The following is a 288,358-nucleotide window of genomic DNA, read 5'->3' on the forward strand; positions in this document are numbered from 1 at the left end:
CAGAGTGTTCCTGTCTTTAACACTCAGATGCCCAACTCCCAATGGGGTCTAAAACCCAAATAAATACGTTTTACCCTGTATAAAGTTTATACAGGGTAAACTCACGAATTGTTAGCCCTCTATAATACTGACAGAGAGAGATGCACAGCTGTTCTTTCCCCCCCCCCAGTATTAATACATAATTCAAAGATAAGGTTACTCTAAGACCTCACCCTAAATTTTTACCTAAAGGATTCTCTTTCCACCTGAACCAACCAATCCATCTTCCCTCTTCCACAAACCTCATGGGAGCAAACATGACGGAAGTATCAGCAGTCTATTCATTGGTTTGTTATCTCTCTCTTTTAGCATTTCAGTGGTTTAGTTAATCCCTTTTCTCTTAGTTGTAGATCTTTATTTTCTTTTCCCTGCCCCCTCAGAAAACCCTTTTTATTTTTGCCTTTGTCTTGGTTTTTTTCCAGAGAAGTGCCTCTTGTGAAAGGAGGTCATCTCTGTAGTGGATAAGCATTCTCGCTGTATCTGCTGCCTCAGGGAAAGCCACATTCCTGAAAAGTGTGGTTTCTGCCAAAAACTCATGCCCAGATAGCGGAAGGACAGAGAACTGAGACAAAAATTCATACTTACGGAGACAGCTCTTCAGCCGTTCCTGTAGCCGTGCCAGGAGTCACCCAGATGGTTTGAATCTTCCCCATATCCCTCAACATCTAGGGACCATGGATCGAAGAAAACAGCTGCAGACTTCCAGAGGTGAAAGTAAGCCGGTGCGGTCCGGTACGGCGTACCGGCAAGAGCCAGTACACCGTGCTGGACCGCATCAACTTCCACGGCGGGGACTGAAAGGGCTCTGGGCTGCCTGCGGCTGCGGGCAGCCCAGAGCCCTTTAAATCCTGGCCACGGCTCCGGCGGCTGGGCTGGGGTGGGGATTTAAAGGGCTCAGAGCTCCCCACCGCTGCGGGCAGCCCAGAGCCCTTTAAATCCTGGCCACGGCTCCGGCAGCTGGGCTGGGGCGGGGATTTAAAGGGCTCAAAGCTCCCCGCAGCTGCGGGCAGCCCAGAGCTCTTTGAATCCCGGCCACGTCTCTGGTGGCCGGGCTGGGGCCAGGATTTAAAGGGCTCCGTGCTTCTCTCAGAGGCAGGAGCTCTGGGCCCTTTAAATCCCTGCCTCAGCCCCGCAAAGCTCGGGGTTCCCCCCGGCAGCCAGATCCCCGGGCCCTTTAATTTGCCGCTGAGCCCTGGGGGGCTCCCAGCCACCTCTGCAGCTGGGAGCCCCTGGTTGATTTAAAGGCTCTGGGTCTCCCAGCCACAGCTGGTTCCCCATGGCCTTTAAATCTTGAGAGGCCACGCCTCTTCCGGATGAGGCCACCCCCCCTCAGGACTCCGGCAGGACCAGTAAGTCCTGTAAGTTACTTTCACCCCTGCAGACGCCTCACATAAGGCTTCAAAAAAGAGAGTTGTTAGTCCCCAGAATGAGCCCAGAGCTAGCCAAAAAAGATCACCGGCACATTCAGTATTGTCGATACTGAGACAGTCCAAACACGGTACCCATACCTTAATGAGGGTCTGGAGTGGCAGGTACCATTGATGCACTTAAAGACCTGATGGGAATAAGCACCAAAACAATGGTACCGGCTGATAAAAAGAAGGACCACCGATAAGATGCTGCAGTACCATAGGCACTGTCAAACGTGGGCACCCAGCCTTGGAGTGCTCGGTATGGCCAAGATCCCCGATCCCCTCTTTGCCAACCCACTGACAATCACCATCGGCACCGGTTCAGTCGGTACTTCAGGAATTCAGACATTCAAGAGAACTTATGGTATCTGACATACCGGAGTCTCCCTTGCACCCTTTACCAAGTCTCCTTCGGGCATGGGAATCTTTACAGGCACTGTCATATGCACCTCCGTTCTCCAGTGGGGAATCAGAAAGTGAGCTGGAGCAGGTCCTCTCTCACCACTCTTCCCACGCTCGTTATGGTGCCCACTATCAACTTGGGACCTCTCAGTCTGTTCTTCAACTACCATGGTACGGCCAACCATGGGCGCTGTCACTGGTATCTATCCCACCACCCCTGTGGCCCTACTGGTATCCCTGGGTAGCATACAGTTTCTCTGCCTCCCGAGAATCCAGCAAGACCCACCGTGAGCCCTTGAGGCATTCTCCCTCAGCCCAAGGCCAGTGCAAACATTTAGGTGACCTAGGCGGTCGCCTAGGGCACTAGGATTTGGGGGGCGGCATTTTATTCGGCAGCGACTGTGACAGCCGGATCTTGGGCCACCCCGGTCGCCGCCGGCATTTAGGCAGAGGGAGCTGGGGCAGGGGAGTGCGGGGAGGGCCGCCTGCAGCAAGTAAGGGGTGGGGAGTGGCACGCAGTGGAACTCCCCACCCCAGCTCACCCCTTCTCCGCCTCCTCCCCGAGCACGCGTGGATGCTTCATTTCTCTCGCCTTCCAGGCTTGCAGCGCCAATCAGCTTAGGTGCTGCAAGCCTGGGAGGCAGGAGAAGTGAAGCAGCGACGGCGTGCTTGGGGTGCTCATGCGCGGAGCAGGGGTGAGCTGGGGCAGGGAAGTGCCTCAGGGTGGAGGGTGGGGGATGGGGAGCTGCCGCGGGGGGGGGCGCCTCAGGGTGGAGCGGGGGAGCTGTCACGGGGGGGGTGCCTCAGGGCGGGGGTTCGGGGACGGGGGAGGGAGCAAGGTGGAAGTTTTGCCTAGGGCGCGAAACATCCTTGCACCGGCCCTGCCTCAGCCATGGCATCTACAGCCTCCAAACCTCCAGAGGAGATCATGGAGGAACAGGAGGACAGATTTGAAGAGGAAGTCACACCAAAGACCATCTTTTCCTTCTCTCCAGATGAGGTAGTGCGGCCCCCTCCCAACATAAGCTCTTGGACACCTTGCACTCCTCTTCCTGCAGAATAGCCCTCCCCATCAAGGAGGTTCTTCTGGACCCAGCCAAGCTTATGTGGCAAACCTCGGCATCAGTCATGCCTACCTGCAAACGGGATGATAAGAAATATTACATCCCAGATAGGGATATGGAATTTTTTCCCCATTTCCCCCCTCCTAATTCTATTGTTGTGGATGCCATAAACTCCCATGCCAACACCAAATGAGATCCACTCCCTATGAGAGGGATTGGAAAATCCTCAACCTACTCAGGAGAAATGCCTCTTCCTCTGCCACACTGAAATTCGGAATTGCAAACTATCAAGCTCTAATAGCAAAGTATGAAATAGACCTCCTCCATCTAGGAGCCATAGAACTGGTATCTCAGCATCTATGAGGCAAAGGTCTCTACTCTCGTTATTTCTGGTAGACAATAAAAAGGGAGGCTGCAGACCCATACTGGACCTCAGAGCACTGAAGAAGTTTGTCAAAGCTCAAAAATCCAGGATGGTCACACTAGCAGTGATCATTTCATCTTTGGATCCAGGAGATTGGGTTTTGGCCCTTTACCTCCAGGATGCCTGTTTCCACATATCAATCAGACCTTCCCATAGACAATTTCTCAGATTTATCCTGGGCCATGACCATTACCAATACAGAGTACTCCCCTTTGGCCACTCAGCGACACAGAGAGTATTTTCTAAGGTCCTCTCCATAGTGATGACTCACCTACGTTCCCAGGGGATCATAATCTACCCCATCTGGACGATTGTCTACACAGAGCCCGCTCCTTCAGCAAGGTCCACCGGGTTACCCAATCCTCTGTAGACTTGTTCATAGAATTGGGTCTACAGATCAACATTCAAAAATCAACGTTCACCCCGTATGGCGCTTAGAGTTCATAGAGGCCAGCCTCAGTTTGTTACAGGCAAAGGTGCTCTTTCCACAACACAGATTCCACACCCTGGCCATGCTCGTAGAGACAGTACAAATCAGCCCTCAAATATCAGCCAGACACTGCCTCCAACTTCTGAGGCATATGATGGTGGGTACATCCGTGAAACTTCATGCCAGACTTCACAGAAGTATGGATTGGATGAATGGACTATCAGGATAGAAAGCTGGCCAGATTGTCAGGCTCAATGGGTAGTGATCAACGGCTCGATGTCTAGTTGGCAGCCGGTAATAAGCAGAGTGCCCCAGGGGTCAGTCCTGGGGCCAGTTCTGTTCAACATCTTTATTAATTATCTGGATGATGGGATTAATTGCACCCTTAGCAAGTTTGCAGATGACACTAAGATGGGGGGAGAGGTAGATATGCTGGAGGGTAGAGATAGGGTCCAGAGTGACCTAGACAAATTGGGGGATTGGGCCAAAAGAAATCTGATGAGGTTCAACAAGGACAAGTGCAGAGTCCTGCACTTAGGAAGGAAGAATCCCATGCACCGCTACAGGCTGGGGACCGACTAAGCAGCAGTTCTGCAGAAAAGGACCTGGGGATTAGGGATGAGAAGCTGGATATGAGTTAGCAGTGTGCCCTTGTTGCCAAGAAGGCTAATGGCATATTAGGCTGTATTAGTAGGAGCATTGGCAGCAGATCGTGGGAAGTGATTATTCCCCTCTATTCAGCACTGGTGAGGCCACACCTGGACCTCTGGTGCATCCAGTTTTGGTCCCCCACTACAGAAGGGATGTGGACAAATTGGACAGAGTCCAGCGGAGGGCAACGACAGTGATTAGGGGGCTGGGGCACATGACTTATGAAGAGATGCTGAGGGAACTGGGCTTATTTAGTCTTCAGAAGAGAAGAGTGAGGGGGGATTTGATAGCAGCCTTCAACTCCTGAAGCGGGGTTCCAAAGAGAATGGAGCTCGGCTGTTCTCAGTGGTGCCAGATGACAGAACAAGCAGCAATGATCTCCAGTTGTGGTGGGGGAGGTCTAGGCTGGTTATTAGGAAACACTATTTCACTAGGAGGGTGGTGAAGCACTGGAATGGGTTACCGAGGGAGGTGGTGGAATCTCCATCCTTAGAGGTTTTTAAGGCCCAACTTGACAAAGCCTTGGCTGGGATGAGTTAGTTGGTGTTGGTCTTGCTTTGAGCAGGGGATTAGACTAGATGACCTCCCGAGGTCTCTTTCTACCCTAATATTCTATGATTCTATGACACAAGGTGCCTCCAGATGTGGTTCAGCTCAGTCTCCATGCCAGAGACAAACCTCCATGCCAGAGACTAGACAAACCTCTATCACTGCCCACCAAAGTCAAATGCTCCCTGAGCTGCTGGAAAGACCCAGTAAGTGTCTGCACTGGGATTCCTTTCTCACCAACTTCTCCATCGTTACACCCCTTACCACCAACTTATCCCTCATAGGATGGGGGTGCACATCTTAATAGGCTTACAACACAGCAAAAGTGGCCATACACGGAGATGTCTCTTCACATCAACCTCCTCGAACTCCTAGTGGTCAGGAATGCCTGTGCGCACTTCCTCTCACTAATCAGGGGTACACACACACATGCACACGAGTCTTGACAGATGACATAACATGTATGTACAACATAAATTGACAGGGAGGCACCAGATCTCCTGCCCTTTGCACAGAAGCACTAAAGCTGTGGAACTGGTGCATTTCCCACAATGTCACAGTATCAGCAGCCTACCTTTCAGGTATACAAAACTCGATAGCGGACAGTCTTAGTCACAAGTTCCCACATGATCACAAATGGGAGGTAAACCCAGCAGCGCTTTTTGACCTATTTAGGTGGTGGAGGACACCAACCACAGACCTGTTTGCCACTTACCTGAACAAGAAATGTCCACGCTACTGCTCCAGGGCAGGAATAGGACAACACTCCTTGGGGGGTGCTCTCTTTCTTCCATGGTCATGGGCAGCGAGTTCTATGGGCCTGTGGTGCTTGCACCCCTCCCTCCACACCCCCTCCTGTCTCCAAACTCCCTCCCAGAGCCTGCACCCCCTCCCTCCGCACCCACTCTGACCCCCAAACTCCATCCCAGAGCCTGCATGCCCAGCCCCTCTCCCAGCCCGGAGCCTGCATCCAGCACCCAAACTCCGTCCCAGAGCCTGCACCTCCACCCGCTTCCCACGCACCCCCTCCTGCCATCAAACTCCCTCCCAGAGAGTACACCCCAACTCATTCCCAGAGCCTGCACCCTTCATCCCCTCCTATACCCCCATCCCTTGCCCCAGCCCAGAGCCTACACCCAAACTCTGTTCCACAGCCTGCACCCTCTCCATCCACACCCCCTCCCATCTCCAAACTCCCTCCCAGAGCCTGCACCCCTCACCTTCTCCTGCACACCCACGCCCAACCCCTGCCCTAGCCCGGAGCCTGCACCCAGCACCCAAACTCCCTCCCAGAGTCTGCACCTCCACCCCGTCTCCTGCAACCAAACTTCCTCCCAGAACCTGCACCTCTCACCCTCTCCTGTACCCCCACCTCCTGCCCCAACCTGCACCCAAACTCCATCCCAGAGCCTGCACCCCAGACTCCCTCCCAGAGCCCAACCTCTCACCCATCCTGCATCCCAATTCCCTGCCCCAGCCCAGGACCTACACCCCAGACCTCCTACCCCCCCACCCAAACTCCCTCCCAGAGCCTTAGGCAGGTGGGGGGTAGAGCTTGGGGGGGGGGAGTTTGGAGGTGGGGGTGGGCTGGCTCTGGGCATTCTGGGCACCATGAAATTTTCTACAAACCTGCCGCTCCTGTCCATGGGACAGGGACCTTTTCCCCCCTACTATCAAAAGTCCTATTGAAAATGAAAAGAGAGAGCAAATGTCAAACTGATTGCTCCCACCTGGCCGAGACAGACTTTGTATCCTTACCTGTCACAGCTGGCAACGTGCCCGCCAATCTCTATCCCACCCACTCCATATTTCCTATCACAGAACAAAGGACACATTCTCCATTCCAATTTGCAGATATTCCAACTCAGGGCCTAGCTCCTTCGTGGTTCCAGCACATAGAAAGATTCTGCTCTGAGGAGGTACAAAAAGTGTTACTACACCGTAGAAAACAGACTACCCATCGTACTTACCTGCAAAAGTGGGACCAAGTTTGGTGTAATTCCAGACAAATTTCCCTGACATCTGCTACGCTCCCAATAGTCCTAGATTATATACTGACTCTCAAAAAATCAGGACTATGAGTTCACCTAGCAGTTGTAGCAGCCTTCCATCAACAAATAGAAGGATACACAATGTCTCACACCCAACCACAAAACGATTCTTCCGGGGGTATAGTAAACCTTTTTCCCCCAACCCAGACACCCTACCCCACATGGAACCTGAACTTAGTACTGAAAAGCCTGCTTAGACTGACCTTTGAACCCATGGCTACTTGTTTGCTCACATAGCTGTCGATGAAGACAGCCTTCCTAGTGGTGATCATCACAGTGAGAATAGAGGAAATAGCGGCACTGATGGCATATCCCCACTATACAATATTCATCTTTTCACATAAACAAACTGATTCACCTCCCAACCTTTTACTCCAAGGCTCATTGTGATAACAGGGAGGCAATACTACACAGGTTAGATGTTAGGAGAGCCCTGGCCTTTTACCTGGATAGGATGAAGGCTTTAAGGAAGTCTCCTAAGCTTTTCCTTTCCATTGCAGAGAGGTCTAAGAGCACAACGTATCAGTGCAGAGACTCTCCAAAGGGGTCTCAAACTGTATCAAACACTGCTACCAGACTCGCAACATAGCATCTCCATCCAGAATACACACACTCTCCATGAGGTCTGTTTCCTGCTCTGTCACTTTCCTCAAGAATGTCCCTATCTCATAAATCTATAGAGCAGCTAGCTGGGCATCTGCACGTACCTCCGCAGGACATTATGCAATTACCATTGGAAATGGAGTCCCCAGTATCTTCATCTCCATGGTATTGTCATCCATAACAGATTTGACTCCAAAGCCCCAGCCTCCCACTGGGGATGCTGCTTGGGAGTCACTTACAGTGGAGCACCCATAGGGACACTACTTGAAGAAGAGGAAGTTTCTCACCTTGTGCAGTAATGATGGTTCTTCGAGATGTGTTCCCCATGGGTGCTCTATGCCGCCACTCTCTTCTACTTCAGAGTTCTCTACTGCAGAGTCTTTGACAAGAAGGAACTGAAGGGGTTCGCCCGTGCGCTGGTTAGCCTCATGGCAGGGCACGGGGGTGGGACAGCGCATGTGTGGGCAGAACGGACACTGCTACCAAAGTTCTCTGCTCAGCAGCACAGGTATGCAAGCACACCTACAATAGAGCACCCATAGGGGGACACATCTCAAAGAACCATCATTGCTGCACAAGGTGAGTAACTTCCTCTTCCAGGGGTCAGGTTGTCCAATGTAATTCTCATCCAGTCAACTTTAAAGGTATTGAGTCTGGTGATCAACTCAAAGTCTATTCTCTCACCAATTCAGAAGGTAGAATTTATAGGGGCAGTACTGGACTGCACCCAATCCAGAGCATTCCTTCCAAAGGCAGGATTTTAGACAATTTGATCTATCATTTGAGATCTCAAGACTTATCCAGTCACAACTGCATGGAATTGCATGAGGCCTCTTGCACATACTCCTCCTCCACGCTTCTGTCCCTTTGGTGGCCATCACTTGTGCTAGGAGGTTAGGTGATCTGCAGGCCATGATGTCTGGCCCTTTTAATGCTGTTTTCTTTAAAGACAAAGTTTACCTGCATTCTCATCTGAAGTTTTGTCTCAAAAGTGGTGTGTAGATTCAATATTAACCTAACTTCATTCTTTCCCAAATCACACTTGAATAAAAATGAGGAAAGGCTATACTCTGGTTGTCAAGAGAATGCTGGTGTTCTACCTCAACAGGTCCAACCAGTTCCTTCCCAGCTCTTTGTAGCAATCACAGAGAGGATGAAGAGGCTCCCAGTTTCTGTACAGTGGATATCATCTTGGATAGCCTCATGTATTTGCCTGTGCTACAATTTGGCTAATGTTACCCTGCCACACAGAGCAACAGCACATGCAGCAAGATTGCAAGTGGCTTCTGCAGCCTTTCTGGATAAGGCTTCTATCCTAGACACTTGTAAGGTGGCAATTTGGTCTTCGGTGCACACATGTGCTCCCATTATGTCATTAGTTGGCAAGCTAGAGATTATGCCAGATTTGGACGAGTTGTCCATCAGTTTTTGTTTAGATAGACTCCGATCCCACCACCTGTTTTCATGGCTTGTGAGCAGGGTGGCCCACAACATTTTGGCACCTGAGGCGGGGAGCTCAAATGACGCTCCCATTCCCCCCTCGCTTAAGCCAAAACTTTGAAAGGTCTCAATTCTGCCGTCTTCCTGTTCTACTCCTCTCATGGTATGGCTCTGCTACCTACCCCAGTAAAGGAGAACTAACAACTTAAAATGCCTTGTTCAAAAATTTTAAGTAACACTTAACTTTCAAATGCCTAAACAGCAAATGTAACTTTTCTTGTCTGCATGGTAAACACTGGCATTTTTATCTGTTTGAATAGTCAAAGTGGAAAGGGCTTCTCTTGGTTGCAAAGATTTGAACTGCTTCCTACTGAAGGTCCACAGTCTGGCCCAGCTCATGCTCTATTGAGATGGTTGCAAGGCCGACCAGCCTCTCCTATGTCATTGTGGAGCATAGATGTATTTCTACATTCTCCACTGTCTGCGTTCTCCACTGGCAACTGTTACAGGAAGTGTTAGAAGTAAGCGCAGAGCAACAAAAGCATTTGGAAAGAGGGTGGTCATCTTCTTTGTGCACATATATTCCAGAACAGCCTTTGGAGTTGATCCTGTTGAAATGTATCTTGAAAGGGCTTTCAGTTCATCACCTAAATCACTCGCATCAATATCACGCATGTCATCATGTGTCAACACTGTCTCTGGTGCCCTGCATTGCTGGTGTAGGTCTTCTTCAGGTATAGTGAAGAGTTTTGGAATATCTTACAAGATCCCAAATATACTGCTGTGTTCCTTGAGCTGCATGAAACATTCTTCAGCTGACTGTATTGCACAATCTAGCACCTGGTTAATTTTGAATTGTTGTTTGGGGTCTCTTATGGGATTATCCCGTGTCTCGTAATCAAAATGTCTTCTTCTTCAGTGGCTCTTGTATTCTTGAATGGGTGGGAAAATAGCTTCAGTGTGAAGTTCCTCTGCCAACTTCTGTGCATTCTTCAGAATGTTTTGAAATCCCTCATCTGACCGGTAAGACTGTAGGTATGACTTTGCTTTGTCCGGTTGTTCCATTGCTCCAGATATATCAAGGTCAACACCTTGGAGTCTCTTGCTTACAACATTTATTTCATGTCATGCCACAACACTACGCCTCACAGAAATTTGAAGTTATGTATGTTTCTGGTGATTCCATTTCCCTCTGCCACTGCTCTCCCACGAACAGTTCCTGTCATAGCATTATCCTCCAAAATGGCAACTATGGCATCATCTATCTTTCCAATTTGGTGTTTGATAGGCTTTATCGCCTCCTCTTGACTTTCCCATCATGTGGCACTCAGTGGTTTCAGTGTCAGAGAGGATGTTCCCAGATGTTGCTTCAAAATCTGTCATCGATGAGTTGATGCAGAGAAAAATACATAGATACTTTGAATTTCATTAAAAAATTCAGCAGCCTCACTAGAAGCTGATGCTGCATCACTGCTCAACAAGTTCAATGAACAAGAATTGCATGGGACAAAAAAAGCTCGAGGGTTTAACTCTCGGATCCATGTCTGCACTCCTCTGTTCTTTCCTCTCATGTTGGCACCATTATTGTAGTCCTGACCTATCATGTCAGCTATTGCAATTCCCGTATCTTCCTGCTTTTTAAGAAGCACATTTGTCATACCAGCTTCTGTAGTATCATCAGTATCAATAAATTCTAGAAAATGCTCTCTGACAGTCACCATGGCAGGGACATTTTCACTAGGTTCTGTTGTTGTTACAAAACGCACCATTAAAGTCATTTGTTCCGTATGGCTGATGTCAGGTGTGCAGTCCAGAATAACAGAGTAACATCTTGCTGACTTCAGATCTGCCACAATCTTCTGTTTGAGTTTTGTTGCCAGTAACTCTATGATCTCATTTTGAATAGTTTTTTCCAAGGTAGTGGTGTGTGTACATTTCTTGGATGGGGACTCTTCTTAGATGCTCCTGGAGTACAGCATGAAACTCAGCCATCAGCTCCATAATTTTAAGGAAGTTTCCATTGTTTAGCACATACAGCTGATGTGAAGTGCCACGCAGTGCTAGGTTTTGGGTAGCAAGCGTTCTCACAATGGCAATGAGCCTTTTCAGAACATTTTGCCAGTAAAAAGACTTTGATGCAATCGTCTCTTGATGCTGATCATTTATAGTGGCCTTTAACCTTAGTCTCATCTCAAGATCTTTCCACCTATGGAATGCTCTCTGGTGATTTGCTGCCTTCTCATGGCATGCCAGGTTTCTAGCCAGATTTTTCCAGTCCTTTGTTCCTATAGAACCCAATGTGGCTGTAACATTAGACTGGAAGAGTCTGCAACAAAAACAGTATGCAGCATTCTGGGGTTTTGAGTACATAAGCCATGGCCTCTCCACTTTGTCACCATTGGGGATTTCACGCCAGTAATGTGTTGGATGGAAACTTCTATTTTCATTGTCTTTGGGGACCATGAAGTTTTTCCTTGCTGTGGCCCATGCAGTACAAGGAAGTCCCTCAGACTACTGCTTAAGTGGGTCCACAGTCCTGAATCATCTAGACTTAAGGAACTAAACTCAGCAGCAGCTGTTTCTTGCACCTCCACCACACTCTTATCTGATCTACACTTTTCTTCAGGAATGTGCATGGTTACATCCCTTTGAGATGGAGATATGGATGCTGCAGTAGCTGCCAGGTCACCTGCACTCTGACTAACTGGAAGATCAGGCATCTCCTCACCACTCACATCCTCACTGGCACCAGAAGGCTCAACGTGAAAGGCTCACCGTGAACATTTGTCTATGTATCTCAGAGAGCTCCTTCCTGCTTAGATAGAAAAGCTTCCTTTGCTTTCTTTCTTTTTCTGAATGCTGCCCCAGAGGAGTGTTTTCTTCTTTCACTCATGACTGCTGTTCTGTGCCAGCTATAGTGGCTCTCAACACTCAACAGAAGGGGACAAGTAAGCAGGCTGGTAGTAGGCCCTGAGTGAGGGAAGATATCAGTGTCTTAAGGGTCTAACTGGCTCTTATTACATCAGTTGACTGCCTGTTCTCCTCAAGTGGGTTCAGGGAAGCAGCAGGAAACAGGAAGCTCCCTGAGAAGCTGGTGTTAATCAGTCCAGGCTCCTGGGGGTGCCAGACAGGTACATAAGAGGCTCCTCCTCCTCTCTCTCCCTGCAGCTCCTGCTGCTTTCTGTTATTCCCTCTCACCCTTTCTCCTGCCTTCCTGTTATGTCTCTTGTGCCTTCCTTCCTCTAGCACAGCAATCCATCATCTCTGTGCATCTAGAATAGAGAGAATACATATGCACCAGCAGCAGACATGAGGAATGCTGAAGTACAGCATTGTACTGTATTGTGTGTGGTATGTTGTCACAGAATTATAGTCTCTGTATCTTTTACTTACATAAATTTAGGCTAAAAATATTTTAATTATTTTAGGACAGCTTTTGGCTTTGATAAACACATTGTAAAGCATCAAAGTTATGGTGACTTTATTGCAAATATCATTTTGGTATAAAATGTTCCATAACCTAACAGCCTATATTTTTTTTTCTAGAGAAACTGCAGTCATGTATTTGTTCAAAAACAAAATGAGCCTTTCTTCTTTCAGGAGTTTCCTGTGTATAGACTTTTTTTATAGCATCTAATGCTTTTTAAATAAATTGAATGGTTTTTAATCAAATGATATTGTGCTTAATGGAGAAAACATTTTAACCAAAACTCTACATGTCCTTCATTAAATTTTCTTTATGCTCACTTTTGTGACAGTAATTAACATTAAGGGCACCCACTAATGAAAATTACCTATAGTAAAAGCACTTGGTTCAGAATTATTCTTTAATGATAATGGCACAAATTAATAGGATGTCAGCACTTGCATTATGAACTGCTGGGTCCAAAGAGTTTATAAATTGCAATGAAACACTCATTCCAGCCTGATATCTGCAGTATTAACCATTTAGGGAGGAGTGATATTAATATGCTGTGCAAACAAAAAAAGCTATAACAATTGGAATAATTTGCCCAGAGTTGTGGTGGATTCTCCATCACTGACAGTTTTAAAATGAAGATTGAATGGCTTTCTAAAAGCTATGCTGTAGGAATTATTTGAGGGAAGTTCTATGGTCTGTGTTAGGAGGTTGGACTAGATGATCACAGTGGTCCCTTCTGGCCTTGGAATCCATTAATCTATTTCCAAACCTTAAGTGGCAAGGATGTTCAAACATAATTACAGAAAGATACAATGGAGTCTGAGATAATGTGCCAGTGTTCAAGGTTAATACAGTAGAACGTAACTGCCCCAGAAGGGAATGATCTAAAGTTCAAAACAAAAACAAAGACTTCAGTCATATATTGTCAGGTTTACAAAACTATAACTCTTCTCTATCTTGCTTTATGTAGCTATATATCACTGCCACACTTAAATGTATTGCACACGTACCTTCTAATGTAATGATGCTACATTTTTTATGTATGACCATAGGAGCACTGAAGTGGGGATGGGAAGGAGTCTGACATCCCACTCGAAGCAAGGAAATCCTGTCCAAATTTAAGCCTGCTCCATTGTGCTTAGGAATTGCAAATATTTCCAGACAGTATATATATAAAAAAAAATCTGACCTACCTTAAATTTAGACACAGTGAATTAAAGTGACCACATAATTGATGGCCTTTCCTTTGTTATCATTTCCTCCTCTTTTAGTCTTGTTATATTTTAGATTGTAAGCTCTTTGGGCAGGAAATCCAGCTATTGTGTATTTTACGTATCATGCATACTTAATACTATATTTTATTAGTCAACATTTATATTGCGAACATGCCTGAAGGCCTCACCCAGGAAGGGCCCGTTGTGCTAGGTAGAGTACAAACATACAGTTCACTGCTCAAAAACTTCATTAACACAAAGTGAAGGTTGGAGTCAGTACCTCATACCCTTGCAGAACACTCAGGGTATCTATTGGAAAACACAGAATAAAGGAACACAACAGCAACTTTCACTTTGCCACCTGGCGTTGGCAAGAGCCACTCAAAATGTACTAAAGGATTATTCGGTCAGGGGCAGGAAGAATAAAGTGTTGTTACCCTGATTATGTGAATCAAGGACAATGAAACTGTTTTATGCCAGAGGGACTTGCCATCAACTAAGTAGCACTCGCTAGACAAGGGACATGGGTTCCAAAACCCAGTGAATAGAGAGAGGCTGAGGACAAGTATTTGGACTTGATGGTATGGGGCCCTTTGAGGGTCTGAAATGCTAATTACACCTTCTCTCTTTACTGTGGAATATCAGAGCTAATTTTAATTCCATTAGGAGTCAAGTTACAGGCTGCTGAGCTGAATTCATATTAGGCCAATGGTGTACCAGCACTGAGGCTTCTCTACCACAAGCTGAAATCAGTGAGTGCTGTCGGGGGGGTCTGAAACTATGTTGCTGAGCGGATGGTGGAGTGGAGCAGTTTGCAGGATGACTGGAGCAGCTCGTGGGACAGCTGGTGGAGTGGAGTGGCTGGTGGAGCAGAGCAGTTTGTGGAACGGCTGGAGCAGCTCATGGTAAAGGCTACTGCAGAACCCCATGGAGAGGTGGGGGCAGTCAGCCTCGGACCATGTAAGGTGCCCCTTAACACAGCTGTGCCCCACCCCCTCCTCTCCCAGGCTGGGAGGTAAAACTCTGCAGATAAACTTTTGAACTCTGGGGCTGTACTGACCAGGGACAGAGACTTTTGGGGTGTTGGACTTTTGGGTGATTTTTGGGTTGCTGGACCCAAGAGACTTTTGGGGTGTTGGACTTTTGGGACTTTGGGTGATCTTTTGGGTTGCTGGACTTAAGACCCTGAGGGGAAAAGGATACTGCCAAACTTACTTGGGGGTGGGTCTTTTGCTCATGGTTTGTGTTATGAATCCTGTTTGTGGTGTTTTCCCAACATAATGCCACATTGTTTCCCTCCTTTATTAAACGGATTTTGCTACACTCAGACTCCGTGCTTGTGAGAGGGGAAGTATTGCCTCTTAGCGGTGCCCAGAGGGGTGGTATGTAATTGTCCCAGGTCACTGGGTGGGGGCTCGAGCTGGTTTTGCATTGTGTTATGGAAACAGAACCCCTAGATACTGAACCCGGCCTTTGTTGCTGCCAACTCAGATGGGGATAAGGGTTACACCACCAACATAAGATAGTAGTGAAGACTAAGCCTCAGGCAGTTTGTGTAAAGTACATCAAGTGGTTGAGTACAGACCAGGCATAGCCAGCTGCTGTTCACTACGCATGCTTCAAGGACAACTTCTGAATTAATGAGCACAAAATCTGCCAGTTCCTCCAACCATACCCATCTGCTGTTACATTGCAGTACACCATCTCATCTGGAATGACAGAGTTCTGTGATGTCTGTTGGAGTGGGTTGGGGAGTGACTCAAAGTGCCTGTCTACACTGCAAGTGAAGGTATTATAGTAGCATGGATAGGTGTACCTGTACTAGCTTTGATCTAGCTAGCATGTGTGACAGCAATGAAGATGGGGCAGCACAGGGTTGCAACCTGAGTACAATCATGTCAAGGAGCCTGGATAGGTACGTGGGTTACTAGCCCCTGCCATGTATTTACTACTATGGTGAGCTATGCCAGCTAGATTAAAGCTAGAAAAGTAAGTTTACACATGCTACAATCACACCTTTTGTTTGCAGTGTAGACATACCCAAAGAGGCTGGAGTTAAAGTTGAGGGTCAGGACTAATGTGTTCATTAACATTATAAAAATCACAATTTTTATGTCAATTTGATGGGATCTGTCTACCCAGAACCTTTGCAGATTTTAGACTACTAACCCTACCCAGCTCCCCCTGAGGCACAGCAATATCCAAGACAATCTGAGTCGGCATATGGATTTTAGAACAATTAAAAAAATATGAAAATCAGCTGTTAAGGTTGAAATTAGTTTACTATTTAACTACAGTGATGTTACCCAATAATAAAGGACAGTCCCTACTCCTATGAGCTGATGGTCTAAAAGACAAGATAGATTTTTATCCAGGCCGTAGTTATCACAGGTGTCCATTTGCCTAGCCGTTATCAGGACGTGGTTTATTGGATGCGTTAGGGAAGAGTGGAGATGTGGGCAGCAACTCGGAAGACAAGGTTGGTGGCTTACAGATTTTGATCTGGAGTGTTTCCAACTCATAATGGGTGGCATAGGAGAAAGCACTTGTCAGAGAAGTAGGCAGTGGAGGTTGTATATATAATAACTGGATGAGTGGGTAATTTGAATGTTTTCACTTGTGGGTCTTCTCAAAGTTGCAATAGATTGTGTGGGTGGGAGAACATAAGTGATCTCTCTCCTGCCATCCATCTTCACCCTCTGACAAACAGAGGCTAGGGACACCATTTCTTACCCATCCTGGCTAATAGCCATTTATGGACTTAGCCACCATGAATTTATCCAGTCCCCTTTTAAATGCTGTTATAGTCCTAGCCTTCACAACCTCCTCAGGTAAGGAGTTCCACAAGTTGACTGTGCACTGCGTGAAGAACTTCCTTTTATTTGTTTTAAACCTGCTGCCTATTAATTTCATTTGATGACCCCTAGTTCTTGTATTATGGGAATAAGTAAATAACTTTTCCTTATCCACTTTCTCCACATCACTCATGATTTTATATACCTCTATCATATCCCCCCTTAGTCTCCTCTTTTCCAAGCTGAAGAGTCCTAGCCTCTTTAATCTTTCCTCGTATGGGACCCTCTCCAAACCCCTAATCAGTTTAGTTGCCCTTTTCTGAACCTTTTCTAGTGCCAGTATAGCATCCAGAACAACAGTGCATAGGTGCTGTGCTGCAGTCACACCAAATATACCCGAAGGCAGAGCTCTGAAGAAGCCTTGTCCTTCACAGAAACATGCTGGGCCCAGGACATCCACCCAAACAGGATAAATCAATCAGAATAAAAAAAAAATGTTTGACCAGCAGCCTGATTGTGGCCTGAAAAGGCCTGGCAGCATGGCCTGGCACCCCCAGTTCAGGAGAATGAACAGTCAGGGGACCGAGTCCCAGCGTGAAGGGCTCTCACCCAAGAGCGCACAGCTGCCCACTCCAGGATTGCAAGACTCCAGACGCTAAAGCCTCAGCTCTCGCAGCAGATCACACACCATGAATTGCATTTGGCTAAAAACTCTCCCAGCTGAACTTCTTTGTCTCTCTCCCCAGGGAAGAGCTGGTACCCAGAGCCCAACCACACAGGAACTCCTCGGCCCTTGGCTCAGCTGCACGCTATCAATGGCTCTCTGCCCGGTACTGGATGCTGAGGAGTGGGGGAAGGGAAAGGTGGATGAGGGAGAAGGGGGGGCTAGGAGCAGTGCAGGAGGGAGATTGCTTAGAATGGCACAACAGGGTTATAGGGACACCTGAAGAGAAGGGATATTTAGACTGGAAGCCAAGAAAAAATTCCTGAGATTGAGATCTGCTAGGCTGTGGATTAGCCTCCCTAGGGATCCCTTTCTCCCACCTTTGTCTGTCTTGTTTATTTAGCCTGGGAGCTCTCCAGGGCAGGGACTGTCTCCTACTAGATATGTGCACAGAGTGTAGCACACTGGGCCCTGCTTTTAGCCTTTCCGTACTATACTAATGAATGGGTGGCAGGCTCAGCGCTGGGGAGCTCTAACACTAGAGTAGAGGGATCATTGAGGAAATATAGCAGGGGACAATCCAGCACGGACCAGGGATGGAGTAGACAGCACAACTGGATTCCATCTTGAAGGGCCCTGTCACACTCCCATGATAGTCAGCGGCAAAGTGCCCAGGTGTCTTTATGGATGCAGAGTCAAGAATAGAACCCCAAAAGTCTGCCTGAGGAAAAAGCAGGGGGAGAAGTGAAGGGGAACAGCAAGTGTTTCCAGATGGAGAGTCCTTTCCATCCCTAATTCCTATGGGCCAGAACTTGAAGTCCCTAATCTGGGCCTGACCCCATCTCCCATTAAAGTCAATGGCAAAACTCCCATTCACTTCAGGATCAGTCCCTCTTTTTTTGCTCAGTCCTTACTCCCCTGGCCCAGATGCTGAGAGGTGCTGAGCATCTGCAGTTCTCAACAGAAGTCAGAGATCCTGGCATGACAGGTTCCCAGAGCTTAGCACCTGTCAGGGGTTGGTCCATTGGTGTCTCTGGGTGGATTGGAAGCTATAGTTGTGTGATCCTATGAGGTATAGGCATTTTGCTTTAAAGTGTGTCACTGCTGCTCAATCAGTTGGCAAGTGGAGTATTGCTGAAGTGTAACTTTGGGTGATCCCACAGCCCCCCACTACTAGCCTGAGGAGCAAGGGACTGAGATCTGGACATGAACTCTTTTGCCACACACACACACAGCCCCCATGTCAATCTTCAACATTATTTGAAAGTTTCCCAGTAGAGTTATATCGCTCATCAGGACTGGTCACTCTGAACCTTGTAAGCGGCAGAAAGCTGACATTGTACAAATTGTGATGAGCACTACACCTAAGTATGATTATGTACAAGTGAAATGGGTCTGATGGTTTTATCTATGGTAAACATGTCTCTGCTTCTGTTTGGGGCAATTACTAGAGCATCCATGAATGTTGTCCCAGTCTTTGAAAAGCAGAGTGCTAACAGCCACAAGCTGAGAAATATGCACAGAGCAATGTAGCAAACCAAAAACTCCCCCCTGAAGTTGCTACACCATTATTATTTGTGCTAGTGCCCAGGACGTGCTAGAAATGTTCCATGAGTATAACGGACAGTAAATGTGGACAAATTAAGTTTTTATCTGCTTCTCATATGAGGGAATAGAAAGTTGTTTAGGTTAGTTTACCCACTTTTTTTTTTTAGCACTACACTACTGTACTCTTCAGCTGTACCAGAAGGAATGTTCCTGCCCTGAGGAGCTCACAATCTAACAATGGACAAATACGTCAAGGAAGGAGAGCAACAAAAAGTGCTTATTATACAATCAAGACTGTATAAGAAAGCTGTAAGGGGGTTTGCACCCACCTCACGAGTGCCTCCTTCTGATTGGGTGTGCCCCTGTTCTTTAGATCTGGAGACCCCTTTCTGTGGTTCTCAGGCAGGTTTTCAGTGACTCAGCCCTCTGGCCGAGTCACACTGTTTGCACATTAGCCAGCACAAACCCCTTCCGGGATATACAGGCCACATAGGACTATCTCAGTACCTCTCTGGTGGTGTCTCTCTCTAGCCCTCCCTTGGGCTTTAGTCTTTAAGTAGTCTAGCCCTAGTACGGTGCTGTATCCCCAGGGCTTCCTCCCTAGCAACACTATCTTTACATAGCCCTCTCCAAGCTCATTCCTTACTCAGTCCCTAGCAGCCAGCCAGGAGCCTCTCACTTCCCCAGTCCCTGCCAGCAGACTTAGCTGTCCATAGCCCTGCTGCTCTTCCAGGCAGCCAGGTCTGCAGTCCATTCTTCTTCTGCTCCATGCAGCAATTAACTAGTACACTGTTCTGCAGCTCCTTTTATATGGCCCTCCTGGGCCCTGATTGGCTGTGTCTCCTGCAGCCACTCTAGCCTGCTTGGAGGACCTCTCCACTGCTCCTGGGATGGATGTGGCAGAACCCTGAGGCCTCCAGCAGGGGGCCTTTGGGTCCAGTCCATCCATTCACACAAGCACATATGAAATGGATTTTTGAGGACCTAAAAGTGAAAAGTTCAGGGTCCGTGTCTATGCTCAGTGTCTTGTTTATAATAATAAGACTCACTCTCTCCTTTCTTCTTCTCCACTCAGCCCTGGTCTACACTACGAGTTTAGGTTGAATTTAGCAGTGTTAGCTCGATTTAACCCTGCACCTGTCCACACGACGAAGCCATTTTTGTCAACTTAAAGGGCTCTTAAAATTGATTTCTGTACTCCTCCCCGACAAGGGGATTATTGCTGAAATCAACCCTGCTGGGTCAAATTTGGGGTAGTGTGGATGCAATTCGATGGTACTGGCCTCTGGGAGCTATCCCAGAGTGCTCCATTGTGACTACTCTGGACAACTCAGATGCACTGGCCAGGTAGACAGGAAAAGCCCTGAATTTCATTTCCTGTTTGGCCAGCGTCCGAGCTGATCAGCACAGGTGACCATGCAGAGCTCATCAGCACAGGTGACCATGGAGTCCCAGAATCGCAAAAGAGCTCCAGCATGGACCTGCATCTGATCGCTGTATGGGGAGACGAATCTGTGCTATCCGAACTCTGTTCCAAAAGACGAAATACCAGAATATTTGAAAAAATCTCCAAGGGCATGAAGGACAGAGGTTATAACAGGGACCCGCAACAGTGCTGTGTGAAACTTAAGGAGATCAGGCAAGCCTACCAAAGAACCAGAGAGGCAAACGGCCGCTCCGAGCCCCAGGCGAGCCGCTTCTATGATGAGCTGCATGCCATTCTAGGGGGTGCCCCTACAACTACCCCACCCCTGTGATTCCCTCCTCCCCCACCCTTCCCGGGCTACCTTGGCAGTTATCCCCCCATTTGTGTGACGAATTAATAAAGAATTCATGAATTTGAAACAGCAATGACCAGTACTGGATTTACCATGGCGCCACTGGTGCCATGGCGCTGGGCCCATGGTCCAAAGGGGCCTCGGCCCAGCCCACTCTTCTCCGCTCCCCCCTTGCAGGCTCTGCCGGCAGCCAAGCTCCTCCCCCGCCTCTTTCCCCAGTGTGCTATTCCCTTCCCCCCGCCCCTGCAGATCTCCTGGATCAACTGCTTGCGGAAGGAGGAGGAGCGGAGCCTCAGCACAATCGCTGCTCCAGGGAGGAGGAGGAGGAGAAGCGGGGGTGGCGCCTTGGGGAAGGGGCTGGAATCGGGGCATACTCCCTCCAGTCCCCTGCTGTGAGCACCCCCATGACCCCAGCCCACACCCACGGCCCTCTGCCCACCTGACCCCTGCACCCCCCCTCACACACCCCAAGCCACCTGCCCACCCTGACCCCTGAAACCCCCATGCCCCCAGCCCTGACCCCTGCACTCCCCCACACCCCATCCCCCTGCCCACCCTGACCCCTGTACCCCCTCACATACACCCTGCCCTGACTCCTGCACTCCCCCCCACACTCACCCAGCCCCCTTCACTCCCCACACTCCCCAGCCCCCTGCCCTGACTCCTGCACCCCCCTCACACACACCCAGCCCCTTGCCCTGACTCCTGAACCCCCCCACATCCCCACTCCCATCCTGAGCACCAAATGGGGTCTCCTGCCCCCTCATTCCCACCTGCACCCCTCGCACCAAGAAGTTAATCCGGCCCTGAAATGACTTTATTGCCTCTGCAAGCGGAGATCAAAGGGAGGAGGGGAGGGCAGTTGGCTTACAGGGAAGTAGAGTGAACGAAGGGGGCGGGTTTTCATCAAGGAGAAACAAACAGAACTCTCACACTGTAGCCTGGCCAGTCATGAAACTGGTTTTCAAAGCTTCTCTGATGCACAGCGCACTCTGCTGTTTTCTTCTAACTGCCCTGGTGTCTGGCTGCGCGCAATCAGCGGCCAAGCGATTTGCCTCAACCTCCCACCCCGCCATAAACGTCTCCCCCTTACTCTCACAGATATTGTGGAATACACAGCAAGCAGTAATAACGATGGGAATATTGGTTTCGCTGAGGTCTAACCAACTCAGTAAACTATGCCAGTGAGCTTTTAAACGTCCAAAGGCACATTCTACCACCATTCTGCACTTGCTCAGCCTATAGTTGAACTGCTCCTTACTACTGTCCAGGCTTCATGAGCCATGGGAGCAAGGGGGTAGCCTGGGGTAGGTGCGACCATGCAGTGCTGCCGACTGGGAGAGCAGCCTGAGGCAGAAGCCTCCAGCTGGCATGATATTCCAGATTCCAATGAATCTCCATTAGATGAAACTTAAAGAAGAGAATGACCTGGAGTCATTCCCATTTTTGGCCAAGCGCCCCTGACTGACCTCACCGAGGCCGGCCAGGAGCACCCATGTCTGCCCAAGTGCCACCGACCAACCTAACTGAGCTCAGCCACGAGCACCCACGGGATGACGACAACGGTTAGCAGTTGTATTGCACCATCTGCCATAGGCAAGGGGATGCTGCTGTGTAGCACTGCAGTACCACATCTGCCAGGAGCACCCAGGAGACATACGGTGACAGTGAGCTGAGCGGGCTCCATGCTTGCCGTGGTATGTTGTCTGCATGGGTAACCCAGGAAAAAAGGCGAGAAATTATTTTTTGCCGTTGCTTTCACGGAGAGAGGGATGGGGGCCTGACGATATGTACCCAGAACCACCCGTGACAATGTTTTTGCCCCATCAGGCATTGGGAGCTCAACCCAGAATTCCAATGGGTGGCCGAGACTGTGGGAACTGTGGGATAGCTACCACAGTGCAACGCTCTGAAAGTCGATGCTAGCCTCGGTACTGTGGACGCACATTGCCGACTTAATGCACTTAGTGGGGACACACACACAATCAACTGTCTCAAATCAATTTCTAAAAAACTGACCTAATTTCATAGTGTAGACATACCCTCAGTGAAAAGCATTCTGATTTAAATATTAGAAAACCAAATTAATTAGAGTGGGTTTTAACATCAAGAATGAATGAAACAAACTCATCAGTGTTGTAATCCACTGAAGTGAATGGAATTACACCAGGATCAGTTTGAACTATTATTGTTTCTTCCAAAGCCACTCAAAATCATTGACTGACATCCATTCATCCATCCCTGCGTTAGAAATATGCTAGTTTTGTCTGTCACCTACTCTCAGATAACACACAAGCTTCAACATCAGACTTTTTTCCTTGGGGCACTAGTAGCTGGTGGCAGTTTCTTTCCTACCCTGACACTCTGCTGCCTACGGATTAAGGAAAGGGGTGTTATATCAGTTCACAGGTCAAGGGCTGTGGCTCAGGTTTCACTCTAAAAATATGGCCTAGTTTAGAGATGATGAAAATGGCTGCATAAATAACACATCAGTAGGTCATTGTAACTGAGTGTGACTTTATATGCCTATAGGGCAGAAGGAGACGGTGCAAGCAAGAAAAGCATCTCTCAGCAGGATATCAGATAAAAGAGAGGGAGCCTGTTCTTGCTGACAGCCTCCTGTGAGCTGCTTTTCCCACTACTCTCTCTCTTTCTGAGCTGTGCTTATTTAGAAGTATATAACTCCTCTCCAAAACACCACACAATAGATTCAGAAATAATTAGCCAAACCCTGCAAGAGAAATAATGAACTATCTAATAATGAATTAGACTCCTTCGTTAAGGTGCCCAGAAAATCAATAATTTTCAACCCTCACTGAGGAAATAGATGAGCCTTAGACTGTGGCCTGATGGTCAATGAATTCAGTCTCTCACAGCCCACAGCAAATATTTGAATGTAGAGAATTCATCCTGGGGAAAATCCCCTGCCAACAACCCCCCCCTCTCTTTTTTTTTTTTTAACCCAGAAGATTAATAGGTCAGCAACCTACCTCCATGGATCAGCACTGGCAGTAGCAGGTACAGACACAGGCTGTGTGGTACATAGGTACAAAACCATTTAGGGCCTGTAAGTTGCACCTGTTTAAACTGACTTACTGATGTAACACACACTGCCTCTGTATGTGGCTTTGAACCTGATTTCTTACTAGATTTACTGTTGTGTCGCTCCACTACTTTGATGGAGCTACTTTTGATTCTCACCTGTGTGAGATAGGAATGGTTTTAGGGTTAAGATGCAGTGGATTAACCACTGGTGAAATTCCTAGAGGCTTCTGTGAAGTTGATCCAAGAATAAATTATTGCCCAGTGACTGAATGTGTTACTACTTACTAGCTATTGCTCCGTGGGAAACAGATATCGCTTGGATAAGGCTCAAAAGATGCAAAAGTACCAGCAGCAAAGAGTTCAATGCTGTATGAAATGCTCATACTTAATTTAAGTATTGGGTCTCGCAGTTAAGGGGATCAGCCAGAAAAATTGATCTGAATAAACTAAAGATGTAAATTTGAAGTGATTTAGTGAAATCCCTGCAAGTTGCATGAAAACTTCTTAAAGACACCCTAATAGATGCTCAATTTAAATGTATACCCAAATTAAAAAACATAGTCCGAGAACCAAAAAAGTGGCACCGTGGCTAAACAACAAAGTAAAAGGAACAGTGAGAGAAAAAAGAGGCATCCTTTAAAAAGTGGACATTAAATCCTACTGAGGAAAATAGAAAGGAGCATAAGCTCTGGCAAATGAAGTGTAAAAATATAATTAGGAAGGCCAGAAAAGAATTTGCAGAACAGCTAGCCAAAGACTCTAAAAGTAATATCATTTTTTTTTAAGTACATCAGAAGCAGGAAGCCTGCTAAACAACCAGTGGGGCCACTGGATGATCGAGATGCTAAAGGAGCACTCAGGGATGATAAGGCCATTGCAGAGAAACTAAATGAATTCTTTGCATTGGTTCCCATGGCTCAGGATGTGAGGGAGAGTCCCAAACCCGAGCCATTCTTTTTAGATGACAAATCTGAGGAACTGTCCCAGATTGAGGTGTCATCAGAGGAGGTTTTGGAACAAATTGATAAACTAAACAGTAATAAGTCACCAGGACCAGATGGTATTTACCCAAGAGTTCTGAAGAAACTCAAATGTGAAATTGCAGAACTACTAACTACTAACCTATCATTTAAATCAGCTTCTGTACCAAATGACTGGAGGATAGCTAATGTGATGCCAATTTTTTAAAAGGGCTCCATGGGTGATCCCAGCAATTACAGGCCGATAAGCCTGACTTCAGTACTGGGCAAACTGGTTGAAACTGTAAGAAAGAATAAAATTGTCAGTCACATAGATGAACATAATTTGTTGGGGAAGAGTCAACATGTTTTTTTGTAAAGGGAAATTATGCCTCACCAATCTACTAGAATTCTTTGAGGGAGTCAACAAGCATGTGGACAAGGGGGATCCAGTGGATATAGTGCACTTAGATTTTCAGAAAGCCTTTGACAAGGTCCCTCACCAAAGGCTCTTAAGCAAAGTAAGCTGTCACGGGATAAGAAGGAAAGTTCTCTAATGGATTGGTAAAAGATAGGAAACAATGGGTAGGAATAAATGGTCAGTTTTCAGAATGGAGAGAGGTAAATAGTGGTGTCCCCAGGAGTCTGTACTGGGACCAGTCCTATTCAACATATTCACAAACGATCTGGAAAAAGGGATACACCATGAGGTGGCAAAATTTTGTAGATGATACAAAACTACTCAAGATAGTTACGTCCCAAGCAAACTGCAAAGAGCTACAAAAGGATCTCACGAAACTGAGTGATGGGCAACAAAATGGCAGATGAAATTCAACATTGATTAATGCAAAGTAATGCACATTGGAAAACATAATCCCAGCTATACATATAAAATGATGGAGTCTAAATTAGCTGTTACCACTCATGAAAGAGATCTTGGAGTCATTGTGGATAGTTCTCTGAAAACATCCACTCAATGTGCAGTGGCAGTCAAAGAAAGTGCACAGAATGTAGGGAATCATTAACAAAGGGATAGATAATAAGACAGAAAATATCATATTGCCTCTATATAAATCCATGGTACGCCCATATCTTGAATACTGCATGCAGATGTGGTCGCCCCATCTCATAAAAGATATATTGGAATTGGAAAAGGTTCAGAAAAGGTCAACAAAAATTATTAGGGGTATGGAATGACTGCCATATGAGTAGAGATTAATAAAACTGGGACTTTTCAGCTTGGAAAAGAGATGACTGAGGAGGGACATGATAGAGATCTATAAAATCATGACTGGTGTAGAGAAAGTAAATAAGGAAGTGTTATTTACTCCTTCTCATAACACAAGAACTAGGGATCACCAAATAAAATTAATAAGCAGCAGGTTTAAAATAAACAAATGGAAGTATTTTTTCACACAACGCGCAGTCATCCTGTGGAACTCCTTGCCAGAGGATGTTGTGAAGGCCAAGACTATAACAGGATTCAAAAAAGAACTCAAGTTCATGGAGGATAGGTCCATTAATGGCTATTAGCCAGAATTGGCAGGGATGGTGCCCTAGCCTCTGCTTGCCAGAAGCTGGGAATGGGTGACAGGGGTCACTCGATGATTACCTGTTCTGTTCACTCCCTCTGGGGCACCTGTCACTGGCCACTGTCGGTAGACAGGATACTGGGCTAGATGGATTTTTGGTCTGACCCAGTATGGAAGTTCTTATGTTCTAAACTGCATCAAACCCTTGTGTGAACACACTCATTCAAGATAGCTCAGTCTCTAACCTGGTTCAAGCTATGGTCTCTCTCATTAGGCTGAGAATACAGATGACAATTAAAAGTTAGTTTTGCTAGAATTTTTTCTTATGTTGACACCTGTCCCCTAAGATGCGGACAAAAGCCACTAAAATAGCCACTAAATGGTTGGTCACTGTCAACCTAGGCTGGATTTGAACCTGCCTTTTAGCATCCCCACCCACTCCATTATTAGCAAGGCTTTTTTCCTCCTGGTTTCTAGTGAAAATGAATTAAAAACTGACTGATCATTTTAAACGGCAGAGCTAAACTATTTGGCAGGGTTTCCCTTAAGTTATTTTTCTGAGCGACATCTAGCAAACCAAACATCAAGTTTCATCCAAATTTAATTTTGTCAAACTGCTTTATTATCCCATGTTAGGCTTTAAATGCTGAGGATTGGATGCTTTCCAGTTACATGACCCACAGACTGCTTCAGACAGGTTGAATACATGAATCAAAACATAGGCACTCAGCAAATGGAGTTGTGGAGGGCAGTGTAAGTGATTTTTAATATTATCCATTTATATCGACAGCCTGAAAAACCTCATAACCCTTATATGCAGCCAGAGCCACAGAAATGCAGCCACCTTGGGAACTGAAGGTAAACTGCCATATTGCACAGCCAGGGGAAGACAGGGAATATTGGTCAAATCACTGAAATCCCCACTCTTAGAATATTTCCTTCTTTTTATATCCGGCGTATGGTTTCTGGAAAACATTTCAGTTCCCTTTTTGTCGGGTCATTTTACTTTCTTCCTTCATCCCTGGAATTTAAAATAACTGTAAGTTTCACATTGAAGTTCTAACTGGTAACATTAGAAGACAATAATTGTGTGTGGTTTAGTTCTGTAGACGTTGAAGGAGAAATGCTGAGTGTTCCATCCCTTCTGCTCAGAACAGTAATTAATAGCATTCTGGGAAAACACTTTCCACCTCTGTCATCAGACATCAGCTGGTGGGTGAGAGCATGGTATAAAATAGCTTTCCCAATTAAAGAGGGCATGATGAATAACAGCTGATGAGAGGAAAGTGATGGCATGTTACAAATGGAGCAGATAGTTCATCACTAGGGTGACCAGACATCCCGATAAAATCGGGACCGTCCTGACATTTAGGTGTTTGTCCTGCATCCCGACCGATCTTTGGTTGGGATGCAATTTGTCCCGATATTTCGCTCCGCCAGCAGCACTCGCTTTTTTTTTTGCAAAGCCGGCGGGACCCCCTCCCCCGATATTTTCTCCCTCTCATCTGATCACCCTATTCATCACAGGAGGGATGGTGATTCTCTACTGGCTCTTTTTCCTCTTAAAAACACCTAGGTAGTGATATTGCATAAGTCTGGTATTTTCAAAAGGAAAATTTAGAATCATAGAATATCAGGGTTGGAAGAGACCTCTGTAGGTCATCTAGTCCAACCCCCTGCTCAGAGCAGGACCAATTCCCAACTAAATCATCCCAGCCAGGGCTTTGTCAAGCCTGACTTTAAAAACCTCTAAGGAAGGAGATTCCACCACCTCCCTAGGTAACCCATTCCAGTGCTTCACCACCCTCCTAGTGAAAAAGTTTTTCCTAATAACCAACCTAAATCTCCCCCAATGCAACTTGAGACCATTACTCCTTGTTCTGCCATCAGGTACCACTGAGAACAGTCTAGATCCATCCTCTTTGGAACCCCCTTTCAGGTAGTTGAAAGCAGCTATCAAATCCCCCCTCATTCTTCTCTTCTGCAGACTAAACAATCTTAATTCCCAATTTCAAAAAGGGATTTTGATGCCTAACTCCCCCCACATCCCCTTTGTAAATCTCAGCCTGAGGGTTTTCAAAACTTCTGCATAGAAATAGTTTTTTTTTAGTACTTCATTTGATTATTAAAAATGGCATAAAAAGCATCTGGACCTACATTGTCAACTGTTCACTGATTATGGGTGCGCAGCATGGGACACCTAGAGCTGGAGTTTTCAGAGGAGAACACCTAATACCATTGAAGTAAATTGGGATTGTGGGTGCTCACCATCTTTTATAATCACACCCACAATCAAAGACAATGGATAGGGAGATAAAGCCTGATGATGCACGGTATATCAGTCTCTATGAGGGGACAGCTGTGAGTTTCTTGTACCTTCCTCTGAAGCATGTGGTGCTGACCACTGTCAGAGACATGATACTGGACTAGATGAACCATGGGTCTGATCCAGTACTGCAATTCCTATGCCCTAAATCACTGTCCACACTAGGAAAATTAGGTCATAGGCGTAGACATAGTGGATCAGATCCAATGCAAAAGCTGCCTCAGTGATGGAAGCTCTAGTGTGGACAGAGTTCAGGCATTCTTAAGACACATGGTGTTAAACCCCTGAGCGCTGTCTGCATTAAGGCTTCTGCCTGCTACTGCTAACAAAACTGCACCAGTGGCAGGTTCTAGGTTCTCTAGTGCAGATGCAGCTTGGGAGCTTGATTTTCAGAAGTGCTCAGAACCCAAAAACTGAGGTCCCAAAATTAATGGATCTTTTGGAAAATGGAAGCTTTGTAACTGACATTTTTCCAAAAAAAGGCAAAGGAAAAAGTCTTTTTTTTTTTAACGCAGCAGTTATGCTAGTCTCAGCCAACATTGGTTCCTTAACCAACAATCCCATAACACCAACAGCTCTCACTAACTCCCATGGGACTTCTGTATGCAAAAGGCTGGTTATATTGCAACCCTAGTAAATACTATGCACAAAGTGGAATGGCATCACTCTAGTACATTAACTGCCATTTTTTAAGAGTTAGCCATGTGTTCAAGCCTGCTGGTGCCTTGTTCCTAGGCTACGTCCTTCAGAGTCCCTCCTGCAGCCTGCACAGTGAAGGCTGCAATGGAGATCTGCCTCTTTACTTCTTCCCAGGCTTTGCGCTGATCCGCTTTATTTTCAATATCAAACATGGCATCGTAGATCCCTGGGAATGACTCTCCAGCGTACTTGTTGTGGCTGCTCGGAGCAAAAACAATGTGTCTGTGGGGAAAGAGAAAAAAGGCTTAGGTGGGAAGGAGGGATACGAGGGACAACAAGGGGAGCTACTGAGACACGGCTGGGGGGAATCCCTGAAAGAAAGAGCAAAAATTGTGCTAGAACTAGAGCTGGTTTTTTTTTTAAGGAAATTTTCAGTGAATTTAACATCATTTGAAGTTTCAATGGATTTTTATTTCATTTTTTGGCCAAAATGAAAAATTTCTGGCTCCCTCTTTCCATGGGAAAATGAAAAATGTTTGCCCCAAGTTGAATTTCTCTGCTTAGCTGAAATAGCTGGACACTTTGAATGATGCAAAAACCTGAGCTGTCCAAAAAGTCACACTATGTGGGAAAAAAAAATGTGAGCAGCTCCAGCTGAAACCCTTGCAAGCACGAGGAAGGATTTAGTAGTGGGAGGGCGAGCGGTTGCTTCCTGGAAGGCTGTTGCACCTGAGGACACCTGAACACTATTTAGCTTAGAAAAAGCTAAAGATTGGCTTTGGATTTTTGTGTGCCCTGGGACTGGAGGACTTCTGATTTGGCCAGAGGGCCACACCACTGGCGTCCCTTCTCTCCGATAACTGGGTACTTCAATGAAACTGAGGCATTGGGGCAAAATGAGGTATAGCCATACACTTGACACCAAAGAGGGAAACTTCTCTCTCACCATAGCTTTCTGATTATAAATCTTACAGTGTACTCTCCTTGTAAGACAGAATAGCATTTCTGCATTCAAGTGAAAATCCTCCTAGGATATAAGCAAACCTTACTAGCTGACAAGAAGGATGGTCCCAATGGTTAGCGCAGGAGTTGGGAAGACCTGGGTTCAATCCCTGCTTCACCCTGTGAGCTTGGATAAGTCACTTAGCTTCTCTGTGTCTCAGTTTCGCAGCTGTAAAAACTGAGCAATAACAGCCCTTCCCTACCTCACAGGGATGTGTGAGGATAAATGTGTTAAAGATTGTTAAATGCTTTGAAATCTAAGAGCAAAATTCAGAGACATTTAATATTACTAAAAATACAGTCCTACGCCCGACAGGAGAAGCTCAATAGCCCAAATGTGTTGTTGAGCTACATAAAGGATGTAGATCACAACCTCATGTCTTTCGGCACCCTCTCCTTCTCCCAAATCTGCTCCACCGTTGGGAGGGATGGAATCAGCAGAGGGATGTCCTCACACTGCTGTAACCAGCACAGTTATTTTCATCTTATTTCTTTAGCAGTGTCCTAGTTACTGTTCCTTGGAACCAAGCACTCTCGATGCCACGGTGAAGGTGCAGAAGGTGTTTACAAGAGAATTTCTATTTTAGGAAGCTGTTCACAATATGAAAAAGTTGAAGAGTCATAGCACAATCGATGCTTTTTAGTAGCCTGCATAACTTGTTGCCTTACCTGTAAAATTTCCTGCCTGGTAAACCAAGAGGATCGATGAAAGCTCTTTCCACAAACATCAGCTGATCATTCATGATTCGCACAGCAATTGGACTACGGGGGATGAAGACAGAAGCATTTCACACAACAATACATGAAAATGTATGAACTACATGGTTTTCTAATAGAGTTGGTTGGGAATTTTTCAACATTTTTTAGTCAGAAAAGCTGATTAGGTGAAACCAAAACTGCTCCTGGGAACATACTGGCTTTGATGAAACTTTCACGAAGAAAGGTTTCTCAGGTGAAGTTTTGGTCAAAACCAGAGAGAGAAAAAGACATCTCCAAACACCAGAATAGGCAATGGCCTTGTGGTTAGGGCACTCACCTAGGATGTGGGAGACCTGGATTCAAGTTCCTGATCCAAATTAGGCAAAGCAGGGACCTGAACCCAGTTCTCTTATCTCCCAGGTGAGTGCCCTAACTACCACACTACAGACTTTTCACTGAAAAGCTTCAAAGAGTCTCAGTTTCATTCTGAGGCAGAACAATAAAAATTTCCAAACTCTCAAAAATATTTCTGGGATTGGAAAACCATTGCCAGCCTTGTTCTAGTTTACAAAGCACTAAACAAATATTAGCTAGTTACTCCTTCCTATGCACCTGATTAGGCTGACAAGTATCATGATATAAATGAGGAAAATGAAACACAGGCATTACATGCGTTGCCCAGTGCTACAGAAGATGATGGGCTCTAAACTGTGATTAGAATCACATAGTCTTTCAAACTAGGACTGTTGATTCCAGAAGATGCTGCTTCAGACTGATTGCTCTTCACACAAACTTGAAGGAAAAAACTGCATGTTAGACTGGGGGAACTTCCCATTATATAAGCAACAAAATGGGAGGCCGCCCTTTTAAGAACAATGGAAACCTGTGTTTTATTAAACAGTACTAGAAAGAACCCACCAAAGAAAAAAGACACTAACTTTTCATTGATAGCTGCTGCTTTACGTGAAAAATATGTTCATTACATTATATAAGATTTTCACTAAAATGATCACAAAGCTCATCCTGTTCATTGGTGAGTGCGCCCAGGAAACAGAATGTGTTGAGGTCCAAATCCTGTAGTCCTCCCTCAGGCAAAACTCTGATTGATTTCAAAGTCAGTTTTTGCTGACCAAGGCCTGATTCAGGTTTGCAGGACTCGGCCCTCAGCAAACAAAGTCGAGGAGCATGGAGGCGAATTTGTCAAGACTGTTTTTTTTTAAACTTACTTATTCACATCAACCTCTTTAAGTCTTCTGTGAAAATCAGCGGCAGCTTCTGTGAAATTCGTCACAGCAGAAAAAAGGGGACCTATAAATAGGAAGCCCTTTTTTACTTCAGCATCACACAAAGAGCCTTGAACAATAAACATTTCACTTACTGAGGATAACCATGTATTTATTTTATTTCCTGACTTGACAAGGAATCCTTGGCTTCCCCATTTCTTCTGGATCTGACTTTTAAAGGGCTGCAGTGCCTTCTCGTAACATGGAAAACCTATTTTAACCATGGCAGCAGCGCTGAGGAAGAATGTCTAATAAAACTTCTACAAAGAGGCATTAAAATAATATTTAATTTAAATATGTTGAGAACAATTCTTGGGGAACCTCTGGCACAGAGAAAGTTCTGAGATTGGGGTGGACGGGGAGGAGGAAATCCCTGGATCTGCAATTTTAATTTTACTGCAGACTTTACATGAAGAAACTTGACATGTATCAACATTTCCAGCACTTCTGCCTGCCTGTGCAAGGATTGCACTATTTTCACCTTAGGAGATTTCCACCCTACCCTTTGCTTGTTTTATGTCAGCTCTTTCCCCATCCATACCAAGCCAGACTTGGTGTAGCGAGATCCCGTTGGGTAGGAATCCTCTTGGCCAAGGCATAGGATGGTGGTAGAGCCATTCTACAGCTGCTACTCAACACCTGGATTGTCTCCCATAATGTGGGAGTGCAGGCCCGCTGGATCATTGTAGTTGCAAAACTCCCACTCTCCCAAGCTCGTCCCCACTCTTTCCCTGGCAACATGCCCAAGCCCTCTTAACGGCTACTGGCAAAAGGCCCTGTGGAACTGAGCTCTGTGGCATACAGGGCAGCCACAGCCCTTAGGGCAGACTCTTCCTACGTGGACACAGAGCTGTACTGGTTCCACTGCATCCAGAGTGGACAGGACTTGGATAACAGTGTCTATTTCATTTCTACAGCTAATTCTCCTACCTCCCTCTCCCCTGCCAAAAAATAAATAAAATAAAATAAAATAGGTTCTGGTTCATTGAGCAACAGGGGCAAACTTGCAAAAAGGGGAAACTTTAGAACCTTGCCAAACATACAAGTTCTGTAGGCAAAAGGGAAGCTTCAGACTATTTCAAATTTAACCACGAGTTTCAGAAAGCTCTGGCTAATCTAAAGTAGCTCCCTCCATAAAGCCATCTCCCCTCTGATTGTTTATATCAAGAGAGTTGAATCACCCCCCTCAGGTCAAGTTTCTGTGCTTGGCTGCCTCTGTGCACTGAATGGGAGTTGCGTGTACGTGCAAGGACAGCGTTTAGCCATTGTTGACATTCTAGTCACCATTTCGCAAGAGCTCATGTTTCGCAAGCAGAAGGAGAGGGCTGACCAGGGAAAAGGTCTCCTGAAAACATACAAGTGTACTTATCCCAAACAATGCCAGGGTTGCTCACTCTACTTCTTTTTTTAAAATCACAATACTTACAAAATTTGTGTTTCTTTAAGCTCCACTTTCTGGAATCACATGATTATGAGAGCAATTTGTATTAAAAAAAAAGTTTCTAGCCCTCATTGTTGCAGAGGAAAACTTGAAAACCTGAACCCGAAAAGCAAATAAGCTCAATTTATTTATTTTTTAAAATAATGATTTTAAGCCAATCCCATGAGTTCACTGGGCCTGAGTTACGATTTTTGAATGTCTGGCATTGGCAATATCACAATGCTATGACAAAGGGTAACAAAGTCATATAAATGCATCATCCCTGAATACTATTGTGAGGCTGAATCAGTGAGGGTTAAGCAACACAGCAGGCTGAGTGACCTAAAAGCAACTCTTAAGGACATAGAAGAGTATTGAAATGGTAAACAGGGCCATTCCTTGTAGATAGACCCTTGCTATGTAGGCTTGTATTGTTAGAGAATCAAGAATAAATACTACAGTAGAACCTCAGAGTTACGAACACCTCGGGAATGGAGGTTGTTCGTAACTCTGAACAAAACATTATGGTTGTTTTTTCAAAAGTTTACAGCTTTGACTTAATTAATACACTTTCAAACTTTACTATACAGAAGAAAAATGCTGCTTTTAACAATCTTAATTTAAATGAAACAAACACTGAAACAGTTTCCTTACCTTGTATATCTTTTTTTAAACTTTCCCTTTATTTTTTAGTAGTTTACATTTAATGCAGTAACACAGTACTGTACTGTATTTGCGTCTCTCTCTTTTTTCTTGTCTCTGCCAGTACTGTACTGTATTTGCTTCTCTCTCTCCATTTTTTGTTTTGTTTTGTTTCTGCTGCTGCCTGATTGCATACTTCTGGTTCCAAATGAGGTGTGTGGTTGATCAGTCAGTTCATAACTCTGGTGTTCATTACTCTGGTGTTCGTAACTCTGAGGTTCTACTGTCATATTGTCTGTGTTTATCTATATCTTGTTAGAAGTTTAACAATGTGATCTAATTAGCTTGTAGATGCTAAAATTTTGTTCCTGTCTCTAATGAAATCATTAATGTAGTCTATTGATTCAGAGATCAAAAGGGAATATCATCATTTAGACGGGACTTGTAGTATAATAATATTATTGTCCTCATTTTGCTTTGAAACTTGTAAATTCCACATAGTAAACTACCTGTGAACTGTTTGAATGATTAATTGCCTCATGCTAATGAATGTATCTAGTTATGGGTATATGCCTAGGAAACAGAGGTTAGCTTCAAAAACAACAATATGCATTTCTTATTGTTCAGCCAAGGAAGGCCTGCTATGACCACAACTGGCTTCAAGCTATAAAGAAAGAGTGGGGCCTGATCCTTGCTATCTCAGATCTGCTTAAACTTTGACAGGAAAAGTCTACGGTCTCCCAGTCCACTCTGAATTAACCCTACAATTCTCGTGGAAGAATCTGAACAAACACTGCACATGGACGGCCTTTTAAATTGACTCCAGAAGGATTTTTACAAATCAGCAGCCTCACCATCTCTGCCATGAAACTGACCTGAGAACTTTATCCATATCTCTATGTATAATGATCTTTAACAGTAGCAACTCTCTTTCTTTTCTTTTTATTAATAAATCTTAGATGTATAGTTAATAAGAACTGGCTGTAACCGTGTATTTAGGTAAGATCTGAAATATTCATTGATCTTCCGGGCAATGTGTCCAGTCTCTTCTTGGGATGGGTAGAACTTTATATATGGTGAATAAGGTCTTTAGTAACCCTGGCTCTAGTAGACTTGGCTGTCTGGGTGGGAGCCAAAGGCTGGACTGCTTAAAGGGAACTTATTTTGGCTTCTTGGTAACGAGTAATGTATTACAGAAGCTGTTTGGTTACTGGTTTGGTGAAAATAAACCACCAGCTTTAGGGATCGTCTCCCCTATTCTTTCCAGTTCCCTGATTGAGCAATCTCAGCGTGGCCCCTTCAGCAACCACAGTCACAACTGTGCATGAATTTTATTGCATAACATTGTGAAAACTATCTATAAATTAGGACTGTTAGGAACAGTAAATAACCTTCAGTAGATTGCTAAAGCTGATCACAATTGTTTTTGCTGCAGGTTCAGAGAAGAATCACAAGAATGATTAAAGGACTGGAAAACCTGCCTCACAGTATCAGACTCAAAGAACTCCATCTGCTTAGCTTATCAAAAAGAAGTGTAAGGGGTGACTTCATCTGTAAGAGTCTACATTGGGAATAGAAATTTGGTAGTAGAAGGCTCTTCAGTCTAGCAAACAAAAGTAAAACAAGATGCAGTGACTGGAAGCTAAAGCTGGACAGGTTTACACTCGAAAGAAGGCACACATTTTAAACAATGAGAGTAATTTACCATTGGAATGGGGCTGTGGTGGATTTTCCATCACTGGAAACTTTTAAATCGAGACTGGATGTTTTTCTAAAAGATATAATCTAGTTCGAGCAGGAATTAATTCAGGAAAGTGCCTTTTACAATATATTTTGGAAACTTTATTTTTTATAATTAATGTTTTAGATTAACTTTTGAAATAAAAATTCAAATAAGCAAACTGGCTCCATTTTTTATTTTTCATCTACCTGAAGCTATTTCCATATGCACTCATTCACTAGCTAAAACCCAGTTCCTGCTCCTCATCTTTGGACACCTAGGGTCTCAAAGGCATAGGACCAGTAGTTACAGAGTAAAAGGCCACTGGTGCTTTTTGGCCTGTGAGGAGGATTCCTTCTTTTCTAATCCTGCAGAGAACTCCTGCCCAAGCTTGCTTTAAATTTTTTTACCTAGGATATTACCATAGTATCTGAGCATCTCACAATCCTTCATGTATTTATCCTCATGAGGTAGGGAAATACTATTATCCCCATTTTACTGATGGACAGAGAGGCCAAGGCCCAGATATTTAAAGGTATTTAGGCACCTTGGCATAGATCCTCAGAGATGTCTAAATTCCATTGATTTCAATAGAAGTTAAGCACCAAAATACCTTTAAAAAGTAGACCCTAAGTGATTGTCCAAGGTTAAGCACTGCAGAGTCTACAGTAGAGCAGGGATTTGAACCCATATGCTAGGCTAGTGCCCAACCTCTAGACCACCCTTTCACTACTCAAGAGTGTCTGCCCTCAGTAAAGAATGAGGTAATATACAGTGTGACTATGTTATAAGAGGCATTTTGACAGTAACTTTTTAAACCTTCATTATATTGAGAAACTTCTTAGGGAGTTCTTAAAATGAGTTGTTTTATTCTGCTACAAGGCACACTGAAACTCAAAGTCCAGCTTCATGGATACAACAATCATATTTCTTCCTTTGTGTACTTCTAATTGATGCACTCAGGACATACAAATGTTTAATGTCTGCATGGTCATTACTCACCAAATGACACTCCGTACGTCTCTACTTGTTCTTCATGTTTCTTGCTCAAATTATAGATTCTATTTGTGTATTTTCTTAAGGCTTCTCCATAATCTTGGCAGTTGAAAGGAATGACCTGGGAATCTGCCAATTCATACACCAGTCCTCCTCGTAACTGGGCAACAGTAAGCTGTTTCGTGAATGTGGGGTCATAAAATCGTTCTACTAACTCAAAAGTCTCATAGACGGTGTGGTAAACCGGGTAATTGCTGAACTTGTCTGCTCTCTGAAAGAGAATAAACAAAGTCTCAGATGGTCTAACTGAAGCCAGTTTGAGGGATGAAACTGGTCAGAAATGGCCAAAAATAGATCACCACAACTTCTGTATCAGGATAGCTTTTTTCCAGACACAGTCCTTACTGCTGTTTGTGTGAGGCTCCTATGGGGAAAAAAGCAATCCAAATTCATGGGGTACTACGGCAAAACAAAAGTGTGTAGCAATCCTTACTTTTGGTCTATGGTGGCCTCTTTCTGGCCCCATCCTGAACTCCAATACCCACTGACTCATTCCCAACAAGCAAAACAATCTGGTTGTTTGAGTAGCACAAGTGCAAAACAGTAGTCCCGTCCCAATGGATCTTGTGCAATTCAGCCACCACCTACATTTCTTCCCTCATTTCCTCCTCATCATCTTTCCCCAGACTATAATCTTTCCATTCTCTATTCTTGTTTTCTTTCCTTATACACTCCACTGTGTGCTTTCTTTCATCCAGCCTTCTATCCTTAGAATTATCTTCCACTTCTTATGTACCGAGCTGCCTTCCTCCTTGAAATGCATGCTTCCTCCCCACTGAAAAAACTGGTTTAAACAGAAAGCTGTAGTTTAAAGGAACAATTGGACAATCCTTTATGGCCGTGGGTTACAAGTGTGGTTTTTTTCACTTCTGAGGCAATGTGTCACTAGAACGAAGGAAAATACTACATGTAAGAGGACAATGTGATGTGTGTGGGAATGACAGCACAACCCGAAGCTGAGTCCATCTATACTTCTTCATCGAGGGCCCTATTTGTGTAACTAGAGGGTTTAGAATGCACACATCACCATCATGGGTGAATTGTCCTTCCAGGGTTTGTTTCTTCACAAATTCCAAAATTGCTTTTCTGTGAGCACAGGACCAACACTTTGAAACAGGTTTTTGTTTTTTTTAATTGTTGAATATCCCACTGCAGAGTAACTGTTCTCAAAATAAAGCCAAACCTCGGTACCAGTTGTTTTCAGGAAATCTGGATGCCTTACCCTGTTCTTTGTATAACGGGCTCTGCCCGATGTGATTCCCAGTCGCTGATAATAAGCTTCAAAATCACTGCCTGATCCCAGTTTGTTTATTCTACATGCAGGAAATAAAAGGTATCAAAATGAGGCTACAGTCAGACCTAGTACGAATGATTATGCAAAGTGTTGCTAGCACAGTTTCCAAGATACTGTGGACAAGGCTTCTGACAAGCAAGGTCAGAACGGTGAGGTAAGGCTATTAAGATGATGACTGCATTGGAGAAGGATACACATTGAGCCTGATGTGAGAGTGCTGTAGGATGGGACCTGGGGCATCTTGGTGATCTCAAACATTAATAATCTACTGTCGACTGAAATCAGTTGGGAGACTATATAAAGATATGTTTATATGTGGCGGACCACTGTATAATCAAAGCCTCGCAAATAGTTTCCATTGCAGAAGAGGCTGTTGCTGGTGTTAATTTCAAGTGAAGAATGCCATCTGCTGGGCAGAGGTGGCAACACAGAGGAAAGGAAAAAGAACAACACACAGAAGTATATGGAGGAGGGGAAAAGCATGTCATTCTGGATTGGATTTGTTTATTGACGTGTGCATGCTTCTAGGAAATTAAATCTAGTAAAGGCCAGCTCCTAAAATTGTTGTAGCTCCACTGAAGCGAATAAAACTATGTGTATCAGCCGAGGATCTGCTCAGGGAGTCCGATCCTAGCACTTACTTAGGTGAGAAACCGCACTGAATTCATGTGAGCAGGGGCTACAAGATTGGAGCAACGGACTTGGGACACTTGAATCAAGTAACATTAGGGGCTAAATTCCATTTACCTTACTGATATGATTAGTCCCATCTTATGAGTAAGGATTTAGCCTTGGCAGGCAGGAGCATGTAAACAACTGTATAGTTTCCATGGGGATGTTTTCATTTAGATAAAAGCGGCAAAGATAACGTGCCACAGAACTCTTTGCCGCTTTTACAGATCCAGACTAACACGTCTACCCCTCTGATTAATTTAGATAGCAACATTTACTGTAGATCACCTTGCATATTTAAAGTACACATTTGTATATATAGTAGGTCATGGCCTTTGATAGTCAACTGCATCAAAAAAGAATGAGCAGTACAAGAACAACCTTCCTTCTTAACCAGGGCCGGCCCCGGGGTTTTTGCTGCCCCAAGTGATCGGCAGCACTTCGGTGGCAGCTCCACCATGCCGCTTTCTTCTTTGGCGGCACTTCGGCGGCAGCTCCACCGTGCTGCTTTCTTCTTCGGCGGCACTTCAGCGGCAGGGCCTTCGACTGAGGGACCCGCCGCCGAAATGCCGCCGAAGATCCAGACATGCCACCCCTTCCCCTTGGCCGCCCCAAGCACCTGCTTGCCGCACTGGTGCCTGGAGCTGGCCCTGTTCTTAACTACTGGTATAGTTTCTTTTAACAAAACATTTGTTTATCCTAACTAGAATGCAGCACTAGATTGTCTTCCAAAGTGTTATTAACAGGACATTTAAACTTTTGTTTAGCAATTGGCACAGGTACCACCAATGTGGGTTTGTAAAAACATTTCCTAAAGTCATCGATACTGCTAGCTACTCACCTGCTACCAGACAGTTTTGTATCATCACTATCAACGGCAACGATGCTTTTAAAAACAACACACGGTGATGCATTTGAAACACTGATGAGGGGGAAGGGGGAAAAAAAACCCATATAGTTTCATGAACTTGCCTGGGATGACTTTTACTTTCTGTTGAGGGGTCCTTTTCAAGCCAGCTCGCATAGAGAGACTTGCCTTCGTAACCCTCATCAGGGCTTGCAATCTGGGGAGGCAAAGCACATGCTCGTAATGAAAATGTCTCTGCTTCCAGCTGAACTTTATCAAGAGGAGATGCATACCGTTAATCTGCATTATTCTTGATCTCAAATGTTAACACATATGTGGCTTTACGCATGTTATTTATAATCTATGGGTCCCAGTCCTGAGCCGTGTACATTATGCACTTGGAACAATTCGAAGGAACGAGGCTTCTTGACACCAGCCCAATGCTGGGGCTGGCCAGAGCACCGGTGTAAATTAGAGCAGTGCTGAGGGTTGCTCTGACTTATGCCCATTGGACTATGGCACTTAGGGATGCTCTGAGTGGCAGCCTGGGATGCCCCAACCACACTCCTTTCCCCTTGGAAGGAATGCCCCCTACGCTAGGAGCTGGGAGACAACAGCCCTGCCCCACTCCAGTTCTCCCTAGCCAGGGGCGATATTCTCCACACACAGGCTGAGTCTACATTATGGCTGCTTTTGTGCTACTGAAAGAGTGAAAAGCAGATGCACTGGAAGGCAGGATCTGGATCATAATAATAATTATTTATATAAGGGAAGAATAGGCACTGACTCCGTGGATGCTCCAAGGCTGGAGCACCCATGGGGAAAAATTAGTGGGTGCTCTGCACCCACCGGCAGCCAAGCTCCGCTCCTCCCCCACCTCCCCTCCTCCTCCCCTCCTGAGTGCGCTGTGTCCTCACTCCTCCACCTACCTCCCAGCGTTTCCTGCCCAGCCACCGCCAAACAGCTGTTTGGCAGGAACGTGGCACACTCAGGGGAGGAGGCGGGGAAGAGGCAGGGATTTGGGGAAGGAATATTGGCAGGGAGGGGTTGGAGTTGGGGCGGGGACTTTGGGGAAGGGGTTAGAATGGGGGTGGGAGAGGGGTGGGGCCTCATGGAAGGAGTGGAGGGGGGGCAGGGACAGGGGTAGAGGTGGGGTCAAGCACCCATGGGAAAGAGAGGAAGTCGGCACCTATGAAGGGAAGTGCCTTGAAGTCCTGACTGAGATCAGGGCTCCATTGTGCATAGTAAGAGACAATCCCTACCTCAAAGTATTTGGAATCTAAATAGACAAAGTCAGCGTTATTATCCCCATTACACAGAGGGGGAGAGGAGAGGTTTTATTCGATGACTTGCCCAAGGTCAAACAGGGTATCTGTGGCAGAGCTGCGAATTGAACCCAGGTCCCCAACCACCAGACTGTCCTTCAAGAGTGAGAACTGAAGATAATCTTGTCCATTTCAATACCGGTCTCAAACCAAAGTGATTTGACAAGTAAAGCTTGCAAAAGCAGCCTGAACTCCTTTACCTGGAAAGCTGGAGATTTCACAAACACAAGCACTACAAAGCTGGGAGTGAACCGTTTCAGAATAATGGAGGGGGCCACTTTCTGCACTGAATAGCTGTAGATATATATAGCTAGAGAGAGACACGCCAAACTGAAAATCTTAAGGGTTCCGACCTCTGAGATTATGCCTGCAGCTAGCAGGAAAACAACCAGCTTGTGAAATTACTGCCTGGCTGCTATCATTTCCCAAACACTTTGGTCAGGTTTCGGGGCTAAACTCAAAATGAGACCTCAGCAGGAGCAAGCTGAACGCTACAGTGAAGTGCTCCGTGCTCCAGTACAGACTTTATCCTGACATTATCGGCCAAATCATTATCAGGTCATGTAAAAACCATTTTTTCTCTTTTGCAATTCTTAATTTCTAAGCATAACTAGGAGGTAGGTTGTCTGTGCTTGTTCTCTGAATTTCACAGAATCATAAAAATGTAGGGCTGGAAGGGACCTCGAGAAATCAGCAAATCCAGCTGCCTGAGCTGATGTAGGGCCAAGTAAACCTAGCCCCTCTCTGACAGATCCTTGTCCAACCTGTTCATAAAAACCTCCAATAAGGAGCATTCCATATTCTCCCTTGGAAGCCTATTCCAAAGTTTAATTAACCTGATAGATAGAAAGTCATTCCTAATACGTAACCTAAATCTCCCTCGCTGAAGATTAAGCCCATTGCTTCTTGTCCTACTTTCACTGGACATGGAGAACAACTGAAGAACGTATCTGAAGACTGTTATCAGATCCCTCCCACTCAGTCTTCTTTTCTCAAGACTAAGCATCAGGGCTGGCTCCAGGCACCAGCCCAGCAAGCAGCTGCTTGGGGCGGCCAACGGTGAGGGGCGGCACGCCTGGGTCTTCAGCGGCAATTCAGCAGCGGGTCCCTCTCTCCCTCTCGGAGCGAAAGACCTGCTGCCGAATTGCCGCCGAAGACTGAAGCGGTGGCAGTAGAGCTGCAGATCGCGATCGTGGCTTTTTTTTTTCTTTCCCTTTTTGCTGCTTGAGGTGGCAGAAACCCTGGAGCCGGCCCTGCTAAGCATGCCCAGTGTTTTTAATCTTTTCTGACAGGCCAGGCTTTCTACATCTCATCACTTTTGTTGCTCTCCTCTGGACTGTCTCCAGTTTGTCCACATCTTCCCTAAAGTGTGATGCAAGGGCTGCAGAGCCTGCCCAAAAATGGGGGAGGGCAGAGCCCGCCCCTCCTCTTTTGTCTGAGGCCCCACCCCCAGCCAAGCCAGAAGCCAGAGCAGGCCCAGGGAGCTGCGGACCCAGAGCAGGAGGATCCCCGGATCCCCACAGCTGCCTGCGCCCCATGACCCAGCCCAGTCATGGTAAGAGCCACATGGGCAGCTGTGGGGAGCCACGCTGCGGACCCTCCACCTGCCCGGGGTAAGTGGTTCAAGAGCAGCCCCTGGCCCCCCTCTGCTTCCCCCAGGGCAGAAGGGGCTATGGTGCAGCTCCCCACAGCTACTCATGAGGCTCTTACCATGACTGGGCTGCTGTGGGGATCTGTGGATCCTCCTGCCCTGAGGGTGGGGGGGACAGGGCAGGGCGGGGACATGGGCTAGGGGCTGCTCTCGACCCTCCCACCCCAGGCAGGTGGAGGGTCTGCAGCGCAGCGCCCCACAGCTGTCCGGGCTCCACAGCCGGGCTCCAGCTGCCAGCCTGGCTGGGAGGGGCGGGGCCCCAGCTGAAAAGTGGGAGGGCTATGGCCCCCTGGTCACCCCTATTCCTGTGACGCCTGGAATTGGACACAATACTCCAGCTGAGGCCTCACCAGTGCTGAGTAGAGTGGGACAATTACATCCCATGTCGTACGTACGACACACCTGTTAAAACTTCCCAGAGTAATATTAACCTTTTTCACAACTACATCACACTGTTGGCTTATATTCAATTTGTGATTCATGATGATCCCCCCAGATACTTTTCAGCAGTACTACTGCCTAGCCAGTTATTCCACCCCATTCTTGCTGCCTCCATGCCTTCCTGCCTTCAGAGCTCTTCAGGACAGAGATGCTGAGCCCTCAACTGTGAACTTTATCCTTTAATGCTAGCAAAGCAACGCAGAGCCCAAAATTGCCAGTGAACTGAAAAATCCATTATTCACACAGCTCTGCCCCTGGCCACTGCTGGACATTAATGAGCCTCTACTGCTTTAAATACATCTGGAGGAAGAGGAGAAGTTCTAAATGAGCATGTAGGGGAAAGTGCTTCTGTGCATCTGGGTTTGGGTAGAGGACTATGTATGGCTCTTTGACCTGTATAGCTGCAATGGGCTCAAGCCCCGTTCTTTGTTGATTTTCACCAGCCCTGCACTTAGAAGGATGAAGAAGTGAAAATGTGGCTCTTCACTCCACAAGCTACACAAGTTTTTGGCCAGTAACTCCCTAAGGAATTTAGGAAGGTGAATAACTGCATTAGAAAACAAACAGTCACTTCCAGGACATAAAAAGACAACTGCTCTCTTTAGGGTTCGATGAGCAGCTTTAGCTGCACCGGAGGAATAAATACATCAAGCATCATAACCTTCCGTATCCTCGAGAAGGATGAGGACGTTCTCCAGTTGACTTAGACAAAGCAAGAAGAAACAGAGAGAAATAGGAGATGAGCCATTAGATTACCTCAGGGATGGAGACAGCAGAACAGAACAAAAACTGGGGAATCTGTTCTTTGAATGAAGACAAAAAGCAGAGAAAGGAAAAGAATCAGAATAATGTTGTGTCTTTCATCTACAAACTAATAAAAAAGCAACAACCCAGATTATTCTAAGACTGACTTCAAACAGCTCAGAGAATAGACAAGGCTTTTCAATGACAATAAATGAATCCCTATGATAAATGAAGTAGTGGAAAACATGAATGAATATAACACAGTACTGGGAATTCCCTGATACTGAGAGAGCATTCAATTACTGAGCGCTCCTGAGGCCCTTCGTTCTTCTATGCTACACTTCTGTATTATTCAAGCTCTTAACAGAGGCATGGGAGCTTTTTCCAAAAGAAGAAATGTCTCATGTCTCTCAAGCATCTGATGGTATTTAGATGGAAGTTATCTAGCTAAACACAGATGCCTAATTTAAGGTGTGATGTAAAATGGTGGAGGCAGGCACCACTAACAATGTTTTTCACCCAAAGCATTTTTAGTCTGTTTCCCTTTGCAGATGGCTCCCTGGGTGAATGAGGAAAGGGAGAAATCCTGATCTATTTCTTTCAGCAGTAGGAGTGTTTGCAAGTGAAACAGCCTTTTCTTCATTGTGTGAATTGTTACTGCTGTGCTGATGATCTCACAAACACTTCCCTTTCCTCCTCAAAAGAGAGAGGAAAAAAAAAACCCAGGAAGAGTTGAAAAGGGAGGGGAACGCACAAGAAGGAAACACAAAGTTGAAACAGTTGAAGACAAAGAAGCACACAGCCTGGAAACCTTGTGCATTACTTTGTGCATAAAGAAGTATGATTTACGCTTCAGAACAACCCAGACTAGGAAGAGTCTTTCATAGCCGGGGACACTAGATATCTCAGTGGGGGTCAACTTTTTGTGTCTGTGCCAATAATTGACATCCACTGCAGGGACCAATGAGTGCATGATCTCAGTCCAGTTCCAAGTGAACAGATATTCAGCAGAAATGTCAAAGATTGGAGATGGAAAGTGAATTAAGCTATTTGCCTCTGGAGGTGGCTCAAGATGAGGCACTTTGGTGACTAAACTCCACTATTCACAAGCCCAGAATTCATACAAAAGACACTTGTATGGCAAGATGAAGCTTGCTCTATATATTTGAAAACTGTCAATTCTCATTCTTAAATGAGTAGAATGAATTCACCTGAAGAGCCACATTTTATATGCATTCAAGGAGAAGCAGCATCCTTTAATGTGCCTGCCATCTACAGTAACAGAAGATCTAATGAGCAATACTAAGAAAGAAAGAGAAAAGGATACGTATCTGGGACACCATTTGTACAAATTGGGTATATCTGACCCATTGGAAGAATAATTTAATTGTTTGATAAATACTGAGGAATTTTGGAGGGGGTGTGAGAAGAGATTTAGGGGGATAAGATGAAGAGTAAGGAGGGCACCAAGCCAATTTGTCTTAAATCTTTTCCATTGTCAGGATTTCTTTTTAAATCCGATTTTTAATTCTTCCAGCTTCCTGTCCACTTGTCCAATAACTTAGCTTTTAGTGGGTTAATTATCTTCCTCTTGGTGTTTTAAAAATATACACTGTAATACAGTTTTGTTTGCTTTAGTAATACTCTTCATCCTTCATAAACCACTGAAGAGCAACTGTGGGCCTGGATCATGTCCTAATGAATGGAAATTTTGCAATTGACGTCAATGGGAGCAGGATCAGTGCCTCTGCAGGCTACAAACTAATCTGCAGTAAGTTTGTGACTTCAGTTATCAGAAAGTCATGTGCAGCAAACACTTCGCTTTTGTACCTCTTCTGTCAGATTATACACCAATTTGTAGAGAAGGGGGCTGCAGTCAACTCTTAAAGTGTAGTTGCCTGAAAACCAAACAAAGACAGGGAAATCTTTTTTTAAAGTGGCTTTGACTCCCTGCTAATGGACCAAACCCTGCTGTTCTCACCTGGGCAAAGCTCTCATTGACTCCAAGAGGAGTTTTAGCTAAGTAAGGACTGCAGGTCTTGGCGCAAAACACTAACAAATACAGACTGTCTAGTTAGATTTACAATATATAAAGCACGTCTCCTAAACTCATCTTTGTCACAGATTCCAAATACAATCATAAAAATTAGACCTGCCATTGAGCCTCAAGCTCAACCCCACCCCCCTGCTCCCCCTTCAAATTATACACACTGTCAGCACACATACCAACCCCATTTGGTTCTTTCCTGTGTGAACAGATGCACGTTACAATGTGCCCTAAAAATCAGCAAATCTGTGCTATTTTGGATTGGGAGGAGGGAAAGCAAGTTCCAGGGTGGAAGTCCCCTCACAGAAGAAATCCTGCCAGCAGCTGCTTTTCTCCTATAATAAGGGATTTAGCTTCTGTCTTATAATGAATGCCTTGGCTGGCCGCAACTATAGGAGTGAGATACTAGGAGAGAGACCAGCTCTTAAGTAAGCGACCCCCAGGCCATTTAGAGCTTTATATGTAAAAATTAAGAAAACAGCAGTGCTCTGCAATCTGCACTGGCTGCCTGTCATTTGCTCTCCACAAATGCAGGTGTCTGCTCCTGCATTCTGCACCACCGTTAGTTTGCAAGTTGATTTAAGTCGAGATAGAACACACTACAGTAAGCCAGTGTTCAGGTGACAAAGGCATAGATTATTGCAGCAAGGTCCACAGCCAAAAGAAACTGTCACTATCTTCTAACCAAACAAAAGTGCAAAACGGCCTTCCTAGAAAATGTTGGATGATCATCTAACATTAGCTGATAGAGACTCCAATAATACCCACAGACTGTAAATTCTAGCAACAAATGGTGGGTACACAGGGATATATAAGAACTCTGCCACATCGGATAGTTTCTGTTAGAACTGTTAGCAGGTTTTGGTAATATTTTAGAGCAGTGTATTGTTTCTGGCTGAACAAACGAATGAAATTCACATTAAAACTAGTCAGACAATGACAGTAATGTAATAATGGAAAAGAACACTGGATTACATTAGCTAGCATAGCCAAGGAGTTTGTATATTTAGCAATTGGAAATTAGATGCAAGGTAACGTTCTCAAAGGACACCAACCATTTTCTGTGCGAAAGGACAATGAATAAGATAAATGTGCTGTACTGTACTTGGCACAGTGCAGAACGTACTGTGATGTACTAACTGATTCCTCCAAGGAATAGAGATGCTATCACACCATTGGGGATTCAAATGCCTGGAGTCAGGGGAAAGATGACTAATGTACTTAAAACAGTGCACTGAAGCGTGGCACCAGTTTTGTTTATTATAGGTTTCACAATGCTTTACTTTCATATTTTGCTTTGAGATACATAAACAAAGGCATCACTGAATAATCAAGATTTGGAAGCAAATTGGCACTGCAACAGCATGCTGGCTCCAAATCGTCTCCAATAGCTGTGTTACAATACACACTGCGAATATGAAGTAGGGATAAAGCTACTATTTCAGCAGCAAGATCTTCTGTAGGCATGAAATATAGGCTAAAAGTAAACAAAACTGAACTAGTATCAGAGGGGTAGCCGTGTTAGTCTGGTTCTGTAGAAGCAGCAAAGAATCCTGTGGCACCTTATAGACTAACAGAAGTTTTGCAGCATGAGCTTTCGTGGGTGAATACCCACTTCTTCGGATGCAAGCAGTGGAAATTTTCAGGGACAGGTGTGTATATATAAGCAAGCAAGAAGCAAGCTAGAGATAACGAGGTTAGATCAATCAGGGAGGATGGGGCCCTGTTCCAGCAGCTGAGGTGTGAAAACCAAGGGAGGAGAAACTGGTTCTGTAATTGGCAAGCCATTCACAGTCTTTGTTTAGTCCTAAACTGATGGTGTTAAATTTGCAGATGAACTGGAGCTCAGCAGTTTCTCTTTGAAGTCTGGTCCTAAAGTCTTTTTGTTGTAGGATGGCCACCTTAAAATCTGCTATTGTGTGGCCAGGGAGGTTGAAGTGTTCTCCTACAGGTTTTTGTATATTGCCATTCCTAATGTCTGATTTGTGTCCATTTATCCTTTTCCTTAGAGACTGTCCAGTTTGGCCAATGTACATAGCAGAGGGGCATTGCTGGCATATGATGGCATATATTACATTGGTGGACGTGCAGGTGAATGAACCGGTGATGGTGTGGCTGATCTGGTTAGGTCCTGTGATGGTGTTGCTGGTGTAGATATGTGGGCAGAGTTGGCATCGAGGTTTGTTGCATGGGTTGGTTCCTGAGCTAGAGTTACTATGGTGCGGTGTGCAGTTGTTGGTGAGAATATGCTTCAGGTTGGCAGGTTGTCTGTGGGCGAGGACTGGCCTGCCACCCAAGGCCTGTGAAAGTGTTCTCAAGACTACAGTACCCACATGAGGAAATAAGGAAACAGATCAACAGAGCCAGATGTGTACCCAGAAACCTCCTTCTGCAAGACAAACCCAAGAAAGAAACCAACAGGACTCCACTGGCCATCACATACAGTCCCCAGCTCAAACCCCTCCAACGCATCATCAGGGATCTACAACCCATCCTGGACAATGATCCCACACTTTCACAGGCCTTGGGTGGCAGGCCAGTCCTCGCCCACAGACAACCTGCCAACCTGAAGCATATTCTCACCAACAACTGCACACCGCACCATAGTAACTCTAGCTCAGGAACCAACCCATGCAGCAAACCTCGATGCCAACTCTGCCCACATATCTACACCAGCAACACCATCACAGGACCTAACCAGATCAGCCACACCATCACCGGTTCATTCACCTGCACGTCCACCAATGTAATATATGCCATCATATGCCAGCAATGCCCCTCTGCTATGTACATTGGCCAAACTGGACAGTCTCTAAGGAAAAGGATAAATGGACACAAATCAGACATTAGGAATGGCAATATACAAAAACCTGTAGGAGAACACTTCAACCTCCCTGGCCACACAATAGCAGATTTTAAGGTGGCCATCCTACAACAAAAAAACTTTAGGACCAGACTTCAAAGAGAAACTGCTGAGCTCCAGTTCATCTGCAAATTTAACACCATCAGTTTAGGACTAAACAAAGACTGTGAATGGCTTGCCAATTACAGAACCAGTTTCTCCTCCCTTGGTTTTCACACCTCAGCTGCTGGAACAGGGCCCCATCCTCCCTGATTGATCTAACCTCGTTATCTCTAGCTTGCTTCTTGCTTGCTTATATATACACACCTGTCCCTGGAAATTTCCACTGCTTGCATCCGAAGAAGTGGGTATTCACCCACGAAAGCTCATGCTGCAAAACTTCTCAAAACTGAACTATTAAACATTCATGGTGAAACCTACTTCACTCATGCAAAGAAACCAGAGTAATTGGGTTTTACTTGGACAAAGTGTAGATAGAATGTGGCACCCTCTAACAAACTGAGGCCGCGGTGCAGCACAGCACCCACTCTCCCCGGCTGCTACCCCGGGGATGGAATGGTAGCTGCAGCCCCAACAATAATCACTGGTGTCGCTGAACACTGGGATGTGATGGGGTATTGATGTCATCACCCTGACTTAGATCACGTGGCTGGGAGCCTGCAAATGAAGTCCAGTTTCTTAGCAGCATTCCTGTGTGTCAGACCCTTAATACGCCCTCTGCAGGACCTGAGTGGTGTGGCATGGCCAGCTGAACCATGCAGCTGTGGATCATTTCCCCTCTGGGCCACTCTCAACCTCCCCTTGTTGCTGGCATGGGGACTCCACCCCAGTGCACACAGCGTAGAGGCTGCCTATGCAACATCTCTGCACAGACAGAACACTGAGCATGGCTCATGGCAGGGGTCTGTGGCAGCAGGCAGGGGCGGCAGGTTATATGGGCTCAGGGTGCCCGAGCACCAGGAATATTCAAGGCTGGGGGCAGTGCTCCACCAATATTTGGAGCTGGGTTTCTTTCCCCCCCGTCGGAGCTTCCCTGCCTGAAAAAAAATCCACCCCATGCCTCTCTCCCTTGCTTGTGCTGCGGGCTGCCTGCCGCTGCTTCTGCCTAAGGCTATAGAGAGCAGCGGCCGGCAGACTGTTGGAGCATCTCAGGAGGAGGAGGGGGAGAGAGAGAGAGGAGGGGGGGGAAGAGGCATGCTTGGGAGGGGAGCCCTCACTGCCGTCCCCTGGCACCCTGACTCTGGCCAGGAGATGGACATCTGGAGTGGACCTCACTCACCTGAGCAGCTGCTGGGGCTTCAGTGAGGTTTGACCCTGTGATCCACCCCCTCACCCCTGCAGCTCCCACTCCTGCCCAACGCTGGGCAAGGGGCAGCCCCATCGCCAGTGAGGCTAGGGTGAGGGGCAGCAGGATGCAGCAGGGGAGGAAGGAAGCCACATGTGATGGCAGTCCCCTCACCCCAGCACCCACCCACCCACCCACCACAGGGGAGATGGGGGAAAGGGGCTTCCTAGACCTGAGCAGCTGGGGCTTGGGTGAATTTTGTGACACCCTGCCCCCCGCCCCCAGCCACCACCTTGCAGTCCCCACTCCTGCCGCACACTGGGCAAGGGGCAGCCCCATCACCCATCCCCAGTGAGGCTATGGTGGGGGACAGCAGCAGGGGAGGCCACATGTGATGGCAACCCCCTCGCCCTGGTACCCACCATAGGGGAGGCGAGTGGGCTTTCTGGACCTGAGAGAGGCCCTAGGAGCATGGGCAGTGACTGTGGTGCAGAGTGAGTGTGCTGCTGGGGGTGGGGGAAAGAGGAGAGGTCCCTCCTCTGGAGCTTGCTGCTGCCAGTGGCAGGGGGGGAGTCCTCTCTGGCCCTAGCCCTGGGGCAGCCTGTCTGCTCCCCAAGTTCCTTATCCCCAGCCCTGCCCCACCACAGAGCCTGCGCCCCCCAGCACCCCAACCCTGAGCACCCTCCTTCACTGGGAACCCCTCATCTCCAGCCCCACCCCAGAGCCCTCACCTGAGGGGAAAAACGTGCAACTTAAATTTGGTGGTCAGTTTGGAGTATCATTGTGTTTAGCACAATACTTGATTATTTTACACCCTTTAAAGTATATAACTAGTCGTATACAGGTGTTACGAAGTGGGAATGTTCTTAATGATTTCTCTGTGGGTGCCTCAGTTTCCCCTATGCATTTCTCAAGGATCTAGATGGTGGGATAAGGGGGTGTGATTGTTGTAGAGCCCTAGAGGGCTGTCTGCACAGAGAATAGACGAAACCCTGTCTCCGAGCAACTGATGGCCGGGGCCGCTCTCCTGCAAGGTGCAAACTGAAGGTGTTGGAGAACAAAAAGATCAGGTGGCCTCCTAATGCCTGGAAAAGAGACAAAGGCCAGAGGAGGGAGTGTCAGTGCCTGTGCGGACTTCCGGGAAGCGCATGGTGTGGAAGGGGATGCTGGGATGCTTTGGAACTACTCCATACAAAGCCAGTCAGGACTCTGGGGGAGCCTCCTCTCTGAGCATACTGTCTCCAGGGCAAGAAGCTTACACCTTCCTGGGTCTGACCTCAGAGCATTCAGCATGCCCTTCCACGTCATGCACTTTCTGCAGCGAGTCTGCCCAGGCAGGTCCTGGGGCAACCAGAGGTCCCTGCACCCCAATTCTGCATTCAGACGTGACTCTCAGCCAGCCGGTAAAACAGAAGGTTTATTAGACGACAGGATCACAGTCTAAAACAAAGCTTGTAGGTACAGAAAACAGGACCCCTCAGTCAGGTCCATCTTGTGGGGTGGGGAGCCCAGACCCAAGTTCTGAGCCTCTCCCCATTTCCCCAGCCAGCTCCAAACTGACACTCCCTTCTCTGGCCTTTGTGTCTCTTCTGGACAAGGAGGCCACCTGATCTCTTTGTCCCCAACACCTTCAGTTGGCACCTTGCAGGGGAAACTGAGGCACCCACACAGTATTCAGAGAAAACATTAAGAACATTCCCACTTTGTCACAACAGGTGCAACAAAATATAATACCGTATAATGAAGCAGGCAAGTGCTGCTTCTGACTTTCCACTTTTAATTGACCCTTGTAATCTTGTGGTGCCGACGTGTTGAAGCTTAATTTTATATTGGCTTACAGGGTGGGAGCGGGAGGGGGGGGGGAGAGGGCACCACCATTTTGGGCACCACCAAAAATTATACAAACCTGCCGCCTATGGCACAGCAGGATGAACTCCATTCCCAGTGAACTCAAAGCTTAAAGTGATAATGTGAGTTGTCTTGTGATACTACAATACACTGTACCATGAGACGTTACACCATAACTCCACTGAGTAAAAGGAGTCAGTCTGGTACAGTGAACATTGTCTTCCATAGACTACATAGCAAACTGGATATCAAAGCAAATGTACCAATTAAATAGATTAAAATCCAAGTTAAACTGTTAAACTCATTAAAATATCAGTATTAAACGCTGAACTTTTCAGGAGACATATTTAAGGTATATTTATATATCAACTGCCTTTGGCGTAAAGATCTCTCCCCAAGTACATAGCTCATGATGGTGCTATTTGCCAGAGGAAAATAGTATGAGAACCGAGTTGGATTCTCGCTCCTCTCTACTCTAAACTTGCCTCTGCCCTGTGCATTCTCAATATCCTGTTATGTACCTTGCATCACAAATCTTTGAGCCAGAAACAAATATGCAGAAAAATGTTAACCTACATCTAGGAAGCCAATAGACTTAAAACAAATTTTTAGACACACCTTCTATAGAAGAATCTGTGTTGATGTAAGCAACGGCCCGTTCCTGAAGAACTTTAGCATTCTCCTGTAGTTGTGAAAAGGGAAACATGTTTACTTTACTGATAATACGTGATCATGTAACGTTGCAATATTAATACTATAAAAAACAAAGAGGTTCTGGACCAGTCAAGGTGAGAGGTAATATATAAATGCCTATCTATATTAATGAATAAGATTGGCCAGTGGTCAGGGAGCATGAAATTCAGCTGTGCTAGCTGTGGTGTTTTTAAAGTTGATCTTCAAGCCACTCATGAAATAATAGAGGTACCAGCTGCAGCTCCATCAGAAGGAAGATGGGGTGCTGAGGTGGTATTATAATAATTGCCTGGTGTCACTACAGGCCAGAATTAAGCCTGTGTGGGTGCCTTTATTGTGCATTTCCATGGCTTGACTTGTCTGGATTTCTTTCAAGATTAAGATTAATTCTGAATTTTGTGGGTTTGCAACACTTGGTTTTGGGATAATTACAATATCCCTCTTCTGTGTCTTACCCTGAATTACTGATATGGGCTCTCAGGCTTAACTCCATTTAAACTAGAGCTGTTGAAATTTGGAATTTCTGTTCCACAGGAAACTCTTATATTAAAAAAAAATAAAAAATCTGAATTGGAATGAAAAGACAAAATGTTGACGTTTCACCAGAAAAAATGTGTTTCAAGTAAATCAAAATGTTTCATTCTGATTTTGACTATTTACATGTCACTATTTTTATTTTACAAATTGGTAATTGGTTTTGAAATTGGTATTCTGATTGTAAGCGGTGATTTGGTACTCAGTATTCTAATCAGTTTTATAATCGGTACTTGGCTTTGTCAACTGATATTCTAACTGGTTTCTTTTGGTAATCATTCTATTTGGTAATTTTCTATTGTAAAGTAGTATAATATACGAATGATATAAGAATCAAATGTAAAAATAAATATATGATAAAATAAATGATCTGATGGAGGATTTCCCCCAACGTTGTGTGTGTGCATGTGAGAAAGAGAGAGAGGGATGGAGGGAGAGACAAAGTGTCTGTGTAAAAAGAGAAATAAAGGGAAGGACTGAGCATGTGTGTATATACACACACACATGCACACATACACATACATATATATATATATATTCACTAGCCTCTTGATCTGAATGAATCACTTCATTTATGAACAGATGTTTCCATAACTAGGGGGTACTGATACATTTTCAGATATTGTGTTCACAGCCCTCACACAAAGGGTTAATTTTCCTCAAGACTTAGTGGATGAAAGATTGTCCAGGTACGTAACTGCAGAGGACCTTTAATGTGAGCATTGACTAGCATCTCTAGAGTCAGAGTCTAATCCAGAATTCAGAGGGAAGGAATAGATGGCACCAAAATGAAGCTAAAAGGCAATGAACTAGAGACACTGGGGCTAAAGTCTGAGAGGTTGTTAGGGTCCAGAGATTCAGTATGACTCTGCCATTGGGTGAACAATGGATAACTGGGTATTAAATTATCAAACCAAAAGTACCTTAGGACAATGGTTCACAAAAAGAAATTCCATTATACTCCTGTAGAAACAGACATGCTTGATGAGAATTGGTGGTTTTTAACCGTTTTACATTCACTGGAGCTCAGTCCTGTTAGCTATGAGTTTTTATGCTTCTAACTACTGGAGTTTAGTTAGGATGAATATTTACTCCACAGAGTTTAGTTTTCCTCAAGTCAAGGCAGGCAAGGCTATTTCAGTTGTATATTGGAGGATGTACTTGTGAAAGAACTTCAAGAGCAGTGGAAACCTCAAATTTGCCATCAAGTGGGAAAACAGGATTCCTTTGGACATTAGGAATAAACATTTTCCATCTTCATTTGTCACAGTACTTTGTAGTTTTTGGTTTTGTTCCAATGTCAGTGCAGGGGGATGGACTAGAAGATAACCTCTGGAGGTCCCTGCCAGCCGTACGTTTCTATGATTCAATGCTTGTAGACACATGAATCTAAATGCTATACAGAAGCATAAAATATAATATAGGTTTTGTAATGAAGTTATTTTGAAACAAAAAAAATCAAAATGTCTCTAAAAAAATTGTTTCAAAATGAAATTTCATCAAAATCAAAATTTTCCCTGCCCACCATTTTTTATTTCAACAAACCAACATTTTCCAATGGAGAAAATTTTCCACTCTAATTTTAACCTCGGTTTGTCAGTGAGTTACGATAAATATTGATTAAGTCCTATATTTCTTAGTAGGGGTGACCAATCCACTTGCAGCATAAGAACTGAGGCCCAGATTACCTCACTCATGGTGAACCCCCATGAAGAGAGAAGTGGGAGGAAAACTCCATAGATTCCCCACTCTGACGGAGAGATATGGGGAAACTCAGAGTCAGGCAGTCAGGGCTCCCACAACTGAATTAGCCCTGGGTCCAGCACCCAAACCTCTGGGACCCACAGGAGGCAAAAGCCATCCACAAAAAGATGTCTGGCTCCTCTGACTCTCAATTTGTGGAGGCCATTTTGTTTGTTGACGAAACAGATTTTCAAGCAGGACAGCAACTTACCATACTCTTCCTTAGTGTATCTGATTCAAAGCTGACAGTCCTGTAGCTTTTAAATCTTATGATGAGCTACTGCACGCAGACCAGCATTAGTTAGTTAGCATTTATATTAGGGTAGTGTCCAGGAGCTCCCATTAGAACCCTGTTGTGCTACAAACAACTGCACCCTGATTCTACAATGGGCTCTGTATAGACAGACCCCACTGAATATGCGTGGAGCTCCATTAATTTAAATGGGGTCTGTCCACATAGACTCCATAGCAGTATTAGGGCCATAGGCAGACATAGGCCCACACACTTCATCAGTCATGCTTTTGTACTAGTCTTTATTTACCTCAGCCCATTCTGTGGAACCTAATAGTCCAAATTCTTCTGCGTCCCAGCTAGCAAAAATAATAGTTCTTTTAGGTCTCCAACCTGTAATCACACAGTTAAATTTGACTTAAAGAGAAAAATTCTATTAGAGAAAGATGGCCACAGTTGACTGAGTCACTTAAATAAAAATTAGTACATCATGGAAAAAGATGTGTAATATGTATCAGTGAAAATTTGTCACCCCAAATTCTGCAGATCAAGCACATCCACTGCAATATTTTTATTGTAAAGGCAAAACTCTCAGAGCACATAATGTTACACAGGCAAGGAGAGCAGAAATTCAACCAACTCACATCATATGTGATGTTAAGCTCATTTTAGATGTATATGTTTAGGAGTTCCCCCAGTTCCTCACTCACATGCATGTGCACACACATATAAGAAGTTGCAATACCTATTATGTGAAATTCAACCCTATGCAGACGGCAATCAAAGTCTATGCATCTGCTTATTGGTAAATTCCACTTAATTTCTCAAAATAGTGTTTTTCATAGACCTTGTGTTTCACCATCTCTATTTACAATGAATAAGTTACCTTCCATCACCATTTTGCCAAAACTCCGAGCAACTTCTTGAAGAACAGCTGCACCAGTGGTTGGATCAATCCCGCCAAATACCCAGGAGTCTCTATGTCCTCCCAGAATAATATATCTGTCTGGAAACAAAGATACAGAATCAGTCTTTAATTCAGAATACACTTGGGGTACCTATAATTCAGTCTTTCCCTTAAACTTCATTCCCCACCTTCCCAAACCACAGTGAAAACCAATTTCAGTGTTTTTAAAAAAGCCCAGCCTATCAGCCCTACTGATATTGTTGCAGTTTACAATCTGACACAAAAATGCTTTTTAATTTTTTTTTCCAGTTTACAACCTTTGTATCTACATAGACTTGTTTTAAGAATCTTTTAATCCCTTATCTTGGACCCACTGTTAGAATAAAATTACCCATCTCTGTCTGCTCAATGATGATTTGACTAATTTTAGACTCTGTGCTCTTGAGATGGAGCCCAGATGCAGAATTCAAATCAGAACACAAAATCAAATACCAATCACCCCAAAGTTAGTGTCCAGGATTTCAATTTAAGCCACTATAAAGATACAAGCAGCTGAGAAATGTGGATCTAGACCTTGGTTCATATCATGAACCTCCAAAGTTCAGGATGTTGTGGGATCCAGCACTTTGTTCAGCTCATCACTAGTCCATTATTCTTTGTGTTGCACTAGAATATGCTGGTGTAAGACTGTATGAAGGATGTACTAGAGACCCTATAGAAAATGAGATGTCTTGTGCCAGGCTGTCCCAGTGAGCTGTTTATTGTAGCATTCTCATCTATGTACCACTTACAGATCTCTTGGGGGAACACTGTAACAGGAGGGACAAGATGACCTAGTAAGCCTTTCCAGTTCCAAATTTTATCTGATTATCTCTGAAAAGTTAAACCTCGTGCCACCGAAGAACATCTTCACCAAATGCAAAAAGCTCACCTGGTTCCTCCGCGCCACTGATAGTGCCAATAACATTGTAAATTCGTGTTATTTTGCTGTGAGTGTGGACATGCATTCTGACCTTTCTGAAACAAAAGCAAAATGAAGTAGTTATCCATGACTTGAGGAGGCATTTACTAGGGTTGGAACAGTGATAGATGAACCAATTTTAAACATGTTTTACAAACAGATTTAGAACAAGCCCGTGTACCTCTCCAATAGCCATTTAAACACCGTAGTGGAATGAGGTTGGATCAGCACCCACGAAAGGGTTGTAGCCTATCTCCATGTAGAGGGGATAAATTGTATTTCAGTCCCCCATTTAGTTCCCCAAAATAAACGGAGTTTTTGCAGAGAGGAATGAATAAGGCCCAGGTAAGAAAAAATGTGTTTAGATATTTACGATTCTCTTGATGGCGAAATTTAAGAAAGTTAATTAAAGGACTAGTTACCATTGTCAAACTATCAAGAAAACACTGATTGAAATTTAAGATATAAAAGTTGAGAATACAGTCCATGTGTACAATTTTATCTTTAAAGCTTTAAGATTATAATCCAGCAACACCGGTCAACCAATTCCCAGTGACTTGCTATTTGACCTTGGCTAACATCTCAACTTCCCCATCTGTATAATAGGAATAATGAAACCTTATCTCTATAATAAACTGTTTTACAATCTATGAATGAATTTACTTATACATGGAAAATGATTATCATTTTACAGGATCTATACCAGGGCTGTGCTAGTTCCTTATTTTTATTTGAAACTGAAGGATGACAAGAAAAATTCAACCAAACACACGAATTCCTAGACTTTAAAAGGTCTTTATGAAATTTGTCACAATGGTTTCAAAGGGAGTCATGCCAATAATATTTCCTTGCAATACTTTTAAAACGGGATAGATTAACAGCAGGCCCACAGATCACACTAAAACCAAAAAGTAATAACTGAAAGTGTATTAAATTTTGACCCAAATGATTGGACGATATTTAATTAAGGGAATATGTTTTTAAAAATCTCATGCTTCTTTCCTTTATAGAAATACGATGTGTAAGTCTGATTAAATGGTAGCAGTCATTAAAATTGCATGAAACAACTGAACGGTGAAAATATTTGAATACATTGAGTATTTCTCCAAGAACATTAAGAGAGCAGATCAAAGTGATCAAGCTTTGCCAGACCATTAAAAAAAAAGACGGTTACTCACCTGTAGTAACTGTTGTTCTTCGAGATGTGTTGCTCCAATCCATTCCAGTTAGGTGTGCGCGCCGCGCGTGCACAGCATCTCGGAACTTTTTTCCCTAGCAACCCCGGCGGGCCGGCTGGGCGCCCCCTGGAGTGGCGCCGCTATTGCGCTAAATATATACCCCAGCCGGCCCGTCCGCTCCTCAGTTCCTTCTTGCCAGCTACTCCGACAGTGGGGAAGGAGGGCGGGTCTGGAATGGATTGGAGCAACACATCTCGAAGAACAACAGTTACTACAGGTGAGTAACCGTCTTTTCTTCTTCGAGTGATTGCTCCAATGCATTCCAGTTAGGTGATTCCCAAGCCTTACCTAGGCGGTGGGGTCGGAGTGAGACATGGCGGAGTGTAATACCGCAGAGCCGAAGGCTGCGTCGTCTCGAGACTGCTGCACCAACGCGTAGTGGGAGGCGAAGGTGTGCACTGAAGACCAGGTGGCCGCTCGACAGATGTCCTGGATTGGGACGTTGGCCAGGAAGGCCAGAGATGAGGCGTGTGCCCTCGTCGAGTGTGCAGTGACACGGCCTGGTGGTACACGAGCCAGCTCGTAGCAGGTCCGGATACACGCAGTGACCCAGGAGGAAATCCGCTGGGAGGATATCGCATCTCCCTTCATGCGGTCAGCCACCGCGACGAACAGCTGGGGCGAACGCCGGAAGGACTTAGTCCGCTCAATGTAGAAGGCGAGCGCCCTACGGACGTCGAGCGTATGTAGCTGCTGTTCCCGAGGCGAGGCATGCGGCTTCGGGAAGAATACCGGGAGGAAGATCTCCTGATTGAGATGGAATGCTGACACCACCTTCGGGAGAAAGGCCGGATGAGGGCGCAGCTGCACCTTGTCCATATGGAAGACCGTGTATGGCGGATCCACCGTTAGGGCGCGAAGCTCTGAAACTCGCCTCGCTGAAGTAATGGCCACAAGGAAAGCCGTTTTCCACGAGAGGTAGAGCAGGGAGCACGTGGCCAAGGGCTCGAACGGAGGACCCATCAGCTTGGTCAACACGAGGTTCAAGTCCCAGGTCGGGGCAGGGCGCCGCACCGGCGGGTACAAGCGGTCCAAGCCCTTGAGGAAACGGGAAACCATCTGGTTCGAGAAGATGGACCGACCTTCCACGGAGGGACGAAAGGCGGATACTGCTGCCAGATGGACTCTCAAGGAGGAGACCGCCAGACCTTGCTCCTTAAGGTTCCAGAGGTAGTCCAGAATGGTAGGGACCGGTACCAGGAAGGGATTAAGAGCTCGGTGATCACACCAGAGAGCAAACCTCTTCCACTTCGCCAGGTAAGTGGAGCGAGTGGAAGGCTTTCTGCTCTCGAGCAGGACCTGTTGAACCGCTGCAGAGCAGTCCCTCTCCGTGTGGGTCAGCCACTCAGGAACCAAGCTGTAAGATGGAGGGACTGCAGGTTCGGATGGTGGAGTCTGCCGAAATCCTGGGTGATGAGGTCCGGCCACAACGGAAGAGGGATGGGCTCCCGAACGGAGTGCTCGAGCAGCAGGGTGTACCAGTGCTGCCTCGGCCAGGCCGGCGCGATCAGAATGACGTGGGCCCGGTCCCTCCGAAGCTTCAGGAGCACTCGGTGCACGAGCGGGAAGGGAGGGAAGGCGTAGAGGAGGCGATCCCTCCAGTGATAAAGGAAGGCGTCCGACAGGGAGCCTGGCGAGCGACCCTGGAACGAGCAAAACCGGTGGCACTTCCTGTTGTCTTTGGAGGCGAAGAGGTCTACTTGGGGAAACCCCCACCTCCGGAAGATTGTGTGGACGACATCTGGACGGAGAGACCACTCGTGGGAGAGGAACGACCTGCTGAGATGATCGGCCAGCGCGTTCTGCACTCCCGGAAGAAAGGATGCTTCCAGGTGAATTGAGTGGGTCACGCAAAAGTCCCACAGGAGCATCGCTTCCTTGCAGAGGGGGGAGGAGCGGGCTCCGCCTTGCTTGTTCACGTAGAACATCGCGGTGGTGTTGTCCGTGAATACTGTCACACAACGACCTTGTAGGCGGGCGCAGAAGGTGCGACAGGCCAGGCAGATGGCGCGTAGCTCGCGAACGTTGATGTGCAGGGCGAGCTCCTGGACCGACCACAGGCCCTGCGTGTGGAGATTGCCCAGGTGGGCCCCCCAACCGAGCGCTGAGGCGTCCGTGGTCAACGTAGCGGACGGCCGAGGAGGGTGAAATGGGACTCCCGCACACACGACGTCCGGGTCGAGCCACCAGTGGAGGGACTCGAGGGTCGTCCTGGTGACCGTGACCACCATGTCGATGGGGTCTCGATGAGGGCGGTACACCGACGCGAGCCAAGACTGGAACGGGCGGAGGTGGAGCCGCGCGTATGCTGTGACATACGTGCACGAAGCCATGTGGCCCAGGAGGCGGAGGCAGGAGCGCACCGTCGTGGTTGGGAAGGCGACGAGGTCCCGGATGATGGAGACCATCGTCTGGTGCCGAGCGCGAGGGAGGCAGGCTCTGGCCGTCGTGGAGTCGAGGACCGCTCCGATGAACTCCACCCGCTGCGTCAGAATCAAAGTGGACTTCTCTGTGTTGATGAGAAGACCGAGCCGCTGAAAGAGAGACAGGATCTCTGCCATGTTGCCCATCACAAGTTGCCGGGACTGGCCTCGAACCAGCCAGTCGTCGAGATACGGATAAACGTGCATCTGACGACGTCGGAGGGCTGCGGCGACCACCGCCATGCATTTGGTAAACACCCTCGGGGCGGTGGACAGTCCGAACGGCAACACCGTGAACTGGTAGTGGGTGTCGTTGAGCACAAACCGAAGGTAACGACGATGTGGAGGATAGATCGCGACATGGAAGTAGGCGTCCTTCATGTCGAGGGCGGCAAACCAGTCTCCTGGATCCAGAGAGGGAATGATGGTCCCCAGAGTGACCATGCGAAACTTGGGCTTGAGCAGGTACTTGTTCAGCTCGCGAAGGTCCAGAATAGGACGTAGCCCGCCTTTCGCCTTGGGGATGAGAAAATAACGGGAGTAGAATCCCCTGCCCCTTCTGTCCTGAGGCACTGCCTCTATGGCACCCACGCTCAACAGAGTCTGGACCTCCTGTAAGAGGACTTGCTCGTGAGAGGGGTCCCTGAAGAGGGACAGGGAGGGTGGGTGGGAAGGCGGGGGCGAAACAAATTGCAGGCGGTATCCCGACTGGACTGTCTGGAGCACCCAGTTGTCCGACGTTAACCGGGACCATGCCGAAAAGAAATGGGAAAGGCGATTGTGAAACAGAGGGGAAGGATCCGGTAGGGAGAGTGATGGGCCGTCCTCGAGCGTCCCATCAAAAGGCCTGTTTGGCCCCCTGAGGGGCCTTTGAAGCGGCCTGGCCCTGGTTGCGGCGGTTGCCGGACGGTCGACGGCGATTTTGGGCCGGACGTCGGCTGTTGTAGGGCCGATACCGGGACTGGTAGGCCAGTCGGGAGGGCTGTGGTCTGAAGGGCCTACGCTGCGTCGCCGGCGTATGCATGCCTAACGTGCGTATCACGATACGGCCGTCCTTTAAAGTTTGGATCCTAGAATCTGTCTTCTCAGAGAACAGCCCTTTAGTGTCAAAGGGGAGGTCCTGCAACATATATTGGACCTCCGGCGGCAGGGTGGAAGACTGCAGCCAGGCGATACGCCGCATCGTAACCCCGGAAGCCAAGGTCCTCGCCCCCGAGTCTGCAGCGTCGAGTGCGGCCGAAATAGAGGATCTGGACGATCTTCGTCCCTCCTCCAACATGGCCGCGAACTCCTGTCGGGAGGCTGACGGCAGGAGCTCGGTAAACTTCGCCAGGGACGTCAGGATGTCAAAGACGTACCTGGCGAGGAGGACCATCTGGTTGGCAATCCTCATTTGCAGGCCTCCTGCAGAATAGACCTTTCGGCCCAGCAGGTCCATACGCTTCGCGTCCTTCGACTTGGGCGCGGAAGCCGGTTGACCGTGCCGCTCCCTGTCATTAACCGACTGGACTACCAGGGAGTCCGGGGTCGGATGCATGTACAAGTATTCATAGCCCGTGGGAGGGACAGAGTACTTTCGCTCAACCCCACGGGCTGCAGGGGGCACGGATGCTGGTGTCTGCCAGATAGTGGTGGCGTTCTTTTGCACCGTCCGTACAAACGGAAGTGCAACCCTCACCGGCGTGTCGGCCTCGACCACATTGGTGATAGGGTCCTCGTCCTCGTGTACCTCCTCTATGGGCAAGGCCATTGCCGTCGCCACACGACGAAGGAGGTCCTGGTGAGCTCTTACGTCAATTGGTGGAGGCTCCTTAGTTGCTGCACCGGCCACCGCCTCATCAGGCGAGGACGAGGAGGACAACCCTTGGACGACCGGTTCGTCAGAGGGGTTCACCACCTGCCCGCCTGAGGGTGCGGGCTGCGTCTGGTCCTGGGATTCCGACGCCACAGCATCCGCCGCCTGTGGCGAAGGGGCCGGTCTGGAAATCGTCGCCTCTGGGGCTCTGCACTCCGCCGTGGGGGGCCTAGGTGGAAAAGGCACCCCCTGGGCCTCGTACTGGGCCCATGGCACCCAAAAGCCCCACGGTTGTGCCCCTTGAGGATGGTCTCGTGGGGTGGGCGGCAGGAGTCCGTAGCCATGCGTGCCCGAAGCGACCGACTCTGGTCGAGAAGGCCAGGGCGGTGCCGAAGCACTTGCAGAGTGCGCTGCCGAATGGGGTAGTCCGTCCCCGGGAGGCAGAGAAGCGCGAGGTTGCTCCGGCCGGTACCGGGAAGGAGACCTGGAGTAACGTCCGCCACGGTGTCGGGAGCTCGACCGGTGCCGGGAGCCCAACCGGTGCCGGGAGCTCGATCGGTGCCGGGAGCTCGACCGGGATTGAGATCGACGGTGCCACGAACGTGCGCGCGAGTCACGGTGCCGGGAGCGATGCCGGGACGGCGATCTCTGATGGCGCCGACGCGATGGCGACCTGGATCTCGTGCGGCATCGGGAGTACGACCGGTACCGCGATGACGAGCGGTACCGGGACTGCGACCGGCGTTTTGATGGCGACCGGTACCGTGAAGGTGAGCGGTGCCGAGATCGCGAGCGCCTGGATGGAGACCTGCCGCGGGACTGGGAACGAGACCGGGACCGGGAGCGACGTCCATGCTGCCTGTCCAGGGACGGTGGCCGGGTCATCCTGGCCGGCTTCCCCGCCGACACGACAGCCCGCACCGGCGGTGCCGGGGGCCGGAGGCCTGGTGCCTCTATCAGCTGGATCAGGTCTCTTGCGGAGGCGAATGTCTCCGGCGTTGATGGTAGCCGGGGCTCAACCGCGGACGGTACCGGGGAGCGTGGCGGTGCCGGACTCAACGGGCCTTGCGGCGCCGGAGTCAAGGGTCCGGTGCACGGTTTGTGCACTGGCACCGCAGGTGCCGCCGACTGCGCAACCTTTCTTGCAGAGTCCTCAGAGCGGGCCTGCGCTACTGCTTTCGACTGCCTGTGCTTCTTCTTCGGCGAAAGCGAGCGGTGCCGCGACTGCGTAGCCGCCTTCTGTATTGGCAGCGCCGCGGAGGTGGAGCGGCTCGGTGCCGCCGGTGCGCTCTGCACCGAGGCAGCTCGCGGTGCCGGCGCAGACGGTGCCGGTGGTCGAAGCGACGCTTCCATTAAGATCTGCTTTAGACGGATGTCCCGCTCCTTTCGGGTCCGCGGTTTAAAAGTCAGGCAGATTGAACACTTGTCCGTTCTATGCCCTTCTCCCAGGCAACGGAGACAGGCGTCGTGCGGGTCTCCGATGGGCATAGGCTTCTGGTACGCCGCGCAGGGCTTAAAGCCCGGTGCCTTGGGCATGAGCCCGCACCGGGTGAGGTAAAAAGGGGAAACCCCCCTTTTTCACCTTATCTATACTAACCAACTATCTAAACTGTAAAACTAACTACAAAAACTAACTATATACAAGAGATGTAAACGCTAGGGATCGTGGAGAACGAAGAGCACTCCACAGTTCCAACTGGCCGTCACGGGCGGTAAGAAGGAACTGAGGAGCGGACGGGCCGGCTGGGGTATATATTTAGCGCAATAGCGGCGCCACTCCAGGGGGCGCCCAGCCGGCCCGCCGGGGTTGCTAGGGAAAAAAGTTCCGAGATGCTGTGCACGCGCGGCGCGCACACCTAACTGGAATGCATTGGAGCAATCACTCGAAGAAGAACATTCATTTATGAGTAACTCTGTAAAAGACACGGAATGTTCAGTCCTCTCTCTGTGAAACAAAACACATATTTGTCTGCCCTGGGCAAAAATCCAACGGGGTCTCATTTGCAGTGGCAAAGCTCTCTAGCTGTCAAAACCAATACCTTATTCAGCACAACTAATGGAGTTTTGTCCAGAAGGGAAGCTAAGCCCAAGGCCTTGAGGCTGCAAAGAGTTAAACATGTAATAATCTCACTGGACGCAACAGGACAATCCCCATCCATAAAGTTTACTCTGGTGCACAAGTGCTAGCAGGATCACTGCCCTGAGCTTGTAGTAGAGTGAAACCATGGGAGCTTCTCCAAGACCTGACTAAAAAAGGACACTGTCAAGTAGGTTAGGATGTCAAAAATCCTATGAATAAGTAAGTCCTCAAGAAATGTGATTAGCAACCGAATACATGTTCTGTTCATTTTAATATTGTTTTTCATCTCATTATACAGTTTATTGCTCTCCTGTGTGCTCAAAACATTTTGGATCAGATCCTCAAAGGTATTTAGGTGCCTAACTCCCACTGATTTCAATGGGAGGTAAGTGCCTAAATATCTCATGGATCTAGGCCTTTGTACCTCTAGCAGGGGTACTACTCCCTTAAGGAATAGTCTGGCGCTTATAGCTGAAGCAAGTCTGGGTACATTCAAGGATCTCTCTGCCTGAACCTGGGCTATTTAAACAGGAAGAGGAAACCGAAAGCTGCATGCAGCTTCAGAGAGCAGAAATGATATAGCTAATGAAATATAACTGTTAACTGATTTGACACAGTTGGGTGTAAGCATAGTAATAGCATAGACCCAGTGCATGTAGGGATATTAGGCACTGAGCTGGCAGACAAAGTGGCAAAAAATGCTGTCAAACACCAGTAAGTTGATTGGGCGATCCCTTTAAGAAAACTGGAATTTAAAAATCTAATTAAAAATGAGTGTAAGAGAGGAATGGCAGGAAATACAGGAAAAGAAATGGAGGAGAAAAGATTCCATGAAATATTCCCAAGAGTTGAAAATGCTGATATACTCCACGGCCCTGAGAGAAAGGGCGAAGTGGCTCTATTTAGAATTTTAACTGGCCATTGTGGCTTAGATAGTAATTTGTTTCTAACAAACATAAAGATGGATTATGTAGGATATGCAAGATCCAGAAAACAACTGATTATCTCCTTCGGGAGTGTGAAGAGTGCATCATCAAAAGGGGGTATTTATATGAAAAACGTAGAGGCCTTAAAGTATCAAAATTCTCACTGCAATGCCTAGTAAGAGCATCAGGAAAATGAGGCCCTATTACAAAATAAAGCAATATTGCAACTCCTTAAAGCATTCTGGAAAAGGTGAAAGACTGATTCTTGAATTAGCTGTGGTGTCCAGTGCTTGGCAGTCATAGACTCAACAAGTGAGCCTGCTTTGTCATAAAACATAAGGGGAAGAGGAGGGGGAGGCATGCAGATTACAATGGTGGTGGTCTTTCTCTCAGGATCTTGGGGACTAGCATGACCAGGCCCAGAGACTTTATTTGCTGACTCTCAGTTCAGGAGCTCTGAACCAGGGCCTGCAGTGAGGGCTTTATGAACTTTGTTAAGACTGCTCCTTCCCTGAGACTTTCTTAAAGCAGACTTCTGTTTTATTCGTTTGTTTTGGCTTCCCCTTGCTTGGATCCTTTACAGTCCCCTTAATCTCAAGTGTCAAATTTGTTCTGTCGACATTTTTGTTTGTATGTTTTCTAAATCTTCAGTAACACACGAATGAAAAAAATCCAATTAAGACTTCAATTTTTTAAATTTGAACATGTCCTTGCAGTGTTGGAAAAAACACATCATTATGCCCTCCTGTTCATGATCTTTCAAACCAGCTCCTGTCCCACTGGCAATGGAGTACTGTCCCCTTGTCAGTCAACGACAGCTACTGCTTACATGGCACATTCCCATAGTAATGCATTTTTTAGCTTCATTTAATGCAGTTTAGTGGCTGGAAGCTAAGAGGAGGAAGCATCGCCATGTGACCACACAGCTCTCTGCAGACTATCAGCTCCACATCCATAGTTTGTGACCCTCTCTGCTAGTGCCAGAGAGCCAAAAAATGAAATTGACCAGTTTTGTTTCACTATACAAGCTGAGTGAAGTATAAAGAGCCAACGCAGTATTGCAAACCCCAAGCATTCAAAAATCATGAGTCACAGCCCCAAAAATATGAGTAGATTTTTAAAATTAGTATGCTTTGGGTTCTTTTAATTTCCCTTCTTGGGTTCACATTTCCAAGCCTTTTTTTGCAACCAGGAAGGCTAGAAACTTTGGAGAGCAGCTGATCTCTGGGCCAGCCACATCCATACTCCATAGCTCTAACTCCAAGGAATTCTCATAGAAGGCTTCCATGGGACTACGGAAAAGGTGACAGCAAGAAGTTGTGCTCCGCTCTTCCACCACCATGGATTACCAATTTCTTGTCACCTTGGTCTTCAGAAACAGAAGAGAAGAAAAGGGCCCAGAAAGAGAAAGGTTTTAAAACATTTGCTTTTCATTTGACAGTGGAAAAAAAATTAATATAAAGGTTAGTTACTGTTGACCAATGCTAAATTTTGAAAGTGTCAAGAAAATGTAATACAAGAGCTGAGAAGAGGGATATACATGGCCTCCTTTGAATGCCTGTTGAAGTCAATGGCAGTGTTCTCATTGTCACTGAGTAGGCCCGTTGTTTTAACATTTTATCTTTAAACTCTAAAGATTTTCATCCAATCATACTGCCCATTTCAGAGGGAAGTTAGTTTTTCCTGTAAGCTCTGAGATGTAATATTCCTCAGAATCCTACTCTGAAAGGTTTTGTTTGGTTTTGCAGTGTTCAATTAATAGGCAAAAGTGCTCAAACAGACCTTATAGAATAGCTGCCTGCAAATCCAGGCCCAATGTTGTAAGACACATTGAGGTTCCCCCTCCAGCTACTGTCTGGTGCTGTAGGTCCTCCCAGGATGCTGTTAAGTGAAAACCAAGACAAACACAGTTCACCAATTTGCTAAAAGTAGAAGTCTCCCCAGTGGAACAGCACACCTGAAAATAAGTGTGAGGAAGGATTACAAAGCTCTAAAAGATTGTGTTGCACAAACTGTATGTGCAACCATTTACTGTTTGTTAAGAGGGCCTGTAAATTAGCATAAACTCTATTAAAAATGCTAAAATGAGCATTGAGTTAAAGCAGAGAAACTAATAAAATAAACTCCTGGTCTTATATCTCTTCTGTGGCAAATCTACAGAATACACCTGTGCTCTACTTTGTCTTTCAGGAAAAGACTAAGAAGTGGGTTCAATCCCACGAAAGTTTATGCCCAAATAAATTTGTTAGTCTCTAAGGTGCCATAAAGACTCCTCGTTGTTTTCACAGCCAACAGTGGTTTGTATTTCAGTAGCATATGTTGCTACTATTATATGCGTCTATGTGTAACACACAAAAGCAATAAAAAAGGGCATCGGTTTTACTACCTTTTAATGCAAAAAAAGCTTTTTGCAGTGTGCACATGAATACTGAAGCCAAGTACAAAGGATTGAAGTTTACCTACCGTAATAATATTTCTGCATCATGATATCCAATGGGATGAACTGGGATTTTGGGAATTCCCACTCCCTCATCAACTTCAGACCTGAAGGTGTATTCTGAGAAACCAAGAATATATTGAATATCAAATTTTACTGTCCTCCTCAGCTTGCCTTTTAATTTGAGTTGTTCTTGTAACAATGAAGAGTCCCACAGTCACATCTAGGATCAATGTATACTGATCCCTCCTGTCATCCAGCATCTTGTCACACATCAGGGATTAGTCCCACTGACTCCAGCGGCTACTGCTAGTTTTAATGCAGAAATTTCACTCCATATAAACAGAAGTTTGCAGTGTTTTTCTACCTGGCATTTATGATCAGCGAAGAAATATATATTCAAGCAAGGTTATTACTCCTCTTTGATGGCAGGCTATAATCCAGTTTCAACTAATCCTCTTGAGAAACATAGTTCCTTGCAAATCTCAATAAATCCTAACCCATATCTACTTCATGGCCCATCCACATCTTGATTTACAAGTGCTGTAAAGCTTAGATCATATGCAGCGAGATATTTGCTAGAAACTGTTTTTGCTTGAGGAAGGCCAGTTGGAATGATATGCAGATAGAACCTGCTCCACACTAGCAAAATAAACTCTTGCTGGAAATTCTCTTAAACAGCAAGTCTTTTTGCATGGATATGAAAAACAGTTTAATTGCTAGTGACAAGACCCTTTTCGATACCAGCAAGTGTCAGATGTTTAGACCTACAAATCTGTCACTCACCTTTTGCTGGATAACCTGGCGTGAGAGGATCCCCTGCCCCATTCAGATTTAACACATTCCCGCGCTGGGCTCCACCTCCAGGAAGGTTCCAGCCACCTGGATAAGGATCTACTCCAGGGGCGCAATAGTCAGCAGGGTCTGAATAGAGTATAATCCCTTTGGCTCCAGCTAATATGGCATTTTTAACCTGCAAAATTATTTGTTTTAAGAAATGTCAAAATGTTTGTATTTGGCTAAGACATTCCCGGGCTCTGCAACACGCCACCAATGGGGAGACACTTCAGAACGCTCATGTGGCAGAGCTGGAATCGTTGACCCAAGGAAAGTGTGTGTCAAAGTGCAGCATGACCTCAAAGCACTGGGCATAAGACTAAATCAGGAGAACCAGGTTCTGTTCCCAGCATAGCTAGATTTGCTGTATGATCTTAGACAAGTTATTTAACCTCTGTGACTCAGTTTCTCCAGCTGTCAAAATGGGATAATGATGCCTACCTCTTGAAAATGCTTTGAGATCTATGAAAGAGGCAGTAGTGTTTACTGGTTCTATGGGCTATTAAATCCCCTAAGGTAAACTCTTGCAAGCCCCTTCTGAGAAGTTTCCATTCATTTCAGTCAAAGTTTCAGTACTCCAATACAGCCATCTCACTTTACTGTTTTGCAACTCCCTGTTAATACACATGATAAGCATACATGATTTTTGGATCAGAACTGGCTCCCGTCACTCACATGTTCTGGTTTACAGTAAAATAAAGAATAAAAATCTCTCTTTGGAAGGAACTTCTGGCTTCTGAAGCAAGGGTTTAATGCTTAATCTGTCTCCAAGTGACATCAGTAGCATCACTCCTATTGATGCCAATGTAAGGAGCCTCAGACCTTTAATTTACTAATCTAATTATGATTTGAGAGAGAGAGAGAGAGAGAGAGAGAGAGAGAGAAACACAAACAAATGAACAAAAAAAACCCACAATGCTCACTTTGTTTCCTCTGAAAATTTTCCCATATCTGGCAATGACAATCTTTCCAGTACAATTAATTCCCATCTCTCGCTCTAGTTTGAAAAAATCTTCTGTGCGGCCATAGTTCACGTACACCAGATCTGCCTATCCAGGGAAGAAAGAAGGCCAGAAACTAAAAATTATACTGTCATAACTGTTATAAAATATCTGTTTTTAGAACCATGCAACTTTATTTATTGAACATTTGTTATATAGTACCCAATATTTGCAGTTCTACAGGCTCCCAGTGAAATTAAAGGCAAAACTCTCCCAAATTATTTTTTAGAAAGGCTTGCTTCATTGATGAACTCTCTATATAATCCCATGTTTAGAAGCATCCTCATTACCTGATGTTGAAAACTACAACACTAGATTGTTCTTCTGGCAAAGCATGTGCAAGCTGTTCATGGCATGAGTAAAGAAAACAGGGTTATTCCTAACGTGCTACTGCACAATAGGTAGACTTCCTATTTTACTTATTTTTGCCCACTTGTGTGATGTGACATGTGTGGTGAATGTTGTCTGGAATCATCTGTCATAGAAGAATCAGAGTAACTTTAGAGAGTGTGATCTTTCAGAATGTGAGTGTGCTTCAGATTTATAACAAACAAGAGGGTTTACTCTTGATGACTAAAGCAGATAAACTTCAGACTACATCCCTCCACCCCAACTCTTAGGTTTCCCCATTAAAAGGAACCATATAAGCCTTAACCTCACCCTGAAGTATCTTTCTAACTAGAAATAGTAGTATCTGATTTGAACAATTTTAGAGCATTTTTGTTAAATGCGTAACTTCTAGCCTTTACTCTGTCCTGTACATACTGTCACCGTCCCTTAGGCTATAGCATAATGAACTTCAGTATTGTCACCTGAGATCACTGCAAAAATATTTTAAGAAGTCAGAACAATACAGCAAAGGTAACTCTTTCCCAAAATATGATTTCAACCATCAGTACTCATAAGAATTGCTTTCTTACCTCTGGCACTCCTTGAGCTGAAAAAGCATTATATGGTGGCAGCACACCAGTAATGTTTTCATATCCCTGAGGGGGCGGCTCAAACAACGATGTATTGAAAATCTACCGAAAGAGCCAAGAAGAACAAATAGTACTTTAGTAAAAGTTTTGGGTCGGATTCTTCCTCTGGGCAAGCTCAATTTTGTGCACTAAATTTAGTTATTAAGAACAGTGTGCCATTTTATATCAAAAAAAATTATCAAAAAAAGAAATCATGTATAACAAAGTGAGAGAGAGAGACATTGTTAGAACTTCATAATGGAACAAGAGTAGGAAGACAGACAGATATTTTTGTGGGTGTAAGGTTTTATGAATAACTGCCTGAATCAAAACAGAGGAATGACTGAAGAGTGCTGAAAAGGGGTGATAATTATAGACACCTAGTTTGTCCCTATTATTTAGTGGTTACTCCCACTTAAGACTATTGCTCCTTTCCTACTACTTCGGTAGATGATCTACTCTCTGATTAGGTACAGTACCTTTTGTTACTACCCAAAATAGTCTCATATCTTTAGTGCTCATGCCACTCTTACTCACACAGTAAGATATTACTCAATGTGAGTAATGGTGGGAGGATGTGCTTTTACTTTGGATCTGATCATCATTATGTAAAGAAAATCAATAAACACTTATAAATAATAACTAATATTGCAAGGGGTTATGCAAAGATTTTATTTATTTGTTTGTTTTATTTAAACAAAAAAAAGTACAGGAATTTTTCAGGATGGATTTTTTGGGACTGGTTGTCCACTTGGCAGAACAGTGGGGATTGCATGTGCACATACTAAGGTTGCAGAGTCAAGGACTGAAAAGTTAGGAAATGCTAGATAACATGTGATCATGTAATTAAAGTCTATATCATAATACATATGCATTATGGCGCTGAATTAAGGATACACAGGCAATCTTAATTCTGGCATTTCCTAACTTTTTAGTGCTTGACTCTCCAACCATAATAATGTTCTTTTAATGTATTTGTGTGTGTGTAATTTCATAGCTTGGAGGGGATGGTGCTCCAGTGGGCATACACTGTCCTGCCCATTCACCACAAACTTCAAGCCTTCTGCCCCTCGCCCTCCAGCCTATACCTGTCCTAGTCCTGTCTCCTCCCCATCCAGGCACCTCATCCCAGTCCCATTCTCCTCACCCAGTCAGTCCCAGTTTCCACTCTGTAGGTTTCTCATTTCAATCCCCATTTCCATGCCAGCCCCTTCTAGACTCCCCCCCATTTGGACTTTTCATCCCAGTCTCCCTACACTCCCAGTCTTCCCTTCCCTAATTATCCCAGTCTCCTTTCCCAGTGCTTCTCCCACACCCTGGTTCCTTGTTTATGCTGTCTTAGAATCATAGAATATCCAGGTTGGAAGGGACCTCAGGAGATCATCTAGTCCAACCCGCTGCTCAAAGCGGGACCAATCCCCAGTTTTTCCCCCAGACTCCTAAATGGCCCCCTCAAGGACTAAACGCCCAACCCTGGGTTTAGCAGGCCAATGTGCAAAACACTGAGTGATCCCTCCCCTCTCCACTTCACTTGTCGCCAGTCCCAGTCTTCCTCACCACCAACTCCTCATCTCAGTCACCCCCCACCTTAGCTCCCAGTTCATTTTCTCCACCCCCACAGGCTCCTTTTCCCAATCTCCTCTCCCTGCCCTAGTCTGGCTCTTGTCCTCTCTGAATTCCATTCAAGTGGCTTTCTTTTTCCCACTGTCAGGATATCAGCCGAGGGAGCCCTGTGAGCACAGGGGAGACAACTGCCCTACTCTCAGTCCCGGTGCTCAGCCTGCAGCAGCCCAGAGTCCTGGAAACTCCTGCTCAGCCCTAGGCTGGAGCATGCTCAGTGCATACAGAATCTTCAGGGAATTAGCTCTACCAAGTAGCTACGGATCATGTGCAAATCCCAATTCTTCAGAGGTTTACAACTTGACCAAATTTGGATAGATTTTTCACAGGGATAACAAAAGGCACATCCCTGACACAAAGGCAACCTCCCTGTCAAATTCCAAGTCTCTGCTCCAAAGCACAGGGGCTACAGAGCTTCTTAGATAAAAGGTCAGCAGAATTTAACATGGGCAAAATAATATATTTTCCCCTAACCTCATTCTCAGAAACAGCTGTACTTGTTTGGCTGAAATTTAAAAAAAAAAAAAAAAAAAAATTCAGCATGAGGCAGACACCCAGCATGGCAAATTTCAAATGGTTACAGTTTGGTAATGGTGTAAGGGACTGAAAAGAGGATCCTAGAATGGGAAGCGTTGGGCAACTTTAATGATGGCAGTACTACCTGCCCCTCCTATAACAAATAAATTGGATAAACTAAGTTTTCACTTCATTTGCACGATTACTTGATATTTCATATTCTTTCCAAAATCTTAATTCTAGATGACTGATGTAGCCCCTGCATTGTACTATTGCATTCTGCAGAGAAGGTAGGCATGTAATGCTTTCATGCATCATTACGTCTACTTCAGTGCATTAGGCACTTTGAGGGGGAAATCCAGAAGGAAAAAAAACCCCCACAAACATATGGAGTTGTCAAAACGATACCTGAAAAGCAGTGAAATATTGGTATTCGATCTTGGGGTGGGGATGGCTTCACCATACACAAAACTTGCCTTGTGCTTGGTTTGCTGCACAGCGAAACAAGGAGGGCGCAATAAACCAGTAGATTCCTTTTGTATGTTTGCAAGATGTAAGCAATCCCCACTGATCTGTCCTGGCAGAAACCATTTCTAAATATTAGTCCAAGAGATTGGGTTACATAACCCAGCAGCAGTGGATTTTCCTTTTTAATATAGAGGCTTTTCATCAGATTATAAAACACAATGAAGATGCACAGGTGTGAGTGAGGGCAGAACCTGACCCCATTTCTTTCAAGAGCTCTTCTACATACAGTTGACTAAAATAAAATCACCTCATTCCCTTGATCATCAATAATTGAGATATAGTTGGGCTGAGTTTCATTTGGGTAGGAAAGGAGGACATCATAATGAACGAGCTCCGCTGAATCCAATCCAAATTCCTTCCACTGGGCTTGAATTTGCTTAGCAAGGTGAAGGTTCTGTTCTGTTCCTGCCACGTGAGGAAACTTTGTAAACGAACTAAAATAAAACAAAGTCATGGGTAAGGAGAGAGTTCAGAAAAGCATTTGACAGAAGAGTCCAAGTAGGCTAATCTTCATAGCACATGCAAGAAGTAAGTTGTTATGGTTAAGTCCCTTAGATGAAACGTTGAATGGTACAACATAGTTACCAGAGCCTGAGGCAGGATAACATGCAAAGAGATCCCTTCTGAGGCCCTAAGATAAATCAGCTCAGCTTTTCACTCTGAGTAACTGCCACAGGGGTTAGAGCAGGGGTAGGCAACCTATGGCACATGTGCCGAAGCCGGCATGCGAGCTGATTTTCAGTGGCACTCACACTGCCTGGTCCTGGCCACCGGTCTGGGGGGCTCTGCATTTTAATTTCATTTTAAATGAAGCTTCTTAAACATTTTAAAAACTTTCTTTACTTTACATACAATAGTTTAGTTAGATATTATAGACTTATAGAAAGAGACCTTCTAAAAACATTAAAATGTATTACTGGCACGCAAAACCTTAAATTAGAGTGAATAAATGAAGACTTGGCACACCACTTCTGAAAGGTTGCCGACCCCTGGGTTAGAGCACTCTCCTGAAAAGGGAGAGACAACCTTTCTCCCCTTCTGGCAGAGAGGGGGAAATTGAACCTGGGTCTCCCATATCCCAGGCAAGTGCCCTAATCACTGGGATAAAAGTTATAAGGTGGGACACACCAACACCTGCCAGATTTTGAATAGGGAGGCAGCCATTAATCACACCAACCAGATTATGCTTTGCATGCAAATTAGGTAGACAAATGCATGTTTCCCCCATTTGTGAATTGCTCTAAGGCTTAGGTGGAAGACAGCTGGCCAAACACCTAGAGGGAGGCAACAGCGTGCATGCCTGGAGGCAGAAATGTAGGCACAGAGTGAATTTAGATGCCCACAGGTTTAGGTAGCAGGTCTGTGGATCATTGTGGAGACAAAACTGGGATTTAGGCACCTAAATCCAACATATAGGTACCTAAATCTGGGGTTTAGGTGCCTAAATACCTTTATGGATCTGGGGTTATAATTCCCAAACAATGGAACATGACCATATATTGGAATGGGTGGTACCAGGGGAGGGGCACAACAAGTATAATTACATTTGCCAAGAAAAGGGGGGAGGAGAGGGAGCTCCATGGGCGTGTGAACCTAGGGGCTAGGAGAAGAACGGGGGTTCTATCAGCGTATAAAACTGTAGTTGGGGGAGAGAAAAACGAAAACTCTATTGGCATATAAATATAGCCCGACTGATGTGAAGGGTTTTGGAATATGTTTGCTTGTTTAGCCCCAATAAACCCACCAAATTGTCTGCAAACTGGACTCTGAACAGTTATTTTCCAGCAAACTGTGTTTGGGAACTGAGAGGGAGGAGGGAGCTGGACCCTCGCCAATACTCCCCCCCTCCAAAAAAATAAAAGCCAGAAACTTGGAAGTTAAACTTAAAAGAAATCCAAATATGTTAAGGTATAGAAATGCGCCTAAACAGCCTTAACTTAGCCCCTTAATGGCTCCATGCAATAACCATACAATTATGCTTTTGGTCCCATATTAAAGTGATTTTTAAAGATATGTTAGGGTTCCCTTCATATGTTTTTTCTTGTGGTCTCACTCTCCTCCTTAGAGCAGTGATCAAATGGGTGCACAATTAAGGTTATGTGATGTGGGAGGTATTACTTGTACCTCTCTATTTCCTGGTTTTTTGATGTTGAAGTTTTGCTTTTCCCATACTCTGGGGAGAGATTGAATAGCCTGAGGGAATGAGAGTGTGATGTGGAAGCCTTAATTTTGTATTTCTTTTACAACACCATTAACATAGTCTTTGGATAGTGAATTAATGGAAAAATTTCTGCAGTTTCTGCTTTATAGTTTGATTTAGCAAAAATGTACAGAAGGTGTTCTGGCACCATGAAAACAAGCAGACTAGATACTGATAATTTTTTTCTCCTGCTGACGATAGCTCATCTCAATTGATTGGACTCTTCCAGTTGGTATGCGTATTTCCACCTTTTCATGTTCTCTGTATGTATAAATATCTCCTGTCTGTGTGTTCCATTCTATGCATCTGAAGAAGTGAGCTGTAACCCACGAAAGCTTATGCTGAAATAAATTTGTTAATCTCTAAGGTGCCACAAGAACTCTCTCTTTTTTTTTTTTTTTATAATTCCCTGTGGCCCAGAGACTTCAGCATAATTACTGAGAAATTTCACAGTTTTCAGTGCATACATTTCCTAGACTTTTGTATGCTCTCTCTCTCTCTCTCTCTCCTCTCTAATTTATTGTGAGCAACAAAAAAACAAAACAAGGTCTATGTACTTTATGGGCTCTAAATCATGTTTGAAGTGAAAGCACATAGGTTTAAAATAAATAAAAACAAAACAGAAATCAAATTAGTCATGAGCTGTTTGCTGTCCTAGATGCATCCTCACACTCTCAAATGCTGAGTATTAACATACGTCACTAACTAGCATTGATTTCTGTTGGCTTTTGGGGATATTTTTGATTACATTATCCAAAAGTAAACATGTGCAAGAGTCATTGTTTTCATTTCCAGTGAAATACATGACAGAAGTAAAGGCTCCTGATATGCTTTTTACTTTTCATACAACAAACTTAGTATGAAGGAACCACATAACACAGTGGGGCCCAAATAATCCAGTTTACTAACTATGCACAACATACAAGACCTGGTTACACATGCCCCAGCAAGGGTGCTGTGTCCTGGTTGGCTTCTGAAACATGGAAGACACTGATGGCCACTAGAGGGTTCACACACCATTTAAAGGGATACTATCCAATTCCTGTACACTAAAGAGTACTTGTATAGGCAATTCAACTGCATTCTCTCTCCCTCGCCCCCTCCGGTTAATATATTCCTACAGGATGAATTGCTTTCTACTTTACCTCAGCTAACTGGGTCACTGGGTGCTGAAATACAGAGATTAATGAATCACTAGCCACATTATTTATCATGTAATAGCTGTCCATCTGCAACACATAAAACATTTTCCTTTTCTAAGGTATCTATTTGAGACTAAAGCAAAGTACATAGAATCTCAGGGTTGGAAGGGACCTCAGGAGGTCATCTAGTCCAACCCCCAAAGTTCTTTATTGATGTTAGGACTTAAATAATGTAAGATGCAGGGGGAAAATGTTATACTAGCTGGAGCTCAGATAATGGAAAGGCTTTTGTATAAAAAAACAGAGAGCTTTACAGAACTGCATAGATAACCTTAATAAAAGCAACATAACTAACAGCATGAATTTTTAAAAGAGAAAATCATATTGTTCAAACCATAGATTTTTCAATGGTCTGGATGTAGATAAGTTTTGTCTACACAGTCTTGCAACTCTATGTATACCTTTAACATCTACATGTATATAGCAAGTATATTACAAAAAACTAACTTGTGTAAATATCTATCTATCTATCTCACATCCTCTTCTTCGCAAGCTTTATCTGTCTATTTTGGGGAAAGGACACTTTGGAGTCCAATAATTTCTAAAAAGTCAACTTGGAAAAAACATTAAAATGAGAGCATGTGTTTTAATACTTTTCTCAACATTGTGCACAAACCCAAGTAATTCCAAAATATAAAAGATATCATAAAAGCACAGCGAACAAATGCTCTTCCATGGGGCTAATGAATGTTATAACTTATGGCTTTTGTGGCTGATAGAATTATTTGAAAACCAAAAAGGATAAAGCTTACCGAAGAAACTGCTTGATGCTTTCTGCTTTCATTTCAGCCACAAGTTTCTGTCTCACGTTTTGATAGGCATCTGCTGAGCTGGTTGTTTTTTTAGTGGGTTTCATTAACCAGCCTGAAAAATATCATTAAAGCCTGATACTTACCAACCCCTACAGTGCTCAAGTATTTATGCATATGGTTAACTTTAAACACAGGTAATCCCATTAAATTCAATGGAACTATTCACATGCTTACATTTTAGCAGATGCCTAAGTGTTTGCTGGACTGTGGCCCAAAACATAAAAGGAACTACAAAGTAAAATGTTTATTGTTACTGGATCATGATGAAGTGACAGGTCACTCCTGCATTTATATGAGCACACATGATAAATATAGATACCATTTAACCAGATTCTTCTGTCAGCCGTTTTAGACCTGTAACTTGAATGGAGAACTACCAGTTCACAATGAGAGGAGAATCAGACCCGTCATATTCATAGTGAACATTCACTGAACAGTGAGAGGGACTCAGTGGCCCCTACCTGAATGAATCTGCTCAGGTATTTAATGTGAAGCATGTGCATGAGCATTTTCAGGATGAAAGCCTAGGATTCCATGACCTCCAGCCAGCCCCATAATAGTTATTAGGTGCTCAGGGGAGGAGAGGGGGAAAGTTAAACGTATTTTCAAATACTGCATTGTCAAATACTGTCATTCCTTGCCAATGTTTGTGGTGTTGCTCTTCTGTAGCAGAAAACCCACATAAACAGGGAAAATGACTTCAATGAAACTGACAATCCACAGCAGTGATGTCAAGTGCACAATGGAAAACTGAAAGAGACTCTTTCTCTCTAGCATCTTTCAGTAATAGTGGTCTTAAGTATGTTCTGTAAAAAAGTTTCTTTTGAAAAAGGGCAGAACTGTTGGGTTTGTTTGAGACTGACCACATCCTTTTAATGTTTAGCCTGATTAGTTTTAAGCATTTTTAAGCTGACTGTACAGTCAGCCCTCTGCATCCATGCAAAGCCCCATTGGAGTAAATGGGGCTCCCACAGGAGTGCAGCAAACCACCTGTGAGCTGTCAATTGACAGTCCCTTATTTCCAAACCTAAAGGTCCTGAGTTACTCCTTAAACTCCATGATGGCAGCTAATGGAAGCCACATCCCCACCTTTTACAATAAAACAAGGAGGAAAAGCACAACCCTCTGTAATTTCCAAACTGTTTTTTCTTGACTCATCCTTGCTAAGAAGCTGACAGTTCACTCAGCCCAATTTGGGATAAACACCCCCCCCCCCCCCGCCCATGCAAACGGCTGGGAATGGAAGTAAAGGGCAACCTTTTCTGAAACTCTCTAAGGAAGGTGAGTATTTAGGAAGCCTCTGACAAGCAGTGAAATCCCCCTGGTTGGGTGCTCTTCTTAACCTTCACACACACACACAGGGTAGGGAGGTTTAAAGTGCAGAGTTGGGAGATGGAAACAATCCAGGGGGCTGTGTCTGGTGGAGGATGGTGTGCGGAAGTGGGGGTCTGTCCATAGAATAGTACCCGGGGAGCTGGGTGCCTAGGAGGGGAGAAGGGGCTGCATGTATCTGAGGAGGGAGAGGTGAAGGAGCCCATGCACTGGGGGGGGGGAGGAAGGAGTGTGTGTAAAGCCCCGGTTCAATCCCCGCCTGAGCTCTGGGCGGCCCCCCGGGCTCTGTCTCCCCGGCCGGGGCGCTCCGTACTCACCTGCCAGGAAGCCCAGCAGGAAGAGGGCCAGCAGCAGGGCGCAGCCCAGCCCCGTGCGCAGCGCGCCCTGCCTCCCGCCCATGGCTCCAGCCCCTCTCCGCCTCCGCCGGGTCTCCCTTCTCCCCGCGCGTGGCGCCCTGGCGGAGCCCACGGGGGATGCGTCACGCTGGGGGCCGCTGCCCGCTGGGCCCTTCCCCTTTGGCAGGGAGCAGCGCGGGCCCCTCCTCGTTCCCGCTGGCCTGAGCCACGTGGCAGGGAGCTGCGGCTCCACCAGAGGAGGCACTAGGAGGAAAATCGTGTGTTTGCTTTGGGGGCTGTTTCTGTTATAAGGCTTAGCAGCGCCTTTTATCCGAGACCCTCAAGCTGCTCCCCACCAGCGGGGAAGTAATCGCCCCCATTTTACAGGTGGGGAAACTGAGGCACGGCGAGATGAAATGATGCCCAAGGTTAGACTGTCGTCAGTGGCGATGCAACCTGGGTCCCCTAAATCTCTGTCCCTGGTTCCTTGTAAGACTTTGGGGCAAATTTTATCCCTGTAAGGACATTTAAGATAAAACAAGTGTTTTTCTTTTACACCCACAGACCAGAAAATAGTAGCAAGAAAATATCTATTTAAAATGTACCCGGAGTAACACAAAGAATATCGGCAAAAAGAACTTGTGGCACCTTAGAGACTAATTTATTTGAGCATAAGCTTTCATGGGCTGCAGCCCACTTCATCGGCTGCATGCAGTGGGAAATACAGTAGGAAGATTTTATATATATATATATATATATACACACACACACACACACAGAGAACATGAAACAATGTTAGTCTCTAAGGTGCAACAAGCACTCCTGTTCTTTTTGCGGATACAGACTAACACAGCTGCTACTCTGAAACAAAGGATATCGGTTATTCTGAAGGACAATTTGCAAAAACTCTCTCTCCTGCTTTTATTTAAAAGTTACTCTTTCTATATTAATTTGCCATTTGTTATGGTAGAATGGGCTGTAATAGGAGATTAGGTTGATGGAGTGTATGTTGGAAGGGAAGAAAAGGCTGGAAAAGCATGAAGGACTGTTGCTGATTCTTTATTGTTATTTATCGTCAGGTTGATAACAGGCGCAGTGATGAATAGTTGGACCAATACAATTGAGTTCCACTGTCTCTGGGAATTTTTACAAAACTCATCCAGTTAAGCTGACTGTGAAACCAAAAGTTGCAAAATTGTTGCCCATAATCAGCAGCCTTGTATGCCTCACCTGATTGATTCCAAAGGCTCTTACAGCCAAATCTTGCAGTTCTTACTTAACCAATTAAGTACTCCTAAGTACAACATGCTGTGAGACAGACCCAGGGATTCAGACATCTTACCTAAGGTAAGTGGACAAGTTGCTAATCAATCGCACATTTTCCCTTTAAAGCTTATTAGGACCCTGATCCTGAAGGTGGACTCCTACTTCCATGCAGAGCCTCGCGGAAGCCAAGGGGCACAAAGACCTGTCCATGTTGGATCCAATTATAGGATTAGGTTATAGGTTAAGGTTGAAGGTGTGAAAGCTTCCTGGGGACCCCTGGACATGACCTCAGCTCTCCTTTAACCACCACCAGAAAGGATGATCCCAGCAAGGAACGCTAAAATAAATGCCTGTGCTGCGCGTATCACTCCTTTCTCAAACATAGGCAGCTGAGCTGAAGACATTCAAAAACAAATGGAAGATCTGGTTAATGTTTAGATCACTTCCCAAGGACTCGGCAGTGGCTTTTCAGAACAGACACTGATTACAGTATAATTCTGTCACTTGGGGATTCTTCTCTCACTCACATCTATGGCTTTAGCCCCTTAGTCAGATTGTGCCTGGTTTTCTTGGACAAGTGAGAAGCATGTCCAGTTTTGTGATTACTATCATTGTTTTTAACCACTTGATGACAGCTTGCAAAGCTCTCACTGGAATTCAGAACAGAGAAACCTTCCACTCCAATAGCTCATTTGAGATACCAGATGGAATTCCACCTACAGAAATGATAGCTGGGAACACATGGCGTATTATTAGCGTTTATGTAGCACCACAGGTGCATGTGTGGCATTTAACAGACAGCAAACTGACAGATTTCTGCTTTTAGGCATTAACAGATGAAGTTAGACATAATACTGCATGTGATGATGAACGGGGGAGTGGGAGAGGAGGATGAGAAGGAGAGCAGCAATAGTCAGAAAGTCTGATATGATTTTATTGCTATGTATGGGTCTGTTCAGCGTCACGACCAGTACTAGGGTCAACAGTGGGGACTAAACTTAGGACCCCCAAGTGTAAAAGTAGCTCAACCACTTCAGCTACATCCTTAATTCCTCTAGCTGAGACCTATAGAATCTGATCTGTGGACCAGCCATCAGACAGAATCTGATCTGTATGACCACTAGGCGGCCATATGCACTTTAGCCATTTATTAGTGTAATATGTTAAAATATTGTCCTGTGTCTAGAATAAAAAGGTGAGGTGGATGTCTGTGTAAGGAGAGTCACACACCAAGCACATACCTTTGTTCTTCCCAGTGGATCATTCTAGAAAACACACACACAGTTTATGAATGCCATTAAGGAACCTTGTGTTGAAACAACACCATTAAGTCATTATCCCACTTATCTGCCTCCTGGGAAAACAACAGAATCAACATATACAGGCTCAGGAAAATCCATTCTCCCAGGGGCAGAGAAATTTTAGCTTGGTGAGAGGGGCTGGAGATGCTTCTATTTCTCTGGAAGGGAGGAGGGAGAACAGCCACCAAAAACCAATCATTTCTTTAACCGGAGGGGGAGCAGAGCAGTTGGAGCTGCAGCATTTTCCCCCAAGGATGGGGGGAATGGATCTAGCTTTCCCTGCTCGTAAGCTGGGGAGGTGCTCCTCCCTTGTTCTGTCCCTCCCTAATAAACTCCTCTTCTCTCTCTGTCTCTTTCTTATTCTTTCCCCCGCTCTCATTTTCTTCCCTGCAAATATGCTGCTCCCCTCTCAGAAAGAGTTTCTCTTCTGCTGTATGTTGGAGGTCTGTGTCATTTTATTGATCTCATGCACGGTTGTGTTTCCTGTCTGCTTTAAGACGGTGCATATGCATGATGGATAGTCTTCTGGGAAGACAGGAGTTCTTGGTAACACTTGACAGCATCCCATCTCTTGATCATATTTTGTAAATTAATCCATTCAGTAAAAGAAATTGGTTTAATTCATGATTTAACTCAGCTGTCCATCTTTGTTAATCAATCTGAGATGAACTTCTGCACTTTGACAACCAAAACTGTTACTCTGGTAAATACTCTCAGACATTGTCTGGCTCTAAAATTTTGCCTCAGTGCAGAAGCCCAACAAAAGGCCTTTAGGTTGTTTAAGTGAAAGGTAATTAGTACATAAGACTTGCACTGGATTCCTGTACCAGGGTGAATTTCACCCATGAGCCTACATTCTGCAAATGGATCCAAGTGGGTGCATTCCTGTTTCCACACAGATCCATTTTCAGGAAGCAGCCCTTAGTAAACTGCCAGGAAAATCCATTTATTACCCAGGATCCCCACCTGGGTAATAAATCTCCTTGTTTGGCTTTCCGTTTTTACAATCAAGGGATCAGAAATGTTACCACTGATGTAGAGAAACTCACAAATATTAACAGACAAGTTTTGGTAAGTGTTTGCTAATTATTTATCTCCCTGGCATAGCCTGCTCCAACTAGATGGTTCCTTTAACTAATACAAGTCAAACATTGAGCCTTGCACTTTCTCTTGGTTTATAAATGTCAAATGTTATCCTCATTCTTTCCATTTAGACAGTAGTGCTGGAAAAGGAGGCACATTGTAGAAAGTTACTCAGTGCACTCACCACTAATTCCTCCACTTTTCTGGCTGTTCCTAAGCCTCACACATCACCACCACAACAGCACATGTAAAGGAGCTTCCAAACAAAGGATGAAAGGAAAGAGAAACCATAGCTCGGCCCTTGTGTCCAATAATGCCACTGCCCACACTAGCCTGGAGCTATCACTTACAGAAAGCAAGGACTGTGCTGTTGTTGTCTGGACTTTGTACAGTGATAGAAGCAAGAAGTGGTTTAGAGAGGTGGGACAGCTCTTTGTATACTCCCCCCCAATCTTTACCTGGGAAACTTTGCAGGACTAGCCATAATCTGACCCTTTACTTAAAAAAAAAATTATTTACGAATATCAGACAGATTAAGGAGAAAGCGTCATTTTCTGGTGCTAGCCATGCTGCGAGCAGTATAGAAAGCTGGGGGAGGGGGAAAACCCAGAATAGAGAAAAACAATGCTCAATAAATCACAGCTTTAGATAAAAATCAGACATAGAAAAATCTGAAAACTAACTGAATGATGTAATGTGCCAGACCACTTCCATTATTTTTTTTTAGCTGCAGTACCTGAGGGACTGATTTATGAGAAAAGACTAAGAGCTAAATATGCACAGCTGGGCCAAATGATGACCACAGGGCACTGATGGGCAACCTGCGGCCATTAGAGTAATCTGCTGGTGGGCTGCAAGACAGTTTGATTACATTGACCGTTCACAGGCATGGCCACCTGCAGCTCCAAGTGGCTGTGGTTCACTGTTCCTGGCTAATGGGAGCTGTGGGAAACGGTGGCCAGCACGTCCCTGTGGCCTACACCACTTCCTGCAGCTCCCATTGGCCGGGAACGGCAAACCGCAGACACTGGGAGCTGTGGGCGGCCATACCTACGGATGGTCAATGTAAACAAACTGTCTCGCAGCCTGCCAGGGGCTTACCCTGACAGGCCGCAGGTTGCCCATCACGGCTATTGGGGACAATAACCATGTAACTGAAGGGTGCAAACATGAAGGAGGGAGAGGAATAGTTTATGGTGCAATAAAAAGTTTGAGGTCGGGGGGGAATGTCATCATGACAGTGAGAACCACTAGAACATGGAGGAATCTTCCAAGAAAACTGCTGGAAGCCTCATTTCTTGGGTCATTTAAAATTGGCAGGTCAAAGCACAAGGAACTACACCATAGGGAAAAATCCAAGAGGCAGGGGATTGGAGAGGTGACCTAACTTTGAAAGTCTTTTCTCTCTCTGATTTGAGTTGGCTTGTGTGCTCATTAGAGCAGCCACTGCTGATCATCTGAGTAAATTGCATGCCAGACTCATACATGCTGAAACCTGTACCTTGTCGCCACATCTTTCTCTCTTTACAAAAGTTACGGCTGGCTGGTGTGCTGAGCTTATAGCAAAACTTGAAAGGAGGGTCTAAGGAAGACAGTAATAGTTTGTCCTTGCTTCTCATTCCTTGCACATTAGAAATACCTTGAAAACAGACAGACAAATAGATTTAGTTAGGAATACACCTGTACCTCGATATAACGCTGTCCTTGGGAGCCAAAAAATCTTACCGCGTTATAGGTGAAACTGTGTTATATTGAACTTGCTTTGATCCACTGGAGTGCGCAACACCCCCCCCCCCACCTAATGCTGCTTTACCGCGTGATATCCAAATTCGTGTTATATCAGGTGGCGTTATATTGAGGTAGCGGTGTACCTTTTGCACAGGATCATCATCCTCAGACTGAAAGCCCATTTGTGCTAAGTCATTTCATGGCTGACATTTATTGTTCCCATCCACCTTTTTATTAATAGTGACTGGGAGGTTTCTTGTTTCATCCTGTTTTTAAATGGCTTCAAGATGCTAAGAGAAAAGTAACAAAGATGAGTCACCTGAGCGCTCGGCCCAGAACTCTCCATGATCACTACCTTTCCCCCATGCCATCTGTGACACCATTTTAAGCAGATATTCTCACCTTATTGCATGACTCCTTGTGCAATGGGGAGCTGTAGGGGCATCACCTAGAGTATAGTTATGCAACGCTGTAGAAAATACTAGAAAATTAATTAATATGTTAGAAAGTGTTGGAAATAAGGATGACTGTTCTGTTTTACTGATAAAAGTACTACAAGATAATCATCAAAACAATCAGGCCAATAGATTAGATTAAATACACTGCACAACTGTGAGACTACAAACATTGTGATTTCTGCAATTGAACATGTTACATGAAAAGGAAATCAGGGGTTTTTGTGTGTGCATGTGTGGGGGTGGCAATTTGAAATGAACATTGTTTAATTTAGTATCTCGCTTGAGCAATGATCTCAACTCCACTCTCTCCAAATAGAATTTCAGAGGTATCATACCTTATTAATGTTGTTAAATGTAATGGAAGTGAGTGAGGGAGACTGACTGTTTGCAAAGAACAAGGGTTTTAAAATAATCCTACTCATGTCTGTAAATGCTCTGGGTTTGAGGGCTCCCCAGCTGTCAACTCGAGTCTTTCACTTTTGAGTATGCTGCTGCTATGTTTATGTGAGGTCCTTCAGCGTCCCTGCTGCAGCCTGCACGGTGAAGGCTGCAATGGAGATCTGCCTCTTTACTTCTTCCCAGGCTTTGCGCTGATCTGCTTTGTTTTCTATATCAAACATGGCATCGTAGATCCCTGGGAATGACTCTCCAGCGTACTTGTTGTGGCTGCTCGGAGCAAAAATAATGTGCCTGTGGGGAAAGAGAAAAATTACTGCACATTATGAAAATAGAACAAATGTTTATTTTCTGAATAAATCCTCATCCAATGAATATATCAGCTGTCAAAGCAAATCCTTGGTATTGGGAATGCAAATAAATAGGATTCTTTTAGCAATAATGCCTGCACTATATAAAGCAAAAAAGCAAAAATCTAAAATTCCCATTTCTCCCCCAGATATCTTCTAAGCACACCTACGAACACACTAAATTAGTCCATGTGAATACCAGTGTCCTGGAGGAGTGGAGACAGATTATAAATGTTTTTTTCTTCCCCAGTGTTTTTGATTAAAGAAAAAAAACAAATAATCACAGTTTCTGGCAGCTGAAGAGTACTTTGAGTTAGGAAGGCTTAAAGCATCAGTAAACTGGCCTTGACAGATATTTATTCAGGAGATGTTAAAAGTACAAGGATTGTAAATCTTAATGTCTGTTTTCTCTTGCTAGACTGCTTTTTTCAGGAAAGGTGAATGTTCTGCATTATGCTGGAGTGGGAGAAGGATGTAGAAGGTTCAGCTAGTCTGCCCACAAAACAAGATTGAATGGACCAGTTAAAATGTTAGAGACCAGCAAATCTACTTTACTACTACTGCAGCGCTGCTCTTTCGCTATATTTCGTACCACTATGATCAGTCTAAGGTTAACTGTTCCATGTGTTAGGACACTCCCCCCCGCTTTTTGTTTTTTGTTTTTTTTAAGAAGCATGTTAGGGATTGATTCTACACTGCTTTGAAGTTTTGGATTGGACTTTAATGGGAACAGGATCAAATGCTCATGACCTGATCCAAAGCCCACTGAAATCAGTGAAAATACTCCTGTTAACTTTAACGGCCTTTCAATCAGGCCCTTATATATCACATCACTGAATTTTATCCTAATATTCAGACTAATTTTTCCCTTTCTTTTTCTTATCCTATTATACTTATTTATGCCCCTTTTCCCATGTTAAATAATAATTTTCCATTTTTGTTCACACTCTGCAGATACCTGTAAATCACAAGTGGTTGACATTTCTTAGAGTTCTTAGGCAAAAAACAAGTAAAGTTTGTTGTAGATAATGTTTGCCTACCTGTAGAATGGCCTGCCAGGTAAACCAAGAGGATCAATAAAAGCCCTTTCTAAAAACATGAGCTGATCATTCAATGCTCTTACAGCGATTGGGCTGAAAAGAAAGCAACAGAGGTCTGTCTTAGCCTCAGAGTACTTTGAACATGTGCATCCTGTACTAAAACTTTCACAGCTTCAATACATGTCTAAACACAGCTTGTAGAATTTAATGAGTACAACACCTGTGAAGCCAATCACAGTTAAGTCAACAGATCAATGTCGAGCTACCCTGAGGATCTGGCACATAATGTGGAGGTTCTGTAAGGCTGTTCTTAGGTGCTAAGGAATGTACTGTAAGAAGGAAAGGATAATTAAATACTTTCTCCCAAGCTGTCCCTTATACCTGAAACTCTCTCCCACTGTCATGTTCAAGACAATCACTCCCTCTCCATACAATTCTTTTTTAACACTCATTTCTTTCATGAAGCCTATCAAAGTCAAGCAACTTCAGTAAAAATGCATTTATTTTTTATATAAAAAACCTCTCAATTTAAAAATAAAAAAAGGAACTTCGTTAGAACAATTTTTGGGCTGGTCTGTGAATTGTGTTGCCTGAATTGTTTGGTGTGTTTGTTTAAATAAAAGTTTCTTGGAGCACAGACTGTGTGTATCTGTGTGTTTTGTACAGCACCAAGCACTGTACTGATGCTTAACAAATAAATAATATATTTACCAGTGGGACTGGAAACCTGTGTGCAACGTGACATACTGCTGAGCTTTGCAGTTGAATCACTAGGGCAAAATCTCAGCTACATCAGTATAAATCTGGAGTAACTCAACTGTAGTCAGTTCCAAATTTACACCAGTATAAACAAAAGCAGAATTTGGTCATTGCTTAAGTTCAACTCAAATTATGTTAATATAATTGTTCTTGAACTGAGGTATCCCATTTGATATCATGTAGCAACATTCAATAACACATAGCAAAAATTCCATCTTTGCCATATGGAATGATTAAGGTTAATAATTAGTGTTCTGATCTTAATAAAAAAAAAAAAAGACACCAAGCATTTTTAAAAAAATGCTGAAACAAAGTTTAGTTAGAGTCCATTTATTTCTACGGATATATTTCAGTGGTTCTGAAAAAAAAACAAAAAAAACAACCAACCAGCTAAACAAAAACAATCCAGCTATTTACAAATGGTGAATCTTGAAGTGTAAGCCTTATAATTGATAACTAACAGATATTCATGTTCCTAGAGTTAGGGAAAGGTGCTGCAAAAATCAAACTAAGTAAGAAAGGAGAGAACTAAGAAAGCAGCAACATTTTTATGTGTAAATGGGATGTAAAAGAAACAGCTGACCGACTACACACAGCTTTATGTGAGGACCAGATCCTCAGCGGGCATACATCCGCATGCTGCATTGAAATCTGCAGCCTTTTAGAGTTAATATGTTGCATCTTTAGCACTATAAGCAATCCTGGTACTAGAGACATGATCATCACACAAATTCCTATAAATAAGTCAAATGCTGTTAATTTATTTAAATTCAGAATGGCCACCATTAAAAAGCTATCTATCCTGGATCTGCTTCTCATTTGCAATAAGGCTCTGTTTCACCACTCTGGCTGTTGGTCAGAAAATGAGAACGTGAGTGGCAGAAAGGGACATTAGTGTAAATGAGAGTCTGGCACTCTAAGTATTAAACAGAAGACTGGATAAACATTTGTGCTTTAATGGCGACCTGATTATTATAACCCTTAAAGGGACCCAATTGGTACAACCCTCACTCCCGTTAGTGGGCACTTGTTAATGAGATAGTTTATATAAGAGCTCACAGCATGAGTGAAGGCTGCCCCACTAGGCCTGAAGAATTTAATTATTTGGTTTGATGGCTAAGGAATCTGTAGAACTTACTTATTGATGTCAACTTGCTGCAGTCTCCTGTGAAAGTCAGTGGCAGCTTCTGTAAAATTATCTGCAGCAGAGAAGAGAGCACCTGCAGAGATGGGAAAGGAAGAGCTTAACTTTGAGTTCTGTTTAGCTTTTGCCAATGAACCAACATGATCATGTTAATTCTCATAGCACAAAGAGCAAAATGAAGTGTGTGTGTGTGTGTGTGTGTGTGTGTACAGTTTAGACACTCAAACAGCAGAAATGCCCTCACTATCACATGATTGCACATGCACACTGAGAGCTGACAGAGCTCGCATGAAGATGCGGGAGTTGGTTAGTGTGGTTTTGTTTTTAAGTGTTGGGTTATTTGAAAAATTATTTTAAAAAAATAAATAAGGCCTGGTCCACACATGGATTTTGTACCAGTATAACTATACCAGAACCAGTCCGAGTGTGGACACAGTTATACCAGTATAAAGGTGCCTTATGCCAGTATAACTTATTTCCCTTCTTGTACAGGTAAGTCATTTTGGCACTATAAATGTCGATGGTATTCCTTGTATTTTTATCAGCAAGAGTTTAATTGGTGCAAAGCACTGCACTAGCTCCTATTACCTGCACTCATTTGGCTTTAGGCATTATGGGCCACACAGTAGCTTGGATAGCGTATATTTGTATCTCCAAACATTGCAGCCAGGAGGGGCACTGGGGTATGGAAACTGCCTGTCCAGGTGATGACTCCTTTTCCATCCCACAGAAATGCCAATCTATGAGTCTGCAGGGTGAAATTCTGGCTCCACTGAAGATAGGCAAAGGGCCATGCAGGGCAGGATTTAAGATTCCTTGGGCATGGTGCTCAGTTTAAGCAGGAGAAGGTTGCTGGCAGTGTGTTTTTTTTTCCTGTGAGGGACCCTCAGTATTTCCAACCCCAAGAGTTCAAAAATCTTGAGTCAGCCCCCAAAATCATGAAATTTCAAAACCAATCACGAGGGTCTTTTCTGATCGATCAATTTTGTAATCACTTTGTCTTCTGGTGTTCGAGCTTTTAGGAGTAGCTTTTTCAAGCTTTTCTCAGCAACCATCAGGGCTAGAGATTTTCATTTAAAACAAAAAGTAAGTTGAGATTTCCCCCATTGTCATGTGACTACGGCAAATGGAGCTTTGAGAAAAGCGCCAAATCTGATGAGACCCGTGATAAAAATCATAAGAGTTGGCAACTCAGCTTTGTAATTCATTCCCCCCTGATTTGTTGAGATTAGCGCACCATTGTTGAACTTCAGGGCCACAATGCAAAGCCCATTTATTTCTCTGGACATCTGGCTACGGGTGGTGACCTGGAGAGAATGGGGGTTTGTTTATTCATTCGCTCTGATTGTATGTTTGCTGGGCCTTTTGTATTATAAGAGGTTTATTTTAAGTGATATTCAAAAGGCTCTTGTGCAATTAGGCATGTGGTTTCTTTTTTTAAAAAAAATCAAAATAAAATCATTAATTAGATTGTAATCTTCTTAGGGGCAGGGACTAGTTTTGTTCTGTTTGTGCAGCACCCATCACAATGGGGCCTCGGTTCATGACAGGGGATCCTACATGCTATCACAATACAAATAATGAACAATAGAAAGAGGAAGGTTCTGGTGGAGGGCGGTACGTACCAAACGACACGCTGTACGCTGTCAGTTCCATTTGATGATTCTTTGACAAATTATAGATGACTTGAACATAGTTCCTTAAAGCCTCTGCGTAATCTCTGCAGTCAAAGGGAAGGACCACAGAGTCGGCCAGTTCAAATACCAACCCTCCTCGTACCTGTGCCACTGTCAGGTGATTCTTAAAAGTCAGATCATAAAATCTCTCCACAATCTCATAGGTCTCATAGACACTGTGGTAAACTGGGTAGCTACTGTATTTTTCCACTCTCTGGAAAAAAAAATGAATTTAAAAATGTGTTATTTATAAAGCCGGTTTGGACAGCTTGACTATCCTGCAAAACATTCCCTCTTGTGTGCCTGCATCACAGCAATCCTCTTTGTTCATATTTTCAATACTCCTCTTCATAGGGGAAGACCTTGCTTAATAGACTGTGACTTGTTATCTTATTGTAATTGTGCATGTCTCTCAATGCGGACACAGAAAGAATCAAAGCAGTCATCGTTGTAAAAAAAATCACTTCAGCATTCAAAGCTTTCTTAGAGCTACTGGCCGTAAGCAATTCTGTGTCACTATCCTGTCATTTACTTTGAACTAAATGCCTTTATGATTTGGTTGGTTCATGCCAAGTTCACAGTTATTATCACCACTATGTATGAATTATTGCGGTAATAGCCAGGCACCCAGTCCTGGAGCAGGATCCCATTGTGCTAGGCTCTGTACAAACAGAATAAAAAGGCAGTCCTAGCCCCAAAGAGCTTACAATCGTTGAATCGCAGCTGATGGTATCAGTGGGTTATGAGGGACAGTGATGAGATGGTGTGATGACAGACTTACCCAGTTTTTGCTGTAACGTGCTCTGCCTGAAGCAATGCCAAGCCGCTGAAAAAAGACTTCAAAGTCATTGCCAGAACCCAGCTTATTTATTCTTTTGACAAGAAAAGGGAACAGATCTTGAGTAAAGTATCTAAGTACAATGTTTAGTATGTTTCAAAATATTGTATTAATAAACTCCCCATTCCTGTCTCTCGCCTATTTCATCCCTTCCACCCCATTCCAGGGCATTCCCCACCACACTCTTCCTCCAAACATCTCCTTAACATAATCTCTGTCATTCCTGAGTCGTCTATCACCCACCATGTGCATCTCCTAGCAACTCTGCTGTTCACAGTGGGCCAGACTCATCACATGGAACTCAGTGAAGTTAGTGCAGGGAAGAATTTGGCTCCAAATCCACTTCCTTATTCTTGCTCACTTAAGGGCCTCTCTGACATGGAGTCTCTACTGAACCCTGGTCAATCCCTGCATCTCATCTGAGGGGGAATACAACAGCACAGAGCAGGAATCTACACAAGAGATGCGGACAGGTCTAAGGGAATAGACCCATTGCCCAGCATCTCCTAGTCACGACTTAACAGGATCAACTTTATATGTTATGAGGGGCAATCCCTGTAGATCTAAAGGGGGATAGTGCGATGAAAAGCAGCCCTGAGCCTTCTCACCCAGACAAAGCGTCTTCTTTAGGCTACAGAATCTAAGGCTTTCCATGTGGTTGGTGGTAAGGGTTAGGAGATGATGCTGTTTTGGCCCAATCCACCTCCCTCTAACTTCTGCTTTTTCCATTTGAGAAAATATTTCTATCCCTACCCAGCTAGCTGCAGAGACCTTTACTGAGAAGATTATGAGGGGCTATAGGGCTTGAGCCTTGCCTTTCAGAGAGGCACAGAAAATCACGAAGTAAGAAAGATGAAAAATGGTTGATATGACCAGACTGAAGAAAACTGTACAAAACAAAACACCAGCTCCAAAAAATTCTGGCTAGTTTTACTTCCTCCAGGCACTGAATAAAATGCAGACTCCAAGGGCTGCTAACCCTACAGAATTAAAGGTCACTGTTTCTTTTCACACACTAGTTATGCTTTCTCAGAAACAAGGCTAAAATGACAATAAAACGCTGCTTCCTACTTCTAACCATAGAACAATTACACTTAGGTCTGACTTCAACCCCAGACGGGCTATGTTGTAATTGACACCCTGCCCCAAATGTTCTGGAAGCAGATAATCCCATTTTAGCTGTGGTTTCCTAGGGAGTTAGACACATCCTGGAACCTATAAGGAATCATGTGGCTAAAGCCCGGCTATACTGACAATTTGCTCTGTCATATGTAATTCCTCCAATTCTGAGTACAGGTACAGATACACAGCTGGTGTAAATTGTCACAAGTCCATGAATCTTTGACAATTACACCACTTCTGAGGGTCTGCCCCACTATTTCTTTTAAGAGTTCAGCTTTCCATGTGGCTAGAAATACAAAGAAAACCTATTTTTCAACTTGCAGTAACTTCTGCACATATCCTTTGTCACTTACCTGGGGACATCTTTATATTCTGTAGATGGGTTTTTTTCATGCCAGCTCTCATAAAGTGATTTGCCTTTAAATCCCTCATCTGGGCTTGGTATCTAGAGAAATACATGTTAAAAAAAAAAAAAGACGGAGGGATACAATTTTAAGTGTTGTTAAGCAACAAATTCACAACCAGATATGACATAAAGTCGATTAGTTAGAACAAAAACTAAGCCACTGACTCAGGTACCATGGGCAAATCACCCAGCCTTTCTGTGCTACATTCTACTAATTTGAAAAAAGGGTGTAATGATAATTACCTATCTCACAACAGTGCAGTGAGTCTTAATTATTGTTTGTGCTGTGGTTTGTGGTGCTCAGATGAAAGGTGCTACAGACACACATAAATAATAATAATAAAGCTCATGTCATGCCTCTATTTTTAGTGTCCTCTGATTTACTCGGCAGTTTCAAAAGCTATAGGTATATTTTTTTTGAAAGATTGCTACGTTTTTATTTCTTTGTTTAAGGAATTACTCAACAATAATAACCCAGCACAGAAAAGGTATTTGCATTTACCTCTTTAGGTCAGGATCAAGATTCTTAAAGAAGTAATGTTGTGAAAGCATTTTGTCATGTATTGGCCCAGGATAGGGATGGTGTAAGTCTAGTATTGCTCAGACATTAGCAACCAATAGGTTGTGGTATCACTAGGCCTAATCCTGTGTAATTTGCAAGTGGTACTCAGTTTGAGTATGGGTTGTGGAATCAGGTTCATTGTTAGGTAATTGGGCCAACAGTTTCAAAAATGTTCTGGGTGCTCAATCTGAGATGCCTTTGGTCTGATTTGTAGAGGTGCTGAATGTGCCACAAGTACTCCTGTTCTTTTTACGGATACAGACTAACACGGCTGCTACTCTGAAACCTGAATGCATACAGTTTCCACTAGCTTTAGTGGAAGCTGTGGGTGACCCAAATCAATGAAAATTTAGACCAGAACTATCTCAAGTTGAGCACCCGAAAACTGTGGCACCCAGTGTAAGCAGACTCTTTTGAAAATTTGGTCCACTGGCTTTCAGTTGTCAGCAGTGACTATGTTGATTTGTGTGATGACATATACAAACCCCACACTGGCCTGGAAAGGGTTAATGAACTGCTGTAGGCTCAGTCAGCCTTGCCCTGCTACACCTTGGAAGGAAAGGCTAAAAGGGGAGAACCCAACCTAGTTGGGAACTGGATGGGAGGGAGAGCAGATTTCCTGCTCCCACTCTGTGAGAGAGGCATGGCTGGGACCAGGGACTGGGCGGAGTGATAAATACCCTGGAGGGTAGGGATAGGATACAGAGGGACCTAGACAAATTAGAGGATTGGGCCAAAAGAAATCTAATGAGGTTCAACAAGGACAAGTACAGAGTCCTGCACTTAGGACGGAAGAATCCCATGCACTGCTACAGACTAGGGACTGAGTGGGTAGGCAGTAGTTCTGCAGAAAAGGACCTACGCTAGACGAGCAGCTGAATATGAGTCAACAGTGTGCCCTTGTTGCCAGAAAGGCTAACGGCATTTTGGACTGTATAATAGGGGCATTGCCAGCAGATCGAGGGATGTGATCATTCCCCTCTATTCAGCACTGGTGAGGCCTCATCTGGAGTACAGTGTCCAGTCTCGGGCCCCACACTACATGAAGGATGTGGAAAAATTGGGAAGAGTCCAGTGGAGGGCAATAAAAATGATTAGGGGGCTGGAGCACATGACTTATGAGGAGAGGCTGAGGGAACTGGGATTGTTTAGTCTGCAGAAGAGAAGAATGAGGGGGGATTTGATAGCTGCTTTCAACTACCTGAAAGGGGGTTCCAAAGCGGATGGATTTAGACTTTTCTCAGTGGTAGCAGATGACAGAACAAGGAGTAATGGTCTCAAGTTGCAGTGAGGGAGGTTTAGGTTGGATATTAGGAAAAACGTTTCCACTAGGAGGGGTGGTGGAATCTCCTTCCTTAGAGGTTTTTAAGGTCAGGCTTGACCAAGCCCTGGCTGGGATGATTTAGTTGGGGATTGGTCCTGCTTTGAGCAGGGGGTTGGACTAGAGGACCTCCTGAGGTCCCTTCCAACCCTCATATTCTATGATTCTGTGACTGACCAGAGACAGTGCCTGCATGAAGGAAAGTAGCTCTGATGTGAGAGTATTATTTTGATTTACTACCAGTGACTTGTTGAGTAAGACTGCTGCAGGGGGTGTCCTTCATGAGGGGATGACAACCAAATAAAACCCTTGATCTTTGCATCCAACTGGAGACATAGTTGTAAATTGTTGCGAGACCAGGAGCAACCTAGTCACAAGCTGATTTTCACCTTGCACTACCTGCCAAGATGTGGCATATTAAATTAGAGATTCTTGGTCTAAAAGGGCAGATGGATATTTTACATGTAGAAGTCCAACCAAGTATTCCTAACTGGACATCTTGAGTTACAGATTAATAGAAAATACCAGATTAAGAATCAACGTGGACCAGACTGTAATAGACTTACTTGTGATGAGCAGCATCTTACAGTACAAGTCATTGAGACTACTAAGGGAATAAAGTCACCGTTCTTATTTTTGTACAAATCTAAATAAATATATGTAAGAACATAAACATAAGAATGACCATACTGGGTCAGACTAAGGATCCATCTAGCTTAGTACCTGTTTTCTGAGATGCCAGTGCGAGATGCTTCAGAGGGAATGAACAGAACAGGGCAATTTTGAGTGATCCATCCCCTGTTGTCCAGTCCCAGCTTCTGCCAATAAGAGGTTTAAGACACCTGGAGAATGGGGTTGCGTCCCTGACCATCTTGGCTAATAGCCACTGATGGACCCATCCTCCATAAACTTACCTAATTCTTTTTTGAACCCAGTTATACTTTTGGCCTTCACAATATCCCCAGGCAATGAATTCTACAAGATGACTCTGTGATGTACGAAGAAATTCTTCCTTTTGTCTGTTTTAAGCCAGCTGCCTATTAATTTCATTGGGTGAACCCTGCTTCTTGTATTATGTGAAGGGATAAATAACACTTCCCTATTCACTTTCTCCACATCATTCATGATTTTATAGACCTCTATCATATCCCCCCTTAGTTGTCTATTTTCCAGTCTGAATAGTGCCAGTCTTTTTACTCTCTCCTTGTTTGGAAGTTATTCCATACCCTTGATCATTTCTGTTGTCTTTCTCTATATCTTTTCCAATTCTACTATCTCTTTTTTGAGGTGCAGCAACAGAACTGTACACAGTATTCAAGATGTGGGCATACGATGGACTAATATAGTGGCATTATGATATTTTCTGTTTTATTATCTATTCTTTTTCTAATGTTTCCTAACACTCTGTTAGCTTTTTTGACTTCCGCTGCACAGAGAGAGATGTTTTCAGAGAAGTATCCACAATGACTCCTAGATCTCTTTCTTGAGGGGTAATAGTTAATTTAGACCCCATATAGTTGGGATTATTTTTTCCCATGTGCATTACTTTGCACTTATCAACATTGGATTTTATCTGCCATATTGTTGCTCCTTCACCCAATTTAGTGAGATCTCTTTATAAGTCTTTGCAGTCAACTTTGGACTTAACTATCTTGAGTACTTTGTATTATCTGCAAACTTTGCCCCCTCACTGTTCACCCCCTTTTCCAGATCATTTATGAATATGTTGTACAGCACTGGTTCCAGTACAGATCTTTGGAGGGACCCATTATTTATGTCTCTCCATTGTGAAAATTGACAATTTACTCCTACCCTTTGTTTCCTATCTTTTAACCAGATAGGACCTGCTGAATTTGCTTAAGAGCCTTTGGTGAGGAACCATATCAAAGGCATGTTGACACTCATGAAAAATTCTAATAGATTGGTGAGGCATGATTTCTCTAAAAAGCCATGTTGAATTTTCCCCAACATATTTTGTTTATATATGTGTCTAATAATTCTGTTCTTTATTATAGTTTTAACCAATTTTCCTGGTACTGAAGTTAGGCTTACCAGCCTGTAATTGCCAAGATTGCCCCTGGAGCCTTTTTGAAAAATTGGCATTACATTAGTAACAGTCATCAGGTCCAGAGGCTGATTTAAATGATAGGTTACATACTGCAGTTAGTAGTTCTGCAATTTTATATTTGAATTTCTTCAGAACTCTTGGGAGAATACCACTTGGTCTTGATGAATTATTATTGTTTAATTTATCAATTTGTTCTAAAACCTTCTCTACTGACACCAAAATCTGGGACAGAATAAGAGGATCACAGCCTGGCCCTATGAATACATGCTAGGTGAAATTAAAATTGATATGTTGGAATCATAGAAGTGTAGGACTGGAAGGGACCTCAATAGGTCATCTAGTTCAGTCCCTTGCACTCAAGACAGGACCATGTAATAACTATACCATTCCTGACAGGTGTTTAAACTGTCTTCAGAACCTCCAATGATATAGATTCCATAGTCTCCCTAGGCAATTTGTTCCAGTACTTAACTACCTTGAGAGTGAGAAAAAAAAATGTTTGGACTGTGCACCCTAAACCTCCCTATTAACAATTTAAGCCCATTGCTTCTTGTCCTATTCTCAGAGGTTAATGAGAACAATTTGTCACCCTCCTCCTTGTAACAATCTTTTATGTACTTGAAAACTGTTATCATGTCCCCTCTCAGTCTTCTCCAGATTAAACAAACCCAATTTTTTCAGTCTTTCCTCATGAGTCTTGTTTTCAACATTCAGCTTTAATGTTGGCCATATCTGTCACACTGTGTTTAATGTAGCGGGCTGGCATGCTGTGAATGCCTTGAAAACTCTTAGTACTTAGGGAAAGTACCAGAATAGACAGATTTCACAGCAGGCATGGCTGTAAAAGAATTGCAACTTATCTGGCATGGCTATTGGGGGGGGGGGGGGGAGGAAAGGGGAATGTTTAATATATATATTGATCAAAAGTATATATAAAACCTTGATTTACTCATTAGAAGTGAAATGTCATTATACTGTAGCATGCCACTGAAATTTGAAGTTAAGCAGAATTACTTTGCAGAAGGGAAAACCTGTTCACATTAGCTGTTACTGCTGTAAATCATTCTTATAACTAGGTAAGTCATGATCTATGGATTGAAACTCTTCTAATAACATTCACACAAAATACTGTTAATTTGGAATTAAGGTTGCACAAGTGCATTTTTGTTTAATACAGTCACTAAAAGTAAAGGAAATCTCCAGTTCAACCAACTCTAACATCCACACCAAGCTCAGTTCAAAGGCTTTACCTGCCCAACATTGTAACAGTCAAACACACCCACCTCCACAACAAACTCCCTTTCGCTTTCAACAAATGACCACCCAAATAGTACACACCCAATTCCTCACCAGTCACACTCAAGCTGCATTCAACCAGTAAACCGTGGGATTTGAATCGCATTGTGATAGTGTCTTCCAGGCGGCCTAGTGGCTAGACTACTGGCCTTTCAGTTTGTAAGGTGAGGGGGTAAGGGGACCGGGTCCCGTCCAGAGCCCTGTGCAGATCAACCCCTAAACAGGGGAGATGGGGTCTCCCTCCCAGCAGCAAGGAAAGACCCACTTCCCTGGGCTACTTCCTACAAGTCTCTTCAGTTTGGGGCATGGCCCCACTAGTCCGGTTGCCTCTCCTTGGCAGGGGAGACCTTACTTGGCGCAAGTGGCTGTGCTGGCTGGCAGGTCACTGATCCATCCCTTCAGGCAGGCAGGCAGAGCGCTCCTGCCTCCTAGCCAGTCATCCCCCAGTTGAGCCAGGCTCCCTTCTTTTCTCCCCACTCCAGGCATGCATTGGCTGTAGGTGTAGTGAGGTGGGGCTCGCTGAACCCAAGTTTTATTTAACCTCTGCTGTGCCAAACACCAGTTTCTCTGCCCCCTCACACACATTTTAAGGAAAAAACTCAATATAGCCTTAACTATGGAGTCACTACTGACCTCTCCAGAGTACCAGTATATAAGAAATGTGAATTGGTGACATTATTAAATTGAATTCTTGATGGCCAAATTCTACTCTCATTACATCTGGTCAACCACACTGGTGTCTGTGGTGGCACTGAGGTAAACGAGAGTGGAATTTGATCATTGAGGCCTAACTATCTGATGATGCCCATGACAGATTTTACTACAATCAGCATAAGCCCTGACAACCATGCAGAATTTTGGCCTGAGTCTCTTACTAATAAGAACAGTTTCACATCCAGTACAATAACCAGCTCCTATGGGTAGTTACTGTTGCTACCTTAGTTGATATTTTAGTGTATCTTTACCTCTTTGGTCAAGCTGTACACCAGGCTGTACATCAGCGGAGTACAATCAATTCTCAGAGTGTAGTTTCCTGAAAGACAAGGTCAGCATTTACAATAGAAAACCAAGTCTGCTCTGTGTCTTTGTGGAGGGGGGAGGCATGTCTGTAATAAGAGGAGACACCAGGAGGAAAAAGCAGGATCTTCAAAGTAGTTAGGGCTGCCAGCTGTAGGCTGCTCAGTACATTCACACTGGCTTAGGATTTGGGCTGAATTATGCTTCAGCTAGCACAGCAGCTCAGGGGTCCTGCCTTAGGCCCCTGTGCTGGCTACCCGTATCACGGAGAGCCGCGCGGGAGGGGAAGCTGACTCTACAGAGCTACAGGGAGGGGTGGATAGTGGGCAGGTCCTTGGTTCTACCCCCGTCTTCCCTTCCTCCCCCCCCAACACCATGTGTTAGATAGTGTAGTTATATGCCCAGCACTCCCTCCCTGAAGCAGGGGGACAATTATAACTATGGGTCACCATCTCCCTCCCAAGCTGCTCCTGGGCCAACACAACAATGTGCTTTTCTCAGGGCTCATGGCAAAGTCAGCACGGAGCCTCAAGTGAAGCTGTCTCAATTTCATCTACCTCCCATCTGCCACTGCCATAGAAACACAAGTATACACCTTCAACTGAGGAATCGGCATTGATATAGGCCACCCCACGTGCTTGTAACAGTTTGGCATTTTCCTGCGGTGGGGGAAAAAAAAAAGAAGTTAGTTACCTTTTCCCTTCAAAGTAACACTGTACATTTTAACTAGACTCTTGCAGCTTTCCAAACTACCATGATCCAGCCCATATGGTACTGTTGGGCCCACGTGTCAGTCTTGACTCCCAAAGCAAGTGGACTGACTGACACACGAAGCAGTTCTTTCAGAGCAAGGTGAACTGCATACAGGAGTTTTTGGATAAGCATTTAAAGGTGAGATTTGGGGCCCATTCCAACCAAACACAGGGTTTCATTTAGTTAAATGGAGCAGATGCTCTGAACTACTATAGATGGCACCTCATGCCTTCTTTAAGGTTAGGAACATACGAATGGCCATACTGGATCAAACCACCTAGTTCAATATCTCATCATCTACACCAGCCAGGAACAGCTGCTTCAGGGAAAGTGCAAGAAACACTGAAATAGACAGTTACGGGATAATCTGTCACCAAGGGAAATATCCTCCTAATCCCATTAGTCAGAGCTTTGCTTATGCCATAAATCTTGCAGGTATTGATATGCCTTCCGAAATTCTTGCTGCTTTAATATTTACTATTACAGCTCTGCATCTGAATCTGCTAAACTTCTGGCCTCAACAGCTTCATGTCACAATGAATTCCATAGGCTAACTGTGTGCTAAATGAAAATAAATTATTCTATCCATTCTGAATTTCCAACCTTTAAATTTCATTGAATGTCCCCTTGTTCTTGTATTATGAGACAGGGAGAACAGAAGTTACCAATCTCCCTTTTCTAGATCATTCATTATTCTGTGAACTTCTGTTATTTATAATGGCCATGTAATCTAAGAGAAAACAAGAAGATTTTGCAGTAAGTAAAATAGTGGATGATAGAACAGCAAGCCAGTCATACTTCACATGCTGAAAAGGAGCCTCAGTGCAAGATTTATGGGCCTTCTTTGGAATGATTTGAGTTAGAACAGCCTTTAGCTTGACCTTGTGGGTGCTTTTAAAGTCAATGAAGCAGTGTCTCCCTCTAAGCAGTAGACATGGTACCCTTGATTCTGAATATTTTTAATGCAGATGGATTAATGATACTGGCTATTCACCACCTCCGTACAAATCAGAAAGTACCTAGGGCAGAAGTCACTCTTAATAGGGCAGCAACCAAAACAACAGACCTGATTCTGATCTCGTTTACTTCAGTGTAAATCTCAAGCAGCTCCACGGGAGTTAATGGAATGACACCTATTTAAAACTGGTTTGAAAGGAGAATCGAGCCCAATATCTCCAATTGGCAGGGTCCCTACCTGCAAGTATAGGTTGGTATATTCTCAGACACACTTTGTTTTGGGATGTAGCATTGTTACTTTGGTCATACTGTAGGTAGCACATGTGGCCTCTTCAGATGCAATTCACACTGAGGTTGCTCATTGCTAAAGCCGAGAATAATTTAGTGTATTCCTGGGAAAGGGTTACTACTAGGGCCCTACCAAATTCCATGAAAAATGTGTCATGAACCATAAAATCTGGTTCCCCTCCCTCCCCTGGTGAAATCTGGTCTTTTGTGTGCTTTTACCCTATACTACAGGGATTTCATGGGGGAGACCAGCATTTATCAAATTGGGGGTCCTGACCCGAAAAGGAGTTGCAGGGACATCACAAGGTTATTTTAGAGGGTTGCAGTATTGCCACGCTTACTTCTGTGCTGCCTTCAGAGCTGGGTGTCTGGAGAGCAGCGGCTGCTGGCCAGCTCAGCTCTGAAGGTAGCACTCCAACAGCAGCAGCGCAGAAGTAAGGGTGGCAATGCCATACAATACCACCCTTACTTCTGCGCTGCTTCTGGTGGCAGCTCTGCCTTCAGAGCTAGGCTCCAGGCCAGCAGCCATCGCTCTCACGCTGCCCAGCTCTGAAGGCAGCGCCGCCGCCAACAGCCGCGCAGAAGTAAGGGTAGCAGTACCACAACCCGCCCATAATAACCTTGCAACCCCCCCAATCCCACCACACCTCCTTTTTGGGTCAGGCCCCCTACAATTACAACACTGTGACATTTCAGATTTCAATAGCTGAAATCATGCAATTTATGATTTTTAAAATCCTATGATCGTGAAATTGACCAAAATGGACTGTGAATTTGGTATGGTCCTAGTTATCACATTCAAGTGTTTCTTGGTATTTAGCAATACAACCTTGGACACTCTCTCGCGTGTTGAGTGTATATGAACATGCTTCATTGGAAGAGGTTCCAAAAAGTGGGGGAAAAGATCTACCATTGTACAGAACTCTCTTAGATCACTTATTCTTGATTTACCTCAGCCCACTCTGTAGATCCTAGCAAGCCAAATTCCTCCGCATCCCAGCTTGCAAATATTATTGTTCTTCTGGGCCTCCATCCTACAATAACAAAAGATTTAAAGCACCAGGAGAATTACTCCAGAGAAATACATTGTGAGTGAATATCAAATGGAAACTAAATCACACCATGAGTAACAACAGTTTGGGTCTCAGTTGCAAGAATGATGTGTGGCGCATAAGGCACGCTTGGGGAATCTACCCCCAAAATGTTTTGTAATGTTACTCATAGTTTGCAGTATTATGCCTGATACAGACCTTTGTTTTCCCTCAGTACCTGAGGTGATTGACATTTTCCTAAATTCAACATTTTGGCAAATAACTGGGGAAGAATTTTTGCAAAAGTGTTTTGATTTTTTACAACCAGCTCTACTCAATACAGATATTAAATTACTGTCCTTTTTAATTTAAATATAAATCTTAATACTTGTTCCATGTCTAGTGCCATAAAGGCTTTCCCTGACCCTCTTCCCAAACACCAACTCTCAAATACCGAGGAATCCCCTGTGTGGTTTTGATAGATCCACCTCTAAACAATGTTCTTTCACTCTAAAAAGCTTTGCATGTGATTTGAAGCCACGGTAATCTGCAGCACAGTATATTGCAATGTGTTTTTATCTGTATGTACTTTATCCAAGCTCTCCTTCACACCACTGCTATTACTCCTGTTCCTGGTTGGCTTCACTAAACATTGTTGCCTATTATGTTTGGTAACTAGGCAGTGAAGGAAACAAAATTAACCTCTAACAGGTTTTAAATGTTGTGGTTGGGCAAAGAAAGCTACTGTAGCAGTGTTCCAGTTATATCAGGACCTCTGTCTCCAGGATTTCAGACTCCATAAAAGGAGATTCTATTTGTTCTGGCAGCTGACTTTCAATAGTGTTGATGTTCCTCACCACCCTTCAGTATAACTAGGAACCTTGTATTTTTAAACTTGTTCTCCCACTAATTTTCCACAGTGTAGCCTGTACGTATTCCGAGTCCCATTCACTCTGGTTTAACACTTATGTACACTTAACAGATTTGGAAGCTATAAAAGTTGTCTTCTCAGATTCATGCTTACTAGCTTATGGCATAGTTCCATAGATTTTTAAGGCCAGATGGTATTACTGCATGATCTAGTCTGACCTCTTGTGTATCACAGACCGCAGAATTTTTAACAGTTACCCCGTATGTCATATTTACTTCCCCATCTTCCACACACTGCCTGATTTTCTTCCCCAGATGAAACTTCCCACACCCATCACCGTCTTGGAACCCAAGGATGTCATAACATCATAACATTTTTTGATTAATTAATTAAAGTTAAGATAACAGTGATTAGCAGCTGAAAAGCACTGTAAAGATGAAAACTGCTATACAAGAGTTCAGTAATTTCTATAATTAGATACTTTAATTCCTTGCCAAAGCAAATTTACCACACTATGAATGAGAGAGGCACGTAGGCCAAGCTCCACCACGGGACTTAGGCATTGCAACATAGAGCTTGTTTACCAGCTCAGACTCCAGCACACAACTTAGGCTGCTGAATGCCTAACATCCGTGGTTTGTGAATCATTCTGGGGCTTAGGCATGAGAAACAGATCCGGACACCTAAAGTGTGGCTGCAATGTGCATGCTCATAAGCAAAAACATAGGCCCTGAGCTAATTTAGACACCTACAGGGTTAGATGGAAGCCAACCAGCAGTTGTGGATTACAATGGTGCCTAAAAATGGGACTTAGATGCCTATATATCTTCATGGATCGCATCTTTTGGGTACCATAATTATAGGTATTTTGAAATATCTACAATAGATAACTGAAGAGTTGACAGCAAATTCCAAATATGAAGGACTAAGGCCTTGATTTAGCAGAGCACTTAAGCACTTACTTAACTTAATTCAACTGAGGGCAGAAATTTGACCCTTAGTTTAAGAAAAATCTGTAAATGGTTTTGTTTGCTTTATTCTTTAGTCACATACCTTCCTTCTTCAATTTCCCATAACTTCTCACAATCTCATGAACCACAGCTGCCCCGCTCTGAGGATCAATTCCACCAAAGACCCAGGAGTCACGGTGGCCTCCCAGGATGACGTATCTGTCTGGAGAAATTAATGATGGGGGTTTATTTGGAGGATGTCTTTCCTGCAGTAAAAGTGTCAATGGAAAGTCACTATGTATTCTGTGTAGGTTTGCAGGCAACAAATACATCACTTTAACAGTTTACTTCACATGTGGCAGAATGGCAGGAGCCACTGTAAATCTCGTTAGAAAAAAAATTACAGGAAAGTTTAGTGCTGAACTGCAGCTGGTTTGTGGCTTATTTATATTAGCATCTGTAGAAGTTCTAAACTTAGTAGTACTTTAACCCCAAAAGATGTTTATAACAGACACCATAACAATAACTAGTTCCAACTGCAGTCTAAATTTTTAAAGTTGTTGCAATTTCTGACATGCATCATTTTCCAAAATATTCATCCTTTGGGCTTTTCGTTTTCTATGCTGTGTCTTTGCCTGAAGTTTAATCAAGTCACATGAACAAGCAAACCAAAAACTGTACGAACCACCAAATCTAAAATAAAACTACACACATTTAAAAACTGTATCAAAACCAATAATCTTCTGGGGTTCTATTTATCCTCATTATTCTGTTTCAAATCCCTCCTTAAAACTTTCCTTTGCTATGACAGACACTCCATCATACATCTTATTGTTGTGCATTTGATGATCAAAATTGGCCCAGTATTACATTTTTACATCATGAGTGTTCTTAACTCAACAAGTTTTAAGGACACTGAAGTAGTATTTTCTTGCCCTAGGTGAGAGGTACATTACAATGAGGGTTAACCAAGTCACAATAGAAGATGAGTTGACATGATATAGTATCAAAGAAAGAATAAATCCTACTGTCTTCCTTGATGTTGTTACAATTGTGATTCAGCCCAGAAATGGCTGTATTGTGGTTGCAGATGACGTGATCTTACCACCCTATAAACATCTGAAAATGAATTCCAGGGTTTTCAGATCACGTTGGATAAAAGATGCTATAATATAGTACACATAAGCCATTAAGGGGTAAAGCCATTTCATTGGCAAGAACATGAATGTCTTTTCAAACTCGTAAAGATCTAAACTTCCATTTATTATTAAATCCCCACAACTCTCTTATTAAAAAAAAATCCATTAGAGAATGTACCTGCAATATTGCTTGCCTGGACACCAATGTTTATGTCTAGGTTATGTTCCCCTTTGAAAACCAGTTTTTATAGTGAAAGTGCTGATGTAACCTAAACTGTATGAGTTCTGCTGCAGGAAATCCCCAATGTGTACGAACAGACGTGCTCATCAAGTAGAATATAGAGAAAACCCTCTTCCATGTCCTCTCTTTTTAATTACTGTGTTTAATTAGGTGTATCTTTAGTTCACTGCACCCACTGATCATTTATAAGACAAACGGCTTTACCTGGTTCTGTTGCTCCTCTGATGGTACCGATCACGTTGTAAATTCTTGTCACTTTATTACTACTGTGAATGTGCATTTTGACCTTTCTAATGCATTGGAAAGCAAATTTAAAGAGAGAACTCATCAAATTACTTAATAAAACATTATATGCTTTAAAAATGTATAATATATATATTGTTCATATTATGTCATAGTGAGAGCCTAAGGGCAGAATTTTGCTCTCACTTAAACAAATGTAAATCTGGAAAAAGTCCACTGAAATTGCTCCAGCTTTATATTACTGAAATTGAGGACACAATTTGGCATTGAAAAGTTACCTAATCACATTGTTGGTGCATGATTTATACTGGTTGGTGCTATGATTTATGCTGGTAACATGCTATTTATACTGGTTGCTGCTATGATTTATGCTGGCAACAGACTAAAAGCTCTGAATTTAGAATAATGTTCTGTTAGCAGCTGTTTTTAAAGTTGGAAGGGAGAACGGAGAAATAACATATTTTATAAATATTTTATTAAAAAAATGTAGAGGTTGGTTCCTCTGTCACTTAGCCAGTGTAACTCCAGGGTAACTCCACTGCAGAGAATGGAATCACAGCGCTGGGAGTCAGTGAGGCATCAGGCCCCAGAACATCAGGAGACATTCTAAGTTGTATCACAAAAGTGACTTTTGTTCACTTATGTACCAGACAACCTAAGGGGCAGCATCTGACACTCAGTGCAGTCCTGTATTTCTTTAATCTCATTTTCCTGATGATTTGACTATAGGAGGAGGAAGAGGCCAAGTGGTTCATCTGAGGTCATTACAATAGTTCAGCCTGAATGAGAACTCCAGGATTCATGTGGCTTCTAGCCGTTGGCTGTAATTCAGTAGATCATGTGGCCTCAGTCATAGCCACCTGAAGCAAAAATGAGGCCTTGCAATTTAAGGAATGATGCATTACATTAGAATTTTCAGAACAATGTAAATTTGAGATTAATATTGTCCTTATTTTATATGATGCAACAAATAGTCCCAAAGCTGAAGACAGATTAGTTCAAAATAGACGAGAGGAACTTTTATTGCGAGGCCTTCAACTCAGCCCTGATTGATCAGAGAGTTTGCTAAGATCTGGAAACCTTTCAATTGAATTTGGGTCACAGATTGCTTGAACCTTGAACAATGTATGAATTTGCATCAAAACCAGGAGACACTCAGCTGATGTTTTGCTTTGAGCTCACTTTAGCCCAGAAACAATGCCATATGCCCTGACACCAAGGCAAAACTTGCAATGACCCCCAAATGTCAAAACTTGCAAAGCTCTAGTTCAGATATTTCACTAACTCTTGTTATATTTCCCTTATCTATTAAAATTTGCTTTGTGTATGCAAAACTGACCTTGTGGAGTAACGGCTCATGAAACCAGGACCAATGTTGTAAGACACATTCAGGCTTCCTTTCCAACTGCTGTCTGGTGGGGCAAGTCCTCCCATGTCACTGTTATATAAATAATAAAAACCAGATTTTTTTATAAGTGTAGGGCCTAGGAATTCCAGTCATGGACCAAGCCTCTACTGTGCTAAGCACTGTACAAACACTGAATGAAACTCCCCAGACCTTACCTCGAGAAGCTTACCATCTAAGCTGTATAACAAAAAATGTATTGAATAGGCTTCTAAAATGGAAGGGAATTGGATTGGATGATTCAAGTGATCTTTTCTTGCACCACTGCCTATGGGCTAGATCTTGGTCTCAGTTACACCCTTGTAAATCCAGATTAACTCCATGTATTTGCATCAGTGGAATGACATCAGAATTGGATACACTAAGCTGACGCTTTGGCTATTCAATTTAAATTATATTTCAGTGATACACATGGACTTGTGATGAATCTAGTTTATTTAGCTTCAAAACGTGCCAGGGTCTTGAAAAAACATAGACTAAGACCACTTCTTATTCTAAATAGTGAACAATCTAAAGCCCCAAACTAAGTCAATAAAAATCAGTGCCTGCTTAGCTGTCTGTGTGAATGTGAATAGGTGCCCTTTTAAATATTTATATATTTTGCTAAGTGCTTATAAGAATTGGGGTAATCTTCAGGGTCTATGAATGTCAGAAGGTGGCCCTGATTCTGGCATTCTGGCCCCAAAATCAGCATAACACTTAAGTGTGTACTTTATTTTAAGCATCTGTATAAATTCATCCACATTCAGCAAAGCTATTAAGCATATACTTTATGCCCAGGAGCCTCTAGGATGAGATAATCTATGGAAAATGCATTTGTTTTATAAATAGGAAGAACTAAGCATTCTGATCTTTATATAATAAATAAGAACCAAATGTCTATTGAGGATGTATGTTTTATATATGTTTTAAAACCAACTCTCTAGATATTTACAACTCAATTAAAGGCAAAATTACTAGTTGTGCTACATTGCCAACTATTGACTGGCTCATCCGATCATAAAAAGACAGTTTCAAACTCACATCACTTTTTTATGAACTAAGCATGACATTTTGTGGGAAAGTGATTTGGGAATACCATATTCCTTAGCAGGTTGGCCTGAAATATGTGCTTACACTAGGACCATATCAGTGAAAGCTAGGCATAGGCTGATTTTTAAACCTCATCCAAAGAGGGCCTAATTGTGCCCTCTTATGCAGGTAGACAGCTCCTATTTGCTTCAGGGAAGGTCATGCACATACAGCTAGGGGAATAATTCAGCGCAGGAAGAATGCCTAAAATAAATGCAAAGACCAGTTATAAGCAAGTTATATGTAAACCCGAGATTGGCAATATCATGCACATTGTCTGGAATTGCCAAAAGTTTTGGATTTGTGTAGCTTTTAACATTGTATCTCAGATGGCTTAAACAGATGTAAAATCAAATATGTTGGACTTTCCCTGTCAGAAGCTAGGAATTATATTATGCGTTACTAGAGAAAAGAAACTATTATATCAACAGCTTAACGCCGAGCCGATGTACAAAGCAGAAAAGCAAAAAGATAAATGTGTGGGATTTTCAAAAGCAGTTATGTGACATTGAGGCCTACGTCCCATTGAAAGTCAATGGACACTAAGTCACTTAGACACCTCTGACATGTGTTTCAAAAGAGAAGGAAGTAAAAAAAGTTTATGTTGCTGATTCAAAACTTTTTTTTAAAATGTCTTTCCATGCTTCCAATATGATACACCAAATACCCAAGAGTTACTACAACTGGATGTGGGGGGAAGTAGGAGGGGGAAGGGAGCACACAACTTTACAGCGGCTCCAGGATTTTCTTGTCAGCCTTGCCCATAATGACCGTAATGTTCTAATTTTTCAAATACTCTTGCCAAGGTATTTGTGAATGTGATCTTTAACCTTTTTGTTCTCAACACTGAAGACTAGCTTATTTCTGGCTCAGATGAAGATTTCTGCAAGAGGGGGAGAGGGAGGCGAGAGAGAGAAAATAACTTTTGCAGAGCAGGGAAATAGAAGAAAGAAAAAGACTGAAGAACTTGTACCAGAACACAGTGTCCCCTTCGTCACTGCTCACTAGAATGATCTCTGATGCACAACCAAGTTGCAAGCTATTGTTTTAAGGTTACTTAGGCTTAAATTTCACAGATTATTTTTCATAAAGCTTGTAAGACAGCCAGGTCCACAGACTTTTTATACATACACTGTAAGCTGTTTGGGGCATGGACATTGTTCACCTTTATTGTCCTGATCCTAAATGTGCTTATGCACATGAGTCATTTTATGTGAATAGATTCAGTGAGTTCAACAGGGTTATTTATGTACATAAAGTTACTGTGTGTGTTTGCAGGATTGGGGCTTGTTAACACAATACACAGCACCATCAGACTCTGAACACTATCATCAATATTAAATAATTAGGGCTGTCAAGCAATTAAAAAAGAGTGATTAATCGCACGATTAAAAAATTTATCACAACTAATTCTACAATTAATCACACTGTTAAACAATAATAGAATATCATTTATTTAAGTATTTTTGGATATTTTCTACATTTTCAAATATATTGATTTCAATTAAACAGAATACAGTGTACAGTGCTCACTTTATATTTATTTTTATTACAGATATTTGCACTGTAAAAAACAAAAGAAATAGTATATTTTTCCATTCACCTAATACAAGTACTGTAGTGCAATCTGTTTATAATGAAAGTTGAACTTACAAATGTAGAGTTATGTACAAAAATTAACTGCATTCAAAAATAAAACAATGTAAAACTTTAGAACCTACAAGTCCACTCAGTCCTACTTCAGCCAATCGCTCAGACAAACAAGTTTGGTTACAATTTGCAGGAGATAATGCTGCCCACATCTTGTTTACAATGTCACCTGAAAGTGAGAACAGGCATTCGCATGGCACTGTTGTAGCCGGCATCGCAAGATATTTATGTGCCAGATGCGCTAAAGATTCATATGCCCCTTCATGCTTCAACCACCATTCCAGAGGACATGCGTCCATGCTGATGACGGGTTCTGCTTGATAACTATCCAAAGCAGTGCAGACCGGCATATGTTCATTTTCATCATCATGAGTCAGATGCCACCAGCAGAAGGTTGATTTTCTTTTTTGATGACTCGGGTTCTGTAGTTTCCGCATTGCAGTGTTGCTCTTTTAAGACATCTGAAAGCATGCTCCATACCTAGTCCCTCTCAGATTTTGGGAGGCACTTCAGATTCTTAAACCTTGGGTCGAGTGCTGTATCAATCCTTAGAAATCTCATTGGTACCTTCTTTGCATTTTGTCAAATCTACTGTGAAAGTGTTCTGGGTCATCCTCCGAGACTACTATAACATGAAATATATGGCAGAGTGCAGGTAAAAACAGAACAGGGGACATACAATTCTCCCCCAAGGAGTTCAGTCACAAATTTCATTAACACATGCATGAAAGCATGTCCTCTGGAATGGTGGCCGAAGCATGAAGGGGCATATGAATGTTTAGCATATCTGGCACGTTAATACCTTGCAACACCGGCTACAAAAGTGCCATGCGAACGCTTGTTCTCCCTTTCAGGTGACATTGTAAATAAGAAGCAGTCACCAGTATCTCCTGTAAATGTAAACAAACTTGTTTGTTTTAGCAATTGCTTGAACAAGAAGTAGGACTGAGTGGGCTCTAAATTTTTACACTGTTTTGTTTTTGAGTGCAGTTATGTAACAAAAAAACCCCTACATTTGTAAGTTACACTTTCACAATAAAGAGATTGCACTACAGTACTTTTCTGAGGTGAACTGAAAAATACTATTTCTTTTGTTTATCATTTTTACAGTGCAAATATTTGTAATAAAAAATAATATAAAGTGAGCACTCTACACTTTGTATTCTGTGTTGTAATAAGAACAGGAGAACTTTAATAGAAAACAATATATTTGAAAATGTAGAAAAACATCCAAAAATATTTAATACGTTTCAATTGGTATTCTATTGTTTAACAGTGTGATTAATCGTGATTATTTTTTTTAATCGCCGTTAATTTTCTTTTTAGTTAATCGCATGAGTTAACTGCGATTAATCGACAGCCCTATAAATAATGTAATATTAAATAGTAATAATACCACACACATCCTACCAAAATCTAAAAGCAAAAGCTGATCGTTAAACTCACCCTAGCACCTGGCCTCAGGGCAAATGAATGAATGTCCTACAGAATTATTTGACTAAACAAGGAATCTGATGGTCACTAGCTTTGTGTAATTGCACATAGCGTACAACTAACATGAAAGGTTTAGTCTGGAAGCTAACAACAAATGAGTCTTGCCTTACAAGAAGGTAAGAAATTTGCTGAATGAATGAGAAATGCTAGATGAACACTGGCTCCAAGTTTTGGCTTGTTGGCATCATTTCACATTCAGCTGATTTAATACACTATAAGAGAGTGCCTGTATCTAGTAAAGTGGGGATGGCACACAGCTCCTTACCCATCCTCCAGACATGAGAGAGAAATGTTTCACAGGTGAATGGTTGATTCATTTGGGGGTGTCACCTCCCAAAAGTAGGTGACTTGACAGCCCTGCTAAATTATTACACTTTGATTACTTATTCAAATTAAGGTACATTTTATAGCTTCAGTAAAACATTTATTTGTTTTGATTTATTTAAAATGCTCTGGGCACATACCCAACATACACTAACAATCTAATAAAATGCTTCCTTACGTTTTTTCCCTGGAGGTCCCCATAACAGCAAACAAGCTACTTTAGTAAATGTGCCAGAGGAACAGTATAAATTATTTTCTCTCTTTCTTCCACATACCTCCGTGGATTTCACAAGACATTCTTATGAAGCTTCCCCTTGTCTTCCATTTACTTACCGTAATAACTTTTCAGCATCATTGTAACCAATGGGATGGACTGGAAGTTTCGGAAGACCTACAGCCCTGGCTTCTTCATATCGATAGGTGTACTCTGGAGGTATAAGGCTGGTGTTTATTTTAGCTGACTTTTAAGGGTGAGTCATACAACATGTAGCACAGCACTACATAGAAGTGAGGAATAATTACTCTCCTGTGCTAAAAATGAGGCCGAGATTTCTACAAGAACGCTGTTCTCTACATGACATAAATACGGTTTCAGAGAGACCTCAACTCATTCTCCTTGGGTGTCCACAATCCTGCATCCCATTCCCCAGTTTGTTGTGTGTGCAAAATTCCCACGTTTGGAAACCATTTCTGAATGCAGTTCCTTTGTAGGATGGCTGAGAGAAGGATTTCCTTAACATGGGAGTGGGAGGAACCCTGGCTGGGGGGTAAAGGGCATACGGGGCTTTCATGCAGAGAATATAATTGGATCTAGTGCAGGGATGGTGGCTCATCTCCTGCTTTCTCCCCAGTATCTTTTCCTGATGCACTGAGAGGAACCACAGTAGGGCTGGGAGGAGAGATGGCCACCAACAGCTCTACAGGGCAGTGCGGCCCCATCAAAGGGCCAAGTGGCTGAAAGGGAAACAGACCCAGTCTTTTAGAGCTGCAGAGCTAATGATACCTCCGCTTCATGGGGATTATGCAAGTGGGCTTGGGCCACCCATAGTGTGCAGAAATGAAGGGGAAGAGACAGAAGGTTTAATACATATATCTGTATAAACACACACACATATATATATACATATAACCCTAACAAAACATGTGCATGTTGCCCTGTGACAGCTGGCTCCAGTGAGCTAGTTGTTGTACCAGCACAGAGGGTCTCCCCTCCCAGTCCAGTATTGGGCTGTTAAACATAGAGTCATAACCTCAGTGTTGTTCCCCCATTCAGACTCTTCTCTCCAATGCAGCCCACTCTGAATCCTCTGACAGCATCCTGCTCCCTCTTGTGGGTCCCATGCAGCAGCTCTCTGTGAAGGAGGAGCCCAAAGCTGCCCCTCTCCATGCAATGGCAATTACAGATGGGTTTATATACATCTGCTCCAAAGGAATGAGGAATGTCCTGTCACCCTCTCCCACTCTTCCTGAGACCAGACCCCTTTGGGACCACCTGGCTCTCACCAGAGCTTGGGCCATGGCAATGGCTTCTTCTCAACGCCACTCACCTTTTGCTGGATAACCTGGGGTGAGAGGATCCCCTGCCCCGTTCAGATTTAACACATTCCCGCGCTGGGCTCCACCTCCAGGAAGGTTCCAGCCATTTGGAAAGGTATCTACTCCAGGGGCGCAGTAGTCAGCAGGGTCTGAATACAGAATAACTCCCTTGGCACCAACCAGCTCAGCATTCTTCACCTAAAAAGCATATCCCGTTTCCTTATTCAGTCCTTGACAGCTTGACACCAATGCATGAATTCTCCAGGCCATGGTCCCAAAGCGAGAGGAGGGTACCTGGCATTTCACAGAATAGACTCTTTGATTCTTTGCATTGAGGGAACTGATTAAAGCAGCATCCCCTTTTAGATTCCTCAAAGGAGGGCTGAAAATGATGACAAGTCTTAGGACAGGAATCTCATTTATTACCATTCTGGCATTGTAAAGGGCTATAAATTATATTAACACCTACTTTAAGGCCCCTTGACACTACCCGAGTGGCTTAAAGGGATTTTAGTGTAAATAAGTAACCGGCCCATAATTATTCTCATGTTATGCAATTTCCTGGCAGCCAGTAGGTTTGGTATCCTGCTGAGAAACCTGATACAGCATGTGCATAAGGGACTTGGTGCTACTTAGAATCCTCAGCAGGAAATATGTGCAATAACATGGAAACACCACTCACAGCGTACTACTGTACCAAGCGTAATTCTAGTTTGTTTCCTGTCCCCCAGACAAAAACAAGCAGCTGTTTACTGAAATATTCAGTGCAGAATATAAAAATCTAACAAGTGTTAATACAACCTGAAATCTTAGTTGCTAAGTGAACGTTTTACACTGAATGCCTCCGGGGGTGGGGGGTGTTTCAGAATCGTAAACCATACAAGACAGAAAAATGTACTACTCCAGGATTTGAATCTGCCATTTGCTTGAACATGTACATAAAGCCAAAGACTAACTGATTATCTTTAGGCTTACAGGGGCATTAGATCAGCTCTGTCCTGTTTTGACAAAGGGAAGGGTTTTCATATCGGTGTTTCTGGCAAACAAAATCAGTGTTTAACTCTGGCCCACAGATAGTGCTTTGAGATGCTACAGATCTCATTTTGGCTTCTTAATCTATTTTGCTGCAGGCAACACAGATCAACATAGTAACGGAGTAGCAAATAATCTTCAACTGAGATTGTAAGGTCCAGATATTTTAGTTAAAACTTATCATAGCCATGCTCAGGACATACAATATATGCCTTCATCTTATATCCTATGGGACTGTATAAGCAAACTTAATATAATCAACCAATGGAATTCACTTGACCAGATATATATTGTCTAATTATTCAGTAGGAATGCAGCACTTCCAACAAGTACAAGAATGAATTTGTGTTGCTCCTTTTAGTGACAATAAGTCCATGGCATTCTCAAGCCTCAGGGGTGCTGCATGCCACAGAGGAATACTACAAAACATGGGAATCCTCTCACTTTTCATGAGCCTTTCCCATTCAGCTGGATTCTTGGCCACTTGGTGTTCTAGAAACAATTCAGCAATATAGACTATTACTTATATTATCTTTCACTTATGAAAATAACACGTCAGTTGTTCCTTCAATGGGCAGAAAATATTCCTCAAGAGAATATCACAAATCTAGGTATCCCTATTAAAAGATTCAGCATTTGGATTGCTTCGTTAACTGAAAACTGTGTAAAACTATATGTAAGGTCTAATCCTATTCAAATTGAAGTCAATTGGATTTTTAAGAGAAATATGATCACAGACATATACAGGCTTTCTATTGACTATGAGCCTGATTGAGGAAAGCATTCCTATTCAAGAAAGCTCTTAAACATGTGCTAAATCAGGGCCCAAAGTATTTGAGGAAATCTATAGGTGGGGTTTTTTTAAACTAAAAAACCCTCTCTTGGGCTAATCCCTGCCCAATTTGGGGAAATCTTTAAACCGAAACATGTTAGATACATTTTAAAGAACAGCTGAATCTGTAAAAATGAGTAATTTTAAACAAACGTATTTAATTATTTATACTGTCATAGATGTGCGTGTATATATCTCCTACTCAGGAAGCATCTTTTGAGCATAGTTTGATAAACACCTCAACTATGCTAAGATCGCCAAAAGATTCTAAATATGGCCATCAGTTCCGGAGAAGGCCTATCTTAAGCACAACCTGAGAACAGAGATCAATGATAGAGTAGATACATTACCTTATTTCCTCTGAAGATTTTCCCATATCTGGCAATGACAATCTTTCCAGTACAGTTAATTCCCATCTCTCTCTCCAGTTTGAAAAAGTCTTCAATACGGCCATAGTTGACGTACACCAACTCACCCTAGTAGAAGAGAGGCACAGTGAGAATGGGGATATCAGTGAGCATAAGAAAGGAGATGTGCTCTAATAAGGGGGCAATCGGGGAGCAAGGAACTCAATTTATAACCCTGGGTCTGATGTGGGATTAAAGAACCTGAGTCTGCAAGCTGCTTGAGCACCTTTATCTCCCATTGGCTTAAATGGGAATTGAGGGTGCTCAGAACCTCACAATGGGAGATAAAGGTGCTCAAGCAGCTTGAAGACTCAGGCTCTTTATCTTCCTGATCCTGTGCCCACTGAAGTCAATAGCAAAGCTTCCATTAACTGCAGCGGTACAGGACTGAAACCCCATCAGTTTCCCCATCTGTAAAGTGGGGACAGTAATACCTAGCTACTTCACAGGGATGTTGGGAGTATTAATTAATTAATACTTGAAGATTAAAAGTACAGCATAAGTATTTCTAGGTATTAATTCTACTAAGGCAATGCTTTCGGCTTTGCTTTAGTAATTAAAGCACACTCTCACAACGATGTTAGAAGACATTAGTTCTGTGGGTGGGTTGATAAAATGCTTGAAATCTTTGTCCCAAAGCTACTGGAACATTGCACCAACTCCTTCTTTTCAATGAACTCAGAATAACATGGATCTGCTACGACTCTGTTAATAGCAGATCCATTGTATTCTTGCGCTTACAGAAAATGAGGAGTCGGTGCAATTCTCCAGTAGCTTTGAGGCCATTTGTACGTGGGGTTATGGCAAAATGGATACAGTATATTTATTCTGGATGTGCTATAAATCTTTGTCGTCATTAGGGCTTGGTCTACACTGAAAAGTTATATAGGCATAACTGCATTGGTCAGGGGTGTGAAAAAAACCTACCCCTCTAACTGACATAATTATGCCAACAAAACTCACAGTGTAGAAGCAGCTATGTTAGTGGAAGAGTGCTTCTGTTGACATAGCTAATATGATTTGGGAGGTGGTGTTCCTACTGAAAAACTCCTTCTGTTGGTGTAGGCTGCATTGACGCTAGGAGGCTGTGCCAGAACAGACTCCACAGTGTAGACACAGATTGAGTCAATATGAGTTCTCTTACATATATTTTGAAAGACAAAGTTGCATGTTAGTTTACTGCTACTATGCTCCAAAGGCCCAATTGGCTACAGGGTACTAGATGCTGTACACATACTTGAGTAGTCACAATGTCTGCCCCAAACTGCTTACAATCCAATCAGACACCAAAGTAGGTGTGACAAACAACAGGATGGAAGGGATTAGAGAGGACACGGGTGACCTTTCTATATTATTTCTGGAATTTTAGCAGTGTGACTGGCATATTTCAGAGAAGTATAAAAACACTAGGCCAGAACTTTGGCTGGTGTACATGGGAATAACTCCAGTGCAGTCAATGGAGCTATAACTCTCACCATCTGAGGACCTGGTCCTTGATTACTGCCTGAAAATCATTGTACAGATAGATGTCACACAAATGTAGCAACAGAGGAAGGAAGATACCACAATGATGGAACACTGGACTGGATGGGACCTCCTGGGTCATCAAGTCCAATCCCCTGCTGTTACAGGCAACCCCATCATATAATCCCATTCAGAAATTTATCTAGTTCCATCTTTAAAACCAGGTAAGTTTCTTGCCCCCACTACTCCTTTTGGAGGCTATTCCAGAACCCTACTCCTGATAAGAAACCTCCTAATTTACAGACTAAATATACTCCTGGTGAGTTTATATTCATATGTTCTTGTGCCAACAGGGTCCTTCCCTCCCTTGTGTTTATCCCCCACGATCTACCTATAGCAGTGTTTCTCAAAATGGGGTCACTGCTTGTGTAGGGAAAGCCCCTGGCAGGCCGGGCCGGTTTGTTTACCTGTCCCGTCCACAGGTCCGGCTGATTGCGGCTCCCACTGGCCGCGGTTTGCTGCTCCGGGCCAATGGGAGCTGCTGGAAGTGGCATGGGCTGAGGGACGTACTAGCAGTCGCTTGCAGCAGCTCCCATTGGCCTGCAGCAGCAAACCGTGGCCAGTGGGAGCCGCGATCGGCCAGACCTGCGGACGGGGCAGGTAAACAACTTGGCCCGGCCCGCCAGCGGCTTTCCCAACACAAGCGGCGACCCCAGTTTGAAAAACACTGACATATAGCAAACAATTACATACCCACTGATTTTTTGTTTTGCTAGGTTAAACAATGGGCTTTTTAAAAAAATTATTGGGCTTGTGAATACTTCACTGAGAAGAGGAGTAGGGTTTGCAAGCCTCTTGGAAGTAGTACATACATTGGGAGGCACTGAGGACCCCTCAAGGAGGTTCCTTGCATAGGAGGCAGCTTGGAGGCAAGAGTGGGCGAAGAACATGAAGGGGACGCCAAGTTGGGCATCTTGGTGGGAATGAAATGGGTGAATAGGGGAATCAGAGAAGGACAGAGTGGAGAGGAAATGGGAACCTGGTTATGCAGAGCCTTGAAGGCAAGGACGTGCTGCTTGAGTTCTAGGTGGAGGGTGAGGGGAAACCAATCAGGGGTCTGGATGTGGTCAGAGAAATGAACAAGGAAGAGGATTTGAGTGACAACTTTTCGGGTAGATTGAATGGGACGAAGGGGACTGTCAGGAAGCCCAAAGAGGAGAAGGTTACAGTAACTGAGTTGAGGTATAGCCAAGGTCTATCGGCACAAGAGTTTTGTTGATGGGAATGGAGAGGAACAGGTGGATTTGGAGGATTTTGCACTCTTTCCCCAGCCCCTTTTTCACCCATGACAGGGCCATTAGACAGGAGAAGAGAAACTCTGAATGAAGCAACTGTAGCAGTGGCAAACAGAGTTGGCTGAAATGTTACCAGAGTTTATGTTATGAAAACACTAAACAACCCTACATCTTGACAAAAAAATTGGGAGAGTGCTGAACTAGCAAGAGAACTAGTTGGAACTCTATGATTTTTCTACAAATGTTAATACTATTTTAACAAAATATTCATGAATATTTTTACCATCTTTTCAAGCAACATTTATAGCTGCATCCTGCCAATCCAGCCACTCTCAGGCTGGTTTCCTACACTTTCACATAAAAATAATCCTTTGTATTTACATTTCTTCCAAATAGTTAAATCACTTTCATTGAATCAGAATCACGTGGTGGCATGGTTGAACCTGAAAGTTTGGGAATATGGTCTCCTATTTGCTACTCTAGATACAGGTGTTTGTGAACAATGGAACAATGATATCTATTTTGAAGCAGTTGCCATCCTAGCAGCATAAATAAATACACCTGTACACAGAATGGCAGATTTTTCCAATCTTTCACATTCAAAAATACCCTTGGAGCTTGGGTTTTAATGGAGCTATTTAGTTACTGGAAGAATATATATAATGAATTATCTGTATGCATTACTGTGCATATGCACAGTTATTTTCTTCTTTAATTCCAAAAAGGTACTACAGTGCAATCTCTCCACTTGAACACTGTGGGCTGCTGGCCTTGAGAAGCATATATTTCTATAAAACAGTTGTATAAAATACGACCCACTCAAGAATTGTTCTTGAAGGGTCAAAAGGGGAATATGTAGTAGTAGGATTTTATGTTTATATTTTTTTATAATTTAAAATAAAAATAATAATGTAGCATGGATATGTAAATGTATTGGTATATGATTTGACCATATCCTGCCACCACCTTTTTTAAATAGCAGAAAGGAATGACCCAATGGGCCATTGTTAGAGGCATCAGCCAGAATCTGTGTCTGGGCTGATTTCAAGGCAGTAACAGACCTTTTAGGGTCACCACTTCGTTGTAGGTTTAGCATTTTAAAATAAATAAAAGAATGCAATAATTTTTTTCTCTTGCATTGCAATTTGATGTTCCTGTTCAAATGTTCTGTGTAAATCAATTCTGTTTTGTGTGCAAATGAGAAATGTGTGTGTTTAAAAAAAAAAAAAAGTAAAGGCCATCACCAAACCAAATGTTCTAGAAAGGAACCAAGAACAGACGCAAGAGCACCAGAAAATTACAACACATCCCTATTAAAATGTCAAAAAAGGGCAAATTAACAACTCTAAAATAAAACAGGCACCTATCAATGGGGACAAAATAGCTGTAATCAAAACCATCCTGAGGTAACTCCCTAAAAAACTTAATAAAAAAAACGAAATATAAAATAAAAAGAACAATTAAAAAAAACAAGCACTCATCAAACAATTACAGCATGACGGTGCAAAACTCATTGGTTTCAATAAAAAAAAATCACTATATAAACAAGGTGCCTTGCCATGAAACTTTGGATTCGTCCTACCAAGACTTCTCCGGAGCATCATGTCGTGACTGACAAAACCCGGCTCCTACCTACCTGTGATCAACATAGCTGGCCACTAGATTGATCCGGACTTTGGTCTGGTAACTATAACATCAACTGGCGGGACAGTATGTGTGCGTGATTAAATGCATATGTTAATTGCTGTATCTTCAGTAAATGCAGCATATTGCCTTTTCCCCTGAAAAAGATCCCATGTGCTTCGTATAAGCATAACAGCCTGTCTTTAGAGCCCTGCATGGATTCAAAAATGTGGATCCACATCCGTCAGGATCAACCCGCAATCTGCTAGCCATCTTTTACCTGCATCCGCATCCACACCCGCAGCAGCGAGCCATCTCACAAAGGCTAGCGACGGGGTGGAAGGGAAGCAAGGAGGGGCAGGTCTTGCAGGGATGAGGCAGCATGAGGGTGGAGACTACTCCATACAAAGAGAGGACTCTACTTAAGCCAAATACAATGGGCCAGATCTTCAGCTGGTGTAAACCGGTGATGCTCTGTTGAAGTGAGTGGAGCTGATTTACACCTGCTTGAGGCTGTGGCCTAGTTTGTTCAGACCAAACGATATGTCCATACAAAGATGATTTTTTGTAACAGCTTTCTGAAACCCTACCAGGGGCTTGAGTTTCCACGTGCTCTCATCAGTGTAAGTCATTGGGAATTCCATTGAAGTCAGAGTAACACTGGAGTCAAACCACTATAAGTGAAATGAGAATCTGGCCCATTCTCTCATTATTTCTATAGAATGTCTAGTACAGAATCCCCAATTTTATACATCCTCATATTTGTCAGCCAATACAAAAATGTTGATTTGTGTGCGTTCATAACTGGAGAGCTGTAATTATACCAATTAACGGCAGCCTGCTAGGTTTCCACAATCAGGGAAATTGTTTTACAGTGAAAGGATAAGCCAAGTCACCATATGAGTTAAAATGTGTTGTTAAAACCTTTTCATACAATTCTATAGCTTTTCATTTTTATGAATTCCTTGATTAAGCAAAGGTAATCACTGCAACATGCAGACACAATCCCACTTTTTAAGAAATACGATCAGGAAAATTAAGTGCAATAAAGAGTCACTTATTTGAACGCTCAGGCGTCTCTGACACATTACTCAAAAATACATTATAGGATGGTATTTCTTTATGAAAAATCCCAGCTTTACCTTTCAGTAACCCCACTGGGAGTCACATAGCTAGTGTAGATCCCCGCAGAACACTGTGATAATTTACACCAGAACTTGCTAGTAACAGAATGAAATTGCCAGTGTTTATAGAGATGTCACTTCAAAAACGCACACAATTATGCAAATGGTAAGAATTCAGTGTGGACTCTGTAGTAAAATCCTGAAAGACTCTTTCAATTTAATTGCAGGGCTCATGGGTTTGGCAGATGCCCTCTACGCTGCCTGCTTGCCTATTCAGTGTCTGATTCCTCCCCGCCTTTCCTGACTGGGACTACTTATGTAGTAAAATATTATTTATGCTGAGTAAAGGTGGCAGAACTGGATCATCAATGATGCTGATGGAAGTACTCCAGATTTACACCAGCATACCCAAGTGCAGAATTTGGCCCAATGTGTCCTCACATCACTGCTTTGCCTGTTTTCCATTAAAGATTTCTATTTGATATCCAAAAAAATTTAGAACACTCTTCTTATTTAATAAGAACACAGATGGATACCAGAACAACAAAAATGAAGGAGGTCATCCACAGATCCTGATATCTGTTCTTAAAATCGAGGAGAGCAGGGCAGGATTAAGACAACTGTATAACTGACAGCTCCTGGAGTCACATGGTGGTGTCAGAATCTTAGTTTTCATTTGAAAATGAAATAAGGTCCCAATATCAGAAGATTAAATTACATACCTCCACTGAAGACAACAGCGGGATTTACTCCCAGCGGCACATCTAGCCTTATGTTTTCATCCCTCATGATTTCAAAGATTTGTTGAAAATGTGAGCCCAGAATAGCCAACACAGTGGTGTCCACCTGAGTCTACAGAGAACCCGAAACAATAGCTCAAAGAGTTGTAAACTAGCCTATTCATTTGAATGAGTTCCAAACTCTGAAACCTGCTGCTCTTCCAGCACTCCCTCCAATACTATCCTCACAGAGGACTCTAGGTGTGTTTAGGCCCTCAGTGCTCTCATTCCATCATAGTACTTTGGCGGGGGTCGGAGGGGGTTGTTTGCAAGTGCCCCACATGCAGAATCCCCTGCTTGGGTGGGTGGGAGCTATGTTCAATGGGTTTTAGATTAGGTCTTTCAATTCCAGTTTTCTCTGTGTGCTTTCAGACAGGCTACAGTGGAGCCTTTATTATGTTTCCTGCTGGTCAGCATCTGCACTGTTAGGGGGTTTAATATTTTTCTCTTATCCTTCCTACTGTGATTTCATTAAATACACCAAGTAAAAAGTAAACAGGCTAATTTTCAGTACTATTTACATCTGGGATTATGCAAATTTCAGGGACAAACTGCTTTCTGATGTAAATCTAGAACTACTTAATTTAAATTAATGGACGTACACTGGTGTAAATACACATGTATTTTGGACCTATAGCCTTGAATTCATTTAAATGGCTGATTTCTCTCTTCCCCACTTCTTTTTTTAAAAGTTTCTGCTGTGAAGTACCTTAGGTTTCTTTGGAGGGGGAGGTTTGTAATGGTCTCTGTTAAATTTATGATGCCACATGCTGTAATGAGAATTCCCCCACATTCCTAATGATGCTCACTGTGGATTTGAAGCAAGCACTTTTTACAGAAACAAAGAAAATCACTTTGGAACATTATACAATCAAACAGTTTCCTTGTGATAACCAGGAGTCAAGTTGAATCTAACTGTGGTATGTTGCTTCCTGGTCATATGGGTAGGGGGCTCAAATTGTTATGGGTGCAGCATATTTTTCAAATGGTTTGTGCTTTTTAAAAACACCCCATTGCTTTTGTCCAACAGGAGTCTTGTTAAATACAGTTCTCATGTTGGATGCTTGGGAGCATGCAGGGTGCAAAGAAAAAAATCCACATGCAATTTTACCTTAGTAAGACCCGTGTCTATTTGGACTCCTGGCTCCTTCAAAAGATTGTTATCTTTTCTATAAAATGAACTTCCATATGTAACAAAACTAGGGCTTTCAGTAATACCACTGGGAATCGCACAGCAAGTGTAGATCCCTTCAGAACACTGTGATGATTTCATAGTATTACAAGCAAGTTCCAGTGTAAATGATAGAAATGGCACTTCAAAAATGTGCAAAATTATGCAAATGGTGGGAACTCATTGTGGACTCTGTTCTAAAGTCTTGCAAGACTCTTTAAATGTAATGGCAGAGCTCATGGGTTTGGCAGGTACTCTCTACCCAACCTGTTTGCAAATTCAGTGTTTGATTCTGCCAGCCTTTCCTGACTGGATTTTTTGTCTGAATAACTACATCTACATTAGGGCTTTTGCCAGCACAACTATTTCTCTAAGGGTACGTCTACACTACAAGACTATTTCGAATCTACTTAATTCGAATTTGTGGAATCGACCTTATGAAGTCGAATTTGTGTATCCACACTAAATACACTAATTCGACTGTCTGAGTCCACAGTAACGGGGCCAGCGTCGACTTTGGAAGCGGTGCACTGTGGGAAGCTATCCCACAGTTCCCGCAGTCCCCGCTGCCCATTGGAATGCTGGGTAGAGCCCCCAATGCCTGCTGGGGGAAAAAATGTGTCGAGGGTGGTTTTGGGTAACTGTCATCATTCAACCGTCACTCCCGCCCTCTCTCCTTGAAAGCGCCGGCGGGAAATCTGTTCGCGCCCTTCTCTGGTCGGTTACAGCTCGGACGCCACAGCACTGCGAGCATGGAGCCCACTGCGATCATCGCTGCACTTATGGCCGTTGTCAACTCCTCGCACCTTATCGTCCACCTCTTCCACAGTCAGCTGCTGAGAAATCGGGTGAGGAGGCTCCGTCAGCGCGGTGAGGACAGCAAGTCACAGAGTGGCACAGACCTCTCACAAAGCAGGGTACGCCACGCAGTGGAGATCATGGTGGCAATGGGTCAAGTTCATGGTGTGGAACGGCGATTCTGGGCCCGGGAAACAAGCACGGACTGGTGGGACCGCATAGTGCTGCAGGTCTGCGATGAATCACAGTGGCTGCGAAACTTCAGGATGCGTAAGGGCACTTTCCTTGAACTGTGTGACTTGCTGGCCCCTGCCCTGAAGCGCCAGGACACCCGGATGCAAGCAGCCCTGAGTGTGCAGAAGCGAGTGGCCATAGCCCTCTGGAAACTTGCAACGCCAGACAGCTACCGGTCAGTAGCGAACCACTTTGGCGTGGGCAAATCTACCGTAGGGCTTGCTGTGATTCAAGTAGCCCACGCAATCGTTGAGCAACTGCTCTCAAAGGTAGTGACCCTGGGAAACGTCCAGGTCGTCAGAGATGGCTTCGGCGCGATGGGATTCCCAAACTGCGGTGGGGCTATAGATGGGACTCACATCCCTATCCTGGGACTGGCCCACCAGGCCAGCGAGTACATTAACCGAAAGGGCTACTTTTCTATGGTGCTGCAAGCACTGGTGGACCATAGGGGACGTTTTACCAACATCTACGTCGGGTGGCCGGGCAAGGTTCATGACGCGCGTGTGTTCAGGAACTCTGGTCTGTTTAAACGCCTCCAGGCAGGTACTTTCTTCCCGGACCACAAAATAACGGTTGGGATGTGCAGATGCCTACAGTGATCCTCGGGGACCCAGCCTACCCGCTAATGCCCTGGCTCATGAAGCCCTATACAGGCGCCTTGGACAGTGAGAAGGAACTCTTCAACTACCGGCTGAGCAAGTGCAGAATGGTGGTGGAGTGTGCTTTCGGACGTCTCAAGGGGAGATGGCGGAGCTTACTGACTCGCTCGGACCTCAGCGAAAAAAATATCCCCGTTGTTATTGCTGCTTGCTGTGTGCTCCACAATCTTTGTGAGAGCAAGGGGGAGACCTTTATGGCGGGATGGGAGGTTGAGGCAAATCGCCTGGCTGCTGATTACGCTCAGCCAGACAGCTGTGCCGATAGAAGATCCCAGCGGGAAGCGCTGTGCATCCGGGAGGCTTTGAAAGCTAGGTTCCTCGGAGAGCAGGGTAACCTATGACTCTCCAGTTGATTTACAGAGAAGCTGAACCTGAGCCTGTTTCAGTGCTGTTGACTTCGATCTGCGGTTACATACCCCGTTCTCCAGGTTTCCCCCTTCCAACACACGTTTTAAAATAAATGTAATGGAACACTGATTATTAACAAAGTTTTCTTTAATTATGAATTCCTGTTCAAGGGTTGAAACATGGACGCAGACTGTGGTGGGTACGGTGTGCACTGATGTACAGACCGCTTCTACACTAGAGGAATGACAGGCTCCTGCTCCTACAGCGGTCTCTGGGGGGAGGACGGTTGCAGGTGGGTGTGCAGGAAGGGGTGGGTTTGCAGGAAGGGGTGTGGGGTGCCGTCTTTGGGACGGAGTTTGGATGCAGGCTCTGGGCTGGGGTTGGGGCGTAGGAAGGGGTGAGGGGTGTGTGGGAAGGGTGAGTATGTGTCCGTGGATGAGGGCTCTTGCTGGGGCTCAGGGCATCGGAGAGGCTCGTGGCTAGGGTGGAAGGGCATGGTAAGGGCAGCCTGCCTTGCCATTTGTGGATGTCAGGCGCTAGGACCCTGGGGCAGCATACACCTCACAGACTGACCCGGGGCAGCATACACCTCACAGACTGACCCTGGTGCCTAATGACTGCAGTCTGTGTGTGTCCTGCTGTTGATCCTGCCCCCAAGTCTGTACCCTGGTAATGGAGGCTGTCCTATGAAATTAAAAAACCCCTCCCCCCCCTTCACACAAAGTCTTCTGACAAGGAAAACGTGACGGAAACAGTGAATAACAACAAACTACTCTTAATACTCAACTACACAGTGGGGGGATGAAACTTGGATTTGGGACTGGGTGATCCAGGAAGGGAAGCACTTCTCAAAATTTATGGCATGAGAGCTGTTTGGTACATGAGCGCTCTGCTGGCGTGGAGTGACAGTTTTCACGGCCCCTAGCGCCCCTCCTTCTTGTGATTTTGGGTGAGGGGGGGACAGGACTTTGTGGTGGGGGAGGGCGGTTGCAGATACAGTTCAGGGGGGCTCTCTGCTCCTGCCTGCGGTCCTGCAGAACATCTACAAGGCGCCGGAGCGTGTCCGTTTGCTCCCTCATTAGCCCAAGCAGCGTTTGAGTCGCCTGCTGGTCTTCCTGCCGCCACCTGTCCTCCCGTTCGCTGTGTGAGCGCTGGTGCTGACATAGGGTCTCCCTCCACTGTCTCTGCTCGGCCGCCTCGGCTCTGGAGCAGGCCATCAGTTCCGAGAACATGTCGTCCCTAGTCTTTTTCTTTTGCCGCCTAATCTGCGCCAGCCTCTGTGAGGGGGAAGCCAGGGCAGTTCGTGAAAGAGCCGCAGCTGTGTGATGGGAAAAAGGAAGTGATTTCCTTGAAAAGATACATGTTTGCGAACACTGAACACAGTCTAGTCAGTTTCTGTGAACAAGACCATACAGGGCACCTAGTCTCACGAGCTCTCAGGACAAGTTCGAGATTTCGGAATACGCTTTCATTGGCTGCGGTCGTGCACAGGAGATCGGACAAGCGGGGCGGTACAGCTGAATCCGTGTAGCAGCCAGGCCTGGTAAGCACTACACTATAGGCTGCTTAACAGTTAATGGATAGCTGTGCCCTCCCGCTGAAGGCAATCTGTAAAGCATAAAGTCTGACCCTGTTCCAGCCCCTCGCGGCTGTGCCCGGGAAAGATCACTGTATGCTTTCCCTCTGCGGCCTCCAACACCTGGCTATTAAACGAAGGTCATTGCTATGCAAAGTAAAAGTCAAGCATTCACAATAGTAACAGTACACTAATTGCCCTAATTAGATGCAGCAGTCGCCGAACGAGATTACCCTGAGGCGGGTCACTCGGAGAGAGAGAGAGAGGATGCTGCGAGAATCCCTGCACAGACCAGGACCGTATGCTGCCATGCTGGTGGAGGCAATGATTCCGCTGTACATTAGGATGGCCTGGCGCGGAAGAGTGTGCTTCCACGGAGCACCAAATAAGGCACCTCTCCCCAGGAACCTCCTGCGGAGGCTTTTCGAGCTCCTCTACGAGAGCTTCGTGGAAGTGTCCCAGGAGGATTTCTGTTCCATCCCTATATGTGTGGACCTTCTTTTTATATAGTTTTATATGGAAAAGTTTTTATATAGTTTTTATATATTTTTTATTCCTGTTTTTTAAGAAATAAATGTTTCCATGTTTATAGCACTTACCGACTGATCCTTCCCCTGATTCTGAGTCCGGGTTAACGGCCGGGGAGGGTTGGTAGGGGATCTCTGTGAGGGTGATGAAGAGATCCTGGCTGTCGGGGAAAGCGGTATTGTAAGCGCTGTCGCCTGCGTCGTCCTCCACAAACCCTTCCTCATCTTCCCCATCGGCGAACATCGCCGAGGAACTGCCCGTCGACAGCGATCAGATCCAGGACTTCCCGGTCTGTCCATGCTGGGGACCTCTTTCTATTCTGGGATTGCATGGACTCCTCTGCTGGAGAGCTCTGCATCGTTGCAGGTGCTGCTGAGCTCGCCCCGATGTCCAACCAGGACATCAGATTCAAAGTGCCCAGACAGGAAAAGGAATTCAAATTTTCCCGGGTCGTTTCCTGTGTGGCTGGTCAGAGAATCCAAGCTTGGACTGCTGTCCAGAGCGTCAACAGAGTGGTGCACTGTGGGATAGCTCCCGGAGCTACTAAGTTCGATTTGCATCCACACATAGCCTAATTCGAGATAGCCATGTCCAATTTAGCGCTACTCCCCTCGTCGGGGTGGAGTACCGAATTCGAACTAAAGAGCCCTCTAGGTCGAATTAAACGGCTTCCTGGTGTGGACGGTTGAGCGGTTAATTCAAATTAACGCTGCTAAATTCGATTTAAAGTCCTAGTGTAGACCAGGCCTAAGAGGTGCAATCCCTTTCCACCGCTGTCCTCATTCCTAACTGACATAGCTATGCTGGAATACTCAGGTAGACCCAATTCTGCTGTCCTACTGAGGTAGGACATAGCCTCTCTCATGAATAGTCCTACTGATGAAAGATTAATTAGAAGCCTTTAATGACCCAAGGATGAAAATGGCCTATTAGGTCATCTAACCCTCACATGACTAGTATACTTATATTTTTCAATCTTTTGTCCAGTTCAGTTTTAAATATCCACAATCCTAACTAGATCATGCTGTTAGGAATTTTTTTTCGTGATGTTCAGCCTCAAGTTATTTTTCTTAATTGATGAAATTACTCGTAGGGTATGTCTACAATACCAGATTAGTTCGATTTAACTTAATTCGAATTTGTGGAATCGACCTCACAAAGTCGAATTTGTGTGTCCACACTAAGGACACTAATTCGACTTTGTGAGTCTACACTAACGGGGCAAGTGTCGACATTGGAAGCGGTGCACTGTGGGAAGCTATCCCACAGTTCCCGCAGTCCCCGCTGCCCATTTGAATTCTGGGATTTCCCCACAATGCATGCTCGGGGAAAAATGTGTCGAGGGTGGTCTTGGGTAACTGTCATCATTCAACGTGCTTTCGGACGTCTCAAGGGGAGATGGAGGAGCTTACTGACTCGCTCGGATCTCAGCGAAACCAATATCCCCATTGTTATTGCAGCTTGCTGTGTGCTCCACAATCTCTGTGAGAGCAAGGGGGAGACCTTTATGGCAGGATGGGAGGTTGAGGCAAATCGCCTGGCTGCTGATTACGCTCAGCCAGACAGCCATGCGATTAGAAGAGCCCAGCGGGAAGCGCTGTGCATCCGGGAGGCTTTGAAAGCTAGGTTCCTCAGGGAGCAGGGTAACCTGTGACTGTTCAGTTTCTTTACAGAGAAGCTGAACCTGCCCCTGCTTCAGTTACTGTTGACTTTCTTCTGTGGTTACATACCCCGTTCACCACGTTTCCCCCCTTCCAACACACGTTTAAAAATAAAGTTAATGGAACATTGTTAATTAACAACGTTTTCTTTATTAATGAATTCGCGTTAAAGGGTTGAAACAGGGACGCAGACTGTGGTGGGTAGGGTGTGCAGTGATGTTAACACCGCTTCTACACTCGAGGAATGACAGGCTCCTGCTCCTAAAGCGGTCTGCAGTGCCGGACTGGTTGTTTCAACGGAGCCTGCCATCCCTCCTTTTCAGGACTCTGTGTGCGGGGGCTACGTGACCTTGTGGCGGGGGAGGACGGTTACAGATTCCCCTGCTGCGTGGCTCTGTGGTCCGGGACAAGGACCGCTGCATAAGTTCTGTAACCGCCCTCCCATGCCACAAAGTCACATACCCCCCACCCACAGAGAACATGGAAAACACCTCCCAGACCGACCAGGGTGCCTACTGACTGCACTGTGTGTGTGACCTGCTGTTGATCCTGCCCCCGTGTCTGTACCCTGGTAAAGGTGACTGTCCTATGCAATTAACAACCCCCTTCCCCCCCCCCCTTCACAGACAGTCTTCTGTAGAAAAACTTGACGGAAATAGTAATTAACAGCAAACTACTTTTAATAATCAACTACACAGTTAGGGGATGAAACTGGGATTGGGGCTTCAGTGAGCCAGGAAGGGAAGGACTTCTCAACATTTAGGGAATGAAAGCCTTCTTGTATTTGTGCACTCTGCAGGGGTGCAGTGACAGTTTTCATGGCCCCTGTCGCCCCTCCTTCTTGTTACTTTGGGTGAGGGGGGTTTGGGACTTTGTGGCGGGGGAGGGCGGTTGCAGATACAGTTTAGGGGGGGCTCTGTCCTCCTGCCTGCGGTCCTGCAGAACATCCACAAGGGGCCGGAGAGTGTCAAATTTTCCCTGGGCATTTCCTGTGTGGCTGGTCAGAACATCCAAGCTCGGACTGCTGTCCAGAGCGTCAACAGAGTGGTGCACTGTGGGATAGCTCCCGGAGCTACTAAGTTCGATTTGCATCCACACATAGCCTAATTCGAGATAGCCATGTCCAATTTAGCGCTACTCCCCTCGTCGGGGTGGAGTACCGAATTCGAACTAAAGAGCCCTCTAGGTCGAATTAAACGGCTTCCTGGTGTGGACGGTTGAGCGGTTAATTCAAATTAACGCTGCTAAATTCGATTTAAAGTCCTAGTGTAGACCAGGCCTAAGAGGTGCAATCCCTTTCCACCGCTGTCCTCATTCCTAACTGACATAGCTATGCTGGAATACTCAGGTAGACCCAATTCTGCTGTCCTACTGAGGTAGGACATAGCCTCTCTCATGAATAGTCCTACTGATGAAAGATTAATTAGAAGCCTTTAATGACCCAAGGATGAAAATGGCCTATTAGGTCATCTAACCCTCACATGACTAGTATACTTATATTTTTCAATCTTTTGTCCAGTTCAGTTTTAAATATCCACAATCCTAACTAGATCATGCTGTTAGGAATTTTTTTTCGTGATGTTCAGCCTCAAGTTATTTTTCTTAATTGATGAAATTACTCGTAGGGTATGTCTACAATACCAGATTAGTTCGATTTAACTTAATTCGAATTTGTGGAATCGACCTCACAAAGTCGAATTTGTGTGTCCACACTAAGGACACTAATTCGACTTTGTGAGTCTACACTAACGGGGCAAGTGTCGACATTGGAAGCGGTGCACTGTGGGAAGCTATCCCACAGTTCCCGCAGTCCCCGCTGCCCATTTGAATTCTGGGATTTCCCCACAATGCATGCTCGGGGAAAAATGTGTCGAGGGTGGTCTTGGGTAACTGTCATCATTCAACGTGCTTTCGGACGTCTCAAGGGGAGATGGAGGAGCTTACTGACTCGCTCGGATCTCAGCGAAACCAATATCCCCATTGTTATTGCAGCTTGCTGTGTGCTCCACAATCTCTGTGAGAGCAAGGGGGAGACCTTTATGGCAGGATGGGAGGTTGAGGCAAATCGCCTGGCTGCTGATTACGCTCAGCCAGACAGCCATGCGATTAGAAGAGCCCAGCGGGAAGCGCTGTGCATCCGGGAGGCTTTGAAAGCTAGGTTCCTCAGGGAGCAGGGTAACCTGTGACTGTTCAGTTTCTTTACAGAGAAGCTGAACCTGCCCCTGCTTCAGTTACTGTTGACTTTCTTCTGTGGTTACATACCCCGTTCACCACGTTTCCCCCCTTCCAACACACGTTTAAAAATAAAGTTAATGGAACATTGTTAATTAACAACGTTTTCTTTATTAATGAATTCGCGTTAAAGGGTTGAAACAGGGACGCAGACTGTGGTGGGTAGGGTGTGCAGTGATGTTAACACCGCTTCTACACTCGAGGAATGACAGGCTCCTGCTCCTAAAGCGGTCTGCAGTGCCGGACTGGTTGTTTCAACGGAGCCTGCCATCCCTCCTTTTCAGGACTCTGTGTGCGGGGGCTACGTGACCTTGTGGCGGGGGAGGACGGTTACAGATTCCCCTGCTGCGTGGCTCTGTGGTCCGGGACAAGGACCGCTGCATAAGTTCTGTAACCGCCCTCCCATGCCACAAAGTCACATACCCCCCACCCACAGAGAACATGGAAAACACCTCCCAGACCGACCAGGGTGCCTACTGACTGCACTGTGTGTGTGACCTGCTGTTGATCCTGCCCCCGTGTCTGTACCCTGGTAAAGGTGACTGTCCTATGCAATTAACAACCCCCTTCCCCCCCCCCTTCACAGACAGTCTTCTGTAGAAAAACTTGACGGAAATAGTAATTAACAGCAAACTACTTTTAATAATCAACTACACAGTTAGGGGATGAAACTGGGATTGGGGCTTCAGTGAGCCAGGAAGGGAAGGACTTCTCAACATTTAGGGAATGAAAGCCTTCTTGTATTTGTGCACTCTGCAGGGGTGCAGTGACAGTTTTCATGGCCCCTGTCGCCCCTCCTTCTTGTTACTTTGGGTGAGGGGGGTTTGGGACTTTGTGGCGGGGGAGGGCGGTTGCAGATACAGTTTAGGGGGGCTCTGTCCTCCTGCCTGCGGTCCTGCAGAACATCCACAAGGGGCCGGAGAGTGTCAAATTTTCCCTGGGCATTTCCTGTGTGGCTGGTCAGAACATCCAAGCTCGGACTGCTGTCCAGAGCGTCAACAGAGTGGTGCACTGTGGGATAGCTCCCGGAGCTACTAAGGTCGATTTCCGTCCACACATAGCCTAATTCGAGATAGCCATGTCCAATTTAGCGCTACTCCCCTCGTCGGGGTGGAGTACAGAATTCGAACTAAAGAGCCCTCTAGGTCGAACTAATTAGCTTCCTGGTGTGGACGGGTGCACGGTTAAGTCGAATTAACGCTGCTAAATTCGACAAACTCCTAGTGTAGACCAGGCCTTACTTGTAGTAAGATTAAGTCCTCAAACATAAGCCCTTATTAGAGGCCCGGTATGAGGCCTAAGGCCTGAACTAAAGTATTGGCAGGGCCGGCTGAAGCGTTTTTGCCACCCCAAGCAGCCGGGGCGGGGAGGGGGAGGAAAAAAAAAAAAAGCCATGATCAGCACTTCTACCACCGCCGCTTCATTCTTCAGAGGCAATTTGGCGGCAAGTCCCTCAGTCCCTCTCGGAGGGAAGGATCTGCCGCCAAATTGCCGCCGAAGAGCTGGACGTGCCACCCCTTCCCACTGGCCACCCCAAGCTCCTGCTTGCTGCGCTGGTGCCTGGAGCCAGCCCTGAGCATTGGTCAAGACTTTGCTAACATAAAGCAAAGTTAAGCTGTGAGCCAGAGGCAGGCCCTGCTCACAGAAGCTGGCAAGGAAAGGGCTGATGTTGCACAAATACACATACCTAAAAAATACTGGACACTAGAGATATAAACATATGCCCTGATGGTACCAGAACACTCCAATACTTGCACATTCCACACAGATAACAAAGGACAGGGTCAAAAGGGTAATATGACGGATAGAGTTGTTTTGTTCGAACCAACATGTACTAGCTGCGAGGCAGCACCTTACTGCGTAGAAGGGTTGTACCTTACTATGTAGGGGGGGTGCACCTCAATACGTCAGGAGTGATATGTAACTTGTTTGCACCTGTGTATAAGAGTGCACCCCTGAGTGGATGTCTTTGTCTGGCCTAGGGGCAGTGGAGAGTCCTGCCACTGACTGAGAGTCCTGTCCATTGTCCGGGGGCACATATTCATAGTATGTCCTGTAGAGTCTGCGGGAAACTATTACTGTGCTTCCTTTGACAATAAACCTGGCCAGGTGCCTTTGTACCTTATCAGAGTTCGTGGTCATTGGGGGTTCTCTCGCGGTCTGCTGTGTCAGCGAGCTGCAGAGCTGGGGCAGCACACAGAGGGAACACATGCATGCAGCCGACTCTTATCAAGATTGAACAGAGCAGAGCACCACACCAGTAGTGTCTGACAACATTAGTTGTACCCCTTTGTAGCACCTCTCTCAAGTGGTCAGTTTTACACCCTTTCAAATGTTTGTAGACAATTATCACCTATGAGATCTTTATAGGTTTTTCCTGTAGTGTCTGTCACTGTGAAACATAACATAAGAACGGCCATACTGGGTCAGACCAAAGGTCCATCTAGCCCAGTATCCTGTCTACTGACAGTGGCCAATGCCAGGTGCCCCAGAAGGAGTAAACCTAACAGGCAATGATCAACTGTCTCTCTCCTGCCATCCATCTCCACCCTCTGACAAACAGAATCTAGGGACACCATTCCTTACCCATCCCGGCTAATAGCCATTAATAGACTTAACCTCCATGAATTTATCCAGTTCTGTTTTAAACTCTGTTATAGGCCTGTGGAATCTAAGCCTTAGCAATTAGAGACAGCATGATGTGTTTGCAAACAAAAGCTTTGTCTATGCTGGAAAAGTAAGTGGTATTTTAAAATGTGCTAACTAATATATTTATAGAGTTGTTCATTTCAAGGCCAGAAGAGGGCCACTGCATCATCTAGTCTGAACTCCTGCACAATACAGCCATAGGACTTCACGAAGCGGTTCCAGCATCAAACCCATATATTTAACTAATGTTGCCAGCTCTTGTGATTTTACCTTGGTTCTTGGGATAGTTGGTGTTACTTAATGCACCACTTCCCAGAGATAAGTATTTTTTTATTATTATTATTTTTTTTTACATAATCAATCAGGTTTCATTTTAAAAAAAAAAAAGTTTCTGGCCCTCATGATTATGGAGAAAAGCTGGAGAATGTGACCTGAGTGCATTCAAAAGGCTGAAAACCAGAAGCCAAATAAAAATAATCCCAATTTAAAAAAAAAAAATCTTATGATTTTTAAACCAATCTGATATTTTCTTTTGCCACCTGACTCCTTTGCTGTTGGTAATTAGAGCTGAGTGAATAATTGATTTGGTTTGATTTGAACCAAAAAGAAATTTTTTAATTTTCATAGAATTGAAACATTTTGAAAAAAAATCTAAATGAAATGTTTTAAAATATTCAAAATATTTCATTTCCACTTTAGATTTTTTTCCCAGAAGCTATTTGTTGAATTTGACCCAAACTCACTAAGAATTTCAGACTCCAAAATGGATTTTTCAGCAGAATTTCTATTCCTCCAAAATCTTCACCCAGCTTTATTGGCCACCCTCTTAACACCACTCAGAACCTAGTGCAGACAAAGACAGTCATGTTTAAAAATGTGGCTGGTCATGGCACTAAGTGATGCTTAGAAACTAACACATTTAAAAACACTACTCATTTTCCAAGAACAGATAACAGCAATTCTCACCCCTTCCGTATGCCCATTCTATATACGTCAGTATTTTCTTTTCTTGTCTAGTATTTCCTCTCTTCAAACCTAATAAGTTGTAGGATGCTGTTACTGAAGGCAAGTCTACACTACAAAATTAGGTCGACCTAAATTATGTTGATGTGCAGATACTGCAGTAAAACCTATTCAATTATATGTCCACACTACACTCCTTGTGTCAGCGGTGCACCTCCTCACCAGGAGCACTTGCACCAATTTAATTGCCAGTGTGGAGCACCGTGAGACGGTTTCTGAAAGTTGATGTAAGCAATGCAGTGCCTACACTGACACTGTGTTGACCTAACTACATCGACTTAACCACTAAACCTCTTGCAGAGGTGGAGTTATTAAGTCGGTGTAGTGGGCAAGTTACATTGATGGGAGCTACATTTTAGTGTAGACCAGGGATTGGCAACCTTCAGCATGTGGCCCACCAGGGTTTACCTGCCACGTCCGCAAGTCCGGCCAATCATGGCTCCCACTGGTCACAGTTCACTGTTCCAGGCCAATGGGGGCTTCGGGAAGCAGCGTGGGCCGAGGGATGTGCTGACTGTGGCTTCTCGCAGCCTCCATTGGCCTGGGATGGCAAACTGTGGCCAGTGGGAGCCACAATTGGCTGAACCTGTGGACACATCAGGTAAACAAACCGGTCCGGCCCGCTGAGGGCTTAGCCTGGCGGGCTGGGGGCCAAAGGTTGCCGATCCCTGGTGTAGATACTTACAGAATTAGATTGACATAAGATGCCTTATATCTACTTGACTGTGTAGTCTAGACCAGGCCTCAGAGGAGGCCTTTTCTAAGAAGTGGTTCTTGCATCTAGACCTGAACATGGTCAGAAAAACTAAGATGATGTTAGGCTGCATAAAGAATAGGATGATGAATAATATGGAGAATATTATAATGTCTTTATATAAATCAATGGTGTGGCCTCATCTGGAATACTGTATACAGTACTGATCATGCACGTGGAAAAAGGGTATTGCAGAACTGGAGGGATTCAGAGATGAGTGATCAGAATGATCAAAGATCTGGAAAAACTCTCCTGTGAAGACAGGGAACAGATTGCAATTATTATCTTAGAAAGGAGACAAATAAGAGGGAACCATGATAAAAGTAAAAATAATGAATGGCCTGGAGAAGAGAGATTGGGAACTTCTGTCCTTGTCTTGGAACACAAGAACAAGGGGACATTCAATGAAATTAAAAGGTGGGAACCTCAAGAAATAATTTTTACACAAAATGTGTGATTAAACTGTGGAATGCATTGCTACAGGAAGTCATTGAGATAAAGCATTTAACAAGATTTAAACAGGGAATTGGATAACGAGAATATCCAGAGTTATGATTAACAACAAAAATTTTGGAAAGCCTATTAAACCTCATGCTTTGGAGTTTAAGCCAATCTCTAACTATTCAAAAGCAGGATGAGATTTACATGGGGTCAGATTACCCCACATCTACCTACTGAAGGGTTCTTGCACCTTTCTCAGAAGGATCTAGCACTGGCTACTGTCAGAGACAGGACACATAGGTCTGATCCCATATGGCAATTCCTATGATCTCCTCTGTTCCATAGCTGCAGTCTTGATACTGAACTCCGCTTTGTCTGCACACAAGAGCCTTATTGTGTGCCAATCTAGTTGTAGTGTCCCTGTAAAGCACAGCTGTCTTAAAGGTCACGAATGGTGGTCTTTGAGGCAGCTTGCACTCATCCTGTTAAGTGCCTTCTGGACCAGAATTTTAGTCACTCCCACAACAGATAGGCTGGCAGTGGAGCTCTCAGCACAGTGCTAGGATTAGGGCCCTACCAAATTCACCATCATGAAAAACGTGTCATGGACTGAGAAATCTGGTCTTTTGTGTGCATTTACCCTGTACTATACAGATTTCATGGGGGAGATCAGCCTCTCTCAAATTGTGGGTCCTGACCCAATACAGAGTTGCGGGGTGGGGCCGCAAGGTTATTTTAGGGTGGTCGTGGTATTGCCATCCTTCCTTCCATGCTGCCCTCAGAGATGGGTGGCGGGAGAGTGGCAACTCTTGGCCAGGCTCCCAGCTCTGAAGATAGCATCCCACCAGCAGCAGCAGAGAAGGAAGGGTGGCAATACCACACCATACCACCCTTACTTCTTCGCTGCTGCTGGCACTGCCTTCACAGCTGGGCTCCCAGCCAGCAGCCGCCACTCTCACGCTGCCCAGCTCTGAAGGCAGCGCCGCCACCAGCAGCAGTGCAGAAGTAAGGGTAGTAGAACAGCAGCCTTCCCTGCAATAACCTTGTGATCCCCACAAAAATCTCCTTTTTGGGTCAGGACCCCTAGAGTTACACCACCATGACATTTCAGATTTAAACAGCTGAAATCATGAAATTTACGATTTTTAAAACCCTATGACTGTGAAATTAACCAACATGGACCATGAATTTGGTAGGGCTCTAGCTATGTGTTCTTGCCTGCGTTTGTTGGCTAGAGGGAGTGCTGCTCCAAGCTGCATAAGCTTTTGCTTCCTGATGGAGGTCCCATTTATACCTACAAAGAGCAAGTTGCCATCTTCTTCTTCAGCTGTGTGCATGGGGCCAAATTCACGGGTAGCAATAATTTGCTAAAAAATATTTTTATGTACCATAGGTATGTATCAGTCCTGACGGGGTGGTCATACTGTATCCAAGGAAGGGAGAATTCTATCAGAAGCAAGGCAGTCACCCCAAGTGTGCCTTCAGTCCAACAACATTATTTGAATACGCTCCCAAGAGCATGCCAGGGAAGTACAGCAAGCAAGATTTGGCCCATAAATACAATGAGCTGATAATGGAGTGGGCATCCCTGGCTAAAACATAACTCACAATGAAAAGGGGCTCTGTATCTCGTGCAGTTGAACCAATCATATCGTATGTTGCCCCTCCTAAAGGAGCCCATGTAATGTTCCATGACTGATACAGAAACTATTAGCGATAGTATTCAGACTAATGGGAAGGCCACTGTGCCTAGGCAACGATAGTCTTGTGGCTGGAGCACTGGACTAGGACTCACCAAACCTGGGTTTTAATTCTTGACAGTGACAAACTTCTTGTGGGCCCTCAGGCAAGTCACTCCCCTCTGTGTATCAGTTCCCCACCTATGAATGGGGATAATACCTCCTTTCTCCCACCCTCTGTTTGCCTTGTTTGCTTAGGTTGTAAGGTCATTGGGACAGGGAATGTCTCTTACGATGTGTCTGTGTCACAGGGTTCACACAGGTTTCTGCCTTCTTGTCCTGTGCCCAGGCTGGTAAAATAAGAGTCCTCACGCCTTCTTCTGGTGTTTCACCCTTGTGCTTTATTTTACAGTGCCACCGTGCAGTCCCCTTTATCTCCCAAAAGTTATCCCCTTTCCAACCCGTTCCAGGGTCTCCTGGCCCTTGAGGCTCCCTTCCTGTGGTGAGGAGACAGAGCTGTAGCCTCCTGTTCCCTCCCAGGCTAGCCTCTTGACTGAGTTTGGTTCAGGGCTTTTATAGCCCTCCCAGCCTTCAGCCCAGCTGTCACTGCTTAGCTCAGTCTATTGCAGTGAGCCAGCCCTCGTTAGGGCCCACAGCTGGGCTCCCTGCTGGCTGCTTTGAGCCTCAGCCCCTGGCCTCTCTGCCTGAAAGCAGGGCTTAGCCAGCATTTTAGCAGGGCAGTCAAGGGGTTTTATCCCTGCCTGGCCACAGCCTGGCACAATGGAGCCCTGATAGTGTTTGGGGTCCCTACATCATACAATTATACAAATAATAAATAACAGGAAGGCAGCTGGCACTGATGTAGACCGTACTGTTGTATGGAGAAACTAAAGACTTCAAGCTTCCAGGTCTGCTGACTTGGAACTTCTCACAAGCACTAAAACTAACTGTCTGGGGAGGTAGGGGTAAAAGCATATAGTTAGTTTAAAAAGAAAACCCATCATCTAGAATTTTCTGATAGGTAATGGAGCAGCCCATTGGAATACTTTATTGTTGATAGCACTAGCTAGATGTATGAAGATTTTTCCAACTCTGTGACCACAAGTAAGGAACAATTAGCATCCAATTCTTTGAAGAGAAAGCCTGGTGTCTCTCAGGCATCATTTTTTTCTCTCAGATAACATTCGTGTATTTAATTTTAATTAGTTTTTTGAAAAGGCAGCTTCAGCCTTTCAGAGCTATTGGTATTGTTCCCCTCACCAGAGACCAAATAAAGTGACACAGTCATAGTGTTTTTCTCAGGATACTATTTTATGACAGGAGGTCATAATCCATGAGTGTTCCCATACACCATGCTCCAAATGTCCTGCTGCAGTTCTACAAAATCTCATTAACTGAAAATTCCCTGGTGAATAGAGTTTATCTGGTCTGATTTTCCAGCTACCTCTGAATATTAAACCTAACTGTGAGCAGGATACCTTTAGTTTTCTGGACTTGAGCAGCCTATTACTAAACCACAATAAAAAAATAGTAATTAACAGCCTGAATTAAATACTCAAGAAAGGTATTGTGCACAAATAAATCTTTTCTAATCTTACAAATTGCTGACTAAATCCACTAGTGAGCAGCAAGGACATAACACAGGAAAGCTCCTGCTCTACACACTAGTTTTGCAAGGAAGCCTCTGTCCTTTGGAATGCTCTGCAAAACAGGAGGTACCAAAAATAATACTCTATGGAATGTTATAAAGTGCAAATGTCCATTAACACAAGAGCATTGGGATTTAACAAGAGCCAGATTGTGCCGATTCTTGCCCATGTGTGCAGGGGGGAGGGAAGGGGGAACACAAAAAGCTTTCCCTAACTCCTCTTTTGCAGCTGACTGGATACAGAGGGCAGCATGACACAGTCTCCTAAGAGGTGGTGCTGTATGCACATTCCCCCCATACACAATTACTTCCAGATCCATTTGGTATAGTCAGTGCCCTCAAGGAACCACTCACCCTAAGACAAGGATAGCTTGCCTAGAATTTTTTGTAATCAAAACTTCCCACACCACATGGGGGTCTGATCCTGCATTCCTTATACTCCAGCCACCATCAATGGGAGTTCTGGGTGCACAGGAAATGAAGGATCCAGCCCATGATGAGTTCCATATGATTTCTCATCATTCCTGGAAAAGTGGTACTTTCTAAGCATGACATGGCAGTGCCAGTGGCACAAGATATTGCCAGGTTGGCACTGTGGCAGCATTCACAGAAATACTGGTACTTTTAGAAGCAACACAGCAATAAGGCACCCACCATTACTCCATAGATTGTGTGGCTGATTAAAGTATAACCACGCAGACACCCATGGGTACCGAGCATTTCATCACCAGCTGATGTTTCATACAAGTGTCTTTTGAAGGACTTGGGGTACAGATTAAATACTCGTTGCTCATAATAGGGCTTGTCTACACTGGTAAAATGCACCATGTTAGAAAAGTTATTAAGCTCATATTGTTTAGCTAACATGATGGTAAAAAAGAATTTGCCCTGAGAGGCCGTAGGGTAGATTTTTAGAGGCATAAAGGACACTTAAGCACTTAACTCTTATTGGTGTCAAGTATCAGAGGGGTAGCTGTGTTAGTCTGGATCTGTAAAAGCAGCAAAGAGTCCTGTGGCACCTTATAGACGTCTGTTAGTCTATAAGGTGCCACAGGACTCTTTGCTGCTTGAACTCTTATTGAATTTCAATGGGAGTTAAGCACCTATGTGATTTGACCTTCTGAATATCTACCTCCATGTCTACCTTAGAAGAAATATGTATTTTAACATGTGCTAGCTAGCACATGGTATTTTAATACATATCAGTCAGCTGTGTTTGCTGGTTAAAATAGCTTGTTTTGAAATATGGCTGTCCTTGTCTACACTAAGGACAAAGTAGCGTTTAACACTGTGCTAACTAAAACATGTTAATTAACACAATTTCTAACATGACATATTGTCCCAAAATAGACAAGCCCATAAGTTACAAAGTTTCTTCCTAGACAAAATCCTGTCCCCACTGAAGTCAATGGGAACTTGCCTTTGGTTTCAATGGGGCCAGGATCCCTTATGTTTAATATGGCACATTTATATGGCCATCTTCTGAGATACTGAAGCTCAGAATTTCTATTGATGTCAATGGAAGCTGTGGGTGCACAACACCTTTGAAAACAACGTTGTTTATTTAGATACCTAAATATGGATTTAGGATCCTGACTTGTTACCCAAGATTGAAAAACATTAAACTAAGTTTACAGTGATCACTGGGGTGGAATATAGCAACCAACAACACTAAACATCTTTTTTTTTTTTTGGAAGAGAGTCAAAAAAGGAACATCTCCAACTGAAGCTACAGGGTGAAATTTAAGCAGGCAAATATAATTCCCTAATTCAAAATTTTCCCAATACACAAGGGCTAACAGTTTCTAGGGATGATGTAGTCTCATGGTATGAGTGTAGGGTAGGGTTGCCAAACCTCTAGAATTGTCCAGGAGTCTTCAAGAATTAAAGATGAATCTTTTAAGACTATGTCATGTGATGAAACCTCCAGGAATACATCCAACCAAAACTGGCAACCCTAACATAGGGCAGTGAGCCTGGAATTTGAGAGTTCTAACCTCTTTACCTCTGGTACCCCTTGGGCTGAGAAGGCATTGTATGGTGGCACAACATCTGTAACAGTCTCATATCCTGGAGGGGGGGGCTCAAATAATGATGTATTGAAGATCTAGTTTGAAAGAAGAAAAAGACATCATATTAGAACGAGGCACAGTCAGGGCTGGCTCCAGGCAACAGCTCTGCAAGCAGGTGCTTGGGGCGGCCAACGGTGAGGCTCTTTGGCGGCGGGTCCCTTGGTCCCTCTCCAAGGGAAGGACCAGCAGCCGAATTGCCACCGAAGAAGGAAGTGGCATGGTGGAGCAGGCGCTGATCGTGGTTTGTTTTTTTTTGGCGCCGCTTGGGAAGGCAGAAACCCTGGAGCCAGCCCTGGGCACAGTCCAAATGGGCATATTTCTCAGATAGTTATGGTTTAGATTAATCTAGTTCTGCTGTCTAACCCAGGGTTCCTCCTGCCCAGCTATTGGGCATGCATTTCAGGTTGCAGGCTTAAGCCCTGATCTTGCAACGAGAACTAAGTAGGGAGAAATCTGCACCAGCATGGAGCCCCAATAAAATATGCATGGGCACAGTGGCCCACCCGTGTGGCTCTCTCTACACAATATGCAACCCCAGGTTAGACAACACAGGGGTAAAAGGTCTAAGTTTTGTATACACCACAGCTTCTACCAGCAAAGGAGCTGCACTGGTGGTGAACCACACATCCAGTTTTCGCTTGTGTATATACAGCCTTAGTGCCATGCTCTAACCCTAGACACACACTGCCACCCTTAAAACTGCTAAGTTTGAACACAGCACAATTACCTCCACTGTAAGTATGTGACTAATGAAGGTGAACACAATTTTTTTTTCTCCTTGTATTTGGAGTGGCAGTTTAAAAATAAAACAGTAATAAGCAGCCTTCATGTAGTACTTCTTCCATCCATAGACCTCAATACGTTCTACAAATATGGGCAAGCATTGTCATCGCCAATATACAGTAGGGAAAATTAAGGTACAAAAAGATTAAGGTCTCTGTCTTGGTCCAAAGCCTGTCAGTGACAGTCTCTTACCACTGACTTCAATGATCTTTGGATTGGGCCTAACGTGATTTTCATACAGTAAAATATTAGCAGAGCGGAGGATAGATATCCCCTCCCACAGTTTCTTATCCCAAGGTATATGAAAGTGAGTTTTTCCTCTGAGGGCTTGTCTACATGGGGACCTAATCCTGATTAATTATCTATGTGGACACTCTTATTCTGAATTATCTTAATTTTATCTTAATCCATTTAATCCTTCAGTAGACTAAAATAATTCAAAATAAAGCACTCCTAATCCAGAATAAGAGCCTCCACAGAGTGAGTTAATAAGTATTAACTATTCCACTTTAGATTCACATCCCACTCTAATCCAAATTAACTTCCCTGTGTAGACAAACCCTGAGATGGAAAACCTGATGTCTTCTTTACCTCATTTCCATGCTCATCAATAATTGAGATGTAGTTGGGATTTGTTTCATTAGGGTAGGACAACAGGACGTCATAGTAAGCCAGCTCAACCGAATCCAATCCAAATTCCTTCCACTGGGCTTGGATTTGCTGTGCAAGGCGCAGGTTCTCAGCTGTGCCTGCGAGGTGAGGACGCTGTGTAAAATTACTAGGGAAAAGGAATGGGCATGTATTAGCAGTCAATACTAGGAACTGGACTTTGTAATTAGAAGTGAGCTTCTTGATTTAATGGGAAACAAGTACATTTTAAAACATATAAAAAGCCATCAGAACTGCCTAGATTAAACCAGCTACCCTGTCATCCCTGTACTTATGGTTTTAAGTCAGTTTTATAAACGTAGAAATCAAAGACTTCAGTTTCCCCTCAATTATTACTACTTTCCCCTTCTGGAAAGCAGTGTTGCCTTGTGCATAGATCACTGCATTGAAATTCAGGAGACCTGGGTTCTATTCCCAGCTCTACCATTGGACTGTTGGATGAGGCCTTCACTGTTCTGTGCAGGGGCAGCTCCAGGCCCCAGCACACCAAGCGCGTGCTTGGGGCGGCAAGCCACAGGGGGCGCTCTGCCGGCACAGGCAGGCTGCCCTTGGCGGCTTGCCTGCGGAGGGTCCGCTGGTCCCTCGGCTATCTTGTGCCAAGGGCAGCCTGCCTGCCGTGCTTGGGGTGGCAAAATGCCTAGAGCCGCCCCTGGCTCTGTGACTCAGTTTCTCCATCTCTAAAACAGGGATAATGATACTGATCTCCTTTGTAAAACACTTTGAGATCTACGGATAAAAACTAGATATTATTATTATTATTCCCCTGTACTACAGCCGAACAAACACTGAAGAACCTGATTTACAAATTTATTGAAAATCTGATCTCTAAATTTGATTTGCTACTGTTCATGGAGCCATATGATATGCAATATTCATGATGGTCTTCCCAAGTCTTCATGAATTTTGGCACAAATGATTATTTGTCCAAAAAACCTTCCCCACTGATAGGATCCACAGTCCAGGTCACCTCCTCTTGTCTCAAATAGGGAGTTGAGGGGATGGGGGGAACCCGGGCCCACCCTCTACTCCAGGTTCCAGCCCAGGGCCCTGTGGATTGCAACTGTCTACAGTGTCTCTTGTAACTGCTGTGTGATGGCTACAACTCCCTGGGCTACTTCCCCATGGCCTCCTCCAAACACCTTCTTTATCCTCACTACAGGACCTTCCTCCCGATGTCTGGTAACGGGTGTACTTTGCAGTCTTCCAGCAGTACACCTACTCACTCTCAGATCCCTTACGCATTTCTTGCTCCCAGCTCCTCACATGCGCCTCACTAACTGAAGTGAGGTCCTTTTTAAAACCAGGTGCCCCGATTAGCCTGCCAGTCCTAATTGATTCTGGTAGCTTCTTAATTGGCTCCAGATATCTTAATTAGCCTGCCTTAATTGGTTCCAGCAACTTCCTGATTGTTCTGGAACAGCCCATTATCTTACTCAGGGAAAAAGGACTTGCTTAATCTGAGACTAATATATCTACCTTCGATCACTCTCCTGTAGCCATCTGGCCTGACTCTGTCACAGTATCTAGTGCAGGGATCAGCAACCTTCAGCCCGCGGCCCGCCAGGGTAAGCCCCCGGTGGGCCGGGCCGGTTTGTTTACCTGCTGCGTCCGCAGGTTCAGCAGCTCCCACTGGCTGGGGTTCACCATTCCAAGCCAATGGGGGCTGCAGGAAGCAGTGCAGGCCGAGGAATGTGCTGGCCATGGCTTTTCGCAGCCTCCATTGGCCTGGAACAGTGAACTGCAGCCAGTGGGAGCCGCAACCAGCCAAACCTGTGGACACAGCAGGTAAACAAACTGGCCTGGCCTGACAGGAGGCTTACCTTGGCAGGCCGCAGGCTGAAGGTTGCCGATCCCTGATCTAGTGCTTCCTTTGTTTTATACCACTTAATTAAATACTTACTTTTTTTTATTACACTGATATTGCTTTTTGAAAATACTAGATTATGTACTTTTAAATACATGTCATCTGCCACATTTAGGATACCCTTGTGTACAGTGGCATCTGAGCCCTAACCTGGGAAGAATTCCTGATACTCTAGCACTCTGGTGAAGATCAGGAAATGCAATTTTTACAGAGAGCAGTTACTAGCCAAGCCCTAGAGTCACTATATTAGTCAGTAATGCAATATTATGTGAACTACAGAGATATGATTGAGAACAACTTTGACCCTTGCTCCCTAGATCAATGAGAAGAGAGTTGGCAAACTGAGCACTCTGGAAGACCCGTGTTCCTCTACTTTTACAAAGAATGTTTGTGGATAACCCAACATTCCCTGAGTTAATATTAAGCCCATATTCTAACATGGTGTTGTGGCTACTGTTCTGGTGGAAATGTCAACTCCTGGGTGACATGTAGAACTGAGGCCCTGACCATTTGTGGTCATTTAAGAGCCAGTGACATTTTTCATTAGAGTTGGGAACGTTTAACTCCGAGGATCTTGGCTAAGGTCCATTTCAAGTAATTGAATTCTCCATCTTTATATTTCCTTTGCTGTTTTAATTGGATGTTGTGTTCATTTCCTGCACCAATCTGCTGTTCAGCATTACTGTTGTGTAACTGCCACATTCTACCTCAGAACTGCCTGTGTTTTGAAAGCTGAGGCAGCAATGTTTGCTGTGGGCATAGAGATAGGGAGTTCTGATGGCATAAAGCAATCCTACCACAAGAACGTTTAGCAACCATCTTACTTTGGTAATAACCAAATCCTGGGTTAAAATTTTATTTCCTATACAATCCTGGGCCTTTAGCCTGATCTTATTTAGTCTAGGGTAATTTAATAATTGCAATGTGTTTGTGGCAAATGCATTTAACATTAAATCAGTGGAATTGCCATGATATCATCAAGTGAGATTGGTTTTCTAAGAATATTTCCACCTAGGCCCAACCATGTGTTTAAAAGGTTGGGAGTTATATGTAAGGCAGAATCCCTAAATCACTGATACTTCTTACACTGAAAGTTAATAATTAGCAATAAACAGAGGTCTCTGGTCTGTCCCTGACTGGAATTAATAATAACTTCTAACAAATGCTGGACTCCATTAAGAGACTACTAATACATTTACCCAACCACATATTATAAATTACTAAACGTGTGTCAACTTTTCCCTAATTAAAAATTCTAGAATAAATTATGGAAATGAAGGACTATTATGGGGGTGTGTTTTTTTTAATCTATGCTCCCCACCACCACCCTTGTACCATTGTCTGAATTTTCAGGAGATGCTAGGCTTCCAGCTAGGCTTAAACACAAGGACAAGATTATTTAAAGCATTATGGACCAGATCCTCAAATCCAAAATCAGTGGGAGCTAGGTGCCTAAATACCACAGACGATCTGGGCCTACCCTCCTAGTTAACATGCTTTGGGATGGGTGAGTGGAATAAGCCTTTTGGATTAAATGTATCCTTAAGAAGGAACTTGAAGGTATGAGAACCACAGATTTATTTTGTGGTAATTGGTCAGATTTTAAATTGACCAGCTGGTATCTACCCCATCTCCAGATGCCCATATCAATTATTTTCATCACAAAGGAGTAGAACTTACAGGCATGTCAGAGAGGAGATTCCAGACATAGGGTCCACATGGAAGGAATCGCCAGAGTAAGGCCTGGTCTACACTAGGCGTTTAAACTGGTTTTAGGAGCGTAAAACCGATTTAACGCCACACCCGTCCACACTAAGAGGCCCTTTATATCGGTATAAAGGGCTCTTTAAACCGGTTTCTGTACTCCTCCCTAACGAGAGGAGTAGCGCTAATATCGGTATTACCATATCGGATTGGGGTTAGTGTGGCCGCAGATCGACGGTATTGGCCTCCGGGCGGTATCCCACAGTGCACCACTGACCACTCTGGACAGCAATCTGAACTCGGATGCAGTGGCCAGGTAGACAGGAAAAGCCCCGCGAACTTTTGAATATTTCCTGTTTGCCCAGTGTGGAGCTCCGATCAGCACGTGTGGTGATGCAGTTAAAAATCAAAATAAAGAAAGAGCTCCCGCATGGACGATGCGGACGTGATCGCTGTAAGGGCAGGCAAATCTGTTCTATCAGCGCTCCGTTACAGAAGACGAAATTCAAAATCATTTTTAAAAAATCTCCAGACAGATGCCATAGCAGGGACTCGGCGCACTGCTGCGTGACAAGCGTAACAGAAAGCCAAAGAATCAAATGGACGCTCATGGACTGGAGGACTCAAGCTATCCCACAGTTCCTGCAGTCTCCGAAAAGTATTTGCATTCTTGGCTGAGCTCCAAATGCTTCTAAGGTCAAACACAGTGTCCGCGGTGGGTCAGGGCATAGCTCGGCAATTTACGCACCCCCCCACACCCACCCCCAGAAGTGCTTTCCCAGAGGAAGGAGTGACTGACGACATTTACCCAGAACCACCCGGGACAATGATTTTTGCCCCATCAGGCACTGGGATCTCAACCCGGAAATTCCAAGGGGCGGGGGAGGCTGCGGGAACTATGGGATAGCTACGGAACAGCTACCCACAGTGCAACGCTCCAGAAGTCGATGCTAGCCTCGGACTGTGGACGCACACCACCGATTTAATGTGTTTAGTGTGGCCGCGCGCACTCGATTTTATACAATCTGTTTTACTAAACCGGTTTATGTAAAATCGGAATAATCCCGTAGTGTAGACGTACCCTAAGAGTGGCAGACGAAAATGAAAAGGACATGTGATTTGGACATAGCAAATGTGAGTAGGAGACGCTAACCTGCAAATAGTCTGGAAGGCAAGAACCTGCTGCCTGGTTCTCCTGGTGTAACTCCACTAACTTCAGTGGAGACACTCCTGATTTAAGTCCCCAATCCACCTGTATATCTCCCTTTGAAGTCAGAGTATTGCCTGAAAATTGATGCAGGGTAAACACTCCCCCTGCAAATGGAATCTGGCTGCAGTGGGGAAGGCTGGGCTGTGATGGGGTGGCAGCCTTGACCTCTGAGTCCTCTTATACTGTTCACCACCCCAGAGAAGCACAGAGTGAGGGTTTGACCACACTGAAATCATTGGACCTTGCTCTCTATAGAGGGACCACTGTTTTCCACAAAAGTTAAGAAGCAACAGGAGGAACTGTGATTGGCTCCACTGTCAAACATGACTCACATGGGTATTATACAGCTGCTATAACCAGGGCCGGCTCTGGCTTTTTTGCCACCCAAAGCAAAAAACAAAAACAAAAAAAACCTGCGGGGCGGCCGGAACCAGGGTGCAAACTTTTGGCTAGTGGGACTCCCTGCACTGCAGACATGCCCCAGGCACTGGAGTGCGCGCCCTGGCTAGCAGGGGGGTGGGGGAGGGAGCGGGAGGGGAGAGAGAGAGAAGAGGGGCAGCCAGAGCTTCCTTCAGCCAGGGCGCTTACCACTCAGCCCCTCCCGCCACGCGGCCTGCCGGGAGGGCTCCACGCCGCTCCGGTGGGCGGGGAGGGAAGGACGCGGGCTGCCGAGCTTGCTGCAGACCTGGCACTGGCTGGGGCAGACGGAGCACGCAGCCGGCTCCCAGCAGGGCGCTCCCCTCCTCCGCGCCGCCGCCCCCTACAGGGTGGCCAGAACAGCGAACAAAGGAAAAAAAAGGGCGGCCGTGCCGCCCTAGGATTGGATGGAATGCCGCCCCTTAGAATCTGCCACCACAAGCACAAGCTTGCTTGGCTGGTGCTTGAAGCCGGCCCTGGCCATAACCCAAAGTCTGTTCCCAAACCTAGTCATTGTACCAGTTGATCACAGATGAATGTCATGGATAAGTACAGACTTCACTTACTATAGAAACTGCTTGATGTTTTCAGCTTTCATTTCAGCCATAAATGCCTTCTTCACCTTTTCATGGGAACCAGTGGCTGTTACCTCATCAGTAGGTTTTGTAAACCACCCTGCAAAATACAATGATTAGAGCACTAGGAAAACATCATTTCTATGGCCCATGACAATATCCTTCAGTATCAGTTCAAGATTTTATCATGCCTTTTATTATTGGTTTTATTATACTAGTGTTTAGAGGACCCAACCAAGATCAAAGTCTGATGTGCGAGACATTGAAGCAACACAAAGTAAGAGCGCTTATAGCCTGGATAGATAAGACAGATGGAATGGGAAAAAAGGAAATATTATCCCTATTCATCAGTGCAACCCTACTTGACTGTGGATTTTGAAGAGTTCCATCTACTGTTCCATAAGCACCAGGCCACCAAATGACTAATCATCTCAGGGCATGTTGGTTCAATTCATCTCAGCAGAAAGATAGCATCTTTAGAAAGATGCACAGAAACAAAGAAGGACGTGGGTTGCAAGTTCATGGAGTGACATGCAAATCTCTGTGACTTTGGGCTCTGCATACTTCGGACTTTTCTCCTATGAAACATTAGTTATTATAACGTCTCCTTAAACAAAAGTTAACTGTTGTAATGATTGTTTTGTTTGATATTTACAGGACAAGGATTTGTAATCTTATTCAAACTTCCTAAATAATTATTTTTAAAAAAAATCAGTTAGAACAGTAAAGACAGAGGATGTGCTCCACCAGGGACATCTGGTTATAGAAACTAGAATTCCAGTAGTTCTCAGTTCCATTTTTTAAAGGACACCCCCCCCCCCCACACACACACACACACACAGTTTTCTGTGTGAATACGGCAGAGATTACATCGGTAACTTCAAAATGTAGAAAGGGGAATATACAACAGGGAAAAACCCTGCAGTGACAGAGAGGGGGACTAGCACAACCTAATACATATGTCCATCTCTCTGAGCAGAAAATAATTCAGTTAAGGCTTTCTAGCGATACAAACCATGAATACATGGCAAAGAAACCCCCAAGATTAAAGGTAGGACTTTTGGGTCCTTTTCTTATACCTTTTTCCATTACTGCTCCCTTTTAACCTGTGGAATTGGGGAGAAATGGAAGTCTCCTATGGAAAATGCTCAGTTCAGTGGTGGGGAAGATGAGGAGTTAAAAGAAAAACCTCCCTCCAAAGGAAAAAGCACGTGCTCTCTACCACCTGGTCTGTGGCTATTCATCTGGGGCTCTTTGTTTCAGTGTGTTTGTTTCATTCTTTCAGTGTGTGTCTCTCTTCTGCCTTTTGTTCTGGCCATCTCTGCTATTCCTCGTGTGAAACAATCACACTAAAACACCAATTCCCCCCTCCCCCGCGTGCCTGCTTGTGAGCTCAGTTGCTGCGACTCATGGGCTGATCTGGCTGCCATGGTCTGAGGTGTTGCATGGGGCGCTTTACCCTGCAGTGAGTGACTGCAAAGTGAAGTGGGCTTGATCTCCTGGAGCAGTGGTTTTCAAACTGCGGGTCAAGACCCAGTACTGGGCACTGGGTTGCGGCGGCTCTAGTCAGCAATCCCAACAGGGCCGTTAAAAGTCCCAATGGGGGTGCTACCCAGCTAAGGCAGGCTAGTCCCAGCCTGTTCTGACACCGCGCTGCGCCCCAGAAACGGTCGGCAGCAGGTACAGCTCCTAGGCAGGAAGGCCATGGGGCTCTGCACACTGCCCCCACCCTGAGCACCGGCTCCCCACTCCCATTGGCCAGGAATCAGTCAATGGCAGCTGTGGGGGCAGTGCTTGTGGGTGAGAACTGTGCAGAGCCGTTTGTGCGCCTCCATCTGGGAGCTGGACCTGCTGCTGGCCACTTCCGGGGCGCAGCGCGGTCCGCAGTGCCAGGACAGGCGGGAAGCCTGCCTCTGCTCGCAGGCTGCGCCACTGACCGGGAGCCACTGGAGGTAAGCACCTGCTCCAACCCTGTGCCCCATTCCCCTGTCCCAGCCATGAGCCCCCCTCAAACCTGGAGCCCCGTCCTGCATCACAAGCCCCTCATCCCCAACCCCAGCCCAGAACCTGCACCCACAACCCAGAGCCCTGCCCCCCAATCCCTAGCCCTGAGTCCCCCCAAACCCAGAGCTCCCTCCTGCACCCCCCAACCTCCTGGCCCCACCCCAGAACCTGCACCCACAGCCCAGAGCCCTGCCCCCCAATCCCTAGCCCTGAGTCCCCCCAAACCCAGAGCTCCCTCCTGCACCCCCAACCCCCCGGCCCCACCCCAGAACCTGCACCCAGAGCCCTGCCCCCCAATCCCTAGCCCTGAGTCCCCCCAAACCCAGAGCTCCCTCCTGCACCCCAAACCCCTGGCCCCACCCCAGAACCTGCACCCCCACCCCAGAGCCCTGACCCCCTCCCGCACCCCAACCCCCTGCCCAGCCAAGCCCTCTCCCACACCCTGAATCCCTCATTCCCGGCCCCACCCCTCAGCCCTCACCCCCGACCCCTTCCACACCCCAGACCCCTCAACCCCAGCAGGCATCAAACATTTTCTTCAACTGGGTCGTCAGAAAAAAAAAGTTTGCAAACCCCCCTGGCCTGGAGAAGCAGGAACAAACCTCCCCTGAGCTAAAGGGGCTCAGTCCCTGCGCGGGCCCGTGAGGAAGCCCCCACCCCGAGCCCGCCCCCACGCTGGCTGCACGGTACCGAGGAGGAAGCCGAGCAGGAGCAGCGCGGCCGCTACCGCCAGGCTCAGCGCACAAACGCGACCCCTGCTGCCCCGCGGCGAGCTCCGCTCGGCGCCGCTCCGCAGCGCGGTCCACATGCTGGCCCGGTCGGGCTGCTCTGCGCTGCGCTGCCCGGCGATCCGGGCCTCAGCTGGGCGCTGCTCCGCGCCGGGCGAAGTCCGCTTCGCTCCCGCAGGCAGGGACGGGAGAGTCCGGGCTACGGCGCCTCCCTGAGCCCAGCCCGGGCCCCGCCAACTCGCGCTGCGTGGCAGAGGCGCCTGCCCTGGGAGGCAGCTCCGCCCGTCTCCGGCCTCTTAGCGGAGCAGGAGTTAAAGCCGGGCTCAGATCAGCCCCTCCCCGGTTCAAAGGCCCCGGGAAGATCCGGATCTTGAGCCCGACTTTGCAGCTTCTGCCTCTTGCGAATTGAAAAGAAGCCGGGAGACAGACATGCGGGAGAGGGAGAAGAGCTGAATGGGGTTTGGGGATGTCACTGGGTGAAGCTAGCGTGGCCGAGGGGCTCTTTCTCCAGATCCCTCTGTTTACATGCCCCACTGTCCCTCCTTCTACCTGTTTGCTCACATCCCACTTATTTATGTCTGTCCGTCCACTCAGACAGGCTTAATTTCCGTCTCTAGATACATTCATGGCAGACAGGTCCATCAATGGCTACTAGCCAGGATGGGCAGGGATGGTGTCCCTAGCCCAGGGGTAGGCAAACTTTTTGAGTATCTGGGTATAGAAATTGTATGGTGGGCCACAAATGCTCACAAAATTAGGGGTTGGGTGCTCTGGGGTGGAGATGAGGGGTTTGGAGTGGAGGAGGCTGCTCTGGGCTGGGACCAAGGGGTTCAGAGGATGGGAGGGGGATCAGGGCTGGGGCAGGGGGTTGGGGCGCAGGTTCCAAGCAATGCTTACTTCAAGCTGCTCCTGGAAGCAGTGGCATGTCCCCCCCCCCTCCAGCAAGGTGGCTCTACGTGCTACCCTGTCCACAGGCACCGCCCCTGCAGCTCTCTGAGGCAGCAGCATGCCCGCCCCGGCTCCTACGCGGATGCATACTTGTGGCCAGAGGCTCCGCACACTGCCCACACCCCAAGCGCCGCCCCCCACAGCTTCCATTGTCCAGGAGCCACAGCCAATGGGAGCTTTGGGGGGTGACGCTTGGGACAGGGGCAGTGTGCAGAGCCCTCTGGCTGCCCCTATGCGTAGGAGCCAGAGCCGGGACAGGCCACTGCTTCCGGGAGCCGCATGGAAAGCCCCCAACCCCACTCTCCAATGGGAGCTCGAGGGCCGGATTAAAAGTTCTGAGAGTCTGGATGCGGACTGTGGGCTGTAGTTTGCCCACCCCTGACCTAGCCTCCGTTTGCCAGAAGCTGGGAATGGGCGACAGGGGATGGATCACTTGATGATGACCTGTTCTGTTCATTCCCTCTGAGGCACCTGGCATTGGCCGCTGTCAGAAGACAGGATACTGGGCTAGCATGGACCTTTGGTCTGACCCACTATGGCCATTCTTATGTTCTCTTTATTTTCTCATTGTAATAAATGTACTTGCAGTATATTAATTGGCTGTTATATGCAGAGCCGCCCCTTGGGTATGGCAAATCGGGGCAACTGCCCTAGGCGCTGCGCTTTGGGCCCCCCCCCCCATGCTTCGATAAACTCATAAGGAGGTGAGCAGGGAGGCTATCAGCAGGCAGGCCAGGGGGCAAGGAGGAGACCCCTACCAGAACCTCCCCCCAGCCCCTCCTGCCCACTGGTGGGCCCCACCAATTAGCGCCTCCCCCTCCCTCTTAGGGCCTGCCACCGATCAGCTGTTTTGCCGTATCAGGAGGCTGGTGGGGCGGGAAGAGAAGAGGAGGAGCGAGGGCGCAGCACACTCAGGGAGGGGGCGCAGAACAAGGCAGGCAGGAACAGATGGGAGGGGGTGGGGCCTTGGGGGAAGGAGTGGCTTGGAGGTGAGGTCTGGGTGGAGCCAGGGGAGAGCACCCCAGGCAGATTAAAAATTCAAGGCCTATGTCCCAGGCCCCACACCCCTAGGGACGGCCCTGATTATGTGTCTCTGTGTGCAGTATGCACTTCCATACAGGGTATAGACCCTGGTAAACAAAGGGGAATAAGCTGGGACTCAAGCTGTGTGGAAATCTGGGTAGTTGCAGCTGTGTTCCTTATTCAGCACCTCATGTTTGGGGACTGATTTCAGATATCATGACATTCTCACCCTCATAGCGCCATTCTGTTTTAGAAGTATCCTCCACTGTCTGGCTTACTGAGCTCCAACCCTCAAGAAGAAAACTGTTTTACACTGGAACAGCTGCAGCCCACAGGACTGAGGACAGATCTGAGAGACAGCACTGCTGTGTTCTCGTCACAGCTCTTAAAATCCCATATTAATTGTTTTGAAATCTTGCAGTTGTCTCCAATGATAGCCACAATGAACTGGCCCCATAGATGTGTTCTTGCAAATAGCTTCAAAGATCCTTTCAACAGCTTCAGACCCCCAGCTCCTCTCCTTTTTAACTCTTATTTGCATTTGGTATCACTACCCCCTGTTTAGTGGGTGATGTTCAAATTAGGGTGACGCCCTGAATTAGGATTGGGTGAGTACAGTTGTGCTGCCCTTTACTCATACAATAAGGATAACAACATTTCATTACCCTTCCATTCAATACATTTTAAACTTTTATTGAAACTAATGTTAAAAAAATTATATAATACATAGATTGAGAAAACAGTGTCTGTACATCTGGGTATAGTGCTTAGATTATCCACAAATACAGAGTTTGTTTTTAAAAGTTATATGATGCATATAGTACATAACCAGTAATAACCCATATTTAGGGGAATACATTGAAGAATATAGTTTAGATATTAGCATCCAAGTATTCAGGTACATCACGCATGAAAAGTTGTTCAGAGATTTGGTTGTGGAAAGCAAAATATATCAATGAGTAAAGATTGTCCCTCAGTAATTGAGAATTTAGGGTAGGTCATCCATTTAGAAAATACAGTCCATGAGGAAAGTATTTCAGTTACTTTCCTGACTGCGCTTCTCATATTAAAATGAGTCTTAATTTAAAACAGCCAAAATTGATCACTTTGGCAATGCAGGTCTACCTACTGATCCCCAAGCAGAGTAAGTGTGTCTATGAAAATACAGTCAACTCCTGAGGTCTTTTCCCCCAGTTCATCACTAGATGTCAGGGGAGAGCTCATTCAGATGCTGCTTACATATATATTAGCTAGGATGGTACCTGCATGATTAGTACCTTCATGTGTGTTTGAACAAGTTCATCTGATAGCAAACATTTGCTCACTTAAATCTTCCACTCAGAGTATCCACATCTCGAGCAGCTTTGGTGCATTAACTCAGAAGCACAGATCCATTTCTGTTGTATGGGAGAACAAGGCATCATGACCTTAAAATTGAAAACAAGTTAAAAATGTATGAAACTTTAAACTTTCATTTTATTTTGCTGTGTGATCGCAATGCAATGTGAAATAGAATTTTTTTTATCACACCCTCTTCAATATTTCAAAGCAAAGATGTCACATCTCAGTGGAATTATATATGGTCAGCATGGTAAACATGTTCAGAATGAATATTTGTTCCTTCTGTCTCACTGTTTCCTGAATTCAGGAACAAATTATAGATTGAGACTCTCAGTGTGGCTGTAGTCTAAAAAGTGACTATAAATAATTATATTCAGTTCTCACTGTAGCACTCTTCAGCCATCTATCTTGAAATAGTATATCAAGGAGGGCAACTCTCTTATTCTTTATTGAGTCTGAGGCACAGAGAATTGTCAGAGGTCTCAGAGAAAGCCATTGGCAGAGATAGGACTAGAACCCAGGTTTCTTATTTCCAGACCTGTGTCTGGTCCACAGGATCACAGTGACTCCTTCCTTAGTCTAGCTGTCTGCTCCCCATATTTGCTGAATTGACTGAGACACTTGTTTTTATGACTGTTGTCGTAGAGACAGGACAGCTCTGGAAAAGTGAGTTGAGTTCTGCTTGTCCTCAACAACAATATTGCCAGCAAAGTTCCAACTGCTGGATCTTCATTTCTGGAAGAGAGAAGCAACAGGGAGAAAGCTCAACTTTCAGATCTTAGGATGAGTTTGCAGTAGTAGGAGTTACAGGACGAAAACATTCTTTTCCCTAAAAACTGAACACATCTGATAAGTAACTGAGGAAGAACAAGCATATAGAGCCCCCTGATGTTACTGTATAGTTAGGTCTCAGACCACCACAAACTTCAAACGATATAGGCACATAATGGTACCTAACTAGCATCCTGATCCCACACCCATTGAAACAAGTGACAAATTTACATGGACTTAAGACCAAATAGTATTGGTTACATATATTTGTTAAGGATGGGTCTGGAATGGGAGATCCAAATCATCCTCCCAGATTCGGAGAAGTTCCAGTCTGGATCCAAACTTCATGATTCAGAAACCAATCTAGAATGGACTGAACCTTCAGCAGGAATCCGAATGCTTTAGGAAAATTCATTTCCGGATCCAGATCTGTACATTGGGGCCTGATCCACTGCTGCACTATTCCAATTTTATCCTGGTGTCAAGGGAGTTGCAGCCATATGAAATTGGAGCAATGCAACGTCAAATCAGGGTCTTGGACTTGGTGGCCTTATGTAATAAATATGCTAGGTACAACCAGATGAACTTGCAGCCTCCTGGGTTAAAAAAAATTGCAACTGAGAGACTGATCAAAGAAAATGTAAAGGTAGAGCAGAATAAAAGAGGATCGAGTGCAGGTTAAGAAGGAAAACGAAGGAAAGGATTAAATTTAAATCCTTTTAAAATAACTGTCACAAAATGTATGTGGTAGAAGAAAAACAACTTGCTCCTCCTGCCTTTGGGGAAGGCTAGGAGTTGGAGCCAGGGGTTCCTCCTGGACAGTATCTGAAAGGCGAGATCTGTAAATATCTGACAATAATGCTGCTACACAGGTAGAATCAGTGTATTAGACAAGAGGGAACAGAAATCCTCAGCTGCACAATCACACAGACTTCTCTGTCCAGGAGTGGAAGGAAATACTCTCTACTGATCCTTGAAAGGCACATTGCTAAACCTACAGCAGAGGTGAATCGAGCAATGAAATAGATTAATTGAAATGAGGCTCTGAGAGTTTGCAGGGTGACTGGAAATCAGTTCTTCTTCTGGGTCCACTACTTCCCTTAATCACTGCCAGATTAATCACTTCAGATGTAGATAGTTCCCTCCCTCTTCCTGCTAGAGAGGAGGCTGTTGACAGAATGGGGCGGTGGGGAGCGGAGGTTATGTTTTCATCTCTTCTGTAGTTCAGTAAGACAGCTGAAGTTACTGCTATCCATCTCTCTGCCTCCAATGCAAACTAGTGACTATGCAGAGTCAAACTTTCCTGCTTTCCTTCTGTGATTTTTTTTTCTTTGAGAGGTTTAATGATGAAACAAAAGCCAGCCACTATTTACAGATGATGCCCCCGGCGACCACCCTTTCTGTGAGTGCTGTCAGAGGGGATGGAGGTGACATCCTCAGTGCGCCCAATCTTCATTCCAGAATGAGCTAGAGCTCTGAGGACTGACTGGGCACCAGGTTCCAGAGTCTTGGTCCTATTTCCACTTGTAGCTCGCAGCTTGATATGAAGGGCAGTGATACCCAGCTCCTTGCACCTCTGGGCAACATCCTGGGCTGTGAACAGAGCAGCATAGGGCAAAGACTCGTCTCTGTCGGCCTTCACCTTCATACCACCAGTCACTTGGCAGATGGTTTCCTTGATATGCAAGGCAGGCACAAGGGCTCAGAGCTACTATCCTATTTCACTTTCAAGTAGGAAATCACTGCCATAGGAGTCCTTTCCAGGGGTGGAAGAGACATAAGACTTGATCCAGCTCCCATTGAAGTCAACGGCTGAACGGATACTATGTTCAGTGATTGAGCCCAAGTGACAAGCATACATGGACAGCAGAAGGGGAGTCAGTGGGAATGGACATATTGAGGGATCATTACAATGAAACAATTAGGAAGCTCTTTAGAGAAACAAAATGACTGTTGGCAGCCTGAGAAAGGGACATGGCATCTAGACAAGTCTCTCAAAAAAGACCATGCAGGCTCCTCTGAAACAGCCAGGTCCTAGCTGGAGGGGTGCAGAAGAGTCTGACTAATATAGCAGCTGAAACAAACTTCAGTGGCTGGTTTGAGTGCTTGGAAGAGTACCCCAGTGTTGGCCTTACTACATATCCCCAAAAAACCCAATGAAACATTTCTCAACATCTCTGAAGGCAAAAGTAAATCCGGTCTGCAGCTTGATGGAATTTCTTCTTGTGGCAGTTCCAAGACAAACCATTTTAAGGTATTAGAGATTTCTTTGTTGCTATTGTTTAAAGGTGGCCATCCACATTTTATCAAGGATTATATCTGTTTTAAAATGTATAGAGAAGTTCATATTGTCTATACCATCTACTTCCTCTTGCCTATTATTAATTTGTATTACAATGACACCCTAGAGGCCCCAACTGAGATTAAGACCCTGTTGTGCTTGGTCCTGTAAAAACATATATTAAACATCCCTGCCCCAAGGATCTTACTGTTCAGCCATGAAGAGAAGTCATTTAACATACTAGAATCTACTCCAAGTAGTGAGTGTGCTGAGACACCACCCAGATGCCTTTTGAAGGGTCCATTAGAACAATTTGCCTAGAGGTGTGTTCAATGCTCCATTGCTGGCAGTCCAGGTCAGGACTGGATATGTGTTTCACGAAGATGCTCTAGCTCAAACAGAAGTTATGAGCTGGATACAGAAAATACTGGATTAGGTTCTTTCACTTCTACTATGCAGGTGGAGGGGGTTAGATTAAATAAACATAATTGTCCCTTCTGGGATTAAAATCTATAAAGGTTAACAATGCCTAGTAAAGTAGTAACTGCTTTTTATGCATGAAAACTTATGAAAACTTCTTAAAGGGCTCCATCTAGCCAGGGTAAAGAATTATGTTGGAAAAGACCAATAGTCTTTGATAGTCCCACATACCAATCAGGGAGAAAATGAAAAACTTGTATATTGAGACTTGAAATAATGACTGTAAGTGAAACAGTTTATAACTACCCCTCTAAAAAGCCCTTATAATTTAATAGCAAATGACAGCTTTTTGAACCATCCCATAGAATTCACTACAGGATTATATCGTTGTTATAGAATTCAGTGCAACAGCAGTAACCCCCAACATACCTACCACAACCATCCCTGCTCATAATACCACCCCATAGAAACCTAAATGCCCACTTACTTCATAAGCCCCACTGTCAACTAGTATTTTCCAACCCAGCACTACCTAGTGCCCCAAGGCCAGGCCTCTCTACCCACAGTCATTAGGTGCTCGCGGCCCATAGTACAGTGGCTGGTGGTATGTGGATTGCAGGATGGGTGTTGTGGCAAAAAAAGGGGTCACTGGTGGAGTGAGAACAACTGGAGAAGTGATAATGTTTTCTGGGAGCAACTGAAGGCATAAAATGAGAAAACGTGAAATTCAGTATTCATGGTCAAAAGATTTGTAAATAAGATTTCTCTTATTTGTATGTAGTACTTACATTTAACCACCAGATGACATCAGTAGACTATCAACTAAACTGATCCCATTTACCTCCTATTTAACCAATTTGACCTGAGAGGAGAAATGGAGCTTCTTTTCCTTCAAGGACCTATACAAAAAAAAATGTTACTGTAAAATGAACAGAGTGGGCCATATTCTACCCTCATTTACACTGTGTCTACACTAGAGCTACTCCACTGTTTACAGCCTGAGGAGGATCAGGCCCACGGGACCCTTGTCAGTGTAAAGCAATGTTAATGTAATGGACTTAAATCCAAAAGAGTAAAGACACTCAGAGTCGAGGTTGTGGTTGCATTCTTCACATGCCCTTTTTTGTACCTTTTAGGGGCCTGATTCTCAGCTGGTGCAAACCGACATAGCTCTGCATTCACTGAAGCTGCACTGACTTATATCAACCAAGAATCAGGGGCTAGCTTTACAGGAGTCTGTGATCAGTGTGAGCTGTATTATATGCACCAACACAATTGTGTGTGTTGACAGTCGAACCCCCAATTTTTAATTTCTCTAATTTTATGAGTTAATTGTTTGTATTTCTGGAAAGCCCAAAGACCCCAACAGAGATTGGGTCTCGTTGTACTAGGCATAATACAAACTCACCAGTCCCTGCCGTGAAGAACTTACAATCTAAACAGACAAGACAGACTATGGGTGGGTGAAGGAAAACAGAAGCATAGAGCGGAAGTGACTTGCCCAAGGTCACATGGTAGGTCACTGGCAGAATCAGGAATAGTGCACTAGGCTACAGACTCCAGTTCTATCTACTAAGCTGCACTGCCTCCGTTGAACTTGGACCTTGAACATTTTATTAAACAAAAACCATTTAGTCCCATTGTTTTCCTAAGCTCTGAAAATATGCTGTAACTTCACTGCAGCCAGATATTAATACAGAAATTACTTGGCCGGGCAACCACAACCACAGGAATAACAAAGCCAGGGAGCGGAGTTTCCCCATGAGTCTGCAGATATGCGATTTCTGCTTGGGTTTTGTTCTGCCTGTCTGCTCTGTTCTTCTGAGCAGGCAGGATGTTTGGAGCATACAGAAAAAAGCAAAATGTTAATCCCCTACCTGCTCCAAAGGATGGCAGTGTGGGAAGGCAATGCATCACAGACACAGATGCAAATTCAAATGAGGCCAAATTACACAAGTGTAAATGGAGAGCGAATCCATTTGTGTTAATAGAATGACTCTGGATTTACACTGGGGGAAATGTAAATCCAATTGGACTCCAATCAGCCTCAGCAGTGGTAGTCTGAGAACAGTTTTATTTCTTAAAATAAAAAAGCTTTCAATGGAAGTCTGAGGCACTTCTCTCACTGGGCCTCATCCTAATTGAATTCATTGGCCCATAGCCTGGCCTGTATTGTAGGGGGTTTTTTTTCATCAGCGGATAAATACATTAGTTTAGTTACAGGCTCATCCTGGAATCCTGGGAATGTGGACATGGTGACTATGTACTGCTGGGGTATTGGATGTGGTGGTCATGGAAGGGTGGGAAGCTGTAAGTGTGGGCAGTGAAGATTGTGACTAGAGCATGACCACATTCTTCTTCAGGCCCTGTTCGTTATTGGCTGAGTGAAGCAAATCTCAGCTCGATGGCATTTTTCTGCATGTCTGTATGTAATGCAGTAAGTTTCGAAAACAGCATCCGATCAATTAGTGCATTAGTGGGATCTGTTGACACTCTAATTCTCCACCTTCTCCCCAGTTTTACACAGCTAACGCAGCTGAAATCAATGGTTACAACACTGTAAACATGAAGTAACAGAATAGAGAAACAGGCCCTGTGTGTCATGCATATTGTGTTGCACATGCTTCATTGAATACTGGCACACCTTATGAAAAGCTGTTCCTTTTAATGTGACACTTTGTAACCTTTATTGGTGGATTAGATAGATAGATAGATAGACACACACCACTAAGTAGAGCAGCTTGAAAGGCAAAAATATTTTTTTCAGGAAAATGGCAAAATTTTCAGTTCAGTGTTTGAAAATACAGTAAGCAGATATAAATATACAGCACATGGAAAGATGGGAAAATTATTTTTTGTAGTGACCCAGCCACTCCCAGTCTTTATTCAGGCCTAGCTTCAAAAACAGACGTCAACGAGAAACTGCAGAACTGGACTTCATTTGCAAACTTGACACCGTCAAATTAGGCCTGAATAAAGACTGGGAGTGGCTGGGTCACTACAAAAAATTATTTTCCTTCTGTTGAAGGAACACCTTCTTGTCACCGCTGAGAATGGGCCACATCCACCCTAAGTGAATTGGCCTCGTTAGCACTGACCCCCCAACTTGGTAAGGCAACTCCCATCTTTTCATGTGCTGTATATTTATACCTGCCTACTGTATTTCCCACTCCGTGCATCTGATGAAGTGGGTTCTAGCCCACGAAAGCTTATACCCAAATAAATGTGTTAGTCTCTAGGGTGCCACAAGGACTCCTCGTTGTTTTGTTCAGTGTTGTGGCCCTTCCCCTGCTCTGCATGTAATCCAAAGAGGATATGTCTGCTGCAGCTCTTGCATCTGGGATTTAGGCCCTGATTTTGCAATGAGATACTGTATATGCAGGTGAATCTCTGCACCTGCACAATGCTTCATTGACTTCAGTGGGGCTCTATATGGGCTCTATATGCACTGCAGGGTCTAGGCCTAGAGGTCTGACATTCAATCTCTGATGACCAAGTTAATGGCCATTGCCCATATAGACACTGTCAGGGGCAACATGGAATCAGAGGCTGAACCTTGGCTGTTAAAACCATAACAGTGCCAGGGATTATCAATTAGTAACTGTCTAAGATTTTCTGCATTTCCAGAAAATGGAAAAATGTACATTTATAAAATGTGGAGGGGTAAAATCCACCCCCATACTTTGAAATAGCATTGGTATTCATAACATAAAACTGTGATTCTAGTGAAGATAGTATCACACCGGAGAAGTGGTTGAAAAGAATATCTATGTGTGAAATATATATTTTAATCATCTGCCACATATATCTGTATGCATGAATATATCTTTTCTTTGATTTATAGCCCTCTAATGGCAGTTCCATTACAGACTTCTTTCACTTGCATTAATCAGATATGCAGGACGGGAGCTGAGGATGTCATGCTGCTATCACTACAGAGGAACTGAAATTATACAGCACACCAGGAACACTAAATCGTTTCCCTAAGTGATCACTCCTCCTTGCTTATTCATGGCTGGTTGCAAAGCCAAAACTAAAAAGAAGATTACAATATGATGCTACAGTACATGCTCCTTCTATACATAGGCAATGTCCTCTCAGTTGCTTAAATGTGTTTTGCCTTTGTACATCACTAAACTTTTGAAAAAAAAAACACTCCTGTGTTATTTTTTGTAGCTGATCATTTGCCTGGCTGCTGAGATATTATATCGTCCTAAAAAGACACAGGATATGTTGGTGGGGGATGATCTACAGCTGTTAGCAGTAGTGCTTAGGCAGAAAATTGCTTCAAAAGGAACGTTTGAACTTTGTCTGTGTCTGCTATTTTGGGTCCTGATCCTGCCACCCTGGCTCACATGAGCAGCCCTGTGTGCTTCCTTGGGTTACTCATGTGACTAAAGGTTTCAGGATTGGATCCTTGTGCGTGGTGTGGTGGGAGACTGCTGGGTTGTGGGAACATCAGACACTGCAATAGAAGAGCTCAAGTGGTTATTTTTACCAGATGTTAGATGGAATTTCTTTGTGTTATATTCTTGCATATTGATGGTTTGTTTTTTTAATAATATGAGGTTAGGATGTTTCTGTTGGAGAAGATTTCTGTTTATCTTCCAGATGAGTAACATGTTAGTGCTATCATTGGGATAGCACATTAAAATGGCTCTGGTTTTAAAAAAGCACTAATAGACTTTCTACATTATAAGCAGCAGAGTCCTGTGGCACCTTATAGACTAACAGATGTATTGGAGCATGAGTTTTCTGTTAGTCTATAAGGTGCCACAGGACTCTTTGCTGCTTTTACAGATCCAGACTAACACGGCTACCCCTCTGATACTTTCTACATCGGGGTAGGCAACCTATGGCACATGTGCCGAAGGTGGCACATGAGCTGATTTTCAGTGGCAATCACACTGCTCGGGTCCTGGCCACCGGTCCGGGGGGCTCTGCATTTTAATTTAACTTTAAATGAAGCTTCTTAAACATTTTAAAAACCTTATTTACTTTACATACAACAATAGTTTAGTTATATATTATAGACTTATAGAAAGAGACCTTCTAAAAATGTTAAAGTGTATTACTGGCACGCAAAACCTTAAATTAGAGTGAATAAATGAAGACACGGCACACCACTTCTGAAAGGTTGCAAACCCCTGTTCTACATTATGTGCTGCTATATATTAAATACATAATTATCAGCTGTTACGTCAGCAACTGGAAGGGAGCATTGTTACCGGATAGAGCAGAATCAGAGTCATTGGTCAAGAATATCCAAAGTAACTAGTGATTTGGGTGCCCTATTTGAGACACTGCAAAAAGATTTGATTTTCAGACAGTGAGTATTTTCCCTCTGAAAATCAGGCCCTTTTACAGCGTCTTGAAACAGGTATCTAAAATCATGCTAAATCTTGGCCCTCACTCCTTGGTCTGTCCCCAGCTCTGACACTGACTTGCTGTGTAAACCTGATTGTCACTTGGCTTATTTTGTTAACACTTCTGGAGTATGGGTATAATATCTAATTATCTCAGAGGGGTATGGAGAGTGAACGAGCATTTGTAAAACAATCTGAGCGTTTTTCTTCTGCTGAAAAATCACAATATATTGGTAACAAATAAATGGGCCTGATTCTCCATTACACTGGAGTAACATCATTGATTTAAACTGAGAGAAAAGCCTTGTATCTTCAAAGAAAGCTACGATGAGAAAGATCACATGCATTCTAGGTGGTTTTAGAAGAATCTATTGCTTCCCATGAAGTTCTCTTACTAAATCCCATACAATTAACTGATTTTGTTTTCCCCAGTTATAAACTGGACCTGTCAAGCAGCCCTTATGTACATTTACAGTCAATAACATCAGCGAAACCAATGATTAATGCAACAAGGCAACTCCATGTCAACAAAAATAAATAAGAAACCAGCCCCATTCTGTAGAGACTGGCTGAACAGGCAATCACTGCAGTGTACCCTGAAGCTTGGGCTTTGTCAGACCCAAGGATAAGTCTGAGTTAAGGACCCCCTGCTGAGGGGCTAGATTCTAGCAGCAGGCCAAGCCACACTGAGTCATGTAGCGAGGTCTTTGCAGACATGCCAACGCTCGCAAATTTATCACGAGAGATGTGATTTCCAAGTAAAGTTAAGCCTCACTCATGTTCTCATGATAGAATTCTCAAATTTCAGGGGGCAGGGGAAGTTCTACTGGTGTGATTTGCGTGAAGCTTCTCACTGGGGCGCCTCCAGCGGCAATACCTCAAGTTTGCACCAGGGACTCTCATGCTTCCTTTGGCACTTTGTGCCCGCTCCCAGCAGCACCACATGCTACACCACGTGACAAGCGCCGGCCCTTTGCTCTCAGTGCTGAAGGGAGCTACAGCCTCATTTTAGGATTTTTTGGGTCCCTATTTTTCAGCCGAAACTATTTGCCAATTCCAACCTCCATTTGCAAATAGTTTTAGTGCCCCCTCCAAATGCATGTTTTGGTGAAATTACTATTTGCCTAATAATAATAATTAATAGTAATATTAATTCACCCAGCTCTGATTGGAATAGCTTCCAATGCTTTGTATTTTTGGTTTCTTTGGGTTTTTTTTTGCAGTATAGCCATACCCTCTGTGACCTGGATAGGTAAGGATTAACTAAGCAACATCGGAGTAGCGGGAGCCAGGTGTGCTTTCATTAATAGATCCCTAGAGTAGCTGTCTGGCCAGAACAGGGTTAATATAAAAGCATCCATACTGCAGGAGCATCTAGTTTAGTTGATCACTCGAGGTGTCCAGAAGCATATGTTTGCCTAGGGTCCAGAGATGGGTTACAATTCGGCCCTGTCTACAGCATGGGGTGTGGCTCACATGCTGGGATCATCTAGGTTTATCTCACCAAAACAATTCCTGTCATTGCAGAGGCCTCAGACATTGGGGTCACCTTGGTCTTTCCTGTTCTCTGCCCCGGGTATGCAATAGTTTAGTCTCTTGAGGAAAGAAATGCTTTGGTCGTAAGTCTTTGGATTTAATAAAGAGGTACCTGGGTGACATTTAATTATACGGGAGGCACATTCCATGTAAAATCAATAGCTCGATAGCTTGCATAGAGTCTCTGGAACAGCTTCCTCTTCGGGTCCAAACTCTGCTTGGCAGAGGCTATTTACATGTTTAAAAATTAATTTTCTCTCTTTTTGGATGGGGGACAGGTGTTGGCTGGTAGGGGTCTAGGGAGGCAGGAGATGGTATCAGTGTTATGAATCATTCTTATGGTAGAGAGGCTTTTTAGAAGGTTTGCAGTGTTCCCTAAAGATGTTCAGACTTGGGATTTGCCTGATCTCTGGATTTCTTCGCTCTCCAGTTTGTTTTCCCCCCATCTGCTCCTGCAGAGTCACAATGGAACAGCTGATTTTTATAGCCTTCATGCAACCGACCAAGGTAACTTCTACTCAAAATTAAAGAGCTGAGCGACTGTCTGAGATTCATGATGCTGGTTGAAACACTCTCTCACTCATTGTATAAGGTTTCTTTCTCTATAATAAAAACCTTGTCAACTCTTGCATTATATATGGATTTTCCTCAATCCTGCTCCATACTAGATAGCTGGATTTTTAAAAAGCCTTCAGTTTATTGCTTACTGTACTCTTTACATCCCTATTTAACCACAGTGGTCTCTCTTACCCTTTTCTCTGGTTAAAATCAAGCAAAGTACATTTGGTGTCTCTTTCTATTACTAGTAAGTCAGTGAATGGACATGATTTCGGATCATTAGAAATCTGGTTTAGCTCCCAATTTTAAATGAGGTTGGGTCAACTTTACTGCCAATATTTACTTATTGAACTATGTGATCTAATGGTTAGGGCAGGAGACTGGGAATCAGGAACTCCTAGAGCCTGCCTATCCTTCCTAAATGTTCCAAAACAGGACAATATAAAATCCACCTTGTCATCTCACGAAATCCAGTAACAACTAGGGACTGTGGCTTTGGTGAAGGTTTGTGTTCCACATTTAACAGTCATCGGGGGTAGTCGTGTTAGTCTGTATCCACAAAAACAACAAGGAGTCTGGTGGCACCTTAAAGACTAACAGATTTATTTGGGCATAAGCTTTCGTGGGTAAAAAACCTCACTTCATGCTGCAAAAGCACCATCCTTTGCCACTCCTGGACACCCAGAACTTATAGCATATTCTCTAACCATAGCACTGTCACCAGCACTGTCACCAGGGCGAGGCACAGACAGGTGACACAGGAATTTTCAAAAATGTCTAAGCAATACCTATGCTGTTTTCAGTTCAGCTGCAACTTTAGATACTAACCTATGAAAATCTGGTCCTAAGAGACTTGCTCAAGGTCCATCAGGAAGTCTGTGGCACAGCAGGGAGTTTAACCTATGTTTACCAAGGCCTTGGCTAGTGACTGAATCACTGGACCACCCTTCCTCTCATTTACCAATGTAGATTCAGCCAGACTTTCATGAGGGCAAATAGTGACTCCAAAGTGCAGCTTTAAGATTGAGCAGAATTATAAGGCTTTGTCTACATGACACAATCCAGCCCTTATTGACTGGTGACAGTGATTTGTGCGGTACAAAATAGGATGTGGCCCTTGCCAAAGGAACTTGAAATCTAAGCCCTGAAATAATATAGTTCCAGCAAAAACAATGCACCAGGTAACCAGAACTGGATTTATCAGAAAGGTAGTTTAAATAAAATGGATGATCAATAATACTAAATAAACAAGACTTCTAACAGTCTTAAGGTTGATCAAATGTAGTACCTAAACCTTTGACAAGAGTCCTTATTAAGTGTATGAAATCAAATGTCAAGAAAACTTTTTTTTTGGTTCAGTAGTTTGACCATATATGAAAGTGAAAAGCCTGTTCACTAGGATAGTTTTGTGTATTCAAATTTTCCAGTGCCCAGTGCAGCCACTTGTTCTTGCCAGCCTGTCACTTGTACAGTACAAAGATATACGTTCTTGGGGTCCTTGAGCTGATGATGGCAATACCATTGCAGGTTGTATTTCTTCATGGCTATCTGCACAGTAGACACTGTCATCTTTCCATGTTAGTCAGGCATTGAGGAATATGCTTTTCTGGTCATTATATGTATTAAACCCATATTGGACAGGTTGTTAACGTCTCGACTCGTTGATCAAGCAATAATACAACATATTATATCATCCTGCTGGCAACCTTACTCTGAAAAATCAATCATTAGCGGTCTAAATTGGTACTTTTTCAAAGGAAAGCTCTACAGTAGGCCTTAAATGGCTTGCTTTCCCCTCTTGGTTGGATATTGTTATTAGGTTGTTAGGTATTAGTTCTGAATTCACAGCTCAGTTTAAAAAATCATCCATATTCCTTAGCTTCGCTGGCTTCAGAATTGGAGGGGCATGTGGTGCTTTTGTGGGTTATGGTCCTCCATTATACCTGAAGTTATGATCCTCCTTACCGGGAGCAAAGGGCTGCAGATAAAACCTATTTCCTGAGTTGCCTCTCCATATTTTCTGTAAAGGAGTCATTCTTCTGCACTGCTGCAAAGAGGCAGTTGGGCTTAAGTTGATAGAGTCAGAAACTAATCATCATTTGCAGTTGTCATCCAAGAATCTCGAGCCACTTCTAAACACTTATTAGAGCAGACACAAAACACTATTGTGAAGCAGGTACGTGTGGTCAGATGTGTCTGTGCGTTCTCTTTGCTTGCTGCATTGGCTCTGGCCAGATAGCCCGTATGGCAGGCTCTGATCGAACTACCCAATAACCACAGACCTGTTCTGTAGCGAAGGCACTTGTTTAGGTTTATTGCCAATGAAGCCTGGGGCTGCTGCCCCGGCTCAATGGTTACAGGTACACTACACATGTATGCCGGTGACAATGGACCAGCTCAGTCACTGGCGGGACTTTCCACTGACCCCCTAGGCCAGATGAAGAGTTAAAGTGAGGTATCCCAACATTTATAGACTGAGACAAAGAATCTGAGATAAACAACCTACCTATCACCTTACGCATTTGTGACGTTATTGATATAAATGGGAACCATATAGAACATGGGTTGCAACCAAGGTCCTGTGGTGGCACCAAATCCTAAGTAAAGGGGGTCATATAAGGTGTCTAAGACCAGGTTCTGGGTTGCTGGTTATGATTATGCTGTCTGTATGTCTGTGTATCATTTTGTAGTTTAAGTATAAGTATTGGCTCTATACTGTCTATATTTTGTATTATGCTCTGCCTCTGGGAAGTGTCCCAGACAAAGCTGATGTTAGCCCGGCATAGCTGGCTTGATGGCCCATTAAAGGGCCATCAGCTACACAATTGACCCATGGAGAGAAGGCAGACGCGCCTTGTGACTCAGCAAAGTATGCAGGGACTGGCCCATGTGACTCCAGACTCCATATTTTTGCTGTAAGTTTCCACCGTGAGGACAAAGGGATTCTTACACCTGGAAAAGTCTATATAAGGCTGATGCATCATCTCCATCTTGTCTTCAATCCTGCTTCTGATCTCTGGAGGGACTTTGCTACAAACTGAAGCTTTACACAAGGGACTGAACGACCCATCCCAGTGGGGGATGTATTCCAGAGACTTAATCTGAATCTGCAGTTTACTCCAGCACTGCTGCAAGCCTGAACTAAGAACTTTGCCGTTACTGTATGTAATTGATTCCATTTAACCAATTCTACCTCTCATCTCTACCTTTTTCCCTTTGTAAATAAACCTTTAGATTTTAGATTCTAAAGGATTGGCAACAGCGTGATTTGTGGGTAAGATCTGAAGTGTATATTGACCTGGGTCTGGGGCTTGGTCCTTTGGGATCGAGGGAACCTTTTTCTTTTATTGGGGTGTTGGTTTTCATAACCATTCATCCCCAGGACGAGTGCACTGGTGGTGATGCTGGGAGACTGGAGTGTCTAAGGAAATTGCTTGTGTGACTTGTGGTTAGCCAGTGGGGTGAGACCAAAGTCCTTTTTGTCTGGCTGGTTTGGTTTGCCTTAGAGGTGGAGAAACCCCAGCCTAGGGCTGTGACTGCCCAGTTTAAGCAATTGGTCCTGATTTGGCACTCTCAGCTGGGTCCCGCCAGAACCGTTCCGTCACAGTGGCGTAGTCGGCAGGATCCACAGAACCAGGTCAATTAAGCTTTGGGTCAGAACCCCACGCTATCCAAATTTTAACTTTGGGATTGAGAGTTTGGTTGTTTAAAGATCAGTGACCATGAGACAGAAAGCATCAGGAAAAGCAAGGAAACTGCAAGCCTTGAGAGACAGCCTGCGGTTTGAATATGAGCAAAAACTGGCAGAAATTCGAATGGAAGAGAAGCAAGTCTTGGCCCAGCTGGAGAAAGAGGCGGCCGAGAGAAAGAGAGAGGCAGCTGAGAGAGCGAAAGAGGCTGCTAAGAGAGAAGAAAAAGCTCGTAAGGGACGTCTGGAGCTGCTGGCTGCTGAGGAGGAGACTCACAAGATGCAACAAGAAACTGCTAGACTCCAGCTCCAAGTCAAAAAAGCAGTGGAAGAACGGCAGAGACTGTATCCTCTGGAAAATCCAGTTTATAACTGTGTTGATATGTGGTATGAAATTTGGCAGTTTGGGATTTAGATGAGGAATTACAAATTCATTATTTTGTATTCCTGTAGCGCCTAGGCGCACTAGCCATGCACCATGACCCCTTTGTGCTAGGTGCTGTACAAAGAGAACAAATGATGGTCCCTGCCCCAAGGAGCTTAGGTATCGAAGTGTAAGATGAGAGAAAGCTTGATTAGATAAACAGCTGGGAGAGTACAAGGAAATAATGAGACAGTATTGGTCAGCATGATAGGGTGGTCTCAGCATACCTGTGGACTAACCACCGTCAAGCTTTTTGTAGGCATGATGGCAAAGGAGAGTTTTTAGGAGGATAATGAGGTCGCTTTGCAGATGTTTATGAGGAGTTTCTCCCAAGCGTGAGGGCAGCATGAGAGAAAGCACAATGGTGCTCATTTGAAAATGTAACAAATAGACAATGGAGGCTGGTGTCATTGGCCAATCAGAGGAGTCAACATCTCTATAGTGAATGAGAGATGATAGCTAGGATGGGGATTGCAATATAATTGCTTGTGTAGCTAGAAAGCATGTATTATTCCGTCAAAGACATATAGTTGGGATATATTTTAAAATCTGACATACCCAGAATTTAGGCAGGGAAGATTAGCATGGAGGTAATGGGTGAAATGGAAAATCTAAGGCCTAAATAAAAGTTGTACTGCTTAACTATGCTGGTATAGTTTAAGCGGTACACTCCCCTCCTCCGTCCAGTGTGGATACAGGTATACAGGTATAAAGATGCTTTGTACTGGTACAACTTATTTTTGTATGGGAAGGGGAAGAAGCTATACCTTTATATATACCATATAAATACATTTATTATCTGCATAATTGCTTCCGTCCAAGGGGTTGTGTTGGTATGACCATTGGTAGAAAAAAATCACCCCCCCAACCAACATAGTTATACCAATACACAAACTGGGTGTAGACCAGTCTTACTCTTGTGAATGACATTGTGCTCAGTTGGTCATCTCCAATAATTATCCATGAATGTACAGGGAAAGTGAGGCACTGAGAGGTTAAATGGTTTTGGGTCACAAGGCTAGTAGTGGCAGAACTGGGAATGAAACCCAGTCCCATGTTCTAATGGTCAGATAAGACTCCCTCTCCAAATGCCCTGGAATGCCCAATCTTATGGTAACAAAAAACTATTTCTGGTGCCTATTAGAGTGCTAAGGCCCCCAGGGGCTGAAATGATGAAGCGTTGATCATGGTAGACATTAGTGCAGTATATTTTTCTTGATTTAGTAACATTCTGCACACATGATTCTCCATGCCCTCCGAGCAGAGGAGGCCACAGGGAACTGCTGTGGCTCTTGAACTTAGGAACTGCATAGGACCAATACAAATTGTGGACCTTACACTAGTGGAGGATCAAGCATAGCAAAGCTCTGCTCCACCATAGCCTTGCCACATACCTCTCCATTCCCTTATGCCATTGGAGAGGTAGCTGGTGTGAAATGTGGCAGAATTGCACAGGAGGAATCATCCTCCAACCTTCTCTATCCACCGTGTCCTACGTTTGCAGCACAAAGTAGCTTTCACGGTTGGAAGAATCCATCCCATTGTCAGGATATATAACGTTTGCTGAGTGAGAGTGTTATGTATGATTACTAGAAATATGAGGATAAGGCTTGTGTTCCAAGTTCTGGAACAAAACCTGCAAACAAATAGCTTTTTTGAGCTAAGATAAGTATCAGAATGAGTAGGATGTACAGCACTGTGTGCCTTAAGAGTTTCCTGCTTCATGCTTCCAGCATCTGAGTACAGCTCTGTACCAGTCTACTCAAAAACTGCCTTGCTTTGTACATGGAGTAACAGTTTTTCAGGCACTAGCTATTGCTAGATATACCATTATATAACAGAAGCACTTGTCATGACTCCGTGGCAAGGCCATGTTGAGTTTTTTATATATAAAAGTGTATGTATATGCACCGCCAAGTCAAATGGGATGTCCAGAAGAAAATAATGTCATGAACTGATGACAGCAGCTGCATTCACCAGCTAAAACATGATTTGGTGATTGAAAATATACAAATTAAAGACTAAACTATGAATCTTTAGCTCTTATGGATATGAAAGCTGGAAATCCGCCGAAAGGTACAGACAGATATCAAAATGCCTTTGAAAGCAAATGCCTTAAAAATATTAGTTATTAAATGGAATGAGTTCATAACAAATGCTGAGGTTCAGCAGATAATTCCACAACCTCTTATCTCTAAAATTAGTCAGAAAAGAAGCTGGGAATAGCTGGGACATGTGCTAAGAATGAAGTTGGAGCATCTGCCATTGCAACTGGAGTAACAGGCCATAGGGGCCAACTGAAGGAATCCTCCTGTCAGTGCTTAGAGAGGGAAAACTTATAGGACTTAAGAACATGAAAGACATGCAAAGAATGGCCTAAGATAGCGGGGATGGTGGAACCTTGTTCGTGCCCCAAGTGGCATCGGACAGTGCAGGAAGGATTCAGATTCATGTGTATGTAAAGTTGAAATGCATGCAGGATCATTGACTGCACTCCATCAGTCCAACTGTCTCAGCTGTCGTGCTGAGATTCACCCAAGCACAGATGGCCCATAAGGCTGCCAATCACCGTCAGACAACTGCATCAGTCTATGACTGGATTTTAAATATGAGGCTCTGGCCCACCATGATCTTGAATTCTAAATTATTGGGGCTAGATTCTTCCCTGACTTCACCACATGGCATCCTACTGACTTCAGTAGAGTTACATGGGATGTAAGTTAAAACAGAGTTTGGTCCTTAGATGTGGAAGATATAAACGAAGGTCTGGACACGTGCAATTGGCTGCCATTCAGATTGAAAAGACTGTTAGTCTCAGTTAGCTGGGATGCTGTGCTGTAAGCTTGGCTTTGATAGAGAGGACGATTGATAATTTATTTGTGAATTAATTAAACCCAAAATGTTTGTGATTTACCATCCACACTAGGGTTACTGCAGAACCTCTTCAGAATTCCCTCTAGCATAAACAGTATATATGTCATAGTGGGCAGTGTTACACCAGATTTATCCTCTGTGCCTGGGGAAAAATATGTTTCATAATCCACAAGAGGGCTTAATCTCTTATGAGTCATGGCTCCCTCCCTTCCTGAGGTAAAATTAATACTGCACATTTATATACAGGAGATTGTACCATTTATTGTACAGGGGGGAATCTTTTTAGAGACTCTTTACTCTTTGGGGGTGGGGATTTATTGCTTGCATGGAAAAAACAGCTGACATGAGTCCAACAGGGTTCAGGGGGAGATAAAGTTATCTTATACATTTGAGAAACCTCTGGAATACATGTATATGTAAGGTGATGGGAAAAGATTACATGATGCAATATTGCATTTGAGAATTAATTCATTAACCATGTTTATTATGGGAGTGCCTAAGGGCCAACCAAGAATGGCACAGTATCAACACAGCGTAGCAAACGGTCCCGGCTCCCAAAGAATTTACAATCTAAATTGACAAGACAGGCAAAGGGTGGGAGAATGGGTCTAATACACAAGCAGAGGAAGCACAGTGATGGTGGCAAACGTTATGTCAGTTCCATGGTATTTTTGGTGGGAGGATGGCTTCAGTTAGGAGGGGATTATCTTCTTCTTTTGTATGGCAAGAGGGGTGATTAGCAATATTCAGACGAATTTCACATTGCTAATCATATCGTGAGATCGACAAATCGATGTCCAGCGGCCTCTAGAGGACATTCGTTGTGTTAATCAATCACACGAAACAGAGCACCATGTGAAATCAGCTACGTGAGAAGAAAAGGAGGGGGAGGGGGCGGAGGCAGGGGCAAATGTAGAGTGAGACTGCGAGGGAGGGGAAAGGAGCATCAGCCTCCCAGCAGAGGGCAGATCAAGACCAGTCACGACTGTAGCAAGTGCTCTGAATATCCAGATGTCCCTGCTTTGTCTGCTTCTATACTCTGCTCCTCTACTGACTGGAGCTGGCTTCTCTCTGCAGTTTTCTTCCAAGGCCACACGGCAATGGGAAGGACGGGAGGCAAGGCCAACGAGAGGGTTAGGGGAAGCCGGTACAAATTACTGGGGCCCGGCGGTCGGGAAGGGGGCCCGGGGCCTGGCTTCCCCGGCTTTGTCGGTCCTGTTTAGCCGGTCCGCCCTTGCTGGGGGGCCTGAAAATTTTTTTTCACCGAGGCCCGAACCCACTCTCGGCGGCCCTGAGGGGAGGTACCAGCTGGGTTCTAGTGCTTTTAAAGTGGAGGGGTTCTGCAGGGCCGGATTTAGGGGCAGGAGACCCTGGGGTGCCAGGCATTGGGGGCGCTGGGCTTGGGGTGCTGTTTTTGTTGTTAGTGACAAAAGGGAAAATAGAATGTTTGAAGTAACATGTTCCAGGTATTCCGTATGTGGATTCATTTGTCACTAACCTCTTAGACTGTTCTGGACCTTTGTAGAATCTTGCGAAACTGTCCAGACTTTCTGGGAACTATATTTTCTTCAAACATCCTAGAATGTTGTCAGCCACGCCCTCACAGGTATAAAAGGGATGGGGCGGTGCCAATCAGTCAGTCAGATATAAGAATGAAGTAACGTGAGAGCTGAGCTGCAATATTGGGAACCTTGGTTTATTGTGTAATTGTGAAAGTGTTTTAAGACTTGAAGAGTATTAGTAGCGACTAATAAAGGACATATTTAATGAGACACCAGAGATACCTGTAGTAGGAAGAGAGCCTGAGACATAAGCCCTTGTATTAGAGGCTTGATATGAGGCAGGACATGCTCACAGAATCTGGCAAGAACAGGGCTAATATTGCAGAAATACACATTCCTAAGAAGCGCTAGTCACAAAATACTTACGCAAACACATCTCGATATTAAGTGGTACCAGAACATCCCAATATCAAGGATGATACAAAAACATTCCCCAAGGATAACAAGAGTACACTGACCCCTCTTAAAAGATAAGGTCAGGATGACAGTATGTAGCTTGTTTACATCACGGTATAAAGATGTATCTTAGAGGTGTTATAACCTTGGGGCAGCCGGTGTAGGAAGCAATCACTTGAGGCCAGAGAGCAGGCAGCTAACCAAAACCTCCATTTTATTTACATATATACAGAGAGCACCTCAGCCGGTTGAAACCGGTTGAGCTAACCCATAATAATCTAACTCAGTTGCCATAGCAACAAAACCATGACAACCAAATACACAACAAGAGGGAGTATCTTTGGCCAGCCTAAGGAGCAGTGGAAAGTCCCACCACTGACTGAGCTGCGTCCATTGTTTCGGGCATACATATTTTAGTAGCCTCGTACAGTCTGCCAGGTACTATTACAGTGTTCCGTCAACAGTAAACCTGGCTGGGTGTCTTCACTGAAAACCAAGTCTGTGGATTTATTGGGCAATTTAATTGAGGTCTGCTATCTCCTCTATCTGTGCAGAGCTGGGATAGCACACTGAATGAACACACACACAGCCAACATCTGACCACAATACTTATCAAACCCTATCTATGCAACAATATAAAAGAAATACCGTTACTTCTTTTGCCATGCTTAACACATCATGTTTGATGACTTTCTAAGACTGCAGAACATAGACTTTTGCTCTCCCTAATACTGTCTGTTTCCCCCCATAGAAAATAAAAGATGCCCCTCGAAGAAGCCTTCAGGAGCTCAGTAGAGGAAGCGAAAAGCTCAGTTGCAATCTAGTTTGCAACAAGGGGCAAATCTGATGGAAAAATATCTGAAACAGAACAACATATACCAGGCTTTAGGCCAGGGGTCGGCAACCTTTCAGCAGTGGTGTGCCGAGTCTTCATGTATACACTCTAATTTAAGGCTTTGCGTGACGGTAATGCATTTTAACGTTTTTTAGAAGGTCTCTCTATAAGTCTATAATATATAACCAAACTACTGTTATATGTAAAGTAAACAAAGTTTTCAAAATGTTTCAGAAGCTCTATTTAAAATTAAATTAAAATGCAGATCTTATTTGTTTAGTGTGATCCTTGCCCTTGCTTTTCCTTGCTGAGTTTTCCAATGTCTAGTGGCTCGTATTTGGATACTTTAAGCTGCACACAGCCTTCTGAGTAATCAGTTGTTAACCGGCTGGAACCCCTGATCAGCAGCTGAGGTGAGTGGAGCTGGCGGCTGGTAGGGCTGAGCAGGGCTGGAAGCCTGGACCCAGCAGCCGGAATCCCAGAGTGGCGGCGGGCCGAGCGGGTCAGCCCGCCCAGCTCTGGGGTTTCGGGGATGGGCTGAGCATCTCCACCTGCCCCCGCTCTGGTGTTTCAGATGCTGGCTCCTGCCAGCCGGGGTCTCAGCCCACTGCCAGCCTGGGGTTCCTTCACCCAGGCCAGCAGCGGGCGCTGAGTGGGACCGGCAGTGGGACCCTGGCTGGCAAGGGGCCAGCAGCGGGAACCCCAGAGCAGCGGCGGGCTGAGTGGCTCACTCTGACCCACGTGCCATCAAAAATCGGCTTGCATGCCACCTTTGGCACACATGCCATAGGTTGCTGACCCCTGCTTTAGACCATAGCGATTGTCCCAGTGCAGAAGAAATTGAGGAGCAAAGCGTAAAGTCCTATTACTAAGGAACTAGCCAATTTACCTGAAGATAAGGAATGGAAATGTAAGAAAAGTGGTGAAAAATTGTCCAGATTTCCTGGTGGCGTAAAGGAGAGTGATGATAAAGAAAAATCTGGTTTACATGAAAAGGAGAGAAACAATAAAGAAGAATCAGATGACAGAAACAGGAGTGAGAAAAATTGCACACCACAAATCAATTAATCAAATCCTGCTTTATGGCTGGTGATCCTAAACTCTGCTGATATTGATCATATAATTTTGAATGGGCTGGGCAAAATGAAGGATATGACGTTTCCAGTAAATGAGCAGAAGTGACGCTTCCCGAAGTCACACAGCAAAAGAGTGCTTGAGAATGGTGGGAAACTGAATCGGCATTGGCTAGTTTACTCAAAATCAACTGACAAAGTGTTTTGGTTTTGTTGCAAAATATTTGATAAGAATGCCAAGTAGTTGCTTGCGCTTTTGAGGACAATTACTGGCATAATTTAGGTGATGCTCTGAATCAACATGAATCAGCATGAAAAGTCATCTGGCCATTTTGCGGCCTACTCCAAACTGATGAAAGTTGAGTCCTGGCTCAAACAGAATATTACCCTCTTCCTTGAAAAGAATAATTTGGCTTTCCAGGGGTCATCCGATAAGTTGTTCACTGAACATAATGGTAATTTCCTTGGTTTGGTAGAGCTCCTGGGGAAATATGACAATGTTATGTGTGAGCCCCTTTGTCGAGTAATTCAAATAGAAGCTATGGGCCATTACTGCAGCAAAAAAATTCAAAATGAATTGATTGACCCTATGCCAAGGAAGGTATTTGATATCATATTTATGCGGCTCAGCAAAGCAAAGTACGATGCCGTAATAATGGACTGCATTCCCAACATTAGTCACAATGAAAAGATGTCATTTACAGCAAGTTTTGTTGATGACAAGGATGGCTGTGTCCAAGTAAAGGAACACTTTATCTTTTTCCGGTTGGTGTACAACTCTTCTGGAAAAGGCCTAACAGAAATGTTTATGAACGTTTTGATTGAGAATAAAATAAAGCTTCAGGAATGCCGCGGCCAAGGCTATGACAATGGCATGAACATGAAGAGAAGAAACAGTAGCGTCCAGGCAAGGATTCTTGCACTGAATCCAAGAGCTTTCTTTGTGCCTTTTGGCTGCAATTCCCTCAGCCTGGTTGTGTCAGATGCAGCGTCATCTTCTTTAGATTCAGTATCTCTCTTCAGAGTTCTGCAAAGGATATACATCCTGTTTTCAGCATCAACTATCTGGTGGAAGAGCCTCACAGACAATGTTACAAATCTGACCATGAAGCTGCTCATTGACACCTGCTGGGAGAGCCACATTGACAGCGTAAGGCCAGTGAAGTACCAAGTGACTGAGATTTACAATGCCGTGATGAAACTGGCACAGCTGAGTAAAGTCAAGGCCAGAATCTGACACAAGGTGCAAAGCCTGGCAAACCAACCCACTGCCTTCAAATTTCTGATCTCAATTGTGGTTTGGCCTGATATCCTGTTCGGACTAAATGTTGTAAGCAAAGCATTACAAACTCAGAGGATGGACATTGTGATTGCTACTACTTTGATGAGAAGCTTCCTTGATTTCATTGTGGCCTACAAAGTTAATGGATTTGAAGGTGCCTCCACTGCTGCCAAAGAAACAGTGGAAAACTTAGGAGTTGAGCCTGTCTTCAGGGAAACTCGTATTCCTCAGAAGAAGAGACAGTTTTGTTATGAGGGCAGAGATGAGGTGAGGGAAGCTCAGAAGACAAATTTAAGAGGGAGATTTTTGCTCACTCATTGACACTGCTCAAGTGTTCATGAAAGAAAGGTTCGGACAAATGAAGCACCATAAAAAGACCTGGGGGAGTTTGTATGACCTTAGTAACCTGCTTTCAGAAAGGAAAATACTCTTGAACAATTGTATGGACCTTCACCAGATGCTGACACATGCGGAATGTTTGGACATCAATGATAAAAGCGTCTATGTCGAACTGGACAACATCCATCACATTTTGCTACATGGGAAGCACTCTCCACTCTAAGTTCTCCAGTTCATTCATGATGCAGTGCTGAAAGACACTTTTCCTAATGTGTGGATTGCTTTGAGGATTCTGCTCATGCTGATGGTCACAGCTACGAGTGGTGAGCACAGGTTTTTGAAGCTCAGGCTCATAAAAACATATCTTCGATCGACAATGGCTGAAGGGAGACTGACATTGCTTGCTATTTTATTGCTTGAAATGCCATTGGCCAGTCTTTGGATCTCTCTGACGCAGTGCTTCAGTTTGCGAGGGCAAAGGCAAAAAAAGTGACCTTTTGAACTAAAGGACTGGGGTTAACATTCTAAGGCTGTCACCTGCTGTAATTCTGGTCTACCCAATGTTGGTGCACAGTTCAATTTCTTCATGTTAGTACATTTCAGTTATTCTTAACATTTAAAAGTTTCTCTATGCTTAGAGGAAACAATTTTTATTTGCTTATATATGGCATGAATAAAGACAGATTTACAGATCCTAGTGTGCAAATTTATTGTCTTATATGACAGGGATAAATCATGCATGCAAATCTTACATCAAAGTCATGAAATGCAGTACAAATGCAACAAAAAATAAGGTATTCAAAGCTTTAAGAAATGGAGGGGGACACCTTTTGGTCTGGGCCTGGCCTTGGGGTTATTGGTCTAAGAGGGTGACGAGGAGAGGGGTGACTCTGGCTACAATCCATTCCCCGACCACTCCTCCAGTGCAGCAGTCCCTGCTTTGGCTGCTTCTGGTTGTGAAGCAGTATGTGATCATATGTTTGAAGATTCTTGAAATGTATCTCTACAGGAGAGCAGACTTAAAATCATATATGTAAACTTTAACATGGCTGGATTTGAATGTCTGACCATTTACACGCTTAACTGTATATTACTATATATATGCACACACTGTTTTTTATTATGTGTGCATATGAAACTTTAATCACATGCCCATAGGCAACTAGACTTCACTTTATATAGTCAAAAATTTTGTTTCTCTAGCAAATAATTACCTCCTAAAAATATGATGGAACCTTTATGCCTTTAATACCAGAGTGACAGTACTGCCTGAGGCCTGCTTTAATATCGATACTTCTCTGCTGCTGCTTGTAAAGCTTTGATTGCAGTTAGATCAATGTGTTTTCTGCTTTATTTCTTTTCGCTCAGTTAGAGGACTTGCTGAGGTTACTTATGTGGAATTGGTTTAAATTCTTACCCCTCAGCTCAAAGAATCTTTCTACTTTCTTCTTTCAAGACACTAGGAAGGATTATCCTTTTATTATGTTAATCGGTCTTGGTTAATCTTTGTCTGCTTCTCCTCCAGTTACCTACTGTAGTTTCCCTTAATTCCAGTGAAAACCTATCAGCATTCACAGTCACTCTTGCAACAGTCTGTTAGAAAGTGTGTTGATGAAGTATGGCTGATGAATTCCCAGCACCAGCTGTTCTTTCCAACTGCTGCTGGATAAATGAGAACCATATACAAATACATTGCACAGTGATCATCATGAACCAGCAACATCTGGTCCATTTGCAGGTGCCCCTATGCTGCCTCCATGTATCATATTAAGCTTAGACTTTCTGCACTGAATGACAAGGTAATTAAGGCATGCATTTTGTATCAGACTCAGGAAAAAATAGTTGAAACCAGGGCTCCCATTATTAGATGAAGGGAGGTGACTGAAAGTAAATGAGCTTATTTTGTTGTTGTTTCAGATGCAGATTTGAGATAATTGGGGTCTGGCCAATTGGAGCATACCTCTCTCTGGTTTTGTGCAAAGGAAAGTGTTTTGCTTTGGTGAGTGATGTACCTTTGAATACCTTGATTTGATGACTACTGGCACTGTAGTCACAACTGATAGTCTCCTACTGTAAATTTCTGGAAACTCTTAGACTTTCCAAAACTCGTTCTGTCTCTGAACTGAGGCCAGGCTTAATCACTGTAAACTTGGAATAATGCCACTGATATCCCTGGATCTACACTGGTACAATGGAGAGAAGAATTTGGCCCTGTATACATGATATGCTCTTGATGAAAAGGTTAAGGAGTGGTTATTCTGACAAGAATACAATGGAATCCATTTCTTACTTGTTTCTTCTGGAGGATTTGGTCTGCAGAACTTTATGTGTCAGTTAATGTTGTTCTAATCTGGGTGGTAATACCAATGGACAAGTTGCTTGTTACAGCTGGGAGAGGACATGGTAGTGAGCTTGCTCTGGGCCAGATTATAATGCCCTTACTCATGTTGAATAGTATCTTGCTCCATGAGTAGTGGCATTCAAATCAATGGGACTACTTGTGCAGTAAGGTACTACACATTGTGAGTTAGGAGGTCACAGTCTAGCTCCCTGCAAACCACAGAGGCCCAAGTCTGGTGTTGATTACATGGATAGAGTTCCTATTGACTATAGTGGGAGTTGCATCCATGTAATTAAGAGTGGGATTGAGGAATTCCTGGCTCTGAATATTGCGTGGAAACATAGGCCTTCTCCTTTCACAATGGCATAAATCCAGCATAAATATGAGCAGAATTTGGCCAACAAGTTCATCAACCTTTTGCCCAATGATGTCCTTGCTGATGTATTGGAAATAATGGAAGAAATGCTCTATCTAGCCACATCAGAGCACCTCTGGATGGTGACTATTATTCAGTTCAAGCATACCTAACCAGTAAAGTATGAGTAAGAGTTTACGGCAATCTAACAGCTCTGCAGTGAGTAGTCGGACTGCAGAACAATATTTAACATTGCCAGCTCTTGTGCTGAGCAATAGTTTACAGTGACGGCTCTTTGATAGCCTCCTCCTTTTTAATAGGCTTTCTCAGGTCAGGGTTCATGATATTCCTGCATGATGGTTAATTTAGAATTAGTTGCCGCTCTTGTTTTTTTAGAGCCCTTACAGACACATTCCATGTACCATGATGCACTTACTGTAAATGAGGCTACAGATGCCACTGTTGTGCTATGTGGAGTGGCTCCCGACTGTGAGTGCCTATCTCTGGGCAGATTGTCAAAACCATGGCAGATACGCCAAACTGGTGGGGCATTCTATAATTAGATTTCACCAAGCCAGTAACAATGTGAGGTCCTGGATTATTATAACAGTCTCACCATGAAGTCAGAGACACCCTTCGACTCTCCTGTCTGTCTTGCCACCATGGCAAACTAGACTTAGTGATAAATGGTTACTTACACCAGAAATCACACCACATCCAGGTTGCTTCCAGTCCCAAGAGACCAGTCACTTACCCTCAGATCAATGGATACCTTAGATCTTACAACAAAGACAACATCTGTTGCTAATCCTGTAATAAACTATTTAATGGTTTATTAACCAGGAAAAAGAAATGAGAGTTATTTACAGGTTAAAGCAAACAAACATATACACACCAAATCCTAAGAGTGACAGAGTTGTAGTGATGTCAATTCAAAGTGTCTTTCAGGGTGGGGACCCTGGAGGTAACCCCTGGGGATCTCTGGAGTCAGTTTGGTTTCTCTGGCCTTGTGAGAGTTCAAATAGCAGAAATGAAAAATCTTCACATCAGCTATATTTATTTCCCTCTTCCAGCATTCAAAGCGGTGGGAGGAGGCCTTCTGCAGTTACTTCTCCATGGGTGGATGGGTCAATTAACAAAGCTTTTGCCTTATAAAGGCCCACTTAAATTTTGATAGTCTTCATGGGTGGGCAGAGGGAATGATTCCCATGGCTGAATTCACAATTTCAGAGCAAACCTTTTCAAAAGTTATAAAGCAAAATTTATATATTTTCCTATAACATGGAATACAGACATTACAAGTGAGATTAATGCATGCAGCAACTTACAAACATTTCACAGAGTCTAAACACTAAACTAACATACAGGTGAGCTCGTCTGATCTCCACCTATGAGTGTGTCAGTTCTTAGCTAATGCCTGAAGTCTTGCAAGGTCTGGCATCTGGCCTGCCAGTGTCACAGCCATAATGAAAATTTAAGAGGACACATTTACAGGGTGGTGTTTTTTCCCTATTCAAAGAGTTGGTATCAGTTCAGATAATGGTTTTTTAAAAACATACAAAATTCTACTTTAAAACAGTATGACAGAAAGCTACTGAGTTGTAACTGCTTATTTCATATTCCAGCATACAAGGACCATAGCCAAAGACCAGGGGCGGCTCTAGTGATTTTGCCGCCCCAAGCACGGCGGCACGCCCGGGGGGCGCTCTGCTGGTCGCCGGTCCTGCGGCTCCGGTGAACCTCCCGCAGGCGTGCCTGCGGATGCTCCACCGGAGCTGCGGGACCAGCGGACCCTCCGCAGGCACGTCTGTGGGAAGTCCACTGGAGCCGCCTGCCACCCTCCCGGCGACCGGCAGAGCGCCCCCCGCGGCGTGCCGCCCCAAGCACGCGCTTGGCGTGCTGGGGTCTGGAGCCGCCCCTGCCGAAGACAGACCCCCTCCCTATGATTAGTAGCTTTTCCCCCTCATCTATAATGATATCTGTGTGTCAGACTATCTGCATTTGATTTGTTTATCTCGACTAGAGTGGTTTTGTTTGTCAGAGTGTGGTTAGGGTCATGCTCTGGACTAATGTTCTTCCATGTCAGTGACATGGTGGCTGACTCCTAGGTTGTCCAGCTCTTGGCTGAAAGGGCTCGTTATGGGAGGAATTCAGTGGATCAAGATCCAGGTTCTCACCTGGCTCTGACCTACTGGGAACCCTTGGACAAGTCACTTCATTTCTCTGGGGCTCATTGTCTTCTGTTTTAAAATGGGTTAATGATGCCCACTTCCTTTGTAAAGTGCTTTGAGATATATGGATGAGTTATATTATGATTATGATTATTAGATCTTGGTCCAGAGACAAATCTTTGATTCGTTTGCCCAATATTCCTATCTCTGTTCAGGTGTAGTTTGCTCTGCAGTGGTGAATGTCTGGGCATGTTGTTGAAGTGAATGATGAAAACTTTAGTGAGTTTGGAGCAGGTGTGCTGGCAGTGATATTTTGTTATTATTGGCAGTGCTGTATCCTCTCTGGCCAATACTGTAGAGATTGTTTATTCTTGTGGATAACAATCCCTTTTGATTTTTGTGCTAGTTCCGTACACTCACTATCCTGAGCAGATTTCTAAGGCTTTGCCATCTATAGTGGGATGGTTGACGGAATGCTTTTCTCCCCCTTTCTAGGAACTGGTAGGGTTTTTTTTTAGTATTTCCATTAGTCTATCACAGGGGTCAGCAACCTTTCAGAAGTGGTGTGCCGAGTTTTCATTTATTCACTCTAATTTAGATCAGAGAGGCATCATTCAAGTTTAAAGCAAGCAAGCGAACAGACCCAAGCCACCTTTCAAGCTCCGGCCAGAGAGGGAGTCGGGGTTGATGCAAAGTAAAAGGGTAATAGGTGACTCATGGTGATATAGATGATCTCTGCATTTGGCGAAGGCATCAGAGTTTGCTGTGCAGGTGTGTGTTACAGTTCTGGGCGGTCAGGCTGTGGCTGAAACAAACAGGCAGCTCCTTACACAATGGGTTACTTGCTCAGTGAGGGTTGGTTGCTGCCATGGCACATGTGGTAGCTGTCGATATCTCCCACTTCCCTTGCTGCTACATCTTTGGACAAGTCTGTGATGCAGACCTACAAGAATGTTCAGACTTGGTTTTGACTTAAGACCCATCGTTCCTGCCTCCCTGTTTTGGGTTTGAATTGATGGTGTAGAGGTGAAAGGTTCCGTGTCCTATTAGCAGTCTCTGAAGTGAAAAGAAAATTTTGTATACACTACCTGGGGGCAACTTTTCAAGAGTAGCCTCTAGTTTTTGGGTGCTTCTGTTTATGGGATGCTTCAGGCACTTTAGACTGATTTCAAGAGGTGCTGAGCTCTCACAGTTTCTGTTGACTTCAAGCAGAGTTACAGACACTCATTAACTCTGAAAAGCAGGCACTCAAAATTACACACTGCTCTGGGTAATTTTGGCCTTGGATTCTAAAATCCTGATCTTGCAAACACTCACTTGGCGTTCTCATTTACTACAGTGTTACTACTCATGAGTAATTTTAAACACATGCATAAGTGTTTGAGGGATCAAGGTATAATGGCCCAAGATTGTTCCCTGATTGCACTGAACACCATAGAAGATTCTCCATCATCTTCAATAGGAGCAGACCCTGATGTATAATAAACACTTGCTTAAAAAGTATGTCCTCCTTTTTTAATTCATCAATATTTTGTTTTAATGTACTTGATGCATGAAGACCTAGACCAGGAAAATATGTAGGTGTGAATTACCAGAGGGTTTCTGCAGTTTAGCACTGGGGAAACATTCTCTTATGTTTGCTTGTTTCTAATTTCTGGATAATTCAGCAATTAATGAAGCAAAAGTTCTAGACAGTTTTTACCTAATTACCTTTGTAATGTCTCTATTTGCAAATTGCATTGAGAATGTTTTATCTTCCTGTCAGCAAAACCAAAATCTTCCTGCTTTTGCACCCTACACATGCACAGGCCCTGAATTGTTTTCTTCCTTTATGTTTATCATCATTCTCCTGGCAAATCCCAGAGGGACGTGGCCTCCTTGCAGTTCGAGCGCCACCCGGATCGATCCCTGGCTAGGTCATGAAGGTGATCTGGCTGGATATTCAGTTTCTCTCAATCACTGGCAAGCTTGTTCTGCCCCTGAAACTTTTGGCGTCCACATGATTGCTGGTCATGCAGTGGCATTCCTTGGTTCATGCACTTTGGAATTCATTGGTTTCACATTCTAATGATATGGCCATATCAATAAAGCCACCAAAAACCAAACCAGTGCTAACGGAGGTGGTTGCTTGGTGTTAAGGTACCAATTTCCTCATTTTGATAGAGAAGGCAGCTTTAGCTGTTCCAGACAATGGGCAGGTCTACACTACGGGGGAAAATCGATATAAGATACGCAACTTCAGCTACGTGAATAACGTAGCTGAAGTCGAAGTATCTTATATCGATTTACCTACCGTCCTCATGGCGCGGGATCGATGTCCGCGGCTCCCCATGTCGACTCCGCTACCGCCGTTCGGGTTGGTGGAGTTACGGAGTCGACAGGAGTGCGTTCGGGGATCAATATATCGCGTCTAGATGAGACGCAATATATCGATCCCCGAGAAATCGATTGCTACCCGCCGATACGGCGGGTAGTGAAGACGTACCAATTGTTCAAATGTGATAGGCACCAATTTTACATTTTCCACCAACATGCAGGAATGGCCCATTCATTGGTCATTTTTGCCTCAATGACAGAGAAATTTTTGGCCATTTCAGTTACCAGGACAATTGACCAGACTGTTATATGCAGTCAGCTTCGATATAAATACCCTCATGAACATACTGACCCTGGAGGGGTCCTTTATGTTTTTGCAGCCAGAGAAATAAAATATAAAATACCACTTGTAAATCAAAGAGGCATGCAACAAACTGAAAGCAAAAACGCAAGACAATGAATTGCAGACTTACAGAATCTTTCAAATTCATAATTAAAATAAATATCCATAAAGCATTGGGTTACACATTCTTATATCATGTAATCATCCTATAACAGAATGTAAACTCTGTAAAACGGTGAAATGTATGATATTACATCTCTCTTTTGACCATGGATGCAGCTTTATTGATGACTGAACTATTTTAATCAATTTTTTTTCATAATTAAAAATGGTAGTTTCTTTTAAACAGCGCTTTTCATCCTTAGATCCTGGAGCACTTTGTAAAAGTGTCATTTTATAGGTGATAAAACGGATGCCCGGAGGGGATGAGTGACTTGCCCAAGCTCGTGCAGGAGGCTAGTGTCAGAGCTGCAAATAGAAACAAAATCTAGCTCCATGGCGCCTCCCTATAAGAGATCATGGCCATACACCTTCCCCCTTGCCTGAGTCATACTCTGTTTTCACACAAGGCTTTCCGTATGGCAGAGGTTTTCAAACTGTGGGCTGCTCCCCTTTAGGTGGGATGCTTGGTGGAGGGGGACAAACGGCAACACAAGGGAGAGCTCAGGGGTGGAGAGCACCACCTTCATCGCCAACTCACCTCAGCAGGCCATAGAGTCTTGCATGTGTCTATTTTTGTCAGTGTTGGGGGGCCAATCAAAAATTGTAACTCAGAGCAGGGGCTCAGCTCAAAGTTTGAAAACTGCTGCCATAACGTGCTTAACAGGAACTTCAATTGGATACCCATAACTTTACCCAGTGAGTCTTAAGTCATGCATATGTTCTTAGTAGAACATGGTTCTCTTCGTGTCACACCTGCTCTGCTCCTGCTGCAGGGTGAGTGATTGTCTTGCGGTTTAAAAGTGTAGGAGTCAGAGGGAGAATATCAGAGCTCTAGCCCTGGCTCTTATGCAGCTCATTTTATCTTTGTGCCTCTGTTTCAGCAATTTGCAAGATCAGGCTTCATGTGAAACCTGGCTTAATGCTACGAGGTCAAAAAATGTAAGCAGATGAAGAATGTAAGAATTGTGCAGTGGTTAGAGTGCTCGTCTGTGTCCTGAACAGCCAGGATTCAATTCCTGCTTCACCAGACTTCCTGTGTGATCTTGGGCAACTCACTTAGGGTATGTCTACACTACGGGATTATTCCGATTTTACATAAACCGGTTTTGTAAAACAGATTGTATAAAGTCGAGTGCACGCGGCCACACTAAGCACATTAATTCGGCGGTGTGCATCCATGGTCCGAGGCTAGTGTCGATTTCCAGAGCGTTGCACTGTGGGTAGCTATCCCGTAGCTATCCCATAGTTCCTGCAGTCTCCCCTGCCCATTGGAATTCTGGGTTGAGATCCCAATGCAAAAACAGTGTCGCGGGTGATTCTGGGTAAATGTCGTCACTCAATCCTTCCTCCGGGAAAGCAACTGCAGACAATCATTTCACGCCCTTTTTCCCTGGATTGCCCTGGCAGATGCCATAGCATGGCAATCATGGAGCCCGTTTTGCCTTTTGTCACTGTCACCATATGTGTACTGGATGCTGCTGACAGACGCGGTACTGCACTGCTACACAGCAGCATTCATTTGCCTTTGCAAGATAGCAGAGATGGTTACCAGTTATATTGTACTGTCTACCATGCCATTGTAAATTGGCGATGAGATGATGGTTATCAGTCGTTCTGTACCGTCTGCTGCTATCATGGGTGCTCCTGGCTGGCCTCACTGAGCTTGGCCGGGGGCGCATAGGCAAAAATTCCCTTCTTTATGTTTTGTCTAAAAATAGAGTCAGTCCTGCCTAGAATATGGGGCAAGTCTACTAGACAATCAGAGAACACAGCCGCTCCGTGTCAGAGCCCCAGAGATCCCGCAGAAATGATGAGCTGCATGCCATTCTAGGGGGTGCCCCTGCAACAACCCCACCCGTTGCTTCCCTCCTCCCACAACCCTCCGGGGCTACCGTGGCAGTGTCCTCCCATTTGTGTGATGAAGTAATAAAGAATGCAGGAATAAGAAACACTGAATTTTTAGTGAGATAAAATGAGGGGGAGGAAGCCTCCAGCTGCTATGATAGTCCAGGCAGGACATTAAAGGGTAGGGGGGGAGAGGAGACCAGCCTTCCTCTGCTATTATAGTCCAGGCAGTACAGAATCTTTTCTTTATACATGATGGGGGGGGGGGTTGATAGAGCTCAGCCCCCAGTTGCTATGATGAGGACGGTTACCAGCCATTCTGTACCATCTGCTGAGAATGACCAGGAGTCATTCCTATTTTTACCCAGGCGCCCCCGGCCGACCTCACCGAGGCCAGCCAAGAGCACTCATGGGCTGATGACGAGAACGGATACCAGTCCTTCCGTACTGTACCATCTGCCACCGGGGAGAGGAGAGGAGAGGATGCTGCTGTTTAGCTCTCCAGCACCCCGTCTACCAGCAGCATGCAGTAGACATACGGTGACATTGAAAAAAGGTGAGAAACGATTTTTTCCCTTTTCTTTCGGGGAGGGGGTAAAGGGTGTAAATTGACGACATACACCCTGAAACACCTGGGAAAATGTTTTTGACCCTTCAGCCACTTGGAGCCCAGCCAAGAATGCAAATGCTTTTCGGAGACCGCGGGGACTGTGGGATAGCTGGAGTCCTCAGTACCCCCTCCCTCCCTCCATGAGCGTCCATTTGATTCTTTGGCTTTCCGTTACGCTTCTCACGCAGCACTGTGCTGAATCCCTGCTGTGGCCTCTGGAGATCTTTTCAAATGCTTTGTCATTTTGTCTTCTGTAATGGAGCTGTGATAGAACAGATTTGCCTCCCCATACAGCGATCAGATCCAGTATCTCCCGTATGGTCCATGCTGGAGCTCTTTTTGGATTTGGGACAGCATCGCCACCCGTGCTGATCAGAGCTCCACGCTGGGCAAACAGGAAATTAAATTCAAAAGTTCCCGGGGCTTTTCCTGTCTACCTGGCCAGTGCATCCAAGTTCAGATTGCTGTCCAGAGCAGTCACAATGGTGCACTATGGGATACCGCCCGGAGGCCAATACCGTCGATTTGCGGCCACACTAACCCTAATCCGATACGGCAATACCGATTTCAGCGCTACTCTCTCGTCGGGGAGGAGTACAGAAACCGGTTTAAAGAGCCCTTTATATCGATATAAAGGGCCTCATTGTGTGGATGGGTGCAGCGTTAAATCGGTTTAACGCTGCTAAAATTGGTTTAAACGCGTAGTGTAGACCAGGCCTTAGTCTCTGTGCCTCTGTCAGATGGGGATGATAATTACTTCCCTATCTCACAGGAGTGTTGTTGAGGATACATATATCAAACATTGTGGAATACTTTGTTTTTATGGGAATGGAGGACCATAGTTGTACCTAGATTGTATTTACCACTACAATGTTGCCAGCTCTCATGATTTTATCCTGAGGTGCATGGTATTTGGTGTTTTCCCTGAAGTCCCAACTCCTGGTGTCAAATGATTATGTGAACATCTTTGTTTTCACTTTTTAAAAGGTGTTGCAGAGAAAAGCTTGAAAATATGACCAGTATGTGCTTTAGAAGCTTAAAAAAAAGGGGGGGGGCTCCAGATTCATCATTTAACCAAAAATCTCATTATTTTTAAGCCAACCTCATGAGATTTGGGGATCTAACTCATGATTTTTTAATGTTTGGGGTTTTCACTACTCTATTTATTGTAAAGAACCTAAAAAATGTTTGTAAATTTTGTTTTAAAGTGGCATAAATTCTTTAAGAAGTGAAATAAAGAACTTAATAATAATTTTGCTAAAATGTGAAAATAACACACTGTAATGTTAAAATTAAACTTTGCTACGTGCTACAGAAATAGCCAGATTTGGATCTGTGTTCCTCAGATGTCTTGGAGGAGTTTGGATCCATTCTGCAATGTGCTCATGAGTTGACTACTATGGAATTAGTCCCTGGTGAAAAGCCATATTTTACTTCAATATGTGTTAAAAGGCGAGATAATTCGTTTTCTTACCCTGATTTATCTTAGAAATTCTGCAGTCTGGTGAGAGGCATCCCACTCAGGGGGAGGAGAACTTTTTGATCTGCAGTAATTACTTATTAACTTGGTTGAATTAACAAGAAAAACTGAGAAGCTGCTGAGTTTCCACATACAATAGAACAAGTGACAGTTCGATCCCTGAAGCTGAAATTGGGATGTGCTCTCCTCTGAGTCAGAGTGCATCTATCTGGAACTCATTTGTGAGTCACATGGAACATCTGGGGCCTGATTCTCCCTCCCATCAGTGTAAGTTTGGGAGTCATTCAACTGAGCCCAATAGGGAAACCTCCACGGAAAACTGGTAAGAAGGGAGATCAGTAGCATGACAAGGTAAAGAAGCTGCAGCCTGTAAAGGGTTAAGAGGTCCCAGCTGGTCACATGATTGTTTAGTACAGAGTGTAAATGGAAGGGGAAACTGGGTGAAATGGGCATAATGAGTAAGGTGTCCCTTCTCCTCTCCAGGCTGGCTAAAGCAAGGAAAGCCGCTGGGAAATGTTTGCCCTGTGAGGAAAGGACCTTAAAAGGACTGAGGCATGGAACATGTAGTGTATTATAAACTGTGTTAAAATTACAAGCTGTCACTTCAAATGTAAGGGGTTTCCTGGTCCTGCTTACAAGCTAGGGGCCTCTGTAGAAAAGTGTTCAATCTGAGTCAGTCTGCAAAGGTCCAGCCTAGAACAAAGTAGGTTGAGTCCTGCCTCTCTGCTTTAAGGAGCAGCCTGCTTTGTCTCTGTCGATTTTTGGTTCTTTGTGTGTTAAGGGTCTGGATTTTAATAAAGGAGTGTTATCTTGCAGCCTTTCAGAAAGAGTATTTAGGATTTTCTTTAACATCTCTGTTTGTATGCTGTGAAACATAACACAATCTTATTCCCATTCCCCGACTGATGAAACCACCTTCCAGTTTACATTAGGATTGTAAGCTCTGTGGGGCAGGGACAATGTTTTTGTTATGTAATTGTTAATCGTGTAATATGATGGCTCTTATCCAGCACTGGGGAACTTAGGGGCTACTGTATCTTGTTACAAAGATAGGAGAACTGGGCTGAATACAGTGTTGTCTTTGACAGCCAGGCACTCTCAAAATTTGAAATTTACAAGGGCTGGAACCTATCAAAATGGAAAACCACATTCTTACATTGTGTGGCTGTATGAAAAACCACTCTGAGTGTATGTAACATGTCCTGGCAAAGGATAAAAACAACACTGCAATGAAATACATTATTATTGCCTGTGTTTATGTTAAAGTGAAATAAATAAAAGTGTCTTAATGAAAATGACATTATACTTTCTACATATAAAGGATATATCATCACAAGGCCACTTGAGGTTTGGTCTCCCTTTCCACAGGTGCAACTTGAACCTGCATTTCCGCATGTAACCCAGGCTTATACAGTGTGATGCTCTGTCTCCCATGGTTTCCTGGACGAGGGGTAGGTGGGAAACAAGAATTTTGTTTTGCAAGAAAAACCCGCCTCAGATTTTGAGTCTGGTTTTCATTTTCCATCAGAATGAAAATTACTTTTTGAATTTTTTTGTGAAAAAATGAAAGAGAGAGACCAACACGGACCGTCACTCTAGAAAATCAAAGTGGTTGGGGCACTCACCTAGGCTGTGAAAGAACAGGGGCATGAACCTGAGTCTTCTACAGCGCCGTACTGCTCAGGCTATCAAGTCAGTCTGTCTGAATTAATGAATATTCACTTTATAAATAAGTGGAAGAGTTCAGCATAAGAGACTGAGAGACTGGGGTTATAATAGGATTTTAAAAAGAACTAGATAAATTCATGGAGGATAGATCCTTCAATGGCTATTAGCCAGGATGGGCAGGAATGGTGTCCCTAGCCTCTGTTTGCCAGAAGCTGGGAATGGGCGACAGGGGATGGATCACTTGATGATTACCTGTTCTGTTCATTCCCTCTGGGACACCTGGCATTGGCCACTGTCAGAAGACAGGATACTGGGCTAGATGGACCTTTGGTCTCACCCAGTATGGCTGTTTTTATATTCTTTTGATTGACTCTATTGTTGAAGTCGCTGCTTTGCCTGATGTGTGGTTGGAATTTGAACCTGGGTCCCTCACTTCCCACATGAGTGACCTAATCGCCAGGACTATTGAGGGCATGGGGAATTGTGCATGCACCTTCTCTCTCTCTCTCGCCCCACACACCCACCAGAAATTCAATCCTGTACCTCCAAACCTTCACAATGAAAGGTTTGTCAGAATGGCACGCTACAACCAAAAGGTTCATTTTCAACAAAATCCCAACTAGTGCCAGACTAGCCCATGTAGAGGTTATACAGCTGTTGATCATAGAATCATAGAATATCAGGGTTGGAAGGGACCTCAGGAGGTCATCTAGTCCAACCCCCTGCTCAAAGCAGGACCAACCCCAACTAAATCATCCCAGCCAGGGCTTTGTCAAATCGGGCCTTAAAAACCTTCTAGCCATAGATCTAACAGAGCAGGCTCTTGTAGCTCAGACAGCAAAGGTTTATGCTTTTTTAGATCCAGAGGTGCAATCACTGCTGCTGATAATTCCCCCAGGGGTATTTTGTTACATGCTCATACAAAAAAATGTCACGTTTCAGAGTAGCAGCCGTGTTAGTCTGTATCCACAAATAGAACATGAGTACTCCTGTTCTTTTTACAAAAAAATGTGGATCCAAATCACAGTTTGCATCTCTACCTGATTTGTGGCCACAATCAGAAAGTCAATTTAGAATAAAGGTCTTGGAAAGATCTTGTTCAATCCATATAAAATAAAATGGACACCCTGTCTAATTGTTTAACATAGGGTGACTAAATGCAAACTGTGTATATTATTTTTTGTCCAAACTGATATGGACAGAAGACACAACCAGTACTCCAAGTGCTAGTGATTACATAGTAAGCTGTCATGGTGAAATTCACCCACTAAAGAGAGGCAATATAAAGTCTATATTCTACTCACATCATTATTAAGCCCTATGGCACTGAACTAACACAATGGTCTCATTTATATTGATGTAAATCTAGAGTAACTCTATTGGGTTATACTATAGTAACTGAGAACAGAATTTGGCCATATAAATATTTTCCCTACTTATACAGAACAGGTGTTTTCTCTAGTGCTTCTGCATGATTACATTTGAAGACAATGGAAATTAATTAGACAGTTATGTGCTGAAATTCATGGCTATTATGCAGAATGGCCCCCTGCTAACACACATTCACTCACTCTGTCTCTTTCCTTCACTCATGGGGAGTCTTGAAATCAAAGAGTCAAAACATTAAATTATACTTTGGATGAAGCACTATTGTTGCTGCTGGCTTGGTGCCAATTAAATCAAGCTGTACACATAAATAGTGCCAAGGGGGCTTTGTTGTTGTCGCTATAATTAATGTAATCTATTAACTGGAAGTCACAATATGGATAACAGTATAAATACTCCAATAGTGTGCTAGGCTTTTTTTTCTGAACCTCATATTTTGAACAATCTTTAAAAACCTAGATGATGTTCTCTAATCCCACATGTAGGTCCTGTACTACATCTGCTTTCCATCCTACAAGGAGAAGAGCTCTGTGTTAGCTCAAAAGTTTGTCTCTCACCAACAGAAGTTGGTTCAATAAAAGCTATTACCTCACCCACCTTGTCTCTTTAGTATCCTGGGACCAACATAGCTACAGCAGCATTACAAACTGCAATATTATGTTAGCTACAGTACACACTCTTGTTTTACTGTTACCAACTGTAAGAGATGGGATTTATAGAGGCTTACAAATAAGACAGTTTGTTTCAGTGGAAATATCTACTGAGCATTGTCTCTTACTTAAGCTATAGAGAATGAAGACTACAGCATTACAAATTCATAGGGAGTTTAAAGAGGATAACAGTACTTCACTGTGTCTCTGCACAATGTTGAGCAGAATCACTTCCTTTCCCTAGACAAAGATTGCTTTTTTCTAGATTGAGCTGCTCTCTATGCTCTTTCCTGCACCTACTATCTCCTCTCCTGCTTCACTCGCCAATGCTAGCACAATGACATTTGACAGGTTTCAGAGTAGCAGCCGTGTTCGTCTATATCCGCAAAAAGAACAGGAGTGCTTGTGGCACCTTAGAAACGAACAAATTTATTTCAGCATAAGCTTTTGTGGGCTACAGCTCACTTCTTCAGATGCATAGAATGGAACACACAGACAGGAGATATTTATACATACAGAGAACATGAAAAGGTGGAAGTAGCCATACCAACTGTAAGAGGCCAATCAATTGAGATGAGCTATCATCAGCAGGAGAAAAAGTGGTGAGGGTGATGCTACTGGGAGAGAGAGAGAAGAGAGTAATATCCCATTCCTTACTGTGTGACAGCAACCCATATCTGGGGAATGTGCTGTTACGGAAATGAAGCTCCTGGGACAAGTAAGCATGCACAGTAAATGCACGCACCAAGCATTAATAATGGTGGAAATGGCGCACCCGAAGATGCCCTCTAATGAAACTGGGTGAAATTCTGGCCCCACTGAAGTCAATGGGAGCTTTGTCATGGCTTTTGTCAAGATTTTATCCATTATAAAAAGGGGGCTTAGGATGGGTTCTGCAAGTTTAGCACGTGCCTACCTTGCCATTATAGAATGCACCCTTTTGTCACATCATAGCACAGAGATTTCAATGGAGCTACAGAGCAGAGATTTGGGTCTTGTGTGTGATATATACCGTGCGTATTTCTGGTCCCAAATTATTGTGAATATATGCATTCTCTCTCTCTCTCTCTCTCTCTCTCTCACACACATATGTGCCTACATACAAGAATTACAAGATAAAATTCTGTGCAGGAAGCTGGACAATATGTATTATATTGATTCCTTCTGGCCTTGAAATCTAGAGTTGTAGGTAAGGAGGACTCTGTTATTTCTCATTGTGGGAGTGGGCAAAGAAGATTATTCTTGCTGGGCATCTGGCTGTCTTGGATAAACGTTGGATCAGATGAATCATAAGGTACCAGTAAAAATCTTTTCATTTCAACATTTGACTCATATTTCTACAGCTGAGGAAAATCTTGCCACCCCAAATTATGCTCACATTCTAAAGGACGTACATAGCAAAGCTTAGTCAAAATGAAAACATAATGCAATAGAACCTCAGAGTCACAAACACCTCTGAAAAAAATGTTATGGTTGTTCTTTCAAAAGTTTACATTTGAACATTGACTTAATAGAGCTTTGAAACTTTATTATGCAGAAGAAAAATGCTGCTTTCCCTTTATTTTTTTAGTAGTTTATGTTTAACACAGCACTGTACTGTATTTGCTTCCCCCCCCCCTCTGGCGCTGCTGCATGATTGTGTACTTCCTGTTCCAAATGAGGTGTGTGGTTGACTGGTCAGTTCGTAACTCTGGTGTTCATAACTCTGAGGTTCTACTGTAGGCCAAACATATCCCTGTTGGAACTCCACTGTGTTTGTGGCAATAAGAATGAATTTGGACCACTGAGAAAAAAAGAAAATGACAAAACAGGGAAAATATTGGGTACAGTTAGTTTGATAGGATCTGTTTTCTAGGGCTCTGCAACATTGGAAACATTTGTGTCAACACTCATGTATCTCGCTCAGGGAGGTACAAGTTGTTCATCGAGTTTTTATGCTGCAGCCACTTTTACCAGCATCTTTGGGTAATTATCCATCAAAAGAAGACTTTGTCACTTGTTTTCCTCAAGTTGTTGTTCAAATATTTAAAAAACACGCAATAAAATCCCAACACCACCATGCCACACTTACATAGCCCCATTGATCTAAATATTTTGAAGCACTTTACAGATATCCAACCTCGGTTCCCCCAGTAAAAATGGTATTTTACATTCTTTACAGAGCGGTAAACTGAGACTCAATTTAAAATGATTCACTCAAGGCCTCAGAGCCAGGAAGAGAGCCTATTAGTTCTGGTTCCCAAGCTTTGCTCAAATCACTATTTCTCTGTCACTAAACAGCCTATCTAAAGACTAACAGCAGATGAAGAGCTGGCAAGATCTGCAGAGCTTGTGTTATCAGTCAGGCAAATGGACTCTAAATGTCATGCAGACTAATGATATATTGCCCACTCAGGACTGAAGATTGCCCATTAAGGATAGCTAATCGGATAATGATTTAAGATATGTGTTTATGGGCAGAGTGGAGCACTGTGATACCAAGACAGCAAGAGCCGTTCCCACTGAGTGGATTAATATCACGCACAATATTTTTTCTCAGCAGGAGCTCTGAGAACTGGCTGAGAAATACCAGCTGAAACCCCTCAGTCAGATCTGGACAGCTGTACACATGCCACTACTAAGTCATCTGCAAGAACACACTTTGTATTAGCTGCTTTCTGTAGTGTGAATAGTGCAGGAGCTGCATTGAGAGGATGTAGCATCATTAACTTGATTTTCCACTTCCTTCACCACTTCTCATGCTTATGCATTTTCTCCTTCATGCCTCCCAGTGCTACCGAATGCCAATGAAAATATTTTGTTCAATGCCAGTTTGCCAATTTTAAGTAACTTGGTCATGGAACCAAATACTCATATCAAAATCTTTTAAACAGCGCATGGTCCAAACCAACTCCCTCTATCTAGACAGTCTTGAACCTTACAATTTAGTTCAGTCCAGAACTTCATGGTTCTAGTCTATGTTTAGATTAGATTTTAGACTAAAGCAGTGGGAGGATGGTATGTAGGGTTTGTGATGATATGGTAGGTAATGAATGCAACATACAGTTGACTTGAGTTCATTTACATCTTAAACTCATATTTTCAGTGATTAAAAACTTAATCTGGGCATTTTGAGGAAAGCAGCAGTGCATATAATGACCAAACAATGAAAGATGCTCTCTAATTATACCACATATGGTTTTCTTGCATACTGAGTTAGATGTGCTTTGCATATTGAGTTAGATTACTTTATTGATTATTACAGTTATGTCTAGAAGCCCCACTGAAATCATGATCCCATTGTGCTAGGCACTATGCAAATGTGTAGTGAGAGATGATCCCTGCCCCAAAGAGCTTACAAGATGGACCAGGGTAGAGAAAAGGGATGCATTAACAGGAGTGTTGTATATAAGACTCAGGAGATAATGGTCCAGCTCTACTTGGCAGTGGTGAAGCTTCAGATGGATTATTGTGTCCAGTTCTGGGCCACTGCACTTTAAGACAGATGAGGACAAATTGGAGAGAGTCCAGAGGAAAGCTACAAAAATGATAAAAGTTTTAGCAAACCTGATGTCTGGGGAAAGGTTAAATAAACTAGCATTTTAGTCTTGAGAAAAGGAGACTCAGAGGGGACCTGATAACAGTCTTTGAATATGTTGAGTGATGTTATAAAGAGAAAAGGGATCGATTGTTCTCTATGTGCACTGAAGGTACGACAAGAAATAATGAGTTTAATTTGCAGTAAGCGAAATTTAGGTTAGACATTAGGAATAACTTTCTATTTATAAGGATAACTAAGCTCTGGAATATGCTTCCAAGGGAGGTTGTGGAATCCTCATCATTAAAGGTATTTAAGAACATGTTGGACAAACACCCATCAGGATAGTCTAGGTTTACTTGGTCCTGCCTCAGTGCACAGGGCTGGACTTGGTGATTTCTCAAGTCCCTTGTAGCCGTTTGTGATTCTATGGAAATACAAAGAGATGATTGTCAAATATCACGTTAGCTCCACAAATATTTTAATAGGACTTGTTTTAAATCATGAATCCTCAAAATGCCCCTGTGAGGAAGCTAAGCAAACACTACGATACCCCTTCTCCAGACTGGAAAACGGAGGCATGGAAGTGAAATGATTTGCCCAAGTCCATAGGAAGTCAGAGAGGATTTTGAACTAGAACTGGGTGAAATGTTTCAGACAAATAGTTTATTCACTGAAAAATGCAGTTTTGGTCGATCCAAAACTGTTCATGAATTTGGTACATGTATTTCTGACCATTCACAAACTAGTGATGCTGCTCTACCTCCCCCTTCCCATGACTCATAGTCATTAGCCCCAGGAGTAGGGCATGCACCAGGGCTGCGGCAGAGGCTGGTTTGAATCCCCATTCTAAAGCTGACACAAAAAGAACTTTTCTGATTCGCCAAATGTTTTTTAAAAATTCAATTTCAGTTCAGCCCAAACCAATTTTTTTTTTCAATTTTTTTGGGACTGCCACTCAACTGAAAAATTAATTATTCACCCAGGTCTACTTGGAAAACAGGTGTTCCTGCCTCCTGACATCACTAAGAACAAGCCTTTCTGTTTGCATATCAGCTTTTAAAAATGCAAGCCTTTTATTATTTTGTTTAAGCTAATACCTGAACACTTGGGCTTTTGCTCGTTTTAAAGTATAGGTATGTCTTCAACATGGGGCTTATTTATGATGTCAGCGTTTTTGAAAGTATGGAGGACTGAGAAAATATGCAGTGGGGCTAATGATAATATTCAGCCCAGAGATGCACCTGCTGGTCTTGCACAACTACTTCACAACACTAAACACTAGTGTTTCACGTTGGTAGTTTGCCTCCAGAAATCCCATCTCTGAGAACCAAACAGCTTAAGGTCTGCCACTTAGGCAAATTTTCAGAAAATGGTTTGTTTTTTCTTAAAACAAAGTCTACAGATGTTTGAGCAAAATTGCTTTATTTTATTGTGATGCTTCAGGTTTCTTGATGGATGATGTGATAATAGGAATGGTCATTACATCATATATTCTAAATACATTAGTGAAAGAACTGATTTGCCCCACATGCATAACAAGGCTCAGATTCCCTCCCTAGGGTTTGGTGATTTCATTATCAATCCAAGAGAGTGGAGTTCCAGTAGTGTAATGTTAGCAGAAACTCCAACATTTTGCAGCCTGATTTTCAGAGCACCTGCAGATTTCATTGTCATTGACTTCAACTGGAGCTGAGTGCTCAGCACATTGCAAGTCAGGGCGTTAGTGTATGCAGATGTTTGGTGATTTTAATAATAGCTCTTCTATCATAGTGGGAAAATTAACAAAATATTGACCCTTTTTTGCTCTTGCTTAGTCCAGTGGGCAGTGGAATTACTCCACACAATGTCAAAGGAGTCATTATGAATACGCATTGATATAAATGAGGGCAGAATATGGGCCATAGAATGAATAATTCTTTTGAAGCATCTATTTAAAAATTACAACCCAACTCTCTTTTGAATGCTGCCAGAGGTGCTCAAATAATCTCAAATCCAAAATCAAAATCTCAAACAAAACTGCCAAGTGTCCCTTGATTTAATGCAAAATCAATCAGTGTTGGACCCAGGTGCACTCAGAAAGTTTGGGAATTTTAATGAACTGTTTGACGTACATCATCTGAGATTTGACACTGGAATCGGAAAGCAGGTGCAATGAGGTTTGTCTGACTGTGAACACTTCTCCTAGATGTACTGCAAACCATTTGATTTTTCTGAATGCATTTGCCATGGATAAAACTTTCAAAAATGCCTATGTCCCTTTTTCAGAAGTGACCCACAGACACACTTGGTCCCGTTGATTTTCAATGACACTTAGGTTTCTAAGTGATTATGTCACTTCTGAAAATGGGATTTAGGATCCTAGATTACTTAGAGATTTGAGATTTGTACTTTATATCTAGTGCAAAGAGAACATAATGACTAAAATGGACTTCAAGATACTATTGGAAGAACTAGGAATACAAGGAAAAAAGAGAGAAAAAATGGTTACTGTGCCTATCCAGTTATATGTAAAAGGAGTGGAAGAAAGATTCCAATCCTCCTTACTGCTCGCTATATTTGGCCTAAGGACAGTGGCCTTCTTTCGCATTCTTTCTTGAATTATTTTTCCCACTATTTGCTCTCTTAATCACACTGCACTCATGTAGTTTTCTGATTAGCACTCAGAACATAACAACAGCAGATAAGTGCATAGAGCCAGATCGTTGGCTGTAGTAAATCACCATAGCTTCATTAACCTCAGTGGTGTTATGCTGATTTATTCCATCTGAGAACCTAGCCCACAAACAATTGCTGATAAAGAGCCTGTGAGACACTTCCTTGAGTAATGACAATATTAGCAGTTACACTAATTTTAGCTTCCGTACTGACATCATCAGGTCTCCAATGGGAATTTTACCTCTGTTAGGTCTGCAGGGATTAGCCATTATTAGCACTGGTCAGATTTTCTCCACACCTTGCCTTCTACTCAGAAAACTGGAATTACTGGAGCTCAGAAATGATGGACAACACTGCGGAATGAAAAGGATATGCAATGTGTGAAAGAATTGCTGCACCAGAAACAAAGCCACTATATCCATTTCATGAGTACCCAATTCCATTTCAAGGGCCACCAGTCAGTTTTCAGCAGATTTAAGCAGGCCTGCTAAATTGGGGAGACAGGAAAAAAACCCAAACATTAAGGGATCAGAAACCAAAAGGAACTGGGAAAAGTTAGAATCTTATATTAAACACAGACACCATTTCTTCTCTATATGAAACAATAAAAGTGAACAACTCAGATATGCTCAACAATGATATTTTGGATATAGCAACAAAGGCAGAAGGATCCTGGTCTATTAAAAGGAAGCAAGTGATCTATAGAATGGTAAAAAATAAAACTCCCTAAATCAACTAAAATTAATGAAGACCGGGGCCGGTTAATGGGGCCGGTTTTGTTCAATATCTTCATTAACGATCTGGAGGATGGTGTGGACTGCACCCTTAGCAAGTTTGCAGATGACACTAAACTGGGAGGAGTGGTTGATACGCTGGAGGGTAGGGATAGGATACAGAGGGACCTAGACAAATTAGAGGATTGGGCCAAAAGAAATATGATGAGGTTCAACAAGGACAAGTGCAGAGTCCTGCACTTAGGACGGAAGAATCCCATGCACTGCTACAGACTAGGGACCGAATGGCTGGGCAGCAGTTCTGCAGAAAAGGACCTAGGGGTTAGGGTGGACGAAAAGCTGAATATGAGTCAACAGTGTGCCCTTGTTGCCAAGAAGGCTAATGGCATTTTGGGTTGTATAAGTAGGGGCATTGCCAGCAGATCGAGGGATGTGATCATTCCCCTCTATTCAGCACTGGTGAGGCCTCATTTGGAGTACTGTGTCCAGTTTTGGGCCCCACACTACAAGAAGGATGTGGATAAATTGGAGAGAGTCCAGCGGAGGGCAACAAAAATGATTAGGGGGCTGGAGCACATGACTTATGAGGAGAGGCTGAGGGAACTGGGATTGTTTAGCCTGCAGAAGAGAAGAATGAGGGGGGATTTGATAGCTGCTTTCAACTACCTGAAAGGGGGTTCCAAAGAGGATGGATCTAGACTGTTCTCAGTAGTAGAAGATGACAGAACAAGGAGTAATGGTCTCAAGTTGCAGAGGGGGAGGTTTAGGATGGACATTAGGAAAAACTTTTTCACTAGTAGGGTGGTGAAGAACTGGAATGGGTTACCTAGGGAGGTGGTGGAATCTCCTTCCTTAGAGGTTTTTAAGGTCAGGCTTGACAAAGCCCTGGCTGGGATGATTTAGTTGGGTTTGGTCCTGCTTTGAGCAGGGGGTTGGACTAGATAACCTCCTGAGGTCCCTTCCAATCCTGAGATTCTATGATTCTAAGACAGTAAGTAAATTTACTGAAGCGTTTTGCTACAATAGATCTTAGACTCTGGCTTCTGACTCTGGTTTGTCCTTGGTTTTGCTCTTTGATTGTTGTCTGTAACCTGGTGCCTAGCCCTGATCTCCTGGTAACCTGACCCTGCCTGCCTCTTCCCTGACTCTGTTTGCCCTCTGGCCTGTCTTGGACTCTAACCTCCAGGTATCTGACATGGCCTGACCCCTGACTCCTGGTCTGACCACCCTTGTCCTTGTCATGACTGTGAGCATGTGAACCACAAAGGCTTCATTACCATAATTCTGCAAGGCTTGGTGGGTCACAGAGAGATTCATGAATACCTGTTGGGAGAACAGGAAAGCCAGGGTGCGGAGGGGATCAGTCTGTACTTGAAGGGTGAAGCAGGGACTTTACTCCCCAGAGATGATATTGTGATGAAAGGGGTATCTGTGCCAACTTTTATTTTTTATTATGCCCTGCTTACTCACTCATGAAACCATACCTCTGCGTTGGTAGTCCTGGAAAAAGAAAATTCACTTTCAACCTCAGTGGCTGCAGGATGGTGGTGGAGTGTACATTTGGCAGGCTCAAGTCTCATTGGCATTGGCATCCAGCAGGGTTTGTAGGCAATGTGGAGAGCTCAGTTTATATGTGTTTAGCACTGCACAACATCCGTGAAGGTAAAGGTGAGTATTTCCATGATAAGTAGGCTCAGGACACTTTGATTTGCAAACTCTGTACAGTTGCTGGCGGACATCAACTCTGCTGAAAAGCAGGATGTGTTCCAGCACAGAAAACATACCCACAACTTTCCCCATCCCTGATGTGTATCACTAAGGGCTACTCTACACTAGAATCGCTACAGCAGCGCAGCGATACTGCTGTAGCTGCATCGCTGTAGCGCTATTAGTGCTACACTACACTAAGTCAGTGTAACTTACGTCACTTGGGGGCTGGCTTTTTCACACCTCTGAGTGACTTAAGTTATACCAAAGCAAGTGCTAGCGTGTACAAGCCCTAAGATATTTCTGAACTTTGGGGAGATTTCCACAGTCATCCCAGCAAAATTTTCTACACCATTCAATGACGTAGGGTAGAAAACGTGAGTCTCATTCTACCACCAAGGACATCGGTTCACCTATACAGGACAGAAAAGACACACGCAGTGAAATAAATTTGACTTAAACAGTGAGGTAAATGGTCAAATGTGTTTGTTTAAAAAAAAAAAAAAGGTGTAATACGAACAAGTAGAAGAACCTCTGTGTGCAACTCAATCTTAACAGACAGAGGATATCACAGTACCACACAAACACACAGATGTCCCAGTGGCAGCAAAATATTTCTCAAGGCAGCGTATTAAATAAACAACAAAACAATTTCACAAGCAGTTTTCTGTACACTGTGTCAGAAGTCAAAAATTTGAGAACTTTTATGTTGCTTCATTTCCAAAGGAGAAAAATACCAACTGAGAATTGCACTGAAATTTTAGAAGCAGCAAAGAATTCTGTGGCACCTTATAGACTAACAGATGTTTTGTAGCATGCGCTTTCGTGGGTGAATACCCACTTCTTCGGATGCATCCGAAGAAGTGGGTATTCACCCACGAAAGCTCATGCTACAAAATGTCTGTTAGTCTATAAGGTGCCACAGGATTCTTTGCTGCTTCTACAGAACCAGACTAACACGGCTACCCCTCTGATACTGAAATTTTAATCTCTTTGAATAGTTAACCTCCTACTCATTTGGGAGAATGGTGAGGCAGGATGGCTCTGAGAGCCATACAGGGGTTTCTCTGAAAAGGGACTGCAGAGGCTGGTAATTGTGGATTTCCTAGCACATCTGCAGGCCCATCTTTGTCCTCCTGCCTGGTCAGAGGGCTGTTTGGTTGCAGAGCTACCAGTGTAGCTGCAACATGGCCTGCAAATGAAGGAGGAGGAAGTGGAGACTCAGGAGCTGGTCCTGGGGCCTTAGCAGGCAGTTACTGCACTCTGTTGCACACCAGTCCCGTTAGCCATTACATAAAAGTATGTTCCCATTCTGTATGAGGCCTCTCCTCTTCCAGGTCCACAAACCTCTTCTTCTACTGCAGAACCTGCTCTCCTTGCCCTCAGGAATTCAAACCACTCCTGATTTCTCTGCTCTTTCGCAGCAAACATGTTCCTATGTCATCTCCTGCCTTCTCTGGGGTTCTCCTTCTGCCCTCTTGGTGGGATGGTTTCACTCTCAGGAGTTGAAGGTATTGCCAATTGAATAAGAAAGAGAACATTATATTTTGGGCCTTGGGTAAATCTAAGGACTTTCTTCAACAATCTAAGGACCTTTTGTTTTGTTTTTGCCAGAAGCTGGGAATGGGCAACAGGGGATGGATCACTTGATGATTACCATTCTTTCCCTCTGGGCACCTGGCATTGGCCACTGTTGGAAGACAGGATACTGGGCTAGATGGACCTTTGGTCTGACCCAGTATGGCCACTCTTATGTTAACATAACATAACTTTGCTTTAGAAAGCCATGATTTTGATGCCTTTAAACATTTAAAAAATGCAACCCATCTCCACAATCTGTGGCCTGGTCCTTAGAATGCTGTGGCTGCTCATGAGATACAATCACATTGAATTTTTAACAAATTTAAATGTTCACCATATCATCAGGGAGTGGTGGTGCTGAGGTGAGGGGTGGAGGGTGGTAATTCCTTCCTGGGACTCTGTTACCAGTTATATATTTTCCCTATAAGGCTGGTCTACCTTTGGAAGATGCAGTGTTATTTCAAGTACCTGAATGGAAAACAGAAGTGGCTGTTCAATCCTGTGGTGGGGATCCCTCAATCTGTGCCAGGGAGATGTTTGTGAGAATGGTCCCCTCACTACATATTAATGAATGGAGAGGTTTGATGAGTTATAAAGGTGCCCAAACAGTCTTGCCCTCCCACTGACCCTCAAGGACCACTTAGAGTTCATGCTGAATGAAAATTTGCTTGATCAGCACTGGGAGAAAATTAGAATGGAAATCAACATAATTTTGTGCTAGTGTAACACGGACAGATCCCGGTGGTCAGTGGGTAGGATTGAACTGGGAAACTCTCGCGCGAAATGCATGAGCCTCTACTGCATGAACTAAAAGCCATGGCTCTTAGCTAAGGCTACAGAGCAGACTCATTAATCTCTAAGTGGTCTTGGTGCCACTAGATGGGACAGAGCACCACACCCAGAGGGTTTGTGGTTACACTAGGATGGGGAGCTTTCATCCAAGAGGGGACTTGACCCACACACATCCCCCACCCATCCCTGAGATCCCTGCCTGAGTGCCTGACTGACCACTGTAAAAAATGGGGAGGAAAGGCGTGAGAGTCTGCAAATGTTCTGGGTCCCAGGACAGTTAGTATAGCACTGCAAAACTTCCCCTCAGACAGATTTAAACCCTGGTGTCTGTTCCACTGTGAAATTGGACTGTAACTCCCCTTCTCCACTTGGCCGCAGAAGCCTGTCTGGCTGCCAGGATGCCAAGGGAATAGAAGGGTGAGACATTACCACTTTACTAACTCTCCTGTGACCCAGAATTACAGTGGAAATCTTTCCCTCAGCCAGCTCTAAAGGTCCAGACCTAAGCCATGCACCTGAGACTCTTGTTGCCTGACAGGTGGCTGAGAAATGGACAGACACAGAGTCATACTGATGTTGTTGTTGTTGTTTTTCTTTCCAAAGTGTTTACATGATGCGGTCTGCAAGGCAAGCCACCTATCCTGTAATTGCTGTTCTTCAGAAATGTTTGAGAAACCTATCTTGCTGGAGGACCAGTTTGGGGCCGGGTGTAGCAGGGGATGACTGGACGGGGAACGTTGGAGGAGGTTTGTAGGGGCATGGGGTGAGACAGTGGTGTGGCTTCAGCACTGTACTGCACACACACAGAGACACAGAGCAATGCATGGCCTATTATCCAGGGAGGAAAAAATGTGCACATACATTCAAATGCCCTTGGTTTAAAAAGTTGAAATTTGCCACCAACACAAGGCAGGAATTTGGGGGCAGGGCGGAGGTAGGCTGTTCTAATTTACCAGTGTGGGTCTCTGGTCCCTGTCAAGATACCAGTCCCTTTTCAGGGGTCTCACTGAGGGCTTTTTCAACCTGCACCTCTGGGAAGAATCACTTCTTCCTCACCTTCCGGGAGTTTGATGTTCCCCGCTCCATCTTCACCGTTGCCCTCATTACAGTCCTGTCGGATGGTCAGTCCAGCTGGGTTCAGCAGGGGATAGTGAGGCTCAGTACTGGGGGCCTGTGAGAGCACATGGTCCAGTTCCTCATAGAACAGGCATGTGGCAGGATCCCTCCTGGACCGAGTGGTAGTGTCATGGGCTTTCCTTAGGTGCTTCATCCATTCCCTGCACTGATCAGCAGTCAGGTGAATGCCCGATTCCTCCAGTTTCCCTCAGTGTCATGGTATACATGTGGATGTTCCTGCTGCTGCAGCCAAAATCATGCAGGATGCTGTACTCTTCCCAGACATTTACTGAAACTCAGGTATGCTCTGGGGGCCAGCTAGCTGCCCTCAGAGCTGTAGCCTTTTTCATCTGTCCTAGTGAAATTTCCAGGCTGCAGCAGAACGCTAGTGAGATATGGTCAGTGCAGCACACAACTACCAACGCACACAGGGGGAAGGGATCTTTATAGATTGTCTGAGGGTCAGGAAGAAATGGGTACAGTTCATCGTGGCAATGGGAACGGAGAACTACTGAAACTCGAGACCAGGTATCCACTCCTCTCCCCGAGCCACACAGCAAAGTGGGCCAGATATGGGGCCAGTCATAGCTAACAAGTGCCTTTATCCACCCTTCAGTGAGCTAGCTGGCATGACGTCTACTCACACTGAGATGTGCTTCAGGGGATTGAGTGTGAGCAATAGGGGGGATAACTGCACTCCTAGACGTGTGTAGAGTGCCTAGTGGGACATAGCTTTACTTTCCCCTCTTCTCTTCCCCACTAGAAAAGGGGAGACAAAAACACCTTTACTTTTTCCTTCTCCTCCCTCCCCCCTGCCCTGGAAAAGCAAGAGTGAATGTAAACCTGTAGGAATTGCAGGGGACAGGGAATTCAAAACAAAAAAACTCTTCAAAAGGAAAAGAGATTTTTTTAGTTCATCTTACACTTCTTCTCACTGAAGAATGGAGGGGAAAAAATGAACAAAATGAACAAGTAGCGTCCTTCAAAAACTTTGCAGGGGGGGGGGGCGGAAGGAGGGAACAACACCAATCAGCTCTGCTCAGTGTGTGTAGCTTTTCTCCTTATGCTTTCTCTCAGGGGGCACATTTAGAACTGGTTACAGTGCTTAGAACATGTTTCAGTTTGGTCCAATGTCTCCAAATCCCTTCCACGTCCTTCATTTTCCTTTCCTCACCACCCTCTTAAAAAAAAACCTCTTTAAAAAGAACTGCAGGTAAAGGAAATAAGAGAAATGGCATCTGACATTTAACAGGTTTCCAGGTATTAGACCTATATTTTCAAAAGCGACTAGTGATTTTTGGGGGGGGATCTCAGTTTCTTGAGTGCCTAACTTGACCACTGTAAGGGTCCTGATTCCAGAGGGCAGGTGCTCAGCACTCTCTGAAAGTCAGAGTCCCTTAAGATGTTCCTTCCTGGACACTCAGAAACTGAGTCAACAAAAATCACTAGTTATGTCTAAAAAAAAAAATTAGACCTGAATATTTAGTGAAGATCAATAAAAGAATAGAGCTGTATATCGCAAATATGAAGTGAAAGGTCGTATTAACAATCTGCTGCATTTTTCATGCAGGCATCTCAAAAAGTATTTCATAACCATTAATTAAACCTCCCAGAACTCTTGCCAAACGACTGAGGCACAGGGAAACTAAGTGTCTTGGCCAAGGTCACACAAGTCTGTGGCGAGACCCAAGAGTCTCTGCATTCCAACAGCTACATTCTCTGCTGGTGTAAGAAGCAACAATGCTGTTGATGAATAGGATTTGGCATAACATCTCCTGTTCTATCCTCTATAAATTGCACCAGTCTAATCGTTGGTAAATGTAAAGTTTTTCTTAGGTCTGATCCAGTATCTGATTTCAAGTGCCAACTCTGATCACCAGACTGCGATTATGATTCCTAACGAAGGATCATTTCCTTTGAGGATTATTTCTTGACCTATTGGAAAAATGTGTAAAGGAATGTTTAGGAGGACGTTGAGTGCACAGAACAACAAGCTGGCAAGGAAGAAGGGGGGAAGTCTCTTAATGGGGTACCCCCCTACGAACTGTGTTCATTCTGTAACTGGACTTTCTTCATTTGAAAGCTGACATTTTTGGGTTACAATGTTGTGCTGTTGCCATTGTTTGCTTGGTTTAAGTCACGTAGAAAGAGCTTGCAGCTCAAGCATGAGAAACCTTTTCTTTCCCACACCGTAGGGAGCAGGTTTGTTCTTTGATCTGGCTGTAGTCTGTTGTTGTAGACCTTTCATTAATGACCTCTCCGCTTCCAGCGTTCCTTCCAAAGAGTCTGCTACTATTTACTGCAGATATATTTAATTGAAGCTGTGTCCCTCAGCAACGGGAAGTCTTAGCAGAGTGTTACCATTGGATATTTTTATTAGGTTTAAAATGTTTTATGAATTGGTATGAAAACACTGACATCTTCCTTCAGTAAGCTGACAGAGATGATGGTGAGTTCAATATATAGATTTTGGATCAGATATGAGCTGAGGGAGAATTGTTCCCTTATCAACAATGGCCTATTTGCCTAAGCAAAATGATTCTAGCAATGTTTTGATACATGCTACTAGATCTTGTAATTCCTTGTGTGAATGGCTTGTTTTACTAATCTACACTATAGTAACACCTGACAGTGCTTGTTTCTGCCAGAGCAGTCAGCAGAAAATGGACAAGGAAGGGGAAAAGAGGAAAAGGCATTTGGGGAGTTGGTGGTGCCATTCAAAAATTTGTCAGTGCTACAGTGTGAATTAAAAACAGGAAACTTGCCAAGGAAAAGATTTTCTTTAGAGACTTAATTAGTTGACATGGCTTGAGTTTCTTCTCCCCATGTGAAATAGCTGCCAATGGATCTCTTGAATGAAGAGAGCACTTAACTATTCAGTTTGGTTCACACCATATGCCACTATCTGTAAATCCAAAATCCTTCACAACCTAATTCTGTGTTTACAGTTGTTCTTTCCAGACAGCTTCAGCTGCAGCATTAACTAACCAGGGAACATAGTCGAGAAATGGATTTTTGTTTCACCTTGTCCTGAGAGATTCAGGTTAGAAATGGTATCTACTGTGTTTGAACCTCGGAAAGGAAGTGGCTGAAACTCAAGGCAAAAGCTGTGCATTAAGTTATGGAGTTGGATTTTCAAGCTACTGTCTATTATGCAGAGTCTATGCTATATGGCATGTTTTGTCGTTATGATGGCATTTGTTGAGGCTAACAGTAATATTAGATGAGAACACCAGCCATGATTTGCCACTGTGTTATTCCAATGAGATCAACAGAGTGACTCTGGTGTAAAAATGGAACAAAAGGGTAGTGAATCAAGCTCTTTTCTATGGGTTTTAAGTCAGTCCATAATGGAGTGGTATGTATTTATTTTTATTTACTTAGAGCCCTGGAGGGGCAAGTTATTTTAAATCTATGCGCCTTAACATACAATGAATGTATTTAAATTTAGTCTCAGCAGCATTAAAATCTGTTCCACAGGAACTCAGATGGTCACTTACCCCCTTTTGTTATCTCAGAAGTACACCCTCAGCCTTCTCCAGAGACCCTACCATGCAGATGTCTTTCACAGCGTGCCCAGAAAGTCACCAAATGTGGGCTATTTCAGACCAAGCAGGGGTGCAAGTTGCAGTCTTGGAGTCCTCACAGAGAAAGCCCTGCCAGCTGCCCCCTCTCTTTTAGAACAAGGGGGATTCAGCTGAGGTGCCCAGGCTGACTGCGGGTGTGGCAGGATGGCACAGGGAGAGCAGTGGCCCTTGGCTAGGCCAGTCCCAGGCTATTCCAGGCTTGTCATAACCAACCCCTGGAACAGCACCCAGGGGGTCAACAGGCAGTAGAGGCACGTGAACCCATGGCTCCCTCATCCCTGGTGAGTGCCTGGCCCATCAGGCTGTTGGGTGTTCTGGGATAGGGCCAGGGTTTTCTCTGGCCAGAAATTCCTTCCTGGACCCGAGACCCCTCCTGACAAAGCATTTGTCTAAACCAACCGTTCCTTGTGAAACGTTTAATTTCTGACAAATCGGCATATTCCAAGGAAAAACACTTGTGTAGAAAAATCCCCTATGAAAAGTGATGCCAGTCCCATTCTTGGTAGATCTGTGCCCTCTATTTGCCTGCTCTTTCACTTTTTAAACTTCCTGAGCCAACACAGGTTCTCGGCAGTGAGCTGTAGTCTCTTCTCTTCTTGTACATCAAGAGAATTATGTATGGTGAAACACCAGAGTTATGAACTGTCCGGGTAACCACACACCTCATTTGGAACCAGAAGCCTGCAATCAGGCAGCAGAGACCCGCAACGCCCCTTCCCCCCAAATGTAAATCTTGTACAGTACTGTGTTAAATGTAAACCACTAAAACAATAAAGGGAAAGTTAAAAAAATGTTTGACAAGGTAAGGAAACAGCCTCTGTGCTTGTTTCATGTAAATTAAGATGGTTAAAAGCGGTATTTTATTTCTGCGTAGTAAAGAAGCTGTATTAAGTCAATGTTCAGTTGTAAACTTTTGAAAGAATCATCATAACAGTTTGTTCAGAGTTACAAACATTTCAGAGTTACGAACAACCTCCATTCCCGAGGTGTTCGTAACTCTGAGGTTCTACTGTACTGAGCTTCGGTTACATCTGTGTATAGGCACTGGGGTTCCACAGGTGTCGCTAAGGGGCTAATTTGGCCTGTTGAATGTTTAATACTCTGTCATGGGCCTGCAGTGTGACTCTGGTCAAGTCACTTAGCCTCTCTCTTTGTTTCCCCTCCCATCTCCTTGTCTGTTTAGCAGCATGTGCTTTGCTCTGTGTTTGTACAGTCAAAGATAATGGGGTCCCGTAATACAAATGATATTTTGCTTAGTGACTACCGCTGAGGAGATTCCACCATTGGACTTAAAGGGTGCACAATTTAAAACTTCTGAGGGATCTCAGCTCACAGTGACTTCCTCTTAATTATGCAGCCAACATTTCCTTAACTATAGTAGATGTAATGGACCACCATATTATCTGCCGAGCAAAAAGCTGCCTGCTTGTTCCCTCTAACAGTGGATTAATTCATTACCCAGGAATTATCCTGTACTTTTTGCAGTTTAGAGTAGTCCCCTGCACATTCATTTTAATGTGAGGTTTTCCTTACAATTATGCAGTTGCTTCACTGAATGTAGGGAATGATTCCCTCCAGTCTTCATTTATATAACACTTAAAGACCTGACAATTTATTGGTTTCAGAGTAGCAGCCGTGTTAGTCTGTATCCCTCCTGTTTTTTTTGACAATTTATTGTTATTACACAGAAAGTATTTTAAGTGTTCGAACAGTGCTCAATGTCATTAAAAATAGATTTTAGGAAAGTATAAATTGCTAATTATATGTATAAATTACTGTGGCCCACAGATTCTCTTCCCACAAAACAGTATGAGAGGGGAAACTAATGTACAACAGTCAGAATCCTCTATCCCACAACTCCCAGTTCCATGAGACCCAGGGACAGGGCTTAGTAAGACAATGAAGGGTTACCCAAACCTGTGGAACATAACCAGTAACATGGAGGGATTCTCTCACTGCATTAATCCGTTCCCACCTGTACTGCACAAGTAATTGTGCTGCTATTGGTCACCAATCTCTAGCTGTGCTCTGTGATGCTGTAGAGGAGAGTCAGAGGGTACGTCTACACAACAACTGCAGGTGTAATTTCCAGCTTGGGTCCATGTATGTGCACTAATTCTACTTGAACTAGCATGCTCAAAATAGCAGTGTGGCCACGGCAGCATAGGCATTGGTTTGATCTAGCTGCCCACGTATGTGCCCCGGGGATTGGGGGGACTGTACTCAGGCAGGTTGCCCGAGCTGCTGCCCATGCCACCACAGCCACACTGCTGTTTTTAGCACGGTAGCTTAGCAGAGCTAGCATGTGTATGTCTACCTGAGCTGTGAATCATGCCTCCCAGCTGCTGTGTAGACATACCAAGAGAGCATTCAATAGAAGTCAGTGCCAGCTTGAGCTTTTCCACAGACTTTTATCTACCAGTCAACCCCAGCTTTGATGCAGAACACTGACCCTTTTTCTGCATGGCATGTCTTTTGTGGAGTGGGGGAAGAGAGAAAAATAGTGCTATAGGATGAACATAGAGGAAATAATTCCTTGCAGATACTTTCCTCTTCCATGCGTCCATGCCACTGTTTTTCCTGTGGGTTTTCTTTTTTGGATGAACATGTGGGACCCAATCCGAGGTGCTAACTCAAGGAAAGACTCCCACTGGAATGTCTTTCTAACCAAACCATCTGAGAGCAAAAGTGCAGAGTAATGCCAATGGATCAATACTTAACTGCGCTTCTTTCCAGCACAAGCTGCAGAGAAGTAAAGACACATGTTTTTGATCCTAGCAGAGTGTGTGGCCCCAAACCCAAAATATTAAAATTTTGTGGCTTTCTGGCTCCAAGTCTATACCTTCTGGTCCACCCTTCATCCCAGGCCCTGGCCAGAAGGGGAACAAGGAAAGGACACAACAGCCAAGAGTTAAGGTTTCCTTATCCTGAGCCTGATATGTCATATTTGAGTCCTAAATGTCACATATTCTCCATTTTTGTGCTCTATATTATCCTTTATGTATCTCTTTTTGGTCTGGTCTTTTTCCACCGATATAACTATGTTAATTAAGGGTGTGATATTTATTTATTTCTCTATTAGTGAGATAGTTCCTCTTGTGTAAACACAGTTATACTGATACAAAGGTGCTTTGTATCTATCCAGCTTATTTCCCTTCCTATTCAGGAATCAGCTATACTGGTATAAGAACATATATGCCAATCCAATCACATTTATATCAGTACAACTGTGTCCACCCTAGGGCGGCTGTATCACTTTAACTATACCAGTAACTCTTGTGTACGACCTGTCCTTTGTATAAAAGGGTACTTCTTCGGTGTCATAGTGATATCGTTCCGAGCACTCTGGATGCGGTGTCTAACCTATCAAGTGTAGTTTTGGTCCATTTAGCATAGCTATTTGCATTTCCTGACGATACTATAGCATGTTCATCCTTTAATGATGCATGCTGCTAACAGATGATCAAAGATTTTTGGAGAGCGACTAATATCTTCTCCTGGATAATGAATTAACCGTCAGTGTTAAAAACTGAATCAGCATATGTAAATATACTTGGCCTGTACTTCCTTTTGATTTTTTTTTATTGTTAGTGGAACATATTGAATTTCAGTAATACCATGCTGTTGGGTTTTTCTCTTCTGCTGAATATGCATGCACACGGGGGCAAGATTTCCGTTATTTTAAATGTAAATTTTTATTTATTTTTTTAATTCAAGAACCAGAACACTTGTGTGCATAAGATAGGTAAGAATGAGGAAGAGGCAAAATTCAACATTACATTTTTGGTGCTTTGCAGATGGCAAGATTTCTACATTAGCCCTGTGGCCTGAAGCTCAAGAGGGCAAGGGTTTCTCTGCTCCCATTTGTTGGTGAGGGGGTGGAAGGACAGGCACAGAGCTGCTTCATCTGCATAAGCTACTTAGCTAGCCATAGAGAAGCTCCAGAGGGGAAGCGTTTCTCTACCACAATCTATTAGTGAATGTCAAGAACTGGGCCATGGGTGGTCAAGTTCAGTGGTTAGAGCTGTAAGCAGTTAGGCCTGAGGCGTTGACCCAGAGTCAGTAGGTGGGGTCCAGAGCCAAGGGTCACACCAAGGTCAATAGCTGGAGCCAAGGGTCAGGCCAGAATCAATAGTCAGGGGCTGTAGCCAAGGGTTAAGGCAGAGTCAATAGCCAACAACCAGAGAGCAGGGTGAAGAGGCAGGAACCAGGAGCAAAGTACCAGGAACAGGGTGAGGAAACAGAAACCAGGTGGGGTCTGTCTCAGCAGCAGGTCAGGGATCTGCCTTGTTGCACAGATGACTTCCTGGTTCTCCCTCCAGGCCTAAATAGTAGATCTGGGCCAAACAGACATCATGGGAGGGGCTGCTGGTCACCTCTACCATGGGCAGCACTTCCTGCAATGATTGGTCTCCCAGAATGTATGGTGCACTGATGTGCCCAGGCTGCTTGGTAGCAGTGTGGTAGTGCTGTGGACCTTGTTTCAAGTCCTAAAACTCCTCCTAGGTGTGGGGGAAGTATGGCTGCAGAGAGAGCTTCATATATCTAAGCTTTCTACCTAGAATTACTGTAGTGACACTTTGGGAGTCTGAACTGGTGGGGTAGTGGAACTGAAAGGGGAGGAGGGGGGTATGTTGCAGTGGAAAGCTCCAATTAAGGGCTTTATAGTCCACTAGTTCTTCTCCCTGGAAGATCCTGTCCTTTTGTGAGAACTCTGTGTGGAGAGACTGGTAGACTGAGGACTTTGCTGTGAGAGCTTTTGAGGTGATGCAACATAGGGCTCTTCATCAAAGCCACAGAGGACAGCAGCAGGCCTGAGTGAACTCTGGGGAGGCTCCTCCTACCCAGCCACTAAATAAAACTGGAATTATTATAGCTGAGTAGGTAGTGGAGCCTCAGGACAGGAACAGGCAGTGCTTCCCAAGGGCCTGGAGACAGGCCTGCTACAGTGACCCTCACAAGTCTGGGACCCACTCATACCAAACCTTGAGTGGGGTTTGCTGGAAGATAGAAATATTGTTGCTGTGTTTTCCCAAGCTGATGTTCTATTCTTTCTCCTAATAGAATTTGCCTTGTTTCATATGCAGACTTGGTGCTTACGAGTGGGAAAGAACTGTGTATTCTCTAAGATCTAGCTGCCTATGCATTCAGTTAAACAGAACATGGCAAATATCTGTAATAGTGCCATCTGTTGCCTCCCAAAACTTTACAGATTAATCATTTGGGCAGTTGATTGCCTTCTCACTGCTGCTTTGTTTATTAAATCCCTGATTTGTCAAGGTACTTACACATGTGCCTAATTGGAAGCACCATTGATTAACAGTGCGTAACTTCAGTAAAATACCTCAAATGCTTCAAGTTTAACTACATGGCTAACCTGAAGCCTACAGGCTACTTTATTTTCTTTCTCAACATATTTTAGTAAAGTTCCTATAAGAAAGATGTATTTACATTTCTAAGACAAGTATTGTATTCTCAGAAAGGATGCTGATAATGAGTCTTCTGCAAGGAAACATTCTGTAGATTGTATCACCTGAAGTAACTGTTATGTTGCAGGCAGATATAAATAGGGCAGCTATAATTTCTTTTCAAACAACATATAGAAAAACTTGATGTACAAATTACAAGGAAAATAGATTTTTTTTATTGTCAACCAACCATTGATAGTCTGTCATCTTCTCTTGACATATTCTCTTTTGAATGGCATGATAGGAAGTGGCTATACCACAACAACAAACCGTTATGTATAAGACAATTATACAATTTTTAAATCTAGTTTTTCAATCATTTTACAGCAAGAAGATCAATTATCCATTTGAAAACCCCAGGCTATTAATATGTGACAGTGGTTATATCCTCACATATTTTCCCTAGAAAGTCACCCAACTTAATTATGTTTAATAAAGTATTAGCCAGTAACCACAACAAAAAGTGTGTGAGAGCGAATGAGAGGTTTTTTAAATAAGTTTGAAAGTTATTAACCATGACAAGAACACTGAAGCACAGTTTTGGAGACAAGGCATTCTTTGGAAGGAAGGTGTCCTTAGCAGAAATTACCAGTCTTGCAATTAGTGTGAATGAACTTGTGAGAGCCATTTAAAAAAAAAAAAAAAAAAGGTCAAGGCTTGAACAGGGAGTAACACCAAGTGGTGATCTCTGCAGCTCAGGGCTGAGGGTCACTGATAGAGTAGGTTGAAGAAGTACCTCAAGGCTCTTTTTATTTATTTGTCTAGGTGTTTAGATGGTCGCTGTGACACTGCACCCCATATTCCTCATAGTGATATTGTTATATGATATGATTATAGCATAATTATGATGTATTTTATGCAAGATAAGTCATGTGAGTTGTCATTAGAAAAATTATGCTTTGCTGAATATAATTATCCTATGTGTATGCATGTATCTTTTTTTATCTGAAGTTATGAATATTGACTGTGTATCTGGATTTGAAATGTAGTTACACCTGGGTAACACCCACTAGGCAAGATACTTTCAGTCTAGATAGCTGGTTGGGAAGGTCCTATTCAGGACAATGAGCCATTAGGGAAAACAATAGGCTTTAGGAGAAGCTTATCTCCCACCAGGTGAACTTTCCTGAGAACGTTCCAAACAGCCTGTAAGTAATTGCAGCTATGACTCTACAAGGACATGTGATCAGACCACATGTCTCTGGACCCCGTCTTGGGATGTGAGTATTTTTCCACAGACTGGTCTGGAAACCAAGCTTTGGAACAGAGGGTTCCCACCACTTGCAAAAGCTAGATAAGGCAGGGAGTGACATCATCTGTGGTTCACTCCCCACACAAGACGACTACTGGAAACACCTGAGGGACAAGGACTGAACTGGGGGATGTGCTGGACCCAGGCTAAAGGGATTTCTAGCCTGTGAATGAAACATCTGGGGATTCCAAGCTGTAAAGCAAGTGCAGCTTGTCCTTTAAGAATCTGCAGCCTGCTTGTATCATCCATTATGAATTAGAAGATTCTCATCCTAGCCAATCTATTTAGTATATTTAGCCTTTGTTTGCATTTTTTGTTTATTTGCTAGATAATCTGCTTTGATCTGTTCGCAGTTTCTTATATTTTAAATCATAGAATCATAGAATCTCAGGGTTGGAAGGGACCTCAGGAGGTCATCTAGTCCAACCCCCTGCTCAAAGCAGGACCAAACCCAACTAAATCATCCCAGCCAGGGCTTTGTCAAGCCTGACCTTAAAAACCTCTAAGGAAGGAGATTCCACTACCTCCCTAGGTAACCCATTCCAGTTCTTCACCACCCTACTAGTGAAAAAGTTTTTCCTAATATCCAACCTAAACCTCCCCCTCTGCAACTTGAGACCATTACTCCTTGTTCTGTCATCTTCTACCACTGAGAACAGTCTAGATCCATCCTCTTTGGAACCCCCTTTCAGGTAGTTGAAAGCAGCTATCAAATCCCCCCTCATTCTTCTCTTCTGCAGACTAAACAATCCCAGTTCCCTCAGCCTCTCCTCATAAGTCATGTGCTCCAGCCCCCTAATCATTTTTGTTGCCCTCCGCTGGACTCTCTCCAATTTATCCACATCCTTCTTGTAGTGTGGGGCCCAAAACTGGACACAGTACTCCAAATGAGGCCTCACCAGTGCTGAGTAGAGGGGGATGATCACATCCCTTGATCTGCTGGAAATGCCCCTACTTATACAACCCAAAATGCCATTAGCCTTCTTGGCAACAAGGGCACACTGTTGACTCATATTCAGCTTTTCGTCCACCGTAACCCCTAGGTCCTTTTCTGCAGAACTGCTACCCAGCCATTCGGTCCCTAGTCTGTAGCAGTGCATGGGATTCTTCCGTCCTAAGTGCAGGACTCTGCACTTGTCCTTGTTGAACCTCATCATATTTCTTTTGGCCCAATCCTCTAATTTGTCTAGGTCCCTCTGTATCCTATCCCTACCCTCCAGCGTATCAACCACTCCTCCCAGTTTAGTGTCATCTGCAAACTTGCTAAGGGTGCAGTCCACACCATCCTCCAGATCGTTAATGAAGATATTGAACAAAACCGGCCCCAGCACCGACCCTTGGGGCACTCCACTTGATACCGGCTGCCATCTAGACATGGAACCATTGATCACTACCCGTTGAGCCCGACCATCTAGCCAGTTTTCTATCCACCTTACCGTCCATTCATCCAGCCCAGACTTCTTTAACTTGCTGGCAAGAATACTGTGGGAGACTGTATCAAAAGCTTTGCTAAAATCCAGAAATAGTACATCCACTGCTTTCCCCTCATCCACAGAGCCGGTTATCTCGTCATAGAAGGCAATTAGGTTAGTCAGGCATGACTTGCCCTTGGTGAATCCATGCTGACTGTTCCTGATCACTTTCCCCTCCTTTAAGTGGTTCAGGATTGATTCCTTGAGGACCTGTTCCATGATTTTTCCAGGGACTGAGGTGAGACTGACTGGCCTGTAGTTCCCTGGATCTTCCTTCTTCCCTTTTTTAAAGATGGGCACTACATTAGCTTTTTTCCAGTCATCCGGGACCTCCCCCGATCGCCATGATTTTTCAAAGATAATGGCCAATGGCTCTGCAATCTCATCGGCCAACTCCTTTAGCACCCTCGGATGCAGCGCATCCGGCCCCATGGACTTGTGCTCGTCTAGCTTTCCTAAATAGCCCCGAACTACTTCCTTCTCCACAGAGAGCTGGTCACCTCCTCCCCATACCGTGCTGCAGAGTGCAGCTGTCTGGGAGCTGATCTTGTCTGTGAAGACAGAGGCAAAAAAAGCATTGAGTACACTAGCTTTCTCCACATCCTCTGTCACTAGGTTCCCTCCCTCATTCAGCAAGGGGCCCACACTTTCCTTGACTTTCTTCCTGTTGCTAACATACCTAAAGAAACCCTTCTTGTTACTCCTAACATCTCCGGCTAGCTGCAACTCCAAGTGTGATTTGGCCTTCCTGATTTCACACCTGCATGCCTGAACAATACTTTTATACTCCTCCCTGGTTATTTGTCCAATCTTCCACTTCTTGTAAGCTGTTCTTTTGTGTTTAAGACGAGCAAGGATTTCACTGTTAAGCCAAGCTGGTCGCCTGCCATATTTACTTCTCTTCCTACACATCGGGATGGTTTGTTCCTGCAACCTCAATAAGGTTTCTTTGAAATACAGCCAGCTTCCCTCGACTCCTTTCCCCGTCATGTTATTCTCCCAAGGGACCTTGCCCATCAGTTCCCTGAGGGATTCAAAGTCTGCTTTTCTGAAGTCCAGGGTCTCTGTTCTACTGTTTTCCCTTTTTCCTTGTGTCAGGATCCTGAACTCGACCATCTCATGGTCACTGCCCCCCAGGTTCCCATCCACTATTGCTTCCTCTACTATTTCTTCCCTGTTTGTGAGCAGCAGGTCAAGAAGAGCTTTTCCCCTAGTTGGTTCCTCCAGCACTTGCACCAGGAAATTGTCCCCTACACTTTCCAGAAACTTCCTAGATTGTCTGTGCACCGCTGTATTGCTCTCCCAGCAGATATCGGGGTGATTAAAGTCACCCATGAGAACCAGGGCCTGTGATCTAGCAACTTCTGTTAGTTGCTGGAAGAAAGCCTCGTCCACCTCATCCCCCTGGTCCGGTGGTCTGTAGCAGACTCCCACCACGACATTACCCTTGTTGTTCATACTTCTAAATTTAATCCAGAGACACTCAGGTTTTTCTGCAGTTTCATACTGGAGCTCTGAGCAGTCATACTGCTCTCTTACGTACAACGCAACTCCCCCACCTTTTCTGCCCTGCCTGTCCTTCCTGAACAGTTTATATCCATCCATGACAGTACTCCAATCATGTGAGTTATCCCACCAAGTCTCTGTTATTCCAATTACATCATAATTCCCTGACTGTGCCAGGACTTCTAGTTCTCCCTGCTTGTTCCCCAGGCTTCTTGCATTAGTGTATAGGCATTTAAGATAACCCGCTGATTGTCCCGCTTTCTTGGTCTGAGACAGGAGTCCTCCCCTCTTGTAATCTCCTGCTTGTGCTTCCTCCCGGTATCCCACATCCCCACTTACCTCGGGGCTTTGGTCTCCTTCCCCCGGTGAACCTAGTTTAAAGCCCTCCTCACTAGGTTAGCCAGCCTGCTTGCAAAGATGCTCTTCCCTCTCTTCGTGAGGTGGAGCCCGTCTCTGCCTAGCAATCCTTCTTCTTGGAAGACCATCCCATTGTCAAAGAATCCAAACCCTTCTCTCCGACACCATCTGCGTAGCCATTCGTTGATTTCCACGATTCGACGGTCTCTACCCTGGCCTTTTCCTGCCACAGGGAGGATAGATGAGAACACCACTTGCGCCTCAAACTCCTTTATCCTTCTTCCCAGAGCCACGTAGTCTGCAGTGATACGCTCAAGGTCATTCTTGGCAGTATCATTTGTGCCCACGTGGAGAAGCAGGAAGGGGTAGCGATCCGAGGGCTGGATGAGTCTCGGCAGTCTCTCCGTCACATCGTGAAATGATTCTCTCTTTTGTAGTTAATAAACTTGTTTTTGCTTTATCTAAACTAATGAGTTGGAGTGAAGTATATGGGAAGGTCAAGGGGCAAAGGCTGTTGCATATTCCTCTCCACATTGAGGGAGGGGGCAAACTTTATGAGCTTACGCTGTACAGTTTCCAGTGCAGGACAGTATAATTTGGGGCTTATACTCCAAAGGGGGTGCATGCCTGGGGTGCTGGGAGTTGCCTTGGCTGTAGCCTTCCTATGCAGGGGCTGGAGGGCTTTGCAGGTTGTCACAGCAGTACAGTGTAAGAGGGAGCCCAGGCTGGTGGGTCAGGGGGCTCAGTGGTACCCCAGTTCCAGGTGGCACCCCGGGGGAACCCATCACAGTTGCTATCTCTATAGAGTCTAATTTTTGCATTGTATCTTGATCATTCATGGGTTGGTCCTTGTTACACCCAAGTGAAGTAGGGAAGCAGGAAATGCACCATCCTAAGAAGTGCACCAGTTGTGACATGAAGGGTGGTACAAAGGTTTGGGTGCTTGCCTAGGCCACAAGAGACCTGGTGTAGCGAAGTTGAGACTCACCGGCATGGTGTCTCCTGCTAGTTGTCCAGGGAATTAACTCTCCAGCTCCTCCTGGTGACTGGTGTCTTGCCTGCCGCTGGTCCCCATGTCCCTCCTGGACCCTGATGCCCTTTACCTCAGAGTTCTGCCCCAGCAGTACCCCACCACACTCTGGGTCTCCCCTCCCAGGGGAAGGCCCAACCCTCTCATCCACCTTGCCTCAGTGGCTACTGCCAGTCATCATCTAGCCCCCACTCACTGGGGCAACCCGCAACCTGTCATGGCCACTCATCAGCAACAAGGGGGTTCAGACCAGCTGCCTCCACCTAACCCCAGACTGCACCTCTGCAGCCCCAGTACCTTCTTTAGACCTTGCACAAGACCTGCAGCCTGGGGAGTTGCCAGGCTGGAGCTGCCCAGCTCCTCTCGCCTTTCCCCAACACTGCTCTACCTCTGGTACTCTGCCCCCAAGCAGCCAGGTCCTTCTCTCTCCACTGCTAGAGAGAGACTGCCCCAGCTCCTGGCTTACAGCCCCTTTATAGGGCCAGCTGTCTCCTAGCTGGGCATGGCCCCAGCTGTGGCTTCCTTCCCAATCAGCCTAACACTATTGGCTCCCCACGGCAGCCCTTTCCCAGGGCTGTTTTAACCCCTTCAGGGCCGGAGTGGGCTAACCGCCCCGCTACACCCGGGTTTAATTCCGTGCTCCACTATGGACTCTGTGCATGATCTTGAACACATCACAGTGGGGATACTAGCACTGCCCTACCTCAGAGGGGTGTTGTCAGGCTACCTATATTAAAACTCTGAAGGGCTCAGATACTACAGTAAGGGGGAGCAATATTAATACTTTAGAAAGAAGTAATGTCCCCATTTTACAGATGGGAATCCAAGTCATAGAGAACTTAGCAGACTTGCCCAAAACTACACGGAAGTCTGCAGAAGAGCCAGGAACTGAACCCAAGTCTTAGTCCAGTGCTTCAGTTGCAATAGTATCACTTCTCCCTATCCTGTACATAAAGATTTTTATACTCTGGAACCATCAGCCTTGTACTATTTTCCAGCACTAAAATTGTTCCATTGGTGAGGGTGGAGGAAGGGCAAATAGCAACAATAATAAATACCCAAGTCCTCACTCCTTTGAATGTTCCTTGGTGGCCCAATGCATATGTATTGTTCCAATAGAATTCTATTTGATCATCAGGAAAAAATGCATAAAACTTTACTGCTGCTTTGGGAGGTAGATGGTGTGCATGGCATTGAGCATGAATCTAACCTGTCATTAGCTCAGTTATGAGGCCCGAGTAATTGCCCAGTGAAATCATGTAAGTGAACTCAGAGTGAATTAAGTACCTAACTAAATAGTTTTAATCAGAATATCAGACACCACTTACCATAATGCTGCGTCTCTTTTGATTTTGTCCAGATCACTAAAATATACCACTCCCTTTTGTGGGGTTACTTAATGGAATTCTTAGTGTTCAAAAGCTTTTGATCTATTAATAAACTATAATCATCTGTTCCCCCTATCGCCCTCCCCAACCACCTCCACAAAAATCCTCAGTCATGTCCATCTAATGCTGAGACCTAAAGTCAGCTTTCTGGTGTGGCAGTAGGGTAACTTAGTCTTATTCATGTATTGCTCCCCCACTGTAAATTGTATGACATGTTGTATATACAGGTGTAGTGGTGCAGAGTAGCCTCCCTCCAAGCCTGACAGCGAGAGACCACTACATTCCCCCAAACCAGCCCCACTCCCCATGCTGGAAGTGCAAGGGCAGGACAGGAAATATAAAAAAAGTATCCTACTGATCATTTGTGGCTGAGCCAGGGAAGGAGGCAGACATCTTGAGCCCTCTGCAGGACTCCGGACCAGGCACTGAGCTGTGCCATGCCCTGCAGCCAGAAGAGACTAAGAGCGGAGAGGCGTTAACGGGACTGCCGTTGGCTGTCTACCTCAAAATGACTGAGGACTTGCTGACTATGGAGCCATGCTGATGGAGGGTGGTAGGAAGTAGCCCAGGAGAACCAGACTTTGGTCAGGTTATGCTTCAAGGAAATGAGGCAGCAGAGTTTGGCTTGAGCACCGATCCAGTGGTGGGATTACTCACTACTAACAGGGCCCTAGGCTGAGATCTGGTTGAGTAGGGTGGGCCCGGGTCCCTCTACCCTTTCCCCTTTGCTGTCCTAGCTAGACGGATAGGCTAAAGCCTTCTGACTGCTCTGCCCCGCCTTGGGGGTTGAGGGCAGAGCCATTGAGACTGAGGGACCCTTACACTAGGTAATCAGCAACGACTGAAGGCTGGGGCCTGGCTGACCATGTATTGGTGTGCTCGGGTGGAGAGGGAGCAAGGAGTCTTCTCCCCCACATCATTTGTGCCCCAGTGCCAAAGTAGGCCATGATTGTGGTGCGGCCATGCCTGAAGCTACTGCTGCCAATGAGACTAGTCTCCCCAGAGCAATGGTGGGAAGCTGGAATATAAACTTGCTCCTCTTTGTACTGGTCCGTAGAGCTGGGCCAATGTGTATATTAGCACATGCTTTATCCTTCAAAAGGATGGCACACACTTTCCCAGAGCTTCTGCAAGAATTCCTGGTAAATCAGCCAGAATTTCTCAGAGAATTTCCATTATCCCTGTGTGCCTCATTCCCCACCCCACAGAACCAGGCCAGTGCCTTACAGTCACAATCTGGCCCCAGATTCTTTTAAAATCAATAATGCCATTTTAAACATGGATTTTTCTGATGTTGATTGGGAATGTCTGAGGCTCTGTGCACCATAGGCCGATACCGCCAGTAATTTTCCCCGAATAAGCTATTTCTGGAATCGTATTGGCTTGAGCATGTTTGGTGAGCTTGTCTAAAGTTTAAAGTATTTTGGGAGTTGCTCCACATTCCGTATAATGGCATAATTTCAAAGATGTTGAACACCTTGTCATAAACAGTTAGTTAAGGGTTAAGGTCTCTTTTACCTGTAAAGGGTTAACAAGCAGTACCTGATGAACACCTGACCAGAGGACCAATCAGGGACAAGATAATTTCAAATCTCTGTGGAGGGAAGTTTTTTTTTTCTGTGGTTTTTTTTGTTTGAGTTGAGTCTCTCTTTGGAGATAAGGGAGTCCAGACACCTTTTTGAAGTCCTCCAAGATTTCTGCAGTATTGTTCATCTATTCAGGCTAGTAAGTGTTAAACAGGTGTACTAGTATTATAAGTTTATTTCTACATTTGCAATTGTGTGTTTTGCTGAAGGAATCTCTTTATTTCTATTGCTGTTATTTTGCTTTTACTGAGAAAGAAAGGGGGAGGGGGAATTCTCTCCAGGTTTATAGGTTAGACTCTGTGTATTGTTCCATCCTGGTATTACAGAGATAGTGTACTTTCTTTTTGTTCTTTTAATAAACTCTTCTTTTTAGGACTTGATCGATTCTTCTCTTGTTTGCATTTTCAAGGGAAGGGAAGGGGGAGGTGAGTCCCTCTTTGTGTTGAGTCAAGGATTTGACTCCGTGTGTAATCTCTCCGGAGCAGGCTGGAGAGAGAGAAGGGGGGGAGGGGAACTGGCTGTTTCTCTCTAACTGGTGAGATTCAAGGGGTTTGAATCTGTGTTCCTCAGGGAAAGTTTTGGGGGAACAGGCAGTGTGTTACCCACTTTAAACTTAACTGGTGGCAGCAGGACCAGATCTAGACTAGGATTAGTTTAGAGGAGCCCATGCAGGTCCCCATCTTGGAACCCAAAAGCTCCAAGTGGGGGAGAAGACCTATGACACACCTGCAGATACTATTGACCTGAACTGGGGTTACTCAACAACTCTGAAGACAAGAAACTTCTGTTACTCTGCTTGAATTTGAATTTAGTAGCCTAACCTTGGGTTTGATCATTTTCTCCCCTTGCTTGTGCAAAGACAAAACAAATTTAAATTGTAATAAAAGAGAGCACAGGAGTAATAAAAAAAGCATTAGGCTAAAGGTCTAAGGTTCCTGGTTGGGCCCTGGGCTTTGGCAAGATATTTATCCTAACCATTTTTAAAATAGAATGGGATTATATGATGGGATTGCCTGTGACAGCAGGGGAGTAAACTTGATCCCCAAGTACCAAGAGGAAGACAAGCAGGAATGTAAGTGTTGCTTCACTTTAGGCTGGAGTATGTTTCAGGCCATGTGCCTGTCAAGGAGAAAAGAATAGAACAGGGGTTCTCAAACTGGGGGTTGGGACCCCTCAGGGGGTCACAGGGCTATTACGGGGGGGTTGCAAGCTGTCAGCCTCCACCCAAAGCCCTGCTTTGCCTCCAGCATTTATAATGGTGTTAAATATATAAAAAAACATGTTTTTAATGTATAAGGGGGGCCGCACACAGAGGCTTGCTCTGTGAAAGGAGTCATCAGTACCAGGGCTGGCTCCAGTGTTTTTGCCACCCCAAGCGGCGGGGGGGGGAAAGCTGCAATCGGCGGCAGTTCAGCGGCAGCTCTATCCCTGCCACTTCATTCTTTGGTGGCAATTCGGCAGCAGGTCCTTCCCTCCGAGACGGACTGAGGGACCTGCCACCGAAAAGCCGGACGTGCCGCCCCTTTCCCTTGGCCGCCCCAAGCACCTGCTTGTTGCGCTGGTGCCTGGAGCCGGCCCTGACCAGTACAAATGTTTGAGAATCCCTGGAATAGAATAATCCTGTGTTCCTAACTTTCAATGATTCCTTAAGACTTCTGCTGTAGTCAGGATTTAAAATCATATTTCCCCTAAATAGTAAGAAGTCTCCACACTTGTTCAATCTCACTGAAATTTCTCCTCTGGTTTTGGTGATCAGGACTATTTCTTGGGTAAACTTAAACTTCAGAAACAGGAAATATTATTATTGTACTTAAGTTGCTTGTAGGACTCCCAGTCATGGATGAAGACCCCATTGTGCTATATGTTGTAAAAACACAGAACACAAAGACTGTTTCAGCCCCAAAGAGCTTATGGTACCTACTTGCACTTGTTAGTTTTATGGATTGCTCCTTTTTTATCTGTTCCCTAACTGGAAGAATACAGCTTCTAGAATTTACTTACATACAGCCTTGATAGGGCCAAATTCACTGCTGGCTTAAGCTGACCCAGCTCCATTGACTGCAGAGTCACTAAGGCCAGCAGTGATTTTGGCCTAAGTCCATTTTATATAATAGATGGAAATTGATTTTCCTCCTCTTCATATTCTGCATATGCAAAGTGTGCCCTTTGATAGGTCACACGGGAGCGAGCAATAGTACCAACATCAGATAATATGAAAATATTTTCAGGCATCAGAGGTAGCAACAGTATCATGAACAAACTGTGCTGGGGCAGGCAAAGATTCACTAAATGTGGCATGAATAATAACACACTTAGCAGTTACAGCGTTTTTCACACTCAGGACTTAAGTTGAGTTTAAATGTCATCAGTCTCATTTTGACAGAGAGAAACCAAGGCACAAAGAGATGAAATAATGTGTTTACGGTCCCATGGCAAGTTAATAGCAGATCTGGGCATAAAACCAAGCCCCCTGTGTTCCAAGCCCAGTGTTCTGATCACCAGCTTTGCTGCCTTGTGCTACTGTTGATTCCTGTTACACCCTGCTGAAACTTCCTTCTTTGACATACTGTAAAGATATTAAAACTTAAGCAAAGCAAAGTTAAAGTCCTCCACACCCACACAAAATGCCCTTTGCCTATAGTTAAAATCAGCTCCCAAGTAACTGAGCGATGCTGATGATACTACAGGCTGTTCAAGTGAATATGTTTTTGTTGATAAATACTCTGAGGTCAAGTACAAATACCCATCTGGCTGCCAAGAGAAATCATATTATATCCCCATATAAGTCAAATATTAATGAACAGGGACATCTTTACTGAGGGGAAAGTTGAATCTCACTTTTTTCATACACGTTTTTTTTTTCTTCTTCTTCTTCAAATGTTTTAGTATTTAAGAGACATTACAGAGTCTGAGAATTTACTTCAGGAAAAATACTATATGAGCCTACAATATACAATATTGATCCGATCCAGCCTTCCTTGTGTATGCAGGGTCTGAATGCACTCTCCCCTGACAGCTACCTGGGAGGGAGAGAGACTTCAGGAGCAAATTGTATTTACATGAACACACCTATTCTGCTTAGATATCCAGCAGATAGAGTAGTATGGCTCAAAGTGATCAACTTTGGCTGGTGTTGGGTTACAAATCCCTTTAGTACTGAATGCGTGGGTATTCACCCTCCGCTGAAAGAACCTCATTAAGCTAGGGGCTCGAATGCCAGACCCCTGTGAAAGTAAGAGGGGTGGGGATAGGTGTCCCAGCCAGGAGGTGTGGCCTCTTCCTAAGGATCCCTAGTCTGGTTTAACCCATTACTCCCCACTGTTCAAAGATAGAGCTAAATAGGCTCCATTAAAATGAGAGCTGAAATCACTTGTGGTGGGACAGTGTTTCTACCCAGCCTACTATAAGCTGACAATCACTAAGAGACTGACCTACAGAGGTCACAGGAGAGAGGCAGGTGGCAGTGGAAGGTTGGCCAGTGGGAGTGGCGAGCAGTAGCAAACAAGTGGTCAGCGAGAGCTGAACAAGCAGTCAGCTGGTGGGAGCAGAGTGACTGCTGGCAGGCTGGCCATCGGAGAGGAAGCATGGCTGGCGGGGCAGCCACCCAAGCAAGGTGCTCAGATGGTGGAGCAAGCAAGGTGCCTTCTTCCCTGAGTGGGAGCTGAACTCACACAGATGCACCTCCGAACCCTCACTGACCAAGGACAACCCCTGTGAGTGTGGTGAGGGGCACAGAAAAGGAACTTTTGATTGTAGTACTCAAGAACACAAGGCAGAAGACTGTCCCATGCACTCCGGGGTGGGTGTCCTGCTCACAGTTTTATGTTTATGAATCCTGTTTGTGGCATTTTCCCTAATTAATGCAGAGTGACTTTCCTCCTTTCATTAAAAGTTTCTTTGCTATACTCAGACTCTGTGCTTGTGAGTGGGGAAGTATTGCCTCTCACAGGAGCCCAGGGGTGGTGTGTAATTTTCCCAGGTTACCGGATGGGGGCTCAAGCCGGTTCTGTGTTGTATTGTTGAAAAGGAACCCCTAGATATTGAACCTGGCCCTGGTTGCTGCCTGCTCCACCTGGCAGAAGGGTTACACTTGTACACCCTAAACTCTTAATGACTTGGGCTTGGTGCAGAAGAAATGAAGTATGGAGCCTAAAACTTAATGTTATTTTTATAACATAGTTCAGGTTTCTGGTTCTCCCCAGGGAGAGTAATCTGCACCAGCTACATACCTGGGGTAGATTCTTGCCCCTCTGCCCTGGCTCAGCTATTCTGGCTTATGTGTTGTGGATTGAGAAATGGACACCAGGCCTCCGTCTGCCCCCACCCATCCCCAACATATATGCACAAGAGATTGGTAGCAGGCCACTTATGATACAGGTAGCCCAGGAAGGGGACTAAGTCAGAAACTTCCACCCCCTTCCTCTGTCTGCATACTCATACAGAGGAATAAGTGACAATCTCTCTCCCTAATTATATAATTAACAATAAGTCTACAGTTGAGTGAAAATAATTATATATAAGCTTGCATTCATTCAGATTCATAGTCCTTCTGTGTGGTATTTGTGCTTTTAATCTATCACAGTATGAATTATGCAATACTAAATGTATCTATTGTTCTCCTATTTCTAAAGACTCTTCATCCTTACATCTCTTCAGCACAGCTGTTCCCTTTTTGAAGCTGCTGCAAAGCAGTATTTTTCTTCCCTTTTGTGACTTCCCAGGGATGTTATATAGTCTTTCTGGGAAAAGCACTTTAAGCTATAATGTGCAGGCTTGTTTAACTGCTCTTTACATCTGTGCTGGAAGAAAACATTCATCCATTATGTTTTATAGTCTTCTAGGGGATTTACCTCAGTAAAGCGATGGTCACTACCATTGTTAAACTGGTGTAACCTAGAAACTTTAAATGAAACATAAAGCGCTTCCATTAAATGTAGACATCTGACTTTGTTACTGGAGAAGAGAATGTGCTGTGAAATGTTTGCGATTTCAGGGTAACTTTTTCAAATGCTGTATACAGTATTGTAATAGCCGTGTCAGTCCCAGGGTATTAGAGAGACAAGGTGGCTGAAATAATATCTTTTATTGGACCAACTTCTGTAGGTGAGAAAGACAGGCTTTCGAGCTACACAGGGCTCTTCAGTCTGGGAAAGGTACTCAGAGTGTCACAGCTAAATAGAAGGTCAAACAGCTAGTTTAGCATAAGTAGTTAGCACATATTCTGAGAGACCATTCAAGAGACCATTAACAGGGTACTTAACCTTGAATGCTCCTTTAGCATCCGTGTTAACTACTTATGCTCAGGTTTCAGAGTAGCAGCCGTGTTAGTCTGTATCCGCAAAAAAAACAGGAGTACTTGTGGCACCTTAAAGACTAACAAATTTATTTTAGCATGAGCTTTCATGAGCTAAAGCTCACTTCTTCGGATGCTGTGTGTTCCATTCTATGCATCCGAAGAAGTGAGCTTTAGCTCACGAAAGCTCATGCTAAAATAAATTTGTTAGTCTTTAAGGTGCCACAAGTACTCCTGTTTTTTTTACTTATGCTCAATAATCTGTTCCATCTTGAATTTACGGGAGCAAATGAATGAGGATTTGGAGGGGTTGCTGCCCAGAAGATTGGGGTTCTGATCAGGAGCCTCAGCAAGGAATGATGGGGAAAATTGGTTTAAGGTTTGAGGCTCTGGAGAAAAAGGGACAAATGATGAGGGGGCTGGATGCTGATTGGTGCTTTGGTGGCTGGGGGTGGCTACCTGTAGAAATGGGAGTGCAAGACACAAAGAATATAAACAGTGACAAACTGAAACAGATGAACTTTTTAGAACAGAAGTGTCAGATCAATGTACAGGTCCTTTCCATAGGTGCTGGAACTAGGGCTGCTGGGGGTGCTGCAGCACCCCCTGGCTTCAAGTGGTTTCCATTATATACAGGGGTTACAGTTTGGTTCAGTGGCTCTCAGCACCCCCACTATACAAATTGTTCCTGCACCCCTGGTCATTTCTTTTATTTTTTTTCCATGTTAAAAGTTGTATTCACTTTCTTTAAAAGAACGAAATTAAATGAAAATCTATTCCAATTGAGAATTTAACAAACATAAGGCCATTCAAAAGTAAAAGTCCCTCAGCAGCATGAACTGGCCTTATTGCTTACCCTGCCTGAAGTGTTCTGGATAACTTCTCACGCTGGTAATGTATGCGTTGGTGCAGATGTTTATAAGTAACTAATACTCCTGTGGGAAAGCTAACATGAGAATTTTCTAACTCTTGTGCATTTAAACTCTTAATATTCCCATTGTTGTTAACATGGGGGAGAGGGTTGTTGTTGTATTGCATCTACTTCTTCTTAGTATATGCACAACGTGCCTCAAGTGTGGCACGTGACCAGGATTCATCACCGAATTTGGTCTGCTGGTTGGATCGTTAGCTTCTCTGACCCGAGCTGGGTACTGACAGGGAGTGTGATGTGAACGCTGATCCATGTCTCCCATTGCCTCTACTAATGGATTAATCAAATTCTTGGATGAATTGCTAGAATAGGTTCATAGCCAGCTGACTTCTTAGAACTAGCCAGCTCAGGCTGACATCTTAGAACTAGCCAAGTAATGCAAAAGTCCAGTGAGGTCATCGCTTCCAATGTCTGAACATTCTATGCTGTGCTACTGTTCTGGGCACATCCTCTCCTTCCTTAGGTACATGTAGGCTCCTTCCAGACAGGCAAATATTTTTAAAAACCTCAACAACTTGGTCCAGAAGAATGGAACAAAAACAAACAAAATATTATAACCAGCCAGGAAAAAATAAATCAAAGTTTGTATCAGTCCAGTCTATTTATCTCTATTGGAGTGTCTGGTGGTTGTTTTTTTTCTGCTCTTTGGATATTTCTTCTCAAGAAGCTTGAATTCCAAAACTTCCTGAAATACAGACTGTATTAGTAATAATATCTAAGCAACCAAAAGTCCTTAGCTACTTCTACTTACACTATTAATATTCAGAATTCATTGTACCAGTTCACATTCACTTATGCTAGAGTTGTCCTCTGAATTACTGGCTGACTGCTAGTTTAAATCAGATTTAATGTATTACTAAATATTAATGGTTTGATGATGGCTAGTAGTGAGAAAGCTTGCCACAGTCTGAATGTGGAATTTTCCCTACTTTAGTGATTGCCATTAAAAAGGCAACATCACAACATGTCTCTGAGGCCCACCGCTTCCCGCAGCTCCCATTGGCTGGGAATGGCGAACCGTAGCCACTGGGAGCTGCGAGGGGCCGTGCCTGCAGACAGTCAATGTCAGCAAAATGTCTCGTGGCCCGCAATCAGATTATCCTGATGGACCACATGTGGCCACCTGCTGCAGGTTTAGACCCAGTTTAGGATCAGATCCATCCCCTTTCCTTTCAAGCCCATTTCCAATGTCATCTATATTTGAAGTCTAAGGTGCCAGCAATTCATACACTCGTAGAGAGAAGTTTTTGAAGCAGAACCTCTTGATATTCTGAACCAACCATCCCCTCTAAGTTTGTTCCATGCATGGTTTTTCTTTTACTCTGTCTAATTGAGATACTCTTTGTTTTTTCTTGATCTCTTTTGGCTGGTGCAAGAACCTTGATTATGTGTATCTTTGTGTATGTCTATAGAGGCGTGGTAATTATTTTCATGCATTCTGTGAATTGCTGCTTACATTTTAATGTTTTGCTGATCTAGCAATAGCTAGTTCATTTTTCATAAGTAACAGGGACTGGGAGTTCTTCCTTTCATTATTCCCAGGGCTCTTCTCTTCCAGTGCTTTCTGTTTACCATTTTCCTCAGTTTCTTTCTTTGCATTCTCACATTGTTTCAAATGACCTTTCTGCTATTTCTCTTTAGCTGTGGTTAAATACCAGTTCTGTTGCTATAATTATAATTCTTCTTTCCCTTTCTCCCATTCTGCCTCTAGGTTAGCTTTGTGCTCTGCAGACATGTGACCTGAGCCTTTGATATAGTTGCCTCTACTTGCCTGGCAATCAAATATTTTTCTCTTTACAAATGATTTCTTCAGGCTCTTTCAGGGAATCCCTGATGGATTCTTCCTTCTCCTATAATACATCTTCTTGATTGTTTCAGTATAAGTTTCCGTATCTTGCTTCTCAGTTACCCTTTCACATCACTTTTGCTTTCTGAAGCGTCATTTCTTTTCTTCTGTGTGTTTGTACTTCCAATAGGTCATATAGTGCCATCAGTTATGAAATAGGATTCTTCCCTGGAATAAATGGGAAGTTCAGTGGCACTGTATAGTCAAGTGTTGGTGGGGGTTTTTTTTAGTGAAGATCATTCTATTTTTTTAACTTGCCAATTGATATAAGCTACTCTTTCTTTTCCCCACTGGCCACTTGCAGTTACCATAATGATCACATGTTTCTTTGAGTTCAGCCTTCGTTTTGTTCAAAGTACAAAACCTTTCTTTAGGTCTTTGCTTCCAGTTATTTCTTGGGCTTTGCTTTGAGTAAAGCTCTTGCAGTTCTTCCTCAAAATCTTCTAGTGAACACTTTCTCTGCAACCACAATACAGCTTTCCTGCATCATCATCTTCTCTTTTGTCTGTCTCATTTATCTCTTAACTGGGAAAAGGATATTTGAAAGATAGAGTTTTTGTTTATCCTTTTCTGGTATTTTCTTCTTACATAGTTCACTGTTGATTTTATTAGTTGCTAATTTTTTTTTTTTACATCTACCAATGTCTTTTCATTTTGACCAAACCCTGTCAGTTATCTTTGTTTGATTATACATTTTATTCCTGGGGGGAGTTCTGTGCCAAAAAATTCTGCGCACAATATTTTAAAATTCTGCACATTTTGTCTACATAATGCCACATAATCACACCAGTTTCATTTATTTAAAAATACCTATCAGCAAGTATGTCTGTAACAACAATACAGACACAAAAAAATTCACCCCAGGAGTAAAGAGTTAAAGAAACCCCTATGACAACCCAGTTTCTGTTTCTCTGCCCCCTCTCCCCCACAGAGCCCAGCTGGGGGGGCCAGACACCCACCACCCCTCCCACCCAGAGCCAACCTGTAGGGCCTCCCCCACCCCCAGCCAATACACTCAAACCCCCTCCTTCCCAGAGCTGACTGCAGGGCACCCTCCAGCCCAGATACTCATCCCTCCCCACCAGAGCCCAGCTTCTAGACCCCCCCTTTGCCCAGACACTCATCCCTCTACCCCCAGAGCCCAAGGATTCAGATGGAGAAACAGCCTGATGCTCAGGGCTTGGCTACACTGGAGTGTTGCAGCACTGGTGGTGGCTTTACAGAGCTGCAACTCACTCAACATCCACACTTGCAAGGCACATACAGCGCTGTATCTCCCTGGCTACAGCGCTGGCTGTACTCCTGCTCTGCCTGGGGAATAATGACAGCAGCGCTGGTGATGCAGCGCTGCTCCGCCAGTGTGGCCACCAAAAGCGCTGTTATTGGCCTCCAGAGGTATTCGGACATATCCCAGAATGCCTGTTCAGCCACTCTGCTCATCAGTTCGAACTCTACTGCCCTGGCCTCAGGTGATCTGCCCTTTAAATGCACCGGGAATTTAAAAAATCCCCTTCCTGTTTGCTGAGCCAGGTGTGGAGTGCAATCAGTGAATCTTTCCAGGTGACCATGCCTCCACGCGCCAAACGAGCCCCAGCATGGAGCAAAGCGAGTTGCTGGACCTCATCAGTGTTTGGGGGGAGGAAGCTGTCCAGTCCCACCTGCGCTCCAGCCATAGGAATTATGATACCTATGGGCAGATAGCAAGGGCCATGCTGGAAAGGGGCCATGACCGGGACATGCTGCAGTGCAGGGTTAAAGTGAAGGAGCTGCGGAGTGTCTACTGCAAAGCCCATGAGGGAAACCGCCGTGCCAGCGCTGCCCCCACGACCTGTCGTTTTTACAAAGAGCTGGACGCGATACTTGGGGGTGACCCCATCGCCAATCCGAGGACGATGGACTCTTCAGAGCGGCGTGGGGGAGAGGAGGAGGGGGGGAGGAGGAAACCAAGAGTGAGGGTGCTGGGGTGGGGGGAGACACCCCGGAGTCCCAGGAGGCATGCAGCCAGGAGCTCTTCTCAAGCCAGGAGGAAGGTAGCCAGTCGCAGCAGCCGGTACTTGGTGGAGGACAAACAGAGGAGCGGGATCCCGGTAAGCGGCTTTTATTTTCAGGATGGAAATTTTTCGGGAGAGGAGGGAGGGTTCTGCATGCATGCATGCCTAGATGTGGAAAAGCGCATTGATGTGGTCTATCACGTCGCGGTAATCGGCCTCGGTAATCTCTTCAAAAGTTTCAGCTAGAGTGTGGGCAATGCGCTTGCGCAAGTTTATTGGGAGAGCCACTGTGGTCCTTGTCCCAGTCAGGCTAACACGTCCACGCCACTGTGCCACGAGGGGTGGGGGGATCACTGCAAGACACAGGCAAGCTGCATAGGGGCCAGGGCGGAATCTGCATTGCTGTAGAAGACCCTCCCGCTCTTCCCAGGTGACCCGCAGCAGCGAGATATCTTCCAGGATCAACTCCTGTGGAAAATGTTGGGAGAGTGTTCAGTGTAGGTGCCCCCTGCAGCTGTTTGCTTTCCCCAACGCACAGAAACCCCGAGGACAGTACAGCCCTGAAGCAATCAGTCCCCCCTTACTCACCATTTCGGGGCTCCTGTGGGTTATGTGCGCTCTCTTTGGTATGGGAAAATTATGCTATTGTGAAGACTGTAAACTCCTTCACTGTGTGGGAATAACTGTCTGATTTAAACAATGCTGCCTTTAAGTGTTGCCTTTTTTGCCTTTCCACAAGCAACCTTGAGATCTCGGCTGCCCGTGTTATCAAAAGCTCAAAGACTCCAAAACCTCCGGAAGAAGCCACGAAAAAGCAAAGAAGACCTGCTGCAAGCAGTTATGGATCACTCTTCCACAGAGAATCAAAAACTGCAGGACTGGAGGGAAAGGGAAAGCAGGATCCGCCAGAAAAACTCAGCGGCCAGGAAGAAAAGCACAAAGCAGCTGATAAGCATCCTGGCGCACCAAGCGGACTCTATCCAGGCGCGCGTAGCCATGCAGGCAGAGCACTACCGCGCCGGCCCTCCCCGTCCCAAAGCTCTTTCCCTTGTGCCCCAATGTCAGCTCAAAACCCCCTTCCCCAGCATCCAGGTTCTTACCACCACCAGCTGACTCCAACACCTGTACGTTCACCAACCAGCCCTGAGAACTACGACCCTTACCCTCTGCACTCAACCCGCATCACCATGCAGTATAGGCATCCTGAAGTGCAGCAGTCATTGCACAGCACTCCAGACAGGACATATTCAAACCTGTGACTCTACAGTTCCCCACCCCCCTGCTCTTTTAGGTTCCCAAAATGTTGTGTGTCTGGCAATAAAGTTATTTTCTTTTCAATAAATGAATTCTTGGCTTTGAAAACAGTCTTTATTATTGCAGAAAGTCAAAGATACCTTAGCCCAGGAAAGAAACAGGCACTGCAAATCAGGCTAGGAAACACAGATTCCTACTAACATTGTAACCAGTGCACTTCACTCCCGTGCAAGGCACCAAACATTACTGTTGGTTTTCAGCCTCAAATTCCTTCTTCAAGGCATCCCTAATCCTTGCAGCCCTGTGCTGGGCCTCTGTAGTAGCTCTGCTCTCTGGCTGTGCAAATTCAGCCTCCTGGCATTGAACCTCAGAGGTCCATGCCTGACTGAATCTTTCACCCTTCCCTTCACAAATATTATGGAGGGTACAGCACGTGGATATAACCGCAGGGATGCTGCTTTCCCCCAAGTCTAGCTTCCCAAACAGAGATCGTCAGCACCCCTTTAAATGGCCAAAAGCACACTCCACAGTCATTCGGCACCGGCTCAGCCTGTAGTTGAACGAGTCCTTGCTCCTGTCAAGCTTCCCTGTATACGGTTTCATGAGCCAAGGCATTAACAGGTAAGCGGGGTCTCCAAGGATCACAATGGGCATTTTGACATCCCCTACTGTGATCTTCCGGTCTGGGAAAAAAGTCCCTGCCTGCAGCTTCCTGAACAGACCACTATTCCGAAAGATGCGTGCATCATGCACCTTTCCAGGCCAGCCTGTGTTAATGTCAATGAAACGCCCACAGTGATCCACAAGCGCCTGGAGAACCATAGAGAAATACCCCTTCCGATTAACGTACTCGGATGCTAGGTGGGGTGGTGCCAGAATAGGAATATGTGTCCCATCTATCGCCCCTCCACAGTTAGGGAAACCCATTTGTGCAAAGCCATCCACAATGTCCTGCACGTTCCCTAGAGTCACGGTTCTTCTTAGCAGGATGCGATTAATGGCCCTGCAAACTTGCATCAACATGATTCCAACGGTCGACTTTCCCACTCCAAACTGGTTCCCGACTGATCGGTAGCTGTCTGGAGTTGCCAGCTTCCAGATAGCAATAGCCACCCGCTTCTCCACCGACAGGGCAGCTCTCAATCTCGTGTCCTTGCGCCGCAGGGTGGGGGTGAGCTCCTCACACACAGGGCCGGCTTTAGAAAGCATGGGGCCCAATTCGAACAGTTTCAACAGGGCCCCGGCAGGGATGACTTTAAAACAAAAAAAACAAAAAAAAAAAGCACCACATGGGGCTTGTACTCACCCAGGCGGTGCTCTGAGTCTTCAGCGGCACTTCAGCAGCGGGTCCTTCACTCGCTCCAGGTCTTCGGCGCCACTGAAGGACCTGCCGTCGAAGTGCCGCCGAAGACCCAGAGTGCCGCTGGGTGAGTAAAAATTAAAAAGGCGCCTCTAGCCAGGGAAGGGATTCTCATTGGGCGCGAGGCCCTCTTAGGCACGGGGCCCGATTTGGGGGAATTGGTGGAATAGGCCTAAAGCCGGCCCTGCTCACAGAGTCCCATGAAAGTGGCTTTTCTCATCCGAAAGTTCTGCAGCCACTGCTCATCATCCCAGACTTCCATAACGATGTGATCCCACCACTCAGTCCTTGTTTCCTGAGCCCAAAAGTGGCGTTCCACGGTGCTGAGCATTTCCGTGAATGCCAGAAGCAATTTAGTGTCATACGCGTCAGACGACTCGCTATCATCGTCGGACTCCTCATCACTTTGGATCTTAAGGAATAGCTCAACTGCCAAACGTGATGTGCTGGCGAGACTCATCAGCATACTCCTCAGCAGTTCGGGCTCCATTTCTCACAGAAATTGCGCTGCACAGAAACCGTTGAGAGAGTCAAGATGGCGCCAAACGTGGACGGAAAAACAGGGATTGCTGGGATGTGAAGTGATGCATCACGGGGCGTTGGGACAGGAAGCAGAATGACCCACACCCTCCGCCCCCTTCCCACAACCCACGGCGCCAAAATGGGACGAGGTGCTCTGTGGGATAGCTGCCCATAATGCACCACTCCCAACACCGCTGCAAATGTGGCCACACTGCAGCGCTGGTAGCTGTTAGTGTGGCCACACGCCAGTGCTTTCCCTACACAGCTGGACGAAGACAGCTGTAACTCCCAGCGCTGCACACCTGCAAGCATAGCCAAACCTTCAGTCCCAGGCTTGCCCAGAGTTTCCTGCATTCCTTCAGGGCACGCTGGGAACTGCAGCTGTCAGAAACCCTCCAGCTCCCTCTCCCTCCCTCGAGCAATGTGTTCTATGTACGAGCTGGGCTCTGCCGAGTCCAGTGGGCCCTAATGGAAGCCAGCAGCACTGCAGCCCATTTCTGTGGGGGAAAGGAAATTCAGCACGCACAACGTTAATTTCTGCAAAATTCTGCATTGTGCCCAGGGCCAGTGCAACCATTTAGGCAACCTAAGCGGTTGCCTAGGGCGCTGGAATTTGGGGGGGTGCCATTTTCTTCGGCAGCGACTGCGGCGGCTAGATCTTTGGCCGTCCCGGTCGCCACCGACATTTAAGCGGAGGGAGCTGGGGCAGCGGAGCGCGGGGAGGGCCGCCTGCAGCAAGTAAGGGGGGAGGGGGCAGCACGCAGGAGAACTCCCCGCCCCAGCTCACCCCTGCTCCGCCTCCTCCCCGAGCACGCCATGGCTGCTTCACTTCTCCCGCCTCCCAGGTTTGCGGCGCCTAAGCTGATTGGCGCTGCAAGCCTAGGAGGTGGGAGAAGTGAAGCAGCGACGGCGTGCTCGGGGAGGAGGCGGTCCAGGGGTGAGCTGCTTCACTTCTCCCGCCTCTCAGGCTTGTGGCACCAATCAGCTTAGACTCCGCAAGCCTGGGAGGTGGGAGAAGTGAAGCAGCGATGGCATGCTCGGGGTGCTCGTGCTCGTGCGCGGATCGGGGGTGAGCCGGGGCGGGGTGGGTGCCTTAGGGCAGAGGGTGGGGGGTGGGGAGCTGCCCCAAGGGGGGCGCCTCAGGGCGGAGGGGGGTAGCTGCCGCGGGGGGAGCGCCTCTGGGAGGAGGGAGAGAACTGCTGCGGGGTGGGGCACCTCAGGGCGGGGGCGGAGGGGGGGGCGCAAGGTGGAAGTTTTGCCTAGGGCGCGAAACATCCTTGCACCGGCCCTGATTGTGCCATGGTGCCGAATTCCCCCAGGAGTAACATTTCTTGTCCTACTTCTCACTTTTCACATACTTGCTTTAAGTATCTAAACTGTATTATTATTTTCGTTACAGAATCTCCTGTAGGATTGAACCAAGATCAGAGCTCCATTGTGCTAAACACTGTACATTCACATATTGATGCTTTTGTGCTTTTTGACCAACTTTGCTGCATTTCAGATGATTTATATATCACAAAAGTGCCTCACATGGTGGCTTAAAAACTCTCTCCCATCACTATTCTCTCATGTATGTTTAGAGAGCCAGGTGACTCCAGAAATGTGTGGCATGATTGTCTGTATTGCAGCTCCCCAACTTTCTCCAATAGCTGCATGTACACTAGGCTACGGAAGGGTCTGAGCCACAAAATTAAGATCCAAGTTTGAACAGCACAAATATCAGAGGTATTTGGAGCCCAAGATTTTGTTTGGTCCACTATAGACATAGGAATTGACACACAATTCAGGTCTAGAGCCTGGATTGGGTTCCATAAGCCATACACCCTTAGCTTCAGGAGTGTTTGAATATGGTTTAGGCTAAGCTCTATTTCTTTCCTGAACATTTCTCAACTAGATACCTTAATGCAGTTTGTAATAGTGCCCATTTGCAGGAGTTTTGGAGCCCAAATTCTGCTCCACTTTAAGTCGGTGTAAATCTAAGGTAACTCCAGTGAGTTCCAAGAACCTACCTTAGGTTTACACCAGTGTAGCTGAGAGCAGAATTTGGCCTTGAACGTTTTCATCAGAAATATCTCCATTATTGGGATGGTCAATAATGTTATTTCTTAAGGGTAAAGCATTTTATTTTTGATTTAATTTAAAATTTGTATTTATTTATTTTAAACTAACATTTCTTACTAACTAATCTTGAGAGGCGATTGAATTATTAGTGGTTTGAAAAGTATTTTTTTATAACTGTACAAACAATACAGTCAAAAAAGGCACAGTGGTTGTCAAATGGCTAAATTCTGCTTATTATCTATTTGTATTACTATAATGCTATGGACCAGAACCCCATTGTGCTTGGCGATGTACAAACAGAACAAAAGCACTTCCAATCTAAATATAAAAAAAGAGACAACAGATGGACAGACAGAGGAGGACAAGGAAACAATGAGACAATATTGGTAAGCATAATAGGTAATAGTCACAACATACCTATTGCCTAGCTGTTGTCAAGTTTTATAGGCATCACAGCAGAGTTATTTGGAGGAGAATAATGAGGCAGCTTTGTGGATGTTTACGGGGAGCTCCCCCTCCCCAAGCATGAGGGGCAGCATGGGAGAGAGCATGAAGATGCTTTTTTGAAAATTTAACAAGTGGGTGATGGAGGCTGGCCTCAGGGGCCAATCAGAGGCAGGAGTCAACATCTCAATAGTGAATGAGAGATAATGATAGGTTGGGTGCGGATAGGCCATGAAGGGCTTTGAAAGTGAAAACAAATATTTTCATACTTAAGATGAGATCCCAATTAAAAACCCTTGGTAAACCCTCCTCTTTTACACTGACACAACTGCATGGTACCTGGGTAACTGGACCTCGTCAACACTTAAAATTTAATTTGACAAAGCTATGGTATCCAGGAGTGTGAAAAATCCATACTCCTGAGTGCCAGATCCATGCCAACCTAACCCCCAGTATAGATGCAGCTAAGTCAATGGAAGAGTGCTTCCGTGGACCTAGCTACCGTTGCTCATGCAGGTGGTGTTCCTATAGTGATGGAAAAACCTCTCCTGTCATTGTACACTGAGTCTACACTACAGGATTATGCTGCATAGGTCTGGCACCAGTTGTAAAATGGAGATAACAATGCTGATGTCCTTATGTAGTGCTTTGAGATCTACTGCGGAAAAGTGCTATATAAAAACTAGGTATTATTATTATTTTATTTTATTACTTGCTTCTTTCCAGATACAATATGTTTAGAACATCTTTGTTTTCTACTTGTCTCTGCTTCTTTGTGTGTGCAGTGAGACTGAATACTCTCATCCACTTTGCAATAACCAAACTCAGTTAGATCAAGGGCCAGATTGTGACCCCTGTTAACTCAGTGAAAATCCACAGAAACGCCACTGAAGTTATTCAAGTTCTACGGTTGTGTAAATAAGACCAGTCCGTGGTCTAAATGAGTCAAGTCACATACACATACCAGTGAAACCACCCCTCTCCAATTGCTGGGTATTCTATCCTCTGTTTCTGTTCTCTCTCAGGTACATGTCGACCCTCTACAATCACACAAATATTAAAAACTCAACAACTTGGTCCAGAAAAACGAAAATATTAAACTTGGCCAAAATAGCAAAGAAATTAGTCTGCACTAATCCAGTATCTGTTTATCTCAATTGGCAGGGCTGTTGCTAGTTGATTTTCTTTTTGGTTTTTGGCTGCTGCTTCTTCTCAAGGACCTTGAATTTAAAAAATTGCTGAAATCTAAACTATGGTAGTAATAATAACTAAGCATCCTAAAGCCCATAATTATGACTACTTAAAATAATACATAAATAGACAAACTGATTAACTTTCCTCTAGATTTCTGGTGCTGTTCAGCTTTCCCCTCACTTTTTATTCTTTCTTTTACCACTATTTAATGCTTTTACTAAGCCAAAAAGACAAAGAAAAACTAACTTACTTTGAACTGAAGTACCTTTTAGTTTCCACATTCACTTTTGATGAAACTCTTTGCCTTCAGGCCTTGGCTACACTTGAGAGTTACAGCGCTGATGGTGGCTTTATAGCGCTGGAACTCACTCCCCATCCACATTGGCAAGGCACATGCAGCGCTGTATCTCCGCGGTTACAGCGCTGCTTGTAGTCCACCTCCACGAGAGGAATAAAGAGTATAGCGCTGCTGCTGCAGCGCTGGGGTGCCAGTGTGGCCACCCAAAGCGCTCTGATTGGTCTCTTGTAACTTTGTAGCAGTATCTTTCATCGACTCAACTGTAAGGTTCAGATCCTCAAAGGTACTTCACCTCCTAATTTCCACTGATTTCAGTGGAATGAAGGAGCCTAAATATCTGTGAGGTTCTGGGCCAAAGTTCTAAGCCCCTGAGGCAGGGGTATGGGCAGTGAGTGAAACTTCCCCTGAGAGAGGCAAGCTCCTTGTCCGGCCTCTTACGCCCACAGCCCCACCCCCACCGACTCACCACTCATCTCTTCATTCTCCCCCCACCCCACCTCCAGTCTCTCTCCGCTCACCTCCTCCCCCGCCTGCCTGCTGCTCGCCCACCTGCTGCTTGCCTCCTCACGTCCCCCACCAGACCCTTTTCCCCACCTGCCACAAGACCCCCCCACACCTGCTGTGCAGGCTGGCTCGCTACTCGCCTCCTCACCCTGCTGCTGCCCACCCGTGACACCTTCTCCCCTTTTCACCATAAAGCGGTAATAACATTCCCCAAGGGAATCGAACAGGCAACAGGTATAGCTCAATTGCCAGATAGATTCTCCTCTGTGTGGCAGGGACTTCGGTGTATGCTGTATAGAAAGAGACGAAAAGCCAGACTATCTGCGCCAACCTGAAGCCTAATCTCTCCTTTTGAAAAAGTGCTTGTCATTGACAGCCTGCATTCAGGCAGTAGTTTAATCACCTTTCTTACACAGAATTCCCTGCCAGACTTGTTTACTTAAACTGGATTTGAATAAAATGACTAGATCAAGAAATGAACTCACTGGCAATGTCAGCTCCTCCTTGAGCCAGGTTAGCAGTTACTTCTTCTGGGTACAGAGACTACTGAAGGATCCCCATTTGGAAGCTGTTTTTAACCCCCAAAACACATTTTCCTACAATATAAAAGCCGGCTGAACGTGGCCAAAGGCTTCCTGGGTGTTGGTAAATGCCCGTTAAATGGCTTCATGACCACTTCAATGGCTCTTTAACAGTGTCAGTGATCTCTGCTACTAGGTCTCTGGAAGGCTTTTTCACTGTGTAAAGTTACTCAGGGATCCCCTCCACTGGCCTCCTCACTCCCTGACTGTCTGCCACTGACTCCCCACTTGCATTCTCTCTCTCTCTCTCTCTCTCTCTCTCTCTCTCACACACACACACACACACACACACACACACCCACCCACCCACCCCCGGGGTGGGGAGGGGGGATAAAGAGAGATGTGGCCGGCAGCTGCGGGGACCTCAGAGGGGGGAAGAGGGTGGGATAGAGGACAGGAGGAAGATTCACCCAGGCAGCAGCAGCAAGCCATGGGAGAAGGGTCAGAGCAGGGAGGGGGTGGGGGCACCATGGCTCAGGCGTTGGGCGGCAGGGATCGCTGGGCTGGGGAGGCAATGCCTCCCCTTGCCTATTATACCTGCCGCCCATGGGCAGGGGCTACCGTTTTGAAGAAGTGAAGTTTTGTGTGTGTCTAGAGAAGGACAGAACAGCAAATTCCCTGCCAGTCTGCGGATGCCAAGACTTTATAGAGGGGCTTTTTATTATTGGTTTAGTACTGACAGGACACAAAGATGAAGGCAGGCCTTGGCCTTGAAGAGCTTTTGTTGGGTTTTGAGAAGGCAGCACACAATAGGAAACTGGAGGAAGGGAATAATTAAAGGCTTCAATGGAAGCTAGGAGCCTAAATATCATTGAGGATCTGGGCTTAGGTATCTCATGATAGGCACCCAGCCCTTGAGACACTCCAAAGCAGTAGGCGCTTTAGCAATTTTTAGCATTGACCTCTATGTTTTAGCTCCGTAGCTGTAGAATGTGATTAGTAGTACTTCCCCCCCACCACACTAGGCGGCTATTAATGAATTTGTATTCATGTTTGTGAGGTGCTTGAATTCGCCAGTAATGAGCACAATAGAAAAGCTCCCCCAAAAATAAAATATCTTCTGTTCAGTGCGGTGTCTGGATGGCGTACAGCAATTAAGGCGTGAGGCCACACATTGAACGAAGAGGACAAAAATAAATATTGAGCAGCTAGCTGCCTCGTTGGCTGAGTTCTGGTCATCAGAGGGTCTATTTAAAAATGAAATTTATTAAGAATAGAAAGAAAAATCAGCTAAAAAAAAAAAAAAAACCAGCCTGACTAATTAATCTTAAACTTCGCCAGGATTAGAGTGCCTGGGGAGAGCTTTTTTTCCTTTTTCAATTCTGACCCTTTCAGCCAGTCAACTTGTCATGCACCTTATGTCTCTGATTTTTCCCTTCACAGCCCTGTTAGACCTTTCAGGTTTCTTTTATTATACCATGCACCTCTCTCAAGTAGTGTTCGGTAGGTCTGCCTCCAAAATCAATGTTCATTAAAGCTCTTTCAGTTCCACCTTTGCATGTTCCTACTATGTAAACACCCCTTCATTTTCTCCCTATGGCTGGAAGGGAGCTAATGGGCTACTCTACCTTGAATTGTCCCTTGAAATATGTGTTAACTACTTATGCTAAACAATCGGTTCCATCTTGTATTTAGCTGTGAGGCTCGTTTCCCAGACCTGAAGAAGAGCGCTGTATAAGCTCAAAACTTGTTTCTCTCACTGACAGAAGTTGGTCCAGGGACAGCTCAGAGATTTGAGAGTTGGCCTGCTAAACTTAGAGTTGTGAGTTCAATCCTTCAGGGGGGCATTTAGGGAGCAGGGGGTTGGACTAGATGACCTCCTCAGGTCCCTTCCAACCCTGATATTCTATGAAAAGATATTACCTCACCTACCTTGTCTGCGTCTGTCTAAGGCATTTATATGGCCCCCATTACCGCAGAGTTGGCACCTCATAATCCCCTGTGAGGTAGGGCAGTGCTATTATCTGCATTTGACAAATGGGGAACAGAGGCACAGAAAAAATAAGGGCTAGCTCCACAAAGAAATAGCCATGTAGTTAAAGCACTTGCCAAGGTGTAGGAGACCCAGATTCAAATCTTCACTCTGCTGGAGAGGAACAGAGTCTCGTAGTCCAGGCCACCTACTTCCTCAACAAGTGGCATAACCCCTAGGCTATGTGGCATTCTGGGGGTGGGCTAGCCACAAGTGACTTTCCCATGGTTACACAGGAAGTCTGTGGAAGAGAACTGAACCTCCATTTCCTGAGGAGTAGACTAGTGCCCTAATCACTGTACCATTCTTCTAACACATCCTTTGTTTTTTTCCAAACTCCAAGGTTTCCTACCTTTTCCGCTGGCCTTGACCAACATGCTTTAGCAAGTTAATTGTCTTCTCTGAAGGTGTCTCCCTGAAACCAACTTAGTTTTCTTTTAAAGATGCTGGAGTTATATAATCTTACAATTCATTCTTAACCTTAATTCAATTCCCTATCAAATATACATTGTAGACAGATTAATTGATCTGTCACAGGTAGTGACAGGGATGCTTCATGTTTCCTTAGACGCAAAACAGCCTTTCAAGTTTAAGATAGTTCATGCTGGTCTCTTGCTTTAAAATTCTCCCTTTAGCCTTGAAGAGTAAGAATTTAATTTTGTTCATGTTACTACATCAATAGATTCCTAGAGCTCTAATAATTCTAATAGGGTGCACAGATTTAGCTGATAAATGAGTTCTCTCCTGTATGTCTGAGGTCTTTTTGAAACCATCACAGCCTGTTAAATTATTGAAATGCAGAACCAGAGTTATTAGTCACTTTATCCTTTTTTGTCATTCAACCGGCTACATTTTTTTTCTTTTTATGGAGGCTCCTCAAGTTTAATTTTATCTAATTCTACCCTCAAGGGTTTTTGAATTTTCAACTAATTCCTTAATCAATATTTCAAGTAAGAACATATAACAAACAGTAGACTCCTTGGTTAGATAATCATTCATTTATCTTTGGGGGGAGGGAGAAAAATGAATTCTAGCCTAAACCTGACAAGTGGGGTCAATATAAATCTTTGAACCCATGGAAGATGTATTATTTTGATTCGGTGTAAGCCACCATTTTGCTAAAAGCCTAATCCGGGTTATAAAAAGAAAGCAATTTAAAACACACGGTCTGAAAGAATAATACTGTTAGAACATCCCTTTACCTTTTAAGAATTCTCTTGAAAAAATATAGGAAACTTTGCTCATTACTCAGGATTATTGCTGTGGCTTTTTACGAGGCATTATTCTAGCCCTTCCTGTTCATGAACAACCGCATTTGGGAATGCATGAAAGCCTTTGTGAAGGACACGTGGCAAATCGCAGTTCCTGTGTTTGATCCATTACCATGAAATACATATAATAATGTTTAATCACAAATGGAATTTTCTGGGTATATTATCTGAATTTCTGATAGAGTTTACAATACAAAATGGCCAGTTTGAAGCTACATGTGAAACTGATTCTTGTAAAGATTTTCAGATGATCTTTATTTCTGGTGGATTGCTGGCTGTCAGAATAAAATTATAGTGTTATTTCTGCTTTTCCTCGAGGAAAAATTATATACCCAATCGAAGGACAGTGATCTGATATATGTGTTAAAGAACGGAGGCTCATTAGAAAGGTGCAACCCTCACCAGGAAAAGTGGCATAAAGGAAAAAGAAGAAGACGAAAAAGAGAAGGAATGGAGGCTCATTAGAAAGTTTCCATACTTGTTTCAGTTTTCTTTTCTAGGTACTTACAGCTCCAGTCACTATAGCGTTCAAATGATCACCATCACCAACAATACGTCCCTGCCTCACAACAGCACCATGAGGCATAGAAATATTGCACATCAAGAAATGAGCACAGAGAGATAAAGAGACTTACCCAGTCTCCAAATGCGTGTCTGGACAAGAACGTAACCCAGATCTCATGAGTCTCAATCAAGTGCCTTATTCATAAGACTGTCCTTCCTTTCTATCATTGTCAGTTAGAGTGAGTGCTACTAAAAGCATTATTACTAGCAGTTATGCTGTTCTAATGTTTGAAAAGTAGGACATAAGCACAAATGGTTGCAATGATACACACAAACAACTCCAGTGGTAGCCCTGAGACCTCCAACAAATTTGGAAAATTCTCCTGGAACATTTTTTTCAAAGTTGGCAAATATGCATCTCAAGACCATTTTCTATATGAGCTTAGCTTTATTAGCTCTGAAATGGAACCAAGAAAAAAGAAAACTTCAGGCTAAAATAACCCAGAGAGCTAATATTTGCTGTCACCAATCCATCAAATCTTTTTAGGAAGCTTCTTGTAGCACTTTGAGTTTCTTTTATATCTCAATGAAACATCATAAAGATAGTTCTTAGTGTAGCATACTAGTTAAATAGAAAATAATCTCTGAAAACAATGTTGCACGATTTTATTGTGGAAGTAGCAAAGAATCCTGTGGCACCTTATAGACTAACAGACATTTTGCAGCATGAGCTTTCGTGGGTGAATACCCACTTCTTCGGATGCAAGCAGGGATTTTATTGTGATGTTTTGGGTTTTTATTTTTTTATTGAAGGGTGGGGGAAATGCAATATATACCTTAGTTTAATGCCCTTTCTTCAAAATGTTGTTTATATTGTACAATAATGAAGGCCTATGAAATGTCTAGTTAAATTAGTCACATTTTCTACACTTCAGTAAACATGTTCTTGGGAAAACACTTTAAGTTGGCCTGGCAAGGGAATTTTCAAAGTAACCCAAGAAACAGAAAGGTGACAGTTACAATTGCACATAATATATACTGTTCATTCCTTTATTTACACCTCACAATCTGTAATTACACTTGCTTTTAGAATGTAGGTGGTGATAAATGAGTTGTTTAAATCGACTGTGGAATAGTGTTTCAACTACCAAGTGCTATTTTTTTCCCAAAAAATTCAGGAACTCTGCACACACAGGTTGTTTTCCCAGTCTTTGTTCTCATAAAAGGAACATTCAGTTAGCAATCAGCATTCTTTAGGATACATGGGTATTTAGTTTCTTTCAGTAACATGAGCTATAAATAACAGTTGTTCATTGCTATAGGGAGAAAAAAAAAAAAGAATGAAGCTGTACTCCAGCTCAAACATTTTCTTGGCATACACCAGGCAATTGTGAGTTTCATGACTACAGCCTACAGCATACGTATACAGTATAATATATAAGCACTTAAGAATCAAATATTTTCCCACATACGACTATATCTCTGTGTAGATATGATAATATACTTATCTGACAAAAAGCAACCACCCAGCAACTTTATGCTCCAAAACACTAAGTAGTTTTGCCCAAAAAGTAGCCTTTATACTTTTTTTACAGTTAAATTGCTATGATTTTGAAAAATAAAGTATTAATGTAAAATCAGTGCTCCTGTTAAACATTTTGGAATTGAGTATGATGCTGCTGATAGGTATTTGCACAGGGAAAACAAATTAATAAAAATTCAAAATGTTACTTGGCCTTTTTCTTTTCTGTGATTTTATTTTGAATGTTTATGTTGGGGAACTCATGGCCATGCCAAATGTGCGCCCTTACCAATAATAAATAAAATATCATGTATTCATGCAAAGATACAGTCAGAGTCATAGAATTTAAGGCCAGAAGGGACCACCACATCTGACCTTCGACATTGGTGAGGCCTCATCTGGAGTACTGTGCCCAGTTTTGGGCCCCACACTACAAGAAGGATGTGGAAAAATTGGAAAAAGTCCAGCGGAGGGCAACAAAAATGAATAGGAGGATGGAGCACATGACTTATGAGGAGAGGCTGAGGGAACTGGGATTGTTTAGTCTGCAGAAGAGAAGAATGAGGGGGGATTTGATAGCTGCTTTCAACTACCTGAAAGGGGGTTCCAAAAAGGATGGATCTAGACTGTTCTCAGTGGTGGCAGATGACAGAACAAGGAGTAATGGTCTCAAGTTGCAGTGGGGGAGGTTTAGGTTGGATATTAGGAAAAACGTTTTTACTAGGAGGGTGGTGAAGCACTGGAATGGGTTACCTAGGGAGGTGGTGGAATCTCCTTCCTTAGAGGTTTTTAAGGTCAGGCTTGACAAAGCCCTGGCTGGGATGATTTAGTTGGGTTTGGTCCTGCTTTGAGCAGGGGGTTGGACTAGATGACCTCCTGAGGTCCCTTCCAACCCTGAGATTCTATGATTCTGCGATATCACAGGCCACCAACACCACTCAGCACCCGCACAACTAGACCCAACAACCAAAATTAGATCAAAGTATTACAGCCCACAAGAGACTAGACTATTATGTGCCATAGAGGGACCAAGGTGCACCAGTGCCTGAGGCTCCACAATGGTAGAGAGGGAAATGATTAAGTGAGATATACCCGGATAAACCTGGCATGTAACCTGCATCAACATGCTGCAGAGGAAGGCAAAAACTCTCCAAGGTCACAGCCAATCTGACCTAGGGGAAAATTCTTTCCCAGACCCACGTATGGTGGTCAGTTAGATCCCAAGCATGTGAACAAGATCCATCCAGCCAAGAACCTGAGAGAGAACATGCTTGGTCAGAGTTCTGGCACACCCTGTCTGGTGTCCCATCGCTAGACATAGCTATCCCTGATGATTCAGAAGAAGTAGATTAAAAACAAAGCAAAACAAAAAAAACCAAACCAACCAATTACCACCACTACCAAACCAGAATACATTGGAGTGGGGAGGGGAATCCTTTCCTGAACCCTGCAGGTGGCTGGCTGAAATCCTGAAGCATGAGCAAGGCTGGATTTATAGCATACGTGCCCCTAGGCACAGTATCTTCAGTGCCCCCCCCAACCCCCGCCTACAGCTGACCTTCATGTTTTCTGTCAAAAATGAAACTTTTAACCCACTTTTCACTAGAACAGCAGTGTCCCTAGGCATGTGCCTACAGTGCCTAATTGGAACTCCAGCCCTTAGCATGAGCTTTTAGGAACATAAGATGTGACCCAGATGTAAGCCCCCGACTGATGAGCCTTGTCCCCCTGCCATCACAAGCAATCTTGTTGTATAATCACACTGATTAATTTGTCCAGCTCTCTCTTAAACCTAATTAAGTTGCCCCCCACAGCTCCTACTGGAAGGCTGTTCTGGTAACTCATTCCATTGATTGTTAGAAACTTTCTTCTAATTTCCATCCTGAATTTGTTCCTGGCCAGTTTATATCACATGTTCTTGTGTCCACATTGTTCTTAGCTGAGATAGCACTTCACCCTGCCTGGTATTTATCCCTCTAATATATTTATAGAGTGCAAACATATCCTCTCTCCACTTTCCTTTTGAAAGGCTAAAGAAGCCAAGGTCTTCTAGTCTCCTTGTAAAATAGATCGTCCACTCCAATGATCATCCTAGTAGTCAAGTATCAGAGGGGTAGCCGTGTTAGTCTGGATCTGTAAAAGCAGCAAAGAGTCCTGTGGCACCTTATAGACTAACAGACGCTTTGCAGCATGAACTTTCGTGGGTGAATACCCACTTCGTCGGATGCAAGTAGTGGAAATTTCCAGGGGCAGGTATATATATGCAAGCAAGAAGCAAGCTAGAGATAACGAGGTTAGTTCAATCAGGGAGGATGAGGCCCTGTTCTAGCAGTTGAGGTGTGAAAACCAAGGGAGGAGAAACTGATTCTGTAGTTGGCAAGCCATTCACAGTCTTTGTTTAATCCTGAGCTGATGGTGTCAAATTTGCAGATGAACTGAAGCTCATCAGTTTCTCTTTGAGCTTCAGTTCATCTGCAAATTTGACACCATCAGCTCAGGATTAAACAAAGACTGTGAATGGCTTGCCAACTACAAAACCAGTTTCTCCTCCCTTGGTTTTCACACCTCAACTGCTAGAACAGGGCCTCATCCTCCCTGATTGAACTAACCTCCCGTTATCTCTAGCTTGCTTCTTGCTTGCTTATATATACCTGCCCCTGGAAATTTCCACTACTTGCATCCGATGAAGTGGGTATTCACCCACGAAAGCTCATGCTGCAAAACATCTGTTAGTCTATAAGGTGCCACAGGATTCTTTGCTGCTTTTACACATCCTAGCAGTGCTTTTCTGGACCTGCAAGATAACAGCGATGAGGCCTCATGATTTAAGACATATGATGATCGCTGCTGTAAGCCACTCTAGCAGTGGTATGTGGTGTTTCTCCTCTATTTCCTGGTTCACTAGAGCATAATAACCTTCTGCTGCTGGTAGCTAATGAAGTTACTCCTTTATCTAGCATGGTAGATGTCTGTACTATGGTGCTGAAGTCCCCCAATTCAAATCCTGTGAGGTAGAAAGGTTATATTTGCAGTGGTCAGGAGCAAATGCCTCCACTCCTCCCACCCACCTATGCAGCAATGGACAACATAGATTATGGAGTCAATGGGCGGTTTCTTTCTCTCTCACATCAGATATTGGCTACACCCAGGAGGAAGCACACCAGATTTATGAAGGATCGATAGAAAATAGAAAATCTTGTGTTCCTAACAGGCTATAGAAAGATGTTTTGCTATCCAATTATATTCAGAAATGTATTTCTCACTGATCCAGAATTTACTCATATGTTTGGTCCATTAAAGACCTGAGGGTAACGTTCTGTTTAGAGCACTACATGCTGTAGAATTGAATGATGATTGTGTGAGCTGTCTGAGGGCAGAGAGCCCAGTTCTGCTTCCACTGAGGTTGGTGGAGCTTTTATAAGTGACATCAGGGCAAGGAGAAACAGGGCTATAATGCTTAATTGGATATAAGTGAATCACATGGTGTTTTTAACTAGAATGCATCTTTGAGGTCAGCAAAGTATGTCAATGCTTTCTTATGATACTAGGGGTCTACGAGATAGAATACTAACTTACTACTTGATGTGCTAAGATTTTGAACAAAATGAAGCTGAAATGTAGAGGTTCTCCATAGTGGAAGAGACAAAAGATGAGAGGGAAGAGCAGTTCTTGGAAATTTGATTAAAGCCTCTTTTTTTTTAATGCCTTCTACCTAACCTTCTGTTTAGAAGAGGGACACTAGAGTGTTTAGGGCCCTAGCCTGGGAATTCAGAGACCCAAATTCAATCCCCTGCTCCACCGCAGACTTCCTGTGTGATGGTGGGCAAGTCATTTAGTCTCTCAGTCTGCAAAACTGTAAAATGGGGATGATAATTAATGTTACGTTTAGTCATGAGTATTATTAGTCATGGACAGGTCATGGACAGTAAACAAAAATTCACGACTCGTGACCTGTCAATGATTTGTACAATATACCCCTGACTAAATCTTGGTGGGGAGAAGATGGCCTGGGAAAGCTGCGAGTGCTCGGGGGTGCAGCCTGGGGGGCGCCATGGGTGCTGGGGTGGGGGATGGCCTGGGAGTGCCACGGGTGCTTGGGGGCGGCCCGGGACCCTTGCTGATGCTGGGTGGGGGTTGGCGGGGCTGGCAGGCTCCCTACCTGGCTCTGTGCCTCCCTGGAAGCAGTGACATCCCTCAGCTTCTAGGCGTAGGCATGGCCAGGCAGCTTTGTGCACTGCCTCCACCATGAGCACAGGCTCCGCAGCTCCCATTGGCCGAGAACCATGGACAATGGGAGCTGTGGGAACGGTGCCTGCAGGAGAAGGCAGCGCGCAGATCCCCCTGGCCACACGTCCACCAAGGAGACGAGGGACATGCTGGCTGCATCAAGGTGGACCCCCTCCCCCCAAGGTTAGTGTTGCCCAGAGCCCTCACCCCCTCCCATGTCCCAAACTCCCAGCCCTGAGCCCTTCACCCAAACTCCTGCTGCTGCTGCTGTGGGAGGAGGGCGCAGTGGCCTGAGACTGCCCCAGCAGTGGCCGGTGTAGCTGGCCCAGGGGCTGCCAGAGCTGCTCAGGCGGCACCCAGGCCAGCCACACCGGCTGCTGCAGAAGTCCTGGAGGTCCCAGAAAGTCACACAAACTGTGACCTCCGTGACAAACTTGCAGCCTTAATGATAATAGTACTTCCCTACATAATGGAGGTGGTGTGAGGATAAACTCATTAATGACTGTGAAGAGATACTATGTCTGGTAGGCATAAAAATAGATAACTTCTTGATAGCCAGGTTGAATAGTTCTTCCCAAGATGTCAGGAACAAAAGGCAGAGGACAATAAATTCCACCACGACTCACTATAGGTAATTTGAGCTGGTGACCCAATACAATTCCTATTCAAGGTATCCATCTCTTTAAATATACAGTCTGTATTGTTCTGTGTGCACAGATGTGCAACTGCTCCAGAGTTCAGGGTCTGTAAATGTCCAACTGTGTCTAGAGGCCTGCCTTTACAATTGCTTTTCAGATAGAATTGAAAGCATTATTAAGATTGTTCCTCACACTCATCTTGGATATAAAGCAAAGTAACATTTGAAAATAAGACATTTAGGTAAGAATATCATGTTCAGCTAAATAACATAGCCAGCTAGTGAAATATCTTCCTTTGTTTGGGCACCTCTTAATACTGCTGGTATTAACTTTGAATAAATAAACTTATAGATTTACACATTTAGGAGATATCAAAACCTCAGCTGTCCAGCACTCCTTGAAGATATTGGGTGTTTTGCCTACAGATGAACTGTAGAATTGAGCTAAATTATTTAAATCCTTTTAGGAGCAACTTAATTCCAGGAAAGAATATGGGGTTTTGGTTCTGGCAAAGAGCTGACTATGAATAAATAATACAGAATTTTTTCTACCCATTCCCCCACCCTCATTCACATACTCTTCATCAATGAGAAAATGTTAACATGTTTGAATAAGGGGGATTGGGAGGGATGCAACAAACTTGTCAGGAATGCAACTAGCAAATTTTGCATTGTACAAAGTCATTACAAAATGTTACCTCTCACTGACCTTTGATTTTGATCAGCCTTACACACTGGACACTTGAAAGTGAGTTTTGTTTAACTCTTTCACAGCTGCCAGAATGTGCATTTATGGTTTCCTAATAGTATGTCAGGTTATACTGTGGTATAGTACATTAAAAAAGCACTAGCCAAAAATATTTGCTCAAAAGCACCTGGTATATCATTCAGCACTTGAGTGACTTAAGGCATTTTGAATTTTGTGTGTGTGAGTGAGACAGCAGGAGAGGGAAAGAGAAGCTATTGTAGGGAAAGTCTTTTTATAACACTGAAGTGCAAAAATACTAAGGAGTGCCTGCTGCCATACTAAAGGGCCAGCATAATGGAAAATAAATGTCATTAATGTATTCTAGATTACTGAGTGTTCATAATGTCTGAGATGAAGAATGAGCAATAGAAGAGAAATTCCTACTTTGGAAATGAGGGCAATTTTTTTTTCCAGGCCATCCATCTCTAATCCTAGAGATTTTCCCTAGAATGAGATGAAAATCAGGAATACTACACAATAATTTTGAGAATCTGATCTGAAGAAATTATGGTGTTGTTTGCTAGTAGTAGTTCTTGGGGTGATCTTTAGGGTCAGTAGGCAATCATGTCGAAGTTAGAACTGACATATATAAAGGTGATAGTAGTGAGCTTTTCAGTCAGATGACATGAGGAAAAGGCAAAAGAGAATGTTTTGGAACCATAAGATTCCCTTGCATAGAAAGAAAACAGTGTGATCTTTCAAAGATGGTGGGAATTTAATGGTTGCTGAATATCCAGACAAAAGCACAACCTATAATATATATGAAGTTAAAGGTTATGTTGTTTGCCATTCAAAAGATAATTTCTCTCAAACTGGCAAGAAGTTATCAGATGAGACCTATGACCCAGCTGTCATGATACTGTTAAAGTGCTCTGTTAAACAGTTCCCACAATTCACCCAAAGCGGTAACTGCCTTTCATTGGTGTGTAGAGTTTGTAAGATGCTTTGGGATTCATCTGGATTCAAAACACTACATACAGTAAAATGTAAGTCATGTATCTCAACATGGAAGAGATGTCAAATTTCCACTGGAGAGGGTATGTCAATAATCCACTAAATGGGTTGAAAATAGCTGACATTTGCCCAATTTTTTACACCCAGTTATACTGCAAAAGAATGGCTTGTTTTGAAAGAGATGTTTCACCAATGTCTCATCATCTGCTACGTGTAAACTACATATACACAAGTAAGTCATAAACCTACAAAGAGAGTTTGAAATGGAAATTCTGATATTGGCAGCCTTCCATGCCAGGATGGATTCTAATGGCTATAGTTAGAGTAAGTGCTGGCAGGGGGAGGTGGAGAGGGGGAAGAGGGAAGACGAGAATTGTTGGCCAAATTTTGTTCTCCGTTACACTGATGTAATTCATTGACAATGGCAGTGTTGTCCATGTTTACCCCTGCACAAGGCCCTGACTCAGCAAGCAGTTATGCTGGTTGCCCTTGGTTCCTGTTAATGTGCATGGAGGATAAGTTGAAGGTCCTTGGTATTTTGCATTACCTGAGATTGTAAACACATTAGGCCCTAATGATTAGGGCAAGGACATATGTTGCTCAGTTGTATGAAGAGATATGTATATTCACACTGCTAATAATTGCTACTATTTATTTTTATTTTAGCAAAAACGTTGGACTCAGTATGATAAAGATATGATTAAGAAACTGGAACAATAATAGGGATCTTTCTCCAGAAGTGCAATCGGGATTTAATTAAAAGAAGGATATGACAGTATTAAAGTCAGACTAAGATTTCTGGAGATGACTCAAGTGAGCTGGTTCAGGGGACTGGTGATGGGTAATGGAATCTTTAATGTCTAGAATGCTGATTTCAGTGCAGCCCAGGTGGGTAATGACCAAAACTTGTTAAGTTGGTCAGTGGCCAACATGACATGAATTGGCATTTTTTGTAACAATTCCTAGATTTATTCATCTCACACAATCACTACCTTGGCACTGTTTTGAAGCCCTGTTGTAATCACAGCGGCAAGGCTAAAGACGACAGGAAATGGGAACAGAGACAGAATAACAATGCCACATTGCACCAGATGGAATGAACATCCTGTGAAGTGACCCCTTCCAGGTCAGCAATGAAGCACAGGATGGGACAGTGTTCTGATGCTTATACAACTGTTGCCATGCTGGACAGGTTTTCTGGATAAATACAAGACTTTAAGGTAAAATCCTGGCCCACTGAAGTCAATGGAAACCTCTTATTTACTTCAATAGGGCCAAGATTTCACATGTAATCCCTGGGGCTCTTGGTTGGGACTCTTCATGATCACTATTTTAAACTACAGTTGAACCCTGTTATCTCGACGGCCTAGGGGTTTGCCAAAAGCCGTCGAGATAACCAATGATCGAGATAAACCCCTATCCACCCCCCCACCCCCTCCCTGCCCCCTTACCGCGCTGCTTGCACGTGGCTGGATCCGGCAAAGCGGAGCCGGGCGGACGGGCGGGCGGCGAAGCGGAGCCGGGCGGGCGGCAGGCGAAGCCGGGACCAGGTATGTGGGGCGGGGACGGGCAGGGACCAGGTATGCGGGACCGGGCGGGCGGCGGGGACAGGCAGGGACCGGGTATGCGGGGCGGGCGGGCGGGGAAGCGGAGCCAGGCGGACGGGCGGGCGGCGAAGCGGAGCCGGTGGGCGGGCGGCAGGCGAAGCCGGGACCAGGTATGTGGGGCGGGGATGGGCAGGGACCAGGTATGCGGGGCCGGGCGGGCGGGTGGGGACAGGCAGGGACCGGGTATGCGGGGGCGGGCGGCGAAGCGGAGCCGGCGGGCGGGCGGCAGGCGAAGCCGGGACCAGGTATGTGGGGCGGGGACGGGCAGGGACCGGGTATGCGGGGCGGGCTGGCGGGGACGGGCAGGGACCGGGTATGCGGGGCCGGGCGGGCGGGCGGCGAAGCGAAGCCGGGCGGAGGGGCGGGCGGCAAAGCGGGGACCGGCGGAGCCGGGCGGGCAGGCGGCAGGCAAAGCGGGGACCAGGTATGCGGGGACGGGCTGGCGGGGACGGGCAGGGACCGGGTATGCGGGGCCGGGCGGGCGGGCGGCGAAGCGAAGCCGGGCGGAGGGGCGGGCTGCAAAGCGGGGACCGGCGGAGCCGGGCGGGCAGGCGGCAGGCAAAGCGGGGACCCGGTCGGCGGGGCCGGGCGGGGACAGGCAGGGACCGGGTCTGCGGGGCGGGCTGGCGGGGACGGGCAGGGACCGGGTATGCGGGCCGGGCGGGCGGCGGGCGGCGAAGCGAAGCCGGGCGGAGGGGCGGGCGGCAAAGCGGGGACCGGCGGAGCCGGGCGGGCAGGCGGCAGGCAAAGCGGGGACCAGGTATGCGGGGACGGGCTGGCGGGGACGGGCAGGGACCGGGTATGCGGGGACAGGCTGGCAGGGACGGGCAGGGACCGGGTATGCGGGGCTGGGCGGGCGGGGACGGGCAGGGACCGGGTATGCGGGGGCGGGCGGGCGGCTGGGGACGCGGGGAGCGGGCGGCTGGGGAACCGCGCGGCTGGAGAGCCAGGGAGCGGGCGGCTGGGGACGCGGGGAGCCGGGCTCGAGATATTAGGGTTGGGCAAATCGACATAACAGATGAGAAGCCCATAAGATAAAGAGGGAGTTTGGCGGTTCCACTTGTAAAACCTCGAGTTAATAGGATTGGCAAGTTAACCGAGGTCGAGATAAATGGGTTCGACTGTATTTGAAAATGACATTCAGTGGTATAACTGATGGGACTTATTGACTTGAATAAGTAGAGGGCCTGGCTAATTCAGGCCAGATCTCATCACCCTTACTCATGTTGAGTAGTACTCTTTCAAGTACTCTTACTCTATGCCTAGAGGTAAGATATCACACACAAGAATCACAGACTCTGGCCATTAAGCATATTGTAAGATGAGTTTTGAAATGTGACACTAGACAGTTGGGCTAGTAAAAGATATTACCTCACCCACCTTGTCTTTAGGGATGAAATCCTGCCTCTAGTGAAAATCAATTGGAGTTTTGCCATTTATTTCAGTGTACCAGGATTTTACTATCGCTATTTAGACAGCATAAAATTGGAGAGCTTCTTGGGGTAAGAAGAGACTTTCTAGGAAATGTAAGACAGAAAAATTCGGAGCAGCACGTTCATGGTGCTTCTTGTCGGCACATTCTGTTTTCCCTTTTCTGTTTTAATTTTAGTTTTTCCCATGATGTTGGCAGCTTCTAACTTGCACTTTTGAGTGGTTTCTTGATGAGGGCTAAAAGTCAGCTTTAGTCCATTTAGTCACAAGTTAATTTCCTCCCGTCCTCTGCCTCTGCCATTCCAATTTAGTTTTGGCATTGTCTCTGTCTCGTTAATTTTGTAGTAGTGATCTGCGCGGCAGCTTGGCTGAGATTAACAAGGAAGAACTCACCCACTTCTGAGATCTGGGGTTCTGACACTTGTAGCATTGTTGATCCCTGAGAGTAAAGTTTTTCCAGGAATTAGGCCATTATGAATGCTTAATCAATGTGATATTTACTAAAGTAACCACTGTCCCCCCCATCTCTCTACACACGTGTTTAATCTAGTCCTTTGTAAAGATCTTCACAATTTCTAAAAACAGCGTGCAGTTGCATGTTGTATAGTATTCTTTTAGGACTTCACAGCTAGATAGGGCTGGACTGGGCTGGATTAGTACATGAATAGAGACCTCTCTGGGACACCTAGATATGTCTACAATAAAATACCCATGGCTGGCCTGTGACATCTGACTTGGACTCATGGGACTTGGGCTAAGGAGTTATAAAATTGCAATGTAGACGGGCCTGGGTTCAGGCCCAAGCCTGCTATGCATAGCCCCACAGCCCAAGCCCCGCAAGCCTGAGTCAATTGACACAGGCCAGCTGCAGGTGTTTAATTGCACTGTAGACATACCCCTAGGCTCTGCTTTCTGAGCTAGCACTGAATGAATGCCCTGTGTTGCCGGAGATGCTGTCTTTTGGAGATATAAAACAGAGTCCTGATCATTAAAGATCCCATGGAACTTTTGCAAGAGCAGAAGTGTTAATCCCAATGGCCTAGCTAAATTCCATCTTTGGAAATTATGTTCTACCTATCTAAAATACTGGCAGCAATTCCACTTGGTTTCTCTGCTTCCTGTCCTAAAATGTTGTGTAACATTGCTGTGCACTGTTAAATAGCTGCCTCGTTCTACCTTACAGGTGGCTGCATTGTGGGTGAAGTTAATTCCTGTGTAGGCCTTACCTACTCCATGGGGTTGCTCTCAGGCTTAATTAGTTAATGTTTTTTGCTAAAGCTCTTTCAGATCCTTAGAAGAAAAAGGCCCTCCTATGTATCTACTATATGGCAAAGTATTCTTATCCAAAGAGGGTGTTTCTAATCTAGCAGAATCCCCTAGGGGTGTGTTCTCATCCCAAGCTATTCAAAATCTTTATTAACAATCTGGAAGAAAATAAAAATCATTACTGCTGTCATTTGCAGCTGACAACAATTGGTGGAGTGGTAAATAATGATGATGAAAGGTCAGTTATACAGACCAATCTGGATCACGTGGTAAGCAAGATTCATTTGAGCAATGTGTTTTAATACACTCAAATGCAAGGAACAAACAAATACATCTAGGAACAAAGAATGTGGGTCACATTTACAAAACGGAGGAATTATATTCTGCACTCCAGTGACACTGAAAAGGATTTAAGGGTCATGCTAGATAACCAACTGAACATGACGTCCCAGGGTAATGTTGTAGCTAAGAGTCCAAATGTAACAAATGGACAAAGGGGAATATCTGGTAGGAGTAAGGAGGTGATATTGCCTCCATTTATGAATTAGTGAGGACATTACTAAAATACTGAATTGAGCCCTGGTGTTCTCACTTCAAAAAGGATGTTGAAAAATTGGAAAGGAGTCAGAAAAGATCTATAAAAATGATTTGAGGTCTGGAAAACATGATTTTTATTAGGAAACTTAAAAAGTTCAAGCTATTTCATTTATCAAGAGAAGATTAAGACGTGACTTGATCATGGTCTACAAGTACCTAATGGGAGAAGAGCCTTCTGATTGTAGAGAGCTCTTTAATCTAGCAGAAAAAGGACTAACAAAATCCAGTGGTTGAAAGTTGAAGCTGGACAAATTCTGACTGGAAATAAGGCACGCATTTTAACAGTGAGGGTAATTAACCATTGGAACAACTTGCCTAACGAAGTGGTGGATTCTCCATCACTTAAAGTATTTAAATAAAGATTTGGATATCTTTCTAAAGATATGTTCTATCTCAAACAGAAGTTGTTGGCTCAGTACAGAAATGACAGGTGAGCTTCTTTGGCCTGTGTTATGAAGGAGGTCAGGCTATACGATCATTTTGGTCCCACCTGGCCCTAAAAATCTATGAATTATAATATTTACTATATACAACTAAAATCAGATCTGCTTTTACCTATTGTACTGTACTGTTCTGCAAGGCTATGATCCTACTTACATTGAAGTCAATGGAAAAACTTCAGGGGAAGTTGGCTCGGGCCTTAAGCCTTTTAAAAGCTATAAGACTTTGCCATCTTAATTTTCTTCTCACTGTGTGGGTCAGTTCTGTAAAGAACCTACAAACCCAAGGCAAGTTTTATAATCAGTAGGACAAATGAATGCAAGTAATACTTTTCACCGCTTTGTCATGGAATGCACTGCAGCTGTATTTATGATACACACTTTCCCTGCATCTGCTGCTTACTTGCATTCCATTATATTAATCAGTGTTACTGCTGTGTGCTGGAGTTGGCATTCAGGCTTTTCTTGTTTAAAGCAGGAATGTGTGGGAGGTTATTTGAGGACATAATGCTACATGACCTCATGCTATATTTTGTGATACTGGTAGTATGGAATTTAACAGTGAAAATTGGGCTCAGTGGTTTGGAGGGCTATTAACAGACGCAAAACGTACACTGTTAATGTCATTGCTAAATTTAACAAACACTTTCTCTAATGGCTAGTTACTGGTTTTGTTATTTCTATAAGAATCAAGAACCAGCTCTTCAATTAGTGCAAACTGTTGTTGCCCCACTGAAGTCAATGAAGTACACTGATTTACATTTATGGAGGCTCTAGCCCCAGATCTTCAGAAGCAGCTATCGCTTCAGACCCTAGGGAGACCGTAGAGTCAGTCAGGGAGCCATTCCTAACAGAGTTTATTGTATGGCATGCAGCAGATGAAAAGAGCCAGTTTCAAAAAATAAAAGAAATGATACAAAACGAAATGCCCTAAAGGACAGGTGCCCTTTGTGTAGCTCAATATATAACAAAATATATTAAATAAGACAGCACTCTTATTCCGTAAATTAACGTTGAGAGGCCTCATTAGCACTCATTTACTTATTTATATCACTTTATACCATGTATTATAGTTTCATAGAGTTTTAGGTCAGAAGGGATGATTCTCTGCTTCCCTACTTAACCCTTCAATCTCCCTTCAGGAAAAGCTTGTCATAGTAGCTGGGCTCTGCATGCCACTTGCAAACTCAGACTGTCTGAAGAAAGAGAGAGAGCAAACTCGAGTCCAGGGCTCTCCGCTGAAAATGGCACGCCACCCTGCCTCCTCTCATGTACATTTTTGGGATGTTAGCTCATGTGCATCAGCTGTTCCCAAAGATTTGTTAGATATGTGGAGAGAGGAAGTTTGTAATTCAGCTAGGACCCAAACAGTGCTTAATTTGTGCCAGGGCTTGCCAGAGCTGAGCCCTAGCACCTCTAGGCTTAGCAGTTCATAGCCCTGGCACCTCTAGGCTTGCTGCATCAGCTATGAATGTAAAAAACTTGCTTGAGCCCTGGCACCTAATTGCTCGAGTCCCAGCACCTCTTTCCTAACAAATTAAGCACTGGACTCAAACTATTCAGGGCTGAAGTGAACTCCAGGAAATGGGCTGGTGGCCATTACAGTCACTGAAACGTGTCTTCCTGCTTCATGTGAGTAAGAGTATTCAATAAGCGGGCAGAAAAAGTTCTGCATCAACTACATTTCCCAAGACATCTCCAAGAAGAACATGCTGTATAGCATATTGTCAAGTCTGCAATAACACTTCAAATTATTTGTTGTTTTTTGTCTATGGTGGTAGTGATTAAGGCCTCAACCAGGCCCTATTGTGCTAGGCATGTACATCCTGCAAATTTTATTTTCAGTTCAGAACATTTATCAATTGGCTTTCTTTATAAATTGCTTCAGTTTTTCTATACATTCCAACAGAAATGAGGGGAGAGAGAAAAAAAGAAGAAAGAACCAGGTAGTTAAACAGTAACATCTTTTTTCTGATGTCATCACTGCTCTGGCCTCAAATAATAGTTCTGATCAGTTTCAAAATTCAAGGTACGGTGGTTTTTTGCTTGCTTCCAATATTCTTAGCAATAGCACTGTTCAGTATAGCTGCCCTCCGGAGCCCTGCTCTTCTGGGACCTCTGTTTAAGAATTAAGCAGCTGCCAAAATCACTCAGCATTCTGAGGGTAGGCTCATATCACAGCCAAAGAAGCAGCAGCAGACTCAGCACCCTTTGCACTGGGACCACCAAGGAGCTGCCAGAGCAGCTGTACTGGAGAGTGTTGGGTGTGGTTCTCCCCTCAATCATTTGACTTCAGTGCATCAATTCCTTCCCTCCCCGCACCGGGAATCTCTTGGGGCAGGCTCTCCCACAACCTGTGGACAGAGGGATAGCTCAGTGGTTTGAGCATTGGCCTGCTAAACCTAGGGCTGTGAGCTCAATCCTTGAGGGGCCACTTAGGGATCTAGGGCAAAAATTGGTCCTGCCTAGTGAAGGCAGGGGGCTGGACTCAATGACCTTTTGAGGTCCCTTCCAGTTCTAGGAGATTGGTATATCTCCAATTATTACCTTTAGAGAGATAGGGCTGGGCTTCTCCCAACCCTCCCTGGGCCAGGCACACGGCTTTAGGGACCAATTCCCCACTCTAGCGGCAACGTGTAGGGCAGTGGAAAAGAGCCAGGTTGGCTAGGCTTCCTCTCATCACATCCCGATCACCCTACTTCACTCAGGAAAAATAGCCTTCCGCTGCTCAAAAAATAGCAGTGTGTGTGAATGCTGAAGGTTCTGTATTCAAGCTCTGCTGGTGACTTGTGTGGGGTGATACTACAGCTGATTGATTTTTGAAAAAACCTTGTAAAGAAAACAAAACACACACATAAAGCAGCAAAGAGTCCTGTGGCACCTTATAGACTAACAGATGTATTGGAGCATGAGCTTTTGTAGGTGAATACCCACTTCGTCGGATGCATCCAAAACGTCTGCTAGTCTATAAGGTGCCACAGGACTCTTTGCTGCTTTTACAGATCCAGACTAACACGGCTACCCCTCTGATACTATACACATAAAGAACTATGTTAAAAGAATGATATTTAGGTTGCAAAATCAAGCCCTCAAAAGTAAAGAAATTCCAGATTTACCCATGAAGTGCTTTGTGGGTACAAGTGTTGGCAAACCACGCTGTCCCTGCATTGAACCTTGGTATTGTTCCCCTCATTGTACGGTACAGGAGGTACATTCTGTTATGCTAGTCTTAGTTACACGGAAGACACAAGACAATGGCCCATTGAGGAAAGCCAGCCTTAACCAATTAGTAGGAAATAAACAAGTATATCAATCATGTAGTAATGAGTAACCTGTCTGTAAGAAAGGGAATAAAAGAAAAGGTCCGGGACTTTCCTAGGACGCCTCTCTGCAACACCGTCTCTGTTTCCCGTTACTACATCTGGTGACCCCGACATGATCCAGACACAAGACCCCCGACTCATCGGCTGGCTTAGCCTTGGTGCACCACAGCGCAACGCGCTCCCTCGTGAGTATGGGGGGGACTTATCCATTGAGCAAAAAGATCATGCAAAAGAGTTATTGAAACTTATCAAACAGGACGGGTGTACTGCAGTATCGTTACGACACTTAGAGGAATTGCTCCGAGCAATTGAGTACAAGTGCCCATGGTACTCGAACCGAGGCTCCCTAGACCACTCCGATTGGATAAAGATCGGGGCGGCATTATTTCGGGAACCTCGAGCTGAGATCCAACATATTCTGTTATGGCAGCACTGTTCAGCTGCGGTGGGGAGATTACGAAAAGAGGCGTCCCCCTCTGTACCTCCCTTGCTCTCGGTGGAGGCACCTCCAGCATATCCCCGAGTGCTCCCACCGGCCCCTTCCTTAGCACCAAAAACTTCTACACCAGTGGTGGACACCCTGGGGCAGAAGTCTCTTCATCAGGGCGCTGTTTGCGCCGCCCTTGCGGCGGCGCGAGCAAGCGGACAAGACCCCTTATTGGAACAATGGGAGGGAGAAGTCCCTTTGGTGTTTCCTCTGTCTTATGACCCTCCCAATGAGGCAGGTGAGGTGGTAGCTCGGCACTCCACCCTCCCGTACTCAATTCTTCGGGAGCTTAACAAAGTGGTACGTGAGTCAGGGCTGCGTTCCACTTATGTGCAGGGTATGATAGAAGGGATCGCCAATAGTTATACTATGATCCCGGAGGACTGGAAACATCTATTTCGTATGATCCTTTCCCCTGCACAATACGTGGTATGGGATAATGAGTTTAAATTGGCAGCCCTAGCACTCGGTAACGCGCAGAATACTGCTGAGCAAATATATGGGACAGGAGCTTTTGCCACCATAGAACAACAATCTATATTGCCCATGGAATCTTTTCACCGCACGGCAATGTGCATTCAGAGAGCCTTTCGGCGGGTTCCGGCCTCCGGTAAGCCCCTTCGATCATTCACAAATGTTAAACAACAAGCTACGGAACCTTATCATCATTTCGTTGATCGCCTCAAAGAGGCTGTTCAATGCCAAATTGACAATCCGGACGCTCAGGTGGAACTCCTTTTACGCTTAGCATATGAGCAGTCCAATGCTGATTGTCGGAAAATTCTCCAAACTATCATTCACCACCCTAATTACACACTCGCTGATATGTTGCAGGCATGTGCCGAAGTAGGCACTCAGACCCACGCTATGGCACTGTTGGCGGGAGCAATCCGTCAAGGTAACAAACCTACGGGTAACTGCTTTAACTGTCAGCGACCCGGACACTTTAAAAAGGAGTGCCGAGCCCCAGGAGGTGGTGCTTATAAGGGCGGAGCTAACACAACCGGGGGCCGTCCTATTAAAAAGTGCCCAAAATGTAACAAAGGATATCATTGGGCCAATCAATGTCGCTCCTCGACTTCAGCTAATTCGGGAAACTTTCAACCGGGCCCCCCTTCAGCCCCGGTTTAAAGGAGGGAGCCCTGCCTGCCATGGCCGCTCAACCGGCCACAAAAGGCAGTGCTGGTTTGGATCTTATCAATGCAGTAGATATGCAATCCCCTCTTCCTGGTGACATACTCCTCATGCCTACGCAGCTTTCTGGTCCGCTTCCCCCGGATACATTTGGGTTGATTTTGCCTCGCTCATCTGCTAGTAGTCAGTCTATTATGATTGTGCCCGGAGTTATTGATTCTGATTACACCGGCATTATCTATGTTCAAATTTGGAGTCACCTTCCCCTCAAATTAAAGGCGGGGGATTCTTGGGCTCAACTGCTAATCTTACCTTACACAGCGCCGGCCGGACCCGGCCAGGCGAGTCGTGCCGGCGGATTTGGTTATACTCGCGTTAATCTGGAGCAAGGTCCCCTTTTTCATCCACAGATTGCTGCGGTCTTACAACACATTCGAACCCACAAGCCGACCCGTAAGTATACCATCAACGGTAAGGAGCTCTATGGGTTGCTAGACACTGGAGCGGATGTTTCAGTAATTGCACAAAAGCATTGGGACCCTTCCTGGCCTTCTGAAATCTCCCCCTCAGTTTGGGGAGTGGGAGGCCCGCAATCTTCTCGACAGAGCACCAATTGGCTCTCAGTATGGGATAGTGAGGAAGGGCGAGAGGTTGCAAAAATTCGTCCGTGCATTTTGCCAATTGATCTTAATCTCTGGGGACGAGACCTATTATCTCAACTGGGAGCCTCCCTAGTTGTGCCATGACACGTCAATGCTCTTCACACACTGCCCTCCCCCTGGAATGGAAAACCCACGTCCCAGTGTGGGTTGAACAATGGCCACTCCCTCAGGAAAAATTAATAGCCCTTAAAGAATTAGTTCAGGAACAGTTAACCGAGGGACATATTGAACCTACTACTAGCCCATATAATACTCCAGTCTTTGTTATTAAGAAAAAATCTGGCCGCTAGCGATTATTACATGATCTCCGAGCTATAAACAAAATTTTGGAACCTATGGGAGCCCTTCAATGTGGGACCCCGAACCCGAATGTTATACCACACGATTATCAGTTAGCAATAATCGATCTTAAGGACTGTTTTTTCTCTATCCCTCTCCTCCCCCATGATCGAAAGTACTTTGCCTTTACAATCCCTGTTTTGAATAATAGTCAGCCAACAGAACGCTACCATTGGAAAGTTCTTCCCCAAGGTATGCTGAACAGTCCCACCCTCTGTCAATATTACGTGAATCAGTCTCTATCACCTTTTCGCAAACGGTACCCTACGCTTAAGGTTTACCATTATATGGATGATATCCTCATAGCAGGACCAGAGCTCCCTCCCTCATGGAAAACTGACCTGCAAAAGATGCTTCAGGAATACGGCCTTCAGATAGCCCCAGAAAAGGTACAATATTTAGAACCCTTTTTTTATCTAGGACATAAAATGATGGCCGCCTACTCCATTCCAATTATCCCGCAAATTGCTTTGGAAACCAACATTAATTACGTCACCCTTCAGCAAGTATTGGGCATTATAAATTGGGTATGCCCCTATTATCACCTGGATACCAACATGTTAAGTCCTCTATTTGAAGCTCTTCGGCAGGGGCGTCACCCCTCCGATATCATTTCTCTCACAAAAACACAATTAGATGCCATTGCGCAGGTGAATCAATCTCTCGCAAAGGTTTGGGTGGATCGTGCCGTGGATAACGAGCCTCCACGTCTCGCTTGTCTTCAAGGGGTGACCCAGCCTTGTGCCGCCCTCTTTCAAGCACCCGAGGCTGGGACGGTACGAATCCTTGAATGGCTTTATCTCGCCCACACCCCAGCAAATACTCCCCTTCCCTCCATGCTTGCTTCCCTAATTACAAAAGGGCGCCAACGTGCATTAGTGCTTTTTGCTATTGATCCAGCAGAAATAGTTCTTCCAATTCCCCTACATTTATGGCAAACCCTTTGTGAAACAACTCCTGAGGTTCAATGTGCGTGTGCAGGTTATACAGGAACCTTACCTTTCATACCTTAAAGGACCCCCGTTTTGGCATGACACAGCGATTACCCCTTAGTTTTCGCTATTTACTCTCACCAACCCCGCTGCCAGATGTGCTTACAGTATTTACGGACGGAAGTCCACACCGTGGGGTTCTCTCTTGGCGTGACCCACTTACCACACGCTGGTGTTCCTTGTTTACCCTACCCCAAAGCTCCGCCCAGCGTGCTGAGCTGGCTGCAGTAATTTTGGCCTTTAATCGTTTTTCAATGCAGCCATTTAATATTATTACTGATAGTTTATATGTAGCCAATGTTGTTTCAAATATTAGTGGCAGTTATGTATCACCGGCACTAGATAAAAATTTGCTAGCTTTGTTTTTAGCATTGCAACATCTCATTCATTCCCGTACCGATCAGTTTTTTATTGCTCATATCCGAAGCCACCAACCCTTCCCTGGCATGTTGACGGAAGGCAATGCCCAGGCGGATACCCAACTCCGGGCATTCCCTTGTACTCCTATAGAAAGTCATGCCCTACATCATCAAAATGCCAAGGCATTGGCTAAACAATTTCAGATCCCTCTTTCTGATGCTCGAGGTATTGTTCAACAATGTCCTCAATGCACCCTTAACCCACAGGGTCCTCCCATAGGGGTAAATCCCCGTGGTCTCGGAGCCAATCAACTTTGGCAGATGGATGTTACCCTTTTTCCCCCCTTCTCCCCTTGGAAATACCTGCACGTTGTCATCGACACATTTTCAGGCTACACTTGGGTAACAGCCCAAAAAGGGGAGGCTACCAAACATGTTTGCAATCACTTGATTCGCAGTTTTGCGGTAATGGGCAGCCCCGCTGAGTTGAAAACCGACAATGGCCCTGCTTACTATTCCTCCGCCATGGCCGCATTTTGTGCCCGGAGGGGCATTCTCCACAAATTTGGCATTCCTTATAATTCCCGGGGTCAGGCCATTGTTGAAAGGGCTAACCGCACCCTAAAGGAGGCCCTTACTAAACAAAAACAAAAAGGAGGAGTGCCCCTATCCTTGCAAGATAAGGAAGAATGGCTGGCTCGTGTCTTGTTTACACTGAATCATTTAAATTTAACCTTGTTTAATAATCAGTTTTTATCTAGAGCCCAGCGCCATTATCGACAGACCGAGCCCCTTCCAGCGCCGAAGATGATATATCGCAAGCTGCCAGGACCAGAGTGGAGCCTGCCCGTGCCGCTCATTACCTGGGGCCGGGGCTACGCAGCGGTGTCAACTGAAACCGGCCCTGTGTGGGTTCCCGCTCGCTTTGTGAAGCCGTGGAAAGATGGCCTGGCATCAGGGGCTAAAGAATCCCATTCCGGATTTCAGTCTGACCCTGACAGATAGGGTGAACAAGATCGACAAGGCCCGAAAGCGTGGCACACCCAACGCTGCCATAACTTGGGGACAGGTCAAAGCTTTATCGTGGCAGGCTGAACGTGTATTAGAACAAACTAAGGCGGATAAGACTACAGAAAATTATTTTCTTGCGCTAGTAGCCAGCTTAAATGCTAATTCTCTTTGTTGGATTATGTACATTTGTGTGACCGTTCTGTGTTTGCCGCAAGGTGTTGCAACCCCTCTCCCTTCCACCAATGTGTGGGAGACATTTATTCACACTTTAAATCAGACATCCTTTTGTCTCTCCCAGCAAGTTACGGTGGGAGACATTTTAGGTACCTGTCTGATTCCTGTATGCTATAATCCTAATGATGTTGAAAATGCTACTTGGTTTTATTCCAATCTGGAGCCCAATTCCACCATTCATGGTTTGGGCTATGCTGGCTATCATAATTGGGGACCTCAAACACCTCGCAGACCAAGGAATGCGCTCGCCCTTCGCACCCCCTATGCTGCCACACATAACATAACCTGTGCCCGCATGACCAATTGTACTATGAGTAATTGTAAGCAGTTTCCTGCTCCAGCCTTGAATTGTTCTGCTGTGACAAATATCTCTTATATATACAAGCATGTACAGCTGCCAAATGGGTGGTTTTGGACATGCTCAGGATATACTTTCAATTATATGCCCGCCAATCTTAGTGATGGCACTTGTTGTTGCCTAAGCCGATTTGCGCTTATATTACCAACCAAAAGGCAGCTCTTAAATATTTCGCGAGTTAGTCGCAGCCTTCCTTTGGATGCTTCCTGTGATAGCCATGTACATTTACTTTCAAAAACCGAGACTGTCGCTTTGGCTGTTTCTCTTGTCGGGGTCCCCGGGTTGGCCTCGGGAAACAGTATGCGAATTAATGGTTTGGCTTGCGCGGCCACTAAGGCTTTGAATGCGACATCTACCGCTATAGCCCTCCTTAATGATGAGCAGGAAGACATCCGCCATGGGGTGTTGCAAAATCGAGTGGCTATAGATTATTTACTTATGCTGCATCATTATGGGTGTGAAAAGGTTAATAATATGTGTTGCTTTAATATTTCTGATCACCATCATTCAGTTGAAAATCAACTCAAGATTATTAAAAATTTAACAGATCAAATCAGATACAATCCAGACCCCCTCGCGGGATGGTGGGATTGGCTTTCCTCATGGCTTCCTAACATTGGGTGGTTGCATCAGCTTGTCACCTTTGGAGGACTCACTGTACTCTTGCTCGTGCTATTTTGCTGCGGCATTCAGTGTGTCCCCTCCTTTGTTTCTCTCTTTATCAAGGGCTGTCCGTGGACCTACCCAGGGCCCCCTCGAAAGTATTAGTCATATTTAACAAAACAAAAAGGGGGAGATGTGGGTACAAGTGTTGGCAAACCACGCTGTCCCTGCATTGAACCTTGGTATTGTTCCCCTCATAGTACGGTACAGGAGGTACACTCTGTTATGCTAGTCTTAGTTACACGGAAGACACAAGACAATGGCCCATTGAGGAAAGCCAGCCTTAACCAATTAGTAGGAAATAAACAAGTATATCAATCATGTAGTAATGAGTAACCTGTTTGATGTCAATCATGTAGTAATGAGTAACCTGTCTGTAAGAAAGGGAATAAAAGAAAAGGTCCGGGACTTTCCTAGGACGCCTCTCTGCAACACCGTCTCTGTTTCCCGTTACTACAGTGCTTAATTCAGCTCCATTGTCTGTATGCACTGTGGCAACAGTCTTTAATTACATGATCACATACTGTTTTTTCCACAGGACCCCCCATGTCCTTCAGTGCACAGGATGGACATTCAAGGGGACAGAAATAAGGTCATGCCGGCAATGGTAAATCTGGCATTTCCTAACTTTCAAGTGCTTCATTCTTTGAACAGCTTTTTCGAGGTATAATATATTTTTGTTCGCTAATGCACAATTGGGCGCTGAAAATGCGGGGGCGCTTTTGAGAACCTGAACTCGGCAAGAGCGCAATGAAGGGGGGAGGAAGCAAGGGGCCAGGGCCCAACCCTTCACCCGATTGGAGCTGGGTGGTAAAGGCAAAGCCCCTTCCCTGCTGGCACGATGGAGGGGCAGCTGGGCCAAATCTTAGTGGCCCATGGGGTCACAGCCCTGCTCAGGTTTGCACGTGTGTGTATAAGGCAGGTGCAACAAGTCTCCTAGAGCCCAGCTCCTCAGAGATCTTTAGGCTTTGAATTCTAGGCACTCGGCTACACTGGGCCTTTACCACCTTCGCCACGGGGCAGAGATGCTGACATGCATCATCCAGCGAGGAACACAAGCCCCTCCACCACCCCCATCTCACTTTGACAACCCACAGAAGTCCACCACCCCATTCCCAGCCAATTCCCCCCGCCCGCCCCTGCCTTGTTGCCCCTGCTTTGACACTGTCTGGCAGTGCCTCGCCAGCTTCCTGACCAACGGGCTCATGCCCCCGTGCCCAGAGTTGCCCCCAGCTGCCCTTCTCCTCCCCACCCCCCTCCTCTGGGTGCATCGTGCCCCGCCGCTGCTCACACTCCGCCCTTTCCTCCTCTCCCGTTTCGGGGGCAGGGCCCCAGGGCAAGTCCGGGCAGGGGCGTCAGCAGCTGCGACTGAGCCTGCTGAGCGCGAGCCTGCCCCGGCCGGGCCCCCGGGGGCAGAGCGGCGCGGGGCGGGAGAGGACGGGGCGGCGGCCGGAAGGCGGGGAGGGGGAGCGGCAGGACCGAGCCGCAGCAGCAGCGGCGGCGGCGGCAGGACCGGCTCAGCGGCTGCCCCCGAAGCGCTGCCGCAGGCGCGGGACTCGCCCCATGGCTCCGTGCGGGAGCAGCTGGCTGGCCAACGAGGGGAGCAAGCACCTCTGCCTGGTAGGCTGCTGCGGAGCCCCCGCCACAGAAACTCCGAGCGCCGAGCCTCCCGGGGGCTGGGGGACCGCGGCCGGCCCGGGCCCCGCGTGCCCGGCGCTGCTGCACCTGGGTGCTGGGGAGCCGCCTGCCTTGTTCCGGGCACGGCGGGGTGCGCACATGGACCTCACTTGCCGTGCGTGGCTCTGTGTACGTGGGCACGGCACGCAGCCCTGCCTGAAACGTGCTTTACACGCGTGTGTGCAACGCACGGTCCGGGGTGCTCTGGGTCCCAGCTGCACGCGCGTCTCTGGTGTGGTTGGGTGGCTAATGTACTAGGGATTTGTCTCTGTATGTCGTGTGTCGATGTGTGTGTGTATACGCACGAGTGTGCTATATAAGCATAGGTGCTGGGACTAGGGATGCTGGGGGTGCTGCTGCACCCCCTGGCTTGAAATAGTTTCCATCATATAGAGAACAGGGCTTACAATTTGGTTCAGTGACTCTCAGCACCTGCACTACAAAAATTGTTTCAGCACCCCTATAAATAAGGGATAATGACTGTGTGTCTATCTGTGCATGGTGCATGCAGGTTTGATCTATGTTATAGCCTCTCTTCAGGGTTGGGGCAGAAAAAGCATGGAGCTCATCTCAAAATGTGCTTTTCCTTGCTTATGTCTCATAATTTGTCTTTTCCTTCGCTATGTATTTATTCTTTGACTCTTTAATAGCAGCATCTAACTCCGTAAGTTTTGATAGACAGTTTGTATGCAAGATGCTACATAAGATTCTAAAGGACTTAACCTCGAATGCAAACTTTTGGGAGGCTGGCCGAGAACAAAAAGTTTTACAGCCAGCAGGGGCTGTTTTTGTAATTTCTTTCCGCTCGTTTTCTCATTCAGCTGCAAAATCCTTAGAGAGCTCATTGCATGTGTGCTGTGTGATGGAAAGAAATATTGAGAAGTTCTGGATTGCCTTTCACTTACATGCATTCTTTCTTGTTGTCTTGTTCGTTTTAGCTTTTCTGGCTCTCCCTGAATGTCTGGCTCTTCTGGAAAACCTTCCTGCTGTATTACCATGGGCCACAGTACTACTATTTACATCAGATGCTAGGTGTAAGTGATCCTTTTCCCAAGGCGGTGGGGTGGGGAGTCGGGGGCAGAAATGCTTTGCTGAGGGACGAATTGGGCTGCTTAGTAGCCCTTGAACGTCGGGGGGCAATGGAGGATCAATAAGAAATTTACTATGAGAAAGTTTTTTTTCTCCTGCTGCTGATAGCTCATCTCAATTGATTGACCTCTTACAGTTGGTATGGCTACTTCCACCTTTTCATGTTCTCTGTATGTATAAATATCTTCTTGCTGTATGTTCCAGTCTATGCATCCGATGAAGAGAGCTGTAGCTCACGAAAGCTTATGCTCAAATAAATGTGTTAGTCTCTAAGGTGCCACAATTACTCCTGTTCTTTTTGCGGATACAGACTAACACGGCTGCTACTCTGAAACCTATGAGATTGTTGACATTTTTGTGGGGTTAGCAAGTGGATAGTGTTGAGAACAATCTCTATGTTGGAGTGAGTAAAGGGTAAGGAGCCAGTCAAGTGGCTAGGAAAGCCAACTGCAGGCATGCTTAAAAGATCTGACACTGTAAACATGATCACAGATGACTGGAACTTTAGTTTTGAGTCATCATAACATTAGCAAGCTTGTGGGCTTGTTCCGGTGAACTTTTATGCCAGTTCTCATTATGTATATTTCTTAGGGAAGTTGTTTTATTAACTATCTTTCTGCCTCTGCATCTCATTCTCATGGTTCCTGTGTGCTTGGTTAATAAATATTTATAAGCCGCATTATTTTTTGCCTTAATTTTTGGCTATCAGTATGAAAAAGATGGCATCTACTGGTATAATGCTTACATCTCCACTTTGCCTTAGCAATGATGATCCACAAGAAATAGTTTCTAGTTGGTGAGATGTAGGTCTATTTCTTTCTTGAAGTTATCAGTATCTCCTGAGTAGGTACAGTTAGCTTGCACTGTAAACTGTCCAGAGGGAATGTGCAAAGGGGAAAAAATATAATGAGGAAAATCTGGCCCTTGGTCTGTCTGTATCTTAGTCCCCCATCCGTAAAATGTGTATGAATACTTCCCTAGCTCACAAGGGTGTTGTGAGCACAAACACATTAAAGGTAGTGAGGGGCACAGATACGGAGCTAATAAATAGGACCTTAGATACATCTGTTAGTCAGAGGCTGATGAGAAAGAAGGAGTTCCTGGTTCTGATTCAGGAACACTATCTGAGTAAGAATCCCAGCGTCCTCTCAGTAACCGGTGATGGAGTGGTGCTTGTTATTTGCCTGTGACTACTAAATGTAATCCTTTGTCCATATATAATTTGACCCAGGGCCAGATTTTTTCTCATTTATTTTTTCCTCTTTGCACATTCCCTCTGGACAGTTTACAGTGCAAGCTATATAATCTCTCTCTCTCTGTATATATATAAAGCCACCATGCTTACAGCTACATTAAATTGAGTAAATAAAAGTCTATATTTTTAAGCAGAGAAAAAAAGCATGGGAAATAATTTCTTAATTGCTGAATAATGCTCCCCACACCCCCTTTTTTTTTGCCCACCCATTTTTGGATAACTCTAAAATGGCCAACTAATCATTAATGGAAGAAATTATCTTCTGGGCATGAGACCATACTGGAGAAATTGCATCCCCAAAAAGAACTTGTTGGGGGAGGAGGGGGGGAATTACATAACTGAAAATGGAAGTGAAAAGAGATACTTTAGCTATACTGGTACTTCTGCACATAGCATTTTACAATATATTATGTTGATGTCTCCTTTATTTCTTTTTTGGAATATGTTCCAGGTGATACAATGGCTTGAGCTCTCCTTTGCTGTTGCTTTATCATGATAAAGACTTTGCTATTCAAGGCCAAATTCTCCCTGCACATTTCTGGTGCAACTCCATTGAAGTCTGTTTTTCCCACTACAGTCTGGAGGGAATTAGGCATCTTGAAACTTTGTTTGCTATAATATACTATTTTGTATTTAATTGCCTTGTAACCAAGGGATGCCAGATGTGTTTATTAGTCTGGTTCTTCCAGTAGGTGTTTCGTGTAGCAAAAATTGTTACTAGAAGCTTTTATTTTTTCATTTATTATTTAAGCTCCTTATCCTGTATTGGGGTTTCACAATATTGTTTAAGGCTTTAACTCATGTGTCCAATTTTCAACATAGTCCATGTCTGATTTGGAGGCAATTTGCTGCCTATTATATTGTTCTGTCTGCCTTCTCTTTCTGCCATTCTGGTGTTTTGCAGTTTCCTTTAACCCTTTGTTCTCTCTTCTCAGACTCAACAGTTCAACAATGCTATTAGGGTTATCATCTGTTAAGGGCCAGCAAAGAGCTCATTCTTTGCACTGTACAGATCTTTAACATTCATTGTTTGCTTTTTTAATTCTTTTCCACTCAAGTGGCAGTGCTCCCATCAAGGGTGGCTACATGAATGTTTTTTGGGAGACCTCTCGCTGTTGTGCTACCTCAGATGGAGCTTCATCCATAGTAGCAACATTGGGAGCATTAATGCACACAGGGCTCAAGTAGCCCACAGCATTTTTACCACGGTCTCTTCTAGAACTGTGGTAAAAATGTCGGAGTCCTGTCTACATTACCAATGGAGCTTAGATACGAGGGTGGTGAGCACAGAGTAAGTGCTTACATGGAAGAGAATAGGTGCAGTGATATCTGTGCAATGAAGGGATATTTCCCCTAATAGTCTAGCATAGACAAGGCCTTATAATGAACGTAGACACACTTGAACCTCGAAGAGCTAACTTTACTTTCAACTAGCTTTGCCTGGGTTGATTAACTCCCCGAGATGTTATTGATGTTTACATTGTGGCCTACATGACAAGGGGAGGGATATCTCAGTGGTTGGAGCATTGGTCTGCTAAACCCAGGGGGGTTGTGAGCTCAATCCTTGAGGGGGCCACTTAGGGATCTGGGGCAAAAATTGGTCCTGCTAGTGAAGGCAGGGGGCTGGACTTGATGACCTTTCATGGTCCCTTCCAGCTCTAGGAGATTGGTATATCTCCAGTTGTTATTATTATTTATTAATGACAAAGGAGGATGAATTCAACAGAAATATGGAAAAAAGGGGTGGGGAGAAGGGGGAAATCCCTGAAATAGCAGCACTTCTCAATAAACCGTGACCCAGATAGTATTAGAGAGCCAAACATCTCAAAAGAGAAGCCTCTTTGGGCCTGATCCTGCAACCTGTGCCCTTTGAGGTGCTGAGCACCCTTCTCCAACAACTGACTCAGTGGTTATTTAGGGCACGCAATATCTGGCAGGATCATCCCTTCATGGTCTTCTGGTTAAGAGTGTATAATAGAGTCCCATTCTTCAGAAAGGGACTATGTTCCTTCAAAGGGAGCGTGATATAAAATGCCCACATACCTAGAAGGACAATACATGCGTGTGTCACACAGGAGTGCTGACAAAAGGCTGATCTTTATTTTCTAGCTTCATGTCACCTGCTCTGGGCCAGGGCACTGTTGCATCTTCCCTGTTTTTGAAAAATAAAATGCAAATAAAATCCTATATCAGCCCAATCCCCTCCCCCCAAATTAATATGGCTAGGTAATAAAACACCAAGAGATATCTAGGCAGGAGATCAGTGTAGGCTCTGATGGCTTCTGTTACACTTCAGACAATGACTGACTTTGCTCAGGTAGGTTGTGTCATTTTCTCCAGCAGAATTACAGAGCTCATATGGTACATGCAAGTAACATATATAATGTGTCCATGCGCTGGCTATAAAGAAAGAAACAGACAAAAAACCAAAAACAGTCTCAGAAGAGTGGCCTGGATTAATGGTTTCCAAGTGGTGTGGAAAGAAAATGACTCATACAGTTAGTCACAGGAATTTAGAGCTTCAGTATTGTTATGAAGACCATTCCCCTATGTTGGGGAAGGGACTAAATCTGCTGCTGCTGTTTGCTTTCTTCTGCCCCTTCCCTATTTTGCATTGCATTAGATTCTGATCTCAGTTACACCAGTGTAAACTTAAACTTGGTTAATCTATAAGGTGCCACAGGATTCTTTGCTGCTGTAAACTTAAAGTAACTCTGTTGATTTCAGTAGTTACTCCAGATTTACCCCAGAGATTAGAGTCTGGTCCTTAATAGATTTAGATGTATCTGTAAGTATATGACCACGTCAAACATTTAAAAACTGTTTGACTCCAGTGTACTCCCAGTGACTTAACATAACTTTAAAAGAATTGCAATTAATTGAGGATGGAATTACATAGCTCTGTGCCTCCAAAGTGTCCTCTTTTAGGAACAAGTACAAGCTAAAATGAGGTGCTAAAATGTACTGGTAGAGTTTTTTCTTCCCACTTCCATTTTCTGGAAATAAATAAATCCAGCCAGAAAAGCTGTTTTTGCCAGAGTTCCAGCCAAATTTGGCTGACTGTAGGAGTATGAATAAGTTTTCTTTAATAAGCACCTGATCTCAATCAAGATCAAACTCCAAACTTTTCTTTCATCCCAGATTGTAAGGTGTGTGACATTTTCATGTACTCTGTGATCAGGAATAAGGAAAAAATACACAGTACAAAGAAAAGGCAAATGAGTAAAAATTAAGTAAAGTGTGCAGTGGAGCCTGCCTCACCCACAGAGATCCTATAAATAATTTTGACTCAGAGAAACTGAGGCATGGATGGACGTTCACTGATGGACTCTTGGTGTCTCGGTCCTTTTATTTTGTGCTTCAAGATGGGTTTAACATGTGAAATAATACCCTAATTATTGAGGTCTTATCTGTGAGCTCCCTTCTAATGAATTCCCTGAACTTAATATTAGGTTTCAGTGCATGCAACTGTGATATTAACTTTCATCTTAGTATCAGGGGGTAGCCGTGTTATTCTGTATCCACAAAAACAACAAGGAATCTGGTGGCACCTTAAAGACTAACAGATTTATTTGGGCATAAGATTTCTTGTGTAAAAAAACATTTCTCTTAGTCTTTAAGGTGCCACCGGACTCCTGGTTGTTTTCATCTTAGTGTTGTCGATAACTTTGCTTGAGAGCTTTGGGGCATCAAGTGGTTTATATTAATGATAAATAGTTTTAGTCTTTTCTCATGCTAATGCTGAAATATCCGGCTTAACCCAAGAAAAGCATATTTCCTCCATTACCAGAGGGGTAGCCGTGTTAGTCTGGTTCTGTAGAAGCAGCAAAGAATCCTGTGGCACCTTATAGACTAACAGACGTTTTGCAGCATGAGCTTTCGTGGGTGAATACCCACTTCTTCGGATGCAAGTGGTGCATCCGAAGAAGTGGGTATTCACCCACGAAAGCTCATGCTGCAAAACATCTGTTAGTCTATAAGGTGCCACAGGATTCTTTGCTGCTTCCTCCATTACAGCATTCCTCCAGCATCCCTTGCTGCAGCACCCAGAGAACCAGGAACCAGTTGTGACTCCCTGGTTCTTTGCTTCAGCCCAGGTTAGAGCAGCCTAGGGACTACCCTGATTGACATGTGCCAGCTGGCAGTGGTCCCCATGGGACCCTATGTTGCTTGGTTGGGATAGCTGGAGAGCAGTGCACTTCACCCATTCCTGCTCCCCACTCAGACATATCTATACATATTCTCTCCCCCTTCATCCCCATACACTTCCATGGCTCATACTGGCTTTGTGCTTGCCTAGAGAAAAAAGGTGATTCAGTGTGTTGGATACTAGCTTGTGACTTTGGTTTCAACTCCCTGCTCTAGCACAGACTTCCTTTGTGATTTTGGGCAGTCATTTCAGATACTTCTGCATTGCAAAACAACACCCCATGGTGGCGAGTCTCTGAGCCCAGGTCAACTGACTTGCATTTGTGGGGCTTGTGCTGCAGGGCTAAAAATAGCAGTGGAGACATTTCTGCTTGGGCTTGAGCCTGGTCTCCGAGACCCTTTGCCCTCACTGGGTCTCCAGCTCAGATGGGAATGTCTACACTGCTATTTTTAGCACCGTAGCAGGAGCCCCGTGAATCCGAGTCAGTTGACCCAGGCTCGGAGACTCACTGCTGAGAGCTTTTTTTTCTTTTTTTGCAGCATAGATGTACCCTTAGTTGCACCGTCAGTTCATCATCTGTAAAATGGGGATGATAGAACCTCCCTATTTCACAGGTTTATTGTGAGGAAAAATACATTAGAACATAAGAACGGCCATACTGGGTCAGACCAAAGGTCCATCTAGCCCAGTATCTGTCTACCGACAGTGGCCAATGCCAGGTGCCCCAGAGGGAGTGGACCCAACAGGCAATGATCAAGTGATCTCCACTCTCTGACAAACAGAGGCTAGGGACACCATTCCTTACCCATCCTGGCTAATATCCATTAACAGACTTAACCTCCATGAATTTATCTAGTTCTCTTTTAAACGCTGTTTTAGTCCTAGCCTTCACAACCTCCTCAGGCAAGGAGTTCCACAGGGCTGGTCTACACTGGGTGGGGGGGATCAATCTAAGATACGCAACTTCAGCTACGTGAATAGCGTAGCTGAAATCGAAGTATCTTAGATCGAGTTACCTACCGTCCTCATGGCACGGGATCGATGTCCGTGGCTCCCCCTGTCGACTCCGCTACCGCTGTTCGCTTTGGTGGAGTTCCGGAGTCGACAGGAGCGCATTCGGGGATCGATATATCGCGTCTAAAAAAAAAAAACTGGACTCCTGCCCAAACTGCCGAAGGAAAAAAAAGCAAAAAAACCCCCACCCAAACTGCTGAAGCTGTGCTGCTCCGGTGGCGCTCCTCCGGCCGCGCACCATGAAGTATCCTTTTGTGCACCCCACTTTGGAGACCACTGTTCTAGACCATGCCAGCCTGCCAGGGGACAAGAGAGGATTGTATGCCTGCTATTTTATAGTTAACAGGGATATGTCCCCTTGTTAAGATTTGCCTTGGAGCACGAATCTTCTCTTCCTCTGTCATTGTTTAAAAATCCAAAGGTCCACTCTTTTGAGCCATTTGTTACTAAATGATCATTTTAAAGTCGCCCAGGTAGCATAAAGGAAGTTGCGAGACCATTTAGGGATCACTTGGAAAGAATGAGTTACTTGGTGACATTTTTGAGCTCTTGGATGTTTATCAAGAGAAGCTTTAGCTCTCCAATTTATTTCTGGACCTTCCGTAAACTGTGGTTCTAGACATTACTCATTGTGTTGCTTTCTCCATAGTTTTCCAACAGCTCATGAGCTTGTCACAACAAGCACGTTGCCCAATTTGATTTCTGCTCAGGAAAAGCTTTCACGAAGGATTATTGAAACCACGTGACATTTTCCATCAAAATACTTGGATCACACTTTTTTGGAAGTGTCCTGCTTTTTTTGAGAAGTTGTTTCACCTTTTGTTTGTAATGATGTTGATGGATGGATTAACCTGAATTAGTAGGAAGGCAGTGCATTATAGGGGAGTATTTATTAAATAACACTAAGACAAAATACAAATAATGGTCGCTGGCCCATTTAGATGGCAACCCGATTCCAGCAGAGGGCACTTCTTAATTTTTTATAGCAAGGCAGGCTGATTCTCATCCTCCTCTACTCTTGCCTGTCCTCCCTCACTCTCCCCCATAATGTACCTGGGCAGTTCAGTACCCAGAGACTAGGGGTCTTATTCTCATTTAATTTGCACCTTTATAACTCCATTGCTTTCAGTGTTGCCTTCCAGATTTACACCAGAGTGAATGGAGAATTCTTAGGGGGTGGTCATGGGGCAAGAACAGCTGGGAGGGGTCTGAAGTTATGGGATAGATGGACATGCATACTCATGAGTGAGAGGAGTTATATGGCAGTAAATGGGGGAGGTGTCTCATTAGATTTAGATTAAATCTCAGGAAAAACTTCCTAACTGTAAGAACAGTAGGACAATGGAACAAACTCCCTAGGGAGGTTGTGGAAGCTTCTTAACTGGAGGTTTTGGAGGCTGGATAACCACTTGTCTTGGATGGTTTAAACACAACAAATCCTACATCTTGGCAGGAGTTAGCCTAGATCAGGGTTTCTCAAACAGGGGTCGCTGCTTGTGTAGGGAAAGCCCCTGGCGGGCCAGGCTGGTGTGTTTACCTGCCCCGTCTGCAGGTCTGGCCGATCGCGGCTCCCATGGGCCGTGGATCGCTGCTCTGGGCCAATGGGATCTGCTGGAAGCAGCGCGGGCCGAGGGACTTACTGGCCGCCGCTTCCAGCAGCTCCCATTGGCCCAGAGCAGCGATCCGCGGCCAGTGGGAGCCGCGATCGGCCGGATCTGCGGACGGGGCAGGTAAACAAACTGGCCTGGCCTGCCAGGGGGTTTCCCTACACAAGCGACGACCCCTGTTTGAGAAACCCTGGCCTAGATGACCCTTGTGGTCCTTTCTAACCCTATGATTCTATGATTCTGACAAGAAATAATTTCACATATTTAATAACGTTCAAGACAGTAATCACCCTGGGCTCAGCTAACAATAGACATGGGATTCCATTGTAATTTTGTGTGAGATAAGCACATCTAGTTATTATTATTTATTATTTGTAATGCCTAGGAGCCCCAGTCATGGACAAGCACCCCATTGTGCTAGGTGCTGTACAAACAGAACAACAAAACAAAACATGGCCCTTGCCTCTAGGAGCTTGCAATCTGATAAAAGTGCTGTTAGATAATGGCTGCATGGATGCTGTACATTTCAACCCAAGCAGAAATGTCCATTTCAGTATCCTTGTGATGTATCACATGTGTCAGATAACAGAAGTTATAAAGTTTACCAGTTGCTTTGCTCATTATTCTTGAGCTTTGGAATGTTTACTCTTAGCACTCTCACTTTATTTTTGGATTTTGCATAAACTGTAGTTCAAATAATTGCTCTTTCTCATTTAATCAATGAGATTCTCTAACCCGTTCTTTGTGTCAAAAGCCTCTAATGAAAATGTTTAAACACTTTGATGACAGTTTTTTTTAATTATTCCTTTGACACACACAGCTCATTTCTAGATTTCCTTTACAGAAATAATAATTAATGAAAATAGCAACAAACTTCATCTCTCCAGAATTCAGCTTATGCAGATATTATGCCAGAGTGAAACAGAAGATTGTCAAGAGCCACTTTTCTGATACTCCAAAAATATTTGTGATGTTCTAAAATAATTCATTTTGCATAATGTGGGAATCATTTTAAGCCTAATCTATGGCAAGGAAATAGAAATACTGTATTTACTGTGAATGCCACAGTGTTCAAATGATTTTTTTTTATCCCCTTTGAACCGTGGGTTGAGGACTGTGGCCTCTTTTACCTAAATCCCACTTGTCCTTGTTCCCATGGAAGCAGCTCAGTTGGTATTCAGCAGAGATCTAGATCCCTGATATGGCAGGGAGCAGGTCCAGGGTGTATGTGTGTGGTGAGTGGGTGGGGGGTGATCACGCCTTCATGCCATCATCACAACACTAGGAACAATTGCGAGTCTGTTCATGATAGTCCTCCCTTCATTCTCTGGAGGCTCGTGTTTGATGAGGGAAACCCCTAGCAGCTCAGCTCTAACAAACGGACTAAAAGGAACCAAGGGGGATTGGGAGCCAATGTGGAGGCACAGACCCTCCAGCCAGGCGGGCCACTCCGCTGAAGATCTTATACAATCTGTGCGTATTTCAGATACCTGTTTGCTTTGTGGCCAAACTCACTACAAAGAGATGGGGCGTATACGGGAGAATCATCCACTATTACAAACTCTGTGCAGGCATGCAACCTTCCACAATTTCCTTTCCCAGTACAGGGGACGCTGGGCCCAAAGTGTGCAAGTGATTTCAGATCCTTCTATATGAAAGGTACCATGTAAAAATAAGATCATTGTTACCATCACCTCTTTTCTGTGGCTCCGTGCCTGATAGGGATCCACAGACAGGGGCGGCTCCAGGCCCCAGCATGCCAAGCGCTTGCTTGGGGCGGTATGCCGCGGGGGGCGCTCTGTCAGTCGCCGGGAGGGGGCGGCAGACGGCTTCGGTGGAGCATCCGCAGGCACGCCTGTGGGAGGTCCACCGGAGTTGCGGGACCAGCGGACCCTCCGCAGGCATGTCTCCGGGAGGTCCACCGGAGCCGCGGGACCGGCGACCGGCAGAGTGCCCCCTGCGGCGTGCCGCCGTGCTTGGGGCGGCGAAATCGCTAGAGCCGCCCCAGTCCACAGGATTTTGTCCCCTCTGTCCTTTATACAATAATCCTTAATCAATACTTACACATCTCTTCATCTATCTCTGTAATGCAGCCCCTCAAGTGGAACGTGGCACTCCTAAATAGTACACAGCAACTCTAAATAACAGGACAGGACTCAAAGAATATTTTTTTCCTGTTCAGACTATGGTGTAGAGGATGAGTTAATACTGTTTGGGCAATATAACTGCCCACGTCAGAAATCGGCCAAGAAACCAGGGTTATTACCTCTGCCTTTATAACATGTGCCTGGGATCTTTAATGACTATAACGGGTTTAGATCTTAGTTTTATGCCTCATCAGGAAGACAGCACTGCCTCTAATGTTACAGTGGACGTAATCTTGATAGACATGTACCGGTGTGAGTTCTAAATGAGAAGTGTATGTTCATTATTTTATTTGAGAGTGTATGTGTATGTACATGTAATATTAGAGTTGGTGGAAAAATTGTATTTTTCACAAAATAGTTTAGAAAGAAATGACAAATGTTCATATTTTTCCAAAACTCTTCACAGTTTTTTTTTTAAATTTTTCAACTAACTGTAAACTGACCCTCCTCTCCTAGTTTTCCCCTCTCTTTTTTTCTTTCCTTTCCCCCCTTTCCTTTATTTTTTCCTGCTAAAGAAAGCGAGAAAAACCTAAAATTGTTTTGATTACATTTGAGGTTACATGTTACAAAAATAGCTGGGGTTTTTTTTTTTTTTTGAAAAAGGACAAAAATTTTCATCAGCCATAACCTATAAATTGATACTATATTTTTATTTATATTTAAAAAATACACATACATAAAACTTATGCAAAAATGACTTGTCTTTTGACATGTATACTTTTTAAATTCATTTTTGTGTGTGTGCGAGATATTGTGTTTCTATAGAAGTCCCTTAGGAGTAAAATTTCTTTATCTACTGACAGTCTAACTGCATCTTTTGTAAAAGCAAACAGAAAAATGCAAATTCAAACTAATAACTGCTGCAAATTGCTAAATTTTTGAATTAGCAAACGAATGAGCAAACACGGTACAATAAGACAACAAAATAAGGGGTTAAGGCATCACAAAGTGTACTTTTCTCATTTATTTGACGTGGTTTTGGTTTTATTACTTAGGATCCAAGTGGACTGGTAAATGTTATGTAGCATATTTTATAAAAGCTTTAGTGAGTGGAATTCCCAGCTATCAACTTCCTACTGCTGATTTGGGGTCCAAGTTAGGGAATGTGTTTATTAGCAGCGTGTGACTTGGTAAGGACCTACTGCAAATCTATTCCAACAGTCTCTGAAACTGCACAATTATTTCCATTTTAGCTGAATTAATGTATGACGTTCTTTGGCTCATTTATCACAAAGTCATTAATTTTTAGTTAAGTGGCTAATGAGGATCCTCATGCTGTTTAATCCTTTCCTCCGCTTTAACCCCTCTGGTCACTTAGAGGGTGGTTGCTCCGTTGACATTAGTGTTGCTTTTGATTTATTCCATTCCATGTGCTTGTGAGCATTGCTTAGGGTGGCAGTTCTTTCCAAGTGAAATGTCACCTTTTGACATAAAAAGAGGCCAGTCCAATTCCTACTGAAGTCAAAGTGAGTCTTTCCATTGACTTTGGTGGGAGTTGGATCAGGCCAAGTTAGGTCAACAAATCCTCACAGTAGATCAGGGGTAGGCAACCTATGGCGGCACACGAGCTGATTTTCAGTGGCACTCACACTGCCTGGGTCCTGGCCACCAGTCCGGGGGGCTCTGCATTTTAATTTAATTTTAAATGAAGCTTCTTAAACATTTTAAAAACATTTTTTACTTTACATACAACAATAGTTTAGTTATATATTATAGACTTATAGAAAGAGACCTTCTAAAAATGTTAAAATGTATTACTGGCACACGGAACCTTAAATTAGCGTGAATAAATGAAGACTCGGCACAGCACTTCTGAAAGGCTGCCGACCCCTGCAGTAGATTTTCTCTCTTCTTTTATGAGGCTAGGTCTGAACTATAGCTACAGTTACTTATGGGTCTGAGTCCTGCCCCTTATAAAAACTTTCCAGATTCTTCTGCTTTCAGAGGCAACAACTGGGCATCTCCAAGCTCCTCTAGGGAAGAACAAAGAATTATTTTAATTACTCTACCGTAGGGTGACCAGAGGTCCCGATTTTATAGGGACAGTTCCGATATTTGGGGCTCTCTCTTATATAGGCACCTGTTTATCCCTCACCCCCGTCCCGATTTTTCACACTAGCTGTTTGGTCACCCTACTCTACAGGGTCTTCAAAATTGGTCCTTTTGGACAAATTTAGTTCATTTTGTAAAGCCACCTGAATTTTTGACATTAAGGGTTTAATAGATGTTTTGTTACACTCTGTCATACCCCCCCCCATATCCATAGTACCTGAGCCCCTCACATAGTGCATTTATCCCCACAACTCCCCTCTCAGTTAGGGAAGTACTGTTATTTATTTATGGGAGTAACTGAGGCACAGAGAGCCCAAGGTCACATAGGAAACCTATGGTAGAGCAGGGAACTGAAGCTGGGTCTCCCAAGTCCTAGTCAAGCACCCTACCCACTGGACCATACTATTGCTCTGTAATCTGACTCTTGCTGTATTTGTTCAGCTAGGATTATGTATTAGCAGAGCTTCAGCATCTGTCCTCAACCTGAACTGCAGCCTGGTCCTTTTACCGATGTGCCGTATTCTCCTGGCCTTCCTCCGAGGATCTCAGAAGGTAAACAACATTTAGCATACAATCAGTTAACAAGGACCATGCACACAGACAGTTTCCTAAGAAATAGCAGAAAGGTTACAGTATACACTTGTTTAGTTATTATTCATTTGCTTGGCTGTATATAGTGCTGGTCTGCAGACAGATATCCTAGATGTGCATGGTAGATGCATTGTGTGTGGACCCAGCTCCGGATCCCTTTGAAGCCAAGGAAAGTATTCATATTGACTTGGCTGGTAGCTGAGTTGGACTCAGTGCTAAGAACATTTCTAGCTTTGGTAAGTAAGGTCATCATGTGCCTGTGTGCAAAAGAAGATTGAGCGCAAGTGAAGCCTTACCCCCATTTTCCTCTCTTGCTCAATAGCTGGTGTGTGCTTTGAATATCAGGACTATTCGCTTCTACCTAAACTCGGAGAAAAGTGGGCTGCGGGTTGTGGCCCCACCCCAAGCCATGCAGCAAGGAAATACAGAGCACCAAGAGTAGAAAAGTGGACATACCTCCCTTATTCTGCTGCTCTACGCTGCCTCCAGTGTGAGCTATTGGGTGTGATTGAATCCCAAATAAATAACATATTGGGCATCCCGGAAAGAGAAATCTGACAAACTAAAGAAGGTTTGGTCTCTAAATATCCAGTAACCAGTAATTTCCATGGGTTGTGACTCATTAGTTACTTGTGACAAAAATCTAAGTAACACTGTTCAACTAATACAGACTTACTGGATGCCTGAGGCACTTTTTGAATAGTTGCAAATTGAAGATAACCATTGTCTTTATCCTGTATCCTCTGTCTTGTGCCTGACAATGATATGAGGTGAACAGACACACAGTCTAAATACCTTGTCCTGTGCTATTGGTCATTTACATTAAAAAAGTTCATTCACTTTTAGTGTATAGACTCAAAGATCATAAGGCCAGAAGGGGCCATTATGCTGATTTAGTCTGATCTCCTGAATAACACACACTAAACAACATCTTCCAGTAACTTCTGCATCAAACCCATGGAGTTACCCTATTGTCTCTAATTCTGTTCCTACTAAATGTAGGTGTTGTGATCAAATAGTGTTAAGCCTCGTATAAATGTTAATTTGACAAACAAATCATGTCTAGAAAATCAATTACTTTTAACTTTATTTTCCATTGCTTCATTTTAGAAGAGAGATTGCTTGAATTCTTTTCTTACTAGGTTGCCAGCAGGAAAACAAGAAGGCTGTTGGATAAAAGTAAAACTTTCCATGTAACATGTGGTGTTACTATATGTGCCTTTTCGGGTAAGATTTTATTGTGCTGAGCACTAGCTCATGTGGGAAGCATATTAAACAATACAAGTCACTTGTGGCTTTTCTTGTGCAGTATGTTTTGGGGTAGTTTTTCTCTGTGTTTCTTTGTTCAGATGCGGGAATGTTTTCTCAGACATTTTTGAAGCCTGGGATCTAAATAAAGGTAATAATTGGAGATATACCAATCTCCTAGAACTGGAAGGGACCTTGAAAGGTCATTGAGTCCAGCCCCCTTGCCTTCACTAGCAGGACCAATTTTTTGCCCCAGACTCCTAAGTGGCCTCCTCAAGGATTGAATTCACAACCCTGGGTTTAGCAGGCCAATGCTCAAACCACTGAGCTATCCCCTTTCCCTTTTCTTTAAAAGTTACAGGTTCTGAAGTGCCAGTTCTTATTTCATATATGAAACCAAATTAAAAGCTGTCATCCTAACTGATTTCAGACCACATGTAGTCAATTTAAACGAGGAGGCATGGATGTTAGAGATGAAAAGACCTATTGCAAACATGTGGGCAATACAGGTAAATATCGCAAAATATTGCCACTTTCAGTGAAGTGTTAACATAGCTTTGACACAGTCCTTGGATTCAGTCTCCCAATCAGAGAATTATAATGGGAAAATAAATTACAGTACTTTAAAAGGTTCAAAATGAGTAGTATTTTCATATCAGCCTATCTGTCCAACTCACTTAGTACAAAAATAGCATATGGGGTCTTAGGACTGATCTTGTTTCCCCTAAAGTGAATGGGAGTCCATGGAGAAGGTTTTTATATAAAATCTTCAGGTCAGTAAATTTAATGTTCCAAATATGCAAAGGAAAATGATAAACAGATAAAAAAACAATGAGAAGTCTGATGGCATCTTAAAGACTAACAGATTTATTTGCCAGTAGGAGAACACTTCAGTCTCCCTGGACATTCAATAACAGATTTGAAAGTAGCCATCCTGCAACAAAAAAACCCCTTCAAAAACAGACTTCAAAAAGAAACTGCAGAACTACAATTCATTTGCAAACTTAACATCATTAATTTGGGCTTGAATAGGGACTGGGAGTGCCTGGCTCACTACAAAAGCAATTTTCCCTCCCTTGGTATTGACACCTCCTCATCAATTATTGGGTGTGGACCACATTCACCCTGATTGAATTGGCCTTGTCATCACTGGTTCTCCACTTGTGAGGTAACTCCCTTCTCTTCATGTGCCAGTATATTTATGCTTGTATCTGTAATTTTCACTCCATGCATCTGAAGAATTGATTTGTTACCCACAAAAGCTTATGCCCAAATAAATCTCATAGGCCTTGGCTACACTGGTGCTTTACAGCGCTGCAAGTTTCTCGCTCAGGGGTGTGAAAAAAACACCCCTCTGAGTGCTGCAAGATACAGCGCTGTGAAGCGCCAGTGTAAACAGTGCCGGGAGTGCGGCTCCCAGCGCTGTAAGCTAATCCCCACAGAGAGGTGGAGTACGTGCAGCGCTAGGAGAGCTCTCTCCCAGCGCTGGCACTGCGACCACAGTCACACTTCAAAGCGCTCCCGCAGCAGTGCTTTGAAGTTTCAAGTGTAGCCAAGCCCTTAGTCTGTAAGGTGCCACTGGACTCGTTTTTGTTGATATAGACTAATGATACTACGCCTCTGATACTTGATAAACAGGTAGTTTATATATAAAGGCTAGGAGTAGCATAGTCTAAATTATAATCATAGAATATCAGGGTTGGAAGGGACCTCAGGCAGCCATCTAGTCCAACCCCCTGCTCAAAGCAGGACCAATCCCCAGACAGATTTTTGCCCTAATCCCTAAATGGCCCCCTCAAGGATTGAACTCACAATGCTGGGTTTAGTAGGCCAATGCTCAAACCACTGAGCTATCCCTCCCCCTAGTAAATCACTTGGGACCCAGATCTACAAACTCATACATATAAGAACAGGGCTCCACCTACACATATGAGCTATCAGGATTAGGGGCTTCACATAATCTTCAAAATGTAGTTTAGTGAACTGAGATTTGTTCTGTTTTATAGTCTTACATGTTGCCGCACACCTGGTGAATGTCCTTAACTTCTCTGTGAACTATACTGAAGAATTTTTGGCACTAAATGCAGCAAACTACCGCGGTGAGGTGGGCGATCTGTTCTTATTTATATTTTATAGATGTAACTTGTAGTTTCCATGAGTGATCTATACAGTGGTGCTTGTCTTGTATAATGTGAAAATGCAGTATCCTGTTTATTTTTTTTCTTCCTTTCGATGGCTAGAGCACTAGGATTGGAGTCAGGACCTGGCTATGCCACTGACTTTCTGTGCAACCTTGAGCAAGTTACTTCACTTATTTATTTATATTTTATTAATCCCCCCTCCCCCAAAAATAAGGGGAGGAAAAGACAAAAAGAACAAAAAAGTAAAGGAATGGAAAGGAAAGAAAGAAAAGGGGGAAAGGAAGGAAAAGGAGAGAAACAGCTTGGTTTCTATCTGCTAGGAATTAAAGATTTCTAAAAAGTTAGACCATATCTTTGCCAATTTGTCTTGGGGTCCCTCTTCTCCAAAATGTTACCTGTTCTTTAGCTGCCAGGACAGCCACATTGCTGGGCCAAGCTTCTGTCCCTGGAGGCAGGCTGCTTTTCCGTTTATGTAACACGAGTTGTTTGGCTACAAGCACTGCTCTAGAGAACCAAGCTTTCCATGGAGGTGGAGAGTTTCCAGGATGATGGTTTAATTTTTAAGGTGGTATCCGTTATCATGTTAATCCTCCTACTGACTTCTAACCAAAAGGATTGAGAGTGCCCAAACATGTGAGCCAGTGTGGTTCTGGGAGACCCACATCTCCAGCAGCAGTCTCCACCACTGCCTTGCTGTGTGCCCTTTGGCAAGTCACTTCACTGTTCAATGCCTTAGTTTGCTGCCCTCACTGCTGCTGGGCAGTCCTTGTTGAATCATTTATGCTGCTATCATTGGCCCTGTCATTAAACCTTATAATATGGGAGAGGCAGGAGAATAGATGTTGCATTTGGAGCATTGCATAGACATGGATTGAATGATGACAAGATTTGGGCCAATCTTGCTCTCATTCAAGTCAATGGCAAAACTGCTGTTGGCTTGAATGGGAACAGTATCAGATAATGTTATTGTGGCTTTAGTTGTCTGCCGGAATTAGGCTGGAAGCTGCATTCTGCTTGCAAAATGCCATACTCAGCTGATGTAGCCCCCGTAAATCATATCAGAATGTAGGGCCCAAAGTCATTGGAGGGAAACACTCTGGCCTTAGGAAGTCTTAAAGTCTTCTCCTGCCTTTGCCCTGCATACAGGAGTAAAACTCCCACAGGCTTCCCCACTGTGCATTGCTGCCTAACTCTTCTTTGGGTGGTAGGCTTTGCCCGAAGTAGTGAGGGAATAGGAATCATTTAGTGCTTACAAGGCCAGCATTAATTTATGCTCACAGAATCCTTCTGAAGTTCAGTGGAGGAATGATTCCATGGAGGATGACGGTCTCGTTTGCTCCATAATTGCTTCTTCCTGCAGCCTGTCCCTCTCACCCATGATCTTCATGGATCTGGTCTTCACTACCAAAAAAAAAAAAGGTGTGTTCTTAACTTGAATTAATGAACCTGAGGCAAAATCCCAGTGGAGGCAAGGTAGTTAGAAATTTTCATATGAGTTAGCAGGTTGAGCTATAGCCTATGGAGGAGCCTCGTCTTTAACTCAACCAGCTAGTTCATACAAAAACTAACTAAATGTTTGCCTCCACTAGGATTTTATCTCGAGGTAGTTAACTCGAGTTAAGAACCCACTTTCCCCCCCTTCTGGTGAAGACAAGGCCACAGAGTG

At 44.6% G+C, this 288,358-nt stretch overlaps 3 protein-coding genes and 1 long non-coding RNA gene across 13 annotated transcripts in view; 2 read left to right on the top strand and 2 right to left on the bottom strand.

Annotated features, from left to right (window-relative positions):
• Positions 1 to 27,896: 27,896 nt before the first annotated feature.
• Positions 27,897 to 84,995, bottom strand: LOC123372141 (N-acetylated-alpha-linked acidic dipeptidase 2-like). 5 transcript variants are annotated; one of them, XM_045020129.1, is made up of 21 exons: positions 79,119 to 79,213; positions 77,410 to 77,521; positions 73,503 to 73,689; positions 73,136 to 73,218; positions 72,686 to 72,716; positions 70,553 to 70,654; positions 69,555 to 69,680; positions 68,581 to 68,767; positions 67,821 to 67,914; positions 67,140 to 67,238; positions 56,866 to 56,951; positions 55,914 to 56,033; positions 55,338 to 55,420; positions 52,444 to 52,507; positions 45,613 to 45,680; positions 39,747 to 39,838; positions 38,031 to 38,121; positions 36,755 to 37,019; positions 31,914 to 31,995; positions 30,658 to 30,750; positions 27,897 to 29,268 (listed from the first exon to the last, which is right to left on the bottom strand). In XM_045020129.1, the coding sequence occupies exons 1-21, from the start codon at positions 79,198 to 79,200 to the stop codon at positions 29,079 to 29,081; spliced, it is 2,337 nt and encodes a 778-aa protein (XP_044876064.1). In that variant the 5' UTR covers positions 79,201 to 79,213; the 3' UTR covers positions 27,897 to 29,078. The 5 variants fall into 5 exon arrangements, with proteins under 5 accessions (XP_044876064.1, XP_044876038.1, XP_044876033.1 ...); XM_045020103.1 differs by lacking the exons at positions 72,686 to 72,716; positions 73,136 to 73,218; positions 79,119 to 79,213 and adding exons at positions 84,288 to 84,804; positions 84,917 to 84,995; XM_045020098.1 differs by lacking the exons at positions 72,686 to 72,716; positions 73,136 to 73,218; positions 79,119 to 79,213 and adding exons at positions 84,288 to 84,425; positions 84,658 to 84,818.
• A 17-nt stretch (positions 84,996 to 85,012) lies between these two features.
• Positions 85,013 to 151,184, bottom strand: FOLH1B (folate hydrolase 1B). Of its 2 annotated transcripts, XM_045020141.1 has the most exons (19): positions 150,869 to 151,179; positions 148,166 to 148,274; positions 142,327 to 142,513; positions 140,886 to 140,987; positions 115,135 to 115,260; positions 112,932 to 113,118; positions 111,718 to 111,811; positions 106,780 to 106,878; positions 105,402 to 105,487; positions 103,921 to 104,040; positions 101,917 to 101,999; positions 99,563 to 99,626; positions 98,916 to 98,983; positions 92,651 to 92,742; positions 91,119 to 91,209; positions 90,287 to 90,551; positions 88,656 to 88,737; positions 86,759 to 86,851; positions 85,013 to 85,662 (listed from the first exon to the last, which is right to left on the bottom strand). In XM_045020141.1, exons 1-19 carry the CDS (start codon positions 150,984 to 150,986, stop codon positions 85,473 to 85,475), a joined length of 2,256 nt encoding a protein of 751 aa, XP_044876076.1. In that variant the 5' UTR covers positions 150,987 to 151,179; the 3' UTR covers positions 85,013 to 85,472. The 2 variants fall into 2 exon arrangements, 1 of the variants encoding a protein (XP_044876076.1); XR_006580144.1 differs by lacking the exon at positions 90,287 to 90,551 and having other exon boundaries at positions 85,529 to 85,662; positions 150,869 to 151,184.
• A 110,412-nt stretch (positions 151,185 to 261,596) lies between these two features.
• On the top strand, positions 261,597 to 266,262 carry LOC123372167. The gene is made up of 4 exons (XR_006580152.1): positions 261,597 to 261,667; positions 262,804 to 262,867; positions 263,514 to 263,556; positions 266,206 to 266,262. It is a non-coding gene; the product is annotated as an uncharacterized LOC123372167 (long non-coding RNA).
• Positions 266,263 to 269,560: 3,298 nt separating this feature from the next.
• The window catches only part of NOX4 (NADPH oxidase 4), a 163,184-nt gene continuing 144,386 nt past the window's right edge, over positions 269,561 to 288,358 (top strand). For 2 of the 5 annotated variants that reach the window (XM_045020157.1, XM_045020172.1), the window contains exons 1-5: positions 269,607 to 269,668; positions 270,337 to 270,432; positions 283,154 to 283,264; positions 284,446 to 284,530; positions 286,558 to 286,655. In XM_045020157.1, the coding sequence (XP_044876092.1) occupies positions 270,424 to 270,432; positions 283,154 to 283,264; positions 284,446 to 284,530; positions 286,558 to 286,655 (303 nt within the window). In that variant the 5' untranslated portion in view covers positions 269,607 to 269,668; positions 270,337 to 270,423. Of the gene's footprint in view, positions 269,669 to 270,336; positions 270,433 to 283,153; positions 283,265 to 284,445; positions 284,531 to 284,997; positions 285,061 to 286,557; positions 286,656 to 288,358 lie in introns of those variants that run through there. The other 3 variants (XM_045020189.1, XM_045020165.1, XM_045020180.1) reach the window with 3 other exon arrangements.

The sequence above is a fragment of the Mauremys mutica genome, chromosome 1 (genome assembly GCF_020497125.1).
Source record: "Mauremys mutica isolate MM-2020 ecotype Southern chromosome 1, ASM2049712v1, whole genome shotgun sequence".
Lineage (NCBI taxonomy): Eukaryota > Metazoa > Chordata > Testudines > Geoemydidae > Mauremys > Mauremys mutica.

Coding starts and splice junctions, on each gene's coding strand:
- LOC123372141 (XM_045020129.1), bottom strand. CDS start 79,200: ATGGGCGGGAGGCAGGGCGCGCTGCGCACGGGGCTGGGCTGCGCCCTG. Junction 73,219..73,502: donor TTGATGATCAAGGGAATGAG/GTGATTTTATTT, acceptor TTCGCTGTGCAG/CAAACCAAGCACAAGGCAAG. Junction 31,996..36,754: donor GACGTACGGAGTGTCATTTG/GTGAGTAATGAC, acceptor TCCTATTTATAG/GTCCCCTTTTTTCTGCTGTG.
- FOLH1B (XM_045020141.1), bottom strand. CDS start 150,986: ATGTGGACCGCGCTGCGGAGCGGCGCCGAGCGGAGCTCGCCGCGGGGC. Junction 111,812..112,931: donor CCCAGGTTATCCAGCAAAAG/GTGAGTGGCGTT, acceptor TTATACCTCCAG/AGTACACCTATCGATATGAA. Junction 105,488..106,779: donor ATGAGCCGTTACTCCACAAG/GTCAGTTTTGCA, acceptor CCAATGCATTAG/AAAGGTCAAAATGCACATTC.